This window comes from Oryza sativa, chromosome 7 (genome assembly GCF_034140825.1).
Source record: "Oryza sativa Japonica Group chromosome 7, ASM3414082v1".
NCBI classification, from domain to species: Eukaryota; Viridiplantae; Streptophyta; class Magnoliopsida; order Poales; family Poaceae; genus Oryza; species Oryza sativa.
The window spans coordinates 28482726-28741520 of record NC_089041.1 but is presented as its reverse complement, the minus strand read 5'-3'; the positions used below and the strand labels follow the sequence as shown (position 1 = coordinate 28741520).

Genomic DNA, 258795 nt, shown 5'->3' with positions numbered 1-258795 from the left:
CTCCCGGTTTTTTCACCCGGGACTTCCCGGATTCGTAGTCCCGGTTGGAAAACCGGGACTATATGGGGGTTACGAACCGGGAGTAAAAACTCCTTCTCCACCAGTGCTTTTCCTCTTATCAGGAGTACAAATATATTCTCTTCGTCTAAAAAAGCCCATCTAGTATTACGAATCTGAATATACGTATATCCTGATCCATAGTAGTAGGATATATATGTCACATTCAATTATAGATTTTTTTTCATAACACGAGTTAGGTGGTGTTTGGATCACATGGACTAATTTTAGTCCCTGTCACATCGGATGTTGGGATATTAATTATAAATATTTAATGTAGATTAATGATAAAATTCATTCCATAACTCTGGACTAATTCGCGAGACGAACATGTTGAGCATATTTAATCCATAACTAGCGTATGTGATGCTACAGTAAACATACCATTAGTTTTGTCTCGTAAATTAGCTCTGATTTATATAATTAGTTTTATAATTAATCTATATGTAATACTTTAAATTAGTGTCAAAAATCTGATATGGCATGGACTAAAGTTTAATGCTAGGAGTAGGACGTCGACGTTCCGAACAACTAAACGAGATGAAATGAAGCCATGGAGCAGAAGAAAAGCAAGAGCAAGGTGACACGCAAAGGCACGATCGAATCGATCTCGCCGATCTCCATATGCGTGTCTCCCGGGGGTCCGATCGAGCGCGAGGGATTCGCGGGCGCGCGATCTGACACAATTTACAGTCGCCGTTGCAATTTTACCTGCAGAGATCACTAGCTGTCGTCCAGCTCCTTGTTGTGATCTCATACGCCTACGCGATGTCACATGCATGCATGCGTACATGCAGCCAGGCCAGCCATGGATGCATGGTACGTACTCCAGCTCAGCTTCTGCAGATCAGAGATCGCGCCATGCTCTGAATTCTGTAAACGCGATCGGTGTACTGGGCTACCAGCTGGGTGCAGGCAGGTACATGCAGTCGTGCAGGTCTCAGTTTCAGGCCTGTTTAGTTTCTAAACAAAAAAAACTTTTCATCTGTTACATCGAATGTTTGAACACATATATAGAGTATTAAATATAGAAAAAAATTCTAATTATACAGATTACGTGTAATTTGTTAGACGAATCTTTTAAGCCTAATTACTACTTGATTTGATAAAATGGTGCTACAGTGAATATTTGGTAATGAAGGATTAATTAAACTTAATAAATTCGTCTCGCAGTTTACAGGTGAAATATATAATTTATTTTGTTATTAGTTTATGTTTAATACTTCAAAATGTGTCGTACATTGTACATATGACACGCCAAAACTTTTAAGAGGCCTCACACAAGTGGAGCCATGACAATATGACATGGAAGCAAAGGGCGTGATTGGGTGAAGCGACGGTGGGGGTGTGCAGGCGCCGTGCGTGAGTGGAATTGAAGTGCATGCGTCAACCGAACCTGACATGCATGAAGGGCATGCAGGCCTGACTGGTGGACGTACGTCTGCGTCGAGTCTGTCGGTCTAGTGTGCAGCCATGGGTAGCGAGAACGCCATTGCGTCGGCTTTTGCAAAAGCCATCGATCGAGCTGGGAGTTGGGATGTGAGAGCGAGAGAGACGACGGCCGTCCCGTGATCGTAGCTAGCTCCTCGTTGCTTGCTTGCGGCGATGGCCTAGTAGAGGTCGTACTATGCGCGCGGACGGACGCCACGCAACGCAAGCCCGCTGTCAGTAGACGTCACCCGGTCGCGTGCATAGATATGCAGCGGAAGCTCCCGGTGGACCCGCCGTATCCGTGCTACCCCACTGCAGAAGCCTGTGCCAACTGCCAAGTGCACGCTCCAACTCGGGCTTCCGGTCTCTCAGTCATGATCGATCACACGTACGTGACGTTACCAGGCCGCCCGAGGCTGCGTCTTGCCACCAAACTAGTCTGCGATGGGCTGAGGAGTAATGGGCTCTCCGTTCCCGTGGTACAGCGGTTTGTGTGGGCGCGTCCACGGCCCACACTAGTCTACCACTACTGTGTCTAACAGGGCCGCTTCCCGTGGTCGATCTTACCAGGCCGAGCGCGAGCCTCGTGGAAAGCGTAGCCACTCGCCAGCTAGAGAGGGTCTAACGTTCCACGAAAACCGATCGAAAATCACGAAATTTTCGAGATTTGAACGTGGAACGAAAGAAGATTTCGAGTGAAATCTTAAATATCTTTTTGAAAATTTAAATTTGAAACAGTAATTTTTTAAATTCTAACTAAAATTATCAAATCATCGGATCGGGGTTTGGCGTTCAACCAGAGAGGTGAACTCATCAAGGTTCACTTCAGTTCGTTCAGTCAGGTTGCAGGTTGAAAACCTTCTGCTCTCGTAAATCGGCTTATGAAAACGTTGAATCGAGCGTGCTCAACTGGTTCGGCCCGGCTCGGCGATGGCGGCGGCGGCGGCACAGGGCGAGCGGCCGGACCTGGGCAGCCTGGTGGACGAGCTCTGCGCCACGGGCCGCGCCGCCGAGGCGCACCACCGCGTCTCCCTCCTCTTCCTCTCCTCCTCCTCCGCCGCCGTGCCGTCCCGCCACCTCGACGGGCGCGCCGCCGATGGCCTGCTCCGCCGCCTCCTCCGCGCCCGCAAGCCGCTGCTCACGCTCCGCCTCCTCCAGGCCGCGCCGCCCGCCGCGCTCGTCCCCTCCCTCCCCAACTACAACCGCCTCCTAGCCCTCCTCTGCGGCTCCTCGGCCCCGCTCCTCCTCGTCCTCCTCGCCCACCGCCTCCTCCTCCGCATGCGCGCCGCCCCGGACGCGGCCACCTACGCCGCGCTCCTCGACGGCTACGCCCGCATCCCCGACCCGCGCGCCGTCCGGAAGCTGCTCGACGAAATGCCACGCCGCGGGGTGGCTCCCAGCTCACTCGCGCGCAGTTACCTCGTCAAGGCCTTGCTCCGCAGCCGCGACGTCGACGGGGCTATGGCCCTTGTCGACAACCATCTCTGGTCTAGCATGGAGCGCAGCAACGGAGAAGACCAGGAACTGAAGAATGCCGCGTTCGCCAACCTCGTGCAATGCCTCTGCATCGAGGGGTTCTTCCACATTGTCTTCCGAATTGCCGAGGAGATGCCACAGCAACGGTGCGGTGTTGCCGACGTGTTTGCCTACTCTCAGATGATTGACTCCCTTTGCCGGTCTGGGCAGCACCATGGTGCATCCAGGATAGTGTACATCATGGGGAAGAGGGGCATGTATCCAAGCACCGTCTCCTACAATTGCATTGTTCATGGGTTGTGCACCAGCCAGAAGCCTGGGGGGCGCTTGAGGGCGTACCAGCTAGTGATGGAAGGCGTGCGTTTCAGGTATCACCCAAGGGAGGTAACATACAAGGTACTAGTTGATGAGCTCTGCCTGGAGAATGAGCTCGCAAAGGCCAAGGATGTCATGGAACTGATGCTGAAGGTTACTCCTGATGATGACACCAGGACTAGGATATACAATATGTTTCTTGCAGCACTCCGTGTTGTGGACAACCCAAGTGAGCAGCTTGATGTGCTAGTGTCCATGCTGCAGGAAGGATGCAAGCCCGATGTGATCACCATGAACACTGTCATCCATGGTTTCTGCAAAGTTGGAAGGGCCCAGGAAGCCAGGAGGATTGTAGATGACATGCTGAATGGGAAATTCTGTGCTCCAGACGTTGTGACCTTCACCACCCTCATATCCGGATACCTGGGTGTAGGTGAGTTTGCAGAAGCCCTGCATGTACTGTCCACTCTGATGCCCAAGCACCAGTGCTTGCCTAATGTTGTCACTTACAATTGTGTCCTCAAGGGACTGCTCAGCCTTGGGCTACTTGACAGAGCAATGGAGGCCCTTGAGGAAATGAAGTCCAGTAACGTCATTCCTGACTCCGTGACTCACACGGTAATGATCAAAGGGTTCTGCGATGCTGGAGAACTAGAGAAGGCAAAGTCATTTTGGGACAATGTTATCTGGCCATCTGGAATGCATGATGATTATGTGTACAGCGCGATCTTCAGAGGCCTCTGTAAACTAGGGAAACTAGAACAGGCATGTGATTTCTTATATGAATTGGTGGACTCTGGGGTTGCACCTGGTGTCCTGTGCTACAACATTCTCGTCGATGCTGCCTGCAAGCAGGGATTGAAGAAGCTGGTTTATCAGTTAGTGAAGGAGATGAGAAGGAATGGCATATCACCGGATGCTGTTACTTGGAGGATTATTGACAGATTGCACCTCTACAGCGATGAAAAACAGGATGGGGAGCTCCAGATGTCCGCTACTGATGGGGATCCAAGTTCTGCGGATGACACAGTAGATACCCTCATTTCAAATAGAGATGAGAAGCATACGCCGTCATTGCCATCTAAAACATCCAAATTTGGGACGGTGGTGCGTGACGATAGCAGCAAATGTGAGGAAGAAGAGGTTGACTACTCACCATGTGCTAGTGAGGATCCACCAAATATTATTGAACCTGCCAAAGAAGAAGCATGTCCAATGAATAATTCAGGCGCTGGTACCACAATGGGCAACAGGGGTATGACTAGGGAAGAAGGCCTTATGAAGCCAGATAAGCAGCCTTTGAAAAGAGAGCTGCTGTCTAGAGTGGCCAGAAAGGTGTTTGGACTGTTATAGAAATTGCTAGTGATTTGCTTATTTTTCGCTCGCGAGATTAGTTAGCAAAACAGCATCAAATGAGAACTGAAATGCTTCATAGTAATATTGTATTGGTACTTGTTCTGTAAATTATTTATGACTTCTTAGAGCAAATGTAGCTACTGAAATATATATCAGATTTTGCTGTCAAAGCTTGTGAAACTCTGAATGATATGAATAATTTTTTAGCCATTTCAGAGAATTCTAGGAAATGTCGAAGTCTTCTCTCACTTCTCTGCTGACTCTCTGGTCTAGTTTCCAACTTGTGCAAATGATCGCCTTGTCTACCTTCAACTTTTGCAAATAGCTGACTCTCTGGTCTAGTTTCCAACTTTTGCAAATGATCGCCTTGTCTACCATCAAATTTTGCAAATAGCAGCAATAGCAGTGACTCACCAAACTGCTTGGTTCAGATTATGGTAGCAAATTTAGTTCAGATTATGCTAGCAGTGACTCGGCATCTTGCAGGCATCAGGCATGTCAATAATGGAAAAGTACTGCCCAGGTCCCAGGAACGAGGGATCTGCCAACCAGCCAACAAAAACCTGATGAAGTAATTTTGGAGTGTGGCAACTGCAAGGGAAAGAGCATAAGCTAGCAAGCAGAACCTTGATAGAACGAAGGTGATTCAAGTATACTTGCAGAATCTATTCTTCACCTTTCTCGTTAAACCTACAACTGTGCCAATTTTGACTTCATCCAAACAAGTTCACGAAGGACTTTCAAACTACCAGACACCAAGCATCAACTCCACAACAGAATCCTGACGCAGCTGGAGATTATACAAGTTCCACACAGGTATTGCGAAGCAGCAGTAATAAACAAACCGACCGATTCATGTAAAACACGATAAGAAGTCACCATACTGCTTTTCTAGGTTCACAAGTCATCATTAGCAGTAGGCACTCTTGAAGTTGAGGCGACCAAATATAAGGATTCTTCAAATTAACCATCCAAGTTGACCACAGCATAACATAACATGGATTGAATAACTAGAGGTACTAAGATGAAGTATCAAAATTCAACAACTCCAAAACTAAGATATATGTGGAATACACTCTAGTCTTCCTCCTCGCCCTCGTTCTCAGCAATGTTGAAGTATCTGAGCTCATAGACATTGCGGTCCTTGTTAGCCGCAATAACACGTAGCCAGTCCCGCACATTGTGCTTCTTCAAGTACTTCTTGGTCAAGTACTTCAGATACCTGAAAAAAATGGGGAAAATAAACTGATCAGATTAAACTGAAATACAACAAAGGTCACAGACAAGAAGTTCTTTTTGGATGATCAATCAGAATCTAGATATAATTGGATGTCCAATAAAATGTTCACAAGAATTCAGATATGGAATTTGACAAAACGGTACATGCAATTTATGTTCAAATTGTAGAGGCTAACAGGCCCAAATTTCTAAATACTGATCATAACACATGGAAACCATGCTAGACTGTACATTCCACTGTCACACTTGAAGATTTTCAACCACCTAGCAATACTATCACACAATTACTCACTTGGGAACTGAAACGATTCAAATAACTGCAGTTGATCCATCCAGCAGTAAACGAGGTAAAATTATGACACGGTATAGTTAGCAATACTCTAACTAACTAGTTCACTAATGTGCAATGAAGAAAGGGAAAATTTTGTAAACAAGAAATCATTATAATTCTCTACCTAACTAGTTAACTAGTTATTGTTAACGAGCTTGCAGGTAGTAGAAACGCTGTAACAGATTAACTAAACGCATTATAAATTATAAAAGCTCCATATCAGAAAACGTAGTACAATTTACAACAGTAAAAATGGACCGAAGTCAATAGCATCTACAGATAAAGCTGTAATAATATACCAACAAGAAATAACCTTTACACTAACATGAATACACAGAAACTGAAATGACCAGATCTACAAACAGAACATCACGAGGCCGTAGAGCACGGGGGGACTTGAAGCGTGTGCTATACCTCTTGGAGAAGGCCCCGTCGGAGGTGACGGTGACCTTGGTCTTGTCGCGCGTGACGGTGACGGAGTCGCCGAGGTTCCCGGCCTTGCCGCCGGCGACCTTGATGCGCTCCTGCAGGAACTTCTCCAGCGACGCGATCTCCATGATCTTGTCCTCCACGGGCTTGGAGCAGTCGATCACGAACGAGACGGAGCCCTTCTTCTTGCCGCCCGCGCCGCCCTTCGCCGCCACCGCCACGCCGCGCGCCATCTCGCCCTCTCGCCGCCGCTTCGCGCTGGTGGAAGCTTGGTTGGGGGTGTGTGGCGGCGCAGAGGCGGCTAGGGTTTACCGGGGCGAGGGGAATGGGTGCCCGCGCGCTATATATAGGCCTAGTGGGCTGCCATTCTCGTGCCTCGAGTTCGCGGGCTTAACTGTTGGGCCTGATCTACATTGGGCTTGGTTCATAAAGGCAAAGTGGGCTTATAGATTGGCCCAACTATAGTATACTATCTTTCAGTGTTTTGGCCCAACTAGAATAGCTGAATCATATCAATTGTGTTGGGTTTTAGCCCATTCTCGGATAAAATGACGGACGATTTGTTTCTAGTAGCTCTCCTTTTTTTTCATCAGGAAAAGAGAGTTTTATTTATTAAGTAACATTATTACAATCTTTCTACAAGTATTGCATAACACAAGTAACAGCATTATCTTGCTGCAAGCTCATTTTAAACTTTTTTTATAATTATATAGCTCGTTTTAATTGCTGGGTACAACTCAGCCTACATACTGCTACTGGCTCGATGCAAAAAAGGCAAAGTTTTTCCCTAAAAAAAAAAGGCAAAGTTCATTGCAACCAATGGTATAACCGTATAACATAATCATAATCGCAGAGTATGTTCCTTCTTCAGTCAATAAGAGCATAGCTCTGTTCAGTGTCATACTATCATCTACTCCTACTCTCTGGTTTGCATTAGCAATAAATAAAATAAGGCCCCCTTTGATTTAAAAGAAATTCATAGGAATTTCAGGGCCCATTTGAATCAAAGCATTTATATAGGAATTTTATAGGATTCAAATCCTATAGGAAATTTTTCTATTTGGTCCTTTGATTCAAAGGATTGAAGCTTTCCAAAACCTATGAAATTCCTATGGAATGGCAACATTTTACACTTCAATTCCTGTCAGAATCTTGTGTTTTTCCTATTCCTCCGTTTTTTTCTACCCTGCGATTCAAAGGGGCCCTTAGAGGATTTCATTCCTATAGGAATTTTTCCTATATAGCCCTTTATATCAAAAGAATGGATTTTATGAAATCCTATGAAATTCCTATGGATTGCCTAATGCCATGCAAGTTTTAGGGCCCCTTTGAATCAAAGGATTTATGTACGAATTTCATAGGATTCAAATCCTATAGGAATTTTTCCTATTTGGCCCTTTGATTCAAAGGATTGAAGCTTTTCAAATCCTATGAAATTCCTATGGAATGGCACATTGCATGTGGATTTTGGAGGAAATTTAGCAAGAGCTCCTACCTCTTGGAAAATTTCCTTTGAGCCTATCTCTCTCATCTGATTCCTGCGTTTTTCTTGCGCTCCAATCAAACGACCATTCCTGTGTTTTTTCCATGTTTCGTAATCCTCTGTTTTACACTTCAATTCCTGTCAGAATCCTGTGTTTTTCCTATTCCTCCCTTTTTTCTACCCTTCGATTCAAAGGGGCCCTTAGAGGAATTCTAACATGAGGTAAAACCTCTTGGAAACTTTCCTTGTTAGGCCCCCTTTGATTCAAAGGAAATTCATAGGAATTTTAGAGGATTTCATTCCTATAGGAATTTTTCCCACAAAGCTATTTGAATCAAAGGAATGAATCCTATGAAATCCTATGAAATTCCTATGGAATGCCTCTTCCCATACAAGTTTTGGAGGAATTTTAACAAGAGGTAGAACCTCATGGAAGAAATCCTTTGAGTCTTTATCTCTCCTCAAATTCCTGTGTTTTTCCTGCAGTCCAATCAAACGGTCATTCCTATGTTTTTCCTGTGTTTTGCAATCCTCTGTTTTATACTTACATTCCTGTCAAAATCCTATGTTTTTCCTAATCCTCCATTTTTTCATTCATGTGATTCAAAGGGGCCCTAATTAAAATTCCTCCAAAGGGAAGAGGCATTCCATAGGAATTTCATAAGATTCCATTGGGTTCATTCCTTTGATTCAAAGGGTTTCGTAGGAAAAATTCCTATAGGAATGAAATCCTCTAAAATTCCTATGAATTTCCTTTGAATCAAAGGAGGCCTGAGTCTTTATCTCTCCTCTAATTCCTGCGTTTTTCCTGCGGTCCAATCAAACGACCATTCCTGTATTTTTTCTGTGTTTTGCAATCCTCTATTTTACATTTACATTCCTATCAAAATCCTGTGTTTTTCCTATTCTTAGGGCCCCTTTGAATCAAAGGATTTATGTACGAATTTGATAGGATTCAAATCCTATAGGAAATTTTCCTATTTGGCCCTTTGATTCAAAGGATTGAAGCTTTTCAAATCCTATGAAATTCCTATGGAATGGCACATTGCATGTAGATTTTGGAGGAAATTTAGCAAGAGCTCCAACCTCTTGGAAAATTTCCTTTTGAGTCTATCTCTCTCATCCGATTCCTGTGTTTTTCCTGCGCTCCAATCAAACGGTCATTCATGTGTTTTTCCTGTGTTTTGCAATTCTCTATTTTACACTTCAATTCCTGTCAGAATCCTGTGTTTTTCCTATTCCTCCGTTTTTTCTACTTTGCGATTCAAAGGGGCCCTAAGCGGCCCTAAAAGGAGTAATATTTTCTCATTCCTGCGATTTAAAGGGGCCCTAAAAGGAGTAATGTTTAGTACTCCCTCCATCTCAGAACGTGACAAATTTTAGTTATGAATCTATTACAGTGTATCGCTAGATATATAGGTGGGTGATCATAGCTGCAACCGTTTGTGAGTCTGTCCATGAGAGTGGCGGGGATGTTGAGCCATCGGTTTCAGAGCAAGAGTGACGTGCAGGTCACATCTCCCCGATATCGATTCTGAAACTTGGTGATATTTGAGCACGACAACAAATCAAGGTCCATGACACTTATTTACTTTAGTGCAATTTTGGAGAACAGTAACATAATTCGGCCAGCCTTTCACATATGACAATGTATTACTGCTGAGTTAATCATCGTCATCGCAAACACAGAACGAAGTAACACATGCATTCTCCTTGATTGACAAGTTCCACATAACGAAAGCACGTAAAACAACAGAACGAATAACTTACAGCTATCATGCATTCCCCCAAAAAGAGAGTAAAACATCGGACATGTAAAAACGCAAAACTAAGAAATAACAGGGCGATCTCGTGCTGCATCCCAGCTACCACTCCAGCGACGACCTACATATATCTTGTATCATGCTTGCTTAATTCCGCAGCATAGATAAAATATTCAACTCCTACAAACATGAGCTTGCGTATTGGTTCGATTCTGACGCGATCCCATCCCCATTCTTGCAATGCAGCCATTCATGGATCTATCAGTCACCACTCACCAGTACTGCTAGCTGCTGCTCCTGCTTCTTCTATGCTGGTAGTACTGTGTATATCTTGATCAACTTCTACAGAAAATGCCGGTGAGATAAGATCGATCGAGTTCAGATTCAGATTCAGTTGTCGCCGGCGACGGAGTGGGGCTTGTGGTCGCCGAAGATGCGGTCGCGGAAGTCCTGGACCATGAGCGGGAGGCCCTTGTGGAGGGGGATCTTGGGCTCCCAGCCGAGGAGCTCCTTGGCGCGGCTGATGTCCGGCTTCCGCTTGTGCGGGTCGTCGGCGGTGTTCGGCCTGAACTCGATCCGCGCGTTTGGGTCGATGGTGTCCTGCACCACCTTGGCAAGCTCCAGCATTGTGAACTCCCCTGGGTTTCCCAGGTTGAATGGCCCTACGTGCTCCCCTTCCATCAGCTTCATCAACCCCTCCACCTGCACACACAGATCAGTTCACGGATCATTCATCGTTTGATGATCAGTTCGTCAATTCGATCGATCTCGCAGGAACCCAAATGATTCTTCTGTAACAAATTCATCTGTAGCAATCACTAGCTACGAGAAGAAAGTCGTTCGTGCCGGTTGCGTGCCGTTGTGAGCACGGACGACGGCAATATATGTACTTCTCCTGCTTGCGCGACAGGATGCACTGTTGCAGTTGCTGGCTGCTTAATTACCAACATAGATGATGCATGATTGCATAGATAGCTAGTAGTAGTAGTATAGTACATCTTTTACTGTCGCGACTAATTAGCAGCCGATTGTGTTGAAATCTAGGACGAATTATTGAGCTAACCATATGTGCAAACATGTGCTTCATTGAAAGTAGTTTGAAGAAGTAATATATTGACTTGTGGTGGTGCATCTGAAAGGGACTGCTTACCAGATCGGAGACGTACTGGAAGCTCCTCGTCTGCTTACCGTCGCCGTACACCGTCAAGGGCTCCTTCCTCAGTGCCTGCACAACCATTACCAACAATTCAGTGTCACCAGATATAAACTTCACACTTCACATCCATTGAGTAATTGTTCAGTTATTATGATGGCTAATTCGTGTCAACACCTAGTTGATCACCCATACACGCGTGTCAAAGGTTGCAGCTGTAGTTTTGCGATTGCGGCAATTGAGTGGGGTGTGTGTTCGTGTCAGGTTCTGAAGCTAAAGAAGAGTTAATTAGAACGTGATCTCCACTTGCTAATTTCGCTCTAGTTTCTGCCAATGCACCATTGTCGTGCAGCCACTCACACATCTGCGTGCAAGTCCCAAGGTCTTGGCTGACTTGGGATGGATTAACAAGCCACCACTTGGGCCACTCTTGATCCTCTCTGTCCCCTACCAAACCCCAGAACTGACCATCTTTCCAAGGTACTTGGGACTTGGGAGTATCAGGTATGGTAAAAACTAATATCTCAGCTCACAAGAATCAGTTTCAGGACTGGTCTAATTTGGGACAAATTAATTGTATGTCTCGCGTGGATCTAGATCTAGGAAGGCCGAAGGCTTGAATAGTGGAGTATTATACTGTAGAAGCCTGACAAAATGGCGAGTAAAGCGGGTAGAGAGGAAACGTGTTGAACAGTGCGTGCGTCCATGAGCACGCAGTTTCCTTTACCTGGGCGACAAAGTTGCTGACGACCCGGCCATCGTCGATGCACATACGGGGGCCGTAGGTGTTGAAGATCCGAGCAATCCTCACCTGCATGCATGCACGCCAAATAATTAACATAAAGCAATTAACTAATCCGTATTCAGTAACTGATCACTTTCTCTAATTGGATTAGTTTAAGTTAAGTTAATTAGCTTTCTGCTCATGACTACTAGAGACTTAGCTAGACATTAATTATAATACTACTGGTAGTACTATTAACTACTAATTGTGTTTTACTTTGGTTTCCAGTAAAGTTGAAGAGGCGGATGAGTGATGAAGAAATGATTAAAGGAGCTGAGATGAGCACAACCAATTAACCTCGAGGTTGGCGCCACGGTGGTAGTCCATGGTCAGTGTCTCCGCCGTCCTCTTCCCCTCGTCGTAGCAGCTTCTCACCCCTGCACACACATCCATGGATGATGGATCATTCGTTCAGTCGAAGCAACGAAACCAAATGTAGTACGGCCATGGGCATCAATGGCGAGAAGGTACGTATACGTACCGATGGGGTTGACGTTGCCCCAGTAGGTCTCGACCTGGGGGTGCTGGAGCGGGTCGCCGTAGACCTCGCTGGTGCTGGTGAGGAGGAAGCGGGCGCCGACGCGCTTGGCGAGGCCGAGCATGTTGAGGGTGCCGACGACGTTGGTCTTGATGGTCTTGACGGGGTTGTGCTTGTAGTGCACGGGGGACGCCGGGCACGCCAGGTGGTAGATCTGGTCCACCTCCAGGAGGATCGGCTCCACGACGTCGTGCCGGATCATCTCGAAGTTCGGGTTGCCGGCGTGGTGCAGCACGTTCTCCTTCCTCCCCGTGAACAGGTTGTCCACCACCATCACGCTGTCGCCGCGCGCCAGCAGCCGGTCCACCAGGTGGCTCCCCACGAACCCGGCTCCCCCCGTCACCACCACGCGGAGCCCCTTCTTCTTCAGCCCCAGCGGCACGCGCGCCCCCGCCGCCGCCGCCGCCACGCCGGAGTACTGCCGCACCGCCAGCCCCGCCGCCGCCAGCCGCGCCGCGCCGCCGTTCATCACCTCGTGGCGGCCTCCGTTCCCCGACGACGGAGCCGCCAGGAGGAAGACCAGCGACGCGATGGCCATGCCGACGAGCGCGAACACCAGCCGCTGCTCGGCGAGCAGATACCGCAGCGGGCCGAGTGGTGGCTTGTGCGGCGGCTTGGCCGATGATGAGTACCCGGCGGCGGCCATCACGCCGCAGCCGTCAACGTCACCCGCGGCCGGCTGCGCGTCGTGGCCGCGGCGGTAGATCAGCTCGGAGGAGGAGCCCGCCATGGATCAAGAACGAGCCTCCCCTCTCGTGACTCGTCGTCGTCGGAGTCGCGGATGCGGAGGGAGAAGAGAGAGCGCGTGCGTGTGCGTATTTGAGGAGGTCTCGCGGGAGTTGATCAGTTGAGGGCTTGAGGCTTGGGCGACGGCGCCGTGGGCCGTTCGATCGGATCGGCGCGCCGCCGAGGGGCCGCCACGTGGCGCCGTGATTGGCTCCGTTTCGCGGCACACCTCGCCCCTCGATGTGGTCAGATTTGCCTCGCATTGCCACCCTGCTTGAGCCTTTTTTTATTGATTCTGACTGCCACTGGTTAATACTCCTTCCGTTGCATAAAAACCAATCTAATACTGATGTAATATATTCTAATACTATAAATTTAAATATATATTTATTTAAATTTATTATGCTAGAATGTGTCATATCCCATCCTAGATTCGTTTCTTTGGACTGAGGGAGTATCTGCGTACCAAGCGTGCGTGTATCGCTGGAATTACCGGGAGTGACAGTCGTGGTGCCCAACAACGCATCACTAATTTTTAGCGACTTATGCTTTTAGCATTTTGGTTTTGTTATCTTTGCATGTGATGTTATTGGTGTCCATTTGAAGTCTCAGACAGATAATCTTCAATCTTCAGTTTATCATCTTTCGTATAACCCGCTTAATTTTCACCATTTTGCAGACGCTACCTTGCACCATTCAAGCCAATGCGCTTGGAACCGCACAATTGTCAAGCTGCCAATTCATCTGCTGTCAATATCCAATAAGAAAAGAATGCCATATGAGCAACAACTTGGTAGATTAGTCATTAGTCTGCTGATTACACGATCATTGAGGATATAATACAATCCGTACTCTGTCCGTTTTGTAGCTTTAAATTCCATGGAAATGTAATCCAGTCGCTACTGGGTAAATGGAGACATTGGGACGTTGAAATGTGGGGGAATACTAGCTAGAATGGACCACTCCTACACTCCTTCGTGGCAGCGACTGAACTGATTACAACGGCAGAGAGGAAGGAAACATCTTTGTCTGTTTCAGAATTCAGTATCTGTATACGATCTGCGAGTTTTTGGCAATACTGAACTGTTGCACCTGTACTCCTCGTGAGGTCCACAAATTTTTGAAAAGAAGTGAGGTCCACTAATTGGCTCTTCACAAAGAAGCTACCCTACATCTAACTGTATTTTATCCTTTTATTTAGAACTAACTGTATTTTATGTTAACAGCTATGGACAGAGTCGCAGCACCTGCAATCAATTAGTAAGTGCTAGTACAAGGTGTTTGATTTTACCGGTGCAGATAAGTCGGTGCAGTGCAGAGGTGGGATCTCTGAATAATCATCCAACGTGCTCAGATGCTTACAGTTGCATACGGGGAAGGTTGCATGCAGGAGGGGGTACGCGTCACGGTCCAAACTGGTGAAGGGCTCAAGGCTTTGATTAGCTTCGATCTCAACAACATATCATCTCGAAGCTATAGCTATTACTATATCTTAGCTTAGTAGTACAAGTGTACAACTACAAAGTGGCCATGCACGCCTGCTCTTCTTTCTCGTGTCATGTAGGTCTCTTTCGGCTGGCTGGCTGGCTATCTAAGTAGCTAGTCGTAGCCGGTGGATTGGACTGACGCTCGGCTGATCGCGCGGTGACAAATTGACCATGACGAACACGGCAGAATGCAATGCAACGCCCGGTTGTTGCAGCAGCTAGCTAGCTAGCCGAGATGGGAATCGGTTGGATAGATCACGGTAGATCGGTGCTCGTGCTTCGTCGCGTCGATCCGTACGTGCGCCGCCGCGTACGTTGAGTAATTCGACGACGAGCGCGTGCAAACGGAATTACGGATTTGCGCATGCAAAAGTGCAAAAGTTCAATTACGGACCGATGCAAAGCGGATGCTGTTGCAGGTTAAACACTACTCTTAAGTGGATTAATTATTGTTGTGGAGGGAAGTACACAGTTGAAAGGCGAGAGGGACGCTCCAACAGAGTCAGGTACTGAATTTATCTGACTGAAAGTTTCATGCATTACAAGTAGTAGTACCAAGAGCAAGGTCAACAGTGCAGCCCACTACTAGCTACAAATCATTTATAGCCAATATAATAACCAATTCATGCAATAGTTGTTTACTGTACTATTAATATTTGGTCTCACCTGTCATACAAACATTACATCTTGGAGCCCGTGCTGCAGCTGGCTACAGATCTGTAGCCCGCTGCTTTTCTCTCTCTTACTTTATCTTTTTAAAATATGTTTATAACTGACTTATAGACTGCTATTGCTATTGTACCTGCTCAAACTGCATCCACACTTTTCTTCGCTCTTCTTTTTTATTCACGGCCACATCATCTTGATCTCACAATCAGCAGCTTTATTGACACATGATGCTGTGATCAGGGATCATGTTGCCTTTCCTATAGGAAATTGAGATGGCTACGCAGAAAAAAGGTTGAACTGGCAGCAAGAATTTGCGTTCGCGCGTTCGCTGACAGCAAGAATTCACCTTTTGGAAAGTCAAGAAGAGCTTGTGAAACTCGCACGTATAGATGAAGCTGAGCTCTCCAAACATTTACTACTAACACGCATGTAAATTAGGAGCGGAGCTAATGTTTATTAGAGGGTGCCCAGGAATCCGGTCGACAAATTTTTTTAAGTTATACATTATCTATTTTCACTATGTATGTACCCTGCTTAATACAAACTTAGACACACGCATCAGTTTAAACTCGATTTAAGGTAGAGTAAGTTAAGCAAGTGGCACTACCCTTTATTTTGCTCTAGCTCCGCCCGGTGTAGCTTACACGGAGAAAAATGTAGCACAATGCGTAACAACATCAAAGACGAGCTTAGAAGAAAACTATTCCTAATTAATTTGTTGGGTCCCTTTCGGGCCCTTTCTTCCAAATGTCAATGTCCACTCCTTTTTGTCATGGCAAATTAGGCACCAGAAATTAGGTTGAGACGACGGAGACTTCGTCGATCGATTAGTACGCCAAACCTGTGGGGGCGGCAAAGAGCAATTAATCTCTCCCAGTCAGAGCTCACAAGAAAACTTGTTAAAGAAATCAAACAAAACGAGACCCATCGCCTGAAAACGAGGGTGACAATGTTGGTACAGAAAGAGACTTAGTTTTCCTACAAGATTCCGGCTTATGCCTGAACTAATTACCGTGCAACCACATTAACGTCAGCTTCAGAACTGCAGTAGTACATAGATACTCCCTCCCTACTCGTAAAGGAAGTCGTTTTGGACAGCGACACGGTCTCAAAAACACAACTTTAACTTCTTTTTTCTATAAAAATATTTATTGAAAAATGGTATATGTATACTTTTATGAAAGTATTTTTCAAGACAAATCTATTCATATAATTTTTACATTTTCAAACTCAACAATTTGAGAATTATTAATGATTTATATTCTTAAGGTTTGACTTAAACATTGTCCTAAACGATTTCCTTTATGAGTATGGAGGGATTACAGAATAAACACTATTACAGAATAGCTACTGGCAGATACTGTTCATTCACAAAGTGTGTTCAGATTTTCACAAGGATTAAGGTTGGTGTTTGGTGTCACCAACATGCACAATACGGTTTTGAAGTCCAGCCAGGGTGTAGACTTCTTTTTTTGATGAACCCAGGGTGTAAAGGGATCGGTAGGGTGTTTCTGTGTAGAACTACTCCAGAGTCCAGATCTGGACTAGAGAGGTTCAGATACCTTCTTTCAGGAAGTTCAGATATCAATAAAAGTATAAATTGCATATGCTCTTATAGACTTATGCCTTTGTGTGTTCTCAACTCCTATTGTCTTTTGGATCCTTTATGACATGTCTTTCCTTATGCTCTTAGTTTGGCAATGTTCGGTAGCTGGCCGTCTGGCATCTTGGACCATATTCAGCATAAGTTGCTTACAGTTCTTAAGTGAGTTCAGGAAATAAACATGGGCTGCTAACATCTCACTTGGTAGTAATGAGGAAATTAATGGATGAAGTGGCATCATTGACATGGAATATTATCACACTCGTGACACATATCACTCCCAGCTTTTCTTTAGCAAATTTAGGTGTGTTTAGTTACTGAAAAAAGTTAAAAATTTGGGAAAAGTTGGGAGTTTAGAAAAAAAGTTAAAAGTTTATGTGTGTAGGAAAGTTTTAGATGTGATGTGATGGAAAGTTGGAAGTTTAGGGTAGTTAGGGGTGAACTAAACACAGCCTTTGTCAATGAAATTTGACTAGCACCTCTGTTGTTCATACTGCAGAGATGATTATCTACCCGATGATTCTGGAACCAACAGTCGTGTGTACTAGTAATTCTGTATCCACAATGCTCTACCGACACATATATGATTCGATCTGAGTTTACTCACTCACCAGTGATACTTCTGATCATTAAAAAAAAACAGTGATACTAGCAACGAGTGAAAGGCACTTTTCTTTCTGCTACTAAGCAGAACGAGTGAAAGGCATTTGTGGTCGTTTTCTGCACATGACACGGCACATTATTTCCCGTTTCCTCTACCCGTTCTTCTTCTGATGTTTAGTAGCATATTATGTGGCCTTCTGCTTCATGATTCGCATCGTCAAGAAAGGCAAATCGCAAGTTGAGAAAGAGACAAGGGTGTTAGGTCGTTATGAGTTGGTGGTAAACAGAGATGGCAACTTGATCTAAGGCCCTGTTTATTTCAGCTTGGGATTATTATAATCCAGATTATTAGGAGTGATCTGAAAGAAACAGACAACTTATTGAAGTAGCTTATTATAATTTGGAGCCCAGCTTATTATAATCTGATAAGCTCATTTCGGTGAGTTTTTTTCCAGATTATTAGATGAAAAATTACCCACCATGCCACCCCACTCCCTCTTTAGACTTACAAACCCAATAATCTAGGCTCTAATAATCTAGAAAAGAAACAACTAACCGCTTATTCTACTACAGATTATAATAATCTAGCTTATAGTAATCTGACTTAATAATCTAGATTATAATAATCCCCAGCTGAAAGAAACAGGGCCTAAGGCCATGTCCCTCAATTATTTCCCTCCTCAGGATTCATCAGCAACTTAATAGGTTTCATATTATGATGTCTCACAAGTCACAACAGCATCACGACCTGCCCTGTATTTTCATGTGCTCTTCCTTGACAAAATTCTGAGCACACTATATTAAACTGGTAATCTTCCAAAATATATATTAAAATGGTAATAACAGTCTGAAACTAGTATTAATACTTCTTTGATCCTTTGAATGCTGAGAACACTACTCGAGGAGATTCGATCACTCCGAGATCTCCAAAAACCTTTGATGGAGAGGTCAAACGTCCAACATGGTTTCAGTAAAGAAATCTTCTTCTGGTAACCAAGGAAAACAAATGCATATCTCTGTCTGAATTTCAGTTTTATCTTCCCTAGGTCTTTGATCATTGAGCCATGCCCATTTCCAAATAATTCGTTCGCAACTCAAACTTCTGTTTTTTGAGCTTGTGTCGGTTTCTTTGACATTATCTTGCCTTCACCTGTGCATTTTCTTATCATGGACCGGTTTCTGAATGCTGCCTCGGTTAGGTGCAGATTGTCTAGTAGCATATTGCAATCCATCCAATTCAAGCATTTTATCAGCAACATAACTCGGAACTTATTGGCCATTTCCTTTTTCCTTGTAGCATACTCAAGATCCATGAAACCAGGTATCTGAACCACATAACCACACGGCACCGACAGGCCATGTAACTAGATAAGTTTATCCAATTAGACAATGCTAAAAAGGACACTACAAATAAATAAAAAAAATCACCCAATTGAGAACATTTCCTTTCCCTTTTTTTTCCTTCAGGAATGAATCATGAATGGTTAGAAACCACACTAACTATAACTAACCAAAGCCATCAGATCCACCAAAGAGGAGTAGATGATCCCATTCACCAGCAATTGAGCACCTGGTGTAGGAAGCAACACTGATGTTTCACCCATCACCTCCATGGCTACATTACCATATTATTAGCGGCATGTGCTTTGAGTTAATGCCTCCTACGTGCTAGCACTATGTTACTTTGCAGTATTATATTGCAAACGAGGAAAGGAACCTAACGTAACGGTACGAAAGAGCTGACTGCCATGGCCATGGGGAGGTGTTCGTCAAAATCACCTCCTCACCGGCACACCGTCACCGGGTAAGGTATACCAATTCATGCAATCTTTATTGGTTTCAGAAGAAGCTTCTTTGTGTAATGGAGATGTTGGCAACTTATTTGGTCACGCTACCAATCATGATCGAACACCTCATGCTTTACAGTGATTTGGGGTCGCTAACCACCTTGATATAGACAAATCCAAGTCAAGATGGGTTTTGTAAATCAAAACCGACTAGAAGAGCCAATTTAAATAAAATAGAGATAAGCACTTATTTCATGGGCAAAACGGAAGGTTTTCAAGATAATCTAAAGAGAATTCACACTCTCATAGCGAAGACAGATGATTTACAGTGCAAATTGACAAAGATGAGCAAAATAGGCTAGAAACTGGAAAAGAGCAAATTGAAGTAGATTGTGTGCTCAATTGAACATGCCATGAACTTTATAAAGGAGTTGGTCTTACCTCCTACAAGATCCTCTCCACGTCTTACTCGGGTAGAACTCGAAAAACCTCAGCCCAAGTAAAACAAAAAAACAAGACCTAGTAAAATCAGAGGACTCAAAGTCAGACTCAATCGGTCTAACTGATCACATGCCACCGATCAGACCGGTCTTATAACGGCGGTCAGACCGGCCTCACGCAGAGAACCGGGTCCTTTCAAAATGCAGCCATATTTCTCTATTTTCATTCTACATGTTAAATTTGGGTGTTAACACGAAGAAGCTAGCTAGGGCAAGTAGAGTTGTTTGCTTGTTGCCACTGATGCCAAACTGCATCTCTGATTATATTCCCCATGAAACTGACAATTGCTGAACCATTTCTTTTTCAGATCCCAGAAGAAAGGCCACTTGAGATAAAAGAAATGAGCATGGTAGAACAAAGTGTCCCACATTACATTCCTCCGCTGATCTTGGTGAATACTACTCCTAGTTACTCCCTCTGTCCCAAAATAAGTGCAGTTTCACGCTATTCATGTTCAACGTTTGACCGTTCGTTTTATTTAATTTTTTTTATGATTAGTATTTTTATTGCTATTAGATGATAAAACATGAATAGCACTTTTGTGTGACTAATTTTTTTTATTTTTTTCACAATTTTTTCAAATAAGACAAACGGTCAAACTGAACACGGATATCCACGGCTGCACTTATTTTGGGACGGATGTAGTAGTTGACATGTGCAATTAATGGCAACAACAAAGACGTACGAGGTCAGCGTGTGATCAGAACTAGCAGATCAGCTCTTTACTCCCTCCGTCCCAAAAAAAGACAAACATTGGTTTCCGTGTCCAACGTTTGACCGTCTGTCTTATTTGAAAAAATTATGAAAAAAAAATTAAAAAGACAAGTCACACATAAAATATTAATCATATTTTATCATCTAAGGCCAGTCACAATGGGTGTTTCATTTGAGTGTCATGCGCATTTAATACAGTGACAAGTCAGCAAAAGAGCAATATTTGCATGAAATGGGTAGGAGAGAGAGTAAACTCGTTTCACCATGGTGACACGAGATAGCGCCGTTTCCCAGGTCACTGAAACGGGGTGAAACAGCATTGAGAGTTCATCGTTTCACCTCCGGGATCCCGTGCGAGCGCTGCTCTTCGCCATCTTCGCGCGCATCGCCGGATTCTTCCCGCGCGAGTCCCCCATCTTCCCGCGCAGCACCTCCATGTTCCCGCCCCCAAAGCACTGGCTCGAAGCTTTTTTCCCCAATCTCACCTGCAACCCTAGCGCCAGACTCAGTCCCCATCGCCCCGTCCGTCCCATACCCTAGCGCAAGAACCACGAGCGGAGATTGCGGAGCTGGATCCACAAGTAGGTGGTGAATCCTGTCCATCTGCCGCCGTCCGCCGTCCAGCAGCCATGGATCCACAAGGAGGTGGTGGATCCCGTCTGAGCGCCGCCGGCAGAGGAGGGAATAAGCGTGGGGGCAAGCAGCTGGGCCTGAAGAGGTCGTCGGCGCCTGCTCCATCACCGGCAACAGCTCAGCCACCGCTGCCTGCAAGTTCCCCTCCTGAAGCTCCATCGCCGGCAACAGTTCAGCCGCCTACTCCATCGTCAAGTCCTGCTGTTGCTGCCCCCAGTTCATCCCCTGCTGTACCGATGTCAACCATGCCCCCATGGCCACCGCAAGGAGCAGGATGGGGCTCTGTACCCCCCAATTTTGCTTTTCTGCAAGGAAACCAACAAGGCCCAAGTTCATGGTATTTTCTCCTTGTCACAGATTATTCATTGTACACTATGATACATGATATGACTCTCTTCTTCATGCATTAGTAATTAGTTCCTGTTTATGCTCAATGAAATTTGTTAGAATCAGTATGTCAGTACATTGGTAATTTGATATATGCCTGAGTAATGAATAGAAAAAATGTAGTATTCAGTATGGATTGCAGTAATACTTTGTTAGTGAAAATTCAGTATTCAGTATGCAGTATGGATTGCGGCTTGTATAACAGAAATTGAAAGCAAAAGATTCAGTTTGCAATCTGGACAGTGTACTGTACAACATGTAATTCACATACGTAAAGCTTGTTAAATATCTCCTTGTCAGTACATTGGTAACAAATGCTTTGAGTGTAAATGCCAAGGGTATCATCCTAACATTGGTATATATTTTTAGCCTTCTGTATGGAATGCAGACATGGTCTTCTTTGCAACCACAGCAACAGCTTGCCCTACACTCTGTGCTGTCGTCATAGCTAACCAAATAACCTGTTAGTACTGATATATATGGTCTTCTTTGCAACCACAGCAACAGCTTGCCCTACATGGTCTTCTGTATGCTTGACTAAACTTGTTACTTGACATATATGCTTGACTGAACTTGTTGCTTGACTGAATTATTCCTTACACATACTGTAGTACTTGCTTGACTGAACTATGTCAGGATCTTATTAAAAAAAATCTATGTCAGCACTGCTACTATGTCAGGATCATCAGTATGATGCTTAAGTAACCTGTTAGTATGTCAGTACTTACTATGTCAGGATCATCTTCTGGAACTTACTATGTTTGATTTTCTTATGCTGCCATCGGTTTCAATTGGATTTGCTTCTTATGTTTTCAGGTTGTATCCTACAGAAGGCTTCGTAAATTTTCTCCAACAGAACTGTCTGCCGCAGCCACAAGAAGGTGAAAATTTTCACCTTGTTGGTCAGACTACCAACACAATGTCTACTCCACCACCAACACCCCAAGCTGCAGCTAACAATACAGTCCAAATTGATATTCATGAAGATGCAATCAATGATGCAAGTGCTAAAAAGAGAAGTTTGAGATATTGGACTCATGATGAGGAAGAGAGATTGGCTAGTGCTTGGTTGAATGCTTCTAAAGATCCCATTCATGGGAATGAAAAGAAAGGTGATACGTTTTGGAAAGAGGTTACTGATGAGTTCAACAGAAAAGGGAATGGGAAGCGTACAAGGGAAATAAATCAATTGAAGGTTCATTGGTCACGCCTCAAATCATCGATTGGAGAATTCAATGATTACTGGACTAAGGTAACTCAAATGAATACAAGCGGATATGACGATGACATGCTGGAGAAGGAGGCACAACAGATGTATGCAAATACATTTGGAAAGCCTTTTGCACTTGTGCATTGGTGGAAGATACTGAGAAAAGAGCCCAAGTGGTGTGCAATGATTGAGAAGGACAAAAACAAGGCTGAAGTGGTTGATATTCCAGATGAACAAAAGCGTCCCATTGGTAGAGAAGCAGCACAAGCCGAGCGCAATGGAAAACGCAAGAAGGACAGTATGTCAGAAGGAATTGTCATCCTAGGGGACAATATTGAAAAAATTATCAAAGTGACGCAAGATCGGAAGCTGGAGCGTGAGAAGGTCACTGAAGCACAGATTCACATTTCAAACGTAAATTTGAAGGCAGCAGAACAGCAAAAAGAAGCAAAGATGTTTGAGGTATACAATTCCCTGCTCACTCAAGATACAAGTAACATGTCTGAAGAACAGAAGGCTCGCCGAGACAAGGCATTACAAAAGCTGGAGGAAAAGTTATTTGCTGACTAAGGTTAGATATCTAATCTAATCTGAGCTGCACTATTATTTATAATAATTAAAGAATGCTGCAATATTTAGTTATATTGTCTGTATATCTGTGCTGCACTATGCAGTCAGCTGCATATCACGAATTTGTCAAATCTGAGCTGCATATCTGTGAATGGTGCAATATTTAGTTATATTAATTACCCAGTGTGAATGATGTATTGCTGTCAGTTTCACATATAGTATGAATGCTGCACTATGCAGTCAGTTTCACATGCAGTGTGAATGCTGCACTAGGCAGTCAGTTTCACATGCAGTGGGCGCCTATTTATGCAGAGTTTAGCCATCTCTCTACTCCTCTCAGAAACTCATTCCCTCTTTTCTCATACGAAGACCTCCTCCCTTTTATCTTTACTGTTTCTCTCTTCTTCAAAGATGTCTGAGCAAAATACTGATGGAAGTCAAGTTCCAGTGAACTTGTTGGATGAGTTCCTGGCTGAGGATGAGATCATAGATGATCTTCTCACTGAAGCCACGGTGGTAGTACAGTCCACTATAGAAGGTCTTCAAAACGAGGCTTCTGACCATCGACATCATCCGAGGAAGCACATCAAGAGGCCACGAGAGGAAGCACATCAGCAACTAGTGAATGATTACTTTTCAGAAAATCCTCTTTACCCTTCCAAAATTTTTCGTCGAAGATTTCGTATGTCTAGGCCACTTTTTCTTCGCATCGTTGAGGCATTAGGCCAGTGGTCAGTGTATTTCACACAAAGGGTGGATGCTGTTAATCGGAAAGGACTCAGTCCACTGCAAAAGTGTACTGCAGCTATTCGCCAGTTGGCTACTGGTAGTGGCGCAGATGAACTAGATGAATATCTGAAGATAGGAGAGACTACAGCAATGGAGGCAATGAAGAATTTTGTGTAGTCTCTCCTATCTTCAGATATTCATCTAGTTCATCTGCGCCACTACCAGTAGCCAACTGGCGAATAGCTGCAGTACACTTTTGCAGTGGACTGAGTCCTTTCCGATTAACAGCATCCACCCTTTGTGTGAAATACACTGACCACTGGCCTAATGCCTCAACGATGCGAAGAAAAAGTGGCCTAGACATACGAAATCTTCGACGAAAAATTTTGGAAGGGTAAAGAGGATTTTCTGAAAAGTAATCATTCACTAGTTGCTGATGTGCTTCCTCTCGTGGCCTCTTGATGTGCTTCCTCGGATGATGTCGATGGTCAGAAGCCTCGTTTTGAAGACCTTCTATAGTGGACTGTACTACCACCGTGGCTTCAGTGAGAAGATCATCTATGATCTCATCCTCAGCCAGGAACTCATCCAACAAGTTCACTGGAACTTGACTTCCATCAGTATTTTGCTCAGACATCTTTGAAGAAGAGAGAAACAGTAAAGATAAAAGGGAGGAGGTCTTCGTATGAGAAAAGAGGGAATGAGTTTCTGAGAGGAGTAGAGAGATGGCTAAACTCTGCATAAATAGGCGCCCACTGCATGTGAAACTGACTGCCTAGTGCAGCATTCACACTGCATGTGAAACTGACTGCATAGTGCAGCATTCATACTATATGTGAAACTGACAGCAATACATCATTCACACTGGGTAATTAATATAACTAAATATTGCACCATTCACAGATATGCAGCTCAGATTTGACAAATTCGTGATATGCAGCTGACTGCATAGTGCAGCACAGATATACAGACAATATAACTAAATATTGCAGCATTCTTTAATTATTATAAATAATAGTGCAGCTCAGATTAGATTAGATATCTAACCTTAGTCAGCAAATAACTTTTCCTCCAGCTTTTGTAATGCCTTGTCTCGGCGAGCCTTCTGTTCTTCAGACATGTTACTTGTATCTTGAGTGAGCAGGGAATTGTATACCTCAAACATCTTTGCTTCTTTTTGCTGTTCTGCTGCCTTCAAATTTACGTTTGAAATGTGAATCTGTGCTTCAGTGACCTTCTCACGCTCCAGCTTCCGATCTTGCGTCACTTTGATAATTTTTTCAATATTGTCCCCTAGGATGACAATTCCTTCTGACATACTGTCCTTCTTGCGTTTTCCATTGCGCTCGGCTTGTGCTGCTTCTCTACCAATGGGACGCTTTTGTTCATCTGGAATATCAACCACTTCAGCCTTGTTTTTGTCCTTCTCAATCATTGCACACCACTTGGGCTCTTTTCTCAGTATCTTCCACCAATGCACAAGTGCAAAAGGCTTTCCAAATGTATTTGCATACATCTGTTGTGCCTCCTTCTCCAGCATGTCATCGTCATATCCGCTTGTATTCATTTGAGTTACCTTAGTCCAGTAATCATTGAATTCTCCAATCGATGATTTGAGGCGTGACCAATGAACCTTCAATTGATTTATTTCCCTTGTACGCTTCCCATTCCCTTTTCTGTTGAACTCATCAGTAACCTCTTTCCAAAACGTATCACCTTTCTTTTCATTCCCATGAATGGGATCTTTAGAAGCATTCAACCAAGCACTAGCCAATCTCTCTTCCTCATCATGAGTCCAATATCTCAAACTTCTCTTTTTAGCACTTGCATCATTGATTGCATCTTCATGAATATCAATTTGGACTGTATTGTTAGCTGCAGCTTGGGGTGTTGGTGGTGGAGTAGACATTGTGTTGGTAGTCTGACCAACAAGGTGAAAATTTTCACCTTCTTGTGGCTGCGGCAGACAGTTCTGTTGGAGAAAATTTACGAAGCCTTCTGTAGGATACAACCTGAAAACATAAGAAGCAAATCCAATTGAAACCGATGGCAGCATAAGAAAATCAAACATAGTAAGTTCCAGAAGATGATCCTGACATAGTAAGTACTGACATACTAACAGGTTACTTAAGCATCATACTGATGATCCTGACATAGTAGCAGTGCTGACATAGATTTTTTTTAATAAGATCCTGACATAGTTCAGTCAAGCAAGTACTACAGTATGTGTAAGGAATAATTCAGTCAAGCAACAAGTTCAGTCAAGCATATATGTCAAGTAACAAGTTTAGTCAAGCATACAGAAGACCATGTAGGGCAAGCTGTTGCTGTGGTTGCAAAGAAGACCATATATATCAGTACTAACAGGTTATTTGGTTAGCTATGACGACAGCACAGAGTGTAGGGCAAGCTGTTGCTGTGGTTGCAAAGAAGACCATGTCTGCATTCCATACAGAAGGCTAAAAATATATACCAATGTTAGGATGATACCCTTGGCATTTACACTCAAAGCATTTGTTACCAATGTACTGACAAGGAGATATTTAACAAGCTTTACGTATGTGAATTACATGTTGTACAGTACACTGTCCAGATTGCAAACTGAATCTTTTGCTTTCAATTTCTGTTATACAAGCCGCAATCCATACTGCATACTGAATACTGAATTTTCACTAACAAAGTATTACTGCAATCCATACTGAATACTACATTTTTTCTATTCATTACTCAGGCATATATCAAATTACCAATGTACTGACATACTGATTCTAACAAATTTCATTGAGCATAAACAGGAACTAATTACTAATGCATGAAGAAGAGAGTCATATCATGTATCATAGTGTACAATGAATAATCTGTGACAAGGAGAAAATACCATGAACTTGGGCCTTGTTGGTTTCCTTGCAGAAAAGCAAAATTGGGGGGTACAGAGCCCCATCCTGCTCCTTGCGGTGGCCATGGGGGCATGGTTGACATCGGTACAGCAGGGGATGAACTGGGGGCAGCAACAGCAGGACTTGACGATGGAGTAGGCGGCTGAACTGTTGCCGGCGATGGAGCTTCAGGAGGGGAACTTGCAGGCAGCGGTGGCTGAGCTGTTGCCGGTGATGGAGCAGGCGCCGACGACCTCTTCAGGCCCAGCTGCTTGCCCCCACGCTTATTCCCTCCTCTGCCGGCGGCGCTCAGACGGGATCCACCACCTCCTTGTGGATCCATGGCTGCTGGACGGCGGACGGCGGCAGATGGACAGGATTCACCACCTACTTGTGGATCCAGCTCCGCAATCTCCGCTCGTGGTTCTTGCGCTAGGGTATGGGACGGACGGGGCGATGGGGACTGAGTCTGGCGCTAGGGTTGCAGGTGAGATTGGGGAAAAAAGCTTCGAGCCAGTGCTTTGGGGGCGGGAACATGGAGGTGCTGCGCGGGAAGATGGGGGACTCGCGCGGGAAGAATCCGGCGATGCGCGCGAAGATGGCGAAGAGCAGCGCTCGCACGGGATCCCGGAGGTGAAACGATGAACTCTCAATGCTGTTTCACCCCGTTTCAGTGACCTGGGAAACGGCGCTATCTCGTGTCACCATGGTGAAACGAGTTTACTCTCTCTCCTACCCATTTCATGCAAATATTGCTCTTTTGCTGACTTGTCACTGTATTAAATGCGCATGACACTCAAATGAAACACCCATTGTGACTGGCCTTAGGTGATCAGGTCATCGTTGAACCTTTCCCGTCGGCTTTCCGGCGGCGAGGATGACTCCGATCCGTTGCGGGAAGTTGATCCTGGCGGCTGGCGCTGCTTCCCGGCTGGTAGGCGTTGTTCCCCACGTTGACCGCTAAATTAATCGCCGGGACCTTCGACCCTCGCCAGGCCGTGGCTATTGGCCATGGAAGACCTTTTCGTGGGCCTAACTGGGCCGTATGAACAGCCGAAATCCATATATTGATGGGCCTATTTGGATCGCCATAATTTTTCTGTTCCTATTGGGCCAAATCTCTAATGCACCATCGAAATTAAGATTCTGGTCGGGAAGCTTAAGATTATAAGATTCTTGGTAGCCAATTTCTGATAACACTGAAATTTTCAGCTTTTAAGTTCTAGTTTATTTTTCTAGATTCTACAACTATAGATTCTTAGGATAAAATTTAGGTGACAATCTGAACAGTTTAGGAAATTTTAACAGTTTAGGAAATTTTAACAATTTAGGAAGTTAGAGATTATGTAAGAAGATGCAACTGCTAAAAGCTTCCCAAACAACCCCTGAGGGTCTATTTTAGGGATTCTGTGCAATCGCCAGAAGCTCCGACAATACATATTTTTATTCAGATTTTAAGGAAAACTAATCAAAAATTATACTAGAAGCTACAAGCTAAGAAACCTAGCTTAGCTGGATTCTTAGCTGGATTCTCATAATCTTGGGCCTGATATAAACGTTAGTAGGCCCGCAACGACATTTTGGATCACAGCCGTTGATAGCGGCCCGCCGATTCTCGCCAACATCAGCGCCGGAGAAAAGGACAAAATGCCTCAATAGTGATTTAAAAAAAAGCCTCAATAGTTACACACATATAGAAAATCAGAACATTTGATTCGTCTTGACAAGAAACAACAAATGTATTACATTACACAGCTGATGCCAGTTCATTATCATTCATCATCGATATCGCAGCGTCTGAAACCCTGAATGTTAGTTCAGCAGCTTAGCTTATACAGAAAGCAGGCAGAGAAGGGAAAACAGACAGTACGTAGGAGATTCAGACGCCACAGAATTTGTGCGTAGGAAATCATATCGATACATCTGGCGTTGATTAAGTACACAACGTCCTCTATTCTTTTTGTGGGTTGCTCTCAGGTGTGATGAACTGCTTCGCATACTGATGAACTCTTGATCCTGAACCTGACCGATGGTCGTAGTACTCCACCAGTGCAGAGCCAGCCAATGCAGCCAGTGTGAGGGCCTGAGCATGCAACCTAATCAAGGCAAAAGGAACAAACAAATTAAATAAGGATACCAATCCACCAATTGGAGCGCGCTCTTGGTACGAAATCAACAACACGCGAATTTACAGCGGCTAGCTTGCATGTTCGGGGACAGGAACGAACCTGGCGTGGATGATCTTGACGCTGGTCTTCATGCCGGGCCTCGACCAGTTGTACGCGATCGAGCTCGCCACCCCAGTCAGCCACAGCGTCCCTGTAAGCACAATCGAAGAAAGAATCGTCAGATCTCACATCAATCTCCCATCAAACATGTATGAGAAAGCGATGAGAGGCAAGATAGCTCAAGCGCGGCAGAGGCAACGCACCGACGGCCCGGAGCTTGTGGTCGACGACCCACTCCCTCATCGACTGCATCGTGCTCTTCTCCTCCGCCATTTCGTCAGGCCAACCCAAGCTCTCCTCCCAACCTCTCCGGTGCCCGATCTGTTTGTGCCTGCTGTGAACGAGGAAGAAGCAATCGATGAAGAAGGGGAAAGGTGTTTGGGCACTTTTCTTATAGCGGGCGCGGTGAGAGGCAGAGGCGTACGGAAACGGCCGTGGTGGTGGCACTGCTCAGGTGGCAGCCGCTGCACGATGACGCGGCAGGAATCCGGCAGCGCGAGCTGCGAACGTACGTGGCGACCCGTGCCTCTGTCGCGGTGGCGGTGGCGGAGATGGTTTCGAGCGCACACGCGGCTCGCGGTTTTGGGCGTTTTTTGGGGTGGATATCCTCGTGAGCGCGGAGCTGGGTCGCTGGGAATGTTCAGGTGCCCTGTGGAGGAGCCGGCCTGTGGCTTCTCCCGTGGCCGCGATTTCCGACAACGCCTCGTATACTGCCTCTCTCTTCTTTGGAAAGTAGTAGTAAAAAAAAACAAGGTTGTAGTTTAATCGTGTGGTTACTGTTCAAACAAAATAGTTAGAGCAAGTCCAAATCATATATATAGTAAATTTATACAATAGCTATCTATAGACATATACTACACAATTACCACTTTGTCCTATTTGTCATATACACATACTTCTTCCGTTCCAAAAAAACCCAATCCTAGGTTTAAATCTAGACAAATTCAATGAGTATATCTTAAAGTCCGTGTTATAGTTGACTATAAATTTATAGCCCACTGCTCTTACCTCTGTCCAGGGTTATGCTAGCCACGAAATAGAGAAGACAGCAAAGGAGTTGACACAATTGTGGCTACAGTTTCGATGTGCACAGGAGATCAATGAGTGATGGTAGCCATGACATAAGTATGTAACCCAAACAGCGATTCTCCTTCGACCGGATACCACGCGCTCTAGCACTGTTTCGCTTAGAGCAACGTGATTAAAGTAGAGGAAAGCAGGACTGGTTAATGCCAAATGGACCAGGTACGTTGCAGGATGGAATCCTCCCGGTCAAAACTGCGGCTGGGAAGCGATGAACCTACATGGCGGTTTCGGTGACTCGCGTCGCTCAAGTATATCGCGATGGAAGTTCGTACGCTTGTACAGAACAAGGTAAGCGCTGAACCGACACATTCCTTTAGGTTTTCCTATGCAATTTCCCCTTTAATCCTGTTTACTTTTCTTCATTTCAATTTGATTTTTCAGTTTCAGATTTTTCTTTTTTTCCTTGAACAGTTAAACTATCGTATTTTTCCAATATTTGAGCTGTACTAACGCATTAGCGATCCATCCTTTAACAATGAACTACTACCTCAATCCCAAATACATTTAAAGAATTTTGGCTATGAATCATTTTTTTTAAAACTAGATGAATCATTTTTTAAGTAGTAATAAAGTCATACTCGTAGAAAGCAACAGTTAAAATGTTCCGTAGGTCTAGCATGGGCCAAAGGTCAATTCGTTAGACGTCCAAACGGGCGGGCTCTTATACTGGCCCAATAAGCTCTCCATCTCATTAGGAATAAATCTATTTTGCCACCCTCTCCCTCTTGCTTTTGATCGTATTACACCTCTCCCAATTTAAAAAACCAGTGTAAATCTAATCCTTCAGTAGTTTAGGGGGTGGTTTTTGCTGACATGGAAGGTTAACCTTAGTCAAACCCACCGAGTCAACATATGACCTCTAAATGTCATAGTAATTGACAAACATATGTGGGCCCCCCACATGTCAGGTACATCCTTTTCTCCTTATTACCCATGTCTCCCTCCCTCTCCTCTCTCCATCTCTCTCCTACATGAATCAAGTGGCAGCAGCAACGAACGACAGACAAATATCCTACTCTGACAAGACCCTACGCTACCGATGCCACTCACCGCATCGCCGATGAGCATCTCGCTATATATCGTGAAATGGTGGTGGTGGTCTGCCGCTGTGAGTGAGAACAACAACGAATGGAGTGCGACAAAATGAGTGGATTGGGATTTAGGCCCACGTCATTGCGATGGTCGTTCCTCCATGTCTGGCTTTTGGAACCGAGAAGATGGCCGCTAGGGAAGACGATCGAGGAGGGGACAACCGTCGTGCCTCTATACTCCTCATTAGCGGGGTTGGCCATGTCGAGCAATGTCGGAAAGTAGAGCTCCTCCGGGTAGCATGAGTTCTGATTCAGACATGGCTACCGGAACTTTTTCTAGAAGACGCACTCACGGACCAACGTGGTTTTTGAAGTTGGGGGCGACGTTATACTCGGTTTTATGGTCGAGGGATACTTCCAACCAAGGGCAAGAGATGAGGGAGGAAAAATAGACTTTTTCATCTCATTACACGGTCACGTTGTAGCCTGCCCAAAGCTACTAGCCCATTCCACCATTGCTCACGTACGTCCCGGCCCGAGAAGAAACAAAAATTTGGAGTGTTCGTCATTTTGTCAGCTGTCACCTGTGTGTCAGGTGTTTTTGGCTCACTTCGTCCTTGTGTTGAGATGCTGGGTGCTGTCTCCCTCGCGGAAGCATCACGTGCTATTGCAAATTTGCAATTTGCACATTTCCCTTAAACTCGCGTTAAAAAGGAGGTAAACATGTGTACCTGGCGCTCCGAAATCTGCACACGGCTTTGTGTTTTGCCACTGTGCCACAACGCCCAGAATTAGAGAGGCTTCAGAAAAGAAGAGCAGCTAGCCTAGCTTGCACAACCACCAGCTCGATCGAACAAATGTCACCCCAGTTTTAGGCTCTCGATCTGGGTCCAAGTGTCCAAAATCCTCCCCTTTATAAAGCCGGGTTCACCTTGCTGTGAGATAGATGCACTACACCCTGCCTTCAACGATCATTGCTTGCTTGTCTCAAGAGCCATACTTGGGAAGAAATGCCGGCGGCGAGCAGAATGGTTTTCGAGCTGCTCCGGACAGCCTCCCGTGAAGCCTTCCAGGTGGCCATCTCCTTCGCCACAAGGCCGCCGGTCTCCAACATGGTGAAGCCGGCGATGGCCAGGTCATTCCATGACCAGAACAAGCGAGGGAGAGACGATCAGTGTCGACCAAACAGCAACCAAACGGTTTCCAGTACGGGTGTGTGGGATTATTCCGAAGTGCCACCGTGCTATATTAATTGAGTTGGCAAACAACTCAATCGAAAGACAATCTCGCATTGTCAAGATATATATTCTCCAATGTGTACCCACTCCTAACAGTAGTCATCCAATGTAAAATGTAGTAGTAGAGTAGCAATACATACGAACACATTGTCCCTTTCTTCGTTTATAATTCGAGGGAAGAGAAGTTTGCCTTGTCAGCAACTGTAGTTTATTGCAATGCAGCTTTCGAATTCAGGTAAGGCCCTGTTTAGACCCTATCTAAAAATTTTCACTCTGTCACATTGAATGTTTGAACACCTGTACGAAGTAACCTAAAAAATTTTCACCCTGTCATATCAAATATTTAAACACTTGTATGAAGTATTAAATATAGGCTAAAAAACTAATTGCACAGATTACGACTAATATTTGCGAGACGAATCATTTAAGCCTAATTGCTTCATGATTTGATAATGTGGTGCTACAATAAACATTTGCTAATGATGGATTAATTGACGAAATCTGTAATTAGTTTTTTTATTAGTGCCGAACACCCCATGCACCATATGTAATATCAAATGTAATACGCACAAACTTTACCAACTGATCTAAACACCAAGCGCGACGTCCCAACGGGCGAAGCGCGGCAGCCGTCTCCGTCGCGACGTCACGTCGAAAAAGTCTAAACCCGCGGACGCGCGCGCGCAGCTATGAAAATCGTCGCGTGATGCCTCGCGCGTGCTAAGCTAGTTGACCGTCGCTTCAACAAGGGCTCAGCTAAGCCGGCGATCGATGGTGCCGGCCGGGGCGGAGGATTATTACGGGCCGTACTACCACGGCGGCGGCCGGCACGGCGGTGGCGGCGGGCCGCCGCACGCGCTGCTGCTGATGGCGGTGGTGCTGGCGCTGGCGGTCGCGGGGCCGCGGGTGCTCGGCGAGGGCGCCGGGGAGGCGATCACCGCGGCCTTGACCGACATGCTCAGCCCCGTGGGGCTCCTGCTGCTTCCCGTCAGCCTCGTCTTCGTCATCCGCATCCTCTCCGACGACCGCAGCGCCGCCGTGCTCGCCAACGTCCTCGCCTTCGGCGCCGGCGCGCCCGACGCCGTCCACCGCGTCGGGGGTTCGCCGGTGGGGGTCGTGGTCGTGCTGTTCCTCGTACTGATGATGGTTTACTACCGGCCGTCGTGGCTGCTCCGCGGCGGCGCCGGCGCCGGCGGCGAGGGCGACGGCGAGTAGCTGTAGCAGTGAGAAGTGTTGCATCGGCCGCCTCGGCGACCTGAAGCTTCGACTTAGTCTTCGTGAAATCAGTTTTAAAAGAAAATGTAAATTAATTTCCTTATGTCCTATGCTGTATCAAAATCAAAGGATATGTTTATAGAATTATAGTGCCCCTGTTGCTTCAGTTGACTATTTCTCGACCAAAATTGAGCTTCGGACTTTCGGGCCTATATAACTTCCCTTCTCTTGCAGAGAAAAAGCTTACTGTACTTGAGTATGAAAGAGAATATATATAACATAAGGATAAATACGATAAGAGAGTAACATATCTTACACACAAGTTTTCCGTACACAATAACTAAAAAATATCATAGAAAAGTACTACTATGATTTTACTTGTCTTGGTCCTAGAAGAGAATGCATGAATTAATTTCATAGTTTATTTAGGGGTACATCCATGGATAGAAACTCTGCACAGAATGAGACAACTGTAGGTGCTGTTTCTCTTGGGCCAAACTGGTTTTAACAATTTGCACTACTGGCCCAAGCTAGCAAAGTAATTCGATATGTTTAAACACAACTAATGCTGCCACACACGGGCACAGCAAGCTCAGCAATAGGCCATACAACTATACAAGAGGGCTACAAGCTACATTGGTTATCTTACAATTACAACTGACCGGCAATGAAGAATAAATAGTGTTTAAGGCAAAACTTCTGCTTCATCAAATATGTTCAATGTCTAAGAGAGATCCAAATGCATGATTTTTGCTGGGTAGAATTCCAAATGCCTTCTTCCAGCATCCAGACGATAAGGAATTGAAACACAATTTTCTGAATTATCTTTAACTTGTCATCCAGCCAGATTTATCAGTGCTCTGCTGCCCTGCAAGTAACAATTGACACCTTAATTATTTAATACCAGATGAAACCCCGCATGTTGTTGCGAGAATTTAGTATGATAATAGTAGAAATAACATGTAATATAGCTACACGACGTAAGGTTATATAATTTGTATTTTTGATCGTTCATTGGAAAATACTATAAACCATTAAGTTGATGTGGTTTATGATAATTTAAATAGTATATAGATTGATAATCCAAAAGTAAAAGTAAGGTAACGTGGCTTTATGAGAGAAGAAAATGAGAGAAATAATTTGGACTATAGATTAATCATCTAAATGCTAGAAACAATTGAGTTGATGTGGTTTAATGCGAGAAGATAGAAATACATGTATATAGGATATTGTAGAAAATGATGGACATATATATGCTGAAATATTATGTAAATTATATGGATTGATGATTTAACATGTTTGTATTTTAAAGCTTTAAAATATGATAATGTATAGATGATATAACATGTTTGTATGAGTTTTAAGATGTAACAATTGCCAATGGATGATGATGTGGCATCTTTGCATGTTAAGTTTTAGAATGTAGTGGGTTGTAACTTTATAGATAGTATAGATAAAAAAACAAGGTAGTACACCACTTAATTATTTAATATGAAAAACAAGGTTGTATTGTAAAACAGTTGCAACAGATAAATTGTGAAACAGTTTTCAACAGTAAAAACTATCATTCTTACAGTATTCTTTCTTAAACAAAAAGATCATATATTGAGGGGCTATGGTAAGTTAATGCAAATAACAATTTCTTTATTTAGGTAAGTTCAACTGTTCAAGTTTCCTTAAGTTTTACACAAGGGAACATATCTATGAGGAAATAGTGGTCCTACAAACATGATATATTTATCATCGCTAACCAGTGATAAGCAGTGTCAACATATGACCAATGAGGCAAGATGATATAGCCAGACATAGCATTCCTTTTCGTCGCTTATGAAGTATGATTGCTCAACATTGTGATTGACAACACTCAACAATAACACATAATGAGCTTATCAGCAAGGGCACTTCCAATTGAAACAGAGAAGCCCCATGGAATGAACCGAACCAAATTCTATTCATACCTATGCAATACCATCAACCTATTATTCAAATAAAGTGGCACCATTCTAAACTCTGGATATGACAAATTTATTTACATAAACAGCAAGCTAAAATACCCACGTAGACTGATAAATAATGCAAGATCGAACACACTGCAAAAGGATGCTTGAATTGGGCACGCTAACTTACTACTAAGCAATCCAATATCCCTCTACTGTGTTAACAGATCAAAGTGTGTAGACTATGATTACCAGTAGTGAAGCATCCTCATTTCTCAGCAGGAGGTGCTACCAGCCTACCACAATACTGAGTTTTTCCATCCTCAAATCAGCAGAGAACTGCAAATCACAGTTTAGGCCAAATGAGTACTGGCAGTTGATAGTTGTTCAATCTATCGAGCCAGGCCAAAGCAAGCTAAATTGTTAACGAGTTCATAAAAAGGCATCCATAGAAGATAAACAAACTCATATTTTACCATTTAAAACATGGATGCCATTTGATTTATGACTGGGCTACTGGAGCAACCATCGTCACAGCTCCAATGCGATGCAATGTGTGATTGCTGACCCCTTTGGCATGTCCTTGAATACAATGGTGTCCCTTGACAACACCTTCCCCGTTAGCCGGCCCTCTTCGGCTTTCGTCACCGCAATGGCAGCCCAATCAATCACCACCATGCTCCTTGCTTCGCCCTTTCCTTTCGCTTTCCCTTTCCCTTTCCACTTCCCTTCCCAAACCAAGTAGAGCAGTTCACCGACATTGGCGAGAGTGGCACCACACAAGAACTTGGGCAGCTCCTGCTCCAACCCTTCCACCTTGCTCCAGCAATCGGTGTCCGGATCATAGCCCTTGACCTGCCCCAAGTAATCGTAGGAGTAGAGGATTCCACCGACCACAGCTGCACGGCCCTTCCACCCCATGTCAAGGATCGGAGAAACCGGCGCCCATGCCTCAGTAGGCGGCGCAGCCGGGTCGTAGGCCAAGCCGCCGCGATCGGCCACCGCGAGGACCTTCCCGGCGAGCGAGGCGGAGCCGTGCATCCACTTCTCCCGGAAGTGGGGCGGGCTGGGGACCGGAGACCACTTTGCATCCGGGGAGGAGAGGTTCAGGGACTCAGCCCAGAAGGGGGAGGAAGGAACACAACCGCCGGCGACGAATAGTACGCCGGAGTGGGCAACGGCGGCGGCGAACTCCCGCGGAGAGGAGAGGCGCGGGCCGACTGACCAGGATCTGGTGCGGGGGTCCAAGATCTGCACCGACGGGGACGGCACTCCGGAGACGGACCCGCCGAAGAGGAACACCCGGTTGCCGTCGACGGCGACCGAGGAGGAGGAGGAGACGGGGACGGGAGGGGACGGGAGAGGCAGCGGTGGCCATCCGGGATGCGGGAGGAGGAGGAAGAAGAGAGGCGAGGCGGAGGCCGGCGGGCGGAGGGAGAGGATGACGTGGGGGTCGGAGAGGCGGAGGCGGCGGCGCGCGGCCAGGAGGGGACCCGGGTCGCGGCACAGCAAGGTGTGGAAGGCGCGGGAGACGAGCGCGAGGGAGGGGTGCGCGGCGCGCGGCAGCAGGGCGACGCAGTGGATGGCCAGGTCGTCGGGGAGAGCCGGGATGAGGCTCCCGCGGATGAACTCCGGCGGCTCAGGCGACGAGGTGGGTGCGGAGGTGGACATGGCTCGCACTCGAAGGTCGTCGGCGCCGACGAGAGGTTGGCCGGTGGGAGACGGTATGTCGTACGGTGGGGGTGGGGCCACCGCGTCGGAAAGGAGAGGAAGGGTGGGCTGGGCCGATCTTTTGGCCCAATCAGCATATAACAATGGTGTCAGTTAAAATTTAGATTTTTTTTAACTTAATTTTAAAGTCGTTTTAAAGTTTTTTCATCATAATTTTTCTTACAATAGTGTCATTTAAGTTGCTAATAACGTAAATATAAAATTTTTAATTATAATTTTTGTTTTTGCTAATATTGCCATTCGATTAGACTGCTAGTCATAACCATGGGCCTGTATGTGCAATAGCCGAATTAAAACATGTGCCTTTTAAGTTTACTACTAATTTTCATTTGCCTGAAAATTATAATATCGCAGTTACCTAAAATTTCTAACTTTAGATCCGCAGTTATTCATTACTGAGTTTAAAATTTCAGTGTACTTTATCTGCATAAAATGTGCAGATTGAATAATAGTTTGAATTTTCGATCTTCACAAGTTATAACAAAAATAACAAATTTAATCATAACTATGTTTGCTCAGAGTCATTTTTTTATCACAACTTGTGTAAGCTGAATTTAAACTTGCATGTTTGTGATATATCATATATTAATCTATTACTTTTTAATATAAAAAAAACTGTTTCAATGACATGCCACAAATAATGAGATATTCGCTCAAGGGATTAAAAGAGTTTCCCATATTATGTGTTTCATTCAGTTTGCCAGTGGCACACTGTTGCTATGCAAACAACATATACACACTACTTAGCAACAACATATAATGGAATTTCTCGCATGTTTTAGCACTTTAAAAACTATGGATTCACATGCATGGATGCTGATGATGGATCTTCATCTTCAGCTCCTCTCAAAATATTGCTCAAGCTCTTTGTCATTTGCTTCTGTTGTTAACCGTGCACCGTGCGCATACATCAAATTTAAATCACCACAAGATACCTCAGTATTAGTTGTCTGAAATAACCGAGAGGGGACCTCGGAGATCAGGTGAGGTCTGCACCAAAAATCTAAACCTCAAACCGCAACCACCACAGGGCTCCTCTCGAGATAAGCCTTATCCCGCAATGGCGCGACCACAGCTACCCACGTCGGACGCCGCCGCCGACGTGGCGCGCCGGGCGCGGCCACCCTCCACCACCCATCCTACTTTTAACCTTCTCGTCGCGCCAACGCCAACCAAAATCCCCCACACACTTGCACCTCGTCTCGCTCTCGCGCCAAGAAAGCACCGCGAGTTCTTCTTCTTCATCCTCCATGGCCACAACCGCGTCGCTGTCCGCCGTCGCGGCGCGGCCACTGTCCGTGGCCTGGCTCAAGAAGCCCCTGTGCGCCTCGTTCCAGCCCGTGCCGAGGGCGAGGCCGGCGGCGGCGGCGAGGATGGCCGTGAGGGCGTCGGCGTCGATGAAGGAGAGGGCGACGGCCGGGCTGACGGCCGCGGCCATGGCGGCGGCGATGGTCCTCCCCGACGTCGCGGAGGCCGCGCAGGGCAGCCTGACGCCGTCGCTCAAGAACTTCCTCCTCAGCATCGTGTCCGGCGGGGTCGTGCTCGTCGCCATCGTCGGCGCCGTCGTCGCCGTCTCCAACTTCGACCCCGTCAAGCGGACCTGATCTTCTCCTTCTCCTTCATTCACAGACACGCCTCGATCGCTGTCTTGTATCGAGATCATCGTCTCTTTGCAGTGTTGTTTTGGAGATTCTGTAAACTGATTTACGATATGGAGATATGGAGTTGTTGATGGTTAATTGCTTCCATAATTCTATTGCTGTATATTGTTCTTGACACTATACCTGCGCAAAAGGCTACTAGTATCCAAATATTGTTTGCTCCCGAAGCTACTGATCAGTGCTTCTGTATTTTTTTTAACTGCTGTAAATATGAACTACACTAGATAAAAAAGCCACTGAAATTCAATCTCAGGACAGCAGCTCGGAAAAATTCTAAGTGAACGTAACACAAAATTTCGTTACATTCCGACAATTTCATCTGTGATCATTACTGACATAGTGAGATCTTCTGTTGCTGCAGCTGAACTTTCAGCAATTAGCAGTAGCAATATCTACAGTTTCAACAGCTAGAGAAAATTATCCGAGCATGTAAAAATTCTCTCACAAAGCATAGGAGTAAGTTTCAGAAAGCATATGATTCTGGGATTCTGGGCCCACGAAAGCCCACACGATAACATGCGGCCCAACCAACTTAGGCCATATGAATACACCACACGAGTATACGACGTCAGACACGACCAAACCCCTCGTCTCGTCTCGTCGCCTCGCCTCGCGAGTTCGCCCGCCGCCTGCGCCGAGCAGCCGCCGATCTCCGCCACGCGAGCAGCGGCGCCGGCGTCCTGCTACTTCCGCCGCGTCCTCGCCGGTGAGCAACCAGTACGAACACCCTCTCTCTCTCATCCCGCACCTTCTCTCTTCGCCTCGACCTTTAGCTTCTCTTCTAGATCTGGAACCTTATCTCTTTGCCCTAAAATTTGTGGTCCAGTTTGGGGTTCAGTTCAACCCCCCATGCCCGCCTAACCGCCTTCCTTTTCCGCACTTAAAACCTGAAACAGTGAACTTTTTGTGCGGGGAATTTTAGTGTGAAGTTTCAATTTGGTGTTACCTGTTTTGGTTGAATGCATCAGTTCTGTAAAAGTGTGAGTTCTAATAGTATAATTGCTCTATTTGATGATGTGGATTGCAGAAGGAAGGATGAGTAGGCGCTGGAGCAGGACAATTTATGTCGGGAACCTCCCGGGCGACATCAGGGAGAGGGAGGTAGAGGATCTGTTCTACAAGGTTGGTAGTTTTGTTAATCTCTTCGATTAAGCTCCCCAGGAAGGAAACGATTTTGTGCCTTGAATTGTTAACTAGTTAGTACCTTATTGACACTCTTCTAACATCTAGGTGTTGCCGTGTTGGCATTTGCGGTTGTAACATTCACATTAAATAATTGGACTTCTGTCTTCCACTCGCCTCATTAGTTTTGGATTTTGCACTAATTTGTGTAAGGGTCTAACACTGCAGTTTTTTTTCCTGCAGTATGGACGCATTGTTGATATTGACTTGAAGATCCCCCCAAGGCCGCCTGGTTTTGCTTTTGTTGAGGTAAGTTGCGCAGCACTGTTAGGTTCTTTTAAGTTTGAATGTATTTATTGGAACTATTGGATTTCTTGATGGTTATAACAAGTAATATGACCTCCTTATGTTAATTGATAACTGTATGCTTCTAGCAGCTACTTGTCTACTTTTGGATTTTATTGAATATCCTGACTGTCTATATTTGTTGCCTTGCCATGAAGTTCGAAGATCCCCGTGATGCTGAAGATGCAATCCGTGGACGGGATGGCTATAATTTTGATGGGAACCGTTTGAGGGTAGGTGCTATGAGATGTTGGTAATTTGCTCTTCTGTGTTCACATATCTGATGCTCCAATATGCACAGGTGGAACTTGCACATGGTGGGAGAGGTAACTCTTCCTCCTTTAACAATTCTGGTGGAGGGGGACGTCGTGGGGGTGTATCTAGGCATACAGAGTATCGCGGTATGATACTGAATGCTGATTTCAGATCCATTTATAAATGCTCGGTTTTCTGTTTATATATACTAATCTGAAATCATTTGTGTACATCTTGACAGTTCTGGTTACTGGACTACCTTCTTCAGCATCATGGCAAGACCTAAAGGTCTGCTAAAGACAATTTGTTCTATCCACTTTTCTGCTGCTTTGCTTTTGTCTTTCATGATTTCCCTCATTCTCTTTGAAGCTAAACCTTGCCTATGAATGTTGTGTCAGGACCATATGCGAAATGCTGGTGATGTTTGTTACTCTGAAGTGTACCGTGAGGGTGGTGGTAAGTCTGTTTGGTCCCTACAGTAGTTCTTTGCTTACTGTAACAATGGTGTTTGCCATAGCTCTTCATAAGTTCTCTATGGATTGGATGACCAATTGGATATACCACCCTGTCAAACCAGTTGATTTTTAAGATATAAATGAACTTTTTTATTACGTCAGATTGCAATTCTTGAAACGAATTGATGTCGTGTGATGAGTTACTCATAAGTTGATGAATGCCTAAGTATTGACAATTGGTCCTACCATTTCCATTGTCTTAAAAAATGACATTTGGTCCTCTAGTTTGTGCGTCTAATTTTGCAACATTCATTCCATGTTATACCCCAGCAAGAAAATGCAGAGTCAACCAAAGATAATACTATATTTTAGGCATTTAGTTTATAGGTAGTAGATACTATAATCTATTCAGCTGGACACCATTATTATCAGTTTTCAGCAATTTGATTAAGCAAAAAAAAATAGTGAATGCTATTATTGCTGTGACCATAGTTGATACACACTTTTGTTTGCTACAGGTACTATAGGAATTGTAGACTACACAAACTATGATGACATGAAGTATGCTGTAAGTATTCTCTTTCTTCTCTATTTTTGGTGTCTTATGGTGCCTTGTAGCTACATTTCATATTTCACTACACTTGTATAATCTTGTTAGATATGTGATTTTGGAGCACTGTCTTTCAGTTTCAGTACTGTAGTCTGCATCATATTCCTTCCTTTGTGTTTATTTTTTTTACTGCTTATCTCTTGCAGATCAGGAAACTTGATGATTCTGAATTTAAGAATGCCTTCTCAAAGGCCTATATAAGGGTACACACATGTTTATTTCTACTTTACTTTTTTGGATCAACTTGTCCCAAAAGTAACCAATAATACAACTCACTAATATTTAGGTGAAGGAGTATGATGGAAAGCGCAGCCGTTCATACTCACGAAGCCGAAGCCGAAGTCGAGGTCGCAGCTACAGCAGAAGCAGGAGTCCAAGGTCTGGTGGTGATTACATTCTAATGTACCTCAATAATACCATTGGCCACTGACCAGAGTTTAATATGCCCCGCAGCAAGTCTCCCAAGGGAAAGTCATCACGCCGTTCAGCATCTAGATCTCGATCGAGATCAGCTTCTTCCCGTTCAAGATCAGAGTCAAAGGGGCGCTCTCCATCAAGGTAACATTGATGAATCACTCTTGGACATTGAATCCTTGGTCTTCATGTTGTGAATTATATATAGAAAATATTGCCTGCTACCCGAAAGATAACATGTATATAGATTTTATGGTGGTATTTTTGCCATCAAATATTTTTTGATTAGTTGGCCTTGAACTGTCTGAACAATTTATTAGTTCTGCAATCTTTCTGTGTTAAAGATGGGTCATCCCAATTCTCATTTGCTATCCCATATTCTCAACCAACTGTTACACCTCTTTGGCTTTATGAATCAAATTTAATCAACCTTACTGATTGTCCTAGTGTAACTTTATGTGGGAAACTGTTGGTATATTTGTTACAAAGTTTATCTGGTGTGACATATTTCGTACCTAACTCAACTGGATAGTATCCAATATTTGAAAGCCTCAATGATTTGTTCATTAGATGAGGATTTGTGCGGAGATCTAGGGATTGCATAATGGGAAATCGAGGTTGGGATTTCTTCTATATGCAACAGTTCTATTGGTTGTCTGAGGTATGGTAATAAACTGGGTGCTGCTCTGGTAGCTAAAAATCATCCATATTTGTTGACCTGATGTACTGTGACTTATTACATCAGAATCAGAGCCTGGGCCTAAGAATTGCTTTGGGACACTGGAGCTAGAGCATTAAGGATTGATGCTATGGATTATGGTGGCGCAATGACTGTGTTTGCTTGGATTGAGTAAATGAGGAATGAGTTTCTCGCTTGCTCTCTCGTTGGGATCACTTTGGAGGAATGTTCTAGCGAATATGTCACGTAACATTTGACACTAAACACTCTGAATGTTTTGAACTTAAGGAATTTGTTCTCTTCTAATTTCTATGAGCTCTTTTTGCTTGCATCTGGCCATTCCAATGATTGGGAGGCGTGAAGGCTTTTTGGAAGCAAACTGTTAAAGCTGCATTCTGGAATCTGGATATTGAATCGTGTTATTTCTGGAACTTTTTGCAGATCACCAGCAAGATCTCAGTCTCCAAATACTTCTGTAAGTTTTTGCTAACGTACTTTGTGTGATTTGTTTTTGTGACTGACCTGACCTATTTCTGGTTAGCCTGCCAATGGTGATGCAGCAAGCCCCAAGAAACGCAGCCCAAGCAGGAGCCCCCCCAAGAAACGTAGCCCAAGCAGGAGCCCATCACGTTCCCGATCTCCTGATGTATATAGCTCTTTATACCATTACATGCTTGCTTTTATGGAAATCTAAACTAATCCCGTTCGCATTTTCAGGCCAAGTCCGAATGATGCTGATGTGCTTCTGGGGACGGAGTGTCGAGGAATCATGGTCCTGAAACGTTTTGACATCTGTCGCCCTCGACTACTTCTGAATCGCTTCCAAAGTACTATTTCATACGTTCAGTGCTCTTTCAGATTACTGGATGATACTGTACGCCTATTTATAGATTTGAACTTGGGATTTGTCTTTTGTTCATTTTGACACTGTACTTGACTTAGGTATATTATTGTGGTACTGGTAAGAAAGTTGAACAGAGTCATTCCGTCGTTTGTTTGCTTAATGCACTTCCTAGCTCAAGTTGCAGGTAATAAATACATTTATATCCACTGGATCATGCCACTCACGTGATAATTTTGTCGTCAGTTACAAAAGATCGGAGGCTTTTGTTTGATATTTTTACTTCTTTTAGCTCAGAAGGATTGGGAGAAACACTCTTCTCTGCGCCTAGTAGGTTGGGAGGTCATGGCTGCGTAATACTCTGGCAGCTACCAAAATGTGTATTATCAGCGAAAAACACGAACGTCTTCCTCTGTAAGATATAACAAGGCTGCAAGCATAGGCTGATGCACAAACATTTCGATACATAAACTGATAAAACCTATGAAACTAACACATACAAATCATCCCATGTACAGAACGCAAGAAGCTGCTGCTACCCAAGCGAACCACACACACATTGCTCGGCTCAGCTCACACCCGAAATTTGGTGTTTTTCACGCGGTCTCGGCACGAGAGCGCTTGGCCTTGGGTTGCTTGACGATCATGACGGAGCAGTGCGCGTGGTGGGCGCAGTAGTCGCTGACGCTCCCCAGGAAGGCCCTCTTGATTGCGCCGTAGCCATGGCTGCCGACGACGAGCAACCCCGCGCTGTGCTTCTCCACCGCGTTGCACAGCACGTACCTGGGCTCCCCTTCGATCACCTCGATCAACGCGTGCATCTGCAACCAAATGCATCAATAATGCCAATAATCAGGTGCCCGTTTAGCCACAGAAACCCTGTGCGGAAATCTGCAGAATCTGCGAGAGTGAGAGAGTTTGATCGATCGATTACCGCGTTGGCGATGCAGAGGCGGCGCGCCTTCTCGACGACATCCTCCGCCGTCTTGCGCAGGTCGGCCTCCACGTATCTCACCACCTCTCCAGACCCTGACGCCATCAACGAGTCAGCTCAGAATAAATTTCATCGAGATCAATTCAAGGAGGCGGGTGATGTACCGGGGCCGGCGCCGAAGCCGACGACGGAGGACGGCGAGGGCTTGGCGTGGACGATGACGAGCTCGGCGCCGCCGCTGCCCGCCATGCCGCTCGCCAGGTGCTGCATCGTCCACTCCAGCGCGTAGTTGCTGTGCTCGCTGTCGTCCACCCCGACCACCACCACCGTCTTCCCCTGCTCCCCCTCCGCCGCCGCCATCACAATTCACAGACGGATCAACAATTGCTCGATGGATGGATTGGTTAGATAGCTCTGACTCGAACTGTGACTCTTGTCTCGTTTGATGATGATCCGTGGGCTGCGAGCACCTGGGTATTTATGGGCGTTGCGAGCGTGAGAGGAGCACGAGGAGGGAGGCTGCAAGCTGCTGCATCTAGCCTGCAGGCGGGAGGGCGAAACCGCGGGTGGGGGTTTGCGGCTGGTGTGGCGGCCGAGCGCGACACACTCGTGAGTCGTGACGAGACGGCGCGTCCCCAGGTGCTCGGCTCGCGCGGACGCGGCCCTTGGTTTTGGGTTTAGTTGGAGCGGGTTTGTTTGTTGGTTTCGCTCGCTCGCATTTCGTTCTCAGATAAGCTGCGCGTGGGCGTGGCGCCGTGGATGACAGGATAAGGCCGAGAGGGACATAGCATGGCATATTGGCATGTACTAGCTGCGACCTGCGAGTGTCATGTGCCGTGGAGTACTAGTGGACTCCCTCACTCACTCAACCTGGACTCGTGAATCGCTGCTTTCTGCTAGTCACGAGAGATGTGTTGCGACCAGGGTTCACTTTCTCGCCGGTAACCGCGCGGTAACCGCGGTTACCGGGCTTACCGTGGGGGGTCGGTAACGAAAACCGGCGGTAGGGTTTGGGCAAATTTTGCTCAAATTCAAAAATTTGAAAAATAATCGAAAAAAATCAAAAAAAATCATGGATGTAAAGCTTGTTTTGTATGTTGTTATGGTGAAAAAATTTCATCAAAAAGATGCAGGTAAATTCAAATTTGAGCGCAAAACCTATTGTGAATTATAAAAAAGAAAAAAGATTAAATGGAATGGGCCAAGTATGCACTGTTCACGAGGCCCAATAAGGCCCACAATGGGAGGAAAATATCTTTGGAAGCCTCTGCTTCGTTTCTCTGGCGAATCCTACCGTTTTTCCCCTCTCTCGCGTAGCTGCGCTCAGGACCGAAGGGGCGACGGCGTGCGCCCGCGCCAGATCCGCCGCCTCCACGCCGGCGAGGCCGGTTCCCTCGCGGTAAGCGGCGGTAACCGCGCGGTACGAGATGGTAACCGCCTGGGTCGACGGGCAAGAGGTAATCCCTCCGTTTTGAAGGTTTTCGCGCGGTTAGGAGCGGTAACCGTGCGGTTTTGTACGGTTACCGTCGGCTTCGTAATCTATGAGACGATATACGTATGTGCGGTAATCGTGTGAAAACCGTGGTAACCGTCCACCCTACCGTGGTTACCGTGGCTTGAACCGTGGTATGGTATTTTTTACTGTGATATGCATGGACATATTTGGGGATTTAGGTCAATAGAACATATTTTTACCAATATGCATGTGAAATACATTGGGAATATGAGTTTATTTCGGCATTTGGTTGCCCGTGCTTGGCTAAAACCATGCATGTGAAGTATATTTGATTGCTTTGGTCTATGTACATATAGGTTAAATTAAATACGTCATAGTATGGAAGAATTTGGATGCATGCTTACCAGTGTACATATAATTACGTCGTATTATTGTATAATGGGAGGTATGTTTATAATTAGCAGTGATAATTTCTCATGCATTTGATACAGGGTGGAGATGTCAGATAGTAGGGACCCTGTGTGGGAGCACGGGGAGAATATCCCACCTGGATGGCGTTGTAAGTATTGCCATACAAAGAGGGGCGGTGGTGGGGCAACAAGACTAAAGCAACACTTGGCTGCAAGAGGGAAGGGGGTTACATATTGCAATTCAGTGCCTCCGGATGTCCGTGAGTTCTTCTGCCGTGAGTTGGACAGGATAAAAGATGCAGGTGACCAGCGTAAGAGTGATAGCGGAAGAAGGGTTGAAGCAGTAAGGGTCAACTATTATGACCTAACAGGTGATGCCGACGAGGAGGAACAAATGGAAGCAGCCATTGCAGCCTCACGACAAGACGAAAACTTTAGGAGGGATGTTGAGGAGCGTGGTGGCACTTATGAGCATGGCGGTGGGAGTGGATCCGCTCAGCCGGAGGCACGGAAAGGTAGAAGTAACCCAATTACCAATATGCTACGAAGGGCTACGTCTCATAGGGAGTCACCTGCTGTGAGAGATTACAACCTAGCATCTGCCAAGGCCCCTGTGCAGCCACGCATTGACATAGGATTCTTCACAAAGAAGGGGAAGCAAGCTAGGCAAGCCATTGGTGAGTCATGGGCAAGGTTCTTCTTTACCGCCGGCATTCCTGGTAGAAACGCCGATAATCCATACTTTGTGAGCGCCGTTCGGGAGACACAAAAGTGGGGTACATATGCATCTATTAAGGAACTTCTTTTTTTCTAACTCATTGCGCACTACTTATTTCATACGTCAATTGTAGGTGAAAGTGTACCTTCTCCAACTGGTAACGAGATAGATGGAAAATATCTTGATTCTAAAGAGAAGGATGTGAAGAAGCAATTTGATAGGTTCAAGAAGGATTGGGATGAGTACGGTGTTACTATAATGTGTGATTCTTGGACAGGTCCGACGAGTATGTCGGTCATCAATTTTCTGATATACTACAATGGAATAATGTTTTTCCACAAGTCCATTGATGCGACCGGGCAAAGCCAGGATGCTAACTTTGTGCTGAAGGTATGTATGGTTCATGCAACAAATTACTTCATCACCTGTTATCGTCAGTGTTAGGGGCATGGACTAATTTTTATTATGTTATCTACCAATGCAGGAGATAAGGAAGGTGGTACGCGAAATAGGCTCGGAGCATGTTGTTCAAATTATCACTGACAATGGCTCTAACTACAAGAAGGCGTGCAGACTACTACGGCAAGAATACAAGACAATTGTGTGGCAACCTTGTGTGGCACACACAGTTAACTTGATGCTTAAGGAGGTTGGGAAAATGCCAGACCACGAAATGGTGATTGAGAGTGCTAGGAAAATTTGCAGATGGCTATACAATCATAACAAGTTGCATGCTATGATGGTCTTAGCTATAGGTGGTGAACTGGTTAAGTGGAATGCTACAAGGTTCGGAACAAACTACATGTTTCTCCAGAGTTTCCTTAGGAAGCGAGATCTTTTCATGCAATGGATGGCTTCCTCTGTCTTCATGCAAAGCAAATTTAGTGGGACTTTGGAAGGTAGATATGCACATGCATGTCTATCTAGTCTGTCTTGGTGGGAGAACTTAGAGGCAGTAGTGAATTTTGTCCAACCTATGTACTCATTCCTTCGGTTTGCTGACGAGGACAAGAACCCCAATTTGAGTGAGGTACTTTTGAGATATCAGTTGCTCAAAATGGAGTACGACAGTCTTTTTGCGAATCAAAGGGACAAGTTTGAAGCATACATGGAAATCGTGAACAGAAGGATGCACGACCTAACCAACGAGACTCTCATCAATGCCGGTAAATATTGGTCATAACATAATCCACATGGCATATTATGTAACTCTTACTTAACCTGTGCCATGTTTTGTAGCTGCCGCATTGAACCCTAGGACGCACTACGCGTATTCTCCAAGTGCTACTGTCTTCCAAGACCTCCGACAGGCATTCGAGTGGATGACGGATATCGATACGGCTGCCGCCGCTTTGCTGGAGGTTGAGATGTACCGACGTAAGACGGGTGAATTTGGGAGGGCACTAGCAAGAAGGATGGCCATAGATGGGAAAACTTCACCTGGTATGTTTCTAATCATGGAACTATGATATATCTAATTGATCTTGATGTATTCAGAATTATGAAATGACATGTTACTTGGCTTTTGTAGCACAATGGTGGTCTATGTTCGCCTCAGACACGCCGAATTTGAAGAAGCTTGCGTTGCGTTTGGTTGGTCAATGTTGCTCCTCCAGTGGATGTGAAAGGAATTGGAGCACATTCGCATTCGTACATACGAAGGTCCGTAATAGACTTACCCACAAGAAGCTCAACAAGCTAGTGTACGTGAACTACAACCTTCGCCTTCGAATTCAGCAAGCAAATGCCCAAATTAGGGTGGAGGACGATGATCCCCTTCAAAGATTAGCGGACCTCTCATTCTATGAAACTAACAATCATATCAGTGCCTGGATGGACAATGCTCGCTCTAATGCTTGCCCCGAACTAGATGAAGATTCAGCTGAGAGTGACGCTCCCCTGCCTAGTCAACTTGTGTCTGACCTAGTCAACTTGGATGACCTGCGAAGGACCACGGGAGCTTCTAGTATTGCTGAGTGGGCTGATACGAATGTAGGTGACACTCATATTGGGAAAAGGAAGACTCGAAAGCCGCCAAAAGCACGTCCATCTAAAAAGGTAAAGGGCAAGGGTCCACGATCGACTAGTGTTGATAGCGATGAAGAGACCCAAGAAAGCCCAGAGTACCAAGAGTCCAATGATAGTAGCTCAAGAACTGAAACAGATGACGGCGACGACGATGGTCAAGGAGGCCAAGGCACTACTAATGTGCCTCCTAGGGGTCACACCCAACAATCAGATCACCACAGCCCCGTTCAATTCACTGGTGTGATATAATTCAGTTGCAATTTCAACCTTCATCTTCCAATTCAGTACTGGATAATTTTCTTGCAATTTTTTGATTTGCAGGTGAGGGCGACTTCACTCATGCTACTCAGGACCAGGATCATGGTGCTCCAAGCTCTCAACGAACTACCATTGCACCGGGAGTCCGACAACAGCAACAATTCAGTGACATACAACAGGATAGCTCTAGCTCATTCAGTGCCTCTAGCTTTGAAAGTGGCTATCCAACGTATGTGTACAACCGTCCCCAAGCTTCTGATTATCCTGCTACTACATGGGTGTATGAATGGCAAGAGCCTCAGTGGTATGCTCAATTGTACGCTCAGTGGCAAACAACATCATCATGGACAGGTCAAAGTTGGAAGGAATACAAGGCGGGGTTGCTACATTCACATGGCTTGATGCTCATGTCCACAGAGGAGTACAATATGGCATATAATCAGTGGAATGCGTAGCTATGCATGTCCTTGTTTATTTCCTTTCATTCGAACTAGAATTGTAATCATGGACATTATACTGTGGACTCTACAATATAGAGTAGGTCATGCCGAATTTTTCTGTTGTATAACCACATCTTAATTAACTAAAATACTCACATTTTAGTTTTTTTCTATTATTTTTTTCATTTTTCTTATTTCAGTTCCAACATAAACTAAAATACTCACATTTTAGTTTTTTTCTATTATTTTTTTCATTTTTTTTATTTCAGTTCCAACATATCGCGGTTACCGTCCTCTTACCGCGGTTACCGTACTAAACCGTGCGGTTACCGTGTCCATACCGTGGATTTTGAATTCAAAAATTTGGAAACGAAATTTGTGCGGTTTTTCGCGGTAACCGCACGGTTACCGCGGTAACCACCATACCGCGGGGGGTCGGTAACCCCCCCCAAAACGGTAAGGTGAACCCTGGTTGCGACAGGTATCTGGAGCTGGGCATTTAGTTCTTTTGTAACTTTTAACTTTTTCATTATATCAAAACTTTCCTACACATAAAATTATAACTTTTTCGTCACATCGTTTCAATTTCAATCAAACTTCTAATTTTAGCGAACTAAACACAGAGATACCGCTGGTTTTGTGGCTGCAATCCAGGAATTTCCTGAGTAGATAGCATGATTGTTTTATTTTCTTTTTGAGAAAATATCATGCTTGTTTTGATTCCGTGTTCTAAGATCTCGGAAAAAGATGACGTTCCAAACAAGATGGTTGTTTCGGTTATATATATCGCTCATTTTCAGAAAAAAAATGCTGGCAGCTGACTCAGAAAGAGGCGTTTTCTTTCCAGCTCCATTACATCCGTTATTGGCTTTTGGCGTGGATCTTAGATGAGAAAACCAGAAAATTAGAGAAGGGATAAAATTAAGGAGCAGAAAGTGTACCGCAAGGTATCCCTTACAACTCCATTCCAAAACATAATTTTATAATTTAAATTTCGTATCACAATTTTTTTTAGGAAACTATTTCTAATGTACAAAAGTCCAAACCATTTTCAATCAATCAAAAGCTTGAAAACAGATCATAAATAATTCAAAATTTAATAAATAATTTAACCGAACGGCAATATCTGTTTTCAACCTTAATCTCTATTAGACCTAAAGATGGCTATATTTTGGAACGAACAAAGTATCGTGCAAAGCCTCCAAAGAGTTGCCAATCAATTTAAATGATTTTTAGCATTTTGCACGGAGAATAAGAATTGTTTATTTAACGCCATTCTCTTTTTTTTTTCTAGTTTTATTTTCCATCCCCAATTGAGTGGACGGATTTACCCCTGCACACATACAGATCAGACGGAGAGGATCAATTCAGACGCCGCCGTAGAGAGGAGCCCAGCGCCGCCGCTTCCACGCCGAGCAGCCTCCGCCGTCCGCCGACGCCTTCGTGGCTTGGAAATCCTCCATGGCAGCCTCTGCCGTTGCCGCGGCCATCTTCCTCCGCCTCCGCCAAGTCCGCCGCATATGGCCGCCCTCGCATCTCGAGTCGCTCAGTCGCCCCGCCCCATCCTCATCCTCTCGGGCCGGAGGCCCCCCGCCGGCCGGCCACCGCCCGCCGCTACCACCGGCTGAGTGACTGACCGGGACTGATTTTAGGCATTTAGCCATTCGCCGACGACAGGTAATTCTTTAGCTCATTTTGTACTGTTTTTTTTTCCTCAGTATGGTTTTAACTTTGTGATTGAAATTGTCGCGATCAGTGATGTAGTTAATCCAAATAGAGAATCTATCCTGTGATTTGTGAATAACAATTTGTGAAACAGCATGTGTGGAAAATTATTGAATGATTGTTTAGTCTCATTTGTTAAGCTAGATTTTTATTTCTCCATAGTAGTGAGGAAGACAGTACTACAAACTTTCAAGGCTAAGAGAACACGCAAAGTAGCAGCACTGTAATCTTCTATTTATGTAAGATCGTTTACATTGGAACTATCTGTATTGTACTTTTTTTCTCGTGATTTTAGTCGATTAGCAATGCTGTGAGATATTGTCGCATATTTGCATTACACATTTAACAAAAGGGGAAATCTGTACATGTATATATATGTGGTTTGTGTTGTTATAAAAGTTTGGTGTGTGAAGTAGGCACACCCAACGAAAAATTCCAAGCTCTGCCACTACTCTCCAGCGACATGGTGGTATCTCCACTCCCTCCGTCAAATTCTGCCGTTGCCAGTGCGACGGCAGTACGACCTCATTGTATGCTCCTCCGCTTCGCTATCTCACTCCGCTGGTCTTCCTGCTTTATCAATAGAACTTCGAGGATGTCCATCTCAGGGATTTCTCTGAGTACATGGATTGCTCTGGAGTGCCACACAGCACCGGGACCAACTCTGACAATGGCTTCGACCTTGGCCGCATGCATCACCTCGGCCGCCTTTGTGAACTCCACACTCCCAGTGACTGAGACCTCACCCTCTCCTTAACACCAGAGGCTCACAACTTGCCTTGAAACTGCCTATTAAAATCATAAGGAAGGAAACATATATGATTTTTCTGGTGCATGGCACATTGACATTTGTTTCTTTCAAGTATTAGGCAGCTGCCATCTTGCATATGAGTCATGATTTTACTTTGAATGGAGAAAATGTGATTAATATTTGGACAAAACTGAATGAATGTGATTGTAGGCTATTCATATTGCTGGGACCAAGGGGAAATGTTCAACTGCTGCATTCCTGTCCAATATCATGAGGGAGCAAGGCTATAGTGTAGGATGCTATACTAGGTACTGCACTGCATTTCTGTGATTTTTAATCATTTTTTCTAGTTGGAAAACGTATTCAGAATTTTGTAACACAAAGGACACATATATGCTTCTTTTCACGAAAATATTGTTAAGTGTAGGGACTATAATCTATTAGCGTGTTGTTCTCTGTCATCCTGAGTTATGTTTCAAACATTTAATCACCGTATCTAGATTGTAGAATTACTGTTAAGTCTTTCAAGAAAATATTGTTAAGTGTGTTCTGTTGAATTCTGAGTATAATTATAATGCATGTATCAATATATGCTTGCAGCCCACATCTTCTAACAATTTGGGCCGATGTTAATGGGCCGAAATTGAGCTTCTTCTTCTTCTTTCCTCAACCTCTCACCCTTCAGTTCAGTTCAGATGGAAGCTTTGATTCTCATCAGCCCCCTTTTTTTCTTATACATTTACCCTTCTCTTTGCTCTCTAATCCAGGACGCAGCAGCCGGTGTTTAGCAACGTTCTCGCCTGGATTGGATTGGATCGGAGTTGGACAGGTAAGAAGTAGGCCATAGCCTCCACTGCAAAAGGGAAGAGAATCTGATTCTTCCGTCCAAGAACTAGTATCCATCTCCATGCTACTTTTGTCCAAATGTCCATCAATTCATCCCTGATTGCATCTGATCTACCACGACAGAAAAAGGTCAACGTCTATCTGGATACAGAGCTAGCTAACCAAGAGCCACATCGGTTCACCTAATAAGCTAAATCAAAAGCTAAAATTTGAATTTCTGAACTTGATTTGATTTTGGAGTTCATTTTAAGATATTTTTAGCATTATTTCTTTTTAGCGTTGGCTTTTAAGTCGGTACGAACAAATATATAAAAAATTTTCCTATAAATTATTTATTATTCCTTAATAAGCCGGGCTTATTAGGGAATATGGGTAACCGATGAGGCCCAATATTCCAGCTAGCTATTTGTAGTTTTGGAGCGTCCGAAATCTCAAAAAACTTTACTCAATATCACCATCAAAGATGGCATGCCACTAAACAGAGGCACCGCTAAGCAACCACTAACTAATGCATTATCGCTAGACAAGGTCTGTTGTCTCAACCTCTTTACTCGTTGACCTCAATCAAATCTGCGTGTTGTGTGCGGCAGAGGATCGAAGTGTATCAGGAATCCAAAACAAGAATCCGTTTTGAGGGATAAATAACCCGTGAATCCATGGGCCATGGCCGGGCCAAAATAGTACAGATTCAGAAACCGTACGGCTCCAGAACGTTCTTCTCTTTATCCTTTTCAATTAGCAAACTAGATTATGATGTTATTTGGGGGAGGCAGTGTTTTCCAGAGCAGCTAGTGTGAATCTAGGGAAGCCAGTTTTAAGGATTATATAACTATTACCAGAATCTGCTTGACAATTTGGACTATTTAGAGAGCTAGAAATTTTAAGACGTTACAACTGAAGCTTCTCCAAATAGACATATATATCGCAAAATATATCATATTGCGTAATAGATTATTACTACCTACTTTACGTAGATACAAAGTAATTTTGATATTTTCATCCCTGAATCATTTAAAAATGACCAAATGACAAAATACAATTGATGCAGTGGTCAGAACAGTACTGCAAGAGTAAGGTTCTTCGCTACGCTAAGCTTTCATAATTTCTTTGCATGGCCTTACCCTGCTTGGATTCACTGATTCACAGATAAAAGCAAGTGGCAGGCAAATGGTCGTGGAGAATATATATGCCACCAGCTTAGCAGCCGCTGCTTTACATCAAGCAAACAGCAGCCGCCAGTTTTGTGGGCAAGGTGACATCGATTTTATGGTTTGATTTGCGCATTAAGAAACCAACCACTGTTTGCTACACTGGAAGCTACACTGGAAGAAGCATTCTCTAACAATAAACATAGTTGTTTAGGCTGATAAATATATGCTACTAGCCTATTAAGGTATTGCTGTTAGAAACTGGATGTTGTCATGGTGTGTTCATGTGATCGAGCACGAGAAATCGGTGCCGGGTAAGAGTACGTTGCCGATAAGGACACGGTATGTATACTACTACCAGGTCATGAAGTCGATCCAGTTTCAAACTGCATGTTCATCCACATTTGACCATGTAGATTATGCCAAATTGAAAACTACTTATGCAATTAGCACAAGGATTCGTTAGCCTGTTCGACAACGGAGTGATTGCAAGTATGCAAACCGAATTCACGTCGTTTGAATAACAATATTCATATGGTAGGTACAGTAGTATTATCGTTCCATGTTTTAATTACATATCGTGACATCCTTTTCTCGTGGAAAAGTCTATTGAGAATTGAGACGACCCAAGATGAGGATGAAAAGGTGCCACATAAATTTGTCCTCCGTGATTGTATCCGGTACTGGAAAAAATCGATGAGATTGAGATCTACTTTGCTTTTGGAACAATTTAGTGGAGAATTGTTTAATTAAGCAGACGACTCAATATGCATAGCAGCTACTCTAGGCATGCTTACTTTCACTAATTCATCTTTTACCACGAAGGTTGTTGGTCTGTCTTTGTTGTTTGGAAAGTGGTAGCATTGTCAAAAGTGAGCAATTATGATCACTAAGAAAAAGAGGTTTGATTTCAGGTTAGGTGCTGCTCGTATTAAACTTTACAACTGAGATTCTAATTAGCAGTAGAAAACGTCAGTGCGCGAAGTTAAGTTGCACCAGAGTTTAAATTCTGTGCTTCCATGGGTTCTCATATTTACAACTAAGTATATTTTATTGATATATGGCATATCCATCGATAGCAAGACGTATGTAGATTTTGTCGATCTTTTAAGATATGACGACCAATGAGACACGTGTGCTAATGAACCATATGTTGACTTTGTCAATTTTGAGATATGCCAACTAGCAAGGCTCGTATGATGATTTCATCAATTTCAAGATACATCGTCCAATCTCTCGGACATATGGTTATTTCGTCAATATTGAGATATACCCGTCCAAATATGATATCATAAATACTATAAAACGATATACCGTTCGAACGAAATAACTAATGTCAACATAATACCTAGGTAATAGATCTGATATGGGGGTATTATGTTTGGTATTGGAATCCGGTACCTACTATACCATACGGACCTCAGCATGATACCCACGTACCAGATCTGATACTAGTAGGTATCATGTCTAACTGTACCATGATGATGTCAGTTATTTTATTGTAACAGTATATCGTTCTGTAGTCTACCTCCTATGATATATGTACATTTGCCTCCTATGATATATGTACATTTGCATTTGTGTGTGTATCAAATTTGGTAGAAAAGAAAGGAAAACTTTACTTGCATGCAATTGTCCAATTGACCAAAATAACTGTTATCTAATTTTACCTCTTAGGCGTAGACCGTTAAGCATGTATATCGCCCGCTTTACGGCTTTAGACGCTAGCTTATCTAGTACGCAGAATATCTGACGGACGCAGAGGATTGAGACCTGGAAGCTAGGCTAAACTAAACAGGTAGCGAAACGCAACCCTTTCCTTGACAGTTATCCGATTACGCGCCTTTCTATCAGGCACAGCAGCACGGGCAGCCACAAGATTCAACTAAAATTTAGTTAACTGCACGCCTCTTTTTCGTTTACGTCGCCGTCGCCCTATCCAAATTCGCCCACGTTTGATATAGATGCATAACTGCAAAGCGAGAATTCCATTTCTTCATGCGTCAATTGGTCCCTCTCGTCTTCTCCTAGGCCACACTATTCTTGACCATACCTATGAAATCACAAAACGTATACGACCTTATTTGGAACAAGTTTTTATCAATAAACCCTTTTTGATTTTATACACGACAGGAAACAATTATTCTAAAATTTTCTCTACTGTATTGCTAACCACTTATTTTAGCTAGAACTTTAAAAATTTTAATATATTCTCATAATTAAGTAGATAACACGTGACAATAATATAAATCAAACGATTTGACAAGTTTTCCGGAAGGAAAAAAGGCTGCAAAAGCCGATCTGGCTGAGTGCGGTTGTGTAACTGTAACTTTTTTCTTCTAATATATCGACGTACAATCGTTTTTGCGCGTTCACGAAAAAAAAGCTGCAACCTGCAAAATTCAAAGGTTTGCGTGGGAGCTTAGCTGAATTCCGCCGATCAAATTCTGTTTCCACAAAAATTGTCCGCTCCGACGGCGTCCGCGCACACGCGCACGCACGCTCCCCGCGCCACAAAACCGGGGGAAAACGAGAGAAAAACGCAACGAAACGCTCGCCCCGCACCGCACGGAACATCATCATCATCTCGCGCTCTCACGCGGACCCCGCCGTTGCGGCCGCCTCACGACGCGAGCGCGCCACATGGACATCCACCATGGCGCCACCCTTTCCCCTCTCCTCGCTTGTATATATTCGGCGCGATGCCGTCGCAGCCGGTGCCTTCGTTTCACCCTGCTCGGAAAAAAAATCCTAAAAGCTTAATTTCTTTCTTTGTTCTTATTACTGTCTCACGTGAGACGCCTGAGCTCAACTGAATTTCTGGCCCCCTCTTCATCTCCGTGAGCTTCGCTGCCCTTTTTCTTTGCCTTCTCTTGGTGGTTTAATTTCATCAGTTTTCCTCCATTTCCTTCTTTAGCCATTGTTCCGATTGCCGTCTCTTGTTGCATGTGCATTCCTTCTCTGAACCGTGCCCCCCCAATTCGTCCGCGAGCTATACAAATTTGGATTCGTTTTGTTCGTTTCCAGCTCACCCTGTAAATCGTTTCTCAAGTCATTCAGGCATACTCACATCGCACAAACATATATATACCCCAAGATTTTGAATCCATCAATTTGCAGACGCCATAGGCGTACAAGTTATCCATTCAAGCGCTCCAAAAATTTGCCAAGAAGTTTGCCTTAAATTTGGATTCATGAAGTTTGCCAAGAAGTACGAGAAGTACATGAAGGGGATGGATGAGGAGCTCCCGGGCGTGGGGCTGAAGCGGCTCAAGAAATTGCTCAAGAAATGCCGCTCTGACCTCCAATCCCACGAGAACGACGGCTCCTCCGCCGGCCGCTGCCCCGGCCATTGCTCTGGTGAATAAAGCTACTATACCTTTCAATTTCCTCCTATATGGTCTCTTTGATGCGTAGGACTATTCTTGATTCTCTTACACTGAAAATAATGCTGTTTTTTCAAAAGAAACCTGTTGGTTTCTTGTTTTCAATGAAAACGAGGATTAATGGGCGGGCTCATGCCTTTTGGTACTTTTTTTTTCTTTTGGTTAAAAAAGGACAAACCCTTGGCAAAATGGCATACCTAGAAAAGGATTAGAATTTAGGACTTGTTGCAACTTGCAAGAGGCAATTGTTTTTTTTTTCAGTTTTTTTAGTTTCATCGTGCTGAGAAGTGAGAAGAACTAGTTGATAATTCTGCGGGAACAGAGGAACCTGTAGGCTGTACACAGCGGTTTTGGTATTCGGCAAGTTGAACTCTTCCTGGGAATGCCAACCTATTTTCTCTTATTTATCCTTTAGATATATGTATCCTACCTTGTTCTCGCTGTACTTCTTTTATTTATAGTGTCAAACAATTACAGCTTCGCATGGAAGAGAAGCTTTACTGCAGAGAAAGCAACAATTTGACTTCTTAGCACAATTCTTTCGAAGCATTTTCTCTGTCGCCCCTTGTATGGTTAAGATTGGATTTTAAAATGGCGATAATGTTTTGTTTGCTTTCAAACATCAATACCAACAAATTAAGTTGATCGGTCGGGTATTTGGAAAATCTGCATATACTACTGTCGTGTGGACGGCAGATTTATAACATAACTTCAAATTGAACACTACTAGAGATAGCCCATTGACTGCCCCATTATAATAGTGCAAGTCATTGTCAAGGTGGTAATTGTTTGTCAATGACAACCACGTAATTTTTCAAGTGCCAAGATACTATAGGCCGTAGTAACCATGGAAAAGGGGATGTCAACCATCACAAAGTCCACTCTTAATTTTGTATTCATTAGCAGGGGCTTATTCATCTGTCCTTTTGAATAACTTTCGATTATTTTAGTTAGTGTCGACTTGTCTACTATAATTTGGGATGGTTTTGATATAAATATTTCAGAGTCCTAAAAGAGTCGATTATTCCTGGTTCTTTCATATTGATATTGTAACTACTGCGGTTTGCCTAGAAAAGAATATTAGAGTCGCCATGATGGTTATTTTTGTCTACCTTACCTTTCATGGTTGGTTATCTGACAAATTCCTATCAACATGCAGTATGTGATGGGAGTTTTTTCCCATCTCTTCTCAATGAGATGTCAGCCGTTATTGGCTGCTTCAATGAAAAGGCCAAGAAGCTTCTCGAGTTGCACCTGGCATCAGGTTTCAAGAAATATACAATGTGGTTCACCAGCAAGGGTCACAAGAGCCATGGGGCATTGATACAGCAAGGCAAAGACTTGGTTACTTATGCAATTATAAATGCCGTGGCCATGAGGAAAATTTTAAAGAAATATGACAAGGCATGGCCTTAAACTTTAATCTTTGCACCTCTCTTTATCTCTTAAAGGCATTAGAAACATTTAAAGCTTACTAAGGACAAAGGGGGAATATTTTTTTTTGGAAACCGAACGAAGGGGGAAGATAACTATATAAGTATTCCATTATTTGAGAGAGGAACACAAAAATTTCACACACTTTTAGTTATAAGCATGTGAGTTTGGTGAAGCCCAAAATGCTAGTCTATATAGGTGTCAATGGGTCATATACTCATATGGTATCTTCGAGGATATATATACACACACACACAGAGGATGATTGAGTTGTATTTATATATTTAATCTTTCTAGTGACTATTTTTGTTAGAATTAACGTATCTATCATTGTTCTTGTCTTTGGATTTAAGACGGTCCTCAATGGTTATATTAATAATTATGTAAGACTATTAACTAAAAGCCTCTCTTTTCCAGATACATTACTCGAAGCAAGGGCAGGAATTCAAAGCTCAAGCCCAGAGTCTGCATATTGAAATACTTCAATCCCCATGGCTCTGTGAGCTGATGGCTTTCTACATGAACTTGAGAAGAAGCAAGAAGAACAACGGTGCTATGGAGCTCTTTGGGGATTGTTCTCTCGTATTCGATGATGACAAACCAACAATTTCATGCAACCTCTTTGACTCTATGCGTGTCGACATTAGCTTGACATGTTCGATTTGCTTGGTGAGTTTGCACTTGTCGACTGCACCAAGATCTTAATTTACCTAACAAGGATATCATTAATACACTAAATTTTTTATGTTATGAAGTATGAATTCGTACTTAGGTTATATTCTCCTTGTTATAATGTGCTCAAGTATCAACTTTGTTCCTTGTTACTGCGAAATTCATAGCACTTCCTTATTGCATTGTAAATTTCTGAAATTCACTTGCTTTTGCAGGATACCGTGTTTGATCCAGTTGCTCTTTCCTGTGGTCACATATATTGCTACTTGTGCAGCTGTTCTGCTGCATCCGTTACGATCGTTGATGGGCTGAAGTCTGCCGAGCGCAAATCAAAGTGCCCACTGTGCCGACAGGTATAAACAATTCCTTCAATTCGATCTTTGTTTTAGATAACATTCCTTCAAATTTGATGACCATATGCTTGTGCATGTCCCATCAACTGACCTGATTTCTCATTTCAGGCAGGAGTCTTTCCTAATGCTGTACACTTGGATGAGCTGAACATGCTACTAAGCTATAGGTAAGTCTGAACTGCTCAGGATCATATCATCAGTCATCTGCACGGCCGTACAAATGTACACTTTTTTTTATGTCATGAACATAGATTATCACCATATTTCGTTTATCGCAAAAGGACAAGGATTGTTACCAAGTTGAAATTTAATATGGATCATCTATTGACAGTTGTCCAGAGTACTGGGAGAAGAGAATACAGATGGAGCGGGTTGAACGTGTTCGTCTGGCTAAGGAACACTGGGAGTCACAGTGCAGGGCATTCTTGGGCATGTGATTCTAAAGTTGGTGGATTTTTTTTTTCTTTAGAGGGGCTTCATATGTGATGTATAGTTTCTTGACAAAATGGAATTTGCCATTTGTTGTCACTTATATCCTGCTCTGTTGCTCCTCTTTGTGTAAGAAGTTGGATTTGTCATCCTAAATGCAAAAACAGCAGGGGTTGTTCACTACTGTGCACTTAGATGTAAATAGGGTAGATTTGTAGTCATTGTTCAAGTGCATAACTGTAAATTCATTTATATTTGATCAGTTCAATCTGGGGGTTTGACTTTGTGGTTAATGTTTTGGGTCCCTGTTGCTGTCATCCCCTTCAACGTGTGCGTGGCCTTCATGTTGTGTTAAATCTAGATCATTTTCTGCAGTGATTAAGTCGATGCACGTATATTATTTCATTTCCTGTGGCGCTGAACAATGTGGCTTCTAAAACTCTCCAGGAATAACAAAACCCATCGTATAGCTAAATGTGGATAATGTCATTCGGCGTATTAACAAAATAATAATAATTTATAGGTAAAATTTTTATATAAACGTTCTTAGCTACTTAAATATTACTGTTGAAAAATAAACTTCAATAAAAAATTTTAAAATCAACTTTAAAATTAAGTTTGAAAATTTAAATTTTGGTATCAACTGATGTTTTATGGAGTCTTTCTTTTACTGTAATGTTCAGACCGCTTGTTGTATGTGGGGCTTAATATATTTAATGTATCCCTATAGTTAAGTGATAATCCGTAAAATAATCCAAAGAACAATCTAACTTAAATGGGCCCTTGAATCTTCGGCAAAATGCCAAAGAATGTTTAAGCAATAAAGGGCAGTTCTTCAATCAGCTCTTAATATGTGATCTCCTTTGTTGTTGGCCTCCTAAGTATTGATTTAGACAACATCAAACCAAATGTACTAGGTACATGTTAACTCCATTTTTAAATGTATAAACCAATAGTCCCAGGCTCCCAGCAAAAATAAAAAAAAATGACCAAGAAAGATCTAGTTTCATGTTACCATGTTAAGGCTCTCCATTCGAGATTGAATTTAGAGTGCAAAGTATTGTAGGTCTGTTCGGGGAAGCATTTGTTTGGGAGAGTTTAAGATTATAAGAAGTAACTGGTTGATAGTCAACTTACGAGAATCTGCAAACGCTCAACTTTTAGCTTTTGGTTTCTAGTTCATTTTCTGAATTATACAACTACAGATTCTTAGAAACTGGACCAAAGGCTAGAATGTTTGAGGAGATTCTGATTCCGAGAGAAGCTGCTGCAGTTAGAAGCTCTCCCAAACAGGTCTGTAACAGCCCCCCTCTGGAACCGTGCAACCAATCCATTCGACGGGCGGACTCACTAACATGCATCACTCCATTTACACTTTTTACACTTTTATCATCGTTTTGTGTAAAAGGTTTAACCCATGAACCCCACAATATTTTTTGCGTGAAAATGGGTTCCACATATTTTTTTTAATTCTAATACCACGTAAGCGCCACGTCGACATCACGTGGAACAAAGACCAGGTTAACACCGCCACGTCAGCAAATAGCTTTCCAAAACCATCGAGGGAGTTAAATTGCACCGGTTTTAATACTTGGGGAGTTAAACATATCAGGTATTGTGGTTGAAGGAGATGAAATTATGAATCAAATTCGCACACTAGCTAAGGGAGACAATGTGAACTTAGCCCACCTCACATAGCGGTACTACCTGCAAAGCCCAAGACATCATTGGTGAGGCCCATATAGCTCTCATGGGCTAACACTCAGGAGGCCCAAGAGAGCTTATAAATCCCGAAGCGAGGCCTCTTTTTTCCTCCTTTCCTCCTCCCCCACCCAAAGCTCGAGCTCCCGCTAGGGTTTCGCCGCCGCCATGGTAAGTCCCCCTCGCCTTCTCCCCGCCGCCGCCTCCAACCTGACCTCACTGCGTGCCCAGTTCCTCCCGGGATTCACCGCTGATCATCTCAGCACCCGCGAGTCTTTCCGTTTCCTCGTCGTTCTCGCTTTTTTTTTTTTTATTTTTTTTGAGTTTTCTCCTGGACGAGTTGGCTGCAGCCGCAGGGAGATCACATAGAGCTTCACCAGAAGCGCCATGGCCGGCGCCTGGACTACGAGGAGCGCAAGCGCAAGCGGGCGGCGCGCGAGGTGCACAAGCGATCCAGGGATGCCCGGCAGGTGAGAGACTGTTTATATTCCCCCCCCCCCCTCTTCTGTTCAATTTTTTTTGGTGCGTTTCTGTTGCTGATGCGCGCGCGTTTGTTCTGTGGCAGTTGCTTGGTGCTAAGGGTAAGAGGTTCGCCAAGAAGCGGTATGCCGAGAAGGCACAGATGAAGAAGACGTAAGTACTTGTCGAATGTTTCTGTCAGATTGCATGTTTGATGCTCCATTTGATATATTGATATTTCTGTTGAGTGTTGATTTCTTGTTGTATTGGTAGGGGATGTGAGCTCAGGAATGCTTGCTGCCATTATTTATAGTTTATACTAGATTGATGCATTTTGAATAGATGATATGATTTGATGTTTGTTTACTGCTTTGTTTTGCATAGCGATATTTTGATTGTGAGATGTGAGCATTATAATTCGCAAGTGTAAAATTTGCTTGTTTGGTTGCATTTCTGTAAAGTTCATTCACGGATGTACACTTGCAGCCTGAAAATGCACGACGAGTCAACTTCTCGGCAGAAGGTTGATGATGTTCAAGAGGGTGCTCTTCCTCCATATCTGCTGGACCGTGATCAGACACAACGTGCCAAGGTAAGTACTCATATTTTGGGTTGCTAAAATGCTATCTTTCTATAATCTAGATGTGATACACAAGTCAACTTTTCACTGTTTTGATCATTCATATGCTGTGAAACATAGGTTCTCAGCAACACAATTAAGCAAAAGAGGATGGAAAAGGCTGGCAAATGGGAGGTTCCTTTGCCAAAGGTGATTTTCAACACAAACTGTTTCTAGTACCTGGCAATCAATGGTTTTCCTACCTTGACTAAGCACTGTCACAATTTTCTTCCTTTCAGGTCAGACCTGTGGCTGAAGAAGAAATGTTCAAAGTTTTACGAACTGGCAAGAGAAAAAGTAAGTGAACCTAGGTGCCAATAGTGTAAATCTGTAATATTAGTTGACATTTGGCTTGTATGCTCGGTGCATTCATGTATTTGTACTTCCTCGTAGCTAGGTGCCAAAGCAGTTTTACATGTCATCTAGTAGTGATTTGAGAAACTACCATGTGTTATTAGGCATCTGATTTCTGCCAAAGCAGTTTTACATGTCATCTAGTAGTGATCTGAGAAACTACCATGTGTTATTAGGCATCTGATTTCTGCTAACGAATGACGCTTATGCAGCCAAACAGTGGAAGAGAATGGTCACTAAGGCCACCTTTGTTGGACCTGGGTTTACAAGGAAACCACCAAAGTATGAACGGTTTATTAGGCCAACTGGCCTTCGTTTCACAAAGGCCCATGTTACTCACCCTGAGCTGAAATGTACTTTCAACCTTGACATAATTTCTGTGAAGAAAAACCCAAATGGTCAAATGTACTCTACTCTTGGTGTTTTGACAAGGGGAACTATCATTGAGGTATGTCAAGAATTCTGCCTGTATATGAAAACAAAAGTAATCTCATTTAAGTTGTTAGTATTACAGCTGATAGTGAATTATTGATAATGAAAACTTTAGCTTTTATGAGATAAATTCCTTTTGTGCTCTTGATTATCTTACTGATGTGGCATATATGGGATATGGTGAACTTCTTAGTGGCAGCAGATTGCTGGAACCACTTTAACATTGTTGGATGCTTGTCATGTTCATTTAGACATCCTGCTTTTACCTGTTGGTGCTTACAGACTTTATCTTTTCAGGTGAACGTTAGTGAACTTGGTCTGGTAACCCCTGCTGGAAAAGTTGTTTGGGGTAAGGCATCTGTTGAATGTTCTGCTTATTTTGCTTTTTAACTTCTCCCTGGAACTTGTTCCATAAAACAGCGTTCTTGTCGTGCAGGTAAATATGCACAAGTTACAAACAACCCAGAGAATGATGGCTGTATCAATGCTGTCTTACTCGTGTAAGGACGCAATGCTATACACTTCATTCTTCTCGTTGCGACTCTCACCCCAGATGTACCCGTTCAGTGGGTCTTTTTGACCGATCATTCAGAGTAGCGTGTTTTAAACTGTGGGCACAAGGCTCATCTGTTATATGCCTTTAACATATCTGGAATACATTTTACATTGTATGTCGTGGTGCAGAAAAGATCTTTACTAGTTACATTTTACAACCTGTTATGAGAGCTACAAGTCTGGTCTCATTTGCTTCTAGACTTCTGCATGTATGTACTAACAGTGTATCTGCTAGTACTTCCCCCGTTCCAAAATTATCTAGCATTTGAAATATAAACACTTCTAGAGTGTTTATATTACATCTAACGATTATCCCATATTATCTATCAACCATTACTCATTCATTTTTCTTCCATTTTACCTTTAACCATTATGCCACCCTTAATGGTACGTCATTCTGCCTTTAACCTGCAAAATGCAAACCGATTCCTTTAGACTTGTTAAGATGTGGCTAATTGTTTCTAACTTGGATAAGTTTGATATTTTCTATTGTATATAACCAAACACACGTTACTTCTACTCGGTGCGGAAACTACAAAACCAGAAACAGGTTTAGCCGACGAGGCATGAACTTGGACTCCGGCCTCCGTACGGCCCAAAACAGGTTGTCCGGAACGGGATTCTGGCCCGCGTGAAGGTCTGGACGGGATTGCGGCCTGCGTGCGGCCCATATAAGTTGCTTCGTTCTCTCTCAAAATAAGCATCCTCCAGAAAATCAAATAAACACCTAAACATCACAGAGGATGCAAATGCCGTCAAGAGGCAAATTTGCTAAGCAAACCATTGCTTTCCTGGCTATATGACTTGAAGAATGATACATGGTGTCTACTTCCCACAATGATAAAATCACACCCGGGGAAGATAGCTAATTGTCTGGTTAAATTTCAGCAAATGAAAACTCTATTCGCAGGAGCGGAGTTGGCAACATTCAGATAGTTGACATCAACGGAAACCTCTCCAAAATCATCTGCAGAGGTGTTCAGAAAACCAACTAGGTTATCCATCTATCTCCATAGTGAACCCACCCAGGTAGATTGATAAATTATAAAATCAAACCTTCATATATTGTCCGTACATCCCGAACATAATCACGTATCATATCCTGATAGATAATCCCATCAGGATGTGCATCCAGGACAACTAAAACACCTGTTTCATGTAAAAGTTACCAGCAGAATGTCAATTCATATGTAGGAAAAGTTTGTTTTTTGTTTGTTCGAGAGAAATAGAAATAGGAGTTGAAGTGAGATGAACTGCGTATGAGCCCCTAATTCAGAACCTAAACAATCTTGGAGACAATGGAGAAATGTGAACAGTGTTAAGTACTCAGGGGCAGCATACCTGGTGATAGCCAAGCTTTTGTTTCATTAGATGGCAATGGTGCTAACCAAAGGATGTTGCGTAAATTCATAGAATCATCGTACACTACATTAGATCCTGTCATAGAGAAAATAAACAATTTAATAAAATCCAATCGGTGAAAAAAAAGTCAGATTAAGACTTCCCATGCATCTGACTAAAATCATACCTGCCTGACAAAATCCCAAACTGTAAGGGAACAATTCCTTATCAAATGCTGGATATTCTTTAGCATGGAATCTGTCTCAAGAATAGCTCACACCTTAATCATTTGCATTTACATATTTGATGAAGATACTATACAAGTTTCTGGCACATATGTACTGTATTAAAGATTATGTGTTGGCACTAAAAAAAAAATTCCACATATCTGTGACCAAATGCTTGTTCCTGCATACTCGCGATAGTTTTAGATTCAATTCTCAATTTTTCCAAAGAAAAATCTAATATCCAACTTAAATTTGCATATGATTCAATTCTAGGTTGTATGTTCAGATTGGAGTACCTAGTCAATATAACAGATAGTGAATAGTAAATTAGTAATGTTACCATACATACAGAACCGTGCATTTTCATACAACTTCTCACTTGATACTTAAGAAATCGGAGTGGCCAGCGTTAGAAAGTGTTGAGCACAAATTGTATAGAGTAACTGATGACACTTACAGAATTCCAAGCCTTCCTGTCCCAGAAGCAAGGAAGAGGTGTCCGTGGAAGAAATCGTATCGACTAAGTGATACATTTAACCCCACTGATGGTCCTCGTGCCGCAATCAATTCGAACAAAAACGCCAGGTATGAATTGATGTCCTGTTGATAACACAAACATGTCACTTGAACAATGCCCAACCTTTGTAAGTAAAAAGAATTTCAAGTGCAAGCAAACAGCTAGGGCAAAAATCTGGACCTTGTTAGCGAAACGCCTCCCATATGGTGTTCTTGTGAGTTGGCATTTGTTCCTCTTCGCCCTCTGAACATCAGGCACCTAACGAAATTCCCCCGGTAGATTTTGTTATGGAAATTAATTTCAGGATTGTACGTAACACATCCAGAACTATGCAGAGTTAGAATTTTTACAATTTCTCGGAGATAGATATAGCTACGAGCTACGAAGAACGAGATAAACGAGAGCTCACCGGGAGCATGGTGGGGTCGAGCGCGCGGTGGATGGCACCGGGGTCGCCGCCGGAGTCGACGGCGAGGCGCGCGAGCTCCATGACCGGCGCCGGCGGCCACATCACCATCCCATCCGCCTCGTCCGCGCCGCCGCGCTCCACAAGAACCTTCCTGGCGGCCCTCCCCTCGGAGATCGCTGCGGCGGCGGGGAGGGGGAGGACCGGGGAGAGGAACCGGAGGCAGGCGCGCAGGCGCGCCGACTCCGCGGCCGGCGGCACGCGCGCCGCGGCGCCCGGGCCGGCGAGCACGGCGAGGAGGTCGGCGGCTACGGCCCGCGGCGAGGGAGGCGCGGCGCAGCAGGAGACGGAGAAGGAGACGGCGAAGGCGACGGCGAAGGCCAGCTTCAGCGAGAGGATGGGAGACACAGAAAATGACTGAAACATCCTCCTTTGCTTAGTTTGCAACCTGCAAGTCTTCGTAGCTTTCTTTCAGTTTCAGATAAGCGAACTTTGGCCCAATTCTACACTACACTACTTGCTCTCTGCTCTTATTGTAAGATTGCAGATTTGTAAAAAAAATATAGTGTGATGAGATGAGTTTGTTTGTTTGTCATGTTGCTACTTGCTTCTCTCTCATTAGTATTGGATCAGGATTAATATTGAATTTGGATCAGGATTTAATATTGAATCTGCGTGGATTTGCAGTCCGCATGATCCCATAGTAAAAAAACCGGACCGGAGGTCGATCTGCTCTGGTCATCGGTTCACCTGTTCGACCAGTTCACCTGTTCGCCGGTTTTTTATTTATTAATATTATATTTGATTTGCATTATTTTAAATATAGAATCATCACAAACTGGTAAAATATGCATAAGTAAAATAGTATATCTATTATTATACGGTCACAACATAAAAAAACAAAAATAGTGTGGTAATGTAGTAAATTCGTAATGTCATACTGTTAGGACAAATTTAAAATCGGTCCGATTCTTAAAAAACCGCTACCGGTTCACCGGTTCTCGCAAAAACCGTCTGAATCACCGGTTTTTTACGGGTTCTGCTACAGTGGCGGTCGTTTTGTTGAACCGAGCAACCAAGGTCACTGGTTCCGGTTATTTTCGGTTCAACCGCCTGCTCGATCCCATTTTTTTTTTACTATGCATGATCCACGACCCCACGAGGTTCACCGTCGTCCTCGACCTCACCCTTTTTGTTTTGGTGAATTGGTGTGCTTGCGCAGCACATGTGTCATTTGTTTATGCGTCTACGACGAAACAAAGCTGATCTGCTACGAGATCTGCCGGTTGCAAACAAGAGTAAAAATTCTGTTCTAAATTCTTAATGGTACCATCACGATCTTTGCTTCCACGTTACTCAAGATCAGCTTCGTGTTCTGCTTCTGCACACAACAAACCAAAGCAGTATCAAACTCCATTCCCCGAACAGATTTTGCGCCGATCCAAGAGCATATTTTGCACTGGATATCTGAGCGAAATCTGCGCTGGAATACTGTCACTTTAGCCGTTGGTCTGGTCGTCCGTCGGACGGATCGAGGAGATGACTTTCGCCGGCGTAGCGGGCCAGTAACCCAAACATGGCCCGTTCCTCCGTCAAATGATGGGGGAGTGGGCCTCCCCAGTTTCCCTTATAGGAAAAAGTACACAGTAGGTCCCTCAGCTTGTCATCGAGATTCAAAATCGTCCCTCAACCATAAAACCAGATATCGGGCGTCCCTCAACTTACAAAACCGTTCACTTTAGATCCTTCGGTGGTTTTGACCCCGATTTTATCTGATGTGGCGGCTGAGTCAGCATGAGACCCGCGTGGACCCACAAGTGAGCCACTACCCTTCTCTTTCTACCTTTCTTCTTTGGCAACTGGTAGTGGAGCGAGAGCGATGGCGGCGACGGGCAGGGAAAACCAGAGACGCGCGACTGCTCTCGGCGGTGGCGGTGCTCGCTTGCGAAGAGAGGAGCTAGGCGTCAACGGTGGCGGCCGTCGGCTTAGACCCACAGGCGCCGCCCTAGAGCACGACGCGGCCACATCACTTCCTCTCTCTTCTTGGCGACCGATGATTGGGGAGACGCACAGCTGACGATAGGCCCTCGCTAGCGAAAACGAGTGGGCAGAGGAACGGTGGCCGGGAGAGAGCGGTGGCGGCCAACAGATAGGAGCGGTGGCTGGGAGAGAGGAGCGACGACCGACGGAGAGGAGTTGGGCGGCGGTGGCCGTCGGCTCTAATGAGCCGCCGCTCCTGCCATCCTCCCCCGTCCCCGCGCCATGCCTCCCACCCCTCCAGCTCCTGCCAACGGCGGCGCCTGGTCCTGGCGATGCCGCGGAGGCGGCGACAATACGGGAAAAGGGGAGGCAGTGGTTGCAGAGGCTGCAGACCCGGAGGAGGACTTCAGCGGCCGGCGACAGGCGAAGCAGGAGAAGGGGAGGCAGCGGAGCACCGCGGGTGGTGGGCGCAGGCGGCGAGGGGAGGAGCAGCCCGCGGGCGGCGGGGGAGGAGCAGCGCTGTTGACTGAAAACACGTGGCCTGGGAGATCTGCTTAACTCCAGTGCAGGTCCAAAGCTCGCCTTCGGGTATGTTAGCATGCCAGTTGATTTGATCCTATAATCAATAAGAAATAGAAGCAAAGAAACCGTGGGTAAATCTATAAATGATAGCCAATCGGCTAGGTGCCGATGACGTATCATTTATCTTTGAGCCGATGTCATCTGTGTATCGATCGGCAGTCATGAATAAATAAGAAAGAACTAAATCTACTCGATCGGCTGTAGATATTAATGATATACACTCCTTATATTGATATATACTTAAATCAAGTGATTGGGATAGATCAATCGCTATGCCGAGACAGTATAAATCACTTAGATCGAAATATATATCAATTAACAAGACTATATATGTTTATAGCATAGCCGATCAGATAGATCTAGCATGTATCGGCTAATACTCCGATACTACTCTATATCAGGATATTAAAGCAGGTATAATATATCAAACAAAGGCCTAATATACTTAGATACAACAATATCTTGATATAAAGGGCAGATTTAACATGTCAATGAAGCATATAGAACAAATATAGTTAAATCTGATAAAATCGGCTGAAACTTCGATGTTACTCTAATCGGTAACTAGAAAGCAGGCTAGAGATCGATATTCTAAACACGACTTAATATATCAAACTCAACTGATATAGTATTAAGTATGAAAAGAAGAACGATATCTAGACAATCAAGCCGCTAGAAGTTTCATAGAGTGGTAGATATCTTATATAATCTAGATCAACGTCAAAATCTAACCTAATCGGTTGCCCTCTGCTAACAGATGTTAGCCGATAGTAGATTAGATAGCGATATTGCCAGAGGTTATGTAAGATATATGATAACTCGATAAATTACATAAACAAGATTAGAGTGTCGTAAAGATGGAAGCACTAATCCCGAGAATATAAGTCATCATAACAAGTTTTACCTCTTGTTGAAGATCGAAACCGATGCAGCTCAACCCGAAAGCAAGAACTCGTCGAAACAAAACTAAAGCAAAAGGGTGGCGATGCGCCGAAATTGTATTGAACGTGTGTGTGTTTAATTACATATGGCTCGGGGTCTATTTATACCCGAGAATTACAAGATATGCCCATACTACTATTATCTCTAACAAACTCTAAGATACCACAAGTCTTTGCGGCAGACTTTTGCCCACATTTATCTATATGGAACCTACATAAAATATCCTAATTAATAGATACAATTGCCTTCCCAGGACTCTATCCGTGCGTGGCAACCATCTTGAAGTAAATTAACTTGAACCCGACGTCGTACACAGATCGTATTGTCGGAATCGGCTGTATCGGCTTACCTAGCCCAACTCAGACCCAGCCGATCCTAATCATAGCCGATCTAGACTTCAGCCGATTCCTACTTTGTTTCCGAACTCGATCTCCGCCTCCGACTTCGCTTTGATCCAATCTTCTTTCCTGACACAGATGTTACCAAATTTGGTTGTTAACAGGCGCGCGGGCGGCGGGCAGTGGCCGAGGGGGAACCCGCGCGCCGCCCCTCCCCCGCCGCCTGTGCGCCGCTCCTCCCCCCGCCGCGTCGCCCATCGCCGGTCGCCGATGCCCTCTCTCCCGCCTCGCACTGCCGGGCTCGCAAAGAAGTGAGAGAGATGATAAAGGGAGAGAAGAGGGGAAAGATAGAGGAGGCTGATACGGCCATGCTCACTTAACCGCCACATCGGACAAAACCAGGGTCAAACCGCCAAAGGACCTAAAGTGAACGGTTTTGTAAGTTGAGGGAAGCTCGATATCTAGTTTTGTGGTTGGAGGCGATTTTATAACTGAATGACAAGTTGAGGGATCTTCGGTGTACTATTGGGTCATGATTTGACCCATCTAACTGAGAGTAGTGAAGGTACAAGAAAAGCACGTACTTGTAGCACTAGCAAGTTTTAGGAAGCAGTTAGACAGAGACGTGCCACATTTATGCCACCGTTTGACGCAGCCCAAAAAAGAAGAAGCAAAAATGAAAACAAAGATATTCCTGCGTCGTGCACCCGTGCGCCATCTAGATCCCCCAGCTCCTACAAACGACGCTCCTTTTTGTTGCGGCTGTCAATCTGTCATCACTCATCACTCTTTCTCAAAGCTTCTATCAAAACCTGAATGATTTCTACCATGGAAAAGCCATTAAAGAGGTCCAGGTCTTCTAGCACCAACATGGTAGGAGTAAACAAACAATGGAGAGGCATCACATTGAGCAAGAAAACTCATACGCGTGCTTCTCCCTCTCACTCGGCGGCCGTACGTCACGACTCCGTACGTGGCCACGTTACGCAGCTATCCACGCGCGCCTCCCGTACAAATGCTGCACCACGCAACACCGTCGCTGCAACGATCCGTGTGCACCGCGAACGTGCAAAGATTTCCAACGATCGAACGTTCGACGTCGTCGTCATGGCGCAGGCGGAGCGCGAGCGCCTTCGCGTGCTCATGTTCCCGTGGCTCGCGCATGGCCACATCAACCCTTACCTCGAGCTGGCCACCCGCCTCACCACCACCTCCTCCTCCCAGATCGACGTCGTCGTCCACCTCGTCTCCACGCCCGTCAACCTCGCCGCCGTCGCGCACCGCCGGACCGACCGGATCAGCCTCGTCGAGCTCCACCTCCCAGAGCTCCCCGGCCTGCCCCCGGCGCTGCACACCACCAAGCACCTCCCGCCGCGGCTCATGCCGGCCCTCAAGCGCGCCTGCGACCTCGCCGCGCCGGCGTTCGGCGCGCTCCTCGACGAGCTGTCCCCGGACGTCGTGCTCTACGACTTCATCCAGCCGTGGGCGCCGCTCGAGGCCGCGGCGCGCGGCGTCCCCGCCGTCCACTTCAGCACCTGCAGCGCCGCCGCCACGGCGTTCTTTTTACACTTCCTCGACGGCGGCGGCGGCGGCGGCGGTCGCGGCGCATTCCCCTTCGAGGCCATTAGCCTCGGCGGCGCGGAGGAGGACGCCAGGTACACCATGCTCACCTGCCGAGACGATGGAACCGCCCTGCTCCCCAAGGGCGAGCGCCTGCCGCTGAGCTTCGCGCGCTCGTCGGAGTTCGTCGCCGTCAAGACGTGCGTGGAGATCGAGAGCAAGTACATGGACTACCTGTCCAAGCTCGTAGGCAAGGAGATCATCCCGTGCGGCCCGTTGCTCGTGGACTCCGGCGACGTCAGCGCCGGCTCCGAGGCCGACGGCGTCATGCGGTGGCTCGACGGGCAGGAGCCGGGCTCCGTGGTGCTCGTCTCCTTCGGCAGCGAGTACTTCATGACGGAGAAGCAGCTGGCCGAGATGGCGCGCGGGCTGGAGCTGAGTGGCGCCGCCTTCGTGTGGGTGGTGCGGTTCCCGCAGCAGAGCCCCGACGGCGACGAGGACGACCATGGCGCGGCGGCGGCGCGCGCGATGCCGCCCGGGTTCGCGCCGGCGCGCGGGCTGGTGGTGGAAGGGTGGGCGCCGCAGCGGCGCGTCCTGTCGCACCGCTCGTGCGGCGCGTTCCTGACGCACTGCGGGTGGAGCTCGGTGATGGAGTCGATGTCGGCGGGGGTGCCGATGGTGGCGCTGCCGCTGCACATCGACCAGCCGGTGGGCGCCAACCTCGCGGCGGAGCTGGGCGTCGCGGCGCGCGTGCGGCAGGAGCGGTTCGGCGAGTTCGAGGCCGAGGAGGTGGCGCGCGCGGTCCGCGCCGTGATGCGCGGCGGCGAGGCGCTGCGCCGCCGCGCGACGGAGCTACGCGAGGTGGTGGCGCGGCGCGACGCGGAGTGCGACGAGCAGATCGGCGCGCTGCTCCACAGGATGGCCCGCCTCTGCGGCAAAGGCACAGGCCGTGCAGCCCAACTAGGACACTAGATCGGGGCGTGTTGCGGGCCAGATTCAGCATAGTGGGCCGCGCTGTGGGATGGGCCACGGGATGGTTGGGTGGGCCGTGAAACCGGTCTCTTCGTAGACCTCGGTTTCAGCCCATTTAATCCAGCCTGACGATCCGTTCTGCAATTTGTGCATCTAAACAATCGATCTCCCGTTGTTCTGAATTTGTTGCATATGATGTTGTTTCAAGTCATTCTCTATCTGCTAGTTATAATAAATGTAGTGTTCATGTATATAAAAAGATGGAATTCTGATGGCTACCGGTTAATATATTAGAGGAAATGCTAGAACAAATCCAGTTCATTTCCTTCCAGGTTTTGAATTCATCGATCTGTTGGTTCATCGGTGAGCAGAGCAATGGATAAATTGGAGCAGTCAGTGCACATGCCTTTGGTTGATCAGTTCAAGAACAGATTAACTCGAGCCGCCTCGTGATATGCTTGAGGCAGGCATCCACGAGCTTGCCACCTAGGAAGGATCTGAGGAAACAACTAAACAGCCATCCCAATTTTGACAAGCCAAACTTTACTCAATCACTCGTTGATTTCTGCTGTCAATAGACAGGTGCTCAGCTGACAGATAACAGTGTCAGATGCGTTGAATCGTCCCTGCAACATTCACCTTGTTTAAGAACAACAAACTCGACCAAGAACAGGTCATGCGACTGCATGTTTCGCCGCAACGTTTCATTAAAAAATTTCAAATTGATGCATATGGAAATAGAGTACTAGGCCATAACAATAGAAATTTTCTTATGCTTATCTGAAACTTGGGAGGAAAGCTCACATCAAGTGATGTGATGACCTCGGCAGAAAACTCACAGGATTACCATCATGTACGGCTATAAACTACTCCTAAGTACAGTACACCCATCCATCAGCAGCCATAAGCATGCATTGATCAGCTGAATGGAAAAACTATTCAGTTCTAATTTGGAAGCTTGTGTGCACTTTTTTCTTTGTTGACGATGGGGCACGAATTCTGCATCTTGCCTGCTACAGCTGACGAGGCACCTTGTTATTTAATTCCCTTGATTAATAGTGCAGTTAAGTTGCTGTTACTGTCATCATCTTCAGTTCCAAAACCAAAAAGGGCACCACCTCTATGAACTTATCCTGCTGCTTTGGTCATCTGAAGGGGCGTTAATTGGAATGTGCGTATACATTTATGCACGCTTTTCAGGCTCGGCGACCTACCTGTCACTGTCCTTGCTTTCAGTTCACCGGGCCTTTTTTTTAAAAAAAATTCGCCGGGCCTTGCTTTCAGTTCAGGTTATTAACTGGTTAAACAAGCAGAGGTGTGAGATGAGCACAGCTGATTCTTTAATTGGGAATTGATCACAAGCTTGAGCTCAATTATTATTAGTATTCTAGAATGGTTGGCCTGTTGGTTTCAGTGCTTGCTACATGATATCCATTTTGGACAGATGGATTGAACTTTACCAACTCATGGAACTCTACGTGGACTGCTACAGTTTAGACGAGCGATCAAGAACACTGTTTTGTCTCAACGGAATTGCGGCAAATGCAGTTCTTTTTTATGCCGCCGGGCACTCTCATTGGTACATGGTGCTCTAGCTAGAGGCCGGCGTACATGTAGAGATCAACTTGATTAATTAAGCTGTTCGTTTCGTGCACATAATTATTGTGCATTGTTAAATGCGACTGACGACTGTATTTAGTACTCTGGCCAATAAAAGATACGATCAAGACATATCACATGACATTTTGGACACGAGTTGTTTATCAGTGTGGAATTTATTAATAATTCTCTTCCTTGACCAACTCTGCAACTGAATCATTGAAATGTTGCAGAACCTAGTGGCGAAAGATAGATTCAGAATTTCAGACGGTTACATGCAAGAAGGAATTAAGTTATGAGTTCTTACATTTTCTTACTCACTCAAATTAATCTTGTATGCACCAAATGAATGTATAGTGCCACGTTAGGGCTTTCAAGAACAAAGAATGTAAGCTAGTGGGTTTTGCATTATCTTTATTGATCTCATCTCTTCTTTGCCGGCTCGGTGGCGAAGAAGTGCCCTGACCAATTTTATTAGGATTAAGAGAAGGTAAAATATTTTCAACAAACATGGTTGTTAAGATTACATTACGTCCTGTGAACGAACGTGACTTTGCCTAGAGCATACAAATTAACCTGAAATTGAAACGACTTTGCCTATGTAAAATTGTAATCTCTCATATGTACTTTCTACTATTGCACTTTTGAATGAAATTCAGTTGAGGAATCTCTTCCCTCCGGTGAGTTGTTCAAAAAAAAAAAAGCCTTCTCCAGCTGTTTGTCATAATTCATAAATATGTTAAAACAGCTGATTGTTTGTATCCATATAAAAGAACATCATCATGACTTGCCCTCCTCCAAAAAGGTTCAAATAAAACAGTATGTCAGCATCAATATACCTCACGCTTGCACTTTCTTCACTTTTCCCCCTGTATATTACTAGCCACAAACCAAGCCCTAGATGCTATATCACCAAACTAACCATCGTCTTCCTCCTCAAATCATCATCTTCCAAACATACAATTCGGCAGAGGTAATTAAATTCATGGCAAGGGTCTACTCCTCTTTTCCTCCGCCACCGCCGTCGCCGCCGCCGCCGTCGACGACGAGCGAGCAGAGGAAGGTGTTCACGCTGTGGATGAAGTCGCTGGTGCTCAACGGCCGCGGCTGCACCGTCTACGACTCCACCGGCGGCATCGTCTACCGCGTCGACAACTACGGCTCCAGCTGCAGCGACAATGTCTACCTCATGGACCTCCGCGGCAAGATCGTCCTGAACATACTCAAGAAGGTATTTATATGCACATGATCATCACGGCTAGCACACAGTTTTTGATATGTTTTTTTTTCTTCGATCTTACAATCTACATATGCATATGATTTCCATGTATCTAATTTGTTTAAATATTATCAAACCTTAAGATCTCGAAATTCTTATCATATCTATGCCGCTTTATCAAAAACAAAAAAGTACTTGGACATTTGACGATCAAATTTGACATTAGTTTTGATTTAGCTCAAAATTATCAAATTCAGAGCCTTTTAACAAAGGCCGGTCAGACCACAGTACATGTCTGATCGGCCCTACTGCGATCTGATAGGTGTTTAACCATATGGTCTTCCGAGTCTTTTTTTTAATGATTCACACGAGACAGTGCGAAGTTTATATTGATAGAGTAGAAAAAAAATACAAGATTACAACCTTGGAAGGTCGTAACCAGGAAAACGAAGAAAAAAATAACCCCACCCAAGCATTGACAACTCCAACACACAATCCTACTAGGAGAAAGCGCACTGGACCGACCGCCGCTAGACCAACAAAGGGACAATAGTTAGGATCACCCAAAACCCAACCCTAACAAACGGATACAAATCTGCACTCTATCCACAACTATTTCTCGTGTTTTCTTGATCGGGCATGTGTGTCGTTAACATTGTGATTGCATGCAGAAGCTTGCATTCGGCAAGTGGGAAGGGTACAAATGGAGCAGCGGCGAGAGGCAACGAGACGCTGCCGCCGGTGCAGGAGCAGGAGGGGCGTGGTTCACGGTGACGCGGCCGTGCAGCAGCATCCTGTTCCAGCGGAGGCGCCGGCCGTCGTCGACGTGCGAGTTCCGGAGCGGCGGCGGCGGCGGCGACGACGGCGGGCGCGCCATGCGGTACAAGATGGACGACTGCAGCGGCGGCGGCGGCGGCGGAGGTAAGCAGCAGGCGTGGTGCAGGATCGTCGACGGCGCCACCGGCGCCGTGGTGGCGGAGGTGAAGGGGAAGACGACGGCGGGCGGCGTGGCGCTGGGAGACGACGTGCTGACGCTGACGGTGGAGCCCAACGTCGACCACGCGCTCATCATGGGGATGGTGCTCGTCTACGGCCTCATGAACCACACCATGTGAAATTGTGAATGCGATGTGATCGATCGAGCTTGATGAATTGCTGCGGTGAAGATCGAAGCAAATGAAAATTGAAGCATAGAGAGACGCGCGTGATAGGATTTCTTCCTCTTTTGTTCTGGTGTACATGTATGTGTACTTCGGTTGAGGAAATTTTGGTGAAATTAATAATACAGGTTTAGTTTTGGGATTTTTGAGCTGGTGCTTTCTTTAGGAGATCGTTTGAGGGCTGAGGGAGTCGGGAACCAACCCAACCAAACTGACATAGAACCAAGACAAGTTGTTAGCAAGTGAAGACTGATCTCTGAGTAATTTCTTAGTCGGAACACCGCTCTTTGATCGATCACCTATTTTCTTTCTTTTGTGGAAGGCTTACGGTCTAACAGCACATCACCGATCTGCATTCAAATTTTTCTAGTAATATTCGGGCACAGAAGTTTCTTTAGTAATCGGCCAAGAATTCGGACAAGATAGTTCGGGCACTATTTTATCGCTTAAGATTGGCCGGTTATGATTTTCTCATTTAGGAGTTGATCTTCGGACAAGATAGTTCGTGCACTATTTTATCGCTTAAGATTGGCAGGTTACAACCGATTTTCTCATTTAGGAGTTGATCCCTTAAAAAAAAACAAATCTAGAATTGAATGCCTGGATCTAGAATTGAACCTGCAGCACTGAAGCATTAATTCATTGAACAAAGCAAATGCACTATTTTGCACGCTGCCATGAAAACCAGGTACCACGGAATGAAGAAAAAGAAACATGGATAAACGGTATATACCAATTGAACTGCAGAGATACGAGCATCAATTGATTAAATGAATTGCACTGGCTGTCGACATAAATCAACCGATCTGATGGTCAGGCTTACAGGCTTGATAGTTCAAGTTCCAAACCGGTTTTTCTACGCTACACTTCGGCCTAACGAACTTACAGTTGACATGAATAGAGAGATCAACGACTAATTTGACTGGGTATCACCTATACATGAACAACAACAGAAGAGCTATTTCTTGTCTATCTCCCGGACCGCTTTACGCTAATGCTTATGTTGTATGTACATAGGCTAGCGATAGGCTACATGAAGTAGCTTAGAGAAGTCTTCTTCCTGGACCCGCCTTCTCCATATAGATCGTTCCACTGAATAAGCTCAGTCATATTTCTCGAATCAGATGTTATACTTGCACATACCTATACATAAAGTAGTTTATGTTAGCATCATATTTTTATATAAGTAATTTAGAGACTACAAAACATCTGATGACCATGTAGACATGAACATATGAGTTCTTTCTTTTCTCCTGACACACCACTAGGGCTGTAGGCAGCAATTATACGTAATGTTTGAGATGGAAATGAAAACCATCGATACGTTTATTAGAAATTGCGAGTTTTGAGACATCAGATCTTGTAGTAGCCTGAGTCTCTTTTTGTTTTTCCCTTTTCCTCATTTTCTTTTCCTGAAAAAGGAAAGAAGTGGCAGTAACATTACCTGCTCATGTGCATGTTTGAAATCGTTCATTCTTAGGGAACGAACATCACTGCTAGAACGAGGGGGAGGTAATGGTTTATTTTCTGCTTCTGCTGATGCTCTCTCCTGCAGGTAGACAAAAAATGGTGAACTGAGTTCATCGTATAACAGTAACAATAACAACCGACAACTAATTGTTCATCATATTAATATATCAATGATGTTCTGTAGACAGGGCATGCAATGATATTATACACAGTTTTTCAGTGGATAAAAGAGCAGTTCCACAGTATTGACTATATTTTCACTAGGATGAAATAGACCAGAAACATTCACTCAGTAGATTTTTTTTTCTTCAATAACTTGGTAGAAATTGAGAAGGCACAATCTCGACAAATCAAACTAACCTTCTTCTCTCTTTCAAGGATCTCCCTTATGGGGCAATGTGCAGCAGTTACACACAGATTCTGAAAAGTAGTTGCCATCATGAACAAAAGGAAAATAAAATCATTGTTTTATTTCAACAAAATGAAATCAAATAAGAATAAAGAGTCTTCACATAAAGCAAAAATACCTTCATATCACTGCCTGAATAACCATCAGTCAAGTTAGCCAGAGCTTCCAGATCTACATCATCAGCCAAATCTTCTTTGGCCAGTATTACGCTAAGAATCTTTTTTCTATTGGATGCATCTGGCAAATTCACCATCAACCTAAATTGATATGTGATCAGGCAAGCAACCATTAGCATTTCATTGTAAAAATAAAAGGAATACCACAGCGATGTAAAAAAAGTTACCTCCTGGGGAGCCTCCTAACAACAGCTTCATCAAGATCAAATGGTCTATTGGTGGCAGCAAGTACTAATACGCGTTCTTTATCTTTTGTTCTCAGACCATCCCAATTTACCATAAACTCATTTTTCATCTTGCGCATAGCTTCATGTTCCCCTGGGTTCTCCCTTCTACCCAGCATGCCATCAACCTACAAAAACGAATGGATAGAAAGTAAGAAACTCAACAGGATAAACCAAAATCATGCTAGCCTGCTGAATCATAGGCAATATAAAAAAGAGTGATTCACAGCTTTCACTTTGGAGTTTGGACAACCCTTTAACCAATCTTTTCACTTTGGACTAGGTAACTTTGCCTTTGTTGCAATTTGGTTAGAGAAGAGAGTTGGGGTGGTCAAAAGTGCAACAAATGTAAAATTACCAGTCCAAAGTGAGAAGATTAGGTATATGGTGGTCCAAACTGAAACATTGGTAATATAAAAGGTGGGCCAAACGACAATTCATTCCAAAAAAAATGACCATAAGAATTTTGTTGACTGACCTCATCCACAAAAATGACACTAGGAGCAATTTTGCTTGCAAGTGAAAACACAGCTTTGACATATTTCTCACCCTCGCCAAACCACTGTCAGAATCAGATATCAGCAAAAGGAGTATTCAAGATGTGAACAATCTGGAACTCTGCATAGCTCTATAAAGGGAGTACCTTTGAAGCAATACTAGACATTGATATGTTGATAAAATTGGCGCCAGCCTCTGTTGCAACAGCTTTAGCAAGCATGGTCTTCCCCGTACCAGGTGGGCCAAAAAGCAATATTCCCTTACATGGCTGGTGAATAAATGGTGATCAGAACTATGTTTGTGAAACAAGTGGAAAAAAGAAACAAGAGACCAAATAAAAAAAACAGACCATGATAATTAGCATGCTACATTTAGTTTGCAGGGTTTTTTTTAAAGGGTTAGGGGGCACATGAATCAATAATTGATGCGTGGGGAGCCTACTAGGCTACATGATACAAAATACTCCCAACATGAAAGCTGGAATAAAAATTAGTGCTAATGGAAAAAATAGTTGAATCTCAAAAGCACAGAACAGTAGAGTTAATGGGCAAACAATAGAATCACAAGGCAACAGAGTTAATGGTCAAAGCATAGCTGGACAGAAGGCCACTGCTCTACATTAAGTACCCACTCAGCAAGCCCGCATGGATATATAAGCGAAGCAGGAGATATTTACTTGAAAGGGGTAAACAGAAAAATCAGAACATCAAATTTCTACAAGTGATACGGAAGACTGAAGAAAGATCACACAGAGTGCAGAGGAACTGAAGGGTACTAAATAAAAGTTATGAAGCTTGAGCTACCTTCATAAGTTGTCCTTTGGAGAACAATTCGGGCCTTTGCAACGGAAGCATCACTAGTTCCTTCAAAGTTTCCTTGACATTTTCTAGTGCTCCAATGTCCTCAAAGGTAACACCTATCTCATCTGGAGGGATCACATCACCAAGAAGCCGTTTTTCGAATTCATTCTCTGTCGTTACATCCTAAAAATAACAGTGGGTGTATGTAAGCTGTAAGCACAGTTAACATGAATAGCCCCAAAGCCCAAAAATCATGTCATTACTGTTTGCTTGCAAAACTCTAGAACAGTCAGGATACAAACAAGAAGTTGGGCCAGGCTGCCAGTTGCCAGTCTAGTCATAACATATATTTGGCGATCTAAACGGTTAAAGAATAGAAGTTACCTTAAGTGATTTTTTTGTGCTCTTCTTTTTAGGGTCACTTTGCATGCTATCCAACAGCTCAACTCCATGCTTAAGGCTGCAAATATAGAAATTTTCAGTAAAGCAGACATGAGATAGACCAGAAGTTAATCTTTCTTACACAACAATGTAAAATATTACAGGGTTAGAGAGCATACCTTTCACCAGAAAGGGCAAGTAATCCATCATTTTCACGAGTTGGGATTGTGCTATGTTTAAATTGATGACTCAAAGCATAACCAACGACTTTATCGACGCCTGAAAACAAAACAGAGCAAAATAAGAAAATAAGAAGAGCAGATCAATTATGCCACAGAACAAAATTATGCAGGATTACAAATGTAGGACTGTACTCACATTCATTTGTAAGGATTCGATCTTTAACACATGCTGATGTCTCTATGTCAGCACATTCCAGACCATTGCGGGTTAAGAACTACATCCAGTTGCAGAAATACATACAATGGAATCAGAAATATTAAGTAAGAAACAGCATAAGGAGTTGGCAGGTGTGAAATTATTTTCACTTTTTCAGTTATCAAGTGAATCTCGTGTCATAGATATGCAACATGCATGATTCTTAAACCAAGGGGGCTTGTAACCAAACAATTATCTGGAAATTGAAGGGTACATACATGGTAGCACTTTTGAAAAGCCTTTACGGATCAAATATAATTTCAGTATTAAACACACCTGGACCCGTAAGGCCATAAACATAACAGAATAACAATAACTAAACAGACAGCTAATTAAATATACATATATATGTACAAAGTTGTCTACACCATCGATACTTACCGACTGGATCTTTGACGTGTTAGCTTTTGCCTTCAGAATTTCAACATCACGGTCTAATAGCTGTTTCCACTGTGAGAGTTCCAATTCATCCTGTATTTCTCAGAGTTAAAACTTGAAAGAGGCAGTGCCTGAAAGTAAATGTCGCCCTATAATAACACAAATGACACACCTGCGGTGTTTGTATTGTCACTTTATTTGGGAAGAGTTTAGTCAGATGCTTCGCTATCTTCAGAGCCTCTTTGTTTTTATCATTCACCCGACCAAAGCTATCCTGCATTAATTCATCAGATTGTAACAAGTGGAGTTCAATCACAATAATTCAGATAAGAAATAACCTGTACTTCAACAATGAAAAGGAAGTTGAGAATGCTGTGTTACTAGTAACTAGTGACCATTGCAATAAGGAACATCAGACATCTTCTGCATACTGTTATAACTATTATATCCTAAGTTAACCATGGGGTAACCAAAGAAATTCACAAGAATATGAGCACAACTGTAGAAGAACAGGATTTGGCTTAATGTACACAAACATCAATTGCAAGATACTTCAGTAAAACTAGAAAAACACACCTGGAAGGTGAGGTCGAGTATTGCTTGGCTGTATGGGAATTTTGAAAGGAAAGGAGAGCCACTGTTTGACTGTATGAAAAAAAAATTGTTAGCTAGATGGAAACAAGTAAAATTATACTAGTTATAATGATTCTTACAAGCAGCAGTACCTTGTCTTTCCGACTGTCAGTATGGATCTGGGACCCAACAATAAAAACACCAGCTGGGAAACTTTCAATCTTATTCTTTAAGCCATGATAGGAGTAACTGTTTCCACACATTTTCTCAACATCCTTCAAAAATAGTATCAGAGGACCATGCTGACTTTCTTCGGAAGCAAACTGTAGAAAGAACCAGTAAGTAAAAAGAGAAGAATTGGAACACCAACAAACATAGCCAAAAAGGACTGCACACACCTCGTATATTACATCAAATGGATGTTTAGCTCTATCTTCCCATCCTGGGCCATCGAGGCAAAGAGAATCAACTGGAGATACAAGGAAACATAAACAAGTGAATTTCAAATTTACATTATATCAAATATAGTAATAAATGCCAAATTACAGAATCTATGTATGATATAGGTATAAATTATTTAAGGCATAGGAGCACAAGAGCAAACAGGCTCACCTGGACAAAAGAAACCACGGTCAACCTCGCAATTGCCTCCAAGATCAATGCCACCAGGAATCTTTTTATCAAATCTGACTCCAACTTTCGAGGATTCATTTTCCTCAAAAGGAAGCCTAACTTCACCTTGTGAGCCATAATCTGGAGCTCTGCAGATCGTATCATTTGGCATAAACCGATCAGCGGATGCAGATGATGACACCAAAAGATTGTTTACAGGAAAAAAGGCCCCGAGGTGATTGCAAGTAAAAGATGCAAATGGTAACATTAAGATGGCATTTGTAAACAAAGGGAGATAACAGATAATTCAGGGAAAAAAACACGTAGTTCAACCCTCACACACCATCATTGATCACATGCCGGACTGATGATCCGAAACTAAAACCAATCAGGGTCGTTTGTTAAAAAAAAAAAGAGCCTGCGGCATATCAATACCAACTATATAACCTAAGAATATACAGTAAGTTCATTATAATATCACATGCAATGTTCACAAAAAAAATGGAGCTAGAGATTATTGTCATGATTACTACGTAAGATCTGCTTTTCTGGGTACGTTTGGAACACAAAATTGCCACAAGAACTGAAATAACAGTGACGTCGCTTGAATACTTCAGAAAGCTTATGTTTATGCAAGACATAACCTACTGGGAACCATTTATTGTAGCACCCTTTAAAAATGTTTCCAGATTAGCACTACAGTAGTAACTTGTCTATCTAAACTCCTCACTCTTTTGGTACTGTCACATGACAAAATGTACTTTAGGTGAACACAGAAATGGAAACTGCTTCCCATAATGAGGCACCGATTTCAACAGAGAACATTAGAAAGCCAATAATCTATCTTAATATGCCTCACCTTTGTCCCTCAAGGATAATCCCTGTTGATTGTACTGAACCAATGTATCTCACCCTATCTCCTGAAAAAACCATCAGAAGCATTGACGTTGTGGTTTTATTATCATCATAAATATTCTGAAAAAAGGAACTACAATCTCCTGCAAACTTTACTGCACGGACAAATTTAAGGTCACCATACTCAACTCAATGATTTTCTACTTAAACTAGGCATACATAGCGACCAAAGCAGTCACTACTCAGTGAGTCTGTGCATATAACTAATAGTACATGCATAGTCTTACCTTTTTTGTACGACTCAGATTCCTTCGACTTTGAAGACTGTCCCTGAAAAGAAAAATGAAATATATCCAAGAACCATATTAATTCAAGCAATAGTGTATGTCCCTACATGCTTAGGCAAACATTTTGTCTATAAGTATTTAAGCAGGCACAGAATTATACTAGAAAAATTATATATGCAAAATCCAATTTACAAATCAACATTTAAAAAGTTATCTAAAAGATCAACATTTAAAAAGACAGGCCATAAGGAAATTCAGTTATTGCGATATTAGCAAAAGCTAGAACTTCTGGATGTATTTGCATACGGTAGTAGCAAGGTTGATAATTTTGCTATGAAGTTGTGGACATTATCTGAAGAATCAAGATTTGAATAAAAATTAAGCAGTGTAGCACAAAATACTACAGCAGAATGTAAGAGGAAATACATCAGTATGACTTGGGTGTGTGTTCTTGTCAGAAAACTGTGATGGCTCATTTGAATAACATCAGCGCACATTAAACAGTACGCACACTTTCTCTAGAGAAAGAGACCATGGTTATGGTTAAGAAGCTTACACTCGCCAGCAACGAAGGATCTATAATGAGCAGCTTAGCACCAAAGTGTTTGGTAAGAGCCTTCACTAATGATTCTTGGTATATCTCAGATCCTTTAAAAATGCCAATTATTTTAGTCAACAATCCATGCATAGCATTTTAAAAAATTAGTAAATGCCAGCAACAATTTTCTTTTAGAGTGAAAAATGGACTCTCTTAAAAATTACTAATTGAGCAGTTAATTTACATTCAGCGATAAGCTTACCAGCTGGACCAGACAATAATACCCGTTGGCAAAGAGAAGATATATGTTTTGTCCATTTGATGGATTCCTTGCAACATAAGTTTACATACGCTGAAGACAGGAGAGCATTTTTGGTATTCTCACTGCAAAAGGTTAGGTCCCATTAAAAGATAGTTCTTAACCACATGAGACTAAGCACTCAACATTAACTAAGAAACAGGCAGATTAGTACTTCAGTTATAAGGTCTTATTAGAACTTAGAACTACTCAGTGCTATTGCATTATGACCAGTTAACCCATTCTTCTTGCCATCACCTGTCTACTTACTGGCTCAAAAATGAATCCAGAAAAGAGAGGTGCAACCGGTGTCCATAGCAAAAGAATACACATATAATTCAATGTCAAGATAGAGAATGTCATCACTGTGAAGTAAATAAACAACAGAAACATACATGGATAACACTATCCTAGTACTTGATGTCATTGAGAGCTATAGTGAAGACATAACCAGATAAGACTAATGGAATGAAGTCAACCATATCTGGTGTCCTGCTACACCTTATGATGTTACACAATTAAACAAACTAGGGCAAATTATCCGCATAGAGATCACTCAGAATTTTCAGTGATAAAAGTGGCATATACAAGAGAAAAATAAAGGGCAATATAATGCACAATGCCAACGATATTGAACTTAGGAGATTATCCTATACCTTACCGAGGCTTTGCATAATAAAAGCAAAACATTGGTGGATCAAGATTTATAGGGACTAAATGCACCTTTTGTGTCATCAAAAAAGCAACATTCATTTATCTTACATTAGCTTCTCTAAATTAAGTTCCAAATTGGCATTCATTTGCAGACCAAATTACTGCAACTTTGTAGGTTAAGCAGCTAGCGCATACCTCAGATAATATGGAAAACTATCAAATGAATCTGATATATCACTTGCATTAACGACCACCTTCTTCAGATCCTCTTTCAACAGTTGATGTTGAGCAACCTGTAAATTTTCTTCAGAAGCAAGCTGGCTCTGTTCCTCCATTGTTTTACATAAACTGCTGACTATCTCTGTATCTATTGAAGTTGAAAACAAAATAATATGAGGCATGTAGTTTTTGTCAAAAGTCCAAGCTCATTTCAAAGTACATGTGCATGCAATTCTTGTAATCAGACTATTGAACTCATTCACCTTCCCTCTATATGCATTTATTACTAAAATCATGCCACGGACTAAGAACTTATGTGCAAAGCATCAACATAGGAACATTATGTTCCCATCTGCAATTTTTCTGATTTTATAATCCCTACATCCATGTGCCTGGTCCAGATATGCCTTACAAATAAATGGATGGAATACATATACTATGAGCCCTCAAAAAGTTTACAGGGTTAAGAGGGGGAACAAAAACTGTTATAAAATAGCCTCACCATGAGGAACCAACGGAGGGCGGCCATTTCCAAAGTTAAAGGGCATTACTGATAGCTTGGCTCCTTTAGATGATACATCCAATGTACCTTTGGTAACTGGATATTGCCCTTGCTGAAAAGCACATGTGGCCGAAAATGTTGATGTGCTTGATCTTTCCTCTGGAAGTTGCTGAAATATCTGCGAACATGTTAAGGAGCTTCATATACAACATTAATACTTTTCTGAACAATCAATTACATTAGTGGAACAGATGCCAGTACAAGCAACACTTATGCAAGGGTAGTTGGTGATGAAAGGATACATAAGCATGTCTCCCAAGTGAACTAAAAATAACTTCATCGCCTCCAACCAATGTGACCTTAGCAGTCTTATCTAATACCTTCCCATTTACATGGACAGCTTTAGATACGTAAATCTCAAGAGCAGCACCCCTCTGGTACAAACAGGTCAAAAATTGAGTAAGAAACTCAAAAAAAAAAGGCAAGATGAAAACACGTAAGTCAAAATTTAGAAAAAAGAATGTGCAACTATACCTTAACATGCTTCAATTTGCAAATAAGTGATCCAGGAAATGACTCTGTCAGCCTCAAATCATAATTTCCACCATGGCCAACCGTAAAATGAGTAGTATAAATAGGTACTGAAGGAGACTGGAAAGGACAAAGATGAACACAATCATGAGCAAAGACAAAAGGACTCCATGGTGCAAATTAACACTATAGAAGTAAATGAGGCTGGTGTTCTCTCAAATTCTCAAGAGGCAGGCACCCTTTGCCAATAGAGAGAATCCACTTAGTGCCACTGAGTTTTTCCCACTTCTACAATCTACCACTGACTTTGTCAAGTTGAATAATATGCCATCGTGTTTTCCCAAACATCTACTAAGTGCCATCGCCATCCACAGGCCGTTAGGATGCATCCGTTTAGTGTATTGATTTTTTTCTTAATGACTAAAATACCCTTACCTTAGCACTTTGACTGAAGACCCTAGCCGTGCAATCCCCATTTGATCTGCCCAGTGTGTGGCAGCGCCGACTCCCATCGATGGAAGGCCAGCCGCCCGAGTCTCCGAATGGTGGCGTGATTTTTCGGGTTGGAATGGATTCAATCCATGGGTTAAGGTCTGGATCGATCCATAAATCACGACCAACCCACTCGCTCAGGTCATGTGCTACTAGCTGTGCTCTCCTCTTGCAGGTCATGTGCTTGCTTTCTGCCTCCCCCATTATCCATGGCGGCATGGCATCTCTGCTGCTGGCAGCTGCCACGCCGGCGGCAGCGGCTATGCCTACTCCACGGAAACGAGACGAGGTGCCCGGTGCCCCAAGGGAAGCCCGGACTGCTGCGTCGTCGGCAAGCGCTACCCGCGGTTCATGTGGCTCACAGCCGGTATCGGACATGCGCCGGCGATCCCGACGCTGCATATGTGCTTCCGCCGGAACATGGAGCTGGTCGTCGAGCTGTACTCCGGGTCTGGGTGGCTGTGCCTCGACGACGGCGGTGGTGGCGCACGCTGCCGCCGCTGCAACGGGAGGATCCGCGTCGTCGTCGCCGCCGCCGTGAATGGACGGTCTGTCGTTGTCAGGGTGGTGGACGAGTGTGACTACGTGAACGGGTGCTGCAACGAGGACGGCTTCGCGCCCCCGTGCCAGGACAACGTTGGCGGCGAGTCGCTGACTGTGTGGAAGAAGCTTGGCTCAAAGAGAACAGGGGCAAATAGGTCTTTTTACAGCTCTAACAGATGTCTAACTAACGGCTTATGGACAGCGATGGCACTCAGTAGACGTTCGGGAAAACACGATGGCATATTATTCAACTTGACAAAGTCAGTGGTAAATTGTAGAAGTGGGGAAAACTCAGTGGCACTGAGTGGATTCTCTCTTGCCAATAACCCTCCATCAGCATCCATTCAAACCTTTGAAATAATGAAATGCTGAACATACACAACCTAATCCCAATTCCCAAATGCTCTTGTATATTTTCACCCCAACCTATGTAAACTTGTTAACTTTTGTTTCGTCTTGGTCCAAGATCAGATAAAATATACAAAATGTATACCACTAAGAACTAAGGACAGAAGTTATGCCACTCGGAATTGAGGGGTTTGTACTTCTTTTTTCTGCAGAATGCGTGATTTAGTCCTTAGTCCTTAAAGACCACAACACAAATCCAGGTTCTACAAAAAAACCTTCGAAACAAAAAATTACTCTGTTTCCTGAAATCTGCTATTACTGTAGCACCTCATTGTCTATCAATGGAATGATCTTAGTGAACACAATAGGAAATTTCAGAACATATTGTTTCAACCGATTGGAAGTTGATCACCGAACCTCGGAAGATTGAGAAATCAGTCTTCCCCAAGCCTCAGCACGCCCGTTCGCCACCGCCTGCCTTGCCTTCCAGAGTGAGAGTTCTTCCGCTGATGGAACATTTATATACTTTGTCCTTTTCTTCTTCACTGAAGAATCGAAACAAGCCCAAATCAATCAGAAACATATCTCCCCTGAACTAAATCAATCCTAATACACCCCAAAAGCCGGAAAACCCAACCTCCAGAGTTGGACACCGTTGACGACGCCGGTACGGCGCCCGTGGGCCTCGCCACACCGTGCAGGTTTTCCACCGAGCTATCGATCACATCTATCGCCGCCGCCGCCGTCGCGTCTGCTCCCCCCGCCTTCGCCGCGGGAGTCCCTACCGTCGCCTCCGCCTACCGTACACACCAAAACCAACACAAAAAAAATCAGATAAAACCCCTCAAATTCCACCCCGCGTGAACACATGCAACGGACCTTCGCCCGCTTCCCCGACCGCCTCCGAGGCGTGGAACTCCCCGCCGCCCCCGCCCCCGCCGCAGCCCCATCCGTCGCCGGCGATGCCGCCTCCTCCGACGACGCCCGCCGCTTCGCCGCGGCGCTCCGCCGCGTATCCACCATCGCTCCCCCGGATCGGCGACGCGCGCACGCAAAGGGAAGAGGAGGAAGGAAGGCGGCCGCCGCGAGGGACCGAACCGTAATTTCGCGCGCCGAGCCGAGACGATACCACGGAGAGAAGAAGAGGCTTGGGGTTCTCCCCTCTTTTCCGTTTAAGGAACGCGAGGTAGGTGGTGCGGGGGAGGAGGGAGGCCCGCGCTTATATATAGGCCCCCGACCCGCGCCGAACCGGCAAGCGGCCCGACGAGAAAAAAACCGGTTTATTTTAAAGCCGCAGACATTTTGCCGACTTGGTTGTGGTGCGGTGCGGTGCGTTGAGACACACAGGCGGGGGGACGTTGACCTGTTGTTGCGGCGGCGTTGGGTGATGCGTGCGGCTACCGGCTTGACCGGTCCGACCGGTCGGGTGGTGGGGTTTAGGTGCGGTGTACAAAGGGAGGCGTTAATAATTGGGCGAGATTAGGATTCGGATTAGGATAAAACACACGCTTATGGGTTCTGGGTTTGATGTTGCTTTCGGGCCGTTCAATTTGTACTGTCTTTTCTTTTTCCTTTTTCCCAATCTTTTTCGTTGATAGACTGTGTTTGTCTCGTTTGGACAAATGCCCGCCAAGATGGATATCCCTCGTCATGGGATTTTCTCACGATTTATCGATCCTGACCTCGACTTACCAAGTACGGCGGACGCTACCAAGGGTAGTTGCCAATTTTTGCCGACAATATCATTTTGTTTTTCAGAAGGTCCACCTTATATTAAACTTTAAAACGTGAAGAAAGTGTTTTTTTAACCCCTTTACAAAATAACAATTTTTAGCTATATGTATCTGGACTAATATTCGTCCAAATGCATAGTTAGAATTGTTATTCTGAAGCGTAATTATAAACTTGCTCTCTATGGAGTTAACCCCGATTCAACCAACGTGACGTTGTGGCTATACTCGGTGCTGAGTTATTTTGGCTTTCGGTGGCTAGCGATGTTGCTACGGATACAGTTTAGTGATATTTTCAATTTTAAAAATGGTAGGTAGATAGCTTCTGGACGTATTCACATGTATTCAACACCTTGCGTCAGTGTATCCCTTAGCTCATATGCAATAAGTAACGTGCCGTATATATATACTGCTACAAAGAAAAACATTTTATATATGTTGAGATATTGGTACCACTTTTTCGGTGGAAAGCAAGAAACGTATACTGGATTTCCTACGAAGGACAACTGCACCTTATGGATGTATCACGTTTGTCGACCCACGATACTTTGGAAGTATTAAATGTCATGTATATCATCTTTGTTCACCTATTTTACTGTTTCAATTTATGATGAATTGCTAAAACAAGGCATTTATTAAGATATCATGGCGTTAATATTCGCCTTCTTTTTCGCTATAAAGGAAGAAACGGCTACGGGTTTTCCTACAACATGTAGCTTTACACTTTGCGTGAATATAAATTCGCAATACTCTAGAATCACGTCTTAGAAGTAAATATTCCCTAGGTTTAAAGTTTTAATTTGTGATGAAACGTTAAAACTTGACATTTTTTTAAGATATCATGGTGTTGATCCGCCTTCTTTCTGGTTGGAAAGGAAGAAACGTATAAGAGATTCTTGATAACCTGTAGCTATACACCTAGCACGTCACATTGGCAAATACTACTTAACACTTAAATTATTTTGTGCCATATATATAGTCTTAGATAAGTTGGTTTTCCCTAGTTGAACGTTTCATTTTTGTTATGAAAAGTTTAAACAATACAAATTATATTGGTGTAGCTTCTTTTTTTAAAAAAAAAGGTAGAAACATCTACTATATTTAATCCAGCTTGCAGCTGAAATTAATCACGTGAAACGTATGTGTTGAAAAAACCTTGTGCTGATGCACCATGTTGGCATGTCTGCAGCACTTCAAGTATTTCATGACAGTAGAGCGGAATTTTCTCTTCTTCTATTGTATTCCTTACAAGAATGAGAGTTTTTTTTTCATAGGTGGATCCAGGAGTGGTCCCAAGACCACCCAAAATAATCCTAGCCCAATACATATATATATACATATGTGAAAATAAACTTAAAAAAAAGAAAAGAAGCTCCTTTATTAATATATTATGATGCACATTTAATCAATTTATACTTCTAATTAACTTGGTTATATTTAGAGTATTTAAAAAGTTATAAGTGTTGGATCACCTATATAAAATTTCATCATACGCACTGTTGTTGTGAGAGAAAAACACAAGGTGTTGGTCCGTTGGATGATCTATCTGAGATTATAAATATAAACGTGGAGCTTTTTGCAAAAAGCAAACCTCACATAGCATTTTCCAAGAAGAGAAAAAGTTCCGAAAAACGCTGAAAAAATTGCTCCCCAAAGGGTTTTAATTGCGGATGATGTATATCGTCTTGAGGGGCCGGAAAAGTGTGTTGGTTGGATTTCGACTTCTATAATTAACCATACCTTTCATTGCATTAGGATAGCGCTTTAAGTTTGGAAGTAAATTGTTACATGTGACAATGTATGTGATCCTACGAGTTATCTGAACTTCCATTTCAAACTATGGATAGGCTGCTGCTACCGTAGTATTTTTTGACCAAGTTATTTATTAAAATATAAATATTTTTTATGAGTAAATTGCATATTGGGTCATGTATTTTTTTACCATGGTTTCAGACTAGATAACTTAATCCAATGTTTTCACTTTCAACTATAATTTGTTTCCAAAAGGTTGCACTTTGAACCAGTAGCCCACCTGTCAGTGCCTATCTTTCATCTTTATCTCTATTCGGTCTCCACCAACAGCGTATGCAAAAGCGACCTCGAGCGAAGTAGAGTAAGTGCTAGGGCGGATCTTGAGCTTGGTGAGAACGAGGTAGAGCTTGAGCAACCCAGAATTAGCAATAGGGGAGGTTGACCTCGACCTCGAGCTAGGATGGTGCATCTAGGGGGTAGATGGCGGCGGATCCTGAGCGCAGGGTCAACGTCAGCGGAGCCTGAGTAGGTGGAACCCGAGCTTGACCTCTGCCTACACTACATCGCCCCCATCGCACCGGTGGGATCAGCCATGGGCTCGTTCTCTGCTAGCTTTGTCTTCTGTTGGCATTATCGTTGTCCTCTTCCCGTGGCTTGACCTCGACCTTGACCTTGCCACAATCTCGACCTTGACTCCAAGCCTCTTTGCTCATGCAATCCACATGCTCGAGCTCATGCACACCGCTGTGACTGTGAGATAAAAGAGAAGGTTTTCCATGCTTTGGTTTTTTTTTAACCCTAGCCTACCTGATCAATGGGCCACGAGTTTAAAGTGTAACTTTCAAACACAGCTTACTACTTGATAGGCTATGTTTAAGAAGAGAAATAAAAAAGATACACAAAACGAGGTACCCCTCCGTACTCATAAAGAAAGTCGTTTAAGTCAAACCTTGGGGAATATAAATCATAAATAACTCTCAAGTTATTGAGTTTGAAAATGTGAAAATTATATGAATAGATTTGTCTTGAAAAATACTTTTATAAAAGTATACATATATAACTTTTCAAAAAGATATTTTTATAGAAACAAGAAGTCAAAGTTGTGTTTTGGAGACCTTGTCGATGTCCAAAACGACTTCCTTTACGAGTATGGAGGGAGTAAGTTATTAGTGTGTAACTAATAATTATTTTAAACCTAAAAAATGAATTTTTAAAAAGATACACAAAACAATTTTTCTATTGAAAGTTTTTTTTAAAAAAAGATATACCGATTAGCAGTTTGAAAAGAGCGTGTGAAAAATGATGTTGTTTTCTTGTTTTTGTTTAACTCTCGAACACAGTCTAAAGTGAAAACACTACTGTGAAACTAGGATGAAGAAAAACATAACCTACTGTAACCCTGTTTAGTTTCAAAGTTTTTTTTCATACTTCCAACTTTAGTGTGAACTAAACACAGCATGTATTTTAAAGTACTACTCCCTCAGTCCCACAATATAAGGGATTTTTAGTTTTTGCTTGCAACGTTTGACCACTCATCTTATTCAATTTTTTTTTAAATATAAAAAACGAAAATTTGTGCTTAAAGTACTATAGATAATAAAGTAAGTCACAAATAAAATAATTAATAATTTCAAAAAATTTTAAATAAGACGAGTGGTTAAACGTTAGAAGAAAAAATCAAAATCTCTTATATTATGGGACGGGGAGTAGTACGTACCTGGCTAGGCGAGTACAGTACGCACGGAGATGAGAGGTCGTCGGCCGAGGCGTCATGATCATCTGATTGAAAAGGTGCGGCGGAAACAGGAACAGTGGAGCGCAACATGCGTCATGGTTGTGTGTGCAAACATAGCCCACCACCGAACACCCAGCTATTTTAACGCTTTTTCGGTGTTGGGAAATCGCGCCGTCTCCCATCACGGAGCGTTGCGTTGGAGTAGCAGTATTTGGGGCGGACGGTGTACGCCAGCCGACTTGACCAGCCCAGCTAGCTAGCTACACCACCACCTGTAGATCGCACGTGTTCGGCGTTGTTCCATCGATCCCTGTACTGCTGTCAAGAGAGAAGAGAGTGGAGTAGCAGGTTGGTGGGGAGTACTGTATTTATTTACTCGCTGCGCGGCGTGGCGTCGAAAGGCTTGTCAATCTGCACGTATCGTCAGCGGGGACCGACGTACGCCACGCGAGTGTGCGCGATGAGGTCCAGCCCCTTATCGCTTGTAGTTGTATCGCTTGTGAGAGCTAAGCTACGCTTCCTGAAGTATAATTTGGTTCTTCTAAGGACAGATCGTCCAGCTAGTAGTAGCTAACTCCCCCGTTTTCAAAATACTAAGGACACTGTATAATTATTGGTTACTGAAAAAATAACAAGCCACCATTTTAGCGGCAATAATTGCATTGAAATTCGTGCAAACTCTTTTACCTATCCCTCTTGTCTACCCCTCCGTCCAAAAAAAAAAAATAATACTACCTATGAACCTGGAAGGCTGGACACAAACTAAGAATTCGTTTTTTGACAGAGTAGTATTCCGCTCTTCGCATGCAGTTTGTCATCACCGCCTCCCCTCCCAAGTCCCAACCACGCTAGTCCTCATGATCACCAGCTAACCAAGAAGCCCAATAACAACGTCGAGGAACCGCTGCACCTTGCAAGCCTGCAATTGGCGGATTGGAAGCTGGCCTACATACAATGGAGGAATAAGTTCATATAGGTATGTCATTTTGTCATCGAATCTGAAAGGAAAAAGTACGAATTATGCCCCTAAAATATCATGGTCGGCCGAATTACCCCCCTAAACTTGAAAACCAGATATTATTCACCCTGAATTTTCAATACCGGACGAATTACCCCCCTCGACCCTATCCAACGCGGTTTTGTCCTACATGGCGTACGCGTGGCAACCAGTCAGCACCTTATTTATTAAAAAAATATGGGTCCCACATGTCATACTCATCTTTCCATCTTCCTCCCTCTCCTCTCTCTTCTCTCGCCTCGTAGAGCTCCACCGCCGACCAGATGATGAGGACGCCTGAACCGTAAAATGATGAGGACGCCTGAACCGGATGCCCGCCTCGTAGAGCTCCGCCGCCGACCGGATGATGCCGCCGTTGGCCTCCTCCTCGTCGTCGTCGTGGCGGCGGTCATCTCTCCTGGCGGCGGCGCCGCCGCCTCTGCCCCGGTCACCGCGTGGTCTATGGTGCTGGCCACTGAGCAAACTCTTGCGGAACAAGTCGAGCGGGTGGAGCGCCCGGTGTTCCTTCGCCGGCGGCATCTTGCACGAGGCCAGATGAACCTCAGCACCATTTTGTTCACTTCATACTCGATGTCACCCTTTTTCAAGTAATCCGTTAATGGTGAGCTTATAGCTAGCAATGGTGGAAGAGAGATCGATCAATATCAATGGTGTCCATTACCATTTCTTTGGGCTTCTTTGCCGGTCTCGACGGCGACGAGCTTCTGGAGGAGGAGGAGAGGCAGGTGGTTATCGGTGATGAGCATGTCGCGGCGGACGTACGGCACCATGTACAGCGCGCCGTGGCGGCCGAACACCGGGTCGTTGTGTGCGTATCCGCCGCCGCTGATCACCTTCGTCGTCCTCATCATCTCCAGCAGACCACCAGGGAGCACCCGTTGGTGAACATCACCGGCAAGAATCTCTCGCCGCGCCACTCGCCGGCGAGGTCCACGGCGGCAACGAACTCCTCCACCGGCCTGCGTGGAGATGGGTGCGTGGCGGATGGGTGCTCACCGGGATGCGGCGGAAGCAGCTGGACAGACGACGGCGGCGCCCCCCTGCTCAGCTCGCGGGATGAAGGATCGGCGCAGCCTGCTCAGCCCGCCGTCGGCCTCGGCTCCTCGCCCGCTGCCCGCAGCCGCCTCCGCGCCCGCCCGCCTCCAGCCTCGGCTCCTATCCCGCCGTCCGCAGCTATCTCCGCCACCGGCCGCCCGTCGGCGTCGATTCCTCGCCCGCCCGCTGTCCGCAGCCATCCCCGCCGTCGGCCGCCCGTCGGTGTCTGCTCCTCGTCCGCAGCCGCCTCCGCGGCCGCCCGCCGCCGCCTCCGTGCCCGTTAACCTCCAGCCTCAGCTCCTCACCCGCCGCCGGCCGCCCGTCAGCGTCGGCTCCTCGCCCGCCCGCCGCTCGCAGTGTTTAGTTGTTCACCGAGAGAGAGGGGGAAGAGAAGGAGAGGAAAAAAAGGTGCTGACAGCTGGGCCCCACCTTTTTATATTTGTTTTTTTCACTGTATCGTCACGTGTGTGCCACGTAAGCTGAAAACCGCTTCGACTTAGGGTGGAAATTTAGCCAGTTTTAAGTGTTTGGGGGTGTCAAATGTCCGGTATTGTAGTTTAGGGGGTAAATCGTACAACCGTAATAGTTCGGGGAGTAATTCGTACTTTTTTCAATCTGAAATTTATCCCTAAAACAAAAAAAAAGGACAATTGCTCATTTGACCCTATTCTGAAGTCTAACTACTAATTTGACCCTAATTTTTTAACTTTGCCCATTTAACTCTGCTTTTTAAAATCGGAACTGCCGTCTGACCTTGTTTTCACTACACCGTTAAAGTTTATTTACGAAACAGAAAATAAATCATTTTATATTCTAAACTGACTAAAATGCCCCAGAGTACAAAATCAATCATATCCCCAAAATTTTCACCCGGTGCCGTCCACTCATCCCAGGTCTTCTCAGATCTCAACGGCGCGGCTAGGGTTCGGCGGAGGCGGCGCATGGAGGGGGCTGCGGCGGCGGCGCGCGGTGAGGGCTTCGGCGGCGGCGGCAGGACGTGCGGTGGTGACGACGCGCAGGTGCAGCTGCGACAGCGACGCGCAGGTGCTGCTGCTGCACGGCGGCACGTAGGAGCTGCGGCAGCCACAACACGTGGATGTGGGAGATGGCCGTCGAGCCTGATCCTTCGGGCATGCCATAACTACATGTCTACATGTGTTTTTTCCCTTGTACAGTTTGAGTTTGATGCTGGCAAAATTTTATCAAATCTAAGACAATTTGTCAAACCTATATCAAACCCATGTCAAAATTTGTCAAATCTAACATCGATTTGTCAAACCTAGAAAAATAAAAAAAATCTTTTAATAAAGTAGGGTCAAATAAGTAAGAGCATAAATGGCATTTTTGTTATGAACTAACACCGTTACATTGCCTTTACAGAATAGGGTCAAGTTTGATCTTCATTTGTGAAAAAAGGGTCAAATGAGCAAATTTTAAAAAACAAGGTCAAATTGGAAATTAGGTATCAAAACAGGGTCAACAACACAATTGCCCCAAAAAAAAAGATATAACGGGTTCCTCAATTTGTAAAACTGGATCACCTAAAGTACTAGGCGAATCAGATGTGGCAAGCTAATAAGTCAGCGCGAGATCATTATGGGCCCACATGTTATTGACTAGCACTTTCCTACTACTCTCTTCCCTTCCCCTCTCTCTTCTCCTCTCTCTCCCTCTCCCTCTCCCTTCCTCCCTATCCCCTCTAGGGCGACGACCGACAGAAAGAATGACGTGATGGGTGACGAGGAGAAGGGCGGTGGCTGGTGGCCACAGGAGAGGAGGGCGGCCAATATATCGTAGAGGGCGGCGCCCAACGAAGAGAAGGGTAACTTGCGACCCTCTCTCTCATGCTTGAATGGGCCGAGCTTGTTGCTTTTTCTACATCGCCACCACGGCGGGTGGACCCTTGAGGTGGAACACCAAGGCGGGCATGGCGCTGCCCTTTATGATCACGTTCGCAACCTCCTCTGCAAAGGAAAAACACATCCAAAACCCCCCTCCCCTCAACCCCTAAGCTCATGACTTGAAGCCAGGCATGGAAAACCGCGAATCGACGCGGTGCAGCGAGGGTTCAGGATGGGTGCGCTTATCCTTTTTGGCGAGTTCCATAAGGACGTTGGTGGCGCGCTTGGCGGCGGTGCAGTAGGCATGGTGCCAGGAGAAGCACCGGTGGAGGGCGCCGACCTGCGTGTGGACCTTGCTTGGGAGTGCTGGCAGCAGATCTCTGGCTTGCCCAAGTCATCCTCCTCATTGTCATCATCGCACGCCGCCCTTTCCTCCTCCTCTCTCTCTCCCTTTCTGGGACAACAGCTGCTGCAGAGGCTAGAAGGGGAGTGGACATTGGTGCCAGACACTAGCTACAGGGGTTGGGGGAACTGAGCGGTAAGCAAGCACATCGGGGTGGGTGGTGGGTGGGTAGGTTTGGACACCGGAGAGGCAAAGGCCAGAATCCCAAAGTGGGGAGGTGAGAGGGTTCGACGGTGGCGGTTGGTTGGCCGACGATTGAGGTGGATTGAGTAGAGTGGCGGGGGAACCAACGAGAGAGAGAGGGGGAGAAGGAGAGAAGAGAGGAAAGAGAGGGGTGTGGTGGGTCCCACGGCATTTCTTGTTTTGAAGCGTACACTCGCTGACATGTGGGTCCCATATTTTTTTTTGATAAGTGCCACGTAGGCACCAAATCAGCCTAAGCCACTGATCAAACGTCTCGGGACCTTATTTGCACTGGTTCCGGAGTTGAGGGACCTTAAGTGAATTTCACTCCGCAACAATTTGAGGGACGTCAAGTGAACTTATTCCTACAGTGGAGCCCTGTAAAGGCCACTGGGCCAGTAGCTTACCCTACTCCGTGATTCCGGGGCTCTGGGCCGACAACTCGATCGGACCGAAACCAGTGGCCCGTTCGGAGTTTTTGAAGGCAAATGGAGCCGGGTACCCAGCCATATTAATTTGATCCATGCCACTGCAAATTTGGCTATTCAGAAAAATGCCATTACAATTCGTCTATTCGTAACTATGCCATTAAAATTTTTAAAAAACTAGAACCGTGCCACTCCCGTTACATTTTTCATCTATCCCCTCCTTTTCCATCTTCTCCGTCGCAGCGCACCACCGCCACCTCAGTCAGCCACCGCACGCGGCTGCCGCTGACAGCCTTGGTCGAGGAACCCCACGCCCTCCTCCACCGGCCTCACGGCCTCGTCCCCACGCACCACCGCCTCCTTGGCTCTAGCGCCGAGACCGACGCCGCCGGTGAGGTGTGGACGCGCAGATAGGCGGCGGGAGCAGGAGATGGGCGTCGGCAGTGGCGGCGATTAAGCTCGGCGATGGACCATGCTGCGATCCATTCTCCGCCGGCGAGTTAATTGCACGAGTTAATTAGTTTCACAAAATTGATCTAGCTTCCATGCTACGATCCATTCTCCGCCGGCGAGCAGTCGGCAGCAGCGGCGACGGCTTCGTCGTCTCCGCTTCCGCTCGCGGCGGCGTGAGCCGGACCATGTGTTCGCCGCCGTCGCGTACATGCGTACGCCACCTCGAGCGACACAGGTGGTAGCCACTACTACTCCCGCTGCCTCCATAGCTACAGCTGCGACGAGCACAGCCGGCGCCGACGCCATCTCTACTTGGTGCTGGATGACTGGAAGGAGGGGTACAGCCTACACAAAGCTCGACTTCAGCCATGTCTCCGGCGACGACGCCACCAGTTGCGCCGACGTGTGAAGCCGCGCAGACGCCGTGCTTGCCGCCGCCGCCGCAGGTTGCGACAGAGTCGCCGATTTCTTCGATTCTCCTTTTCTCTTTCTCTTTTCTTCGATTTCTTCTTTCCTGGCTTGGCATGGCCGGCGGCGTGATGCGGACGAAGCTAGGCGACGGTGGCGCAGCCCGACGAGGGCACGACGAGGTTGGGCGGCGCCACGACCTTGCGGTGGCCGGCGAGGTGTGGATGGCGGTGGGGCGTGGCCGCGCGGCCCTGCGGTGGCCGGCGAGGAGCGGCGCAGCAAGCCGAGGACGGCTCGGCGGCACAGCCCGAGGCCAACGTGCGACGGTGCGGCGGAGCTCAAGGCCCAAGGCCGAGGTGTGGTGGCTGATTGAGGCGGCGGCGGCGATCCGTGCTGCGCGCTGTAACGGAGAAGACGGAAAAGGAGGGGATAGATGGAAATCATGACGGGAGTGGCACGGTTCTAATTTCTGCAAAACTTCAATGGCACGGTTACAAATAGACAAATTGTAATGGTATTTTTCTGAATAGCCAAATTTGCAGTGGCATGGATCAAATTAACCCTATCAGGGAGATTGGGGTGTGCCGTGAGTGTGGCTTGCACGGGGTCCAGCCAGGGTCCCTGGTCTCCCTTGATCCAGTAAACAGACGACACGCGGACGATCGCCATCTTAGCAAAGATACTTCATCAAGCAAGAAGGCAGTACATCTTCTAAATGACGCAGCCTCTGAGAGCGACAGACAGACAGGAGATAACACAACGTTTTCAGGACACAAATCGCGGATAATTTTATCGGAACTAATACGACACCTGCGACGCCGGAGCAAAACGACACCACAACAGAGCGCTCTAGTAGCCTCTACAGCTTAAACAGACTAGCAGTGGCAGTAGTCTAGCAGATACAATGGGCAGGAATCGCCAAAGGATTCTAAGCTAGTAGCCAATAGAACCTGCTTACCTGCATCGACAGCAACCGAGATAGCAACAGAAAGTTCAAGCCTAATTGCACTGGATTAGCTAAAAGATTGCGACATCAACCACAGCTTTTATACAAAACCAGGAGGATTAAACGTACGCCACAACACAAAGTAAAAGAGCTAAGTAGAACATCATCATCCACGAAAATGTCGTCACATGCATACATCTAAAACACCATTTTTCTGCTGCCATAAGCGCCCCACTCTTACTTATTCAGTTCAGGACTTCAGGCGAAGGCTACCTCTCACCTTCAGGCGCGGTGACCTCACCTACTGGGTCTTCGCCGACTCGCTCTTCGACGGCTGGGCCTCCGGCGATAACTCGCCGAAAACCTTGGCGATGCGCTCGGTGGGGATGGCGGGGAGGTACTGTGCTCCGGTGTAACCCTTGTCGGCCGCGGCGGCGATCACCTTGTTGTACTTCTCGGCCCAGTAGGCGGCGGTGGGCACGGCGATCTGCGCCACCTGCGGGAACAGCGGCAGGTTGTTGAGCGAGCGCCAGGTGGAGACGGCGAGGTGCTCCGCCGCCGGCTCGTAGCGCACGTAGAGGTCCTTGGCCGCCGGCTGGATCCTGCCGTACACGCCCTTGGCCACGGGCTCGACCTTGGCGTACGCGACGCGCGCGGCGCCGGTGACGCCCGACTGCTGCACCTCCGCGGTGAGCTCCCTCGCCACGTCCGGCACGCCGCGGGCCACCGCGCAAGCCTTGGCGGAGGCGGCCTTCAGCGTCGGCGGGAGGTGTCGGTCCAGCTCTTGCACCGTGTCATCCACCTGCAATTTATGGTTACACCTCCGTTAGCAAGAACACATAATAATTTCTACCGTGCTTCCAAATACCTACAAGAATTAGCACCGAATTCTACCACAAGCAATCCTCAGTATCAACTTATGTATTGCCAAGCAAGAACACATTGAAATCAAATCGGAATCAATTTAAAATGAACACGCTGAACTCAATTTCTACCGTGCCTCCAAATTCTTGCATCAATTAGCACCCAAAGCTACCAGAAGCAATACTCAGTATCAAATTATGTATTGCCAAGCAAGAACACAGTGAAATCGAATCGGAAATTCGGAATCAATTTAAAATGAACACGCTGAACCCAATTTCTACCGTGCCTCCATATTCTTGCATCAATTAGCACCGAAAGCTACCAGAAGCAATACTCAAAAATCAAATTATTTATCGACAAGAAAGAACACTGAGTGGAATCAGTCAAATGGACTATACCACCACATTTCTACCGTTCTTCCTAAATTCCTACAAGCACCGAACTCTACTGCAAGCCAATCCTCAAAGTCAAATTCTATATTGCCAACTAAGAACACTGAAATCAAATTGGAATCAACTTTGGAGTTCGTCGGCAGGTTCGTTGCCAACTGCCAAACTAGGACCTGTTCATCACCTCGGAGACTCCGCCAAGTGCTAGAATGCGCCGGAATCTAATAAGGAATCTACCATGGGGGCCGGATTCGATGCACCACCACGGGAATCCCGTACGGGGACGAATTCTCCACCACAGATTGCCCACCCCTGTAGGCCCCAGCTACATCACGCGCACCAAGAAAATGACCACCCACGCCATCGTAGGGCCCGCGTCGGAGCAATCATGCACCGCACCCGAAAAAAATCTAGCGGCGCCAGATAGGGCACGGCGCCCATCCCGTTCTAGCGTGCGCCGCCGCAAGCGCGGCCACCTCGGCCGGCGAGCGAGCGAGCGAGCCGCGCCACCGCTCGTTCGTCTCGCGGGACAACGCCAAGTCGGCAACCGTTAGCAACGGCGAAAGAGGGGGCTGGGGCTACCTTGCGGTCGACGAAGGCGAGGACGTCGAGGGGGACGCCATGGAAGCGGCCGTAGACGGGGCCGACGACGCCCTTGACGGCGGACTCGACGGCGTCGACGCCGGGGCGGAGCGGGCCGGCGTGGTCCTTGGCAAGCGCGTAGAGCCCCGCGAGGCAGATCGTCGCCTGCGCTGCCGCCACCTGCACGAACTCCAAGTACCTCAGCTTCGGCCTCCTCACCTCCTCCACCTCCACCTCCCTCTCCTGCAAAACCAAACCAAACCAAACCAAAACCCCCAAAATCGGAACCAAATCAGCACCAAATTCCACCCCCAAAACCAGCATCAATTCGAAACCAACAAGCCACAACGAATCGCGCCTACCACTTGCGGGTTGGGCTCCGCCATCGCCGGAATCGAGGCCGCGAGGGTTTCGAGAAGCTGCTCGGGAATCGGGGGAGACGAAGACGAGACGAGACGAGACACGATTTTCCTTTTTTTTTTCTTTTCTTTCTTTCTTACTTTCCCTTCAAGCGGGGAGGAAACGGAAGGATCGGGAGGAGGTGGGTATATAGGCGACGAGGAGCTCCGCACGGCCGTCCGATGCGAGGGGTGCGGGTCGATCTGGGCCGTTGGGACGCGGCCGCGAGAATGCTCTGGAGCGGGTCCGCCACGTCGTGGCTCGCGTGAGGGACACGTGGAGGCGGGGCCCTGTCCACGTCTCCTACAGGCGCCATCTTTTACTCGTTGATCTGTGTGCGGGATGGTTGAGGATGGACGGCCGAGGTGGGTCATGCCGGTGATTTGCTGATGTCGATTCTAGCTTCTAGAAATTTCTATCAATCATTTGTGAGTGACCATGGCTAGCTTGCTTCAACATTAAGCTGCAGATTTGAACGATTCAGTTATAAAGCAACGAGTATGCATTTGATGGTGTTCTTTTCTCAAGACAGATTCTTCGGGGTTGTTCACCAATGACTTGACGGCCGCGGTGCCAGCACAAGGATATCGATGGAAAGAAGTAGGCTGGTGAAAACGCAGGCCGGCTAGAAGTAGTAGTACTTCCGTAGCCGCCACGCTGATCAAGAACTGACGTGCGTGATGCAAAGAATTCTCAGCTGCTCTCTTTCCTCAATGGCCATTCTGATGGGGATCCTGAACTCAGGGAGAAAATGGTTTCACATCGCTAAATACATCAAGGCGCTCCAGGCAGGCAGGGGAAGTGAGGCACAGCCACGCTAGCCGCCAATCTCCTGCAGGTACTGTCGGGCAGTGCCAGGACAACCTGCCTTGTGTTGTCAGGGGAAAAAACATCCATCCGCGCATCTAGATCGGATCCACATCCACTTCAATAGAAGCATACTCCGTATACAGTATGATCGAAAGAAAACCATAGTTCGCAGTTCGCACCATACATTTCATGGCTAATCAAGAACTATTAATCTCAGACGTTGAGCGTGAGGTTCCATCCAAGCGAATGCGGCACATAACAAAGAGCACCGGCGTTCAGCATCAGACCATCAGTTGATCGACCAACCATTTTTAAATTAAATAAAACAATAATACATAAGAACATACACAACAATCGTTCTAGTTAGACGCCTTTGTCGTTGAGCTTTTCCTGCAAACAGATACACTTATTGTATTTGACCCCCTTTAAATAACGGTGCAGACACGAGCACAATTAGCTACAGCTGCACAACCTCTCGTACACAACGAATGCAATGTTAGCCACTGACAGCTAACGCCTAGCAACATCAGGTAGGAGCATACTGTTGTACAGGCCTGGAGTTGTTTGCCTGAAGCAACTCCGGCTTACGAGCTATCTAGTGAAGGCCGCCGAGTCTTGGTCTGGTTCAATCGTTATACTAGGGCTAAGACCATCTTGCATCTGCTGCTCAGATCCCTGTTTGCAGTACGAATGTTAGATCTATCAAGGAAATACATAAAATCAAGTCCATGCATCAGCAGTAAAATTTTGCTAACAAGTACAGTTTGAAAGTTTAAATGCCCTTTGAAAACTCTTTTCAAATTTAATTCAATTTATAATGAAGTTTATTGTTCCGAAAAGCCTTGCAAACAAGCATTCCATGTATGTCACCCTAAAAACTGTGTACCTGCTATTCTTGCCAATGTTCAATAGCTGAGGCCAGACAACTAATCTTGTCCGTAGTGATAGTCCCAGAGAGGACTCTGTAATGCAATTAAACATAACTATTGGTAATCAAAATACCTGTACCAACTTATTATCGCACATTTGCATATATGTGTTTCGATTAGATCTCGCAAGTAATTCAGGTAAGAATACCAATACTTCTGATGTTTACTCCTTAAAACCAATACCATCCCCCATTATGATATTCTGTGGCTAGTTATATGTACATGTGTGTTATCTGCAATATATTTTGTAATCATGTGTTTCTTTGCATGTGTATACTGAGTATTTGTGGAACATGTATTCTTTGCATTTGTGTCGAATGGTGGGCCCAACCCCCATTGTTTATGTGGTCATGTATATAATTTCTAAAATTAAGAATAATAATTATTTTTTCCATATTAACTCTTGAACTTGAAGTATATTTATCTCGCGTTTGTTGTATTGTGTAAGCACATTACTAACAAGATTAAAAAGCCCAGAGTAAGCAATTATCTAACCGTCTCCATACAGTCAAATACAGTAGGCAGTAACATAGGTACTTCAAGTACAGGATTATGTGCCTTGCAGGAAATGAGACATAATATGGTGATTTTTCTGGTGTTGCCAGTGTTATGCAAGATGCAGATATAAGCATAAGATGTACTGCATGAAAATAAATATTAAACAAACATCCCCGTTGTTCTTCAAATACCTAATAGAAAACAACTTACCTGTGGCTGCAAAGATGGTAACTGCTGCTGCTGCTGGTCTTGTTGCATCACATATGGTTGTGGTTGAGACAGCCTGTAGTATGGCTCCTTGAGTTCAAGTTTGGCTGTGGATGTCTGCAGGATGCCACCTTGTTCTGCCCCCTCACCCCACATTTTAGCTTCCAGAAAATAACCAAAAGAGCAAGAACCATCAGCTTCAAGTGCAATAGAGGGAAAAAAACTGATAACAAACGAAATAGAAAATGCCCAACCTGACATCGTCAAGTATATCGTGTAGCTTTGTGCACTGTGGGCTACCAGATGAAGTCGTCCTGTTATTTCTTGTCCTGCCATGACATATAATGGCTGTGAAAGTATGCATCGTAGTTGATACCAGTGAGTCGTAGGGGAGCCTGGAGCAGTGGTAAGCCACCTCTGGACAGTGCTGCAGTAAAACACACAGATTGTAGCGGGTAGAAGCAGACAAGAGACAATATAGACTCAAATAAACCGATATAGCACTGACCTCCCATTGAACAATACATCAAACCAACAAGCTAGCCCATGCACCCTAGTGCCAACAGAGGCCACAAAATTTAGGGGAATGTCAATCTCGTAAAGCTCCTCTTCCTGGCAAAGAAAGAAAAGAATGCTTCATTTTGCAGGGAGAAACAATACAGAAAAATTACCTGTAGTTTCAGTCTCATCACCAATAAAGAAATATTTACCTTCATGGTAGTGAAATCAAGCGTATGAAACGTAGGCGGAGAAACCAATAATCTTGGATCGAATGCATCCACCACAGGCTGCATGAGAATTGCAGGGGCGTTTAGATTTGATAACTAGTCAGTAGTCACTCTGATCAACAATGCAGTCATGGGTTATATAGAATTACTTAAGTAATAGCCATTCTCGGGGTTCAATTCTTGGCATTAACCACTGGAACTGGAATACAGGTGGCTAATTGAAAGATTAGGTGCCAGTAAGAGTGCATTGAACTATTTATTGTTGTTTTTGAATTGAGGTACTTTCTAGTCAAAAGTTGAAAAGAAAAGGGATGAGATACCTGTGAAAAATACCCCTGGAATGCTGAACCATGCAAAGGTGTAAGATCAACACCAAAAAAGTTATGCTGCTGCCAGAAGAGAGCCTGCAGAGACACACAACCAAAATATAATGTGTCAAACTAAAGAAACACTTAGGATTGAAATAACATACTTTCAGCAAGGATAATATACTTGCTCAACAACATGAGAATAAATAGGAAGTGACCACAAGGTGGCTTTAACCCCCCACCAGCATCATCATACGAAAATATGAGATTTTCGCATAGAGCAAATGATGTGCTAAAAACACATAAAAGCTAGGAATAAGTGTGCATTTTCTTTTTTCAGAAAATACACAGAAGAGCTGCTTATCTTTGTGTTAAGACAAGGTATAAGTGGGGGAAATGGACACATTCTCACTTTGGTACTGTGCTATACAGTTGACAGAAAGCATGGACAAGTTGAGAATTCATTTCTCAATATCTCCTATTTAAAGAACCAGGGAAATTTTGAAACAGTAATATCTATATATAGGATGTCAGATGTTATGGGCGTTGATCCAGAGATAGGGTAACGGTCCAAAGATGAGAATAAATTGATAGTTACCCCCTCTGTCCCAAAGTATAACAACCTAGTACTCGATTAGACACCACCTAGTACTATGAAGACTGTCTAGGTTCATAGTACTAAGTGGTGTCTAGTCGAGTACTAGGTTGCTATACTTTGGGACGAAGGGAGTATTTCATTACTTTGTGTTCAATAAATTGCAAGTTGTATAGTGTGTATCTGAACTCATCTTACGTAGTTGCTAGGTCAAGCGCGTGAACATAAACATATGGTGTTACAGTTTGATGTTCTGGACATTTCCGCTCCAACAAGTTCCAATGTCATATCCATTTCTGGCATTACCATTTTGTATTCTCATTTCAAGAAAAAAAAAGTATGGTTTCGGACAACAGTTTTGAATATTTTCGATTCAATTCCAACTGTTTTCACAACCCACTTGCACATAGTAATTTACAACAAGGTTAGTATAGCCTCACTAGAAGCACTGGATAGTAAGATTGTGCAGTAAACTTAGGAAAAAGATTTCATCGGAGTGTAATACTGTACCTTGTTTGCCATTTCAACATAGAGGTATTCATCGGAAAATGGAGCCATATGAATCCTAGTAAATATTTAATATATCAGGCATCAGTGAGTAATTGTGAATGCCAAAAGTAGCTTAAAAAGCCATGCATCTGAGTTTATTTTTTGGAAAACTTAGCCAATAGATCTATTCTGACGTTTTAGTAAGCACAGATGATTTAGTGAACAATCCTAATCAAACACCTAAAGATTTTGTGAAGCAGAACTTCCAATAAATATCCAGAGTGGTTCAGATTACCTTCCAGTTGTTGGAAACATTTTACCACCTGGCACAAGGAATCTGTCTCTAGCTATAACATAGGACTCCAGCATCCTTTCATTCACCAAGAGGGTTCCTAAAATATTATAGACAAAACAAGTCACTACATAATACATATAAGCAGATACAGAAACAAGTTTATTGTCCTATACCAAATTTCAAAATTCAAACAACAATATAACATTTCAAATATTAGCTAGTTTACATTGGGTATTCAACTATTCAATAAACACCGTGGATACCGCATATACTATCACCATTTGGCCAATGGCCAGTGCTTAACCCATACAATCCATTAAAAGGAACATTGATGCTAACAACGGATAGTTTGTCTACAAATATGACAGCCAATTTCTTGACAGGATTAACAGATGGCAATGCAACCTAGTACTTATCCGTCACCTAGCTGCAAAGTGTGAAAGTTATCCATATGTATACAAACACAATGAATCGGTTATTAGATTGTGCAACGGGTATAAGATGTAAAGCAGGAACACCACAGGTGACTCTGGGAAAAGAAATGCTCCAGAAAGTTTATCATTGAGGCATACCCATAGGCTCCGAAATAAGTATGTCAGCTTTCTCTGGAAGTTCAACTTCCTCAACTTTGCCTTTGATGACCTAGTTATGATGGGGACACTGATTAATTTTAGGGCAAAAAGGAAGCCTGGAAGTTCCAAACCAAACTGGCACATAAACGAACCGTTATTCTTTGTCCAAGAGATGGGTTTCCAGAAATAAGACGCTGAGCATGTTCAGCCATTTCAGATGCCTCAACTGCATATACATGTCTGGCACCAGCCTGATATTAACATATAAAACATCATCTGTTATTTTGTATAAAAAACAAGAAGTTAGAAAAGTCATGGAGAATGTTGGAGTGTACCTGTGCAGCAAATAATGAAAGAATGCCACTACCAGCTCCAACATCAACCACAACTCGACCCTCAAAATCGGATCGATTTTCCATTACAGCAGCATAGTATGTTCCTGGAGTAAAAGGTTGTAAACTAATTACATATATACAGAAAGGAGACCTTCATGCCATTATTTTAACTCTTTTGACAATAGGCCAGAGATACTGACCTGTCCTGACAAAGTCTTGCAACATATTTTGCTGATGTAATAACTGGCCATAGTAGTGGAAATACATCTTTGCTGATGAGGCCTCAATTTTTGTATCAAATTTGCTTTTAGAACCAATTATTAATCCATTTTCCAAAGGTTCACCTGCCATGAAGCAGCAATATGTTGAAATAAGAATCTATGGCATTTTACATTAAAAAAAAGGGCTAATGACTCTGGCTTCACTGTTGGCATAAGTTTTGAGATTAACATGTCAATGTTGTCCCTTAGTTGCCACTTTGCTTCGTCACAAATAACACTTTTGAAAAAGGAAACGAATACAAAGAGAAGCACAAAAAGGTGTGCTACAATGAGCATCTCATAACCAAGTTCTACCAAGAGAAATGATGCAAAGTATTAATGTATGTTCTCCAAAATAACATGCATTAATATAATCATGCATGATGTAATTTGATTTCATTAACTACAGTTATCCTTCAAGAAAACTGGATGTGCAGATATAAAGCAGTAAACATGCTACTTCTACAAATTCCTAATAGCATTATTTTTTTATCAGACCAGGCACGACCAAATATGCAAGTTAAATGGCATTATGCATTTCATTAGATAGTAGAGCACTAGAGCTAGCAGAATATATCAAACCAAAGTGAAAAACATTATCTAGTCTTAAAAACACTTGGTATTGAAGGGCAGCTATTGGCACTTAAAGAAAAACAGACATGGAGAGCTGTAATTGACTATATGCATGATAATCTGAAATTTAGCATTGAGAACATGGGCCGATGACTCAGAAATAATGCAACAAAATATGCTACTGGAATTATCTGAAACAAGAAATGAAAGGACAAACCAGCTTTTCCACTAATCACTCGGTGTTTCCATTGTTGAAAAGCTAAATAGAAGGCTTTGCTCTCAGCTTCTGTCCTAAGAACAACCTTAATTGCTCTTGAATATGACTTCTGCCTCAAAGAATTGAGAGTTAACATGAAGCCATTTAATATGTGCTACAAGAAAGTTCCAACAGAAAAGGCCAAACAATGATCTACAAATTGTCATATTACCTTTACCTCTAGGCAACATTATCAGAAAGTCTATGCGATGAGTTATTTAGCAGATGGCAACAAAGAAGTGTGACACAGCAGTCAGCAGGAAATTCACCTTTATAACGTAACAATAGGCAGCAGACTATCAAGAGTTCTATAAGTCAGACTTTCAGATAGGCAGGAAAATTCTAGTTATGTCTCGCATCTCACAATCATAGAGCATATCCTTTGCAGTTTCAGAAAGTTGCTTTTAGTACATATAGGATGGTATCGAGAGAGATCATATCACACTCCAGCCTTTTTCTTTAGGTGTTTCAACTAGTATGTGTCTAAGACTCTAAGTTGGATTTGGATGAAGATATGACCCCCAAAAGAAAGAGTGTTCCGACAACAAACTTGAATGCAAACTGTGTCATGTTATTCAACTAGTAATATCAACATCTTCGCCCCAGATTTAAAATGTCACTGAATCTTCTTTTGAGCCATCTTTTAAAAGAAAAATGTTGGTATGCCTCTACCGTGCAACAATTAAACCTTGAGATCATCTTAAAATTGGCTTGAGCATGATACAGCCATACAGGCATACAGCTCAAGGCGTGGTATATCAGGGAATTGGACTGGTTATATACTGGAAGGCTCAGTGCACATCAGAAATATGAAATCCAACAGAGGAATGTACATTATGACCAAACGAAAGCACATAATAACTCAAAAAAACAGCGAAATTACTGAAGAGTACCTCCTCCACACCGTCCTTAGCCTCCGACTCGCCGCTCACGCACAGCCACTCCGTCGGCCCCAGCTTAAATATCTGCAAAACTCAAAATCTCATCCTCCAATCGCACGGCAACAGCAGAGGCACCTCTCAGAGCCCCACCATGAAATCGAATCGAACCAACGCGGCCACGCCCTACAGCCCACGCCACTCCCACTCCACCTCCCCCCATAAACCATCGAGATCACGGAGGAATACCTGCGCGTCAGAGAGATCGATCTCGAGCGTGTGCTTCGCCTGGGTCTCCCCGGACCAGACGAGGCTGAGGCGCGGGGCCCCGGTGGACGCGTCCCCGCCGAACACGGCCGTGGCGCCGCCGGTGACCTCCGTCGACGCGCCCGCGGCGGCGGGGACGGAGACATGGGAGAAGGAGACGTTCGGGAACAGGTCCGGCGACGCCATTGGGGCCGGGAGCTTCGGATCCGGGATGCCCTAGGGTTTTGGGCGCGCCGAGGCGGGCGACGCGGGGTGGCTAGGGTTTTGGGCGGAGGCGCGCGGCGTCGCGGGGTGGAGGAGCTCGCTGTTTGTACGCGTGGGTGGAGTATGCGTCTGCCATTTTCTAATAAATATTTTTATTTAATTCGAGAGAGAAGACAACCACGCCGCCAAAGTCACGGTGACGCGGTGAGTTCGAATGAGGCTTTCTTACCTTTGACCGGCAGGTGGGACCCACCGCTTCGTTATCGATGAAGGGCCCCACGTGTCAGTGGCGAATGGGAATGGTATGATCGTACGCATAACGACGGACCAGAGTTAAAGCCGTCGCTTTTTTGGCTTTTTACGGAGAATGGGTGAACCTTTGGTACTGACATGTGGGGTCTATACTCCAAAGTGCTTTGGTCCACAGATCATGGGAATGTATTTTGGGAGTACTCTGAACTTTTGGTATTAATTGGGCTCTTGGGACTTGGGCCACTTGGATTCATTTGTTTTAAGCCCAAAATTTGCTGGGCCATGACTACCAAGCCCAAAATTCTCTACTGTACATAAGTTGCATGTCCTATATTAGTGTAAAGTTATAATCCATTAATCATAAATCTTAACATGTAAATATATCACCTCATCATCCACTAGCATAATTACATATAAAACTTATGCAAACATGCAACATCATCTATAATTCTTTAAATTCTACAAATCAACATTCAATCATCTTCCTTCACATTATTTTTCACAATATTTTTAATATATATATCCATCATTTTTATAATCCTTAACATATATTCATCTATATAAACAAAGTGCATAATATCATATTTTATCTATAATCTCATATAGAGTCTACTAAATGTATTTCTCCTTAAACATAGTTTGATAACCTGTTTTATTTATTGTTAATAACTAATATATATTTTATTGTTAACTCGATTATTAAAATAATATTAAAAGTTACTTAGAAATTTACGCAGCAAAGCACGGGGAATCACCCAGTGTATTTATATAAGTGATTGTGTGCACGTTTTACATGAGCTTCTGCATCTGTATTTTGTTTTGCTAAAAAAAAGATTATGTTACGATCAAATTATTATTTATTTTGAAACATGTACAATCGTGCAAACATCCATATACACACGTACATACTCACCCATATAAACGCTCGTATTCATATAGTATCTCTACGAGCACAATCAACCAGTTGTATCAATATATCTTGAAATTGATGAAGTAATCATATGTAGGGTATGATCGTATACAACTGAGATGAAAATATACTTATTTGTATAAGATCCTCATCATACGCAGTGGTTAACTTCCAGGCTTGATGTTGAGTCGATGTGCCTTGTTTTCGTATTTTCCAACTGTTGCAACTAACTGTTCTGTCAAATATCATAGAAACGGTAAACACCGCGATCCAAAAACCATCAAATTCTAAACTCCGATTACAGTTAAGCTGGGTGTATTTATCTGCGATGATGCAAATTGAGACAAGTACTCTTTTGTCATGTAAAGATCATATGGGTCTTCTAAGATGGGCTGGACCAAAGCAAACTTTAGGTGGTGTTTATTTATGTTGAAGATGAAGTTAGGACACTAAAAAAAAAATCATTAGCACATAATTAATTAAGTTTTAATTATTATAAAGTTAGAAAATGAATCTTCATGATAATTAAAAGTAACATTTTTATAAAATACATCGTTTAACAATTTAAAAAGTATACTAATGGAAACCGATGTAAAGCCCTAATTGTTTTATTATTTTGCGTGCGCTAACTTCATCATCATCTTAATATATCTCAAATACTAATTATTAGTGCATAATTATTAATTTTAATTATTATAACTTAGAAAATAGATTTATTTGATATTTTAAATCAACTGATGTATAGACAGTTTTTTTTAAAAAAACACATCGTTTAAAAAAGTGCTTAAAAAACCGAGGTAAAATCTATGCATCTTGATCAGAAAAGAACATGGCACACTTTTGTTTGGTACGGAAATTTTCTACATAGAAGTTATTTTTAAATATGAAGTAAATTCATTTTAAATATGAAATAAATACATTTTTCAAAACGTAATTAATAATACTCCAATGATTTCAAAGTATTTTCATCTGAATCAAACGGGGCCCGTCGTCTTCTTTCGTCTCCACTCTCTCGTCGTCGTCGGTCTCGGGGCCCGACGGGGTCTCGACGCCGCCTTCCATCCACGGCGGCCGCCGGTGGCGATCTGGCTCCTCCTCCTCTTCATCCACCGCGCATTACGTTCCGTACAACGAGAGCTCTCCCTTCCACCGGCCTGCGTTTGCATATCCATCCCTCCGCCCGCCTTCCTCGCCGCGATCCAGGAGGATGCCGCCGGAGCAAGCCGGAGACCTCGCCGCCGTTGTGAGCAAAATTCTGACACATTTTTTTGGAAGTAACATTACTTAGGTTTATCGCTAGTTAGTCGTTGGATTGCGGCTATTCCTCGCTAGTTGTAAAATACTCCGCCCGGGGGGGATAAACTTTATGTCATCTGATTGCAACTGTAAATCCTCTGGGTAGGCGAGTTCAAGCCGATTCAACAATGCCGCCATGGGAGGAGCAGCAGAAGCTTCCTCATCAGAGAGAGACTCCATGAAAGGGCGCACAAAGAAGCTCCTAGTAGATAAGGTATACCTAGCCCAATGATCGGATCTGTGCAGGGGACTCCACGAGCAAGCGCGCGTGGCTTGAATTCACTCCTGAAATCGACGTGCTGTGCTAACTGTAGCCTGTAGGAGTGTAGGGGGTAGAGGAGGCTGGTCCTGTGCTCTCTTATCTAGCAGGGTGGCTGGTGAGGGTTAGTTCATTCTTTGATGTCCCCCACCATCCTAATCCAAAGAGAAGCTATGCTAGGTTATTAGGGAGGGGAAACACCACTGATGAGATATGGAGGGAGGGGGCCTGGCCTCCCTCCTGGCTGTCCCTGTTCTTGATGTGAAGAAAGGGGCACCAATCTCTGACTTGTTTCTGCCTCAGCACAGTTCATTCCCCTCACAGGCATGCTTGCACCTCCATCATGAAAGTGTCCCTCCTCCCTCAGCCTCCCCTTCTTTGGTCTTTTCCCACCTTTATGCTGTGCTACAATGAGAACCGCCGTCGCTCGCGCACCCGATTGGCCTGCGTGAGAATCGACTCACCTCCTTCTTAATAACATCGATATGATAGCCTCCTTTCATATCCAGCTTTTTTTAATGCTGTGCTACAATTTAGTTTAAGTTATTGACTTTTTTTTTTGCTTTACCTTTGGTTTAGCTCTGATGTATTTCTCCAAAAACTTTAGGAGACATGGAAACAGGAGATGCTTGCTTGAGAATTTTTTTGAGATATTACGTAATCGCTAGCTTTATGGTGATGCTGACTTGAGTGAACTATACTAGAGAACATGAACGTGGAAAGATATGCCCTTTTTACCTTGAAAGAAGCAGATTGCTCTGCTTGCCTAATGCTGTGCCCACTAAGAAGCTCAAGAAGCATGGTGGATGCATTTTAGTGTTTGGTAAAATGTCGAAGCTCAAGAAGCATGTATGTATAATAGCTGCTGAATGTTTCATTTCTTGCACATGTGGCTATTCAGATCATGGAGGATGCAGGCCACTTTGAAGGGGTTTTTTTTTTCATTAGTTTCTGTTGTGGAGCGAGAAGGTTAGATAGATCTCACAAGGACAAGGAGAAAGAAATCTGGGGATATATGACAATAATGATATTACAAGGGATCCAATAACTCATCTTTCCTGATTAATCCTTACAACTTTAGCAAAGAATATGTGCACCGTTTCCCCTTTTTTGTGAAGGTAGTTAATAGACGAAGAGCAGGGGGCATGGCACCACCACAGGGAGTGCACCATATGCGGCGAGCATCCGCATACTGTAAATGCATGCCTTTACCCTGAAATGACTAGATAATATCATAAAGAAAGTATGATGCCTGGGATTGTCACCTACGCGTTTATTCCATCGATATCACCTTTTGAAAATGGCTAGGGGTACGGTAGAATTCCGCTTTCTATTGTGATAATGTGATATTCAATTGAAAGGAATTGGTATGTGAAATAATCTGCAGCTGCCACCTTTGTAGCAGGTGTAAGTCAGTAGAGCTCAGCTGATGTACTGATATTTTGAGCATATGCATGCGCAGGCTCTTTACCTTCCTGAGTAACCTGTTCTTTTTACTATTGAATCATCCTTGGATGCTTCAAGTTGGGGATGCACCTAGTATGGAATTTGGTGTTTGTTTATAGCCGTATGTTTTGTTGATTCAGTGACCTTGGGACCTTGCAAACTAAGGCTAGCATTGTTCCCTTCTAACGCCTTATGTTACACGAAACCTTCAGATGCTGTTACAACTTTCCTGGAATAACTTTTTTAGTGTACAAAATATGTTATTGTCTCCAGTATTATCTACTTTACTGATGTGTTTCATTGTGTGCGACCTTGTACCACGGCAGTGTATTCCTTAGTTGCATTATTGACAACTTTATCATGATCTGACAAATATCATTATTGTGTGTGCACCTTTTGCCTCATCATCTTGGTGGATGTTTTTTTTTTCCACTGGAATATTGTTTACCTGTGGTCTATGTGCTTTGATTTGTCATTGTCAGCATCTCCATGCCCAGTTCCATATGAAATTGCAGTCAAAAGAGTTCACATTTTTTTTTGCATGAATTAAACTTTGTTCTGTTTTTGCCAGCAGCTTCATGCTTAGGTCCATGGGATTGTGTGGCAATGTAAACATGTTTTTTTCTTCTGTTTACTCCTTTTGACCACAATACTAATATTATGATTTTTGAGCATTGTAGATGGTCTCTGCTTCTGGAGAGTGGAGACTCTGGTTAGCATCAGTCACTTGACCCACTACAAATAATAGAAGTTCCTGGGATGAAGAACCAATAACTGTCAGCCACAACCCTTTGTTTGCATTCTTATTACCTTTGTTACTTAGTCTCCGCTAGATTATCCATCTCCTTTGATTGAGGTTAATCATGTCCTTTTGATCCAACTGGTTTAAAAGTTACAACTTTTCATCTAGGTGGTGCATTTGTTATTAATTTGTTAACCACAATCCATGGCATGGTACTATTCACCTTTTCTTGATACATAAAACATTTCATTCAAAAAATGGAAGTGGATCAGGTTTACACTTTTGTCACTCACCTCTCCTAGGATCTTCAACTCAGTTCTAGCTTTTCCAACCTATTTTTTCTATCATTACCACAAAAAGATTGCCCTTTACTTACTGGTTACCCAAGTATAGTGTCTTTTGCCTATCCCTACATGCCTCATGTTTTCTTCATGGCTAGGAGTTTGTAGTGATATTTCAAGACTAGTGCAAATATTTCATATTTTTTCTTCATGACAAAGGGGACCTTCTTAAAGGTACATCGTGAGAAACAGGTGGAGTTCTGCGTCACACAGCAAAGCAAGGCAATGGATAATGGAGGACAGCGTCTTGATATAATTTTTAAGTTTTCAACATATTATCACATCACATTACACTTTTCAATAGAACACTACTAGAGGGAGTTCCATAAATTGAGACACTGTCGTGTCCAGAAAGATAGCAAGTGGATCATCTTGCACAGGCTGCACCGTCGTATTGGTTCAGAATCTTTCAAATAAAGTCGAAATATTAAGAAGATATGCTTCTCAGACCATGCATCACCACACTATATAAGGGGCAAACAAGCTCCCAGTATCGTTACTTTGAGCCCCCGCCTCCCCTTTTGAAATAAGGTTGACTGTAATTCTGCTTTTGTTCGTAATATGGATGATCATAACTTAGACTACAAGGGAAGTGGTGCTCTTGAAGAGCTTGAGATGTTAACAGTGAATGCCAAAGAAGCCCAAGAGCTCATATTGACGAAAATCCTTGAGAGGAATCAGGCTACCGAGTACCTGAGCAAATTCATGAATGGGTCAACAAATATTTCTGCCTTCAAGAGACATGTTCCTGTAGTAACATATGATAAGGTACATCCATACATTCTCAGGATTGCAACTGGTGAGGAATCTTCAATTTTATGTGGAGAATATATCTTGGAGCTGCTTAGAAGGTGCGCCTCTCATTTCAATGCATTCATCAGTTCACATCTCTTTCCTGTGTATGGTAGAGATAGTAGCAACCAACATATATTGGTTGGCAATCTGGCAGGCCCTACATGTACTTGCCTTTGATAGAAGTTGGTTTTAGTGCACTTGGTGGTTAATGGGAGAAAAATAAGTTCTCTTGGTACTTGCTAGGCTGCTGTTAATGACTGTCATAAATCCAGAGGCACAGACCGAGCTTCGCTTAGGAAAAATTGTTTATATTTATTTTTTGGAATGTGCTAGGCTAGAAATGACTGGTCATACTAAGCTACTTGCCTTGTAAGTTAGTAGTCGAAATGGTTGTTTAGCAGAGTTTAAAGTTGAGGAGAAAAAAAAAAACTCTGGTGCCCCTCACTAAACGAGGAATGGTTGGTTGTGAGAGGGTGATTGAGGGTAAGATGAGAAGTTTGAATGGGAGGTGACTGATAGGATGAATAGTGCTAGAAGTGTTTATATTTTGGTACAAATTTCGAATGCTAGAATTGCTTATATTTTGGAATAGAGGGATAACCTAAGGACTTCTATAGAGTAATTTGCTTGTAAAAGGAGGATGTCATGTTGTGATATTCCTCTCGCAGATGTGTTGCAAAGTCCTGTCAACCCTACAAGGCGCATGGGACTGTTATGCTAAATAGCTAAGATGGTGATAAATTCAAATCATGTTGTATTCTATTTGTTCCTGACAACCAGCTAATGTAAAAAATTCTATATGTCTATATAACAATTTGTTGCGAACGGGCCTGTAGCCAAAGGTTACAGTGCTCAAGTAGCACCTCTAGGTCCTGGGTTCAACTCCCCATGGGAGCAAATTTCAGGCCTAGTAAAAACAAGTCACTCGTTGGCCGGGCAGGGACCTCAAACCACAGGTTAAGGACCGATCCATAGAGGGCGAGTCCGCGTGTGTGGGGCCAGGGTTTGTGGCTTTTCTTGGCCGCTTTGGTTGAGGCTTCTTCTAAATGAAAAGCCGTGAGGGCGGTCATTCCCCTGCCGGTCGAATTTTTTTAAATAACAATCTGTTTAAGCTATTCTGACTCAGGATCTTCTAAGTGATCCTCTCTATATGGAAGGACCGAAGTAATTAGCAAAGTACATACAAAATGCAGAAGTTCTATTACCAAAGTATGTATAAATATTTTCTCTTGCTCCTACCTTTGAGGATATAATTTTTCAAGAACACACAGAAGAGATGTGCATATTTTGCATCAGGCAGAAGAAAGAGTAAGAAATAATTCCCATTAGGCCAGACCCAGAATATACTCATCATAAGCAACCACAATCTATGTAAACAACTAGGGCCCGCCTGCAAAAGAATAGACAACAAGTTGCCAACAAAAGTAGATACATCAGTTTACAAATATATCATCTGCTTCTTGAAGAAATACCCTAATGTTTGATCCATGCCCTATAATATATCCCTCTTTACTGTCATTAAAGAAATTACTGTTAATATTAGGCCTTATTGTGTTTAAAGAATTTAATACAGGGCCTTGCTATTCACTTAGTGACTGTGCTTTTGATGCTAATTACATAATTAATTTGTAGCTCGGGGACTTCTCGAGGTGAGCCAAGATTGATGCCGTCCATCTTAAAGGATCTTGACCGTCGAACCTACCTCTATAGTCTGATCATGCCTATCATGAACAAGTAAGTTTATATCTTCTTATGGAAATATTGTGATGTGGTTATGACAACTTCATTATTGTGTAATATCTGGATCCAGTTGTATGCCTAATCTCCTTTCTGCAATTTTCTAACCTTCTTATTCTTGCAAAAGTAATGAGATAAGTAGTTAATTATTGCATTAACCAAATTTTGTTTTTGTTTGCCTCAAACAGATGATATCATTTGTGAAGCTCTGTTGACACTGACCCTAAAATTGACAGATCCTGAGAGGCGTTGTTTTGCATGCTTCCTGTTTGACATTTTTTTTTGGATTATTCACATTAGTAACACAACCTGGGTCCAGTACTCCAGTTGCAAGACGCAAAGTATTGGACAATAGTTACCGCATATGCCACTGCTTGCAGCTCAAAAACTTAAAAATAAGTTCATATATTGGTTGCTGCTTTAGCAAAGTATCAGGCAATGCCAGATATACATTTGCTACCTCATACCACATCAAGAAACCAACTGTTATACACAGCTGTTTTGGTGTTTCTAAAATCCACACTATTAATGCTTCCAAAGGTAATTATGTTTAATATGGTACCTGAATTTTGGACTAAACTGAATGGCACCCTCAGATGCAACTTAGCTCAAATGCTTTTGTTCCTGACTGTATTAATATCCAGTACATAAATTTGTTAGATAGCACCATAGCAGTAGCGCACAGATATATCTTCCAGAGTTCCAAAGGTTTATCAAGAGTTTCCAGACAGATTTGTCTTGGACTGGCAATTTATGTCATAATCCAATCTGCAGGTATATATCAGGCCTTGGTGAGGGGAAAGCTATGTACCTTCTCTTTGTGAAAGCTGAAACACTGACAGATTCTGGAATTCCAGTTCGATCAGTCCTCACTAGCTACTATAAGAGCCCTCATTTCCTTCACCGCAAACACGATTTATACAACAACTATACCAGTCCTGATGAGGTCATTCTTTGCCCTGATAGCCAGCAGAGCATGTACTGCCAGCTGCTCTGTGGCCTGGTAGAACGCCAGCATGTTCTTCGTATCGGGGCAGTCTTTGCCTCAGCATTCCTTCGATCTATCAGCTTCCTTGAGCAGCATTGGCGTGACCTTGTCAATGACATACGAATTGGTCAGCTCAACTCCAGTATCACCAGTCCAGCATGCCGTTTGGCCATGCTGAACTTCCTTGCATTGCCCAACCCAGAGCTAGCTGATCAGGTTGAGGCAATATGCAGCTGCGGTTCATGGAAGGGGATTCTGGGAAGGCTATGGCCTAATGTTAAATATATCGAAGCTGTTCTTACGGGCACAATGGCACAATATATCCCCATGCTGGAATTCTATGGTGGTGGTGCGATTCCTTTCGTCTGCACGATGTATGCTTCCTCAGAAAGCTATTTCGGTGTCAATCTGAGTCCACTATGTAGCCCAGCTGATGTGTCTTACACCATCCTCCCAAACATGGCTTACTTTGAGTTCATACCATTAGAGGACGGCCTCAGGTTGACTGATCACGAGGAGGTGATAGAGAATGACAAGCTTGTCAGCCTGGTAGATGTCAAGGTTGGATGTTACTATGAGCTTGTAGTTACCACATTTTCAGGTAAGAACACTGCAGTTATATTACGGTATTTTCTTGGACTAAGCATATGTAGTTATACTTAGATCTACATCAGCTTTTACTCCATATGATCAAAAGAAATTTTCTTGACATGAAATTATCTATAACATTAATATAGACTATCATTTTGTCAAAACTTCAATTTTCACAATACAATATATGTGTCAACTGTCAGGTATTTTTGCTTCAATTTTTTTTAGTGATCAGACAAGTGAAACGGATTATTTATGTTCACTGAAGTAGTGCTTGTCACCATAATAAATATGTAGATGCAGTGGTAAGTTCACATACAGGAAAACAAAATAAAACTACAAACCCCTGCACTGCAGATATTTGGAAATGTAGTAACTCGCAAATACATGTCCTTCAACTGACATATGTCTTGCCCAGGTCTTTACAGGTACAGGGTTGGTGATGTGCTTCAAGTGACAGGCTTCTACAACCGAGCTCCGCAGTTCAAATTCATTTGCCGGAGAAATGTTATCCTCAGCATCGATTCTGACAAGACCAACGAGGAGGATCTCCACAACAGTGTCACCACTGCTAAGAAAATCCTGGAGAACCAAAATTACCTCCTCCTGGAGTACACTAGCTACACTGATATTTCCACTGTCCCTGGCCACTACGTGCTGTTCTGGGAGATCAAGTCCACCCACGATGAAAGGCCGGCCCCTCTTGACGCTCAGCTCCTCGAGAGCTGCTGTGCTGCTGTCGAGGAGTCACTGGACTACGTCTACCGTCGTTGCAGAGCCCATGACAGGTCCATAGGGCCTCTGGAGATACGGCTTGTTGAAGCTGGTGCATTTGATGCTCTGATGGATCTATTGGTTAGCCATGGCAGCTCCATTAACCAGTACAAGACACCCAGATGCATCGAATCTAGCCTTGCACTGAAGCTGCTGAACTCCAAGGTCATTGCCTGCTTTTTCAGTCCACAGGATCCTGAATGCGGCATGTAAAACTTTGGTAAATAAGCAAGTATGCTTCTGTGCTTGCTTGATATGCAATCTTACTACAATTAACCGAAATTAATAGTCTGAGATATAGTGGAAATAATAATAATAATAATGTACTACTAGCTTAAATAATGAAGTTCTTATTTTAGATGGCTGCAGGCTTTAGGAGCTTCATTTCCAATCTAGTCAGATCAGCCTGCTGCCTAGATAAGTGGGTATAAATGTTGCCAACTTTTAGATTTTCATTTGGGTTTTAATTACTGAATATTCAGGGGCCAACATACCCAAATGAGAATGATATGTGCTGTTGCTGCTAAAGAAGTTTGCTGCTCCCCTCTGTAGTCTCATGGATGACTGAACACTTAACTGAATGATGTATACTTTTGTTCCTATATATGCTGCAGCAGCAAATATTCCACTCTTGGTCTCTTTTAGCTACTGGAATACTGATGCTCTGATCTGGTATTTACCAGTGCAGTATAGTACTCTAGTGTACAGTAACAACTGCATCTTCCATTTCCTAAAAATTAAAATCCAATTCTCTGAAGCCTTTTCTGCATGCTACACTGCCCATCAGTTCCTGTACTCCCTAGTAGTCCATAGTACAACTATGGACGCATATGCATGATAGGCAGATACTACCATGCGTGCAGAGCCTGCTGATTCTGCTGCTGGAAACATGATTTTTGTGCTTGCTGGTTAAGTGTACTCAACAACTTAGCAGGGGATTAGGAAGAAGACGATGCCATGGCAGTGTGTCATGGAGTGCCTGTAGGCCCAATGTCTGTGTGTTTTTGCATGCAGACACGGCTTACCTGGCTGAAGCCCTCTGCCGGTTTGATCCCCTGCTCTTTGCACCCGTCTGATGTTAACGTCTTGGTTAAGCCGTGCACGCATATTCTATTCTACGTGTCGATCGATGTCTTCAGTGGATGATTAGGTTGTGCACGGGTGCCACCACTCTCTACTTTTACCTAACCTAATCTCTTCTGGAACCCATGAATTTTTTTTAACCGAATGTTTCTTTTTCTACGAGCTTCCTACCTGTAAATCTTTGTCTAGGACAAGCCATTTTCATGTGAGTTTCACTGAAAACAGTTCAATTCTTGATGAGTCTGCTACCTCCTTTCCCAAAGATAACTATTTTTGGCTATATATCTGAGTAAACAAGAAAAATGCTTATATTTAGGATCGGAGGAAGTATTTTCTTTAGTTTCAACTGTTGTTGTATATTTATTAGAGAACAGAAATTGCTATGTATACAATCCAATCGTCTGACTCACGTGCAACCGATCGACGGCCTACAATGTACATGAACATTCGCTCTTGAAGAATAGGGTGTGTTTGGTTGACCTGGTTTACACAAGGGATATACTAGCAAGTTAGCATAAAGCATGTAAAGTTTGGTTTTGTGAAAGCAATGAGCTTTCAATCATGAGAGTGATGGCATTCATGCTAGGTTAATTACTTCTAAGCTAAGACTTGAGGAATGGCCGATCGAAAGATACATCACAACTTCACAAGAGTGATCAGTCATGACAATACATATACTAGTAGTATTGCTATGTATCTGAATGGACCCAACAATGCAATGCAAAGGGCTCCTTTTCAGATGGACCTATGCCTGCTTGCCGTCGCTGGTGACCTAAAAAGAGTTTTGCTATCACACAGCCTACACTACACAGCTTCATGTCAGCTTTGCGGCCCCCCTTTTTTTTTTCTCAGTGTAAAGTCATCACCATCACCAGTGCATGCCTCTTCTGGAATTTGCTCTCGAGTTGAGTGCTCAAATCTTTCAGGTGGTACATGCTCTGATCATTGCACTGCACATGCATGTGCAAATATTCACGTAGTAGAAAAGGCCTGTAAAACAAAAAGAAATGCAAGAGATGTTTTTATCTCCGTTCCAAAATATAAGAACCTAGAATCGGATTACAAAGAATCTGCACATGCAACCTATCCAGATTTGTTGTACAAGAAAATATCCCTTCCGGTAATAGATTCTTATATTTTTGGACAGAGGGAGTACTTAATAAAATGAGAAACATTAACAAAAAAAAAAAGAAAACATTCATTATGCAGATGCCAAAAGTATTCTTGGTGTAATTGTATCATCTTGATATATTTTATTGAGATCAATAAAAAAGTTTCAATTATCTTGAAAGTCTTGTGATCAATTACTTTAATAATTGTTTAAAGATCACAAAGAATGTGCCATGAGTATCTGTACTGAAAGTTCATTGGTGCATGCATGTATGCATCCAGCCAAAGAAATCACGGGATATGCTCGTATGCATGTTGGGGAGACAGGGATGTGTATTCGTGTCCAGAAAGTAGAACAGGTTTGGAATAATACACCATTTTTGTCGTGACAGGAACATCCAATTATTTTGTGGTGGATTAATTATTTCAGTCCTTTTGCTTTATAAACCACGGAGATAATGATAATAATTCTGGCAACATCCAAAGTTTTTTTTCAGAAAGGCAAACACACATAACCTTTTCTCTGTAGCTGAACATTTGCGTTTGGTACTATATATATAATTCCGATGTGATCGAATTGCTTTATCTAGATTATCAAAAGGCTGCCGCATTAGTTGGGCTACTCCATTGCATTTTAGCACAGCTTTCCATCAAGCAATTCAAGCACATGTGAGTAACTCAGATAGTCAGATTCGATCTGCCTCAATCGTACTGAGACCAATAACAAAGCGATCAAGCATGTTCATCGGTCAAACCGTGCTTATGGCAATAGGTTGCATCATCAGCTGCTTTGTGATGCACAGGAAACCAGTGTCACTCAGCTCCAAAAGACCATCTATTTTGTCACAATACCATTTGCTACATGTTAGATCATCGATCTATTTTGTTTCAGCGTTATCTTGTTGGCATCTAACTGAATCTCCTCTGGTCACCCGTAACATGATTAGCACCATTTCTAAACCTACGCACAAGGACCCTCAGTTACATGCATAAACTGTGGATGAAACAAAGCATGTCACAGAACAGGATATATAGTAGGCTGGGTCTAACACAGAATCCAATTCTAAAATTCAAATTTGTCCCACAAACAGTACAATACTACTTGTCTCACGAATCATTTCTCATCTCACCAAACTATCCTTACACTTAAAAAAACCATCCCTCATTTAACGAGGAGTATCTCAGGCACAGTTGAAACATATTACTTCCTCCATCCCATAATATAAGGAATTTTGAGTTTTTGTTTGCACTGTTTGACCACTCGTCTTATTCAAAAAATTTGTGCAAATATAAAAAACGAAAAGTTGTGCTTAAAGTACTTTGGATAATAAAGTAAGTCACAAAAACAATAAATAATAATTCTAAATTTTTTTGAATAAGACGAGTGGTCAAACAGTATAAGCAAAAACTCAAAATCCCTTATATTATTAGACGGAGGGAGTACTATTAATTAAGTAGATTGTTGCTGCGAATTATCTACTTAATTATAACGATAAAGTAAATATTTTTATAAATAAACTTAACAAATAACTTAAAAAACAAGTGGTCACAACAATATAATAGAAGAATCTTTTTTTAAATGTATTTTTAAAGCGTGGGGCTAATAACCCGGTCCTATAATCTGATAAATGATACGAAAAGTTGCAAGCCTAAAGTCTTTTACCTTTCCTACTAATTTACCTTTTGAATCCTAGAATTATATTCTTGGCCGAGTTCTTTACAAGCAAAAAAAAAGTATCTAATTTTTCGCATGCTCGCTTCCTAAATTGCTAAGCGGTATGTTTTTTGAAAAAAAAATCTATGAAAAAATTGTTTTAAAAAATATTAATATGTTTTCTAAATTTAAAATATACTCAATTAATCAGGTCTTAATGACTCATCAATCTTCTCCCATTCTCTCCTCTCAAATACACTCTTTAGTTGGACAGAAGGAGTACTCTACAGATTAGACGGAAGGAAAACTAGAAATGGCCCAACAAGAAAAATAAAAATACTACTATATACTCCTGTGTTGAATGAAGCTTCTCACATGTCAGCTTAAGTGCAAGGGATCCTGACATCTCAGCGTTGCACATGTACTCACTCCCTCAAAAAAAAAAAAAAAAAACCAAACCCTGGGTTTCTGTGTCCAACTTTAACTGTCCGTCTTATATAAAATTTTTTTATAATTCGTATTTTTATTGTTTAGATGATAAAACATGATTAAATTTTATGCGTAACTTGTTTTTTTAATTTTTTTTCATAATTTTTCAAATAAGATGAACGGTCAAATGTTAGACACGGAAACTAGGGTTTGTCTTTTTTTTTTTTTTCGGGGGGACGGAGGGAGTATATATACGCTCCTAGTACATGCTGGAGTTAGACACCAGCTAGGAGCAGAAGACTTTTAATAATTTGTTGGAAGTGCTCAGATTCAATGAGCATAGTGTTAGCGTACCATTGCTACTGCCCCCAACTTTTAATTTGTTTTGGTTGCAAAAATGCAAAATGGCATTTATGCATCCTGTCAAGGCTCTGGCATTGCCATTGAATTTACCCCAGCGAGTGCATCAGCTCTGGCAGGGTTTGTCGTCGCAATCGCAAAGATGAGATGCAGCAGAGCCATGACATGAGTAGTAGTGGTAGTGGTACTGCTAGTCGTAACACACTTTGAACACGAGTAGATCTCGCTTCAATTCATACATTTGCTGTTGGTGCAGCAGCCTGAGCTTGGAGCAGGAGCATTCAGTCATTCACCTGCGTTTCTCCGGAAGAAAGAACCATACACTAGAGAACAAAATCTACACACACCCAGGAGAGATGAGATGAGATGGCCATTCAAGATGCACAGCTCTGCTGCCTGGAACCTTCAATTTTCCTTCAGTGCTAAAATAAGCTCTTTTTCATCCAATATAAAACCTAAAAAGATCATAATATCATCATTTCATCGAATCCCAATATAATTATTTCTTACTTTATATACTCTCGGTACATTTATTCCATATTTTCACATCAACATAATAATTATTTTAAAAATAAATTTATTTTGGGATAAATAGGAAAATGAACAATACAGATAGCTAGGAGAGATGCACCTAATAGTGTAGTAGTAAGGGGTGTTTGGTTTTTTCAATCTCCAATACGCTTAAAATTTTTTCTCAAAATATATTTTGAGGCTCATAATTTTTTCTTAAAAAATATTTGGAGGTACGTCTTTCCTTCTAAATCTCTTCTTTTTTCTTCTTTTTTTTCTTTTCTTCTTAAAATATTTTGAGGCTCATAATTTTTTCTTAAAAAATATTTGAAGGCACGTCTTTCCTTCTAAATCTCTTCTTTTTTCAATGATGCGGAGGCTCGTAATTTCTTCTTAAAAAATATTTGGAGGTACGTCTTTAATTTCCTAGCTTTTTTTTTTTTTTTTTACGGAGAGAGTAGTACTAGTACTACGCGCGTCCTCCCTCTGGGGTTGCAACGCGACCGCGAAATCTTTGGTTGGTTCCAACGAGAAAATGGGTCGATTTTCTGTGGGATTTCGACGGCGGCGGCCGGCGAGGCGATATGCAGGATGCTCAAGCCGCGGTCAAACAGCGGGAGACTTTACTCGCGTCGGCACTTGGCAGTAGTGGCAGGCAGGCAGCCGCAGCTAGATTCCGCTAGCCTCGCCGTCGCCGTCGCCGCGGCTCGTCTCGTGCCACAATACATGCAGCACAGTGCACGCGCACGCACACACTGGCATTGTCACTGCCTCACCGTTAATTTTACTCGCTCCATTCCTAAATACGTATTTTATCTGTATTAAAATATAAGTAATTTTAGGATTACTTAACAGAGGATATTTTTTTAAGAGGAAAGACTTTGATGTCGCTTAGTAAATGAGGGATCGATGATTGAGGATAAGATACTAAAGAAATTTGAATGGTGCTAGCAGATGATTGGAACTTGGGAAGAACGGTAATCTGAATAGATTGGAGGTGCATATATTTTCATGGTATGATTTTGAAATGTTAGAAGTATTTATATTTTATAGTGGATAGAATATTCTCTATTGACTATTACTGTTTCGATTTTACTCACCAATTTCCTCTAATTTTTAATAAATACAATATTTTTTTAATAGTATTTGTTTTTTTTGTTAAAAGACAAGTGGTTAAATTTAAAATGTCAATAGTTTCAACTGTAAAGATTTAGCAACTAAGGGAGTAGTAAATGGGTGTGTTCAGAAGGTCGGCTTGTAGCTTCAGCAGCAGCCGTATGTTACACTGATGCTTGCAACACTGTTGTTATTGGCTGTGCCGGATATTTGTAGTTGTTTGAGGAAAACCAAGATAAAATTAACGGGGGCTTTCCACCGAATTAATCCGTTGCTGGTTTGGGGGATCGACACGGCATGTGGACGTGCGTACCCGGGAACTGACACGGGCAGTCCAGTCCTCACACCAGACCAGTCCTCGTTGCAACGTCGTATGGTCACCTTTCAAAAAAATGTTTTGCCCGGAAACACCGGGTTTTACAGCCACATTTGCGTGTCGGTGCCATGAATCCTACCAGCAATTTTGCTCTCCGTCCCGTGGATGGAGATGCTGCCATCCGTTCTCACTGTTTCCATGGGGTGTACACAACAAATTAAACCTCGCATATATACTCCCTGCCTTGTACGACTACCTACTATACTACAGATGAACAGTCTCTGTGCTCCTTTTGGTCACAACACAACTTTGACCAACAGCTGTGTTGGGTTGTTAATGTTGCCGTCTCTTCTTTCTCTTTTTTTTTACGTCCACGCTTCTTAAATTATTAAACAGACTTTTTTTTTGAAAATACATATATAAAAAAATTGTTTTATAAACCATATTAATCTATTTTTAATCACGTATTAATGAGTTGCTCAAAAAGGTGCACGAGGGATTTGCTCCCAACTCAAACTGCCAAACATATTTTTAGTTTTTAATTGCTACCTTCTGTAATGAAAATTATGATATATTGTTTGCTCTCTAGCTTAATTATTAACTGTAACCAAAATTTAAATTTTAAAATTACTTTTAGTGTTGATCTTAATATTATTAATTACTTTTACTTACATTAGATTTTAAGTGATTAAGAATATATGTGTGTGAAAGTTTTATTTATAAATTATTTTTCGCTAATAAGCATTAGGGCTTATAATCGGCTATAGGCGAAACAATAGGTCTGTGCGTTGTCAGTCACAGTTTGCTAACACTTGCCAACAAAAGAAACCAAACATCCTCAAGATTAAGTGTTCAAAATATTTGTCCAGCAGGTCTAAAAGAATATTTCCATATTTTTCTAAATCATTAAAACATGGCGGATACGAGAATCTTATCATAAGTAACTGAACAACTGTCTCAGTTAAATAAATTTGTCTAACTTAACTTTAGAAGTGGTAAACTGTATATGGCTGGCCAACAATCGACCCCTAAACAAACCGAGACTATCGTATCCCTAAACACTAACTATATCAATCAAACAAGTGGCGCATTGGTTAAACGAAATACTATCAAGAGTACCACTGGTAAATGCTAATTTAAACAACTCCATTCATAATTAAGAAAAACAAACAAGTCCATGTCCACTCTCATAGTCTCATGCCCTTGCTGATTTGTCCACTACCCTTCCATTATGCTTTCCCCAAAATAATCAAATCAAGGAGCGTATCACAGAACAACGCAAGAATCATTGCATTACATGTGGACAACTCTGGCCCTTTGTTTAATTTGCAGAGTAATCATCTCATAAACAAAAGCCTGTGAGCCAACAGGACGCCAGCTTAACTAGCCTGGCCAAAGACTCTTCTTGGCGCCAAATGTGCCTCCACTTGCCTCACAATTCGAAGTGGTAGGTAACATCACATCACTGCTCAAATTCAAAATATCTGGTTTATTTTGTTTGTGTAATGAATTAGATACCTACAAATTCATTAAAAAAATCATGCATTTTACAAGGTTTTCATAAATTCTACTTTTCAGAAGGGCCCATCATTTAGAAAATAATAAACAACCAAACAAGTTAATTAACAAAAGAAGATATTAAGGGTACTAAAATACTCATCTCATTACATGATGCACTAAGAGCATTTTAAAATGGGAAGAGAAAAAAAAGTCTGGTCAAGAAGAGGTTTGACCATCTAATTAACAGTACTCCACTCTAGCTAGCAACCACACGAGAGGAGAGGCTTCTATTGAGAAGCCTCCCCGTCAACTACAGCTCGATCGGTCCCGTGTCCGGCGCCGGCGATCGTCGCCGGCGGCGGCATTACATGACGCTACACGAGCTCGGGTTCTCCTCGTTGAACATGTTGCTGTAAGACTCCTGCGGCGGCGACGACCGCATGCCCGGCGGGCCGTACAGGTACTCCGGCGGCGGCGGCGGCGGCATCATCATGGGCGGGTACGGCGAGTAGCCGTACGACATCTGCGGCGGCGGCGGCATGGGCGTCGGCTGCATGGACATTACCGGCGTGGGCGCGTAGTACGAGGACACGCTCGCGCTCGGGTGCGCCACATTGTAGCTCATCACCGGCTGCGGCGAGTAGTACGGGAACCCGCCGTGAGGGCGCTCCGGCGACGACAGCGTTGGCGCCGGAGCGGGCATCGACGGCGCGGGTGCGGCCGGTGGCGCCTTGGCAGCTGGCTTCTCCGGCGCCGCGGCGTCCGCCTCGCCGCCGCCGTCCTTCTGCTTGTTCTTCTTCTTCTTGCCCTTCTTCCCGCCGGACTCCTCCCCGCCCTCCTCCTCGTCGGCGGCGGCGGCGGCCGATTCTTTGTTAGGCTCAGGCGAGCCCTTCTCCTTCTCGGGCACCTCGCCCTCCTTCTTGGCGGCGTCGTCCTTGGCCGGCTTCTTCGCCTCGGCTTTCTTCTCCTTCTCCGGCTTCTTCTCCGAGCTCTCAGTCCCAGCTTCCTTCGCCGCCTCCTTCGCCTTCTTCTCCGCGCCCTTCCCGCGCTCCCCGGCCGGCGCCGGAGCAGCAGCTGGTGGCGGCGCGGCGGCGACCTCGTCGGGCTTCTGCTTCGCCGCGGCGGCGACCGGCGGCGACGGCCACACCGTGGCGTGCTTCCCTGACTTGTGCAGCCGCCTGACGAGCACGTCGGCGCCGACGCTGCTCGTCACCGTCACCTTGTGCTGCGCCGCGTCGATTGTCACCTTGTACACGCCTGCGCATCACCGGAAAACCAATCAATCACCAAGAAATCGATCAAATCTCAATCAAACCTGCGAAAACTACACATACCTTCGATGTTCTGGAGCACCTTCTTGACCTTCTTCTTGCAACCCTCGCAGTGGATCGACACTCGGAGCACGGTGGTCTGCACCAACAAGAACAGCAAGACGTCAGCAAAACAACAACAATGGCGTCGTCGTCGTCTTCGCAAAGATCGAGCATTAGAGCTAAGCTCTAGCCTCCAATGGAGGCATTGATTTCATTCAGATCAAGGCTCACCGTGTACTGCAGTGGCTCTGCTTCTCCTGACGCCATGGATGAAGGCTTAGCTAGCTAGCTACCTCGAGACGGAGTAGCTTCGAGCTAAGCTGAGCTCTGTGGCGGCGGCGCGTGCGAGTGAGAAGGGAAGCTAAGCCAGGAGGGGGTGTGTTGCTTAGGGAAGCTGAGCTTTATAATGGCCAACAAGTGTAGCACTGTACTAGTTGAGGGTGCTATTTGCAAAGTGCCAGCGTGTCACTGACCTGTGGGCCCAGGTCTACTGGTACCCTGTACACGTCAATCCTTGAAGGACCCAGGATGGTGACATCAGAACCACATAAATATATTTGTACGCAATGATCATATCCATGATGATGGCAGATTGAAGCTTAGTGCTCCCTGATGATCAGTTCTGGCTAGTACTAGCTTTTTTTCCTGATTATCCTGGCCTAAATGTTTTAGGTGAAGATTATCATGTGATCTTTGATAAGGATCTCCATTAATCTGTGCAAGTGTGTGCATGCAATTCTGGCGATCGATCTCTTTTGTTTTAGTGGTGCAATCAAGACCTCGTAATTCAGGGGTTTGGTGAATGAGTCAGACAGGGCCATTACATTCAGCAACAACTTAACAGCAGCAGCATTCAAAACAAAAGGGTGTCTCTCATTATGGAGCACCACATGCACGTACGTTGTTTTCAGAGCAGGTAACTATAGCTCCTCTAGTGGTGTCATTTTCACTTGTGCTGCAGCTGTAGTACCCGCTAATTACAGAGTATAGTTAAGAGTAATTAAGTTGCTTATTATTGTAGCAGCCTCATCTGATGAAATGTCCATTCTGCGACTGACTCCCCGGGTAGAAAACTAGAATTCAGATATTCAGGTTAATTTCAGAGAACAAAATGTGACAGATATGAGTAGTATTCAGATAAAATGTCCAGAACCGATGATGGTTGCATGTTTGCAGTAGTTTCTTCAGACATTATATATTCAGGTTTCGGAACACTCGAAAACTACTGTACCCCAGTACATACGTACTGGGCGTTACTATACGATTGGCCTACAGTTACTTCCACGTGACGTACGTACATTATACTACTTAAATACGCCGTAGGGTCGACCAGAAGATACGTATCAGAATTCAGAATATCAGTGGTCGCATATTAGTACTGTGGTTATAGCTGGGTCAGGACGTACAAGTACAGTATGTGTGTACGCACCAACGACGTATATACAGTTAGCTAGACAGGTGAAATGTACTGCACTGCTGCTGTCAGACACGTCTCCCGTTGGAGATACAATTCATTCATGGCATATCAACAGAGCATCCGTGGCATGTTCGTGCATGTGAGTACATATTAGTATGCATTCAAGCAAAAAACTCTCGGTTCGGTCTTTCGGTGTTTGAGAAAATTTTGTCATCTAATCGAACAATTCGATCGGTTTTGATTAGCTCTGTCCGGTCCTGAAATACTACTATGCGACGGTTTCAAGAGACAAAAAATCAAATAAATTATAGAGCAAGATTTTCTCAGCCCTTTCTAGCTCTTTTAGCTAGGATTCTTTGACAATTGTAGCACAAGATAACGACCAACGACGTATAACATACCAATTCATCAAGATAGCTAGCATCAATCATAGCAGTGATCTATCTTCCAACTTAACCAAGATAGTAGCTACTTGGGCTTCTTTCCTAATTTCGGCTAAATTCTATCATTTCGGTCAATCGAGAATGATAACCAACTTAATTTACCTAATTAATTTTAGTAAGTGAAAAAGGCCTGATCGAATTTCGGAGTGAAAAAATGGTCTCGGTTATTTTTTGGCTACTGTAACTAACGAGGCTAAAGATTATTCATGCGACGTCGCCGAAGGCGCGAAATGGAAAAAGGATAATGTACTGCACTACGTATTTACTGAATACTGCGACCACGAGTGTAATACTGCAAGCTCCTTCACTATCTGCACGGCGAAAATTGGTATAGCAGTATCAGTGTAGTAACTGCTGTACGTGCTCGATCCGGGACCTTCCTACCATCAATTGTTGGCAATGCCAATCGTTGGCATTTCTCTTGTCATTCAGTTTGGAACCAAAATGTATTGTCTGTACTGCTGCATACATCTCCATTGAACTACTCCTATATAAGGTTCATTACTTAAGTGCGTAAACGGTAGTTTGAGCAAGTAAATGTTGGAGGTTGGGTTTAAGTTGATGGAGCAAAGTGCAGCAATAAATCTGGAGACCTAGCTACCAACCTCCCTGCAGGGTTAGTAAATTGTGCTCGGCCAAGGCTGTCAATCTAACAGCAGGGTAAGGTACAATTCTCCAATCTCCATCAAAGGCGATGGCCCACCAGATATGTTTATGACAGGTAGAGTCAGATGCGAGTACTGCTTTTTTCTAGTAATAAAAATAAAGTTAGGACACGTAAAATAAAAGATTTGTTAGCGTATAAATTTAGAAAATGGATTTATTTTTATATTTAGCGTATAAATTTAGAAAATGGATTTATTTTTATATTTTAAAACAACTTTTATATATAAAGTTTTTACACGAAACACACTATTTAACGGTTTAAAAAACGTGCTAACAGGAATTGAGATAAAATAAGTATCTTAATCTGAAAATAACATCATCTAGTACTATATAGCCTTGTTTAGAGATATAAGGATTTCGAGAAGTAGTTGGTTGATAGCTTTTGATAATCTAAAATAAAACTAGGTTTTAGTTTTTCATCTTCTTTATAGTTTATTTTGTAAATATAATATGTGAAGTCCTGAAAATTATGAAAGAAGTTGTAGCTAGAAACTCTGTAAACAAAAGTTGGATAAACTTTTGGATACTCGTGGCACGTTTTTCAAACTATTAAACTGTGTGTTGCGTGCGAAAACTTTCTATGTGAAAGTTGTTCTAAAATATCAGATTAATCCATTTTCAAGTTTGTAATAATTAAAACTCAATTAATCACACGTTATTATCATCTCGTTTTACGCGAAACACTTAATCTTTATCTTTATCTTCAGGAGATTCAAACACCACCTATAGATTTAGTGTAATCAAGGATGTGCCGTTGGCTTCTGTATCTTTAGAGACATGTATCAAGGGACGTATTGACGAGAGTGTAAATGTAGTATTGCGTGTGTAATGGTGTGTGCATTGTCATGTAATAAAAAAAAGAACTCCGCAAACAAGGACTAGGCCAAGTTTGAAACTAAGTTTCAACTAGAGTTGTTGGCGGCTCGAAAAAGAAGTTCTAGATGATTAATTAAATATTAGCTATTATAATTTTTTAAAATAATTTTATTTCCTTAATATAAATATTATATATATATGTATGTATATATAATTTTTTATACAAAACATAATGTTTAATAATTTAGGAAGGGTGTAAACGAAAACGATAAAATTGTCATTTTAAATTGTACTTAGAACTCAGCCTCTACTTCACTCCGAAGAAGACCCTTGAAGAGAGACAATTGGTCTGTTTGGGAGCTTATAACTGCTGTAGCTTCTTCCAGAATCAGAAGCTCCTCTAAACAGTCTAGCTTTTAATATGAATTATGAGAAGCTATAGTTATAGAATCTAGAAAATAAACTAAAAATCAAATGCTGAAAAACCTAGCTTTTTCAGATGGTTTTCAGTCAGATGCTTTTTAGAATGTTAAATTCGCTAAACAAGCTCAATGAAAGAGCTCTGCTCCTAAAATAAACATCTCTGTCAGGGTTGTAATTATTCCTTGTCCAAAGAAAAAGCTGCTGGCCGCGTCCTTGCCGCCGTATAAACATATTATTACCTCGCCGGCGTGGGCCCCACCCGCCGTACGCCCGGCTACATGTACCGCCACGTGGGCCGCGCGCGGCGGCGAGGCCGAGATGCTCTCGCGCCGGAATTTAACACCACCATGGCATTGGGGCGCCATGGATGGATCTCCTCTCGCGGTGCAGTGCAGCTCGAGGTGCAGTCTTTGAGCAGTTCGAGGTACGGACAGGCACATGGCTCGCGGTTTATTCGATCCCGGAGACTTCACACATGCTTAATCAAGCTAGGATTTAGAGCGTGTTTGATTAGTTTCCTCGTTAATTGCTCGGTTTTTCTTCCTTTTTGTTGTTGTTGTTGTTGTTGTTTACCTTGCCCGATGCTAGCTGCAAGCCTGAAATAGTGCGCATTGTTGCCTAGCTCTTATCTTGTCTACTTTGATCGGCTGGAAAACCTGACGTTTTAGCTGTAAACAGTTGGGTTTTCGCAAATTTAAGCTCTCTCCTGTGTCCTGCCTAAAATATCATCTGTCATGACGCAGTTATGGTTAGATCATGCTCGCTGAGCAAGCAGCAACCACATCATCCACTGGCCACTTTTGTGTTTCTGTCCTGAATATACTGATGTTGCACTCCTAAATTTGAGTGTGTTTGAGATAAGGACAAAGAGTAAATTACGAAGATATGCAAAACGGGATTCGTCATTAGTGTAATTAATTATTTTAAACTTTAACATAGTTTGTTTATGGTTTCTTTTAAAAAAGAATATTGTTTAGCGGTTTTGCAAGCGAGCGAGAAAAGAACGCAGATATATCTAATGCTTCACTCTCTTGAAGATGAAGATGGAACGAAAAGCAGCAACAGTATAGTATGGTGAAGATGGAAAAACGAAAAGCAGTTCGGGATTCACTCATTCAGGGGACTGTTCACAGACCGTAATGGGATCAAATCGATGGATCTGATGTTCCAAGGACGACGAATATGCAATTGCAAGAAAGGGCAAAAGTTGCATCGCCAGGCCACACCCCGATGATCGATGGCCTGATCAGATACTCCTCCATATCCTTCTTTTTCTTCTTTCCCTTCTTTTCTCCATATCCTCTTCTTGTGTGTGCATATACTGTGTAAGAGTAATCAGGGTCAGGTTCATAAAACCGATGAAATTTTGTGAAACCGGCCAGTATTAGCCAGTTAATATATGGTGTTGATCAAATTTGTCGGTTTTTATTGGTTTTCGGTCGGATTTTAATAAACCGGTTAGAGCAATTTTTTACTTCGAAATCGAAAAAGGTAAATCGTGATTTATTCAGGGTTTATCAAACCGTTTTGGGTGGGGTTATCTTAAATTTAAATTTTTAACCTTAAATTTGAAGCCGATTTTAAGGTTTTTTTTATCGAAGTTAATTTTTTTAGCCTTTGTTTTTAGATCGCTAATAACACGTATATAAAAGTTTATTTACAAATTATTTTTCATTTACAAATATACCGTTTGATTTATTTTACATACAAGCCAAATGATAGGGCTAATAAACGCGTGGTTTTGTTAACCCTGGCAGTGATAGAAAAACATTGATCATCAGGCAGCCTACCCGGCTCTATGTCTATGGAGTAGTAGCTGCCGCGGTAAGTGTGCTGAGCTTTCTCCATCAAAAGCAGTGTCTCCGATTATAAATTCTGCCTGCAGAAAGGCAGCTGGCCGGCGCCACAACCGTCCTGCTTGCTTGGCTTGGCTCCAAGTTTGTTAACCCCCACACACAGTTGAGTGACACAGGTGTTTCCCTTGCATGATCACACAGTAACAGTATCACTACTCCACCGACGCCGCAATCCGCCGTTGTAATGCAGACAGAATACCCTCGCCGCCGCCTAGCATGCGGCCGCCACACTGTGCTGGTATTAAGCTTTCTTAAAACGTTTGGAGGAATGTTATTATTGGTTAAGAATGACAGGTAAAAAAAATACTTTTACTTTGAAACAAATTATTATGTCGGAGTTGACTATGGGCTGGATTGGTTTGAGGCCTAAATTAGACTTACCAATATTTGATAATTTTAATAGTGTTTAGTGTCTATTTGGTTTGAAGACAAATTTTGACATACCTAAGAAAATAAGAAAATATACAATTTCAATAGTGAACTTAGGCTATTTTGGCTTCAATACAAACACAACTTTACCTTACAAAAATTAGTCATACCAAAACTTGCCAAAAAATGGCATTGACAAAATTTAGTAAGGCCTATTTAAGCTACAAACCAAACTAACCTTATATTTTAGAATGGAGATAACTAACACTACTACTTCTATAGTATATCACATGTATAGTACCAACACAAAGCTATCATCTGTTTTAATTTGCAAACTTTAATATATTTATCGTCACTTCCTCGAATTCCAATATATCTATACTTTTCTATATAGTTGGTACTCACTAACAATTATTAGAAGCTAAAGCTCAACATACAAGTATGCCACATCATCACCCACTAGCAATTACTATTCTAGCCTATTTAAAATCCCATACAAGCATACCACATCTTCACTCGCTAGCAATAATTACTGTTCTAGCCTATTTTAAATCCCATGCAAACATGACACATCATCAACAAGCATGTGCCAAATCATTTTCTTCACATTATTTTCTTAACATTTCAACTCTCAGCATTTCGACAATATTTAACATATACCCATCCATAAATCCCGCAGCAAAGCGCGGGGTATCACCTAGTTACTACTTCCTCCGTTTTACAATGTAAGACTTTCTAGCATTGTCATATAGATGTTAATGAATCTAGGCATATATATTTTTTTAGATTCATTAACTTCTAAATGAATATGAATAATGTTAGAAAGTGTTAGAATCTGAATCGGATGGAGTACTAATTGTGATGGAGTCTTTATAGGATAAGTGAAATTATGCCAAAAACAAATAAAGTTTTTATTTTTTTTGGACGTAACGTAAGTATAGTACTATTACAAGTCGGTGTGTTAAGCGAATAAGCAAAATCGGTATGTATTGTGTGCACGTGTGTGTCTGTGGAGCACGCATCTAGTCATGTAGAGGGTTCCCGATATGGGCAGGCACGAGGGCGAGCACGTACACGTACTCCTCCTCCTACTACGTGATGAGTAGAGCCGAGTAGTGCGACGTGGTCGTGTACAGGCAGAGGCAGCACTGTGCACACATGCGTGTGTTGTTGTTGTTGCTGCTGCGTTGGTGTCTCGTCGACGCGACAGGGCCGGACGGCCCGTGGCCCGTATGGGCAAGATACGAGTACGTACTACGCCCCCCGGCGCCATGGGCCACAACCGCGTCGTAACCTGTCTCGCCTTTTCGGTTCCCAAGCCGCTCGTGAACTTCTCTCGACTCAACCACCATGCCCCATGTCATTCCCTTCGTCGTTCCGTCTGCCACGTACACCTTCCATCTAAAAAAGAACTCAACCAACTCAACAGATCGATTTTTTTTTTGACAGAGGAAGTACGTGATGAATGAATATATGGACGGAGGCTATTTAATATGGTAATTAGCTAATGCTGTAAAAATCATATAAGCTGATCAATTTGGAAATATTAGAGGTACATATTGTTCTCCAGTTTACATCGGCTGATAATGTAACGTAATATATTGAGAAATTTGCACCGAATATTACATTTTACATTTTCAGTTTTCTTCAAGCTCCACCATACACGGCCCGCCCATATAGCAACGAAGCACATTTGTATGTAAAAAGGCCCGCCCAATTCCTCTTGCATGTATGTGTTTGTAGGTGGGCCGGTGGCTCCTGCTCTTTATGGGCCTTGGGGATAATGGGCTGACATTTCAGTCAATATATTATTGGGCCGAGATTTTAAGCCCATAAAAGCATCTGCAACATTGGACACCAAGCAGGTCGAGCCCATTTGGACTCGCTCGTCTTCTCCCCTCTCCACCTCGCTCCCCCGCCGATGGCGTCCGACTCCGAGTCGCCGGCGGCGGCGGCGGCGCCGGCGAAGTTACCGGCCACGCCGCTGGCGGGGTTCGTTTCGCTCCTCGCCGCGCGCCGCTTCGCGGCCGCTAAGTCGCTACTCGCCTCCCTCGTCACGCCCCGCCTGCTCGCCGTCCCCTTCGCCGACCTGGCCGCCGCCTCCCTCCCTCGCGCCGCGCCGCGGCACGCCGTCACTGCCTTCTACGACATGCTCTTCCGCGCCTACGCGGACTCGGGCGCCGCCGCTCGCGCCGCCGAGGCCTTCGAGCTAACCGTATCCCGCCTCGGGGGGCTTGACCCCCGCTCCCTCACCTCCTCCCTCCTCTCGCTCCGGCGAGCAGGCCACCTCGACACCGCCGCCGACCTCCTCAAACAGGCTGCCACTTCTTGTCCTGACTCCGTCACGCCTCTCTCGGCGTCTGTCGTCGTCGACGGATACTGCAAGTCTGGCCGCGTCGCCCACGCCCGCCAGCTGCTCGACGAAATGCCTCGACACGGCGTGAAGGTTAACGCCTTGTGCTATAACTCGCTGCTAGACGCATACACGCGCGAAAAAGATGATGATCGGGTGGCAGAGATGCTAAAGGTAATGGAAAATGAAGGCATTGAGCCAACAGTCGGGACATATACAATCCTCGTCGATGGTTTATCGGCAGCCAGAGATATCACCAAGGTTGAGGCTGTGTTTGAAGAGATGAAGAGTAAGAATCTCTCAGGGGATGTCTACTTCTATTCTTCAGTCATCAACGCATACTGCCGTGCAGGGAATGTGCGGAGGGCATCGGAGGTGTTTGATGAATGTGTTGGGAATGGCATTGAGCCAAACGAGCATACGTATGGAGCATTGATCAATGGGTTCTGCAAGATTGGGCAGATGGAGGCTGCAGAGATGTTGGTGACAGATATGCAAGTTCGAGGGGTGGGAATTAACCAAATTGTTTTCAATACAATGATTGATGGGTATTGTCGGAAAAATATGGTGGACAAGGCTCTTGAAATAAAGATGATCATGGAGAAGATGGGCATCGAGCTGGATGTGTATACATACAACACACTAGCATGTGGCCTCCGCAGGGCGAATAGAATGGATGAGGCCAAGAATCTATTGCGTATCATGATTGAGAAGGGTGTCAGGCCAAACCATGTAAGCTACACTACGTTGATCAGCATCCATTGCAATGAAGGTGACATGGTCGAGGCAAGAAGGCTGTTTCGAGAGATGGCAGGAAATGGGGCAGAACCTAGTCTGGTAACCTACAATGTTATGATGGATGGGTACATCAAGAAGGGGAGCATACGGGAGGCTGAGAGGTTCAAAAATGAGATGGAAAAGAAAGGGCTTGTTCCAGACATATACTCTTATGCAGCGTTAGTCCATGGGCACTGTGTCAATGGGAAGGTGGATGTGGCATTGAGGCTGTTTGAAGAGATGAAGCAGAGGGGGTCTAAACCCAACTTGGTGGCATATACTGCTCTGATATCCGGCCTGGCCAAGGAAGGAAGATCAGAGGAGGCATTCCAGTTGTACGACAATATGCTGGGAGATGGATTGACCCCAGATGATGCTCTGTATTCTGCACTTGTAGGGAGCCTTCACACGGATAAAAAGCAAAATGTTAAACCACGAACAAATTAAGCTCTTTGGGGCGGCAGTGTAAGTCGTGCCAGCTGAACTGAATACCAGGATGAAGTACTCAGCTTCTCATACATGATAATGGTGGATCTGATAAGTTGTCTCTCAGCAGAAACGCAGCTGTGTGCGGAACGCACAGTGATTATAAATGGATTGTTCAGCTCAGTTTGGCACTTAACCATCTAGATCTACATGATTCAGAGCATGTGCGTGTGTACAACTTGGCTATGCAGAGCTCTTTTAATAATAGAGAGTACATGGAATTGTTACAACTCAAGCAATTCTCACTACGGCAAATATATGTTTTTGTTTGTACAACAGTACTTCAGTTTGCTGGTACTGATATACAAACATGCAGTAGGAAACTTGCAAGTATGCATTCGAGTTTGGCACATGTATTTTCCAAAACTCAACTTCATATAGTTACGGAGCATTTTCGTGCAATACATTGAATGGAACCAACCGTCTGTATGGAGCACCAATTCATGCTTCCATTGCAGTTTGTTTTTCCATATGAGCATCGGTATCAAACTCCTGTGCTGGTTCTCGAGGCTGCGGGGCTTGGTTTGTGTCTTCGTTGCTCTACAACAGAAGCCAAGTCATTGCAGATTCAGGACTGGCAGCAATAGCTCAGTATAGCACATCGCACAGGTACTATTTCTATGAAACAAACATAAAGATGGCATTAACCTTCTCTATATCTGCAAACTGAGTCTGTAAAGTGCCCTTTTCCTCCTGAATTGCATACCTGATTTCCTTCATTTCCTAGAATCATATGCCAGAACCATGAGCAGTACGACCTAAGAATCAGAACAAACAAAGCAAGAATATGAAAGAGAAAGAGAGAGACCGATTTCAGCAGCTCCACTTCAGAATTTAGCCCCTTCTTCAGCTCCAAAAGTTCCTGCATGAGTTGCCATCACCTGCTATAAGATGGTCCCGTACGTTTTGCTTCAGGAAAGCAGGAGTCTTTCTTCAGTTCTGTACAGAGAGATGATGAAACAGTACTCACATTCTGGCTTGTCTTGACCTGTGTCTCGAGGTTGGAGCGCCAGTTCTGCACCTCCTGCAAAAGCACTTCTGCTGCTCATTCTCCATCATTTTGCCATCAAGACAGAGAAATTCTCCAATAATCCAATTCTATTCCCAATCACAGCAGCAACAGAGGCAAAGAATTTCGCAGTACAATTCATACCAGTTTGAGCTTCTGGATCCTGTCCAGCAACTCCCCCTGCGACGAGGTCAGCTCCTGCAATCGAAACGAGACACAGGATAAAATCAGCCGAAAATCTCAACGCCAAGAACCAACGCCGCCGCCCAGGAATTCACCACACCTTGATGCGCGCGTCCAACTGCTCGAACCCCGCCAATCTCTACAGATCAACAAGAACAAGCATGCATAATTGCATATCAGCAGAAATTGAACTCTGAACACAAAAACACCCAGGGATTCTGAATTCAGCTGTCAACTGCATGTACTTACCGGAGGAGTCGCCGGCGCCGGCGCCGGTGCCGTTAGAGGTGGTGGCTCCGCCATCGATCAGCAGGAGACAGGTAGAATTGGGCCAGATCAAGCGTGAGTTGTATGGCTTTATTCTGTACAATTGTACTGTACCTCACCTAGAAGAGGACATTTTTCAGATGCAAGCAAACCAGTCGTCGATCGGGTTGGTGGATGGATGCAGAGGGGTAAATCTCTCGCCTGCAAAATCGCAAATGCGACGTGAGAAAACGCCCTGTCAGCTGGTGGTTGCAGAACACTTGTCTCCCGGCTTCAAAGCCATGCTATTGCTGCTACCTGACTGACGACTAGTCACTTAATTGTTCATACGCCTTTTATCATTCAAGAACATGTGATCCGCCGCTGGAAATTGGAACATATTAAATGTCCAACAACACGCTGCATGCGATGGTGTTCGACTTGATTTGACGATTTGTTTTGTTAAGTAAAACAAATGCAATGATGGCCAATCATATCTGACGTAGTGCTTAATTAGTGAGGGCCCAACTTGTGATCTTTTCTTCTTCTTTTTACCAATGGTTAGTTTGTCTGAATATACTACAAATTACAATTATGCACGGTACTCTGCACTGAATAATGCATGTCGCTTTAATAAATAAACTGTATTCTCTCTGTTTCAAAATAAATCAATTTAGGGTTGAATGAGATATATGTAGTATGCTCTTCGGTGGTGTTCTTTTATTCTGAAGATGAAGGTGAAGTTTTATACGTAAAACGAGGTGGTATTAACGTGTGATTGATTAAGTTTTAATTATTACAAACTTGAAAAATAGATTAATATGATATTTTAGAGCTACTTTCATATAGAAAATTTTCGTACAAAATACACTATTTAGCATTTTGAAAAGTGTACCATAAAAATCTTAATCTTCGTCCAACTTTTATTGGAGAAAAAAAACCATACCTTAGATAGGGTTGGTATCAGGTTCCATGACCATCAAATTGATATCGTATTCGCCGTGTGTCTGTCCACTACATAAACAGTATATTCATAAACTAGGTTGTGTTTAGATCCAAAGTTTGGATCCAAACTTCAGTTCTTTTCCATCACATCAACCTGTCATATACACACAACTTTTCAGTCACATCATCTCCAATTTTAACCAAAATCTAAACTTTGCGCTGAACTAAGCCAATGTAAGTTCATCAAACTCTATCCCTGTTCGTCATCAGAATATTTCTCCTGGTGGTGGGCCCATCCGGCCGGGAGCTAAGCTAACTTGACCGGGACATCACTGCGAGAGTGAAAAGATAGATGCTGCGTTTTATTCCAGCCTTCTCTTAGCGATAGTGGTTCCGGACAAACATGCACGTAATACCTCTATTCAGATTCTTTTTCTTTTTCTTTTTTTTAAAAAGAGCTCCTTGTTCTATGTTGACAGATGGATACAACGACGACAAACGGGATACTATATTGAGCGTTTGATGAGAACATGCAGTTACAGTCGTACACATCAGATCATGCTAGCTTGCATTATTAGGGCATGTTCAATGATAGAGACGGGTATGACCTCTTAAACAATACAAGATTATTTAGAGACCATGTCTTTACAATAGTTGAGACGACAAAAGCTCTAATCATTAACTCAAAAAATATTCCTTTTGTTAATATTCTTTTCATATTTTTATCCTCATGCAATCATATTTCTATATTATAGTGACTAAAAGTCGTTGTTAAGCTGTTGTCATGCATAACAACGATGTTTTGTCTCTCCTCTTTCTCTTTCCTTCATGTCAACAAGTATTCCTAATTAGCAACGCTAAGAGACCACTATTAACAACCATTGTACATGTCCTTACAAGCTGATCATTTACATCAATCACAGATACAGATTCCTCCTCCTCTTCTACTTTGTTTTTTAAGGTTCCTTGTTACTATACGTTGACAGGTACTCCATCTGTCCCCAAAAATAGCAATTCTGATACCCGAGGCAATTTTAGCTACCACTATTAAAGACCCAAATACCCTTGTATAAGTACAACATCTATTCCATCATTCAAATAAAAAAACAAACTTCCGTGCACAAGTACTACTCTCGTACAGAGTGCATGTGTGAATGAGAGAGGGAGTAGACGAGAGAAACGAGAGAGAATAGAGAAGTTTGCGTGAACAAGTGGATAGACTACTATCCTGGTTGCTCAGCTGTGACTGTACTGCTATCTCATTCAATGCATCACTAATCGCTTTTTTCTGGGACAAATGCTTCTCTCCAGAAATCGATTCTTTCTAGGAAGAAAGGAGTACGATACAACAACATTGTATATCGGAAAAGTTAGTTGGCGCGCGCCCTGCGAACACGCGTTTTTAGGGAGTAATAAGCGTAACTAATAATTGTATTAGTTATAGATAGTGACAATAATTAAGGTAAGTCTTCCCTTTTCTCCGGTTGTTTTTTTTAACTAATAGATTGAAAAGAAATCTATACTAAAAGAAACTTTCACGTAAAATTTAAAACTTTCTAACTTTCAACGCAAACTGAAACTATTCTTAAAATTTTCAACTTGAAATTTGAACTTTCAAGTTTTGACCTAAGATTTAAACTTTGAAGTCAAAATTTAAAAACTTTCAACTCGAGATTTGAAACTTTCAACTCAAGATTTGAAATTTTCAACTCAATATATTTTGAAAACACGTGTGCTAACGATTTTTTTAAAAAGGAAAAAAACATAAAAATATGCGATAAAATACGAAAAAATGCATGCGCCGCCAGCTAGCGTGTGCACCAGTTACGGAACTGGCGTGCACGCGCCAACTAGCAACCCCCATTGTATATTTTTACACATACGGGATATATATCTCTACTATTATAAACATTCAAGATGTTTTTACTAGCACTTTGGTACGTCATTCGTGAATGAGTCGGTTTTTATGTTCATTCGCTTTTGGAAATAAAGATCCGTATTTGAGTCGAGTTTTAAGTTTGTTCGTTTTTAGAAATAAAGATCCGTATTTGAGTCGGGTTTTAAGTTTGTTCGCTTTTGAAAATACATATGAAATCATATAAGAAATCTCTTTAAAAAACCTGCATGTATTTGAGTCATGCTTTAAGTTCGTTCGCTTTTAAACATACAGAAGGAGCCGTATAAAAAATCTATTTAAAAAAACTCGCATGCTGATTTGAGATGATTGGACTCCTATCATGATTTTCTAGGAAAATATATATTCAAGCGAATTCTCATAGTGAATTTTACTTTAACTAAACCATATAATAATAATAACATTAAAATAAGCTTCACCCATTGTAACTTACGGATATTTTTTTTCTAGTATAGATATATATTGAACATTTGATTTTACAATCATATACATATATATCAATCACACAGTGCACATTACACACTTATATACATTACATTACCAGTGATCGTACATGCATGCATTACGCCATCTGCATGATTATGTATGTATGCAGAGATTAAACCAAACCAAACCAAACCACACCACACCAAATTAAGCAAAGCAATATATATATATATATATATATATATATATATATATATATATATATATATATATATATATATATATATATATATATATATATATATATATATATGGTTTTTGCATTAATATGTAATAAGTGATAAATCTAGGTGTGGAGGTCGACGACCTTGAAGTGGTCGCGGTTCTTGACGACGACGTCGTACATGTGGGTGGAGCGGAAGCGGGAGAAGTCGCGGGGGATGGAGATGAGGTCGGCGCTGCCGTCGCGCCTGTGGAGCTGCAGGGTGGCGCGGTCCTCGTAGTAGCGCTCCCACCCCAGCGCCCCCAGCCTCCGCTCCAGCGCCTCCGTCGACCGGATCACCTCGCTCGTCGCCACATGCACCAGCGCCTTCCTGCTCGTCGCCTGCTCCTCCAGCTCCATCACCCCGTTGTTCCTGAACACCCACACCCCTCCTCCCGCCATTATTTCTATCTACCTATCTATCCTCTTCGATCGATCTGCTCGTTGCTGATATGATGCTGCTACCTGCGTCTGCATATCACCGTATATATAGGCAGCTAGCTATAGCTGGATGCAGTACTGTACATACTGCCAGTGTGTGGTAGTACACCTGGCTTGGCTAAGAGATACTGTATGTAGAGTGGTGTTGAGATCAGATGCGACGATGGAATCGATTACCACGTAGTACAGCGCGCGACGACGTCGACTGATGGGGTTTTACCCGTGAATGAATCTATTCTTCTCCTTCTAATTAACACCATGGTGGCGTATTTGGTTAATGAGAAATGCAAAAATCTTCAGGAACCAATCACCAGACATCCCGCAGACTATAACTGCTATAATGGAAGACATTAGAGATCGGGATTTTGTTTTCAAACCGCGCTAATTTATTACTAGCTCTACTTTTCTACCTATCTTTTCTTCCCAAGATGTATTAATCTTTCTAAGAACTATGCTGTAAGACTTTATTCTACCTCCTAATATAATCGGCAATTCTCTTGCCGCTTTTTCTTCAAAAAAAAAATGAATCTATTCTTCTCATCCTTCTATATCGACCGGTTTCACTTTCATGCCAACCATGATAATTGTGCTTTCTTCACATGCATGACAACAATTTCTACGGGGACATTTCAACAGCGTGTACCTCGTGGTAATATATATAGGTTCCCTAGGATTTTTGTGGCAACATGTATTCATCTTTTCTTTTTAAACAAAGTGAAGATTCGGCCTCTACATCAACTAAGGATGCATGGCAATTTTTTTACAGCACCTGAATTAAAATATTTAAGAAGAGAAATGAGATATGAAAAACATCATGCTGCTATATATATGTATAACGGCTAATATAGGAGAATAAAACTTGTCGATTTACAGACCAAGAATAGATAAGAGGATATATATAAATCAACTTATTTTTGGATAATTTTTGTAAACTGTAAGAATCAACTTGTTTTGAAACAAAGTTTGAATTCTTAGAATCAGCTTAGTCTATTTTTTTTGAACGAATCGACGAGCGCCAATTTCATTGAATAGAGAAGGAGAACTTTACAAAGCGAAAGGAAAAAAGAAAGGAGCTAGGACCTTTGGTCCGAGCTAACTAAAAGAAAGCAGCTATTAAGACTTCTCGCTCCTGCTAAGGCCCAAGTTTTGGCCTCTTCCTTGATCTTGGCTAAAAGGGAGGTAGCTGAAAGCTCCTTCTGTTGGAAGGTTCTGCGATTCCTTTCGTTCCATATCTCCAAGGCGACCAACAACATCAAAGTGCGGAGTGCCTTCTTAGGTGTCTCTTGTATGTTTGCGGTAGCCTCCCACCAATCTAGCACCGTTGAAGTTTGCCTCCATTGGCTAGGATTTAGTTGCTCGCACGTCGCCCACTCCGCTAGTGCCGCCCAGACTCTCCTTGTGTATCTACATGCTGCGAGGAGGTGCAGAGTTGTTTCCTGGGTCCGACGACATAAGGGGCAAATGGAACCGTTTGGCCAACCTCTTGTCGCCAGCCTGTCAGAGGTCCTGACTCTATTTTGGATGATTAGCCAGGCGAAGGTCTTGCACTTACACGGCGCCCAGGCTTTCCAGATTAGCCTATTGAAGTTAGTAGCGGTGGTTCCAAGAAGTTGTGCGTTATATGCTGATGCTGTCGTGTACTCGCCATGGTTAGTAAGCTTCCATGTTATATTGTCCTCCTCGTGCTCTACCAGGTGTATAGCCTGAACGGCGATCCAAACCCCGACAAGTTGATCAATCAGGTCTGTCGTCCAGCTCGCAGTCCCTGGCAAGTCCAAGTCAAGAAGCCATTGGTTCGCTTGCGAAGCCTGTTGAAGCGTTCTGTTCTTTTTCTTGGAGGCTGCGTATACAAGCGGCGCAACATCCTTCAATCTCCTCCCCTGCGTCCAGGCCGATTCCCAGAAGCTTATTTTGGCACCATTTCCAATCGTTATGGTTGTGGCGGCCGCAAAGAGGAGCTTATCAGTGTCGTCACATGGCGTGCCAGAGCCCACCCAAGTTTTTCCGGGTGATTTCCACTCGTGCCAAAGCCAACGTAACCATAAGGCTCTTGCAAATTTCTCAAGATTTAGGATGCCCAGGCCTCCGGAAGCAGTGGGGAGGCAGGTTCGCGTCCAATTGATTTTACATTTCCCCCCTGTCAAAGCCTCTCCTCCCGCCCAAAGGAATTTTCTCCTTTGTTTATCTAAGACCTTGAGGGACTCCTTGGAAGCTTTGAGTCCTGTGAGTAGGAAGACAGGTTGTGAGGTAAGCACCGCCTTTACCAGGGTAGAGCGTCCCGCTAGACCGATGTGTCTTCCTCGCCAGCCAACAATGCGACTCATCGACTTGTCATATAGCGGTTGGAGGTCTGTCTTCCGTAGCCAGCTTGTGGTCAGGGGTAGACCTAGATATTTCATAGGCAAGTTTGCTCTGGTTGCTGGCGTGTCCATTAGGGTGTCATCGAGGTCCAAGTTATTACACCTGATTGGGGCCACATGTGATTTTTGGAGGTTCGTCCATAAGCCAGTTGCGTGCCCAAAGCGACCAAGGAGATCAGTGAAGGCTTGCATATCTTCTTTGTTCGGGTTTATGAAGATAGCTGCATCATCAGCATACAAGGATATGCGGAAACGTACCGCTTTCCCTCGTAATTTGCTTATCGCCCCAAGCTCAGTGGCCTTGTCTAGCAGACGTTGTAGGGGGTCGATCGCTAGGATGAAGAGGAGAGGGGATAGGGGGTCCCCTGCCGAAGCCCTTTTCCGTGCTTGATTGCCTCCCCAGGCATTCCATTCAGGATGATCTTTGAGGTGGATGCTGAGAGGAGACCCGTTATCCATTCTCTCTATTTTGGTGGGAATCCTCTATTTTGCAGGAGAGTGAGGAGGTAGTCCCACCAGACTGAGTCAAAAGCTTTGGAAATGTCCAGCTTGAAGAGAAGAATTGGTCGTCTGGTCCTATGATATTTCCTGACCATGTTCCTTACATATATGAAGTTGTCATGTATACTTCTCCCACGGATGAACGGAAGATAGTAGGTAACTTGGTAACTTTGCGTTTCTTCTATTTGACAGTAACGCTAGCTTGTCCTGCAGATTCGGTGCTACACCAAGCTTTCATGGCATCAATCTACTTTTGCCAATGGAAGACAACATTTGTACGTTAGCTTTACTACATCAGCAACTTTAAGGAACCGGCTATTCTGTTATTCTCCATTGAGTTCAACATCTTAGTTATGCCTAGTTTAATTTATTAATTATCTTTCCGATAACATATTCTTATTAAATGCATTTAATTTTTTTCATGTGAAAATAGATGCAACTAAGAACCATGGAACCAGTTTATTCGGTTTTGTAAATTAAACCTACTATTGAAGTCGCATAAAAATTGGTGCGGAAAGATCTCACATGAAATAAAACGAGTCCAATAATAATCAAGAGGATCTTTCAAAAGCACAATAATTCAGAACAATTTTGCTATATATTTGTCGAGAAATTTTCTCCTAAAAATTTGATAGATGTAATTATATTACAATCGCAATGTAATTATTGTAACTTGCATGTAACTTTCACATAATTTTGAACCGTTAGATTTACTTCAAGATTTGTGCAAGTGAGGAAGGAAAAAGTCATAGGGTGCGCACATGTGAGAGGATTCGTTCTCACGATCTCCGTTTTCACGAAAATAGGATGTTACGGAGGGATTTTTGGAAGTAACATTGTAGATACATGCAAGTTACATGTAATTACATTACGATTGTATTATAATTACATATGAGAATGCCAACTCCTCGTAATTGGTGGATAAATGATCAGGAATCAAGATCTTTATATCCTGCAACCTTTGAACTTAGATGGGAAAAAGGGAAATCTATGCATCAATTCCTGTAGGTAGGACAACAGAGAATATACAAAAACGGGTGGAACCAGGCGCTCATGGACGAGGATGATCGTAGTGGCGTCGTTAGCCATCGTCGCACCGGCCAGATGCAAACTCATGTAGAGTGTATATTTAATGCCCTGATTCAGCTTAGAATTATTATAATTTAGATTATTAGAAGTAAGCTAAAACAAACAAGTAGATTATTATAATCTATAAGCCAGATTAGTATAATCTAATAATCTTCTCTAGAGGAGCTTTTTTTCCAGATTATTGAGTAGCTAAATACCCACTACCCTTAGATACATCCAATAATCCAGAGAAATAAACAACACGCAACTTATTCTATATTAACTTATTACAATCCAGCTTACAGTAATCTGATTTAATAATCTAGATTACAATAATATTAGTCTGAAACAACCAGGGCCTTACTCTCTGCACTTCCATATTCCATATTGTAAGGTGTTTTGAGTTTGTTTTAGATCAATTATTTGATTTTAACTAAGTTTATAGAAAAAACACATTACAACAATTACAACACATAATTAATTTTATTTCGAATTTAGTGAATTATTATGATTCCTCTAACACTTAGTTAGCTAAACGTGAATAAAGAGAGAATGATCTAGGTCGGGTGACCGATCCAGCAAAATAAAAATCAAACGCCCTTTACTCCCTCCGCTACTCTTGCGTATGCATGTGTTGCCTTGTACTTCAGTACTATATTGTACTTTTTTTTCTCTTTCTCCCATGTATATTAATTATCTCATTGTTAAGCTTTAAATTATTTTGTCTTAAATTATTAATCCAATTTATGAACCAATCACACCGTTATATTAGTTTAATTAGATCTTTACAGTGAGAAGTGAGATGTTATATGATTATATTTTGATGAAAGAAAAATATATGTTTCAGTTGTAAAAATTTAATGTTACATGTGTGATAGCGAAATGTTGTAGCATATGTTTTCATTAAGTTTCATAAAATTTACGCAATTATCTACCCCTACTCTCTCTTCGAACATACTACTTGCTCTCTCTCTCTCCACTTCATCCATGCATGCATATAGCAATCTTCAAAATAAATTTTCTCCTAAATTATTTATCCAATATATGATCCGATCACAATGTTGTATTTGTTATAATTAAATCTTTACAACAAGATATCCCGTAATTATATTCCGATATATATATATTTCAGAGTGTTAGAACTTATTGTTTCATAAGTGACAGCAACATTGTTTCAACTTGTATTTTCACTGTATTTCACAATTTTTTTAAATGTTTCAATTGCTTTTCTTTCACCATGTATAAATTAATGCTTCACCTAGTGGTTAACTAAAACATTTGATAGCAAAAAAAACTTTTGGTGGGAATTGGACGCACGATTTGTAGTTCTCTCCTATAAAAAAGTAATAAACTTTTGAAATGTCTATATAACGGTATCCCGTTTAGGCGAGATGATAACTCTCAGAGAGATCACCTGCCCTGATACTTACTAGGTATCGGCTGATATCTCGTTTAGACAGGATGGTAGTAGGTATCACCTAATACCCGATATTTCTAAGATATCATCCCGTTTGAACGGGCCGGATACATAATATTCCGCGTTATCACCGGCCGGCAACAGGCGGTCGGCGCGACATGGACTAACGAATATTGTGGGGGCGCGCCCACGCATGAAAAGCTGTGGTGGGCGGTCTCGATCGCCGGCGGGAGAGAGCAATGGCGATGAGTCGATCGAGCGAGGTGCGGGGGGACAGGGAACCCGCGGCGGCGCTGTCAGACGAGGGCCGTCACGTGGGGCGCGGGCTCCGCGTCCGCGCACCGCCGCCGCAACTTGGCCGACTTGCGCGCCGCGCGCGGCCGTCTCGCGCGCCACGCTAATCCGCTTATAATTCCTCGCAGGCATCGTCCATCGATCGGAGATGACATGAGCGCATGCAAAATGTTCCATTGGTCCATAGCCTCATCTAAATCTAAAAGTAGTGCTTACCGGCCGGCCGGCCGTCGTACGTCAAGAAAAGCCAATCTTTGAATGTATATATTCTTTGGTTGAAACTTCAGCCTGCAGGAATGCCACCAGGATCCGCCCGGCCGACGGTCCAATTAGGACAATGTCATGTGCTTCACAACTCTGTTGCTACTGTTCTCTCACAAGCTATCTTTCTTTAATTTACAAACCAAAAATAATTTATAAATAAAACTTTTATATACGTGTTGTTAGTGATCTAAAAGCAAAAACTGAAAAATAAACTTCGATGAAAAAAACACCAAAATCAACTCCAAATTAAGGTCGAAAATTTAAATTTTGGCTGATAAGAATAAACATAAGCGAAAAGATGAGACCCTTACTTATTATCTTTGTGGTCTTTTAGTCTTTCAAGTTTTTTTCCCCCTAGAGATAGCTAGGGATGTTTCTGGCTATTGGTTGTGGGTCCCATTGTCATTTATCTTTTTATTATCAGCTGTGGGTCTTATACTCTTATAACAACAGTCAGTATTTGAAAAAAAAACATATGAATTGGTTATAGAAGCAGCTCTTCGCTTATTCCCTGAATAAGTGAAACGAAAGGTCCGTAAGCCTATGTATGTTACGTCATCTATAATGATATTTGAAGAGTGGTACATTCCTAGAGTGGGAAATAGTTAATTTTTTCTACAAAACAGATGTTGAATTATCTCTTGCAGATTAAAAAAAACAATGTTAGCTATCTCCTCTCAATTTTTCTTTTGTTAGAATTACTTTTAAAGAGAAAACACATAAAAGTTTTTATTTTTTTTGGAACCCGAATCCTTATAAAAATCCTCACATTATAGTTCATTTCTGTGGGGTACATAGAATGTATAGAACAACTACCACTTTCATTGAACGAGACTATACAAAACAATCTTTTTCATCATTTTGATAGTGTAACCATAGCCGGTTGTTCAACTAAATTGTTCCATTCAAGCAATTTTTTACCAGGATCCAACCAAGCAATTTAGATCAAACAATCGCTCGCCGAAATGAGATATTGTTGAAATATTAAGCGATATTGTATTCATAACCTTCGTTATAGCAGAATGTTTCTTTCGAGTCACATTATACAGCAAAGAGCATTAATCTTGGAGAGGACATGATCCTAACCACATATCCTCCAAAAAAATCTCTTTTTGTTCCACTGCTACATCGGAAAAATCCATATTGGAAAAAATATTATTTCACTCTCAGTAAACTATTCGAATATTGAGAGACATTGAAATGAGAGGTTTGCCCTTTAGGTATTTATATATTTTGCAAGAAAACGTATAAGCAAATTTAAGAGATAGTTCGACCTTAAACAAGTGATGGAAAATTTTGTGCTGAGCATCTGGTGTTGTGGGTGGTATCCTAGTATACCCTCCCACTCGGTATTTACCACTTACCAGGTCCGATTCCCTTCATTCCCAGTATAATTCCCTTCCCGTTTATCCTGGAACGCAGAAGCTTCTCAAGTATTACCTCAAGTCTTTAATATTAATTTTTTTTAACTGTTATAGGATGGGTTATTAGTTGTTTTGGAATCGAATATTGTTAAATTCTAAATTCACGAACATGACGGCTTTCACCTTTTAAAGGGAGATAATCAAGTAATACCTACAAGTGAAAAATACCTCTGATCAACAAAGCATATAAGATGACGTTTGATAGAACAGGTAGCGGAGCTGGAAGATACCAACCGTGTGAAGGCGCCCAAACAACCACAAACTGTTTATTGTTTAGTATTGCAAAACTAGATTCATAAACATCAGCAGAATTACGAGCACAAGTGTGTTTAAGAGACTGCGTAAACATCTCTACTAGTCTACTACATCCAACAGAACGAACACGATATGATATCCAAAGTATCTGAAACAGGACATTTGATTTAGAGCAAAACAGTTCAGAGCTGCAAAATTAGGCTAATCCTCAATGGTACCAACTGACCAGCAAGCTAAAGCTTCTTAGCAACTCTTGGCTCCTCCACTTTTTTTGGTACCCTAAAACAATGGAAACTGGCAGATAATAAGCAAACAAAGAACTAATAGCCGTGAAAGAGAAAAAAGCAGTTTCAAGGTACATATGCTGGAGCTGCAGCAGCTGGTGCAGGTTACCGGTCCCTATTTGATGAAAATTGCAAATATTTAACAAAAGGTTATAATATAGTTTTATAAACAAAATTGAGCTATGTAACTAGCTTCAGAGAAGAAAAAATCAGTAATATCTAAACAAAAATGCAAACAAGGCTGTAGTTTGAATAAAAGACAGCTGGCAAGCATGCACTTTCAACAATCAAATGCATAGGCTGCTGCTGAGTACGAAATGCCATACATATGATAGCTGCAGATCTCAACATAATTGACGACAAGCATCCACTTATCAGATCTTTCCTAGAATAAAATGGCTCTAGTGAGTGGTCAACAAGAGGAACATTTTTTTAAACAATAATTTTCCAAGTGGCACATAGAACCTTATGAATATCTTACCTGAGCCAACCTCTCCTACCTCCTGGAAATCTTCCTTTCTTGGCTTGCCATGCTCTTGGCAAGCTTGGCTTCAAACTGGTCGGAAAGAGTTCTCTTCCTAGCTTTCTCAGCTTGCACTTGTGGATACTCTCCATAAGGTCCCCTCTTGTTGTTGAGCATGTTACCCTTGACCTTCATTTACATGTCATGGTATAATACATAGTATGCTTGTCAATCTTCTTGGCCTCCCGGCACCTGTGCAGCAGGCGCCTCAGGACGCTTTTTACATCCTCCTCATCCACAGAATCTTGGTGGGAGTCCACCCTCCCTGGAACCCCTATGATTGGCTAGTACTACCTCCGTAGGTTATAAGACTTTCTAGCATTGCCCATATTCATATAGATGTTAATGAATCTAGACACACATATATATATGAATGTGGGTAATACTAGAAAGTCTTATAATATGAAACGGAGGAAGTACATGTTAAGGTACACATTTATAGGCTTGATCATTTTACTCAACTAAATACTCCATATCCAGAGTGGCATCCCTTCTGTTTTGGCTAAATCACAGCTCAATCCACTCGATACCAAACTAAACTCCGCAGATCAGCACCTAAAAACACAGATCTACGCAACAAAACCATGGCGCATCATAGGCGCGGCCGGCAGAAGAACGCGTACAACGAGATAGCGGGCGAGCGACAGAGGGGAGGGATTGAGCCAGACCTTTTCCGCTGCGACACCTGAGCACGCTCGCCGTCGGCGGCGAGGCGAGGCGCTTCTCCGGGCTCAGCGACGCCGTCTTCGCCGCCGGTTCAGCTCCCTTCCCTCCCTTACCTGCGGCGAGGTTTGGGAAATGAGACGATTAAAAGGGGAGAAATTCTGCCATGAAGCGAGCTATTATCCTAAATTTTAAAATTTAAGTCACTTTGAAGTTTTTTCATTATATTCTATTTTTAACATCAGATTTTAAACGGCAAATAACACAAAGTAAGAAAACTTTTACCTATAAATCATTTGTGATGGCTTAGTTCATTTTTTTCAAAAGCTTGTCAGTCTTTGTTAAAATGTAAACGATTAATCTATCAGTTCAAATAAGCGCATCTGGTGTAGTGGTATCATAGTACCCTCCCACGGTACTGACCGGGGTTCGATTCCCCGGATGCGCATTATTTTTGCTCTATTTATGCATTTTTTGTTCCATTTTTGTGTAATAACTATGCTATCTCTTTTTTTTTGCAAGTGGCTTTCAATGCATAGTTTTGTGTAATTATAATTCATTTTTTTTATTTTTTTTGTTTAATAATTATGCTATATCTCTTTTTTTTTTCCAAATGGCTTTCAATGCATATTTTAGTGTAATAATAATGCATCTTTTTTTTTTGCAAGTGCCTTTGAATGCATATTCTAAAGGAAACTAGGGGTTGGTTGGTTCGATTCCCCGGATGCGCATTATTTTTTGTTCTATTTTTGTGTAATAATAATGCATCTTTCTTTCCAAGTGGCTTTCAATGCATATTCTAGAGGAAACTAGGGGCCGAAGAAAAAAAACTGTGTAATAATAATTCATTTTTTTTATTTTTTTGTGTAATAATTATGCTATATCTCTTTTTTTTTGCAAGTGGCTTTCAATGCATATTTTAGTGTAATAATAATGCATCTTTTTTTTTGCAAGTGCCTTTGAATGCATATTCTAAAGGAAACTAGGGGTTGGTTGGTTCGATTCCCCGGATACGCATTATTTTTTGTTCTATTTTTGTGTAATAATAATGCATCTTTCTTTCCAAGTGGCTTTCAATGCATATTCTAAAGGAAACTAGGGGCCGAAGAAAAAAAACTCTCATTCAGAATCTTAGAGGCTGTTCAGATTGATGTTATTTTCATCCATACTTTTTTTTAATAAAGTTGTAAAAAAATATCTACATTTAGTTTGTTGCCAAATTTGATAAATATATAAGAAATCCTGTCACTTGCCAAAATTTTAGCATAAAGTTTATTTTAACTACAATCTGAACAGGCCCTTAAAGACTATCCGTGCTCGGGGTGGGAGAAGCAAACCCCAACCCCTCCTACCGATCACTGATAGAAGTTCTGAACAGCGAAGTTGATGTCATGCACTCATGCCTTCTTCTGAACAGCGAAGTTCGAGCAGTTGATTAATTATCAGCGAAGTTATGATAGAATTACCAGGTCATGTTCTGATTTTTTTTTTCTTTTTAGAATTATACAGTATAATACAGACACTTATAACACACGCACACTTACCCCTATGAACGCACGCACATAAATCCTACCCCTATGAGCATCTTCGAAAACTGAATCGGCAAGTCCTTGAGATTGACAAAGTCACCGTAATTTTTTTAGTTGGTTATCAGTCTTCTGCGCATGAAACTGAGAACAAACAGCAACAAAATAAAAATCAGGGAGAGTGGCCACCTTCAGTATTTCAGGAGTAGAGGTGAGATTGGCACCGCCGGCGACGGAGAAGGATTTGGCGCCGCACGTTTTAATCCAACGATTTGTTTAGGGGGTTCGGAGAATAAAACTCCGAACCCCATTCACAGGTTCAGAGAGATTCAGAGCTTCTTTGCATGTGGTGCCTTCTTCTGAAAAGCGAGGCATCAGTTGCATGATGATCAATCGTCACATTCGAGTGGAGCAACGGTTTTTTTTTTTGACGTAAGAGTGGAGCAACGGTGATTGTTTCTTTCCCCTTGTTCCCCTCTGATACAAGTAGAACCAAATCACATTCTCAACTTGTTTTGTTTTTCAGTTGCTGATCAGTCTTCGGTGCAAGGAAATGAAAGCAGACACCAAAAAAAATCTGAGAGAGTAGACATACGAACACAACATAAGCAGATTACTGCGAGTTTAGTTGGCTGTCTTACAATTTACAGGGGTCGGAGAACAAAACCCAGAACCCCCTCGTCCACAGATTTTTTCCCCCCTTTTTTCTATGTGTGAGATGTGCAGACTTCAGATATAGCAAAATCAGTTCTAAGTTGGGCACCGCAACGCCGCATTACGAGTTTACGGCACGGTATACGCACTGAATGTCTGAATTCATCCTCGTAGAACCAAGTGAATGAGTTCATGTTCTGAACTTTTTCTATGGCTGATCAGCAAAGGGACTGAAACACCGGCGAAGGCAAAGCCAACATCTCTGTTGCACGGGAGACTCAGCATTTGACATCCATCGCTAGTTCACTACTGAAACCTCTCAGACATGATTATATGAAATTTAATAATGCATGGTATACGTCATCAATGACTTATCTGAATTTCTTGCAGCAAGATGCAACTGTTTATGAAGGAGGTCGGAAAATAAAACTCCGAACCCCCAAGGCCCCCAGATTCTCCTCTATATTAGCGCCTTGAATGCATCCATGTTGTTTGGTTATCCTCTAGTCTTTGCATTTGCATGTCATGCCTTCTTCTGTTCTGAGAAGCGAAATCGCCATTAAGTTTAATTTCTTTCCTGCCAATAAAAAAGCAGCAAAAATAACTCTCTGTTGGACTCTGCATTACAACATGCTAGCACTGAAATACTGAATGTCTCAATCCTCTTTCTTTTCTTTTCTTTTCTTTTCCTTTTTTGGGTAGTGTTCCTTTGTGAATGACTCATGTTCTGATTTTTTTTTTAATTGGCTCATCAGACTTCTCTTCCGTGCAAGGATAACCTGAGGACGCCGGTTTCAAGGTTATTGGGCTCAGATATTGGGCCGCTTCATGGGCTTATAAAACTCCGACCCCCACCGTACTCCAATATTGGGAATAATTAACTATTTGTCACTCTTATGAGTGGTTTTAAATGATTTGTCACGTGAGGGTCCACATGTCATAAACAGCAAGTGGCAAATCATTAATTGGCACATCTTAAAACTGGCAAATAATTAAATGTCCCATGATATTGAAGACCACGAACGCGCAAACCCTCTCCCGTTGGATTAAAAACGTGCGGCTAGGATTAGAGCGGAGGATTAAAAACGTGCGGCTAGGATTCGAGATATCTTCGCTGTATTGCCTCCCGTGCTTGTCGTCGTGTCCTCCGACGCCGCTGGCGGCCAGCCTCATCGCTGTTACATGTTAGACTGAAAATTAATTTAACACCCGTAGGCAGGGTGCAAGGGGCTAAGGCTAACCCGTGAAACCCATTTATAAACGAAAATAAATCACGAATTGATTATTTTAATCTAAAGTGGGTTCGTGGCTTACCCACTTATACACCACTACCCGTACATCAGTGCTGAAACCTCTCAGGAATGTGCAATTTTATACTACTACATAAAGTATGTATGTCCTGTCAAAATTTTCCGGTCTTTTAGCAAGATATGATCGTATCCTTGACATTACCTGTTAAATTTTCTCGTTAGCTTCCAATCCCTTGCATACTGGCCTCTGCAGAGGAGCATATTGAAGATGTGAACAAGAGATGGGGAGGCCGTTCTTTTCATGGTGTATGTGTGCACTCTGAACATTGTGCTTGCAGTGAACAAGAAGACGACGATTTTCACTCGGTTTATGACATCGCAACTCCAGTTTCCCTTTTGCCTCTCAAGTTTCAACCGCCCGGACGCTGCGTTACGAACTTACGATTGTGTCGCCAAGTGACGTTCTGATTTTTTTTTTCTGTGGCTGATCGATCAGTATTTACCCTTCAGTCATTGTGTCTCTCTTTCAATGCACATTATTCCTATAAAGGAAATACATATCTTATTTGTAAGTTTTATCTGCTTATCAAAGCCAAAATGCGTACAAATCCAGAGGTTTTAACGTAAACTGATGAAGATTGGACAGACAGGGTTTATCCGTAGGGTCCATAAGACAAGTATATCATTGATCACGATCAAATGTTACTGCAGGCCTGCAGCATTCAGTCATGCAGTAGCTTACCGATAAGTTACAGCTTAACAGAACACTTTTAGGCCCATAGAACAGCCTGGGAACAAAATTTTTCTACTAGATAGATGATACAACAGACCTCCACTATCTTAAAACTAGGTAAAAATCGCACATTTACTGGTGGTAGAAAAACTTCGAATTATCGCATGAAGAGGAAGCGCATCCTTCAGTCCTGCAGTCACGCCAATGTGTCAAACCTCAACACCTGCAAGAAGGATAGCTGGAAAATCAGAATTGCATTCACAATCGGAATCGCTTTTAAGCCGAATGTACATGGCTACAAGTGTCTTCATTCTTGTACGAAAAACTGTTCTACAGACCATGTAATCAAGCAAAGAAGTTATGTGGCGTCAAAGAATAGTTTACTGCACAGTCAGGTCATAGGGTCGTTTGGTTGTACCACCATATCTTTCTTTTTTTTTTTGGTGGCTATTGGGAACAAAAGAAGCAGAGTATCATGGTGGGTGACAACTGTTTTATGTAGTTACAGCAATTCAGGCCAACCAAATAGTCTGCACATGCTACAACTAAAATAAAATCGTGGACCCAAAAAAATATTCAAACCATAAACCTACAATCACAATCCCAGTGTAGGCCTGTAGGGACTCCAATGCTATGCACAGCTCGTATCAGCACTGAATAGTAAAAAAGAAACCTTTTGATTCATTCTGAACCAAGAAAATAGTGATCCAACCAATCATGTTGAACATAGATTAGACATGATCAGTCTAACTTCTACATCGATCCACTATGGATGAACAAAAAAAGAGGTATATAACAGAAACAGTATCGCCCAAAGGCTGCCTACAGCCAAGCTCACCCAATGTCCTATATGGAAAACTGAAAACATGTCTTTCTAACCCACTTCATATATCTAATCTGAAGAATGCATGCTACAGGAGGAGAGTGAATCCTTCCTGTTCCAAGTTATCAATGAAGGCAGGTGAACACATTACAAAGACAGACATAACCGCATAAGGATGATCTTTGGATTACCAAATTCAAGACAATGTCTGTGCAATGCAACTCAGCTGTAACTCACAAGGTTTATCGACAAATGTAATCAATACTAATACACAAAATACAGTCAAAACGATGAAGTATCCAATGAAACATCAGTTCGATATCAGAATTCAGCATGCTTGATTTCACACAATTTAGCACATAGTCTGGTCCAAACACTCCCTCATTTAGCTAACTCTGAAATCAAAACATCGATTCGACCTCGGAATTTGGCAAGATTGATTTCACAAATTCTGGGGCAAGCACCCCTCATTTAGCAACCAATTAGCATTGCAATTGAATAAACTTGGCATCTACAATCCTCTCATCTCAACCAATTAGGCGCATGCTAAGCAAATGACAAAATTGTTGCACACAAAAGAAGGCATAATATGTAAGGTTAGCTAAGTCCTACGATACAATCAGCCCACAAGAGTAAAATGAAGCCTCAGCCCTCACCTCACATGAGCTCCTCCTCCCGGCGGAGGTACTCGCCTGCGTCAGACTGGTGCAGCACAACGACGGCGTTGGTGTCGGCCTTCCTGCAGTCCTGCGCCGACCTGGCGGCGATGCCGAAGCCGAGCGGGACGTCGGCCATGGACATGACGACGACGCCGTCGTTGGCCTTGGTGTTCTCTGTGATGCGGGCGAGGGAGGACTTGGGCACGGAGTTGCCGAAGAGGAAGGAGCGCTCGGTGTCGGGCTTGAGCCAGACGCGGCGGCGGGCGTGGGCGGCGAGGAGGTCGAGGGCGTGGACGGTGAGGTGGAACGCGCCGCCGTGGGTGAACTTGCCGATGGGCGTGCCGACCCCGGCGAGGCGCGGGCGGGCGACGGCGGTGGCGCGGCGGACGAGCGCCTCGGAGGCGTAGTAGACGCGGTTCTTGTGGAGGCGGAGGCAGTAGCGCCCGGCCTGCGGGTCGGGCCCCTCCACCGCCGGCCGCTCCAGGAGGTGCTTCAGGTTCGGCCCCGTGAACTTGAACAGCTTCTCGAACACCATCTTCGTCTCCTTCTCGTCGAGCGCCCTCATGGCGGCCGCGGCGGTGGCGAGCGGCGGTGACGGCGGCGGCGGCGGAGTTTGGGGATGGAGGAGGACTAGGGCTTTGGGTGCGCGACCTCTTGGTTTTTATAATTTTTTTTCTTTTTTGGCTACAAGGTTTTTAATTGGTGGCCGTTGGATCATCATCAAACCAACGAACGGTGGGTGGGATGGCATGGCAATCGATCGGCTGTCAAAAAAAAAGCTCGCGGCTTGCGAGCAGCTCGAGCTTGGGCTCGTTCTAGGCTTGATTCGAGCTCGGCTCGAGCTTCAAACGAGCCGAACCCGAGCCTGAGCAAAGCTCGCGAGCTTTAACAAGACGAGCTCGAGCTCACCTTATTAATATAATAAACTAATAGGTAAATATATATATTAGTATCTATTTACACAATAAATTAGCATGTGTTAGCATAATATATTTATTTTAATCATTTTCTACTCTTTTATTAGTGTGATTAACTAGAAAATAATTATACTTATCAAAAGATTATCATTAAAATATATATTATACTACTTATGACCGAGCTCGGTAGCCGAGCTCGAGCTCGAACGAGCTCGAACCGAGCTTGCCTAAAAGCTCGAATGTGGAATAGGCTCGAGCTCGGCTCGAGCTTGTGTCGAGCTCGAGCTTAGGCAGACGAGCTCACTCAAGCTCGGCTCGTTGACAGCCCTAGATCAGACTTTGTTTGGATAATGGCAGTCGATCAGAGTCTGTCTATTTCGATCTGATTTCGATGGATTCAACCGAAATTTCGTTGAAGCTGATCGATTTTTTAATGTATCAGTAAGTTTAGGGATTTGTGTTTAAATTTTAGTTCACGAAATTTGTTAGGAATATATTGGTTTTCCACCGGATTACGTGAAATACGTCGTACCGCCAAGTTTCGGAACGGTAGTGCCATATCGGAATCGTTAACATCCCACCCACTAAGCAACCCTGTAAAACGCATGTAAAAAACATAAAATAGAAGAAAATATAGAAATGGAATAACATGCTTATTGAATTCCTAACGAAATTAAAAAAAAAGAAAGGAAACTTCTACTTGACACAAATGAGGAACGCAACGATTTAAAGTTGAATCTGAAGTGCTGAATTATCAAAATATTAGTCATACTTGTAATGACAATACTTATCCTACAAAGCAACTCTTACAAGCTGCTCTTTGGAAAAACAATCATGTATCTCCAGTGCACGTTTTGTGCTTTTAATGTTCAATATATTGAATGTTCAAAAAAATGATTTAAAGTTTGCAGGAAGAAAAAAAAACATGAGATATTTTTTTCTCCGTAATCTATATGGAATTATCTATTTTATAGGAATACTTATAAAGGAAATGATTTAATTCAAATGTTTGTTCAAAGACCTTATGAATTTCTCCTGTAGTATTGAAATTCTCCAGGTTTTCTAGGAATTTTATCTATAGGATTAAAATATTCCAAATCCCAAGGCTAAAGGGTATCTTTTAATCTTACTCATTCTTCTAACCTCGGTGTAGTACATCTTAACCCTTCATCCATTTTCCTATATCTCAATCTCCCATCCCTTTTATCCTACCAGAAAATCATCTCCCATCCCTTTTATCCTACCAGAAAATCAGTGTATCTATTGGTACGCCTATATTTTTAAGAGCACATGCTTATTGTTGTTGATGAACAAAATTTTTAGTTATTTGATTGGCCGTGTTAAAGTTTTGATTAAATTTCATAATATTTTAGCTAAATTATCACAAAACTATAGATTTAAGGTGATGTTTCATAAAACTACAAATTAACCACTAAATTTATCCCAGAACTACATATTTAAGATGGAGTATCATAAAACCACATATTTAATCGGTAGGATCCGAGTGTGGTGTCACGTGCATAATGGTGCGCACGCATCTGCGTCTGCCATGTAATCGAAAAAAACATTTTTATATTTTTTTTACCAGCAAAATTAGGAGGCGGGCGCCAATTAATATTACTATTTTTTTTTGGTTATTATAGATCTCTTTCGTGTCGATTTTTTTAGAGGAACACTTTCGTGTCGAATCTTGTTATAGGAACGGTTATTATTAATCTACAGTAATAATGACCCCTTGGTTGTTGCACACTTGCACTCGACTGGTTGTTAGGAAGATACATAGTACAACACAAACATTTATTTACGTTTTTCACGTTTAACATTATTGTGCATACATATACGTACACAAGCACACATCAAAGGGGATATTTGTGTTTCGTAGCCATTTAGGATTGATAGGCGTGGCGTTGCGCTTGATAGATCGTCGCTTTCTCGGCAACCGTCGCGAATCGACTGTTTGCTTGTCTTTCGGAGCTAGATTTGACATGTGTCAACGTTTTAATAGCCCGCTATCACGACGCCATACACTAATAATATCCAAACAAACAAGCCCGAGGAAGAGAGTGGTAATAATAAGAACATCATAGTTCAAGCTACATGTTACATGTTTCATAGTTATCCCAGTATTCTTCTATTCTCAAAATATCATTTTTTTAACTTAAATAGAACTTATATATACTAAAATTAAATCAATCAGTTTAAGAGAATTAAGTTTGATTCAAGTGTGCTAAGTATTATTGTATATTATCGTGTCACTACACTATAAAGAGAATAATACGATGACACTATATACACAAATAAATCAAATCTATGAAGGCAAAAATATCTTTTAACTACAAATCGAAATAAGACAAGTGAAAAAAATGATAACTTCTCTGTCAACTATGATAATATCAATACATATTCTGATTTTGAACAGATCATCATCCCTACATATTTAAAAAATTCGTGTACTCAAGCTGTTTCATTTCTCCACCGTTTACTGGATCAAACTGACACCGGTAAAAACTGCACAAACATTAGAGGTCAGATTTTTTTTCATCTAAACTAAGAAAGAAAAAGTTGAGAAAATATTATCATAATTTAACTCACCTTCCATCCATACCGATTATAAGAACAATATTTTTATTTGGTCTTGTACCAAATGCGACAAGGTATTTTACATTATCACATAGATGGAATTGAGCTACCGACCTTTCTGGATCGAAATATCCTAATGTAAGTAAATCTGAAAGCATATTAAAATCATCAATGAGTCAGAAATAAAATAATACACAAAAATTTCAAAATACAATTTACCTTTTACGATAAGTAAAGCTAACAAACAAGTTTCAAAATTAAAATTACCTTTTATAGAAGAAACATATTTTTTCATTGCTTTTGCACCATATGATTCATATGATTGAGTTGTATCTTGGCAACCAGTTTTGGAGGAAGATGGCGAACAAACATTGATATGAAAAACATGTACGGTTCCTTTATCACTCGAGACAGCAAGCCACTCTGAATCGGGGGAGAAGACAATACTGTAGATATCAGCTCTATCGAAGCCTCTTTTCATCTAGAAATGGATGAAAAGCATCTTTTAACATTATGATATTTGTTACCAAATAAAATGATATTGTGCATGTAATATATAAACAATAAGAAAAACTTGGTGAACAATAAAATGTAAAAAATTATAGTATAGTAATACAAGAAATGGACTAAACAAAGAGGTGTTTACATTAAACACAGTAACATACCCCTCCGTATCATAAAAAAATGCAATCCTAATATAGCTAAATTAAACGATATTGCGCATATAATACAAAACAATAAACCAAATGTAATAAATAAAAAACCTAAAATTCATAAAAACAATATTGAAAAATATTTTACGCATGCTCTAAATTTGGTTAGAGATTTTGTTTCAGTGTTGTGGGGTTTAGATTTTTTAGCAGTTGCTTCAGCCGCCGGCGCCGCCGCCAATCTCACCTCCTGGAGCAATTCGCCGTCGGCGACGCGAAACACACGCACAATGGTGCCCTTGACACTGGCCGTGGCGACGAGCTTAGCACCCCACGACATGGCGACGCTCGCGACACGCCAGCGGTGCGCGCCGATGACCAGCGGCGTGAACCCCCCGACCCACCGCTCGACGCGCAGGTTGCCGTCGTTCACGCCGGGGCACGCGAACGCGAACGGCGAGCCGGGCGGCCCCCTCGACACGGCGCAGGCGCCGGCCCGGTTGTCCCCGGTCTCCACCCGCCGCTGCAGCACCGCCGCCTTCCTCCTCCCGTCGTCGAGGCCGAACACGTCCACGCGGCCGGCGTGCACGACGACGGTCCGGTCGCCGTGGACGTGCACCGACCGCACGTCGTCGTCGTCGTCGCCGCCGCCGATCCGCACGCTGTCGTAGCGCGAGCTGTAGTTGAGGGAGCCCGGCCTGAAACGCCTGACCTCAAACCCCGCGCCGGCGCGGCGGACGACGGCGCACGTCGACTGATTCCGGTCGCGCATGTCACCGGCGGCGGCGGTGGCCCCGCTCTCCTCGTAGAGCCCGCGCAGCTTGAAGGTCTCGCAGCAGCGCCATTGGACGGAGGCTTCGTCGGCGGCGATCAAGCAAGAAGCGTCGTGGCTGAAGGATAGGTAGGTGGGGCGCGCCGGAAACGGAGGAGCCGGCGGTGGCGATTGCTCGTCGCCGCCGTCGCCTGGGTTTTGGGACGCCATAGCAGAGCGACGTGCGCCGCCGCCGCGCGTGGTTGTTTGTATTTAGTTAGTTGTGGGTGGCCGGTTAAGATTTTATATTGGTTATTAAATGTAACGATCACAGAGATCGTTAGTATCCCATTTTCATACCGATCAACTAACTAGCGAAAACTAAACCAAAATATTCGCAAACAAGGCATATTTAGTAAGTATACTCATTAAAACTAAATATCAGTTAACTAAAGCAAATTTAACCCAAAAAGTTTTCATATTCGCAAACGCCATATTAATTTCACATACTTAAAAAACTAACAAAAATAAAGGACAAAACGGTCTTGTAAAGTTATTCGCAAACCATATTTCAATACTGTAATATGAAACTTGAAAAAATAAACAATCTAAGGGGAAAAAAATAAAGATATACGATATATTCCCACTATTCCATATTATTAGTCGTTTCGACTTTGATTAAAATCAAACTACTTCAAATTTAATCAAATTTATAATAAATAAATAAATATAGCAATATTTACAACACCAAATTTATTTTATTAAATATATAATTAAATATAATTTTATAATATATTTATTTTAGGTTAAAAATATTATTATTTTTTTATAAATTTAAAGCAGTTTAACTATGACCAAAATAAAAAAGGAAGGACTAATGATCTGGAACGGGGGAGTATATTCCAAAGTTGAAAACGAAGCAGAGCACAGGGCCATATATATGCACATACCGCTTGGAGGAGCTTGCCGTCGCTGGTGCTGAAGATGCGGACGAGCGTGCCCTTGGAGCCGGCGGTGGCGAGCAGGCGGCCGTCGGCGGAGAGCGCGATGGCGGCGAGGGAGGAGTAGTGCGCGCGCACGTAGACGTGGTCCTCGGCGAGGCGGTGCACCTGCACCATCCCCTTCATCCTCTGCGGCGCGGCGGCCACGAACCGCGCGTTCCCGTCGGGCTGCACCACCGCGCCCAGCCCCAGCGGGTTCGCCGCCGTCTCCACCACCTTCACCTTCTTCGGCGGCGCGCTGGCGTGCGGCAGCTCGTACAGCGCCGCCCTCTCGTCGCCGGCGACGAGCAGGAACTCCCCCACCAGCCGGACCCCGCGCACGGCGCCGTCGAACGGCAGCGTCTTGTGCATGCAGTACATCCGCCCGTTCGGGATGCTCCAGAAGCAGATCTTGTCGACGGTGCCGCCGCCACCGCCCTTCTCCCGCCGGAACACGACGGCGGCGAACGCCTCGTTGAACATCTCGGCGATCGCCACCTTCCATCCGCCGCCACCGCAGCCGCCGTCGTCCTCCGGGCACACCTCGACGTCCCTGGCGAACACCTTGTTGAGCGGCGAGCTGAAGCAGGAGAAGACGCGCAAGCCGGTGGCCGTCGCGGCGATGAAGCCGGTGGAGTAGAGGTTAAATGCGAGGTGCACGAGCGGCGGCGGGCTCTCGCCGGCGACGGCGACGGCGGGGGGAGTAGTTGCCGTCATCATGATCTCGATCGGAGCTGATCGAGCTAGCAATTCTCAGCAAGATCGTCGATGGAAAGTTCCGTTGTTTTGGCAACAAAAGCTCGATGCATCCATGTATGTATATATAGCTTCGTGCATGGAAGTGGACTCGAACTCGTGTTGGTAAGCATGTCGATTTCGGGCTTGCTTGCTTGCTTTGCTGTTTCCGATTGCTATTATACGGAGTTTAGCTGATTTTGCTGGCACTATACTGAACTGTCTCGGATTAACTGATCGACTGGGATTTTGGAACAGAGTCCGAATTTGTCTACAACTGATGAACAGCAGAGCAGGGTTCACAACGACGGCGGGGGAGTGAGATATCGGGGTTGGGAGCCAGGAAATTTGAACCGATTTTGATCGAATTTATCGAATTTACTGTTTCAAATTTAAATTTTGCCGCCCGGGGTCTCACCACCGCCGGAGCAGAGTGCCGGAAACCACTGTGGTTGCAAGGAAGGCGACGGCAAAGGCCTCGACTCTCCCCTCCCTGGCTCTAAGTGACTCTTGGTGCTCGGGTTGGTGGCAGCGATAATGTTGTAGAAAGCCAGTCGGGAGCGGTGCACAAATCCAACGAGACTAGGTCATGACCATGGATGGGGGTGGGTTGATGAGCTTGGTAATGATAACATTTAACTCCTCCTGATATAGAGGAGGCACTTGTGAATGGTGTAGTTGGCAGGGAGAATATTGGATGAAAGCCTTTGACATCGACGTCTATTGGCACCTTATATTTCCCTCCTTTCTTCCTTAGAGGCGATGTCACCGGCACCATAAATTTTCCTTCTTAGATGCGTCGTTGCGGTTTTTCTTTCATGGTCCTAGAGTTTAGGCACGCTCCCTACATTAGGTGATCGTTGGCTTTTGTTTGTAATAGGAAGTCGGAGTTGCTTGTACTCCTATACTTTAAGCTTGACAACGATGACTTATATCGGTACTTTAGTCCTAAGGGTGCTAGGTTATAGTGGTATGCCGTCTTTGAGTAGTCCTGTTATTTTCTTCATTGAGATTCTTGCCGGTTTTTCTTAAGTTAATCGTACAATGATAAAGTTTTAGGGTCCGATTTTTCTTAACAAATTGGGTTACCTCTTTTCTTTCTTCCATAATAAAAAAGCAGGAACTCCCGACTCCTTTTCAAAGATTTTCTTCGAACTTTTTTTTAATTTCTCAAAAGCCATTCTAATGAGCATGTCATGTTCTTGGATTTTCGTGGCCATATATTACATCATAACCAGTAACAAAATATATACAACAAGTCGATTAATTCACTAGCCGAAGAGGAAGAGTTACAAACTCTCAGCCAAAGTAAATTTCATCGACTTTTATTGAGCTAATCTCAAAAGGCCAAAAAAAGAAAACCAGAGACTTTTATTCAGCTAAGCATCTTCGCCGACCGACCATGCATGGCGCTGCACCTGCAGCCATGGCGACGACGGTTTAGTAGACGGCCCATCCGTCGCGGTCGGCGAGCCCGGCCCTGTAGCCGGCGTGGTAGAACGCCGCGTCGGACACCATCTCGGTGCCGACCAGCATCCCGCCGATGGCGCCGCCGACCAGCCCGGCGTTGAGCCCCCGCTCGAACTCCAGGCTGCCATGCTTGCTCGCCCCTTTCGTCGCCGTCGGCGTGCCCACCATCTGCCAGTCGGCCTTCGCCGGTGACGGCGTCGACACGTGCCTGTCGGCCTTCGCCACCGCAGGTGGCGCCAGCGCCGCCACGTGCCCGCCAGCTCGCGACGGCGTCGCCGGCGCCGGCGGCTTTGCCAGCGGCTGTGTCTGTGTCTGTGGCGGTGGCGGCGGCGACAGCTTGGCGGGTGGTGGAGACGGCGGCGACGGTTTACGAAGGTAGGCGTCCGGTGGTGGGGGAACGTAAGGCGGCGAGGGAGGAGCGGTCTCGAACAGCTGCGGCGGCGGCGGCGGCGGCGCCGGGTAGGCGAAGACGGACTGCGGCGCGACGACGGGGCCGAGGCGGTAGGAGAGGTGGAGCACGCCGCGGGTCTCGGAGCGATGGAGCTTGCGGACCTGGTAGGAGGCGAACTGCGGCGGGCGGGCGCCGAGGTCGTAGGGGCCGGAGAGGACGTCGGCGAGCGGGATGATGACCTCGCCGATGTCGCGGTCGCCGAGGGAGCGCTCGGCGCGGAGGAGGACGTGGAGGCAGCCGGCGGCGGAGGCGGCGGTAGGCGGGACGGTGAAGCGGAGCGTGGCGTTCCAGGCCGGGTGGCGGCCGCCGTAGGGGTCCGGCGGCGTGCACTGCCGCGTCAGCGGGTCGCCGGAGATGGTCGCCACCGCGTACACCTCCATGCGCGAGATGAAGTTGACGTTCTTCAGGTCCCTCGCCGAGTGGAGGGTCACCTCAAGAACTCTGTACGCCATGGCTAACTCGCTCTGGTCGAACAGTTGGCTGCAGCGATTGCTTGCTTGCTTGCTCAAGCAGGAGGTGATGGAGTGGAGTGATGGTATGCTTCACAGCTTCAGCATGCAGGTGTATGTATAAGAGGTGGAGTGGGACCCACTTGTAATATTCCAAAACTACCTAAAGTACCAAAGTTTGGCAGAAAGTTGGTGGTTAAAGCAGGAACTAGAAACTTGTTATAAGGCCATTCCTAACCCATGACACTAGACACAGTTTTCATAAACTTCACATCATCAAGAAACTAATACTAGACACTACTCTTTCAATGCAAATACCACTATTCCATACTCAAATTTAATGCAAATTATATCACATGATGTCTTGGATGTTGTGTAGAAACTCTGTCTCATGTAAGACATGGTTTTCTTCTCTTTCCTCATTTATTCACTTGTCACATCATTTTTCATTTTAGGTGGCTGCTTATTTAATACTATGAATACTATCTTAGTCATTGGGTTAGAAATGTCTTAAGGAGTCAAAAATATTGAGAAGCAATTTATCGGTAATCAGCTAACGAGAATATAGAAAGAGGGTTTCTTATCTTTTGGTTTTTACTAGCTTATTTTCTAGATTGTACAGTTACATATTTATAGAATTTGATATCTACGGGAGAATCTAAACTGTTTAGGGTGATTGAAGATTTTAAAAGACGGTATAACAACTAGAATCATCCTCAAACATGTTCCAAGTGAGTATCGTTGGAAATATGAATGTTCAACCTAATGTAATTAGATGATACCCACGCTTTACTATGATATGTATGGATCAATTTATGACAAATATTATTGAAATAATAGATGGATATATGTTGAGATACTGTGTAAATGATGTGAACGGGATGATGATTTGATATAATTATGCGTATCATATTTATATGAGATGAGATTTAAGATGCTCTATAATAGTAATTACTAGTGAGTGATAATGTATCATATTTGCTAGTACTACTAGTTATATTAGAAATACATGTAACTACGTAATTTGAGTAATAACTTATTGGTGCGAGCTTATTAGCCACCAATCGGACCTTTTTAAGTACATAGCACACTATTAGTGTAGCGGAGTTTACCAGGTTTAGATTCTAATATCTATAATTCAACGGACCATTTTAAGTACATAAAAGCGCACTATTAGTGAAGCAGAGTTTACTAGGTTTGAATTCTAATGTCTATAATTAAACAACATGTGTATTTCTAATTAGTGTAGAGATCGGAATAACTTTTTCCTAAAAGATCCACAAAGCAACACCTCCGGATTGTTGAGCCATTCAAATATTCAATGGAGAATAATCGAGCAGCCTACATATTATCATCACTCTCCCTGATTGGGGAGGTTTCCTGCAGTTAGATTTTTTATCAAATAAGTTTGAATATAATGGTAGGATAGATCAGGAGGCATCTGATGCTGGATAGATGATAGCTTGAGGATATAGTTCTTGCAGGACTGGCCTTTCTAGTGCTGCGTGTCCATAATTTTCGATGATTATCATAGCAGAGGATCGATACCATATCTTTGTCTGGCTCAATTTTTCGAGTTTTTAAATGGTTTATTCTTCTTTCGCGTGTTGCTGAAGATGCGAGTTTTTGGCTTTTTTACTACTCAGCCTTTGAATGTGCTGTAGCAAGTGAAAGTCTAACTGCTTTTCCTTCTTTTAACTTGGAGTTGTTTTCCTTAACCGGCTTTACTGCTCGAATGTGCTATAGGAAGTAGTGAAAGTGTAACTGCTTTTCTTTTTGTTTTAACTGAAGATGTTCTCGTCAGAAATATCTTTTCTTGAATGATGAGAGATATAAATATCTCCTGAGAATAAATCCACTGGAGTCTAGAGAGTAACCGTAAAAGAATCAGGAAGAATTACTGTGTTTATCTTAAAACTTTTTCCAAACTTCCAATTGAGTCATCATCATCATGACATCATGAATGATGCAAAACTGAAGATTCCCCAGGTTTTTTAAGATGAAGGAAGTTTTATTGAATCCAGTTAATTACATGAGAATGATATAGATGCTCAAGGTAACACTGCACTGGGAATAATGCCAAACCGATCGAGACAGATTGGTAACCACCGAATCCTGACCGGTCTTCGGCAGATTAGTGCCGGGGTGCGTATGCTCGATCGTGAATAATGTTGATGCGGTATTATTAGCAAGTTCTTCAGATATAATCTGTATGACTGTACATAGTCTCATGCAAGATGGACAGAATTGATTCATCTATATCCAGAGGAAATAATCTGAGCGGGCAAGAACATATGCATGTTGTTTCTGCTGTCTCCTTCAATTTGTTATTTTTTCTGATGTGGTTTAGCAGGTTGATTTCTGTGTCCTGATTGGTTTTGGTCAGTTAATTACTCAGTGGCACTGGAGCCTGCTCAAGCCTTACTTAAACCTCATTGACACCGGTGGATATACGTGAATCAAACAACTTCAAAATACGTTTGAAATCTTGAGATATCTGTTGAATTGTTTTAGACAATGAAATATTTCATTAATGGTCGAATAAAAATTCCCCACCCTTTGCATCAACTAAAAAAATACATGTACCCCAAAAAAAATTAGAGGAAAAAAACTAGACAACATGAGTATACAAAATTATCTTGCAACAACTTACACTATAACAACTACTCCTTCCGTTCTACTTCCTCCTTTTCATATGTATATGTATGTATCTAGATTCATTAACATCTATATAAATATAGGCAATATTAGAAAGTCTTACAATATAAAATGGAGGGAGTAAAATATAGGTGTTTTTAGGATTCAAATTTTACTATCTCTGTCATAAAATTAGAGATTGTTAGGGTTGAACACGGGTATTTAGAAAGTTGATGAAATTAAATTTGGAGAATGTTATGATTGGTTGAGAAAAGGATGTGTGTAGGAAATTTTTTTTTTGAGGGAAAGTGTGTAGGAAATTTGAATGGTGAAATATTATGATTGGCTGAGAAAAGAATGCAGATGGAGAAGTTGTTATATTTTAAGATCAATTTTAAAGGCTAGATACTAATATATTTTTGGATGGATGGAGTATATCACAATATAAGCATTTATGCATTTATTCTCATGATTCTCATCATTTTTTTTGAAGCCAATTAGAAAGAAAGTCTGACCAATTCAAAATATAAAAAACATTAACAAATGAAATGACTTGAAAAGGAATTTTTTTAACCTAACCTTATTATTTGCTAAATAACATAAAAATATTATATTTTAGAATGGGTAGAGTAGAAAAAAAATCACAACTATCAGAAGCGCTCCTTGGAATAACGGCATCAACAAGGGACTGTCGATTCTCGTTTGTCCACCTAAGGCGTCCAAACTGACCTAAATAAATCGGCGATGAATTTTCATGCAGAGTATGTTTGTTGAATGACGAGTAATGCATAAATATTCCAAGAAAGAAAAGAAAACGTGCTACTGATTAGTAAAAAGAGGAAAAATATACAGTGGAAACCATATATATGGTGGAAAGTTAGAAACTACTATTGGATCGAAAAATAGACGTTCGAGATTCGACCACGTCATCACGAGTAAAAATTTTACTCATAGATTTATTCATAAGTAGTAAATTTTTTTACTAATGATGACGTGGACGAATCTCGGACGTCCATTTTTCGATCCAACATTAGTTTCCAAGTTTTAAGTTTCTACCACGGTTTCCACCCAATACTTCCTCGTACAAAAGTTAGTCTCCCAGCCATGCAAAAAGTACATAAGAAACCTTTTCCATTTTATTCAAGCCACGCTAATCTGGAATAGTACTCCTACTAGCTAGAACTTGACACGTCTGCCATCAGCCACCCCGATCAGGGTTTTGTACCCGGCGTCGTAGGCCGCCGTGTCCGGCGACATGGCCTCGCCGGACAACATTCCCCGGACGGCGCCGCCGAGCCACTGCCCAAAGTCACCGCTCCTCTTGCGCCGCGGCGGCGGCGACGGCGACGCCGACGCGGCCTCGCCGCGGGCAGGATTGGCCGGCGACAGGTAGACGTACGGCGGCGCGTTCGCGTAGCACGGCACCACCAGGTACGCCGGGACAGCGCCGGTGTCCGCTGCCAGCGGCGGCGCCGGCACGACGACGGGGCCTAGCCGGTACGACAGGCTGAGCACGCCGCAGTGCTCGGTGGTGCTCTGCACCTTGTGGACCAGGTACTGGTAGTGCGCGGCGGCGGCGAGCTGCAGGTCGGCGACGGGGACGAACACCTCGCCGACGTCGCGGTCGCCGAGGGCGCGCTCGGTGCGGAGGAGGACGTGGAGGAACGCGCCCGGCGCGGCGGCGGGGACGGCGAGGTGGAGCGTGGCGTTCCACGTCGGGTTGCGGCCGCCGTGGCGGTCGGGGAGCGTGCACTGGCGGGCGAGCGGGTTGCCGGAGACGGAGACGACGGCGTACACCTCCATGGGAGTGATCAAGTTCACCTTCTTCAGATTCCTCGCCGAGATGAGCGTCACCTCCAAGGCCCTGTACGCCATTGTCAGTCACCTGAGCTATAGCTTGAGCTCCAGCTCCAGGTGTACACTGCTCTATATAGGAGGTGAGTGGGCCCACTTTCAGTGACTAGTCTATATGCTAAGTTGACGAGAAGACTTGCTTTGGCAAGTCGTTTCTTAATTATCTTTCATAATAGTACCATGTAAATATCACTGTGATTCTGTGAATTTGTGTCAAGTAGCTTGTAACAAAAGACTCTGCTAGTTCTATCCCACTCAGATCTTATTTAAACAAGCCTGCCTGCACTTTTAGGCCAACTGGAATAGAATCTAACAATACATTTTGCAAACATACCAATAATGACACATGATTAAACCATTTGCAGTGGCACATTGATTCATATAAGAAATAATACGATCAGAAATAGGCATTATTTTTTTCGCCGGGCAAATAGGCATTGTTTGGAAAAGGTTATGGATATACTTTAATGTGGAGGATGATCTAGCATATAAAAATTATCTTCAAACGCCAGAAAATTCATGTGGTTTAACAGCAAATGCAGTATCATACAATTCTTTGGAGAATGGCCACAACATTACCACAGCCATCATCCATATCAGGGCCAATCCAATAGCCAGAGATAATGGTATAAGCATCTGAAACAGAACCAAATAAATGTTTGCTGGATTGATCGTTATGAGAAGAGGAAACAGCTTCGGGTCTGCTTGAAGTAGCTGCTTTTACAGAGGAACCTGAACTTCTGCAAACAAGAAGAATACCGGACCGGTGTGAACCTGCAGATGCAGTCACAAAATTTATCTCAACACTTCAGGGCAACGATGTGAAACCAAAGTTTGAATTACAAGTTTACAACTCCAGTCCTGTCACTGAATGTTGTAAATTGCAGCGAATGTTGGTACCTACCGCTGAAAGGGCGCTTCCACTCAAACTTGTGCATGGAAAGAACTTGATATGTCTGTTCCAAGAATAAATGACACATCTGAGAGTTCGGATATAAATAAGAACTATTCAGAAGCCTTTAATTTAACCACAAAATAGTTCAGGAATCAGTGATTTGTTGTAGGGATGCTAATAGGGTGTTACTCCCTCCATTTTCATATTACAAGACACTTGATTTTTTTTTCTAAATCAAACTTCTTTAAATTTGATCAAATTTATAGAAAAGCATAGAAACATGGTAACATCAAGCAAACATATAATCAAAATATATTCGATGTTAGATTTAATAGAATTAATTTCGTGTTATAAGAGTTGCTATATTTTTCTTTAACTTGATTGAACTTATGGAAGTTTAACTTAGAAAAAAATCAAAGCATCTTATAATATGAAATGGGGGGTTTCTCATTCAGAGTAATTGTATACAAGGAACATAAACATCAAAAGGATATTGTGTTGAACTGTTAGTGTATCAAGCAACTCTTCCTGAAAGAAACATCTGATAAGATTACATTGCAACTGGATAAGGCCAAAAAGGGGGACAGAATTATGGGAAACTAGTCAGTAGTCACAACACACCTAACGTTTCTACACCAAGAAGTAAGTTCTGTTGTTGTTTCAAGCTAAGACTGAGCTAGTTTCATGTTTCAAACAACACACGAGATGGAAAATTTTCACCACAAACTGCACCTACAAAGTTACAGTACGCCTTGAACTACACTACACAGATTTCAGCCCGGTCAGGTGATTCGTTCCCGAGAATGTAGCATCTTCACTACCTTAGCCAATTACCCTAGAATTTTACTGTCGCTGCGCTGCAATTTCTTGATTTCTTCCCAACCACAAGCCATTCGACGAATTGCCTGCCCCACGCCACGAAACAGGAGTTGCAGGCCTAAGAAGTGAAGGAAACCTTAGTACCTGGGCGGCGCTCCGGCGAGGAGAGGGGAGGAAGCGCGGCCACGCGGCGGCGGCCGCCGCAGGCTGCAGCACGGACGACGCCGCCATGGCCGAAGGGCTGCAGCGACCGGAGATTTGCGCGAGGAGCGAGAGACCGGAGGAAGAAGAGGAGGGGTTTGGCCCTTGGGCTTTTATCCTACTAGAGTCTCTGGCATGTGGGTCCATAACAAAGAGGGCCCACATGTCAGTGACTCAAAATCATGTGACTTTAGTGAGAGGATCTCAAATCCGTGGTTGAAAAACTACACTAGATGCCACTACGGCGGCTGCGGATCCGCACGCTCTCCACCGCTGCCGCCCACCACCCGTTCGACGGAATTCCCCACCCGTCGCTCGCCCGCCACCGCCGCGTCAACCCCATCGCCTTCTCGGCCGCCGTCAGGGCGTCCGACCCGGCCTCCCTCCCGGCGCTCCACGCCGTCGCCGTAACCACCGGCCTCCACGGCTTCGCCGCCGTGACCAACTCCCTCGCCGCCCGCTACGCCAAGACCGGGTCGTTCCCTTCCGCCGTCGGGGTGTTCGCCGCGGCGCGGGCGAGGGATGTCAGCTCCTACAACACCATCCTCTCCGCGTTCCCTGACCCGGCCGAGGCGCTCGACTTCGCGTCGTGGATGCTCCGCTCCGGCGCCGTGCGGCCCGACGCCGTCACGTGCACCGTCGCGCTCTCGCTGGCCGCCGGCCGGGGGGAGGGCTTCCTCGTGCGGCAGCTGCACGCGCTGGCTTGGCGGTCCGGGCTCGCGGCTGATGTGTTCGTCGGCAACGCGCTCGTCACTGCGTACTCACGTGGAGGGTCTCTCGGGGAGGCCAGGAGTGTGTTCGACGATATGCCGGCGAGGGACCTCGTCTCATGGAACGCGTTGATCTGCGGGCTCGCGCAAGACGGCGACTGCCCGGCCGAGGTGATTGGCGTGTTCCTCCGGATGCTCAGGGACGGCGACGTCCAGCCTGACCGGATATCGGTCTGCAGCGTGATCCCGGCATGTGGCGGCGAGGGGAAGCTCGAGCTCGGCCGGCAAGTCCATGGCTTTGCGGTGAAGCTGGGCGTCGAGGGATACGTCTCCATCGGCAACGTGCTCGTCGCGATGTACTACAAGTGCGGCGCTCCCGGCAGCGCCCGGAGGCTGTTCGACGCCATGAGCGAGCGCGACGTCGTGTCATGGACCACGGCCATCTCCATGGACGGCGAGGACGCCCTCACGCTGTTCAATGGCATGCGGCGAGACGGCGTGCCGCCGAACGAGGTCACCTTCGTGGCGCTGATGTCGGCGCTGCCAGCGGACTGTCCGGCGAGGGGAGCGCAGATGGTCCACGCGGCGTGCCTCAAGGCCGCCGTGTCCGGCGAAGCGGCGGCGTCGAACAGCCTCATCACCATGTATGCCAAGGCGCGTCGCATGGACGACGCGAGGATGGTGTTCGACCTCATGCCTCGCCGGGAGATCATCGCGTGGAACGCTGTGATCTCGGGCTACGCGCAGAACGGCCGGTGCAACGACGCCCTCGAGCTCTTCTCGTCCATGGCCAGGTGCCTGACACCCAACGAGACCACGTTCGCGAGCGTCCTCAGCGCGGTGACCGCGGTGGAGACGGTGTCCATGGCGTACGGCCAGATGTACCACTCCAGGGCTCTCAGCATGGGCTTCGGCGACAGCGAGTACGTCGCCGGCGCCCTCATCGACATGTACGCGAAGCGTGGCAACTTGGAAGAGTCCCGGAAGGCGTTCCACGAGACGGAGCAGCGGAGCCTCATCGCCTGGACGGCGATCATCTCGGCGAACGCCAGGCACGGGAGCTACGGCGCCGTCATGAGCCTCTTCGGCGACATGGCGCGCTCCGGCGTCGCACCGGACGGCGTCGTGCTCCTCGCCGTCCTCACGGCCTGCCGGTACGGCGGGATGGTCGACGCCGGCAGGGACATCTTCGACTCGATGGCTGCCGATCGCGGCGTCGAGCTGTGGCCGGAGCACTACTCCTGCGTCGTCGACATGTTAGGCCGGGCAGGGAGGCTGGCGGAGGCTGAGGAGCTCATGATGCGGATGCCGGCGGGGCCGAGCGTGTCGGCGCTGCAGAGCTTGCTCGGAGCCTGCAGAATCCATGGCGACGCGGAGATCGGCGAGAGGATCGCCAGAATTTTGACGGAGAAGGAGCCGACGGAGTCCGGCGCGTACGTCCTCCTGTCGAACATCTACGCCGACGTGGGCGACTGGGACGGCGTCGCCAAGGTGAGGAGGAAGATGAGGGACAGAGGCGTCAAGAAGGAGATCGGGTTCAGCTGGGTGGACGCCGGCGCTGGCGAGGCACTGCATTTGCACAAGTTTTCGTCGGACGACACGACGCATCCGCGTACAGAAGAGATATACGCAGTGGCCGATGTGTTAGGCTGGGAGATGAAATTTCTGAAGAATTGTTCGCAAATGGAAATGATCTTGATCTGATACATCAGTATAAAATTAATCGAAACCGAACTGTGGTGCATAACTGTCTTTTTACGATTTTTCTGATCGAAACCAACCCCAAATTTAACAAGTTTGCAATGCAGCATATGATGATTTTTCTGATCGAAATTGTAACCCCCCCCCCCCCACCAAAAAAAAAAAAACACACACACACACACACACACATTTGCATTGCAGCATACGATCGAGCAGGCACATTTTTTAAATATAGAATGCCATGTGAGTAGTTTTTAGCATGATTTCGTGGACATGCAGATTTACGTTGCCGCCACAGTATTCATTTGCAGAATAAACAAAGGATAATTGCATAACTAAAATTAGCATCACTTTACTCAACTGAACTGAAGATGCGATTCGCGATACAAACAGTACAGAATACAGAGCTTATTTTGCATTCTGCAACACATTCTCAGTCCAGATAAGTTCTATCACATCTCAACGACTAATGTGAAACTAACAAAATTTGCCAGAAGAAAAATGTGGACTAAAAGTACATTGGTGTCACGAGTGTACCAGCACGCAAGACAAACGCTTCGACCATTCGGGTATATATACATGTACACGCGCTGGTTATAGTCGTCGTACTGATAGTCAAGGAACGAGTTAGCCTATTGTACATGAAAATCTTTGTACATTGTTCATACACATGTGATGGTCCAAGTGATTTCTTGTTTGAAATCTGAAAAAGAAAAGACAAACATCACTGATTACTGTTAGGAGTAAGGAGTGGAAAATGGTAATCAATGTATTTTCAGTTCAGGTGCTGCCATCTGTATAGTGGAAGTTCCTAACTTTCAGTTCTAGTTTTGGGTCGAAGAACCTTACAGTGGTGGTGCTGTGCATGCATATGTAAATTATAGTATAACCCTACAGAGTAGAAAGCATTACAGAAAGAAGAACCAAGGAATTACAATGTTCTTATTTCAGCACTTAAGCATATAGTCTAATTTACTGCAAAAGTCACAGGGTACCTATACAACCTAGGATGGTATCAATGAAGAGGTCATTTTCACCTTTGCAGAATAGCATGAGACCAATTCATTCAAGAAGTCATTTTATTCCGCACTATCATGAGGTGCAAGGTTTGAATGTACTAAGGTACTATAGTATCAGTGAAGGTACCTGCTTGAACTTTATCCAGAAGTGGCACTGAAAAAGAGACACCACTGGCTGATTTCTTGGTTAGCACACTAATTAACACTTTTGTCCTCTGACCTGCTAAAGAATCAAACATTACATAAGCATTAGTGGTGCGGAGAGTGTGTTGAACTTAATTTATTTGTAACTGAAACGTACCATCAAAATTGCTAAGTGGAAACCACCATTTTGCCCTTCTCAAAGGAACATATGATACTATTCAACCATAAGTCAACTCCATGACGAAAATACATCATTTACAGCATGGAGGAAAGAAGATTATCTACAAAGGAGCTGCTGTCCAGTAGCATTGTGTATAAGCTTATCAAGTGCAGTCTGTAACTAGGCAGTCTTGCCCAAAATCAAGTTGATCAGTGCAATCTGCAAAGCACATCTTCAGCAACCTCCCTCATGGATAAAACCATCCAACTAGATGCTAGCAATGGGTAAAAACAGGCCTCCGGAATAGAAGATAAGACAAACACTTCATGTACAAATTAACCAGCACACTTAAATGAGAAGACCTATGAATTTCGCACAGTTGAACTTTTCAACCAAATGCTACTGGCAAGTCTGGGACATTACTCAAATATGGAATGCACATCCAACAGCACCTTGTAAAGGGATGTCATTTTCCTGGATTCTGAACATGTCAGCAGCTGATAGACTCCATTGAAAGCCGCACGAGCCTTAGTAGATCATTCACACTTTGGAAGTTAAAATCCAAAACTGTTTTTACTGAAGAAAGACCATCTATTCCATTTTCTTGGTTGCTAGCAGCCGAAGCAATTGCCATCTGTGATTTCCGAGTTGCATCGAAGGCACAGTTGACATCATTTGTCTAAGAATATAAACAGAGTCATCAGATCATAACTGTAATCGATGGCATGACGCACTGTAAGTAACGTACTATCAAGTTATGAGGTGTTCACTTCAGGGTTTTAGGGTCATTAGATTCTAATCCCAAACCTAACCCTTTTTGGTTTTGGGGAATGGAATGAGTTGGTTCATCACCATATGACTCCACATAACGGCATTGCCATTTGAATATGTAGCAATAAGGTTATGCAGCAGAATTCATGAGCAACATCACAACAGGATGTAAAACAAGTATAGTACTTAAGACAGAAAAAAGATCTTCCCGACAAACATTTCACAAGTCACCTTCAAACCAAACTTAATTATGACTTGCCAAAATCTATCCAATATGCTCGTTTATGATATCCAATCTAGATTTGTTGGGTGCAATTTGCTAATACCATCATAGTGAACAGTTTAATTTGTTATTACATAGATAACAGATTGTGAACTCATCCGATACACTATAAAAGATAAACCACTCTCGAAACCAGAACTTTTTGAACTGCCTATATATATCAATGTATGAAGAACTTACATAGGCTAGTAACCTTGTCAAGTGTGGTTGATTGCGAGCAGCTAGTAACAAATTGTTCCCGGTAACTTGGGGCGAATTAGCATCCTTGCTTGAAGGGCCCTTAGATAATCCATTGTTATTTAAATTATCAATGTCTGAGGCAGAAGATGATGGTGATTCACCTACGAAGGTAATAAACAGAAGTAAATAGCAAAGCAACAAACACAATCCAGAGAAGAAACAGTAACAATATGATGATGCCTGGAAAAGATGCAGTTATATAAAGTATGAATGTAACAGTGAAATATCAGCAAGGGCAGGGGATTGGATATGGTATTCTGAATTTTTGGGCACGGCACATATTACTAGTATGATGAGCTCACACTTCCAAAAAAAGAATATCATTATGACCACTAAAAGTATTTGAAATTCTAAAATGCAAGCTAGACTAATGTATGTAATTAAATTTTAGTGTTTAAGGTCAAGTACCTGGTGGATTCTGTACAATTGCCTGCAACATCTGGCGATCCTTGCTTGCAGTAGGGTATTTATAGTATGCAGCCTTGAGATAGGCTACTTCGACACACTTGTATGCTAAAGCAGCAGCGGCCATTTTCTTGGACTTCTCATATGCATGACCAACAAAGCTGGACAATCACATGAATCAATTAATTATAGTGATGAAACATGAGGAATTGAGTACAACAGCTGTTTACATAAATTGTGCTGTGAACAGCGTCAGCCGTCAGGCGAACCAAGTTATTAGACTACCCCATCTAAGTCGATCCATGCAGAAGAAAAGTTCAGGCCAACGGGTGATTCCACTCTCCGTTCAGGCCAACGGGTGATTCCACTCTCCTCGCTAGCGTCGATCGGTATTCTATTACGAAAGAGCCTCTTCTTCAAACTTCCAACTTACAACATGAGGGAACTACCAGGAATTTATTTGCAGTACATTCTGGTTCTTCATGCATAGTATTCATGAAGAAGATAAAAAAAAACATAGCCCAGGAGAGAACTGTCACTAAAAAATATTATGCATGGCAGATTGCAGAGTCACAGAAATGATGTCATCATCCAATCATCATGCACCCTCTCAATTTGTACCACGTTTCACCATAGCAATAAATTGGGCTGGTAGAAGGAAAAGGACAATACTCGTATGCTTTTTAAATATTAGGCACTTTCGACTGAATAATGAATACTGGGAAAGATATGCTATAAATATAGGACCAAAATACCCTTTAATGATTTTACAAGCACAAAAATCGACGCACAGCGTGGAGAATGATGGATATATGTGGAATTCCACCTTGGATCAGGAAAGTGCCAATTATTTGAGGAAGAAAACTATGGTCAATCAAGTACAAGTAATCCAACATATATATTAGTACTACAATAACTTACTTGCAGAGTTTTGCGGTATCGGAATACAAGTTCTGAGCTGCATCACATTGTTTAAAGCCATCAATGCTTGGAGGAGGTTCCAAGGTTGACGCAACATGCAAATATTTTAAGGCTGACTCAAAATAAAGTCTTGTACTTTCTTGTTCTTTTCCTTCTTCCTGCAGACAAGTATGTGAGAACCTTACATATAAAAAACTCACTTTCATGTGCATTACAGCAAAGAGAGCTAGGGTGAGGAACCTTTAAACGATTAGCCTTGTGCTTCAAATCCCGGGCTTCTTTGAGAGCATATCCAGTTGAGTTATTATCCTTCCTAACTGGACTGGAAGTGTCTGCAGGATTAGAAATTGCTTGTTTTGTAATGCCATGTTGCCCTCCATTTTCAACATTGCCCCGCTTTAACTGTGCTGTCAATTTTGATGCATTAGATCTTAATGGAGCGGAGTGGGATTCCACTTTACTTTCTTTCAGAGGTGAGGGGAGCATTTGGGCTTTGGAATTCTGCATATCATGCTTGTTGCTCTTGGGATGTGACTTTTCTTTTCCGAATGACACCTCTGATTGGGGATTTCCATCTGGTGGGTAATGAGTTGATCCATTTCTGTCTTGGAGAGAAGTAACACTTCTCTTGTTTTCATGTACCATGGAATCACCTTTAGTATCCAAGACTGCCATCCTATGTTGGATTGAAGAGCCATCAGTAAGCAAGTTATTTTTATTAGCATAATGCAAGTGGTTATGACTTCTAGCTGCATTGGAGCTTTTCAAAGAAGAATCTTTCCTCCCAGATGCATGCTGCAGATCATCATCCAAACTCCTTCCCGAAATAATCCCATTGGAAGCATGGCCTTGAGTTAACTGAGGCAATTCATTATCTTTATCAGAGTTCCCTTGTGAAAAACCATTCATAACAGGTTCACTAGCAAGCATGCTCTCATGTGACTTCCTGGCCTGCCGAACATTATCTACTATAACTTCAGTATTCTTTACCAAGCTCTGCATGTTGTTTGTATTAGCACATGTAGATCCATCCTTTCCCAGTATTTTGTCATGGGAGACCTTGTCATTGTTAGAGATTCTAGGTGGTGATGAAGAGACAGACTCAATTGGTGAAGTTTTTGCAACGTGGAAGTTTTGTTTCCTTCTCTGAGAGCCGGAAGCCTTTGAGGAGCTTGAAGTTACAGCTGTAGTCTGAAAGTAGGCCAAATCACTGGAGGCAGGTTCAGCCAAATCCAAAGCTTGTTCAGAAGATCGATTTTCAGGTGGTTCAGACATACCACTTTTAACAGCAAAAGGTGTGCTGTCCTCAAATAGCTCATTATTTAGATTGCGTGAAGTTTGATTAGAATGTGCAACTTTTATTGATTTTGAATCTGTCATGGCAAACGGTTCTTCAGACTTTGTTAACTTTGACTTTGTTTCCTTTAAGTTCTGATCCTTGCAGGTTTCTTTGGAAGAAGAGCTTTGGTTTACAATAGACATTTTACTCACCGGAGGTGTTGAATTGTGCTGACTCTCCTCCCATTCCTTCACTATCCTCTTCTTACTAGACAAATCTGGTTTTTGTGCATCAGAGGGGTAAGAATGTTCCTTGTTCTTGTCTTCAGGAAGAAAAACATCCCCATCCTTAGATCTCTTAGATTTTTCTGAAGAATTATACTTAGAAACACTTTTATACTTTGATGGAGGAACATCACTCCTTTCACTCGAACCCTGTAAGGCCATCGATTTTGAAGGCAAAGCTTTGGCCTCATCAGGAACGTCTCCACTAGCTAAATCATATCCAGGGTTAGAATCTATGCCAGACTGGCGCTGGCGCCGCTCCTCTTTCTTAATTTTCTTAGAAGTTCTGTATTCATCATGATCCATCTCTCTCTTGCTTTTTACTTTTGAATGCTTCTTGGATCTTTCCACGAGATGGCCTGTATTTGAATAAAGAAAGTTTCAGAAAAGAAACATAACCAAATGATGCAACTAGAGTGAATTCATACGGGAAACCAAACTAGGAGAATAGAAGGAAAAACAGTAGACAGAACCTCCATCAGAAGAGCTACCATGATTCTTGCTCTTGGACCTTTTCTTCTCAACGAAATGGTCAACTGATTTAGAATCTCTCTCAACAGGAAACTGGATACTATCAGCAGCACTTTTACTTCTAATAGGAGCATGTTGGTTGCTCAGTGGATAAACCGAACCTTGCATTTGCTGAGAAACATCAAAGGAAACATTTCCGTCACTCAGAGTATTCTTCCTTTTCCTACTTTGTTCAACATGTCCATTTACATTCAAAGTGTTTGATGTTGTTAGCCCTGAAGAAGCAACATGAGAATGTCCAACCGAAGCAACGCCATTGCCAGGGGCTGGACTGACATATAGTGCATTCAGAGCATTGGTAGTCTCATCTTCACTAACTTCACATCTATTCATCCCTGGTCTGCAAAAGTTGGAAAATGTAGCTTTTCAGCAACAAACAAACAAAATGTCCCGCATAAGCACGAACATGAATAAATATAACATTACTCATGCATACCAATGTATCACCTTACTGAAAGCTACAGGATAGCAGAAAATAACATTAACTACTGTATAGTCATTTTTAATTTGAACTACAGCCTAAACAGTTCAGGTGCATATAGGGGGCACATGAAACCATTAAAAGAGTATACCCAAACTCCAATCCTGTAGCCACTAGTCACTCCACCCAAAAAATTTCTTGCATTCGAGATAGAACGGAAAGAAAGTTCGCCATGTAATACAATTTTAGTGATGGCATTAGTATGTTTCTCATTAAAAGCATTGTGTTACCATTATATCTTTAATATTTATTGAGAACATATAATTAGGAGAAATAATAATCAAACATATGCATTAGAACGGATGGAGTAATTTTAGGCAGTCCAATCAAACAACCCTCAATGCACATGGTGCCTCTTATTACATGTTATTATGCTAACTACCGAATACTGATACACTCATTGGTTCAATGAAGTAATAAGAGAGGCAGCAAAATGAGCAGGAAGTATAAAGGGAACATAAGGTACTAAAATAAACGAAATTTGAAGATTATATGTGGATTTGAAAAGTTGAACTTACAGCCACTGTAGCATGCTACATTTCCACTTCTTTGGTAGCAGAGAAGGATTCATCTTATATGGCAGGAGACGCCATTTCTGGCATATGTCACAGCATACCCAATGTTCCTCTATCACGACGGGGGCAGGAAGCATAGGAGCTGCATTTGCAGTAGGTGCACTAACAGATGGAGGTACATGCATCCTCTGCTCCTCAGCAGGTGTGTGCCTATCATTCTTCAAACTAGATGAAATTTCCCTTTTTGATGTCCCAGGCATATCAGAATCCCTCTCACTATCATTCTTCCAAATTTTTTTTGGCCGTAACTCTCCCAGCCCACTTCCATTCTCCAATGTATCATCCTTGCCTCCATAAGATCCTTCAGGTAAGTGCTCCCTAACATCTCTATGTGATTTTGCTTTGGGTTTCCTTCCTGGATGGCTAGATTTGGATTGCGAATCATTTTTCCTCTCCTTAACTGCACCAGAAGAAAGGACACCCCTGTCATCTTCCAGGAAATCAGAAGATGATGAAGCATTCATGTTTTGCTCTTTCTGACTTCTTCTGGACTCACTCTTGGAGACATTTTCTTCATTAATATCATTAAGTAATGTTTCTTTACTAGAAACCTTTCCTATGCTCCTGCCGACAACAGGTGTTCTTTCATTCATAACCTTGTTACCTTCAAAGTTAACTCCTGTGGCATTGCACTTACTCTCTGTTTTTATTTTTCTTTCTTGTTTTCTATCCGATTGGAAGTCCTTTTCACTAGTAGTATTCCTGTCTTCTACATGGATCTCTGCTTTTTCTGCCTTGAATTTCACTTCCCCCTTGACTGCTGAAAAATCCATTCCTGAACTGCCAGGACCACTGTTCTCTAAACATTCCGCTGCCTCGGCTTTGACATTTTCATATTTGATTGCCATTAAGTCACTGTTGATGGTCCGTTCTTTCAATCGGGCATCTTTATTTTCCACCAAGGTGTCTCGCATAGGATCCTCTTCAAACTGGCTCCCGTCCTTTGCCTCCATGGTTCTGGGATTAGACAGCAATGGTATGTTGAGAGCTTCCAATACGATCTTTTGACCAGCAGGTGTTTCTATATCAATCTCATTTTTCATAACTGCGCTGACATCATTTCTGCTTTTTGACCTCTTCGTATCTACAGCTTTCTTTTTCTTAGCATCAGATTTCACCCTTTTAGCCGCATACCCTTCATATCTTTCTTGTACATTTTCTGTGTTTGCATTTGTTTCCCATTTCTTTGATGTAGGCACAACCTTTTGTGTCAGTTGAACAAGATCATCTCGCAGAGGGGATAACAAGAACCCTCCAGGAACTGAAAAGCATGTCATGATCTGTTCCATATATTTAGAGAATGAAGACAGTTATTCATTGTATGAACCTTGCATAATGAAAAATAAGTGCAAAGAGTTCATGCAGTAATTTACCTGAAGAATGGTCCTGGGAGATTCAATTGGCACATTGTTAAATTCTGGAGAGAGGCTCCCACAGCCATCAGGGCTATCCTCTATGGATGAAGGTGAAGAAATATCAAGACCCAAACCACTGTAAATAGCTGCATTGTTTCTTGCCAAACCATTGTCCGAACCAACTTTGATCCGAACTTTAAATCTATTGTGGTCACTAGACTTAGATAGCCCATTCAATGAATCTTGGGTGCTAGAGGCTCTTTCAACTTTTGTGCTTTGATGTACTTCCTTCTTACTTGAATCATCAGAAAGTGGCACCATGGAACCATTATGTTTTGAAACAGATGGAGCTGCCACAGCCAAAGTGTTCTGGGACATGCTCTAAATTACAGGTCATCTCATCAGAACATTATTTTAAAACATTGAATGTTTACAGTCAAAACTAATTTAAGCACCTCTGTAGGCTGGTGATAAGGAGATCTTGAGCTAACATTTGCCGCCTTAGGTGGACTTCTAGTTTGGGGCAGCGGAGAACGCTGGTAAGTAGGCAAGAATGAACCATACCCACCAAACTTCGATCCTGTCATGGTTTAATCCCCTGTTTTAATGTCTCTCTATAGTGTACCAAAGTGAAAATGACTACGTCAGCAACTCATATCTGCTCACCTAGATTTTCTGCAGATACAGCTCCTTCAAAGTCCTTCTGAAAATGGCCAAGTACATCTTGGATTTTTTCATCCTGAGGGAAAAAAGCACATCAAGAACAAAAAAGGAACCATTCAACAGATTTGATTGTTGGCACAATACAATATATCGTCTTCAAGTGAAAGTTGCTGGTGTCTATCGCATTCATGTTGCAAGTTATCCATAAAAGGCAACCTACCTATAGGCAAGTTTTGATAATTAAACACTTCGCTATTTCTGCCTTTTCAATTTGTTTCCCTTTCCGTTTCTTCTGGTCCAAAGGATTTCAGATATAAAGCATGCATTGGAAATTTTGAGTTTAAAATTCCGTTTCATTACTATAAAGTAACTGTTGACAGTAACCTCAAAACATAAGCGTATTTAATTAATTCACTGGGCATTGTAGACTAAGAGTGATGTTTGATCCATTAAAAGTAGCTCGAGGAAGCACATAGTCCTGCTATCAAAAATAACGTGTAGCCTTGCATGAACAAATCCAAGTAATAGCACCATGAATTCAGCCTGGCAGTTCAAAAGGGAAAAGAAAAGGAGGAGAGATTGATTCCACCATATAAAATGTTATGCTAATACTGCCAATCTCGAATAAACCGCACAAAATACCAAAATTGCAACCAGTAGATTCACATTCTATTACATAATAACCAGCGTCATCAAAGGATTCATCTACATAGACTAGTATAGTATCATCAACAACAACTACTACGAAACAAACAAAAAAAGAAAGAGCAAACTTTAAATGCTGCACCAATGCAATTGTTTCCAGTATCCGACAACCGAAGCAACGAATTGATCAGACTTCAAATGATTCATCAATGCAATCACTTCATTCCCATGCTAAATCAGCAGCATCACTCCTACGAAGCATAAAATTTAAGCTAGACATGTCCGTTCTCTAAACGAATATAACCGATCAAACTACTCAACTAAGCTTAAATCGTCATCGGGCAACTACCAAACAAGCATAGAAACCGCGACGAACTCAACAGGAGCAGAGGAAACCGCGGGCATTTCGCTCGGGCCACCACTCACAATGTAAGAGAGCGCGACGTCGGGGTCGACGAAGGCCGTCTCGTCCCCGCAGGCCTCCCCCTCCTCGAGCTCCGCGTCGTCCTCCATGCCGCCCGCTGCGGCGCCGCCCCGGAGCCCTACGCCGCGTGCATCCTCCTGCCGCCTCCTCACCGACAGCATCCACCCCCAACCCCACAACCCACAACCAAACCCCCCGCCTCCGCCGCCGCCGCCGCCGCTCGCAGCCCTGGGCCCACCCCCCGCCTCCCCCGAGCTCAAGCTCAGCGCCCCCAAATCCCGCAGCTCGAATCCCACCCCGGGAGCTCCCCGATCGGCGGGATCTCTCGCCGAATCGGCGAATCGGAGCGCCCCTCCACGGATTGGGGATCGCGAGATTCCGCCCTCCTCTCCTCCTCGCTCGCTTCCGCCTCTCGCGATGGCGTCTTCCTCGCACGCGAGGAATTTTTAATTGATTTTCCGCAAAAGCTTTTTGCGGCTGCGTCTCTGGTTTTTTTTTTGGGGGGGGGGGGGGGGGGGGGGGGGGGTTGGTGGTGGAGGTGGTGGGCGGTGGCGTCGTTCGTTCGTTCGGTTGCTGGTTTTCTTTCCCTTTCTCCCTGCCTACGGGCGTTGAGCTGCCTTGCGGCTTGCCTTTTCGCAGCCGAATAATTGATTGGAATGTTCCCTTCTTCTCCCTTTCTCTTCTCTTCTCCTTCGGAAAGAAGAGCGTGTTTGGTTTTGGAGGTGGTTATGTGTCACGGCCAATTCAAGCTACAATCTTAATTGTGTTTGGACAATTATATTTTGTTGTGATAAATTTGTAAAAGAATAATTTCTTATGAGGCGATTATCTATGTTGTGCTTAAAGGTTTATGTAATTATCTACGATGAATATTATACTACTCTCTGCGTTTCATATTATAAGTCGTCCTTTTACTAGTTAAATTTGTTTAAATTCGATCAAGTTTGTAGAAAGATATAACAACAGTTTTCTTTACAAAACAAACATATTATTAAATATATATTTAATGTTATATTTAATGAAACTAATTTAATTTTATTGATGTTACTATTTTTTCTATAAATTTGGCAAACCTAAAGAAATTTGGTAATAAAAAAAACCAAAGCAACTTTATAGTATCAAACGAAGAAAGTAATATATAAGTACTGGTACAGTACTTTAAAATATAAACGGCTCTTTATAGTTTCTACTAGTAACACTAGAATTGATTACATAAACAAAGGCTTTCGGCTAAAAATATGTGGACTAATGCACAACTGTTGCTTACAGTTTACAGCAACATCGATATCGATTATGCAAGTTAAGTCTTTTGTCTAAATAAAAATAGAAAAAATTTAGTATATAGTACTCGTAACTGATTTACAATAAGATTGTCTAACTTGCAAACATAAAGGCTCTGTCAGATATCTCCATCATAATGTTTAGATGTTACATGATTTTATTATTTGTAAAAAGATTGGCTTTTGATCTAGATGTTCATAAAAATAACCTTGTGGTTGTGGCAACGTTATTGCATGTTACTTGAAGTAAAAAGTATTTTAGAACGTATAAATTTTAATTTGCATATATGTACTCTTGTGGCGCACTTGTTTGATATACCATGTTCGACCACGCTCAAAAGACAAGCTCCTGAATCATTTAAGGTGGCAACGAACTACCAGATTCCCATGTCCTGTGCTTCTAAAAGTTTCTCAAATACTTCATCCGTGCAAGATAAAAAGAGCAAATTCCAAAAGTTTGAGAGAAAAACATCAATCAACATCAGGCATGAACCACACACGGACACGGCCTAATTTCCACTACACTCAACGAATTCATGCGTCACAATCAAAAAGGCTTTCCCAGAGTCGTTCACATCCACAAATGACAATTCCTGAATCGTTCACATCCAAACAAGTGATCCATGATCGCCACTCTCTCTCTATATATAGAGCTGCAATTGGCAACTCCCTCCCTTGAGCAGATAAACACTGATAGAGCACCACCGCCACCATCAGCAGCTGTTCAGCCAACTACTCATGGTCTTATCCGTGTATCCCCTTCGTTCCAAAAAAAATTTAAACCTTATATCTAGATTGAAATCTAGGGTTTGATTTTTTTTACTGAGCAGTGCTTATTAGCACCTAAAAATATTTGATGTTTAACATTTATATATGTATCCTTAGTGATTAAGACAAATATTAAAAGGTAAACTACAATTGTATCCTTAGTGATTAAGACAAATATTAAAAGGTAATCTACAATTGAAAAACTAAAATCAACCTCAAAATAAAATTTTACAATTTAATTTTAACAATCGATGGAGCTGTCAGACGGAACACGTCTCCAATAGCCTAATTAGGCAGTCAAAAGTCAAAAACAGATGGAGTGGGTCAGTACGGTCATCGTCTCGGACGACCTAAGCCAGCGATTTTTTTTCCTAAAAAAAAAAAGCTTAGCTAGCAAGCTAAGGGGGTGTTTGGTTGATTCTATCCTTACCATAGACAATTTATGACACACGTATGACTAAGAAAAAGTTGGCTACAAGAGTGACAGGCTGTGTTTAGAACCCTATGTTCCCAGCCCCTCTCCATTGTATTTCGCACGCACGCTTTTTAAACTGCTAAACAGTGCGTTTTTTTGCAAAAAAAATATATACGAAAGTTGCTTAAAAAATCATATTGATCTATTTTTGAAAATAATATTAGCTAATACTTAATTAATCACGCGCTAATGGACCGCTTCGTTTTCCGTGTTTGCTGTGCATGCCGGAAACATGCTATTCCGAACACACCCACTCTGTTTCAAATTTAAGAGAATGACATGTGGGTCCCAAGGCTAAGAAACTATGGCATATCATTATAACATCAAAACAAACGAATACCTAAGAAAAATGTGGCATGACTATGATGTGGCTTGGCAATGTGAAATAACCAACCAATCACCCTTAAGTAAAGTGCTCTCTCTGTAAAAAAAAAAAAAGAAGCCAACTTCTGACTATGTATCTGGACATAAGACATAAGTTATAATAGTATCCAAATATATAGCCAGAAGTTAGGTTTTTTTTAGCTGATGAAGCGGCTATGTCTATATACACAGTTAAAAATTGTTTTTTATTCGGAGGGAGTAAGTATAAATGGAAGAGACAGCGACGTGGTGGTGCCTTATCGTCATGGGCGAAAACGGGCCAGGCCGCCCCGCGGACCACCACCGGGATGATGATGCATGTTCCGTTCCGTTCCGTTCCGTTCGTCCGGAAGCACGGCCCTGCTCGGTGGTTGGCTTCCACGGATGAGGCGAGCGAGCGAGACTGCGAGAGTACGTCACACGCGAATGCATGTCTCGTCGTGGCGACAAGGGCTCTCTCATCTCTTCATGTACCAATCCCCTGCAGATTCCGCGTGCCAATCGCGTTGTTGCCCCGGCCCAGCCGTCGTTCAGTTAGCTGTGATCTACTCCTTCACGTGCACACACACTGGTCACATGTGCAACTAATTAATTCATTATTCCTGCCAGGAGAACAGGTTTACTCCACTTGCACGTAGTATGTACTGGCACTAATGGGGTGTTTAATCACCGGCATAAAGTTTTTACGTGTCACATCGGGTATTATATAGGGTGTCGTATGAGGTATTTTGGTACTAATAAAAAAACTAATTACAGAATTCGTCAGTAAAACGCGAAACGAATTTATTAAGCCTAATTAATCCGTCATTAGTAATGTTTACTGTAGCACCATATTATCAAATCATATAGCAATTAGGCTTAAAAGATTCGTCTCGTAAATTAGTCGCAATCTATGCAATTAGTTATTTTTTAGCCTATATTTAATACTTCATGCAGGTGTTCAAACGTTCGATGTGACAGGGTGAAAAATTTTAAGGTGGGATCTAAACAGGGCCTAAAGCTTAAAGCTTCTTAGGTTGTGTTCCTTCCTGAGGGTTCCCAATCCCCTCTTTCTTGTCTTCTGCGCGCACGCTTTTTAAAATGCTAAACAGTACATTTTTTAAAAAAAGTTTCTATACAAAAGTTGTTTAAAAAAATCATATTGATCCATTTTTGAAAAAAATGGCTAATACTTAATTAACCACGCGATAATGGACTACTTTGTTTTCCGTGCTGGAGGAAAGTGTTCCCAATCATGAGGAAAGAACATAGCCTTAGTGTGTGTACGAGAGGTAATAAAATAAAAAAATTAGGAAAATAAGTAAAACGAGGTTAGGCATTAGTGCAATATTAATTGAGTGTTTTGATAAAAAAGATTAGTTGAGTGTTAATTATTTAAAATTTTTTAGTATATGTTTTTAATCAAATTTTCCATAGATATTTTAAAAAATACATCTTAATTCGAAAAGCGTGCACGCGAAAACAACACAAATCTTCTATATTGCCATGCTGCCGAACACTTCATTTAAGCACACCCTAAAAAGGATATATGAGCTGCTCGAAACTCTTGAAGAATATATAAATGTTGGTATAAAATAAATCAGCGAGCACCTGTTATTTTTTTGACCAAGAACATATTATACACGACGTGGAAAACGACGGAGGTAAGAGAATTGTAGTAGAGTGAAACGTGCTGGTCATTGTCAAAAGGGTTTTAAAATAAGGATCCTGTGCTGTATACTCCTTTTTTAGATGACATATGCTGTGCATATATTAACTCAATAATTGCAGTTTTCCAATCTAATTTGTGAGATCGGCTTGGTTCCATGCGATCCTGTAGTCAATCTCACGAGCACTGTACTTTATCTTATTATTAATTATATCACGGCTCTTGGAGTCACTGGGGTCATTATGTGGCCGGAATTGTTTTTGACAAGGTGGTTAGGACACGCCATCTGACTATTCGAATCAAGTTCCGCTAGGACCAAAAAAAAAAACTAAATGAACAAATCAGAATTTTGCACGATTCAGTCCCGAGCGCCCTTAAGATAGGACGTTTTTGGACTTTGGAGTTCAGTACACGCACGTATAGTCACGGAGTCTGAGTGTTTAACACCTTTTATCTTCGTTTTCATCTGAAAAAGCAGCTCAATTAATTCACGCGGAATATGATGGCCTTTTGACCACAGGTTGAAATTAGTTTGATCGTTAATGGTCATCATAATATTCCGTGGCAAAGAAGCCGTACGTAGATTATAGAGCTACTACTATGAATTCGTAGAATAAACGTGCAGATATATTAAAGAGACACGATTGGATTTGGTTTGGTAATAATTCTAGGCTATGTTTAGTTCAGCGCAAAGTTTAAATTTTTGTTAAAATTAGAGATGATGTGGCTGAAAAGTTATGTGTATGACATGTTGATGTGATAGAAGTTTGGATCTAAACTTTATATCTAAACACAGCCCTAGTCTTCAAGTGCTCAAACGAGGTGTCGGATTGAATATGCTTGCAAGTTCTGTTGGTAGCAGCAACCGAGGATCATACTTCCATCGTATTAGAACGTCCACACTAACTATGTAGAGTACTCCCTCTCCTATAAAAAATAACCTAGTAATTAATCTTTACATATTATAAAAGTTTAAGATATTTTTGCCAATATTTTGGTACGTCATCTGTATTTGAGTAGGTTTTAATACTTTTTTCAGTTTTAATCTCTACTACTTAAATTCCATAATTTTAGAAAGGGTGAAAAAAAATCATGCGGGAAAAGAAAACGCATCGTAATGAAACGCGAAAGAAAAACAGCGAAAAAAAGTCCGATCCGGACTGGAAACGGGAAAAATAATGTGGCGGAAAAAAGCTGAAAAAAACAGAAAAAGCCGACTGTACAAAAATATAAAAGTCGCCGATCGTAAAAAAAATAAAGAAAGCCACGCGAAAAAAGAAACTGTCGTCTAAAAAACGGTGTAGAAAAAAGACCGTAAAAATTACCAGAGAAAAAAACACATTATAAAACAGCAAAAAAAAGTCCCTCTCTTTTATCCGCCTTTTTTTTCTTCTTTTTTTCCGCTTTTATTTTTTTCCCATCCGCTTTTTTTGTCCTTATATTTTATTCGCAATTTTTGTCATGAGAAAGGGTCTGTGCACATTGTGAGGATTCTTTTTTTTTATCTACCCGGTTTTTTCGTCGTCGGGCCGAACTCTAGCACCACCGCCACATCGATCGGCCTTCTCATGCTTTCCCTCCTCCAATTGATTGAAAAATCAATTCTCCACTACTCCATCATCATTTTCCCCATAATTTTTTCTTTTATTTCCGCTTTAATTTATCAGATTCAATCTCTATATTTAGAAGTCACCATTTATATCCTAGAGTTTTATGGATTCGCTGCGGTTTTGATAAAAACGGAAAGAAAAGATCGAGTGAATAAGAGCACTCAACCAATTTTAGGAGATTGAGAAAGATTGGATCGTATTTGATGGGGAGTATTGGTTCTGGCATCATACTACACGGTCCTATCTTCGAGGTTGAACACGGCAGTCGACTATACGAGATAGGCCTATAGCTCTACTTGTGGTCTAGGTTCAAAAGAAGTAAGCCAAGTAGAGAGAAGTAGCGGGTTGGGCCGAGACTGAATAGGAAGGAAGAAAATAAGTTTTTATCCAAAACCAAAAGGTACAATGTATATCAATACAAAAATGGTTTTACCCGTTGCAACGCACGGGCATTTTTTCTAGTATGATACTAATACTAAAAATCTGGACATACCTATGTTCAGATTTATTATACTAGAATATGTCATATCCAGTCCTAGATTCGATTTTTTGGACCAAGGAAGTAGGTTTTAACCATTATAAGCTCGTTGGTAATTGGCAGATGAGTAACGCCAATTTTTGATGTAAGCTCTCACGAGCATCCTCAACCGACTCTACAGTCATACAACTGTAGTAGTTAACAATTATTTATTCAGAAAAAAACCAATTTCTAACCATATCTAAATACGTATTCACAAGTTTTTTTTCTAGGACAGAGCCACGAAGGGAGTATAGCTACAGAGAGGTGTTTAATAAACTATACAAGGTGCCACCAAGCACAATTTATTCGGGTGTTTGATTATTATCTAGATGAACCACGAAGCCTATCCCTATAAAAAAAAGGAAGGTGCATTTGGTCTGAGGTTGTCGCAGCCATGGCGCAAGAGGTCGCTTTTTGGCGTCTTGCCCATATTCATTGTACTGTGCCCTATCGTTTAGTGTTTTTTTTTTGTTTTTTTTTTTACGGAGGGAGTACATCCTGACCGCAAGTTGGTCCACTGTCAGCTACGGCACACCAGATCCCAGCCGCTCGTGTCAAAATTGCACCCGTGCGTCTAGGTGTCCGCGTGATACGGGGCCCCACGGTCCAGGCCACGACCGGGCAGGCTCCTCTCGGCCCGGCTGGCAACACACGTCTCGCTGCCACCCCTGGCCCACCATCCCGCAGGGCGGCAGCATCTCCTGACCCCACACTCCAGTCACCCGCCCCGCCCTAAAACCCACTGCGCCGGGGCCCACCCCGCCCCCGCCTCCCCGCCGCCGCACCACGCTGCTCCTACGCGTTCTTCGTCGAGACGGCGACGTGAGCTCTCCAAGCGCGCGCTCTCCTCCGCTATAAAACCAGGCGCCGCGTGGAAGCTTCTCTCCTCTTGCTAGCCCCACCCCCTCCTCCTCGTCGTCGTCGTCGTCGTGGTCTCTCCTGCTCCGGCGAGGCGACCCCACGGCCGCCAAGGCGCGGGTTAGCTGATTTGGTTTTGATTTGATCTGATTTGATCTGGGGCTGCTTGCTTCGCGGTGCAGCCCGTCGTCACGGTGGGTGGGGGGGGGGGAGCGCAATGGACGCAGAGACCGGCCCGGCCGCGCCGCAGGTAACTTCCCCCAACCCGTCTCCGGTGGTGGATCGGATTCTGCTCGATTTCGAGAAGGGGCTGTGAATTTTTTTCCCCATCTGTTCATTGTTGGGAGGAGTTGTTTTTTTTTTTTGGATAAGGCGATTGGGTGGGTTGTGTGTTGTGACTCCGCGAGTGGTTAGGACTCCGATGTGGTCGTCACGCCGAGGTGATAACGCGCGCGTCTCGATTTTGCTCGCCTTTTTACCGTCAGGAAGGTCTCGCGTTTGATTCCGAGAGGGTTCTCGTTCGATTTTGATTTCGCGATTTCAAGCGGGGTGCGGCGAGTTACTGTTTGCAATCGAATACGAGACGGTGCGGTCGTGCTGATCAATCCGGTGAACTTGTTTCGCTTAAATTCGCTGAAACTGAGAACCAGCTTGGTTTTAGAGCCATATGTAGTTGATGAATCAAGTCAACTGTGCTTTTGGTTGGTGTTTGGTTGGGGATGGGGTTGGCTAGTACATTAGTATTACACATTTTTGCTGCGTTGACGCATTGGCATCACATTTTTTTTATTGAGACGTGTACAGCTACCACTTTTAATCCCGACAATTCTAAATTTGCGTGATCTATAGTTGTTGGTTTTTCCCCTCGACAAAAGAGTAGTCTAATAAAAGTATGAGCTACCAATATCAAATTAATAATCTGTTTAATACATGCCCAGCTACCAATATCTGCTTTCTCTCTTGTTTTACATACTGGACTGTACTGATCGGTTCTCAGTAATAGTTACTATTCACAATCACAGGGTCGGCGTACTGATGATTGTGCTTTTGCAGGACCAATGGAAAAGTTATTGCAGAACTATCTCTCTGCTAGCATTTCAGAGCTTTGGTGTGGTCTATGGAGACTTGAGTACATCACCCCTGTACGTCTACAAAAGTGCATTTTCTGGGAGGCTGAATAATTACCGTGATGAGACAACCATATTTGGATTGTTTTCGCTGATATTTTGGACTTTGACACTTCTTCCGTTGCTGAAGTATGTAATAATTGTATTGAACGCAGATGATAATGGGGAAGGTGAGTAACTTCATAGTACTATATGCTGGGTTATCAGAAATTTAACAGAAACACATACGTTGTATTTTAACTTATGTTCTTCAACTCCCAAAAGTGCTTGAGTTTTGATCGTGCACATCTGCCTAAGCCGATCAGGAGTATATAGAGGATCATATTCTGTAACAACTCACATATGTCATCGTCAATAAATATGCTACTCCATTCTTTAACGAATTTATGCATTGTTCTGTCTAGTTAGTTTAAGAGTCATCTTTATCATGTTTTTTGATTGATTATAATTTTTGTTTATGTAGGTGGAACATTTGCTTTATACTCACTTCTCTGCAGGCATGCAAAGTTCAGCCTGCTTCCAAACCAGCAATCGGCAGACGAAGAGCTTTCAACGTACTATCAGCCTGGAGTTGGTGGCATTATTTCCTCTCCACTCAAAAGATTCCTGGAGAAGCACAGGAAGCTACGGACTTGTTTACTACTTTTTGTTCTGTTTGGCGCATGCATGGTGATAGGTGATGGTGTTTTCACACCTGCTATCTCTGGTATGCCTGGCATGTACATTAGATTAGCTTCGTCTTTCTTTTTTTTTTCAATTATTCAACGCATGCTTTTTCACCTGGATGGTTTTGCTAATAAATTCTCTTGTTGTGTCTGCTGCAGTCTTGTCAGCCATCTCTGGTTTAAAAGACCCTGGCCCAGGAGGAATACCAGATGGTATGCCTTAGCACTGTCTTTTCTACTGCTTATGAGCTGCTAAGAAATTTGCTCAACATATTCCCTAGCACCAGCATTTTCTAATCATTTCATTTTCTGTAGCAAGCTGTTTTAAGAAAGTAGTCCATCTAGTCTTGCTAATTTTCTAATCATTACACACTGTCGCAAATTGTTGGCTATTTGTAAGTTACCTGCTTTTTTTGCTAACTGTATGTCATAAGTTGAACTTCCTAAACTTTGGATCCGCTTTGGCCTTTGGCCTTATAAATCTCCCCTGGAAATAACATCCATACAAGATGCTTATTTGAATCAAAATACCCAGTTCTTATTTGAAGTTCATTAGTATCATCAAGCTGCTTTAAAGTTTTAAATCTGGATACCATATTAGGAGCATATTTGTCTGATCGAGTCATATAGTGAGAACTTAATTCTAACTGAATTTGCAGGCTACTACAGTTGATGTAGATTTAACCTGTTAGATCTCTCTCAATCTCTCTCTCATACAATTTTCTTTTAGGAGACCATACAAGATTTTTAGTGCAGTTACCTATTCCAGCAGCCATTACTAGGGGTTTCTTTCAGTGAACAGCATTCACTACCTTAACTAACTTGCTGTTGTGCAGGTTGGGTGGTGTTCATTGCATGTATTGTGCTTGTTGGCCTGTTTGCACTGCAACACCGAGGAACTCATAGGGTAGCATTTATGTTTGCGCCCATTGTTGTAGTATGGCTGTTGAGTATTGGTGTTATTGGGCTTTATAATATCATCCACTGGAACCACAGAATATTTCTTGCTCTTTCTCCACATTATGTTATAAAGTTCTTCAAGATGACAGGAAAAGATGGTTGGCTTTCTCTTGGAGGAGTACTTCTTGCTATAACAGGTGAATTTGAATAGCCCTTCTATGTGGCTCAAGCCATTTATCTTACAATTTTAGTGAATGGGTTTCCTAATAATTTCTGTGACTTCAGGTACTGAAGCTATGTTTGCTGATCTTGGCCACTTCACTGCTGCATCTATTAGGGTATGCTGCAAGTTGCAACATAAAATTCCCATTTTTTTTGGGGATGCATATTGCATCCTAAGTTATTAAGGTGGTATTTGTCATTCTATCGTTGTGACTCCAGCTCTTGTCCTGCTTGTAGTTGGCTTTTGTTGGTGCCATATATCCCTGTCTTGTGCTGCAATACATGGGGCAGGCTGCATTTCTTTCCAGAAACATGTCAGCTGTAGAAGATAGCTTTTACCAATCTGTACCAAGTAATCTTCATAACTCCAAGCATATTTTGGAATAATTTGTTTTGTATGTTGCCAAGAATTCTTGCTTCATATTGCATCATATTTGCAGGATCCCTGTTTTGGCCAGTGTTTGTCATTGCAACTCTTGCAGCGGTTGTGGGCAGCCAGTCTATCATATCTGCTACCTTTTCAATTGTTAAGCAGTGTCTTTCTTTGGGATGTTTTCCACGGGTTAAGGTCGTGCATACATCAAGGTGGATCCATGGTCAGATTTACATACCTGAGATTAATTGGATTCTGATGGTTCTTTGTCTTGCTGTGACACTTGGTTTCCGAGACACGACAGTTATTGGAAATGCTTACGGTAAGTTTGAACACTTCTTTATACTCTTAACTTTGATCAACTCAGATCTTCAATACTGCAGTAGCTAAGAAAACAGTATGGACTATAGGACTGCTTTAGGTTATAAATTCAAACAGTTTAGATCCCCTATTACCAGCATGCCATGTAAATTTGAATTTATATTCCAATGTTGAATAATTAAAAGGTTAAAGGAATGTGCATTATTAATTATAGTAGACAACAATTCTGTAATTCAGAATCACATTCATATAGCTACCTGGTTCCTCCTCATGGGGCATAATAGGTGCACCAGCTGTTATTTTTCTGAATAGGTCACTACTTAATAGTGACACTCTTCAACTTAATTTGGCGATGCATGCCAATGTATGCTTGCATCTTTTTGAACTAGACTAGTTTATTAGCTTTCTTGTTTTCTCCTGAGAGATGATAGCTCTCTTATCTGATTCTCAAAAAACAAAGGAGTTTCTCATGCTATATTTAGTATTATGTTACTCCTATTGCAACTCATTTGTCATTTCCTCTGCCGATTTCAGGTCTTGCGTGTATCGTTGTGATGTTTGTTACCACCTGGTTGATGGCATTGGTTATCATATTTGTGTGGCAAAAAAACATCCTGCTCGCCTTGTTATTTGTCGTGGCGTTTGGGTCAATCGAAGTGGTGTACCTGTCGGCAGCAGTCACTAAAGTTCCTCAGGGAGGATGGGCACCAATCGTATTTGCCTTCGTGTTCATGCTCGTCATGTACGTATGGCACTACGGCTCTCGGAGGAAGTACCTGTTTGATCTCCAGAACAAGGTCTCAATGAAATGGATCCTGACACTTGGTCCGAGCCTTGGGATCGTTCGGGTGCCTGGAATCGGTCTCATCTACACAGAGCTGGTCACCGGGGTGCCTTCCATCTTCTCGCACTTTGTCACCAACCTGCCTGCTTTCCATCAGGTTCTGGTCTTCGTTTGCGTCAAGTCCGTACCTGTGCCGTTCGTTCCAGAGGACGAACGGTACCTCATTGGACGGATCGGCCCCAGGGAATACCGTATGTACCGGTGCATCGTGAGGTATGGCTACAAAGATGTGCAGAAAGATGACGAGAACTTTGAGAACCACTTGGTGATGAGCATTGCCAAGTTCATCCAAATGGAAGCCGAGGAGGCAGCCTCCTCTGGGAGCTACGAATCTTCGGAAGGGAGGATGGCTGTCATACACACAGAGGACACAACCGGCACCGGTCTGGTGATGAGGGACTCCAATAACGAGGCTTCAGGCACGTCCCTGACAAGGAGCAGCAGGTCGGAGACGCTCCGGAGCCTCCAGTCCATCTACGAGCAGGAGTCCGGTAGTCTCAGCCGGCGTCGCAGAGTCCGTTTTGAGATTGCGGAGGAGGAGCGGATCGACCCCCAGGTGCGGGACGAGCTGGCTGATCTCCTGGACGCCAAGGAGGCCGGCGTGACTTACATCATCGGCCACTCCTACGTGAAGGCAAGGAAGAACTCCAACTTCCTCAAGACGTTCGCCATCGACTACGCTTACTCGTTCCTCCGCAAGAACTGCAGGGGTCCCGCGGTGGCGCTGCACATACCCCACATTAGCCTCGTCGAAGTCGGCATGATCTACTATGTCTAAATCGATTTTTCTGATCATGCTTGCCGTACTACCCAGTAATACTAGCTTTGTTTTGAGCTGAATCTTCTGTTGGTCATCCTCAACTGTGTACGTCATTTTGTTTGCTCTTTTATACATGTAATGTAGTTGCCGAGTTACCATGTGATGTAAAGATGCTGGCAGAACTAGCTTTAGCTGCTACCATCTGAACTCCGGGGCTTCGGTGATCTTGTGAATACATCCAGTTCAACTGTTAAAATGTTCAATGATAGCACATAACATGGCAATAAGTCTGAACATCTTTTGTCCTGGCATTATAAGTTTGGAGCATCTTTGTGATTTCTCGATCCGACGAGCTTTGTGTAATGCGTGCTACATTAATACTACTACATCAATTCTTAGCATGTCGTGGGATTGGGAAATGGATTCCCCTATTTCTGAATCTTGGATGAATTGTATTCATTGATCATGCTTTGCAGATTTTCTTCGGAGAATCTCGCACTATTTAGTCCTTGGTTAGTTCCCAATTTTTTCTTTAAACTTCTAACTTTTTCATCACATCAAAACTTTCCTACATACATAAACTTTCAACTTTTTTCTTTAAACTTACAATTTTAGTCAAACTTCCAATTTTGGTGTGGAACTAAACACACCCTTGGCCTGCATCATATGAATGTCTGAAGCACATGGAAATTATTAAAAGCCAAATTTTGAACTAGCTGTCCAAGTTTTGGATAAACTAGCCATATGAATGTTCTATCGTAGAAGCCAAAACAGTATGGAGTACAAAAATTCGTCAAAGTTTACGCGGAAGCGTGAATTTTTATACCCGGACCCACCTGTATGTCATACAGAAGTACTCCTCCCGTTTGAACTCAAAAAGTCAAAACACAACACACGCTCCGGTCCAGTCCGGTCCGACTCCGACCGCGCCCAAAGAAGGTCCAAGAGCCCAACTGAACCGGAGGAGTCGAGCCGCCGCCTTCCTCTTCGCACACCTCCACCGACCGCCGCCGATCGTGCGGTGCGGCCGGCGTCATGGCGGCGGCCGGCGACCTCACCGACGAGGAGCGCCGCGCGCTCCGGGGCAGCAAGTTCGCGCCGCTTCCAGCGCCTACTGCCCCTTCCCGCCCCCAGCCCAGGTGTCGTATCGTATCCGTCGCCCCCCTTTCCTTCTATTTTCCCTGACTCCAGATCCATTCGTAGCTTGGAGTTTGCTGATTCAAGCGATTCGTCTAGTGTCACTTGTGGGGAAAGCTAGATTCCCGCGTATAAGCGGCTACTTGATTAGTTCTATACCTTTTTCGTGAGCAGATTGATCGAGCTAAGCTAGGTGTGTTTCCTTGCGAATGCGGATTAGGGTTTGGTCGTTTTGCTGTTTGTGTGATTCAGAGGAAGGAATTGCGTGTAGTTGAAGTTCAAATTATTACGTTAGGAGTATCATTTATGTGCGTTTTTATAGGCTTGTTGATTGAACTGGGATTTTGAGTTGCTTTATAGCAATTTCTCACTGTTTAAGCAATTAAGCTAGGAGGTTTGCAATTCTGCGCCTTCTTTTCCCCAAGGTGCCTCTGGTGCCTGTTGCCTGCACATAAGCCAAAAATGACAAAGTAGACTTGTTATGAAAATATATGCACAACGGAGACACGAATTTTTACGTAGAAAACACTTACGGGGAAAAACCATGAGCGTCTATTGGCAATGATCACTATTGAGGAGTTGGTTACAAACGCAGGGGAATAACAATGGGACGTCACCCCTTCCCATGTGGCTTACAATATAGCATATATAGGAGATAAAAGATAAGACTCCTAATAGGGAAAGATTTCAAGTCCTCCTAGGAAACTAATCTGAATATATTGCTAGCAGAAATTTGGATCACATATTTGAAATCTGTATTGCTGAGATAGCGAAATACTATATGTTTGACAACTATCATGTTTGGATTATGGTATAGCTGTGTTTATACTATGAATTAATCAGTGCCTCTTGCATCTATGCTCGCTTTTGGAAGTAAAAAAGAGCGATGGTTCAAGTTCTGGTGGATTTTGCCTGAAACATAATATTAGGTTTAAACTATGGTAGATATCATAGCAGATAACTTGGAATATATTGTGTTATTGTTTTTCTCATGCACGAGTGACCAAGGAGTCTAGCTCTGTGGACTTTATTTTGTAGGCTTGCTCTATGTAAAGTATGATCTTCATGGGTTTTTGTTCTTTGTTATGCTCATGACATGACCCTGAAAGGCTCAAATACTGTACTCCTTTAAATAGGATGGCTCATCCTGGAGGACCACTAACTACAAACAAGGCTGCTGCTTTAGCAAAATTCCTTGAGAGAAAGCTTCAGCAGCCTGATGGGCTGGAATCTCTGAACCCAGACCTTGTCAAATTGGCTGTGAGAAATGCAAAAGAAACAATAAAGGCTAGCAAGGGTACGGATTTCTTATCATCTCACTGTCATATGTCTGGTACTCTGGTTCTTTGGAATGCATGTATTGCGTGTCCTATGTCATTATAGATTACATTATGTAATGATTTACGTAAACCAGTAATGGTGTGCATTTTAGTACAAATACTCATAAAACTATAAGAGCATGAAAATTAACCTTGTCTTACAGTTTATTTTCCCATTTCTTCTTCCGTAATTTGGAGCATTTGTTATTACATGACTGCTCGATATTTTTTTTCTATGATATGATGGATTGATGGTTAAGATAGAAAATGGCTCAAAGGTGGGCTGCACATCTGTCTTATATAGGAACATGAAACTTCAAACAATTTAAACCTTAATTAGTAAAAACGGTTATAAGACTTGATCATACATTTATTTTGTCCACCAGCTAATGCTAAGGTTGCTTGGTTTCTGCATTGTCTGCTAAGGTATTAGGATTGACCTACACCAGCGTTTTTCTCATTCCCAATGTTTGCCCATTATTAACTGTTTATGTGAACCAGTGAATTTGACCTACCATTTTATTCTGTCAATCTAGGTGAACCGTCAACTTCAGGAAGAATAGTACGGCACGTTTCATCATTCGGAGATTCTTCTGAGGTATATATGTTGATGATAACTTTCATATATAATTTGTTTATTTGATTTCCGCGCTTACAATTTCAAGACTATCAGGATTCTGATGATTCAAAAGATGGAGAAGAAACCAAGGGGGTCAAAAGAAAAAGGAAGAATAAGGCAAGTATATGAACATTCACTTGAGAATGTCTGTGAATTGTTTCAATTTTGCTGCTTTTATATACCATACGCCGAAAGTTTTTTGACATGTATCTGACAGTCATATCATATTGCTCAGAAGGATAAGAGTTTTCAAAACGGAGGAGAACAGAGCAAGAAAAAGAAGAAAAATAAAAAGAAAAATCTAAAGGTAATAATACTGTAATACCCTTTTACTAGTTTTCCTTCACAAGAAAGAGGAGAATCAGGAGACTAAGCTTCTGGGTTACTGTCATTGCATAGTCTACTTGGTAAAAATCAGGGTCTAAGTACTGCCTTCTTGGCTTACCAGATGGACATACTCCGTTCATAATAGCACAGCCACACATAGCTATACCGTGGAAAATAGTTTGAATATTTTTAGTTTTACATATTTTTGCTTGGTGGAAAATACTGATGAACGATTCTGGGATGCAGGCTGCTAAAGATTCCAAGTCCCAAAAAGCATCGAAGAAGAAAAAGTTGAAATCCCTATGATTCTTTAACTTCTCTGGTATTAGGGAGCTGAAGGCGTTGCTGTTGTCATTTTTCTTGATTTCACTTTTTTGTGAGTCCCATTTCTTGTAAGCATTGTAAGCACTTGCTCTTCCTGGCATTTTGACACTGGAAATCCCATTTGCGGGCTGCATGCCTGTCACATGATGACCGGAAGCCACATTTGTCGAGAGAGGCAAGACCTCAAGACTAGCACTTGTATACAATTTACAGTGAACAATACAAAACCTGTGAAATCCAGTGCTGCAAAACTGAATTATGGGTGCTGGCTTGCTGTTTCCTCACCTGGGGCATTGAACTCAGTCAAACACGAATTTCGTTGTATTCTATACGATTCTTCTTTCTTTTGGTTGTACGATGATGCTGATATGATGATTCAGCTTGAGATGTCGGGGGGAAAATGAAATGATGGTGTTATTCTGAACTGGATATTCTTCCATCTCTCAAACGATTGGCAAAACCTGTCTGGACCTTTGCTTGCAGAATTCCTGCTTGTTGTGTCTTTTCCTGGGATTATGAGATCCAGTGATTGGGCGAATGAATCTGGCATACAGGCTGGTTATTTCCCGAGGAGTCAACATTGTCTTAAAAACTCATCATACCTCCCTGTAGGCCGTCTTACTGTAGCTGTGCTACAGTAGCATGATCTCCCAAGCTTGTGGCCATCCTTGCCTTTTTGAGTGTCGAACTGCGATTGCATTGCACACTGCCACTGCCGTACGTCTCGAATCCTGGCAAAAAAAAAGGCCCAAAAGTTGGGCTCTGTTGCTGTAAAATGCCATCCTATGCTTTGTTCATACTTATTTAAATATTAGACTATTACATAATATTAGAAAATATCGTAGACTAACTTATAAAAAACACAAAAATAGAGCTTGACCACTATTGTTTTTTTACAGTACTGGTGCAGATACCAATCTTAGCCAAGCCAAATGCAATGGCATAGAAAGGATGCTAAATAATTTGGCAATGCCAATTTTTCTTATCTAAACCAAATGAGTGACGATTTTTGAATGCCATTTTTTTTGGGCAATGATCCAAAGAGGCCCAAAACACAGGAGAAAAAAATGTTGTCATATCTCAATATCTCATACTATACGGCTAGCACTAGCCCTAGTACTACTCCAATAGTACAGTATAGTACTAGTAGTCTACTACTAGTGTATATACTTCTTGTTGGTTTGGCCAGTTGGGGAGGAGGAGAAGTATGAGGAGATGTTACCATTTCCCCGGTGGAAAAGGCACAACCAAAGCAAACCAAACACAATCCTTGGTTACCATTTCGGGGGGCGCTGGCAGAGGCAGCTGACGCGTCGCCTCCTCTGCAGAACAAGTGAAGTTAGCCTCTCTCTCTCTCTCTCTCGTCTACGACCACACCATGCATCATCATCATCATCAGCAATGTGCTTACGTGAACAGTGCTCTACTCCTACACATATCATCCTATCCTTCTACCCCCGTTCCATCCATCTGTACTGTGTACATCATCTCGACTCTTCTTATCCTCTACACGCACGACACTTGGACTGCATGCCCGGTCGGTCAAGAGCTGAGCTAGCTATACCCATCACATGTATACATTTGACAGCTATATGTATATAGACTAGTGTGAGTGTGTGACACACTGGTAGTCGTCTACTAGTGAGTAGTGACTCGAGCTGCTTGCTATGCTATTGCTATCTAGCTACCTGTGTGTCATGCCTTTCACTCGCTCATGGCCGGGATTTACCTTTTCGTTTTGGAAATAAAAAAACCCTTCTCACCGGTTTACCCAAAAACTGATAAAATCGGGGATTTTCAATCAATGTACTACGGAAACTAGCCTAAAACTGATATGTAACCCTAAATTGACCGTGGGCAGTTTCACGAAAACCAAGCGGTTCTCGTGAAAACCGATCGTTTTTTGAAACCTGCTCATAGCTGTATCTTTAACACATGAAAAATGGTCAGAGACATTATGAAAATGATTATTGACCGGTCAAAATTTTTTCATATTTACCAATTTAACTATTTATTAACGACTGCAAAATGTCGTTGGAAAAGAAAAACAAAAATGCTATATGGGAGAAATGGAAAAGGTCAAAAACGATATGAAAACAATGCTCAGTTGGCCGATAATTTCTCCTTTTTAGAACAAGAATTTCTAGCTATCACCATTTCCATTCCTTATTATTGATGCTTTGTATGGTAACAAGAGAGAAAATTAAAAAATGTTGTAGCTAGGGTTGTTAAATGTTGTGTAAAAAAGAAAGAAAAGAAAACAGGTACTCCTACGTAGTAAGACACCAGAAGCAAGTCGTAGTTGAGTACAAAGCGAGAGGCGCGCCGGGGGAGAGTATGGCGCCGGCCGGTCGCGCGCGGCGGTGTGCATTGCGCCGGTGGTGCATACATAGCCCGCGCGCGGCGTGCGTGCGCAGGGCAGCTACCACAGCTAGCTAGCCGAACGATCGATCGATCGGCGCGGCGCGCGCGCAGACGCCGTCACGCACGCACGCACGGACGCGCACGCGCACGCGCGCGCCCACGTCCTGGGAGCGGCCGGCGCGGCGCGGCAGCCCAGAGCGCGCGCTATAGTAGCTAGCGTTGTCGGCGCCGTAGCCGGTGTACAAGTCTCTCGTGCGCGCCGCGGCCGTATGGCTCGGCTCTGTGGCTGTGGCTGGCTGGCGTCCCGCGGGGCAATGCGGCGGCGACACGTCGTCCCACGGGGAGGCCACTCTCACTCGCACGACCTACTGTTCCCTTGTACACGGCGTCGGCGTAGCCGTCTCCATTCTTTTTTACTGCCTCTACCTTATCATCTCACCAATCCCAATGGCATGCATATACTTTTTTTTTCTTTTACGAAACCATATGTTTTATGTTACAGTGTAAGTGTTTCAATGTTTTCTAAACGATCATATTTCCCGTCCTTAAGAATCTACGGGGAACAATGTAACACGAGGTATCAATATAATATAACCGTTGGTTTAGCAGGGGTATGATCGGGCTAACGAAAATGAGATACCGCTGCTAATCACTGCCCACTCAGCCAATAGCGACATCCTCTGTGCCACTCTCTTCTCCTCTGTTCCATCTACCGCATCAGGTCGTCCGTGCCGGCCGTCTGCGCCGCGCCGCCATCGCACATCGAGGTCACCACACTACAGTCGCATCGAGGCTACCACCGGGAATGTCCCCATCTAGGATTCGTGACCTTCATGCCCGTGCTCTCGCCACCATCTCTCGTTGCCCTTGCCTCTCGCCACCCCAGCCCTGCGATTTAGGGCTAGTTTCTCTCACTGCTCTTCCCCGGCGATTTTTTTCCTATCGTGAAAGAGAGAAGAAAGCGAAACACGAAAGAAAGTGATGCCGCACGTGAAAGTACAGACGTACCCTCTCACCCACGATACCGCTTCAATGAGGTACGGACGATTTTTGACCGTTGGATGATGCTAGATCAACGGTCACGATTTGCCATTTGGTACTGCACAACCTTAAGAACAGTAAAATACCTCTTTTAAAACTAGTTAAGTTAAACCAACAACATTAGTTAAGAAATCAACAAATAAAAATCCATACAAGAGTCCTTAAACTCAAATCCTTAGAAAACACATACCAAATTGTTTAGCAACTGATTAAGCTTCTAATCTTAGCAGTCGGTTAGCAGTTTGGAAAACATGCTAAAAGGAAAACATTGCCACTACTAGCTCACTACCGAACGGGGCTTTATAATAGAACTCCAAGACTCTGATCTCTAACATACATTTTTTGTCACCATCATTCTCCTTAAGCAACAACGACCAACACCGATGTCCCCTGAAAATCACTCATGGCATACACTTCTACCATGTATCTTACTTAAATCCAAAAAAACATATATATCTATTATATAGTATGTAGATATCTACCACACATCATATCTCCATTCTTCTACCTACATAGCCTTGCCCAGGCTGCTGCTGCAGGGTCCAGGGAGTGGTTGCTGCGTGCTCTGCCTCTGCCTCTGCATCCATGATCATCCTTGTAGGCAAAGCTCGCACAAGTGGCCTAGTAGCTGGGACTGGGAGAGACGAAGATGCATTTCATCTCTGTGTGTATAATTGCATGTGTAGACAGTAGTAGTGTGTAGAGTGTAGAGCCAGCCTATAGCAATGTATGGTCAGGAGCCCCCTTTTGCAAGGAGCTGTAGTCTCGTACTTGTCAGTTTTAGCTCCAACACATACACTCCTCTGTACTAGCTTCTTCTTCTTCTACTACTACTCTCAGTTTAGATATCATATGCTGCTTCACTGATCATCACCTGCCACCTGCCAATCCCAAGTAAACAAAAGAGTTAACAACAAGAAACCATGCATGCTTATGTTAATCATTGTTCAGTCAAATGCAGGACAATGCCATTGGGGATGATCAGACCAATCAACATGGATCATAGGAACTTGAAGAGTGGGAACAATCTTTCATTCGTTAGATCAGTGCCAAATCATCATCTTCAGTTGCGTAATTGCTTGTCATTTTTGGTGGTCGATATAAAATGGGACAAGTGTGCTGTAGTGCACTCTCCTCTTGGTACTTGGTCGCTTGTTTAATTAATAACTTAGTAATCAATCACATAGACAACAGCAACACTAACACTGTGAGATCGAACTGTTTGACCAGTACAATAACCTTGTCCAATCTGCGAGCTGAAGATTTGAACTTGATGCAGTACTAATTAATTGCCATCAATTATCTGAAAACTAGAAACAGAGTTTTCGTAGCAAGCACTGACAATTGTTAAGGTACCAATACAATTGGAATGATATCCACCAAAATATCTAATATATGGAAGTTTTTTGGAATTAGCATAGAATCAACAATTGAAAATCAGAGTTCAAATTCGAAATGATTAAAGTAAGCGTTCTATGTGGAGCTTTTGTTCTGTGAATTGTGAGTGCACCTTTTCACTACTAAACTCTGTCTGATCTCCTTTTATTCAAACCACAACTTGGTGAGACAAATGTGCATGCCCCAAGTGGTCTTTTTCTACCTTTCCCTTGATTATGTTTAGTGAACTGCCTTGCATACTTCTACAATTGCACATACACACACACACACACAAACACCCACACCCACACTGTCCTAGCATACATATTATTTTTTTGGGGTGTGTGTCTTTTCCACAAAACTTGTTGGTTCTATAAGGGAGGTCTAAAGTCAAAGTAGTGCAAAGGCCACCCCCAAAACCCGGGTGTGACCCTAAGGAATAGACAAGAACATGTGTCTTGTGTGCTGTGCTCGTTTCCATCATAATTATAATTATCAGTTTAATCTGGTCTCTCTGCAAATTAACTAACTTATGCATTTCTAGTACATCTTGTCAAGGCCATTGTGTGGAGCCTCCTTGCCCTTAGATTTCTCCTTTTTTCTCCCCATCTCCAGTTGAACACCACCTTCTCCTCCTCACACCTTTTCAGATGTCTAGCTAGGGCTTGACCTGACCCCATCTTGCAATGCAATATTTTCACAGGCCAACACATATATGCCAAATTCACACACAAGAGAGGGGTGTAGTAGGGGAAGTCAAGGTCATCAGATAAGATCTCTCTCTCTGCATGCACTCTACACATGTAGCTCTCCTCTCATTGTACTATACTTGCATTTGTAGGAAGCTAAGGCATTAGATGCAAGAATTGCCCCAAATGCAGCTCTCCATAAGAATCCAAATTCTCATTGTTCTCATGAGGGATGGAAGTCAAGGCTTTGTACACTCCAAGAAAAGCCTTTTCTAGATGCTCCAAAGTTAAACAAACAAGAGGAATTAACAGTGCTAATTTCACTCTGCATTATATATGCTTAATTAATCAATTGCAAACATTTTTTTCATAAGAAATAAAAAAATCAGCATATCCACTAGATTGATACTTCATCCGTTTCAGGTTCTAAGACCTATATGAATGTGTGCAATGCTAAAATGTCTTATAATTAACTTGAAACGAAGATAGTATAGATTATGTGATGTTCTCTATTTGAAGCCTTTTACAAGATGCTATTACACAACAGCTAATTAATTAATGTGGAGGAGAAATTAGACAGGTGGCCGGTGAAAAGTAGTATCCACCTCAGTTGTTGTTTTGCTTAAACCTCACATGGCACACACTTAACAGTCGGTCGAGTTGATGTTGCTATATACATTGGATGCATTACCACCTCGACGACGTCTTCAATTCGTCTCTCTCCGGTTTGGCTATAGCTCTAGCTCTCTCTCTTTCTTTTTGACTCCAAAAAGGCATCTATTAGGTTTATTAAAATGGCTCTAGAGAGACATGAAAGGGATAGTTCTCTTGTTTTGCTGATTTAATATCACTCCTTTCGATTTGTTCTCATTTGAACCTAACACCGGCACGCACATGCGCACTAATCTATAGAATGTCCATTGTGATTAAATTATCGGCAAGAATTCAATGGGAATTGTGAGGGATAATGATCGTTACAAGCATTTTATTTTAATTAATCTGTCTAGCTAGCTCATGCAAATGAACAAAGCAAAGCTTCACTAGAGAAAAGGAGTCAAAGAAGGGGAGACCCACTGGACCCTCACCTCATGTGAGTGTCACTCAAGGTTGCATGAATGGAACCAAAAGAAATATACCAAAAAAATTACACAGGGAATGCCATGAGAAAGAGTGCCCTTCTACACATTTCACACTGTTGTTCATCTAGTTTTGAGGGCAAGCTAACCACTCCATTTGAAAGCTTCTTAAGTGCTTATGCAATGAGGCAAATATAAGTATAGCTTTAAGGTTTTTTTTTGTTTGATCTTTTTAACTTGCATGCATGCATGTATTGCGCAAGCAAGCACATGGATACGAAGGAAAGCAAAGCCATATGGCCTGTAAAAAATGGGCATTATTGTGTGTAGTAGCATTTTGACATGTATCATAATATATAGCTATAGAAGTAGTATCTTGGAGCAAAGATTTCATTTTTTAAAATTTATTGGAGCACACAAATTACAATTGTTAAAAAGGTGGATGACTAGGTTACATATGTTCTCTTCTTTCCCTGATCCTTTTCCTAACCCAGTGGCAGGCATCTTTTCATTATCTGATTAGTTTGTAATACTGTCTAACTCAGGAGTGAATCATGACTCCATGCAAGCTTAAGGCAGAAATTATTAGAACTAGCTTAATTAAACCACAATTAGAATATATGTAGGACCAGCAAAATTTAAAGAGTTGCTTTGGCAGGGGCTTCTTGGTCACTAGCTTGATTAATGTGGCACTTTCAGATGCTGCCTGGTGTTGGACTGTATATGTTGTATGCCATACCCCCATATTATACCTATAGGATGATAACTTTGCATACATGTGTGGTAGAGAGCTAGCATGCATTGTCATCATAAATGAAGTGTATGAAAACTAAGGGGAGAACATTCCAACCATTCTTAATTTTGAAGCAACACACTCACACACAAACATTAGTAGCACACAACATTCCCCTCTACTGGTCCTAAGGTTAAATTAGGGCACACAAATCCAAACCTCACATTGGAAAACAAGATGAATACTTACAAACTAACCTTGATATGATGCAGCTATAGGTCTAGCTAACACAAGTGCAGTGCATGCATGCCACCCCTCTCTGCCATCTCATCCACAGTGACCTCTCTCTCCAAGACCCATTTAAATACCACCCTTGAATCCCTCCCATTTGAGCACTACACACAAGCTAAGCTTAGCTCGAGCTCATTCATATACCTTAGCTTAGCTAAAGCCTAGCTCACTCTCACTCTCACTCTTGCATTGCATTGCAATATTGCAATATTGCATTGGTCATGAACACTCGAGGCAGCGGCAGTAGCAGCAGCAGCAGCAGCAGCCAGGCCAGCCTGATGGCGTTCTCGGAGCCGCCGAAGCCGGCGAGCCAGCCGTCGCCGCCGTCGTCGCCGATGAGCGAGCGGCCGCCGTCGGGGCGCAGCAGGCGGCGCGCGCAGGAGCCAGGGAGGTTCCTCGGCGTGCGGCGGCGGCCGTGGGGGAGGTACGCTGCCGAGATACGCGACCCGACCACCAAGGAGCGGCACTGGCTGGGCACGTTCGACACGGCGCAGGAGGCGGCGCTGGCGTACGACCGCGCCGCGCTGTCCATGAAGGGCGCCCAGGCGCGCACCAACTTCGTCTACACCCACGCCGCCTACAACTACCCGCCGTTCCTCGCGCCGTTCCACGCGCCGCAGTACGCCGCTGCCGCCGCCGCGCCGTCCTCGGTGCAGTACGGCGGCGGCGTGGGCGCGGCGCCGCACATTGGCTCGTACGGTCACCACCACCACCACCACCACCACCACGGACATGGCGCGGCGTCGGGCGCGTCGTCGGTGGGCGAGTGCTCGACGATGCCGGTGATGGTCCCGGTTGATCCCCACCGCTCCAGCATGTCGTCGTCGCTGCTGGACATGGACAGGAACGGCCACGACTTCCTCTTCTCCGGCGCCGACGACAACTCCGGGTACCTGAGCAGCGTGGTGCCGGAGAGCTGCCTCCGGCCGAGGGGCGGCGGCGCCGCGGCCGATCATCAGGACATGCGGCGCTACTCCGACGCCGACGCCTACGGCATGATGGGGCTCCGGGAGGACGTCGACGACCTCGCGCAGATGGTCGCCGGCTTCTGGGGCGGCGGCGACGCGGCGGACCAGCTCGGCGCCTGCGGGTTCCCGGCGAGCGGCGGCGCCGCCGACATGGTCGCCTCGTCGCAGGGCTCCGACTCCTACTCTCCATTCAGCTTCCTCTCCCATTGATCGAGTTGCACCGGGCATTGCATGGCTAATCACGCACTTTGCCTCTGAGCGATCATGCATATATCATTTCCTGTCTACCATGATCAGATCGAGTTGATCTTGATCAATCTGCGTTTGATCGATCGAGCAAGAGATCGAGTAGTATAGCAGCAGCAGCAGCAGCAGCTAGCAGTAGATCGAACAAGAAGAGTGGCTTGGCGCCATTTCTAGTTAATTAAGTAGAGCTTCTTCAAATATGTACTTAGGCAGATGATCTCTCTCTCTCTCTCTCTCTCTCTCTCTCTCTCTCTCTCTCTTCTATATTAGCATTAGTACCTACTTAGCCATCATATTCATGCATGCATGCATGATATATTGCATGGCACAGCTTGTTAATTTCTTCTAGCATCTTAATCAATTAATCCATGACCTGGTTCAAAATGTCCAATTCGATTTTACATTTTACAACTAACCTGCAATTAGATGACAAGAATGGCGCCGCGAGAAGTACACACATATGTAGTACTGACAATGGATTGAGAAATGGAGAAGAAAATTGAAGAAGATGAGGAACTGAACGACATGGGCAACAAGTACAGAAAAGCTGGGAAAAAGGAGGGAAGCAATTGACAGTTCAACGGAAAGCTCACACTGGACAAGTGTCAGCCAAGCAACCATTTCGTCAGGTACTTGATGCTGATTCTTGCGTACGTCAGGTTCAGAATTTCAGAAATTCAGATGATGACTGACAGTGTCCGAAATGCTCTCTACGCAAGTGCAGGGGTTGATCAAATCCCTGTAGCTTGTTTTGATGTTGGATCGATCCATCACTAGTACACTTCACTACTGTTTATAACTTCTTTTTTTTAATATGGATAAAATCACTATACTAGCGTAAGTACACAAGTACGTATAACAGTACCGTAGTAGTACTGGATTGACATTCGTATAAGCAAGTACGTAATCTAGGGATGCAAGTGCAACAGGTAATCTGTTTTATTTCCCGCTTATCATCACAATTCTAGTTTTTTCCTTCTAAATTTTGTACTCTTAAGTAGGAAACGAACCATTAAAGTCTTGTTTTTTTAATTTAATCCCTCACTCAAGAGAATCGAGATTTAATTTGAGGGGATTAATTCCGTACCTAATCCCCTATAATCTTTTTCTCATGGGAATATAATCAAACGAATAAGACCTAAGCAGATTTTCATATTGATAGCGGGATTGCTCATTTGCACTATAGTACAAGTACATATAACACGCAGGTGGTGGATAGGAGCCTACGATACATACCTGTGGATAAGATCGTTAAATACGTACTCCCTCAATTTCAAATTATAAGTTGTCTATTTTTTTTAAGTCTAATCAAGTTTTAAAAAATATATAAATTTTTGAACACAAACTAAACATATTATTAAAACATATTCTATGTCACATTTAATGAAACTAAATTGGTGTTATAAATTTTACTAAGTTTCTTTTTTTTATATATAAATTTGATCATACACAAATAAGTGTGACTAAGAAAAAAAAATCAAAACGCCTTATAATATGAAATTGAGGTAGCGCGTACTTGCTCTGGATTTGATGATGATGAGGAAGCTTCTGCTGCTCTGTTCGTGGCTGCATTGTTAATCAACTGAATCGCCTAGCCGAACAGAGACAAAGAGGATTTACGGTGGCGATCAGCTGTTAAAAAAAATTGTTAAGTAAAAAGGATCAGCGACGGCACACGATCGAATTAGGGCTGGATCGAAAGTCGTGTATACTTCAGAGTTGGTTGAGTTGATCCCAGTGTAGATTAAGGGTGTTTCTCACGACGGCCGAGGGTATGGAAATGGATTGTGCGGCGGCGAGCGAAGTTGGCCGGCGCCGAAGAAGAAGGGCTTTACTTCGGAGTCCGTGGGAACATTTGGCCCAACCCATGTCAGCCCAATTAAAACTAGCCGTACTTTCCGTGCTAATACACGGGCCATATTGTGGGAAGGAACGTAAGGCCCAGCCCATCTCGACCCACTTAAAACTAACCCCTTACTTGCCGTGCTAATGTAGGCCCGTATGGTGAGGTTTTCTTTTTCCCAGAAAATCACCTCCTCTCTATTTTTGACCATTTTCATAATTTGGGAATCAGTAATCCCTTTACATATGGCTCCATGCATTGGGTCGCTACTCGGTAGCGCAAATATTGGCCCTTATTTTGGACTAGAAGTTATGACAATATATGTAAATCAAGTTATGACAATATATGTAATCTGATTTTTTTATCACATTTAACCATTCGTTTTGTTAAGAAATATATGTAATTATCATTTATTTTATTGTGACTTGATTTATCATCAAATGTTCTTTAAGTATAACATAAATATTTTTATATTTATACAAAAAAAATTGAACAAGATGAATGATCAAATGCTGGTTAAAAAGTCAACGGTGTCATACATTAAAATATAGGGGGAGTAGTTTTTTTTTGCTCAAAAGAAACCTAGTACTTCTTTTTTTTTTTTTGAAACAAATAGTAGTCCTTCCATATATAATAACTGAATAATAACGTTATATATATTCAAGACCAATGAAAAGGACACATATTGTTGACCGAAAGCTTAATTTTGCACATGTTTTCGTTGCCTGCTATGGATAATGGATTCATCCAGACAGGATGATACATCTCAACTGAAGCATCAACTTAATCAATCAGCTACTCATTTTGCCTGTCATCTGGTGGGGCAGCATCACAGTATGCAATGGAGCGGCCTACACAAACCATATATAGCAACAATCAATGTAATTCTAACTTGCTAAAGTGAAAATATTATTTTGGTGCAAATAGGACTGGCACAAGAACAACAGATTTACCAGGGACATGGGCTAGTGTGCTCTTGCGAAGAGTAGTCATTTTGGTAACATAAGATGCTACTTTCTGCGTTAAATCATTAACCGTACTATGAAGAATCTGCAAGTCCAAATTGGATGGGGAAAAACATGGCGGTAGCTGAAGAACCACGCTCATCAAATCAGTGCTTACGGCGCAGCCTATTTATCTCCTGACTGCCTTGAAAACCACGAAAGAATCCCTCGAGCAGCTAGATAAGCAGCGCCGTCGCTTTCTATGGGCCGGCACGGGAGACATTACCGGAGGGAAATGTAAAGTCAACTGGACAAAGACGTGCTTGCCAACCAGTCAGGGAGGATTGGGAGTCCTAAATCTGGAGAAATTCACGAGGGCCTTGCAGCTACGATGGTTATGGCACGAATGGAAGGACCTGACCAAGCCATAGGTGGGACTGGAAACGCCCTGTGATGAAATTGACAGGAGTCTATTCGCCGCTTCAACAAAGATAACAATTGGAGATGGGAACACGACTCGCTTCTGGGACTCCGCCTGGATCGAGGGGCAAAGACCTAAAGACCTTATGCCGCTGGTCTACGCGATCTCTAAGAATAGAGGGAGATATCTTCGAAATGGAAAGGAGGACGACGCCTGGGTTTAGGATTTGGCTTTGGAATCCCACTCTCCTATTACAGTACACCTCGTCGAACAACTAGTCGCTTATGGGAAGCGGTCCGGAATGTTCACTTAGACACTGGAGAACCAGACCAGATTACCTGGAAATTCACAAGTAGTGGACGCTACACGGCCTCCTCGGCCTACCATGCGCAATGCCAAGGAACGCCGAGCACAAGCTTCAACTCCTTAATCTGGAAAGTCTGGGCACCAGGGAAATGTAAATTTCATGCTTGGCTCATCATCCAAAATAGAGTTTGGACCTTAGATCGACTTGCGACCAGGGGTTGGCAAAACAACGGATGTTGTCCTATGTGCCGCTGTGAGGCTGAGACGGCGCTGCACCTCGTTGCCACTTGTAGATACACTAAAAGGATGTGGGGCCTTGTTGCTGGATGGGTGGGATATCAGCAAATTGAGCCGGCTCAATGGGAGGAGGCACAATCAGTACAACAGTGGTGGGAGAACATCGCAAACACGCCAAATGTTCCGAAGAAAGGACTCCGATCACTCATCCTTCTAGTTGTATGGGAAATCTGGAAGGAGAGAAATCGGCGAATCTTTGACCACAAAGAGGTGGCAACGAGTTTCCTCTTGTCAAAAATCAAAGAAGAGGCTAGCCTTTGGGCTTTAGCAGGGGCTAAGCGGCTGCGCAAGTTAATCCCGCATTATGTATAGTGTATAGCTACAGCTCCTCGATTTTTTCCTGTTGCACCTAGGGGTTGTATTTTCTCCTGCCCTATTCAATGAAAAGACACTCTAGTGCTATTTTCCGTTCAAAAAAAAAAGAATCTGCAAGTCAAGCAGATACAAGATCAAAATTTTATCAACATCTGATCTGATCAAAATTTGATCAACATTATCGGAAAAGAAGGGGAGACTCTGTCCAGTGGCATACCTCAAGTGCTTCGGTTGTTGAAGCCTCCCTAAAGTTATTTATCAAACGTTTTATCTCCTGCTGATAGTAACGGTTAATTACCTCGACATCATGATTTGGACTGTAATCCGGTTGACTGCTACGAACAAAAGCCAAAGCATCTTCAAACAAGATATGGCTAACTGCAGCCAAACCTTGAAGAGCACAGAGGAATGAAAGAATGGTTGCTCTATCAACCTTCCTATGGTAAGTGTCCTCGGCAGTCTTAACAAAGGTCGATACATACATCCTGACGGTCTGCATGTTCAGAGAAATTTATAGTACGTTCCAAAATTATGTGATTTCAAGATTCGGTCAAAGAAGAGCATCCAAATAAAAGCATAACCGAGTTACCTGATCTACCGTATGCAGCGAAATTTCACTTGGCGTTTGAGCTCTCAAATGAGCTTCAGTCTGTTTTTCACAAGAGTGGAGAAGTTGGTTAAACAAAGTTCAGTAAAATTGCTAATGTTGGAAATTTGGTAATAATTCGGTATATTTTAATCCAAAATAACAAGATAATAAACATGATATTTACAATGGGATTTGATCCAGTGATAGTGGTGAATGTAATCAACATGAGCATGCTTAACGTTGAATAAGCATCAACAATCACATAATGACACAATGTTGATATTGCGATGAACATTAACAGTAAAACTTCTAATTGAAATAATGTAATAAGGTTATACCCCAAGAATGGTCCTCCGCTGGAGTTTGAGGCAGTATTGCCTCCGTTGGTGTTGACGGGAGTCTCCTTCTCCTTGTCTCCAGTGTTCGACATGTTGGTGAAGATGAAGTAGATGTTGACGAACAGTGAGTAGTCGCGCCTTGCGCTCCCCAAAAACCTGATCGCCCGCCCGTCTGTGCAAACGTCGCAGCAACGCGTGGTTTCGGAGGCCTACTCTCCCAACGGGTGTGCACACACTCGTCGAGATGGGATTACCGTAGCAGCAACAGCTTTGGAAAATGGATGAAAGTGTGTCTTCCTCTTTCGCGGGAGATCAAATCCATTCTCATTTTATAAGAGGAAATGGAAGATGAAGAGTAAGAGTCATGGAATAGGAAGAGGAATAGAGTAACTAATTCTCATCAATTAGCCATCAACCATCCTCCACTACACAACCATCACCAATGGAATAGCAAGAGGAATAGAGCAACTAATTGTCATCAACTAGCCATGAACCATCCTCCACTACACAACCATCAACCATCCATCAATTAAGACTAATTGATATAAGTTACCAATTCCTTAATCAAATGGATTAATTCTCAAAACTCTTCATCCCATTGATATCCCATAAAAGAATGAATTCACATAAATTCCTAGCATAACGAGCCTTGGAATTTATTTAATTTAATTGATTTAAATGGATCAATTACCCAATTAAATCTAACAGCTAACATATTATATATTAAAAGATAGCATATTTACCATAATTCTAGAAGCCAACTCGATAGCATCTTTAGCTCTTAAGAGAAGAGTCATTGTTAACATCCTGCCTTGTCCATCCTACAGTACTCACCAAATAAAACATGATCAGCTTTTGCAACAGGCAAGACAAAAAGTTCATAGTAACATTACGACATAATCCTACAATTTTAAATTTCAGTAAAATTCACGGTGCTTATTATATATGGATGAAGTTTGCAACAAACTAATTTATATTTATATTATACTCCCTCCATAAAAAAAACCCAATCCTGTCCAAGTTCAAACCTAGGATTGGGTTTTTTTTTAGGACGGAGGGAGTACATTTGAAGTTATAGCACATAGCCACAATGTCAAGAGCTCACACATCCATCTCCAATGTCTTATATATGATATTTTATTTTGAAAGAAAGTTCGTAGTATTATTATTGAACTTGTTTATCTCGATTAAAACTTTTGATTTTGCACTAACGCAACTAACTTTTACGTTCATATTCACAAGTCCTAAAGTTGAAGGTTGAGGCGCTAAATTAAATTATATAACCGCTACGAAATTGCTTATTGCAGCATATTTCTGAAGATTAGAATTTTGTCTTGGAGTGGAAATGCCACTTCCAATGTTGTATTAGATATGCGCTGATAATTAAATGCATGTTTAATTCTGATTGTAGTGTTACTGAAACAGCTTCAATTCATAACCATCTCATAATTCCTTTGTATTACTACTATTAGCATTTTTTATTGAACCATGATGTGTTTATTCGAAGCCCCTATACATCTCCTTACACTGATTTCGTTTGTTGAGGTTCCGAACCCTCTACACACTCATTTTCCGTGCGCGCGCTTCTAAAACTGTAAAACAATATGGCTTTTACGAAAAAAATTATATAGAAAAATTGCTTTAAAAAATCACATTAATTCATATTTTAAAAGTTTTTAGCTAATACTTAAATAATTATACGCTAGTCTATCACTCTATTTCCCATGCGTGGGGATTAGTTCCTAACCCACGCTACAGAACACACACTTAGGAATTGCTAGAATCAACAAACATGTATCCTTTGACTATATAATGATTCTTCCTTTTGCTGATTGCCGCTACAAAAACCAATGGTCTAATCAAAATAATAGGTGGACACTGTTCACCTGTTTTAGTGCTAAACAAAATAAAAACCCCAGCATATTATGAACAGTACTGACCAAATAACTTATCTTCGCTGAATGTATCTCCGTCCAGTACCCTCTAATTTTGTTTATCTCATAATTGAATGGTGTATCGTCCTGCTTGCAAAACAAAAGGGGCATCAGAAACAATGAAATCAACAGTGCAACAGTTTTGACGTTACATTATATCAATAGCAAGCGAGGCAAGCCTTGCATTAGCTATATAATATTTAGCTAGCTTGCTCCTTTCAATTTGGTTTCTTGACATTACTACTGCTTCCGTTGTTGAACAATCTGGTGAAATTTTCTCTTTCATCACTTAGGTTTCTTGATTCCTGACATTACTAATGCATGCTTTCGTCGTTGTGTTTGTTTACCATTTGCACTAAATTCAGAAGATGTCTTTCACTAAATTGTCTTTGTTTAAATAATTCACTTGTCGTTAATTGAACTTAGATGATGTACTGTACGTGCTAGGCGTTTCTATTTGGGACAAATACTCTATATACAAATATACAAAATTTCGATTAGTCAACATTAACTACAATCCCGATGTGAGTGACTGGTTGCTGTTCTCTATTGGAGATAAAGCAATAGGCAGATGGTGAGTGGTGACAATGATTAGAACAATAGAGAGATGTGCTTCTGTACTCCGAAAAAAAAAAACTTGCACGAAAGTTAAAGCTAATCAGTGGCTGTGATTAAAAGGGAGATTAGCACTTAATTACCATTAGCGAGGGGTAATTTCGTCCAAATATTTTCGAGCCCATATCCAGCCCAGTCCGATCCCCACCCCCACCAGTCCACCACGGTGCCGCTCCTCAACCGCACCGCCGCGCCGATTTTCGCCTTGCCGCCGCTGCTCTGCCTTCTTCTTCCCCTTGCAACTCCGCCTTGCCGCCCGGTTCCCTCCCCACGCCGCTTCCTGCCTCCCTCCGCCACCGTCGGCACTGCCATCGCTCCTCCACAACCCGCGCGTCGGCGGCGCCGCCCAACCATTGTCACCTATTGCGAATGCCATTCTCTCGATTCTATTGAAAAGTGGCAGCGCTGAGACTGCATATCAGGTTTTCATGGTGCTTGTAAATATGAAGCTTGTGCCAGATGTGTATATGTACAACCAAATTTGCAAGTCGAGTTGCAGCAATAAGGCATTGACTCTGTTCTGTAACTTGAAGGCAAATCTTTGAGGAGACAAGTTAAGTCTGAAACTGAATTTACTGTCACTCAGGCCATACCTGCTCAGGTATCCTTTTAACTGAAGAAGAGGGCAGAGCAATGACGGCAAGGCGAAAATCGGCGCGGCGGTGCGGTTGAGGAGCGGCGCCGTGGTGGACTGGTAGAATGTAGGGATCGCTTCAGATGGACTGGGCTGGATATGGGCTCAAAAATCTTTGGACGAAATTACCCCTCGCTAATGATAATTAAGTGCTAATCTCCCTTTTAATCACAGCCGCTGATTAGCTTTAACTTTCGTGCAAGTTTTTTTTTTGCTGAGCACAGAAGCACATCCCTTAGAACAAACCATATTGTCCTTTTTGAGTGATCGACGAGCTCTTAATTCGGCCGCACACTGCTGGAGCTGGTCAATTACGTCTTGAAACTTACGATATTGCTGGTACGATGGAGACTAAAATAGAAGAAAAAACAATTAGGCCCCCTGTGATTTAAAGGAAATTTATAGGAATTTTAAAGGATTTTATTCCTATAGAAATTTTTCCTACGTAGCCATTTGAATCAAAGAAATGGATCTTATGGAATCCTATAAAATTCCTATAGATTGTCTAATGCCATGCAAGTTTTGGAGGAATTCTAACATGCGGTAAAACCTCTTAGAAACTTTCCTTTGAGTCTTTATCTCTCCTCTAATTCCTGTGTTTTTCCTGCGGTCCAATCAAATGATCATTACTGTGTTTTTCCTATGTTTTGCAATCCTCTGTTTTACACTTACATTCCTATCAAAATCCCGCGTTTTTCCTATTCCTATGTTTTCTCATTACTAAGGGCCCTTTTGAATCGCAGGGTAGAAAAAACAGAGGAATAGGAAAACACAGGATTTTGACAAACAAAGGATTGAAAAACACAGGAAAAATATAGGAATGGTCGTTTGATTAGAGCGCAGGAAAAACGCAGGAATCGGATGAGAGAGATAGACTCAAAGGAAATTTTCCAAGAGGTTGGAGCTCTTGCCAAATTTCCTCCAAAATCCACATGCAATGTGCCATTCCATAGGAATTTTATAGGATTTGGAAAACTTCAATCCTTTGAATCAAAGGGCCAAATAGGAAAATTTCGTATAGGATTTGAATCCTACGAAATTCCTAAATAAATCATTTATTCAAAGGGGCCCTAAGATTCAAAGGGGCCCTTAATGTGCTGTCAATTTAGATCTAATCTAATTACTAATGACAGATTAAGGAAGCGGTTAGTTTTGATATATATACCTGATGGGGATCACCACCCTCCTCTAGGCCGGGCTCGCCGGCTGGCTCATCGGCGGCGCCCTTCTTCTTCTTCTTGCAGCGAACGACGACGGCGTGGCGCGGGCGGTCCATGCGCGCCGCCGCCTGCGCCTGGAGAGGCCGTCGCGACGGCGAAGTGGGTAGAGGAGCCACACGGTTCCATCTACAAGCAAGCAGTCGAGGAGCCGCCGCCGCAACGTGTGCGGCCATGATCATCGCTTCAAGGTACTCCTGCTCTTTGTTTTCCTTTTGGTACTTTCCTTCCTCGTCCCATAATATAAGGAGATTTTTTATGGTCTAACGGTACCGTGCGGTACCAAATCCTGGCCGTTGGATCTGGCCCGATCCAATAGCTGGTAGTGTTTGGTACCGCGAGGTATCAAATATGTCCATGTTGCAGTACCTCGCGTAGACGAGAGGTGGGAGGGCAAAAATATACCTTCAAGTGTAATAGATGGGAGGAATATACGGGCCACAGGTGGAATTTCTCACACTTTCCATCCTTTTCTGCGCTGCCGCCGCGTTTCTCTCCCCCCTCCCCCCGGCGCCGCCGTGTTCCTCCTCCGGCGAGATCGATTGTGGCACAACTTCGTGGTCCTCCGCCAACCGCCGCCTGGATCGACGCCATCAACGCCGCCGCTGCCTGGACGTCAACTCCGCCGTCACCTCCTGGACATCAACTCCGCCACCATCGGGAACGATAACTTGGACGCTGCCGCCACCGAGAATGACGACTCGAACGCCGCATCCACCCTTGCTCATCTTTTCTCTCCCGATCCTACCCATTGTAGGATCAAGGAGGCCGACTAGAGGGGGGGTGAATAGGCGATTTTAAAACTTAATGGCACTTAAACAAAACTAACCTAAGTTGCTAGGCAAGGTAAAGTGCAAGGTTAACTAAGCAACTAAGTTAAGTTTTGCAAACCTAGGTGATATGGGCTCAAATATGTCTCTATGAATGTAAATAGCAAAAATGTAAATGCAACAAATAAATGAGACAAGAGACAAGGAATTTTTCACCGAGGTTCGGAAACTCGCCGGTTTCCTAATCCCCGTTGAGGCGAGCCCAACTCCACCGCTCAACCACGAAGCCACCGCACGCCCCCTTCGTCAAGGGGTGGGCAAGGCGGGAGCCGGCCCACGGAGAGGACTACCCAAGCCTCGATCACTCGGGGTAGTTCTTCCTTCACTCTGAAGGTGGTGAACTCCAAACCACTCACAAACGGCGCCAGGCCTCCTCCACAATCTCCTCGGAGAGGTCACCGGGCAACACCTATACAAGCTGTCTAGGAGGCGGCAACCTCCAAGAGTAACAAGTCTAGGATGCTTGCCGAGGATGATCAAGTGCCATACTAGCTAAAACAATAAAGCAATGCACTTGGATTGGCTTAACTCACTCTCTAACACCTCACTAGATAAGCTAAGTGCACAAGGGTGTGAGAGCTCTTGCAAGGGTTCAAGATAATGCAATGGAGTGCCAAAACCTTGCCCTTGCTGCTGGGGAGTGGGTATATATACCCCCAACCACCAAAACTAGCCGTTGGAGTCGAAATCCCCAACTCTGTGCTCTGCCGGTCAGACCGCCATAGAGTGGCCGGTCAGACCGGACTACTTTGTAACGGCTAGAAAACTAGCCGTTACAGGGCAATCATTGAGCCCACTCAACCTGGCTGGTCTGACCGCAGTGTAGTAGCCGGTCAGACCGCCATCGGCTCGGTCTGACCGGTTGTGGCTCTGGCGACTCTGTATCGCCACCAAAAACCAGACCAGTACAACAGACCAGTGGGGCCGGTCAGACAAGCCTTATCATGCCGGTCAGACCGGCTAACAGGCCCGGTCAGACCGGCCTAAGGCCCATGGTCAGACCGCAGGTCACTTTTCAGCTTAACCGACCGTTAGTAAAACGGTGATATCTCTTGACTCGGGTCTCGGAATTTGGCGTTCTTGGACTCTATGGAAAGATTATTCAAAGGGCCATCCAACCCATGAAAAAAACCATCCAAGAAACACAACTTAAGTCAAGGATAAAGGGCTCACACTCCAAAGGACATCCACCGGACATACCCACAAGATGTCACTCACTCCTATTGGACATGCCCACTTCTCTCTTGGTTTAGGACTTGAGAAAACTCATCACACTTGGCTAGACAAGCCCACCAAATACACCTACATGCATATGAACTAATATGGCACAAGATCATTCACAAGCTCGCTTCATAGACTCCTTTTGATAGTACGGCGCCTATCTAGCAAATCCGGTCTACACCAAACACCAAGACCGGGAAAAGACTAAGAAAACATTCTTAGCTACATTATACCTTTGCCTTGCGCCATCCATCTTGGGGTCAAGCTTGAGCCGAGATCAACACTTGTGACCATCCGGTTGAACCATGTTTATGCCGAGGTCTTGTCCATCCTTTGTCAAGACTTTATTCTCATCACAAGCTTGACTTCATTATTGCCAACATGACGATGTCCTTGGCTTGGTGACCACTAACCCATGGTGTCATTCATTAGCCTCATCGTAGTGGGACCTATTCCTTTTCACACATCAAAGGAGAACATTAGTCTCAACAAATCGGTTGCCATCCTTCACTTGATGACCAACCGGTTGCATATGAAAGATATGGATATGTTTGTTGAGTATTCATTAACATCACAAGTGTCATATACTCGTATGCAAGCTCAAGTGCAAATATCCAATATAAATAATAGGTGAACAACATGGATCTAGAACATGCACAATAAATGTATAGGATTTGCTCCCCCTAAATATATGCATACAAATAAATATACAAGAGATGCAAGTGTATGCATAATTAGAGAATGACCAATGGGGGTTTATCCTATACATATAGAGAAGGCATATGTAGTAATGATGTAGACCAACATAAAACATATACCTTCATGATCTCCATGTTCTCAATGTAAATGAGACTAAATAAGATAACATTCGAGTAAACATTAGTCTCACACTTATATATCAATAGCATGGAAATCATATATATGAACCTATCAAAAAGTAGGAGATAAGAAGTGGTACATATCGTTTTATCTCCATGCATTTCATCCTTGTCATGATTAAGGTCCATCACAAAAGAATGCATGTCTTCCACATCTTATTATCGGGAAATAACCTAGTAGACAACTTATGCAAAAGAGAGGTTAATCCCATAAACATCGGTTTATCATCTATCACCAAAGTAACAATTACACAAATTGTTTAATCCAAGATCTTTCAATCTTTTCTCTCTTTGGTGATGGATAATAACCCGATATAAACAATATAGAGATATGAGATGAAAAATGATTTCAAATCAAGATAGAAATCTTATAATAAACAAAATATAGAATAAACTCCCCCTCAAGATGTGCATACATATGGATATGAAGGAACGCATATGCACATAATCAATAAAGATCAAATAGGAAGCTCACGCTATATTTTGGATCCACAAGAGAGACCAAGTTAGAATATGGTGAAGTTTAATACATACCGCTCATCATTTTTACTTTCATATCCAAATGAGACTAGTCAAAGAAAGGCTCATAAAAATGATTAGTCTCATATAGTTAGATTTGTCATTAATCACCAAAACCAAATTAAGACACTTGAACTTACACCCATCACGGACTCGGCCGTGGCGAGCCTGCCCCTGTAGGCCTTGCTCTGAACCGCATCGAGCAACAGCACCTCCTTGGGCAGGAGGCGATGATGGCTCCTAGCGATGGCGCATGCGTGGTGGGCGGGGACGGGGCCATGTGCGGTGGCGAGCAGAGGGCGCCCAACGGCGCGTGGAGGTACACGCGGATGGGTGCCTAGGAGCGCTCTAGGGAGCTCCCGGAGGATGAGGGAATGGCTTGCGACCCTCTCCTTCCCCCAGGTGGTTGGATTTGCCGGCGAGGACGGCGGCGCCTAGTAGTGTGACGATAGGTGGAGGTGGCGGCAGCAATGGGGGAACGACTGACGGCAACGGGGGATGGCGGATGGCGGGGTAGCGCGGCAATGGCGCTGAGGTGAAGGAGACGGGGAGGGAATGGGGTAGGGTTTGAGTATTGTGGGGTGAGATTAGGATGTATTTTTAGAAAAACCCCTATGTTTTTTTACAACGCTACCCCTAGAAGCAAAATTTTCTCTTATTCACGTTTTATTTTTTTTGGAAGACGAGATGTTTTATGGATAAGTGATAACCGGATGTCTGTCGGTTTGAGGACGTATACAATATTTGGTGTAAACGTGAGGAGCTTTTTACAAAATAGCTAACCACGTACAATTTTTTTCGAGGATAAAAAAATTTCAAAAAAGAGAAAAACGGATCGGTTAGGTTAGGGCTGTTGTTAGCTGGATTGCATTTCTAACATAATCATGTGTTTATTCTACTTCTCTGTTATTCTATTCACGGTATTCAAAGGCCCTAATTAGTATAAAAATATGCTGCATTGATCAGGTGAAGGGCAGCAGGATTAGCACAACAACACTAGAAAGGAGCTAGATAGAGGAACATCATGCATTTGATGAATACAATTAGGCACGTACAGCCCACATAACCCGGTGGTGAAGGCGGAGATTTCATCATGCCTTAATTACAAAACGAACACTAAAACATTTGATGACTGTTGTGCCATGGGCCAATAGTCCGTACTATCTGCACTAAAATAACAAAAATTTCAGGCTACTATCTTAATCCCCCATGACTATCAGCTATCTCAAATTGTCGCCGAATCTGCAACCATTTTGCTCCGTGCGTTCTCTAGTGCCCTCTTCCGACGAGACACCATGAGTCCAATAATTGTCCCAGTAATCTGCGTTGCCCTCGCCATTACCCACACTGCAATCTGCCAAAGCACCAACAATAATAAAATGTTAATTAATTGTTAACCTATCGACGAAAAAAAACACAACGATAATAACAAATCCAAGTTGTACATTACATATATACATACCCTGCATATGTGTGGATCCAAGGCCTTGTCGATCTTGTGGACGAGCGTGTTCATCTCGGCCTGGAAGTCGTCGTACAAGGGCTTGACGTCGGAGTTGAAGGCGTACTCGGCGAGGCTATCCATGGGCGCCCTGTGGCTGACGGCTTCCAGGGCGTCGTCCAGCAAGACGTGGGTCACCGCCGCGAGGCCTCGCAGCGCTCGCAGGTACGACTCCACCGTCTTCTTGCTCACCTTCCGATCGTACGAGTCGTCCGCGGCCGCCATCACGATGTTCACGTACATCCTCACAGTCTGTTCATTATATACAAGAGTTAAAAAGAATCTTAGGTCCCGTTCTTTTCTCAAACTAAGAGTTAGATGAAGATTTTCGTGGCACGTTTTTTAAACTGCTAAACGGTGCGTTTCGTGCTAAAATTTTCTATATGAAAGTTGCTCTAAAATATCATATTAGTCTATTTTTCAAGTTTGTAATAATTAAAACTCAATCAATTATATGTTAATACCACCTCGTTTTGCATAAAAACTTAATCTTCATCTTCAGAAGAAAAGAACACCACCTAGTCAATTGATCATGACTAAACCTTGCTAGCTATATTAATCCTGCTTTTGCGATCATTTTAAGATATAATTAAAGTCGTTGACTTTTAGATGTATTTTATTATTCTTTTAAAAAAGATAATTATCAATTATTTTGTTGTAATTTGTTTCATGATTAAAGGGAATTTAAACATAATTTATATATACTTTTTATATCTACATAATTGTTTTGAATGGATGGTAATTCTTATGTTTAAAAGTTAACAATGTAATCTATTAAGAAATGGTGGAAGTAGCAACAAAACAAAAAAAAAATTCTAGAGTAGGAGCGTTACGTACCCTGTGGACTGTTTCTGTAGATGTTTCGTTTGGCGCAGCGAGATTGAGCTCCGCAGTATGCTGAAATTTTCGGAAAAAGCAATACGTTAATTAGAGTAAGAGTTGTGTTGCATAATCAAGAAGAATACTAGTACTAGTAATTAGTGAGAGGTACAGTAGAATATTTAATTAGATGGTTACTCTATTAACTTATTAAAGGAATAGAAAAAGAAATCTCCACGTTCGCACTCACGGCCTAGAAATTCCCATATTAATCGGAGAAAAATAAAAACATAGCCCACATAGAAATACAATTTAGAAATAGGTAAAATTCGGAATTAAAAAAATAGGAAATATTAGAAGAGGAGACTAGAGTCCATATAGAAATACAATGGAGAAACAATAGAAATTCGGAATTTAAAATAAGGAATATTAGAAGTAGAGTATAGATTCCATATAGAAATACAATTAAGAAAGAATAGAAATTCGGAATTAAAAATAAGGAATATTAGAAGTAGAGTATAGAGTCCATATAGAAATACAATTAAGAAACAATAGAAATTCGGAATTAAAAAATAAGGAATATTGGAAGAGGAGACTAGAGTCCATATAGAAATACAATTGAGAAACAATAGAAATTCGGAATTAAAAAATAAGGAATATTGGAAGAGGAGACTAGAGTCCATATAGAAATACAATTGAGAAACGATAGAAATTCGGAATTAAAAATAAGGAATATTAGAAGTAGAGTATAGAGTCCATATAGGAATTTAAAATTTAAAACTAACTAAAATTCAGAATAAATATAATAAAATTAAAAGTAGAGTTTAGGGTTCGTATAAAAATACAATTTACAAATAACTAAAATTCGGAATTTAAAAAAAAACATGAGAAGAAGAATCTAAAGTCAATACAGGAATATAATTTATAAGTAACTGAAATTCGAAATTAAAAATTAAAGAATATCGAAAGATGAGTTTAGAGTCTACATAAAAAAACAATTAGAAATAATAAAACTTCAAAGTTAAAAATAAATAATATTGGAAGAAGAGCCTAGAGTCTATATACAAATACAGATAACGAAAATTCGGAATTAAAATAAATATATTGAAAGACGAGTCTAGAGTTCATATAGGAATATAATTTACAAATAACTAAAATTTGATATTAAAAATAATTAGTAACTAACACGTATATAAAATACAATATGAATATTACACATTAGTAGTTTCGTAAAGTTAGTACAAAATTTAAAATTATGTTGTCATTTTAATATATTTAAATAATATGTTGAGAAGACATATATGTTATTATATGAGAGAAAATATAATGATGCTAGCCGCGCAATCTGTACGAACCACCATACTAGTTACCATGACACGAGAAGCCATGACGAGAGCATCCTTTGCTGCCAGGCATACCCCCGCCGACTTCTCCGTGGCCTCAGCGTACTGCATTTAATTAATTCCCACCAAAAGATCATCAAAATTACTGCACAATTAATTTATTGCTCATAACACATAGAAATTTAAAATGGTGAACTATTTATTGCACGTGTACATGTACTTACCAGACAACCATCATCTATGGAGATGATTTCACGGTAGTGCTTCAAGACTTTCTCCTTCTCCTCTTGCAGATAATCGGATGGTCGTCGCGGCGGCGCCGGCGGTGCGCCGCCGCCGTCGCCTTTCTGGCACTGCACCGCCGTCAGAGGCGGTCGGGCGGCCGTCGTTATCCTGCAGGACTGCGTCGTCGTCTTCAGTCTTGGGAGGCAGCAATTACGTTGGCTCGCCGCCGGCGAGATGGCCGGCGAGGTAAGCGGACTCCTCCTGATCGACAATGCCGTCGCCGGCGAACACGAAAAGAGACAGCTCTGCAGCGTGGTGGCCATGGCGATCGAGCAGATTGTTGGACACGATCGAGAACAATGTACTGTTCCAATTGCAGAAAGTGGCGATCAAGTAGCTTGTCGGCCACGATCGAAACAATGTACTGTTGCAATTGCAGACTCAGAGAGTTAGTGACTGATAGTAAGCTATTTATTATAACTCATCTAGCCAGATATATCCGACTCGGATTAGTAGTTTATGTCCAGTCGGCCGGAGTTCTTTTTGGAATCGGATTTATCGTTCCAACGCTGCTTGCTGAAATAGTCCGAATCGCCGCTAGCTTGTGATCCTATCCGACACATGCACATACGTACGTACGTACGCGTGAGGCGCAACAAAATCCATCCTGTACATCGCAATAACATGCATTTCGTGCGGTCGTTGTGTCGCTTCTAACTACCGGGCAAATATAATACTCCCTCCGTAATTTTTTTATAAATTTGACAATTCATCTTATTTAAAAAAATATATAATTATTATTTGTTTTATTGTGGCTTGATGTATCATCAAATATTTTTTAAGCATGACTTAATTCTTTTTATATTTGCTCAAAAAATTTAAATAAATTCGAAATGCAATCCAATAAAAAGTCGATATATTAGATGGGCTACGATTGTAGCAACTTAATTAGAATATTGGACTAGACTGAGAAAATCCTAATTAAGTTGATACAAGCGAAGTTGAAGAAACTTACTTCCTCACCGGAGATTAAACCGATCTAGCCTCGTTCGAAAACTAAGAACTCGCCGAAAAGGGTGGCAACACGTGAAAAATTGTATACAAAAGATACCTTATAAGGTCCGTGTAATATATATCCCTAATCTAGCTGAGTCCGATTCAAACATGATTCGACCGCCCAGAGATTTATCTCCTAAAAAGAAAACGAAAATTACGCACCGGCCTAAATATAACAATTATTATTTCCAAAACTAAACCTAAAACAACTCTAACTAGTTCAATCCACTTTCGAACTGAACCACCTTTCCTACGTCGTCAATCCCTCCTGTTGACTGTTGACAGTCGTTACAGACAAACTTCGATTGTCAATATAACTAAAATAATAGAGAATTAGCTATGCTTGCAATGCATATTTATTCCAGAATAATATAATTCCACTTGTACTTGGAGAATAATATGTTGTAGGAATTTATCAAATAAAATAAGGAGAAAATGAAGAAAAACTCACTCCTAAGCAATTTTATGGATAAGAGGGCCCACAAGTCAAGTGTAACCGTCTGTAAACCGCTTTAACTGCCACAACCGCCTAAAGGACCCACATAGCAAGCTTATGAATAAGAGGGCCCACAAGTCAGGTGTAACTGTCCGGAAACCACATTAACTGCCACAACCGCCTAGAGGACCCACATGTGAGTGACCCTGCCGATGCTGGAGGCCTGCTGGGCCGGCCTAGGTACCCTGGCTGCTACGGCTCAGCTCGGCGCTCCACGTGGACATCCAGGATCACTTCTCAACGACGGTTACAAGGGCAAAACTGACATTACGCATTAGGATAACCGTTATACCAGCCCTATAAAAGGAGGAGCTCATTCACTCTCTCAACACACTCAAGCAAGCTCAAATTAAGGCCCTATATGGCATGCTAGCACAACTGCATAGGGGACACCCACATAGCTAGCAAATAAAACATATCAGAAACGGACGAAAACTATCTCCACTAGAAAATTGAGGGGAACAAATTACTTTTGCATCGTAAGAGAGAGATAGTTGATGCATAATCTTTGAATTCGTAATGCTAGTATAAAGTGTTGAACAAGGTTCACTCAAACATCAAATCTTTTTGGAGATTTCGATGCAACGGCAATTGTCTTTCTTCGGTCGTATAAGCCATTAATAATCAATGTGAACATTTATACAATCTTGCTGAAGAAACTATTTCGTACATCATTTTAGAATACCTAAATCTCATCTACAAATATCTACTATCACAAAAGGTAGTACATAGCACTCCTGCATAATCCAACTTTCAAAGCATGTAGGCGAAGCTGTGTGATACATCACTATTCTGAAGGTAACACAAAATAGTATTCCTTTTATTTGGGCTGGGTGTAACTAGCTGTTGTGATGACTAGTAGTTTTTTTGTTGTCATAGTGCAGCATTTTATTGTAAGCATGTGCAAACATTTCAGTGAAAATCGCCTCTGCTGCGACACAGAACCATTGCTTGAGCCTTGATCTAGCCAAATTCAGGCCATCTGACAGAGTCATCTTTTGAGTTCATTGTCTTTGATGACCTGGTCTTACTAGGCTCATCTGTCCAAACCATTTCCATCTGCAGAAATTATTAACTTAGAAATCTGATAATTTTATTTGTGTGATGACTGTCCAATGTTTTGTTTATGACATAGGAATATATACCTCACCAACAACTACCGTGTCTCCCTCTTTAACTCCACGTTTGATTAGAGTTTTGTTGACACCACATGCCTCTAAAGCATGCTGAAATCGTTTCAAGGATTCTGAATACCTGCATTTGGAAAGAGATCAGATATTACAATTACTTAATTAGTAATCTTAAAAGAGGTCAATTTAGATAAACGACCAGTAATGCAGTCTTAAAATCGCTTTCTGAGACTGATCTTCCAAAGTGTAACGAGTGAGCACTGTACAAAGAAACTACTTACTGCCAATTAGTCATCTGAACAAAACGTTCAATTCCAGCTCCAACAACGTTCCATGTATTCGTGCCCTTATCATGAAAAATCTCAAATTCGTTCATGGGAGCTCTCCTTTCCCTTTTTATTGCATCAGCCACATGATTCAGATTTTCAGGGCCATTCCATTCTGCAGAAACATGCAGTAGTAAGATAAACATCTTAAAACGCAAAAATGTTATGCGTAAGTGTTAACCACGATAATGTAAAACGAATGCTAGTAAGAACACTACTTTAGCATAGATGGTGAAAGTAGCACATATGCATTTAATCTAAAATTGCGAACAGCTATAGTCAGTTAAAGTGCACTTCCATGCTTGAGCACCAGTTAGGCAGTTATTAGCTACTAGTACACTATAATTTGACAGAAAAATTTAGGCTATAGAAATACCTTCGTCATCTTTCATTCTTTGCCTATCTTTCTGTAGAACCTTGTATGCAGCAAGAACAACATCCTCTGTTCCTTGCCTATTCATTGCACTGATGCAATAGGGCTCAATTCCTTCAGCCTGTAGCTTCTCCTGAAACTTATTCCATCTTTCCGATGCCTCTGGAAGATCCATCTTATTGTACACCACTATATAAGGTTTGTCAACCAATGATGGGCTAAATAGCTCCAGTTCTAAACGAACAGCCTCAAACTCATATTCAGGTTGTTCTCCTGAGCCGTCGACAACATGAACCTAAGACCCAAACCAGAAAAATAAACAATAACCAATAAATCGCACATACATTTCTAATATCATATATTCGAGGAGAAATAAGATAACCATGACATAAGAGATGTGGACTTAAAACATAGTAGATCCTAAAGAAAGGAGAGAAAGAGAGAAGGAACATACCAACACTGAACATCTCTCACTATGCCTTAAAAACTCATGCCCCAAGCCATATCCACGGTGAGCACCTTCCAGCAATCCAGGAAGGTCTGCGACTACCATTGTAGCATCAAAATCCAATGAGACCACTCCAAGATTTGGTAATAATGTCGTAAAAGGGTAATTGGCTATAGTTGGCTTTGCTGCACTAATAGCAGTCAGAAGGGTGCTCTTTCCAGCATTTGGGGCGCCTACAATCCCCACATCAGCAACCAGCTTCAGCTCCAAATCTATCCACCTAACAACCACCAATCATCCCAAAATGCAGCTAATGTAAGTCAAAGAAAGAAAACTTGTATATCAAGCAATACAATCTAAACCTGAACTAACATTTGTGTAAGCTAAATGGCTAATTTAACATGGGAAATCATGTCAAAAGCTCACTCCATAGCTAACTAAAAAAAAAAAGCATGAACAATCTTTTCAATGGAGTGAAGAAGAGAGCATACATTTCTGGACCTTTCTCCCCTTTCTCTGCAATCCTTGGCGCCTTATTTGTGCCGGACTTGAATGCGGCATTGCCGCGGCCGCCGCGGCCGCCGGGGAGAAGCAGCGCGCGCTGCCCGGGCCTCATCAGCTCGAGCAGCTCCACGTCGCCGGCGGCGGACCGCACCACCGTCCCCGGCGGCACCTTCACGACGACGTCGTCGCCCTTGGCTCCGGCCTGCTGCCTGCCCTGGCCGTGCGCGCCGCGGCCGGCGCGGAAGTGCACCGACTTGCGGAACGGCAGCAGCGAGTTCATGTCGCCGTCCACCTCCACGAACACGTTCCCGCCGCGGCCGCCGTCGCCGCCCGAGGGCCCTCCCAGCGGCACGTACTTCTCTCGCCGGAATGCCACCACGCCGTTCCCGCCGTCGCCGGCCTTGGCGTATATCTTCGCCGTGTCGAAGCACCGCATCACGGCGGGGACACCCTTCTCCTTCGTCTCCTCCTCCTCGTCGTCGTCGTAGTCCTCGAACACGTCGACTTCCTCGTCGTCGTCTGGGTGGAACACGACAACCTCGTCGTCGTCGTCGTCGTCGTCGTCATTGTCGTATTTGAGCTTTTCAAGCTCCGCAACTGCGATGGCGTCGCCTCGTGGACTCTGCTCGACAGCAGTAGCGACGAACTCCTCGTCGTCGCTGTAGCCGTCGTACTCTGGGTCGAACACCACGACGTCGTCGTCCTCGTCGTCCTCGTCGGGTAAGAAAGCCCGAGCTTCCCTGCCCTTTGCTCCCTCGAAGATGTCCAAGCGGCTGACAACCTGCTCCTCCTCCTCCTCCTCTACGTCGTCAAGGTGTTCGACCAATTGACGAGAAATGGCGCGACTCCTCAGGCCCTCCTGAGGGGCCACCCCCGCGTCGAAATGCCCAATGGTGAGGTCACCGCCGTCCGGCGAGTCCCGCAGAGGGAGCCGAGCAAACGTGGTGGCCCCACGGAGTCCGAGCTCCACCTCATCCTCCTCCTCCTCCTCATCCTCCTCGTCGTCGCCCAACCGCTCGCCATTCCGGCGAGTAAAAGTGGAAGCTCTGGGCTCGGGATTGGCGGTGGGGAAGCGGTCCAGCGTCACCTCCACGGACGCGGGGGCGTTGCGGAGCGGCAGCCTGGTGAAGGTGGTGGCGCCGCCGCCGCCAGCGGCGGACGACGACGCGGATGGGCGGGGAGGAGGGGATGGCTTGAGGGGCCTGGCTGAGCCTCGCTTGCTCCGGGAGCCCTTGGTGTTTCGGCGAGCCTCGGCGGAGAAGAGGCGGAAGGGGAAGGCGGCGGCGGCGGCGACGACGGCGACGGCCGGCGCCATTTCGTGGCTGTTTGAGCTGAGCGAGATTTTTCTTTTTTTTTTTCTTTTTTGGTTCTCCTTGAGCCGAGCGGATAAGATGAGTGGCGTGCGATCTGGACCGTCCATTTCCAGATCGTGCGGCAGGCGATGCGTCATCAGCTTGAGAGTTCCGTTCTTCTTGTGTCGACTGACACCTGTAGCAACAATAATGGTACGGTGAGAAAAAAAATCCAAATTGATAGTACTAGAAATTAATTGCAGAATCATCGTTTGGTTTACAATAAGCCATAAAACGACACATGAGCAACCAAAAATAAATTAGATTAAACTTTTATATACGTATAATTCACAGTTCAAAGGCTAATGTTAAAAGAAAAACAAACTGCAACATAAAAATCCTAAATTTAAGTTTTAAAATTTAAAATTCAGTTTTAGTGAAATTTGACACGGTAGTAAATCTTTATCTGAAGAGAAGTTTATCTGCTTTATCTGGGAGGGATGAAAGTTGAAAGGTAGGAGTACGTTTCAGTTGTGATTCTTATCAAGAGAGAGAGAGAGTCCAGTACACCACGCTATGGCGCCATGCTTAGCCTCGCCGAAATACATTACCGGGAGCAATGCTACACGTATTAAAATTTTCTTACTAGCAGATTAGATACACCAGAACAGAACAAAAACAGATTAGATATGGAGTCGCTGCCGTTTCGTTTCGTCGGTGCGTCAAGTGATTTCACGAGAATCTCTTGCCCTTCGGCCTATATAATGGTTTCACGCGCGATAGTCTCGTCCTAATCTAACGAAAAAGATAATGAAATAATAGTACTATATACCAGTATATCATTGGTCCATGGATAGGATAAATCCAAATAAAGTGACGTCACCCACCGCCGGAGTAGGGACGACAACTACCACCAGCCACATCGCCCTCCTTAAGCCCTCCTCCTCTCCTCCTCCTCCTCATCCCCCTCGCGATTACCTCTCCTCTCCTCTCCTCCCCCATTCATCGTCCCCCTCCGCCGCCGCCGCTGCAGGTATCCTCTCCTCGCAGATTGGAGATTTCTTGTGGATTTCGATTGATTTTTGTGTGGGCGATGGACTGACTCCACCTGGTTTGGATTAGTTTGGGAGTTCTTCAATCTTTGATCTTTTATTTATTTACTGTGCGCAATCAAATCGGAAACTTTCTGGCTGGTCTTTTATTTATTTCTCTCTCACTCGTCAATTCACTGTGGTTACTGATTTGTTTGCTGCTCTTCAGGCCCGCCGCTCCGCTGCTGGTCCTGCTGCTGCCATGATGGGGGCAAAGCTTTTGCTCTTACTGGTGGCCTCATCTCTATGTCTATCTGCTGCGGTAAGTGATCCTGACTAGTTAGTGATGTTTGATTTCTACGGTGGAAATGTGGTCTGGTTGTGGTTGTAATTCAGTTCTGTGTTGTGGTTGCAGATCGCTACGCAGCAAACCTGTCCGGCCGACCTCGATAGCAAGTGTGGTGATGCTGCTTCAGGGGATTGGGAAGGGGAGTTCTTCCCTGGCATCCCCAAGATCAAGTATGAGGTGAGGGAGGCCATGAAAGCTTACAGCTTTGATTAGATTATTGGATAAAGCTTGGAAATTTATATTATTGTATTGGACTATAACTGCTGTGACTCTTTGATTAGATTACTTGATAAAGCTTAGAAATTTTTAGATTGTTATATATTGGACTAAAACTGCTGTGACTTGTGAGCTAAGACTTTGTTGCACAATTGCACTGCAGGGTCCAAGCAGCAAGAACCCGCTTGCTTACAAGTGGTACAATGCTGAGGAAGTGATTCTTGGGAAGAAGATGAAGGTAGGGTTTATGAATTATGTCTTGTTGAACAGATCCTTTTATTCCCTTTTGCGTCATGGAATACATCTGAGTTTTGTATTTTATCTGCTTGCGTTTAGGATTGGATGCGGTTCAGCGTGGCCTTTTGGCATACGTTCCGTGGTACTGGAGGAGATCCTTTTGGTGCCCCTACAAAGTCTTGGCCTTGGGAGGATGGCACAAATTCGTTGGACATGGCTAAGAGAAGAAGTATGGCTATTACCTGGTTTCATGTTTAGGTTCAGTTCATTATGAATTTGCACGTTTGCTTAATCAACAACTTCTGTCTGAATTGTTATTGCAGTGAGAGCTCACTTTGAGTTCATGGAGAAGCTTGGAGTTGACAGGTGGTGCTTCCATGACAGGGATATTGCCCCTGATGGCAAAACACTCACGGTATGCCTTCATGCATAATAGTCTTATTATTTGTCTTCGAATGTGGTTTGAACTTGTGAAGCTCGAGGCTATAGCTATTTATCATGCCTACCCTTGGTTAACAGAGTAACTATTTTAATCATCTATTTAATTAAAACTATTTTAGATATTGGAAAAGCTCCAATCCTTTATATCTGAATATACCTTCAGAACAACACATAATATTTGGTCTTATGTACTTTTCAAGATGTGCTTTACTCCTGTGGAATATTTCTGTTAAATTTTTGGAATTTTATTTGGTCTTATTTACTTTTGAAGATGTGTTTTACTCCTGTGGAATATTTCTGTTAAATTTTTGGAATTTCTGGGTTTCTGTGTGATGTAGCTCTGGCCACCAGTGGAAGGTCTGGTATTTTATAAGCTTCTTGTTTCACATTGCAGGAAACAAATAAAAATTTGGATGAGATAGTTGAACTGGCAAAGAAACTCCAGGTTACATTTCTGCAACCTTAAAATTGTTAGCATTTTGTCGAAATGCATTGGTTCTGCTCTTTGCTCAGATATGATCTGAACTTCATGCAGGAGGAGACCAATATAAAACCACTGTGGGGGACTGCACAGCTTTTCATGCACCCGCGCTACATGCACGGTGCTGCTACTAGGTAGATCAGTTTTGCTGCATTTTGCATGTAAATTTGGAGTATGTTCTGAAGCTAATAGAAGCCTTCATTGGTACTGCAGCCCAGAGGTTAAAGTGTATGCTTATGGTGCTGCTCAAGTTAAGAAAGCTTTAGAGGTGGGTTATCTTTGAACTCTGAACATTGTGATAGGTTTTCCATAAGTCAATTCTTGATTTGGCTTTTACCACTTGAAGGTCACCCACTACCTAGGCGGTGAAAACTATGTTTTCTGGGGAGGAAGAGAGGGTTACCAAACTCTTCTTAATACTGACATGAAGAGAGAACTTGACCATTTGGTATGAGTCTTGACATATTGTTACTGTTCCTCTGTTTCTGTTACACTTACTACCACTCACTTTATCTCCATTTTGATTTATCATTTTGCCGTGTTGTCATCCAGGCTAGTTTTCTTCAAGCTGCAGTTGACTACAAGAAGAAGATTGGATTTAATGGTACTCACATGTCACTGCTATATCACATTTTTCCATGTATGACATGGATATAATACTGAATTTTGTTTTTATTTTTCAGGAACACTCTTGATAGAGCCTAAACCACAAGAACCCACAAAACACCAGTATGCTTATTAGTTTACATTAACAAAATGTCCACAGGATTAAACAATCCTAACCCTTGTTTGTCCTCTCCCAGGTACGATTGGGATGTTGCAACCACATTCTCTTTCCTACAGAAATATGGTCTAACAGGTACATATGTAGTTTGTTATTGGGTTTACAGTGATTTCGAAAGTTGAACTGTTATTTGGATTTCAGGAATTCATGTATTAACACCATTAGTGTTTTGAACAATTTTATTTACTGCTGTCTGTCTGGAGTTAACCGTGTATTGTGAAATAATCTAAAGTACATTCTTTTTCACCATATACAGGAGAATTCAAGATAAATGTTGAATGCAACCACGCTACTCTATCTGGACATAGGTTAGTTTCTTGCTTCCCTAACGTCATTCAAGGTAGCTTACAGTGGCAGTGTCATAACTCCATGGAAAATTTGCAGCTGCCACCATGAGCTTGAGACTGCAAGAATTAATGGTCTGCTTGGGAATATTGATGCCAACACTGGTGATCCCCAGATCGGTATGTGCGCATGCCTTTAGCTCCTGAAAGTCACATTATGCCTGAAATTCTTGTTTGATTTCGATTTGTGACATACATAGGATATAACATTTCAATGCTTATATATATGGACAGGTTGGGACACCGATCAGTTCCTTACAGATATTTCAGAGGCTACTTTGGTTATGTCAAGTGTGGTTAAGAATGTGAGTTGAATTAATAATATGTTGCCTTGATATATTCAGGTAATTATCAATATGATACTATTCATGAGTTGTAATGTTTTGATATGGTTGTAGGGTGGGCTTGCACCTGGTGGATTCAACTTTGATGCCAAATTGTTGGTTCCCGCTGACATTGTTTTTTTTTTTTGTGTGTGTGTAAATTGGTCTCTGATTCAACTGAATTTCAATTGACTTGGAATTCTATTATGTCAACAGGAGGAGGGAGAGTACTGATGTTGAGGACATGTTTCTGGCTCATATATCGGGAATGGACACCCTAGCCCGCGGCCTTCGGAATGTTGTCAAGCTGATCGAGGTAACTGGAACATTACAGCCTTCTAAAGTTTTTATTCAGGGATCTAGATGTAATCTTTTTATCTCTTTCTGCTGTTAGGATGGTTCCCTGGATGAGCTTGTTCGCAAGCGCTACCAGAGTTTTGATAGTGAGATCGGTGCCTTGATTGAGGTACAATGTTCAACTACTTTAGAGCTCTTGCTTTCTTACACTTGGATGATTGAATTGAAACAGTAACAATTGGCTCATGGTTTCAAATAGGCTGGGAAAGGAGACTTCGAGACACTAGAGAAGAAGGTTCTGGAGTGGGGTGAACCCATTGTTCCATCTGGCAAGCAGGTAACTGGAATTATAATATACGCATTTAACTTCATAGTATAATAGAAATATCTTTGGGTTGATGATTGCTCATTTTTAACTTTGCTTTCATGTGATTTCTCAATACAGGAACTGGCTGAGATTCTGTTCCAAGCTGCTCTATAGATGGTGCCGTGGTGCTGTTCATAGTTCTAGGAATAAAGCCTAGCACGCCTTTGGAAACGGAATGTGCATTCTATCATTGTCTACTACGAGCAATAATCTAGTTATAGTTTAGTTATTAGCCTTCCATGCAATGAACTTTTGTACACTACAGCATGGAACTTAAATAATGATGAGTTGTGCCTTTCTAAACTGAAATAAAAGAGTCGGTACCTTTATGAATTAAGCTCCACTGTTATGTCATGGAATCAAACTGAACCTCCTTGGAGCGTTTCTCCTGCTGCATTTCACATTGCATAACAGTTGCCGTCAATGTTTGTCAAAGTTTATCTGGTCATTTGCCCGTTCAAGGAGAACTCACTCGATTCTTACCAATGTAGTAGTTCCAGTATTGCATGACTGTTCTGCACATTGCTCTACACGATCTGCAGCTTCTGTTCCTGATCTGAGCATCAATGATTCAGTAAATCCCCTACCGTTCAATGAGAGCTCATTCGATTCTTTACCAATATCGAGTGCCTTGGCCCCCATAGACGACGTTCCAGTGGTGCATGGCTGGTTGCGCCTTGCTCTGTAAGAGCTGGAGCTTCTGGTCCTGTATTATGTAAAGGCAACCTAACCATCCATACTTCGGTAAAAATGTCAGAAAGATAACACGATTACACAAACAATCTGGAGCCTCTGGCCCTTGATCCCTATGACCTGACCATCCACAATTCAGTAAAATGATATCAGAAAGATAACACAAACAAGCCAACCGATTTTCTATCTCTGCCTGCCAAAATGAAACCAGTAAAATGATATCAGAAAGATAACACAAACAAGCCAACCGATTTTCTATCTCTGCCTGTCAAAATGAAACCGGACTTCCTAGAGAACTGTTGAATAACAACTATAATTAATTATTACCTTCTGAATAATGATATCAGAAAGATAACACAAACAAGCCAACCGATTTTCTATCTCTGCCTGCCAAAATGAAACCAGTAAAATGATATCAGAAAGATAACACAAACAAGCCAACCGATTTTCTATCTCTGCCTGTCAAAATGAAACCGGACTTCTTAGAGAACTGTTGAATAACAACTATAATTAATTATTACCTGCTGAATAATGATATCAGAAAACCGGACTTCCTAGAGAACTGCTGAATAACAACTATAATTAATTATTACCTGCTGAATAAAGCTGCGTGACGAGGAAGAGCATAGGGACATAGGGGGGGGGGGATGGTCCAGACTGAAGCACCAACAAACAGCGAAGGACTCTGTCCAAATTCCCTCGAGGATTTGCATTATTATACATTAAATTTCTTTGCTCAACACATGTTATACAATTGTACAATGTTACAACAAAATAAATACACTTGATTGTACATGTTACAAATTTACAGCATATACAGGGATATGAACAAAAAAAAAAGCAAATTCAGAAGAGTTCTGGACAACAGAAGGGATAATACCCAGCTTCTATTGCTGATTCTGAAACACCCCTCAACTCCCTTTGAATCTTTCTCCGCTCAAAGAACACTGGGCATGCAAGGGAAATGCACTTGATCCCACTTTCAACAATCCAATCTGCCCCTCCGCAGTGACCACATATCTGGGCAATGTTAACGAGTTTTACTGTCAGTTCATCTGAAACAGCTTATCTCAAGGCTATCTGCTCTATGAACAGTAAAGATAAAAAAATTGTGCAAGTCTGCAGCAGTTAAAATAGAGTAAGTATATTCCAAAAGAAAGTGGAGGAATTTCATTATTTCTGATGTTCAATTCTTGTGAGGTTGTTACACAGAAACTTCATGAATGAATCTATTAAGAACCAACATATATTGGTGTGCATAAAAGTGAGAACATAAATGAATTTTAGTTTTTCCTGCAATGATTTCATCCTCCCCGAATGTATGTGTAATCAGGTAAACAGTTATGTAAACAAAAGTTAAGATGCTATTATGTTTGTGGAACTAGGTAGGAGGGTATACCACAAGCATTTGTTTGGCACAATTATCAAAGAAATATGAACTTACAGCAGCAAGATGCTGAATTTCCCGCTCCAATTTGGAAGTTCTGCCAGCAACTATTGTGCCGACAACAGCTTCATTTCTCAAGCAGTTGTTGCAAAATGTGTCTGATCCTTGAATTATTTCACCACAAATTATACAGTGGCTTGACATATAGTAAGTATCTATCCTGCTTCCTTTGCCAACCCCTTTCTTATTCAATCCTAATCGGCTAAAGCTACCATGACCAGATGCTGACTGTCGTTTAGCAAGTGTTTCCCTTATTGGGCGAGGCATCTCATTAAACCACTTATTCAGGTCAGCACCAACGAGTCCAAAAACACGTTGCAATGCAGGGATTATCTGTTTGGTTATGTAATATAGTGCATTTAATCTATATGGAGATCCAACTTCTAGCAGGCCATAAGGATCAATAACCATATCTACAAGCCGAGCACCTGGTTCTCCATGGATTACAACATATGGCACTCTCTCCCCATAGCGAGGTTCTGCCCTAGGATCAGATAGAATTGCTTTTGTTGCAACAATTGCTGCGGGTGGCAGCGAGGAAGCCCTTGCACTATAAGTACCTAGGCGAACCTCCTTAGCAAAAACGAAATCTTGAATAGAAATTTTCCCTGATAGTATCCGTGTCCATTGACGCTCCAAATATGACCTAACCTGCAAGATAAAAGGCTATCAAGCCATAGCCTGACAGATGGCGGGAAGGCCAAATTTGACAATCCAAAGAAAGTAGTCCTTGCAAAGAGAAGATCAAGAAGCACGCCTTACTTTGGCTAAGTCTTGTTCTTCAAACATTATTCTAATAGATTGCTCTAAAATCTTTGCAACTGCTGGGCATGTATCTCTCCGCACTGTTTCAATTCCCTTTGCATCAAAGATGGGCTCTTTCTGTTCAGGACTCTCGTAGCTATACCCAACATATCTTTTTTTCGTAAGAAGAAAACATGGGTGATAGACTTTCTCAAACTTCAATGTGACTGGATCCGGATTCATTGCAGTTATTGAAGAGGCGATCTCCTTTCCTATTCGAAATGCTTCTTCCCTAGAGCGCCCTTTTAGAAGAACAAACATGCTATAGGAAACAGGTGGGTTTGTAAGTATGGCTACATAACGATTTGAAGATAGAAGATAAAGACACAAGTATACCTGTCAGTATCACCATATACAACTCTAGCTTTCCACAAAGGGTGCTGGTTAACGAATGATATAGCTGTTTCAAGTGTTCTACGGCCACACTGAACAATGCTGTCTGCAATCTCTGCACAGGGCATACGACCACTGAATCCAGCAGCTGTGTAACCATATGTTACATTAGCTATCAGCTTCAGAGCAAGTTGGCGTGCATTAAAAATCTGAAAAAAGAAGACTATTCATTTTGTAACATGATAAAGCCAGTAAAGGTTCTTTTACCCCAAAAGGAGGGACATGAAAGGGAAAGAAACATGATTGCTGTCTAAGCACAGTGCATTAAAATGAAAGAGCTTACTGCACTATATAGAATACACATATTAAATCAACTTCTAATAAGACGCTTTAATATTATATGGATAGAGGTCTTAAAAAATAGTTTAGAAGTGAATACCCGCTGCAGAACCTTCTGAGATGCAGACAGCTTTTTCATTGCTTTCTTCACCATAATTCTTGTTGATAGTATCTCTTCGAGAAGGCGAGGAAGCACACCTTTCCTGACCTGTAAAATGACATTAAAAATGTGTTCAAAAGGACAGTTCAGCATAAGACCTAACAAAACGAAGGGATGCTGTATATGCAGAAAAATGGAGGGCATCAAATCGCAGTTAAGTGCAACTCTAAGCAATACTTTCCAGAATACAGCTGATAATCCAGCTGATAGAACAAAAGGACAATCCCAATGTGGATAGGCTGGGATTTCGGTCCATCCAAATGAGACCTGATACAATTATCAACAATGATGCTAGGCATGTACTACAACAACTATAAAGAAAACCTGTAACCGTAATGCTTGGTAACAGTATAGCTCACCCAAGAAGAACATTACCTCAGGTTGCACGTACAGGACACCATTTGGAGTCAGCAGCAGCTGATTTTTCAGGTCAGCAATTTTCTGTGGATCTGCTGAATATGAGCTGACACCAAGTACACTTGACTTTGACGGGAAAACTTTACCCAAGCATGTGGAATAACATAAGTTATATGCTATTATCATGGAGGGATAAAGGGATTGAAAATCCAATACAACAACTGGGTCAGAGTAGAAAGCTGACTCTGGTTCCATTACAAGTGGCAAGCATTCCATGGCTGGCTGAGAAGCAACCTGCGAAGTTGCACATAAGAACACTTAAAATACTGGCATCAATATTTTATGCATTCATATTTAATTATTTTTTAGCAAAGAAAAAAAAAATCCAATTTTCTAACTTTATGTGAGTAACTAACCAGAAGATAAACAGATTTATAAAACAAGGAGCCCGACATGGAAATTAAATTTTCATGGTGCTTAAAAGAGCAGTCCCATCAAAATCTTAAAAGATGTCCTAATTATCTTTTTTTTCCTTGTTACACACAAAATGTAACTTCTTTGGATCCCTGCTGACCACAGAGCAAAATGGCCATCTTTGGCACAGAGATATCATGTAGTGATATACAAGCTTGTCACTTGCCAGTAGAATCCATAACACCATCTCTAGTACATGTTACATAATTTGTGGTAAATGCAAATGAGAAACTATATATCTGAAGCAGATAGAGAGATCTTAGCATGGTAAGGAGGGAGTGATTTCACCTGTTGATTTCCAGGGGAAATTGCAAGGTAGTTTTGTGTATGAACCAATCTCAAGAGCATAGATTCAACACGAAACTGAGAACCTCGAGAAAGAACAGAGAAGAAATCAATACCAAATACACGGGCAAGTTCAGATGTCCGGTTTACCTGCATGGTCAAGTAATATTTGTTGAGAAAAACTGGCTATAGAAGAACATTTAGCAGTAGCTTGTGCAAGAAATTTCAACAAAACCAACTCCATTTCTGTAATGATAAATCATGGCTAGGAGCTTGTTAAGGAGAAGTTGCAAAATTGATAAAAGATTTCAACTAAAATACAAAGAATCTCAAATAGCTCTATCTTGACGATGTACCAGCAAGATAAATGTGGGGATTCCATTTACCAGGTCAAGTTGATTTAATATTTCAAGGTTGAGAGAAGATCTCTTATTAACATATTCTATGCATCGATATCTTCCTCGTCCAGAACCTGTTGCAAACCATCGATTCAATATCTTAGTTGGTACTAATGGTACCTTCCTCCTCAAGACTTCATTAGCTACAGCCTCGAGGGAGTAATTATTAAGTTTAACTTCTGCACGCATGAGACGCCATAAGTTCAGTATGATTCGTCCATCAACATGTATACCACTAGCATGAGCATGACTCCAATTGTTTTCACTGGCATCATCAATAACATCATCAGCTGAAGATGCTCCAGGAAGCTCCTGACTAGATTCGTCCACTGGGTTCATAGGTGGATGTTTCATCTGATGCGGTGGTGTCCTTGAAATTCTTTTCAGTAAGCCTATACCCAGATGAGCAGCTCTTTCAGCAAGGAATCCTAAAGATCCTAACTGAATCTCCCATCCAACTATAATATCTGGATCAATTGAACATATTGCATTAATAAGATGGTTCAAAAGTTCCCTCTCTCCAGGAAATACATTTACGTCACAACCGGAAACTCCATCCAGGTTTCTGCAGTTACAAGAAAAAAAGGACACTAAAGACATCTCAATTGAACAAGCTAAACTCTTACAGCCCTCAAAAAAGAATCAAACAAGTTCCTTAGCTGAAAGCAAACAATTATGGTTACATGAGGGTGTAACTCTAAAACAGTGAAAGTGCATGTGGTTTACGATCGAAAAAATCCTAAACAAAAGAACCCAAAGTAGTATGGTGTTCTTGAAGTCCAGAAGCATAGGATATGGTCAGCACATATGATAGGCCCATCACATGGAAGCAACAAATGTGTTTCTGATGGCATTATATCAAATCCTTAACACTCATAAATAAGATAGTGATCCAAATCAGTGTACCCTCATCAAATATGACATCAGTTGCCACTGCCACTGTGGCAGTCACCACCATAGTCACTCAGTGTTCTTGCAAACCTCTCTTGTTGAACTAGGATTACGACTGACATACTAATGTACTGGATTTCACGTTTAACACAAGTACACAACTCTTCTGATTAGGACAGTTCAATTTCTTGAGATTCTGTAGACTTATTAAGAGATAGTGGTGTTGATTGACAAAAACAAAAATTAAGAAGGGACTGATTAGTGCCAAAACAAGATGAAATGGAAAAGTAAAACAACAAACAATTCCAAGATCGAGTGATTTCGCACAACCTCCTCCTGTGTGAACTGTCATTGTTTCCACGTATAAGCACATGAACTTCAATAGTATTGTCAGCATCATCCTCAACGGCCAGCGATACAGCATTGATGGCATCAAATCGTGGATCAGGACGCAGCTCTCCTCTGCTTTCTGTTATTACCTGTAGCTATGAAAGAAATGTTATGTGGTAATCCAACTTTGCATATTTCTTTTCACTGGATAGAGCAAGTCAAACTGGCATGATTAATAACCAAAAAAAAAAAAACTCCTACTGGTTGCAGACATAGATATTTCTAAAAAAGAAAAGTAAATTAGCACCTACATTGTATGAAGAGTGAACAAAAAGAAACATATACGTCGGGAACAAAAGAAAAAAGAATGTGGTACAACCTCTATGCTAATTATAGTCAGTTGCTGTCCGCCACCAATACTAGCAGGATCACAGAATCCAATTTGACTGAGAGGTGTAAGTTTATCCTTCTCATCTCCACCAGAGATCTGGGAAAAGTCATGCCAATCAGCCAGATTTTTAATTTCTTGGTTGGAAAGATCTGGTTCTATCATAACTGTATCATCAGGAAATGTCGTAATGCTATGCTCCAAAGCCATTTTAGATGCAGGAGAATCATCCATCAAAGCAGGACCTCCCATATATGGTGAAAGAGTAGAATTGTTTGCTCCTTCCTGATCAACAGACACTTTCTCGCCATAGTTGGAATGACCTAAAATAACAGAGAGTATGAGGACATCAATACATAGTTGTTAAATTGATTTGCACAGGAACTTACCTATACCAGAGACACTAACAGAACAAGATTGTTGGGTTAGCCACTGGCCCACGGCTACAGTGGATGGTGGCGAAAATGCATGTGTCAGCAAATATAAGGCTGATCCATCATTTTGGAAATGAGTTGGAACACCCAATGTATCCCATGAACTTCCCATGCGTTGAAATGATTCATTCTGCTTATTCTCTTCAGCGGTCTGATTAAAAAACGGAGGGATATCGGCAAATCCCAGTTTGGAAGCTGAAAAATAGCAGAACGAATGTGGATTAACAAAAAAAAAATACAATGTGCTTTAAATGATATTAAGTAAATAATGATACCAGAAAATCCAAGAAAGATTTAAGTTTTAACAGAATAGCATTGTACCTATAGTAAGGCAACATAATATGTCTTGTATTAAGTAGGACGGTCCCTAAAACCCATGCCATGCTAATATCCTACACTTCCTGAGTAGCTACACGCATATAACTAGTGTCATAAGTCATATTCCCCTAAAAAAATTTCATAACTATCAAGGAACTACAGATTTGGTAACCTATTTCACAGAACTACAGATTTCCGGCAATTTTGTTTCACTGAGACACATATGAGTATGACAACCCATAACTCCTATTTTCCTGCAAGGCTCTCAAAGGCACAAGATCCGCAGTGAGGAACTAAAACCAGGAAAAAGAAATGATGCTTTGAGACATGATAAACCAACATCTTTACTGAACCCTGATGAGTAATAGTGTGAATATCAACAGATAAAAATATAATTCATTATTGGTATAGGGTTACATGAATAATGGTCTTTTGCATACACGCAAATATTTCATGCTGGTATAATGGTTGGTAGTCCAAACTGTTCCAGAGGGGAAACAATAATGAGCTATGCAAATGGCAATGGACCTAAAAGCCTAATGCTAGAAAAACTGAAAGAAAACAATGAACATCTGTTACATAATCATACCGTAGGCACTAACACAATTATTTATATATTGGATGGGTAAAAACAACATCAAAGCTAATATCACACAAGCAACGACTATATGCATCAAATGAATTGCATTCACCATGATAAAATAAAGATCACTTATGGAACTTACATTGACCATGATAAAATAAATATCACTTGTGGAACTTACATTGAGGCAGCTCACTACCTGCTGAAGAGCCCTCCAAACATAATACTTCATTCTTCATTGGAGGCTTCCGTGCAAAGGTCATCTGCAAATATTCACTGCCAGAATAATACATTTCTGAATTTGAAAGGTCACTGGATATATCATGCAATTCTAGTCGCTCAGAATTCACAATTTCATTCTCTTTACGAACGATGTATGCTGCATCTCCAGAATTACCAACTTCTGATTGTTCAGACCGAAAAGATCTCCTCCTCCTCCTCATCAAATCTCTCACAGAATCACACAATGGGTCATGTTCACCTGTTGGACTAGAAGATCCCCTCTCAGTGTTATCTGGGTTAGCATGGGAGTTCTTTCCAGTTCCACTCATGAAAGAAGCACTTAGCACCTTCTCAGTAGGCATCGCACCACCTGAATGACCATCAGCATTCAAATCTGATCTCTTTTTAATGGAAAGTGGCAAAGAGCCCCAGAGAAGTTCATTTCCTCCACGCTTACTGGCTTTTGAACTACTTTGAGGAGATGAATAACTAGGCAATCCAGCCCTTTTCCTGTCGATTTTATACTTACCATCTTCTTGTGGAACTTCCTTGTTTTCATCAGATGACCCATCAATCTGCGGAATACTATTGCTCAGGGAACTACTCTCACCGAGCCTTACAGAACTGCGGTAGGACATTTGATCATTTGGTTGTTCTTCTCCAATCACAGGTCCAATTGAATCAAGAATATCCTGGCACTCCTGCTGAGAAGCACCATCAAAATCCAGCTGTGCAGACTCTAAGGCAACTGCAATGGACTTCTTGGAAAATAAAGGGCTAAGAATGGCTTCATTGACCAACTCATCATCAGTTGTTGGTTCTTCTGCAGCTTGTGAGGAGGCCAGCCAGCTTAGAAGGCCAAGAGCTTCAGCATCCACAAGCTACAAACGAAAAAATTACAGGAGATTAGAGGATCTGAATTAATCAAGAATAGGTAATAATTGCACCCAAATAGAAAAAAAAATATTATGCAATGCAGAAAGATGACATATACCTAATACCAGAATGGAAATCTCCAGCCAATCAAAGATCAGCATGTAAAATGATTGACAGGATCAGAGAATATGTCTATGGATCGTCATATCCTGAAGCATCTATCTGTGCCCTTTCAGACCCAGTGATATCTTCGTGCCACCATCTCAAGTGTGGCTATGTAATGGTTTTGTTTGATGTAATCAGGGTGTTCATCATGTATTTTATCAGTGACCAAGATTCAGCAACTAAACCATGCAGGTCTTCAGCTTGAAACTATTTTAAATACACTTTATGGTATAAAGGAAAATTGATTTAACCATATTTGTAATTGATACACCTCAAGTTAAATTACAAATGGACTCAATAGTAAGTACTTTGAGCAAAATTGCTTTTATTTGAAGCAAGTACTAACCAAATAACTAAGATATATGGTATATATATTACCTTTTCATGTTCTTCAAATAATTGAGATGATGTTCTTTGAGCAGCAGATGATGACACTGGGCACTGAGTGTTTCCCTCTTCCGATGGCTCTAAACACAGAACATTTGTGATCTGGTTCTCCTGTTGAGTGCCCGCAGAAATATCACTATCAATAATAGAACAGTAGTCATTCTGTGAAAATGTGATAGTCCCAATAATATCATTCAATGATTTTAAGCATTCTTCGAGCTTTTCAGATTCTTCCATGGTTGGAACTCTGTGATAGGACACTTCCTCCTTTGGACATAGCATAGAAAGGGCAGTCTCATATTTAATTCCATGAAGAAAACTTCTAAGAACAGAATCCCGCAAAGGTCTGCCCATATCAACAGGTTTTGCTTCCTCCAACAATCTTAAGTGCTCGAGTTCCTGAACAAAACAGATATTGCAGAGGTTAGGCAATTAGCACATTTTCTAGCATATATGCATATAGACAAAGCAGGAAAGATACCTCCCAAATTGATAAAAGTGACCGAACTATTTTGCTATCTGCTGTAGCTTGTGAAAGGGAAGTGTACATCTTATACTTTTCATTTAGGATGCCTAGACATGCCAATGAAATTGTTAGTGCAACACATAGATACACAATAAAAAAAAGCTGTTAGTGTCATTGTGCCATTGGACCTTCTATTCTCGAGTCAGCTTCAAGCATCAAAGAACTATGTCGATTAGTGACGTTCCAATTTGTTCCTTCCATGCAATGGGAAGTGGCTGAACTAGCCAGTATTAAAGAATGTGGTACTGTTGAAGATATCCAGATTGTCGGTTTTCTAATTGCGACATTATCCGGATGTACCTATCATTTTTAAGGAAAAGAGGCAGGATATATTAAGTAGAAGCAGTGGACCAAAGTATCAACCAACAAAGACTAATGGAAATAATACTTACCTTATGCCCTGATTCAGTGGAGCAGTCCACCTTGCTGTGAAGAGATGACTTTGGATGAAAATCATCTGGCAATGGAGGGCGGAACTTGAAGTCTGTAACATGTACATAGCCCATTCCATACAAGTTGTAGTCAATCTAAAATATAAGTTCAACAGAAATGGTCATCTCCAGCCGCTCAAATATCAATATACTACATACTCCCTCTGTCCACAAATATAAGGGCTTTGCCCGGATGTGACGTATCCTAGTACAACGAATCTGGACACTCTCTGTCCAGATTCGATGTATTAGGATGTGTCACATCCAACCAAAAACACTTATATTTGTGGACAGAGGGAGTATCATAAAAGCAAGACTGTGGTATTTATTATATTAAGACTCTATGATTGTGCGAAAGAGACAAAATGAAATATTGTAAAACAAAAAAGAAAGCATTGCTCTCACCAAAAAGTGAAGAAGATATGGAATGTGGGACTCATAAGGTTGGAATACTCTATTAAGAACAGCACCATCCTGAAACCAAGCAGCTCAAAATCAGGACCACAGGAAATAGTTTAAAATACTCCCATTTGAGAAGAATAAAGTGTATTTACAAGGAAGGTCACAAGATGAACTGCACAATTTCAAATTAAAACAGTGACAATCTGTATAAAGGACAGATTATATCCCAGATGGAATAACTGTTTAGTAGCCAAGTTTCAGGTTGCTTGGGAAAATGAATTTACAGCTTCAAATCATGAAAATAAAGCAACACGCATATGCAACAGTGAGAATCAATGCACTGCTGTAATATTATAATGTTATTGATATACTTTGATGTAAAACTATGAAAGAGAATGCCCAAATTGTAACTCGGAGACAGTGAAAAATAAACAATAACAATGAAAAAGGAATAGAGCGAGTAACAAAACAAAGTACCATTGCCAAAAAAGTAGTGAGATTAAAGAAACAAAAATCTAGAAGTAGGTATCACAGCTATATTCCTCCTGTCAGACATGTTTAGCTACTGGAAAATACTAGGGTCGTAAATTAAGCAGAAGGGGTCAACATACCAATAGATGGGCTGCAGCTCGAGAAACTTCATGAGGATAATATCTTCAGATTATATCAAGGCAATCAGTTGTACGGAGAAGTCTTATAGAAGGAAACAAAATACTGGCATGCATTTATTATAAAATCTCAAATCTATGTGTATGGCAAGCAACGCTTAAAGTACAGCATCAACTGATTTATATGCACCTAATATAATCTTTCAGGATGAACACAGATAGACAGAAATTGTGCAGCAAAAGAAACAGTGGATGCAATAACATAGTATCACAACTGAATAGAAATTGTTCCACAACTGAACTCAGTATCACTTCTTCCAAGTTTTCAGTAAATATTTTGTTTAGTTTTGATTTATAAATAAATATATGGAATATGTTCATGGAAAGACTAGGTGAGAAGGAAAGAACAAATAATCTAGAACTGGTTCAAACATCCATAGCAGCAAATATATTTTCTTAAAAAATAATTAAATTATGGATACAAATAAATCTTCACAAAAAGTTCCTCAGATGTATGATAGCCATACAACTTTTTTGCTCGAACAAGGGTACATCCATGCACATGCTTCTTTTTTGATGAGCTGCGAATCTGTAAGAAAAACGATGATATCAAAAAATACAACAGGGTATTCATACCATAAAAAAATAATTGGACTTCAAAATACCTGCAAAGCTTTCTCAAGATCACTCAATAGACCAGATATAAATGAATTACCTAGAGAAAGGGCACAAAAGAGTCAACAATTCATCCTTGTCATCAAGCGATGTTCTTGACATTAAAAGCAACAGTTAATCAGGGAGCATCAATACCAACATTTAAAGCAAATAACACATTTAGGCTATTTGGTTAGAAAAAGTAAGGCCTGTTTGATTTCTAGACACAGCTGCCCTTTTGGCCAGAATAAAATCTAAGAGATGCTCACCAAGGCACAGACACATACAAAGGATTCAGCATACTGTCTAAATTATCTAAATGTGTTGCAGATGCATACAAGGCCAAGCTTTGGACATATGAAGTAACCTTTCAAATCATAAATCAAGTTCATAAAAATTGCAATGGTGGATAAGAGGAATTAGTGTCTAAAAAGTTTGTGACATAGCAGTAAGACTCAGTTAGAAGATGAATAAATAAATAAATAAATAACAAGCAATTTAAAGTTTCTGGTGATGTACTAATGTGGATATGAAAATCATCAGAAAAAAAGTTTCAGGTAATGTGGATAGAAAATCATTGGTACAATTCCAAATAGAATAATCCATGTAACAAATTGCACAAGCAACAGTAATAGCATGTACATGATGCATTACAAAGAATGAATCACCTTTTTCGACGTTATGAAGAAGGTCCTCTTTGCAAGGTACATACAGAAATGGAAGGACCTAGATACAGAAAAGAAAAACAACTAGTTGGAACAACTAAGGATGAATGGAATAGTCTGAATAACTTTCTGGGGAAAAGCAAGATGAGAAAATCAAGTATATCTGTATTCATTCAACAACACAAATTCGAAATATGATAGAGCTAATCATCGTGTGTATATCCAAACTCAAAAGAAAAAATGATTGCACACAGTATTAAATATTGCATATAATACAAGCAAACATCAAATATATGGAGTAGAGAACTAAGGTTAAGCTCATCCAGGATAAGAGGACTTCAAAAGTGAAATTGGAGCTCCAAACTTCGAATTTGGTGCGCGTACAGTGAGGATAAGCACATTGACACATTTCCCTCCAAATTTTCAAATTTGAATCCAGACAGCAAAGGCCACGAGCATCAATTGTTGTACACGAATACTGTATAATACATGAGGAGGACTACTTGCTGCGGATGGCTACCAACCCGCAAACACAATTACACAAATGTGTTACAGCCTCACAGCGTCACTCACACTCACGCTCAAAGCATCAAACACACGCAGACTCGGTTGAAGTCTTGAATCAAAAATGACGAGCGAAATTAGCTAATTCCAAGTACGAATGAACAAACAAACAAAAAATCATCAGAGAAGCTGGTCATACGCACCCGATGGATGTGGAGGCAAGTCTTCTGCCCCGCGGGGGTGGAGCCGTAGATCCTGATCACCGGCACCTCCTCCACCTCTCCGCCTACATCCACACACACACACACACCCAAAACTCATCAGCCACTCGACATGCGCGCGGTACAGAGACGGAACAAAGGGGGGCGAGCCGGAGGTCGAGAGAGGCGGGTGGAGAAGAGAGGGGGGAAGGGAAATGCACCGTGGAAGTGGCTGTAGGAGAAGTCGAATCCGGGGAGGGGCGGCGCCATGTAGTAGTCGAGGGAGACGATCCGCACGCTGAGCACCGGGGAGGCGGTCCCCGGCGGCGAGGAGGAGGAGGCGGCGGCGGCCATGGTCGCCGCCGCACAAGGCCAAGGCGGGCCGCGGTTTTGCGCGAGTTGAATGGAGTCGAGGCGCTAGACAGGCCGGGCGGGCTGTGCGCGAGTTGCGGGGGATTTTATCCGTGGGCTATAAGTGGGCCGCGGCTCCTTGCGGTGGAAGCTTCCGCTTGGTTTGACTCGGTCAACAGGGTGAGGTGGCGTGGCCTACGTGAGCCTGCTGTGTGTTCAGAACACGATTCTTAGCTGTTGACGTTGAGTTTGAATTAGCATCGGTTTAGATTCCACCCTAAAATTTGAACACCTACGTAAAGTATTAAATATAGGCTAAAAAAAATAACTAGAGTAAAGTGCATTGGTGATCCTTAAACTTGTAGGATTGTGTCATATAAGTCCCTAAACTTTCAAAATGCATATTCAGGTACCAGAACTTGTCAAAGTGTATTATTTTGGTCCTAAATTGACACATCCCCTCTAGAATACTACGTGGCGCTGATGTGGCAATACCACATGGACGTGACGTGTACTTTTCTCTTTTTTTTCTTCTTTTCTTTTTCTTTTTCATTTTCTTTTCATTCTTCTTTTTTTCCATTTCTTCTGCACGGATCACAAAGAAAGAGAGAAAGAGAAGAAAGGGAAAAAGAGAAGAAAAAAGGAAAAAAAATTAAATTGATCCTATCTGTCAGTCAAAATAATACCACGTCATATCCGTGTGGCATGCCACATCAACGCCACGTAGCATCCTGAAGGGGTTGTGGCGATTTGAGACCTAGATGACACATTATGACAAGTTCTGGGACTTGGATATGCATTTTGAGAGTTTAGGGACCTAGATGACACACCTCTACAAGTTTAAGGATCGCCCGTACACTTTACTCAAATAACTAATTACTCCCTCCGTCCCATAATATTAAAACCTAGGACTGGATAGGACGTTTTATAGTACAACGAATCTGGACAGATGCATATCCAGATTCATTGAACTATGAAACATCCCATCCAGTCCTAGATTATAATATTATGGGACGGAGGGAGTACACAGATTGCAACTAATTTGCGAGACGAATATTTTAAACCTAATTGCTCTATGATTTGACAGCATGCGATTACAGTAAACATTTGCTAATGACGGAATAATTAGGCTTAATAAATTTATCTCACTGTTTACTGACAGATTCTATAATTAGTATTTTTATTAGTGCCCGAACACCCCATGCGACACCCTATATAATACCTGATGTGACACACCAAAACTTTACACCCCTGAATCTAAACACCCCCTTTACATCCTTAACCACAATGTTAGATATAGGCCCTATTTAGATCCCACTCCAAAATTTTTCACTATGTCACATCGAACGTTTGAACACCTGCATGAAGTATGAAATATAGGCTAAAAAAATAACTAATTGCACAAATTGCGACTAATTTGCTAGATGAATCTTTTAAGCCTAATTGCTGAATGATTTGACAATGTGGTATTACAGTAAATATTTGCTAATAATGAATTAATTAGGTTTAATAAATTTGTCTCGCCTAAAACGATGATATCAAAAAAGTTTGGGCCCATAAGGTCCCGTTTAGTTCCCAAAAGTTTTTCCCAAAAACATCACATCGATTTTTTAGATGTATGCATGGAGTATTAAATATAGATTAAAATAAAAACTAATTACACAGTTAAGGGGGAAATCGCAAGACGAATCTTTTGAGCGTAATTAATCCATGATTAGCCATAAGTGCTATAATAACCCACATGTGCTAATGACGGATGAATTATGCTCAAAAGGTTCGTCTCGCGGTTTTCATGCGAGTTATAAAATTAGTTTTTTCATTTGTGTTCGAAAACCCCTTTCAATATTCGGTCAAATATCCGATGTGACATCTAAAAATTTTCATTTCCCGAACTAAACGGCCCATTCTCCGGAAACGATGGGCCGACAATTCATGCCCTGACTTTACCCAAGTCCAAATCTCCCAGAGACGGTGATCACTCGTATCAGCAGCAGTCACCTGTGAGTGTGAGTGACCTGTCGCCGACGTTTTCCCCGGCCGCCGGCGACGAACACGCATGCTAACGCCTCTCCTCACGCCGCGTGCCAGCCCGGTCGCTGTGCCGTTTGCCCTGTGCCCTCGTGCCGTGCACGGCCACGTGTCCGGCCGCCTTTGCTACCACGTTGGCTTCTTGGGTTCTTCCCTGTGGCGTCCTGGATCATCAGGCTGCTATGACTCGACGAGTGATGTGATGCGAATTGCTCAATCACGTCTGGTCGTCTGGATTTTTAACAGGTTGTCTGAAACAGAGGTGGGTTTTTGTCACTTGTCTTATGCATGACGTTTAAAAATAATACTAAATTCTTTTAATAAAATTAGTAAGGTAAATTAATACTCCAATCGATCCAAAAATATAAGGGATTTTAAATAGATGTAACACTTCTACCGTTCAAAATATCTTATATTTTGAAACGGAGAAGATACATTATAATATATCACGTCATAAACATATAAGTTTGAATTCGATTTCATTTAGAGTCAAAATTATTATTCTTATTTCTGCTTATATATAAGTTGAATTTAAACATTCGAATACTATATCATATATCGATCCATCTTTTAAATATTCTTTTAGCAAAATATAAAAATAAGAAGACGTCGTCTCCAAAGACGAATAGACTTTCCAGTGGGAGCCTGGGAGGGCAGGAGGCAAACGACAACTCTTGGCATAATCACAGCACACAGGACCCCCCCAACACAGAAACTCAGCTAGTAATTGTCACTGGTGACATGTTAATTAGTCTGATAATACTATCATCATTACCGAGCTGTATTGTCCATGACAATAACGGAGACAGTTCCTCATCACACCCACAAAAAAAAAAGAAAAAGAAACACAACACAATAATGGGGACTGTTAGAAATCATGGCGTCGTGATTAGCAGGTAAGCTCCTCTGGACCTGTAGTGGGAAGGGAAGCAAACCACAGTTATCCAATAATAGAGAGGGGAAGCAAGCTGTTGTTGGTCAAAGGGGGCCTTGCCAGAGTGGCAGGAAACGGTCAAATGGACAGGTGGATGCACACCTAGCAGGCTAGCACAAAAGCCCATTTCATTCTCCGAAAGCAGCCATGAAACCTTGTCAGATTCTGATCATGAAATCCAGCCATTGATCTACTAGTATTTATTTATTTTAGAGAGAGTGGTATAAAGGCAAACATTTACATACACGAGCGTATACTTATCTCAATCACGCATACTTCTTCATCCATATAAGTACTTCCGAGAGACTGTACTGTTATATTTTAAAATCGAGCAAATCAATACATACGCCTTGTTATCAGCGAGTACGCTGTCTGCTATTGATTTTTTTCATGAAAAAGTCTACTATTGATTTTTATTATCGAGCCAATTATTGGTATAGATTATCTACTTGATTATATGGATAAATTAAATATTATGAGAAACATAATTGATAAATATTGTAAAATAAGTGGTCTATTAGATGAAAGTTTTCTTTTGCAAACCTTTTTTTCAAGTGTGGAGCAAATAATCCGCTTAAAATATAGAACATGATAGTTATAG

The 258795-nt window shown here is 42.9% G+C and overlaps 39 protein-coding genes, 3 long non-coding RNA genes and 2 other non-coding genes across 70 annotated transcripts; 21 read left to right on the top strand and 23 right to left on the bottom strand.

Moving 5' to 3' along the window:
• Nucleotides 1-2369: 2369 nt before the first annotated feature.
• On the top strand, nt 2370-4805 carry LOC4344262 (pentatricopeptide repeat-containing protein At3g18020). Its single transcript, XM_015792277.3, has one exon. The coding sequence runs from the start codon at nt 2419-2421 to the stop codon at nt 4630-4632; it is 2214 nt and encodes a 737-aa protein (XP_015647763.1). The 5' UTR covers nt 2370-2418; the 3' UTR covers nt 4633-4805.
• Nucleotides 4806-5567: 762 nt separating this feature from the next.
• LOC4344261 (large ribosomal subunit protein eL22z) lies at nt 5568-6947 on the bottom strand. The gene is made up of 2 exons (XM_015792278.3): nt 6620-6947; nt 5568-5857 (listed from the first exon to the last, which is right to left on the bottom strand). Exons 1-2 carry the CDS (start codon nt 6865-6867, stop codon nt 5713-5715), a joined length of 393 nt encoding a protein of 130 aa, XP_015647764.1. The 5' UTR covers nt 6868-6947; the 3' UTR covers nt 5568-5712.
• A 2866-nt stretch (nt 6948-9813) lies between these two features.
• On the bottom strand, nt 9814-13140 carry LOC4344260 (UDP-glucuronic acid decarboxylase 2). Its single transcript, XM_015792109.3, has 5 exons — nt 12299-13140; nt 12115-12194; nt 11761-11844; nt 11031-11105; nt 9814-10582 (listed from the first exon to the last, which is right to left on the bottom strand). The coding sequence occupies exons 1-5, from the start codon at nt 13083-13085 to the stop codon at nt 10271-10273; spliced, it is 1338 nt and encodes a 445-aa protein (XP_015647595.1). The 5' UTR covers nt 13086-13140; the 3' UTR covers nt 9814-10270.
• Nucleotides 13141-20755: 7615 nt separating this feature from the next.
• LOC136357241 (glutathione S-transferase T3-like) lies at nt 20756-24135 on the top strand. Its single transcript, XM_066312227.1, has 2 exons — nt 20756-21415; nt 22282-24135. The coding sequence occupies exons 1-2, from the start codon at nt 21075-21077 to the stop codon at nt 23243-23245; spliced, it is 1305 nt and encodes a 434-aa protein (XP_066168324.1). The 5' UTR covers nt 20756-21074; the 3' UTR covers nt 23246-24135.
• A 711-nt stretch (nt 24136-24846) lies between these two features.
• On the bottom strand, nt 24847-27512 carry LOC136357240 (glutathione S-transferase T3-like). The gene is made up of 2 exons (XM_066312226.1): nt 26853-27512; nt 24847-25986 (listed from the first exon to the last, which is right to left on the bottom strand). Exons 1-2 carry the CDS (start codon nt 27191-27193, stop codon nt 25023-25025), a joined length of 1305 nt encoding a protein of 434 aa, XP_066168323.1. The 5' UTR covers nt 27194-27512; the 3' UTR covers nt 24847-25022.
• A 1032-nt stretch (nt 27513-28544) lies between these two features.
• On the bottom strand, nt 28545-29654 carry LOC4344259 (uncharacterized). 2 transcript variants are annotated; one of them, XM_015789997.3, is made up of 4 exons: nt 29503-29654; nt 29282-29412; nt 29079-29169; nt 28545-28946 (listed from the first exon to the last, which is right to left on the bottom strand). In XM_015789997.3, exons 2-4 carry the CDS (start codon nt 29349-29351, stop codon nt 28802-28804), a joined length of 306 nt encoding a protein of 101 aa, XP_015645483.1. In that variant the 5' UTR covers nt 29352-29412; nt 29503-29654; the 3' UTR covers nt 28545-28801. The 2 variants fall into 2 exon arrangements, with proteins under 2 accessions (XP_015645483.1, XP_015645481.1); XM_015789995.3 differs by lacking the exon at nt 29503-29654 and having other exon boundaries at nt 29282-29438.
• Nucleotides 29655-33204: 3550 nt separating this feature from the next.
• LOC9269036 (uncharacterized) lies at nt 33205-33822 on the top strand. The gene has a single exon (XM_015789513.3). It carries the CDS (start codon nt 33205-33207, stop codon nt 33646-33648), a length of 444 nt encoding a protein of 147 aa, XP_015644999.1. The 3' UTR covers nt 33649-33822.
• Nucleotides 33823-33923: 101 nt separating this feature from the next.
• On the bottom strand, nt 33924-37283 carry LOC4344258 (F-box/kelch-repeat protein SKIP6). Its single transcript, XM_015789512.3, has 3 exons — nt 36062-37283; nt 35838-35924; nt 33924-34516 (listed from the first exon to the last, which is right to left on the bottom strand). The coding sequence occupies exon 1, from the start codon at nt 37254-37256 to the stop codon at nt 36117-36119; it is 1140 nt and encodes a 379-aa protein (XP_015644998.1). The 5' UTR covers nt 37257-37283; the 3' UTR covers nt 33924-34516; nt 35838-35924; nt 36062-36116.
• Nucleotides 37284-38290: 1007 nt separating this feature from the next.
• Nucleotides 38291-39055, top strand: LOC9269218 (uncharacterized). The gene has a single exon (XM_015791679.2). The coding sequence runs from the start codon at nt 38567-38569 to the stop codon at nt 38918-38920; it is 354 nt and encodes a 117-aa protein (XP_015647165.1). The 5' UTR covers nt 38291-38566; the 3' UTR covers nt 38921-39055.
• Nucleotides 39056-39478: 423 nt separating this feature from the next.
• LOC4344256 (serine/arginine-rich-splicing factor SR34) lies at nt 39479-43907 on the top strand. 4 transcript variants are annotated; one of them, XM_015791676.2, is made up of 14 exons: nt 39479-39683; nt 40005-40099; nt 40343-40408; nt 40603-40677; nt 40746-40845; nt 40941-40987; nt 41098-41155; nt 41673-41722; nt 41911-41967; nt 42051-42142; nt 42218-42322; nt 43299-43332; nt 43399-43503; nt 43575-43907. In XM_015791676.2, the coding sequence occupies exons 1-14, from the start codon at nt 39494-39496 to the stop codon at nt 43587-43589; spliced, it is 1089 nt and encodes a 362-aa protein (XP_015647162.1). In that variant the 5' UTR covers nt 39479-39493; the 3' UTR covers nt 43590-43907. The 4 variants fall into 4 exon arrangements, 2 of the variants coding, with proteins under 2 accessions (XP_015647162.1, XP_015647163.1); XM_015791677.3 differs by having other exon boundaries at nt 39545-39694; XR_001547681.2 differs by lacking the exons at nt 43299-43332; nt 43399-43503; nt 43575-43907 and adding exons at nt 42749-42839; nt 42924-43163.
• Nucleotides 43908-44142: 235 nt separating this feature from the next.
• Nucleotides 44143-45082, bottom strand: LOC4344255 (universal stress protein PHOS34). The gene is made up of 3 exons (XM_015791678.3): nt 44797-45082; nt 44633-44727; nt 44143-44519 (listed from the first exon to the last, which is right to left on the bottom strand). Exons 1-3 carry the CDS (start codon nt 44990-44992, stop codon nt 44295-44297), a joined length of 516 nt encoding a protein of 171 aa, XP_015647164.1. The 5' UTR covers nt 44993-45082; the 3' UTR covers nt 44143-44294.
• Nucleotides 45083-46586: 1504 nt separating this feature from the next.
• On the top strand, nt 46587-49941 carry LOC107281655 (uncharacterized). Its single transcript, XM_066312730.1, has 10 exons — nt 46587-47274; nt 47350-47606; nt 47701-47798; nt 48306-48382; nt 48456-48659; nt 48748-49104; nt 49213-49274; nt 49381-49482; nt 49566-49731; nt 49829-49941. Exons 1-10 carry the CDS (start codon nt 46587-46589, stop codon nt 49939-49941), a joined length of 2124 nt encoding a protein of 707 aa, XP_066168827.1.
• Nucleotides 49942-51296: 1355 nt separating this feature from the next.
• Nucleotides 51297-54815, top strand: LOC107281507 (uncharacterized). Of its 2 annotated transcripts, XR_010742437.1 has the most exons (4): nt 51297-51619; nt 52629-52726; nt 53186-53247; nt 54411-54815. It is a non-coding gene; the product is annotated as an uncharacterized lncRNA (long non-coding RNA). The 2 variants fall into 2 exon arrangements; XR_003243499.2 differs by lacking the exon at nt 54411-54815 and having other exon boundaries at nt 53186-53402.
• A 2319-nt stretch (nt 54816-57134) lies between these two features.
• On the top strand, nt 57135-60979 carry LOC4344254 (probable E3 ubiquitin-protein ligase BAH1-like 2). 2 transcript variants are annotated; one of them, NM_001422285.1, is made up of 7 exons: nt 57135-57252; nt 57533-57772; nt 58958-59202; nt 59650-59901; nt 60120-60257; nt 60366-60424; nt 60589-60979. In NM_001422285.1, the coding sequence occupies exons 2-7, from the start codon at nt 57607-57609 to the stop codon at nt 60692-60694; spliced, it is 966 nt and encodes a 321-aa protein (NP_001409214.1). In that variant the 5' UTR covers nt 57135-57252; nt 57533-57606; the 3' UTR covers nt 60695-60979. The 2 variants fall into 2 exon arrangements, with proteins under 2 accessions (NP_001409214.1, NP_001409213.1); NM_001422284.1 differs by having other exon boundaries at nt 57135-57772.
• A 1520-nt stretch (nt 60980-62499) lies between these two features.
• LOC4344253 (ribosome biogenesis protein NSA2 homolog) lies at nt 62500-65143 on the top strand. Its single transcript, NM_001422286.1, has 9 exons — nt 62500-62558; nt 62738-62857; nt 62953-63020; nt 63333-63438; nt 63547-63615; nt 63705-63762; nt 64032-64267; nt 64549-64600; nt 64688-65143. The coding sequence occupies exons 1-9, from the start codon at nt 62556-62558 to the stop codon at nt 64753-64755; spliced, it is 780 nt and encodes a 259-aa protein (NP_001409215.1). The 5' UTR covers nt 62500-62555; the 3' UTR covers nt 64756-65143.
• A 430-nt stretch (nt 65144-65573) lies between these two features.
• On the bottom strand, nt 65574-67749 carry LOC4344252 (uncharacterized). The gene is made up of 7 exons (XM_015792083.3): nt 67301-67749; nt 67072-67149; nt 66832-66974; nt 66335-66405; nt 66148-66243; nt 65863-65955; nt 65574-65773 (listed from the first exon to the last, which is right to left on the bottom strand). Exons 1-7 carry the CDS (start codon nt 67721-67723, stop codon nt 65691-65693), a joined length of 987 nt encoding a protein of 328 aa, XP_015647569.1. The 5' UTR covers nt 67724-67749; the 3' UTR covers nt 65574-65690.
• Nucleotides 67750-72182: 4433 nt separating this feature from the next.
• LOC4344251 (UDP-glucosyltransferase 29) lies at nt 72183-74015 on the top strand. Its single transcript, XM_015790331.3, has one exon. It carries the CDS (start codon nt 72247-72249, stop codon nt 73669-73671), a length of 1425 nt encoding a protein of 474 aa, XP_015645817.1. The 5' UTR covers nt 72183-72246; the 3' UTR covers nt 73672-74015.
• Nucleotides 74016-76112: 2097 nt separating this feature from the next.
• Nucleotides 76113-77795, top strand: LOC107277105 (protein LURP-one-related 3). Its single transcript, XM_015790176.3, has 2 exons — nt 76113-76501; nt 77161-77795. Exons 1-2 carry the CDS (start codon nt 76172-76174, stop codon nt 77602-77604), a joined length of 774 nt encoding a protein of 257 aa, XP_015645662.1. The 5' UTR covers nt 76113-76171; the 3' UTR covers nt 77605-77795.
• A 584-nt stretch (nt 77796-78379) lies between these two features.
• LOC4344250 (uncharacterized) lies at nt 78380-90070 on the bottom strand. Its single transcript, XM_015791557.3, has 28 exons — nt 89755-90070; nt 89513-89672; nt 89293-89420; nt 87496-87612; nt 87264-87395; nt 86962-87139; nt 86436-86607; nt 85551-85672; nt 85307-85398; nt 84751-84793; nt 84468-84528; nt 83609-83757; nt 83395-83465; nt 83149-83319; nt 83000-83068; nt 82596-82697; nt 82427-82516; nt 81986-82064; nt 81787-81886; nt 81611-81686; nt 81230-81409; nt 80572-80694; nt 80407-80490; nt 79872-80056; nt 79647-79785; nt 79480-79539; nt 79094-79198; nt 78380-78792 (listed from the first exon to the last, which is right to left on the bottom strand). The coding sequence occupies exons 1-28, from the start codon at nt 89896-89898 to the stop codon at nt 78679-78681; spliced, it is 3246 nt and encodes a 1081-aa protein (XP_015647043.1). The 5' UTR covers nt 89899-90070; the 3' UTR covers nt 78380-78678.
• Nucleotides 90071-100627: 10557 nt separating this feature from the next.
• Nucleotides 100628-103161, bottom strand: LOC4344249 (REF/SRPP-like protein At3g05500). Its single transcript, NM_001422283.1, has 3 exons — nt 103005-103161; nt 102643-102885; nt 100628-101609 (listed from the first exon to the last, which is right to left on the bottom strand). The coding sequence occupies exons 1-3, from the start codon at nt 103026-103028 to the stop codon at nt 101109-101111; spliced, it is 768 nt and encodes a 255-aa protein (NP_001409212.1). The 5' UTR covers nt 103029-103161; the 3' UTR covers nt 100628-101108.
• Nucleotides 103162-104149: 988 nt separating this feature from the next.
• On the bottom strand, nt 104150-111369 carry LOC4344248 (probable histone-arginine methyltransferase CARM1). 2 transcript variants are annotated; one of them, NM_001422282.1, is made up of 16 exons: nt 111024-111369; nt 110790-110861; nt 109858-109966; nt 109008-109151; nt 108808-108911; nt 108625-108723; nt 108473-108542; nt 107901-107997; nt 107627-107681; nt 106534-106617; nt 106196-106273; nt 105994-106097; nt 105740-105912; nt 105489-105646; nt 104738-104813; nt 104150-104526 (listed from the first exon to the last, which is right to left on the bottom strand). In NM_001422282.1, the coding sequence occupies exons 1-15, from the start codon at nt 111225-111227 to the stop codon at nt 104778-104780; spliced, it is 1587 nt and encodes a 528-aa protein (NP_001409211.1). In that variant the 5' UTR covers nt 111228-111369; the 3' UTR covers nt 104150-104526; nt 104738-104777. The 2 variants fall into 2 exon arrangements, with proteins under 2 accessions (NP_001409211.1, NP_001409210.1); NM_001422281.1 differs by lacking the exon at nt 104738-104813.
• A 2025-nt stretch (nt 111370-113394) lies between these two features.
• LOC4344247 (probable indole-3-acetic acid-amido synthetase GH3.11) lies at nt 113395-122006 on the top strand. 6 transcript variants are annotated; one of them, XM_015792330.3, is made up of 6 exons: nt 113395-113650; nt 113810-113917; nt 116089-117342; nt 118919-119020; nt 119798-120612; nt 121021-122006. In XM_015792330.3, exons 3-6 carry the CDS (start codon nt 117053-117055, stop codon nt 121587-121589), a joined length of 1776 nt encoding a protein of 591 aa, XP_015647816.1. In that variant the 5' UTR covers nt 113395-113650; nt 113810-113917; nt 116089-117052; the 3' UTR covers nt 121590-122006. The 6 variants fall into 6 exon arrangements, with proteins under 6 accessions (XP_015647816.1, XP_015647817.1, XP_015647819.1 ...); XM_015792331.3 differs by lacking the exon at nt 113810-113917; NM_001422280.1 differs by having other exon boundaries at nt 113403-113650; nt 113810-117342; nt 121021-122004.
• A 7570-nt stretch (nt 122007-129576) lies between these two features.
• On the bottom strand, nt 129577-131145 carry LOC4344246 (heavy metal-associated isoprenylated plant protein 35). The gene is made up of 3 exons (XM_015790165.3): nt 130999-131145; nt 130789-130864; nt 129577-130711 (listed from the first exon to the last, which is right to left on the bottom strand). Exons 1-3 carry the CDS (start codon nt 131032-131034, stop codon nt 129819-129821), a joined length of 1005 nt encoding a protein of 334 aa, XP_015645651.1. The 5' UTR covers nt 131035-131145; the 3' UTR covers nt 129577-129818.
• Nucleotides 131146-134729: 3584 nt separating this feature from the next.
• Nucleotides 134730-135939, top strand: LOC136357236 (uncharacterized). Its single transcript, XR_010742434.1, has 2 exons — nt 134730-134956; nt 135570-135939. It is a non-coding gene; the product is annotated as an uncharacterized lncRNA (long non-coding RNA).
• Nucleotides 135940-138620: 2681 nt separating this feature from the next.
• Nucleotides 138621-140740, top strand: LOC4344245 (pentatricopeptide repeat-containing protein At2g32630). The gene has a single exon (XM_015792431.3). It carries the CDS (start codon nt 138679-138681, stop codon nt 140332-140334), a length of 1656 nt encoding a protein of 551 aa, XP_015647917.1. The 5' UTR covers nt 138621-138678; the 3' UTR covers nt 140335-140740.
• LOC4344244 (uncharacterized) lies at nt 140404-141962 on the bottom strand. 2 transcript variants are annotated; one of them, XM_015792434.3, is made up of 7 exons: nt 141815-141962; nt 141666-141704; nt 141527-141580; nt 141344-141397; nt 141182-141235; nt 141022-141096; nt 140404-140913 (listed from the first exon to the last, which is right to left on the bottom strand). In XM_015792434.3, exons 1-7 carry the CDS (start codon nt 141866-141868, stop codon nt 140815-140817), a joined length of 429 nt encoding a protein of 142 aa, XP_015647920.1. In that variant the 5' UTR covers nt 141869-141962; the 3' UTR covers nt 140404-140814. The 2 variants fall into 2 exon arrangements, with proteins under 2 accessions (XP_015647920.1, XP_015647919.1); XM_015792433.3 differs by having other exon boundaries at nt 140539-140913; nt 141022-141235.
• A 3120-nt stretch (nt 141963-145082) lies between these two features.
• LOC4344243 (flowering-promoting factor 1-like protein 5) lies at nt 145083-145865 on the bottom strand. The gene is given in 1 exon segment (NM_001423014.1): nt 145083-145865. A coding segment is annotated over 1 exon segment (318 nt). The 5' UTR covers nt 145762-145865; the 3' UTR covers nt 145083-145443.
• Nucleotides 145866-153483: 7618 nt separating this feature from the next.
• On the bottom strand, nt 153484-154285 carry LOC9268710 (uncharacterized). Of its 3 annotated transcripts, none has more exons than XR_010742374.1 (3): nt 154149-154285; nt 153994-154047; nt 153484-153662 (listed from the first exon to the last, which is right to left on the bottom strand). It is a non-coding gene; the product is annotated as an uncharacterized protein (transcript). The 3 variants fall into 3 exon arrangements; XR_010742373.1 differs by having other exon boundaries at nt 153994-154052; nt 154149-154225; XR_010742375.1 differs by lacking the exon at nt 153484-153662 and adding an exon at nt 153710-153782.
• A 945-nt stretch (nt 154286-155230) lies between these two features.
• Nucleotides 155231-155301, top strand: TRNAG-CCC (transfer RNA glycine (anticodon CCC)). The gene has a single exon. It is a non-coding gene; the product is annotated as a tRNA-Gly (tRNA).
• Nucleotides 155302-158935: 3634 nt separating this feature from the next.
• On the bottom strand, nt 158936-161130 carry LOC4344241 (uncharacterized). The gene is made up of 2 exons (XM_015789588.3): nt 160496-161130; nt 158936-159239 (listed from the first exon to the last, which is right to left on the bottom strand). The coding sequence occupies exon 1, from the start codon at nt 161061-161063 to the stop codon at nt 160497-160499; it is 567 nt and encodes a 188-aa protein (XP_015645074.1). The 5' UTR covers nt 161064-161130; the 3' UTR covers nt 158936-159239; nt 160496.
• Nucleotides 161131-163844: 2714 nt separating this feature from the next.
• On the bottom strand, nt 163845-165627 carry LOC112939689 (autophagy-related protein 18a). Its single transcript, XM_026027223.2, has 4 exons — nt 164893-165627; nt 164263-164476; nt 164008-164143; nt 163845-163923 (listed from the first exon to the last, which is right to left on the bottom strand). Exons 1-4 carry the CDS (start codon nt 165625-165627, stop codon nt 163845-163847), a joined length of 1164 nt encoding a protein of 387 aa, XP_025883008.1.
• A 203-nt stretch (nt 165628-165830) lies between these two features.
• LOC107281654 (autophagy-related protein 18a) lies at nt 165831-167093 on the bottom strand. The gene is made up of 2 exons (XM_015790597.1): nt 166347-167093; nt 165831-165845 (listed from the first exon to the last, which is right to left on the bottom strand). The coding sequence occupies exons 1-2, from the start codon at nt 167091-167093 to the stop codon at nt 165831-165833; spliced, it is 762 nt and encodes a 253-aa protein (XP_015646083.1).
• A 1217-nt stretch (nt 167094-168310) lies between these two features.
• On the bottom strand, nt 168311-169592 carry LOC4344240 (protein SRC2). Its single transcript, XM_015790110.3, has one exon. It carries the CDS (start codon nt 169482-169484, stop codon nt 168552-168554), a length of 933 nt encoding a protein of 310 aa, XP_015645596.1. The 5' UTR covers nt 169485-169592; the 3' UTR covers nt 168311-168551.
• A 3452-nt stretch (nt 169593-173044) lies between these two features.
• On the bottom strand, nt 173045-175965 carry LOC9270916 (protein SRC2). Its single transcript, XM_015789578.3, has 3 exons — nt 175831-175965; nt 174877-174928; nt 173045-174746 (listed from the first exon to the last, which is right to left on the bottom strand). Exon 3 carries the CDS (start codon nt 173991-173993, stop codon nt 173295-173297), a length of 699 nt encoding a protein of 232 aa, XP_015645064.1. The 5' UTR covers nt 173994-174746; nt 174877-174928; nt 175831-175965; the 3' UTR covers nt 173045-173294.
• A 140-nt stretch (nt 175966-176105) lies between these two features.
• On the top strand, nt 176106-178344 carry LOC4344238 (pentatricopeptide repeat-containing protein At4g32430, mitochondrial). The gene has a single exon (XM_015789577.3). The coding sequence runs from the start codon at nt 176121-176123 to the stop codon at nt 178299-178301; it is 2181 nt and encodes a 726-aa protein (XP_015645063.1). The 5' UTR covers nt 176106-176120; the 3' UTR covers nt 178302-178344.
• Nucleotides 178345-178625: 281 nt separating this feature from the next.
• Nucleotides 178626-188942, bottom strand: CWZF7 (Cysteine-tryptophan domain-containing zinc finger protein 7). 5 transcript variants are annotated; one of them, XM_015791341.2, is made up of 14 exons: nt 188481-188940; nt 187413-187485; nt 187202-187326; nt 186765-187127; nt 185335-186671; nt 184278-184675; nt 182482-184163; nt 182242-182399; nt 181324-181481; nt 180856-181016; nt 180074-180300; nt 179619-179840; nt 179445-179540; nt 178626-179001 (listed from the first exon to the last, which is right to left on the bottom strand). In XM_015791341.2, the coding sequence occupies exons 1-11, from the start codon at nt 188637-188639 to the stop codon at nt 180112-180114; spliced, it is 4803 nt and encodes a 1600-aa protein (XP_015646827.1). In that variant the 5' UTR covers nt 188640-188940; the 3' UTR covers nt 178626-179001; nt 179445-179540; nt 179619-179840; nt 180074-180111. The 5 variants fall into 5 exon arrangements, with proteins under 5 accessions (XP_015646827.1, XP_066168101.1, XP_015646826.1 ...); XM_066312004.1 differs by having other exon boundaries at nt 179445-179537; XM_015791340.2 differs by having other exon boundaries at nt 179445-179537; nt 179619-180300.
• Nucleotides 188943-196034: 7092 nt separating this feature from the next.
• Nucleotides 196035-201587, top strand: LOC4344235 (potassium transporter 7-like). 2 transcript variants are annotated; one of them, NM_001403247.1, is made up of 9 exons: nt 196035-196250; nt 197054-197297; nt 197591-197833; nt 197952-198005; nt 198629-198889; nt 198978-199030; nt 199152-199266; nt 199355-199609; nt 200143-201587. In NM_001403247.1, the coding sequence occupies exons 1-9, from the start codon at nt 196218-196220 to the stop codon at nt 201228-201230; spliced, it is 2346 nt and encodes a 781-aa protein (NP_001390176.1). In that variant the 5' UTR covers nt 196035-196217; the 3' UTR covers nt 201231-201587. The 2 variants fall into 2 exon arrangements, with proteins under 2 accessions (NP_001390176.1, NP_001390177.1); NM_001403248.1 differs by lacking the exon at nt 196035-196250 and having other exon boundaries at nt 196356-197297; nt 200143-201499.
• A 586-nt stretch (nt 201588-202173) lies between these two features.
• LOC4344234 (uncharacterized) lies at nt 202174-205189 on the top strand. 2 transcript variants are annotated; one of them, XM_015789613.3, is made up of 6 exons: nt 202174-202351; nt 203486-203646; nt 204205-204266; nt 204342-204404; nt 204523-204594; nt 204861-205189. In XM_015789613.3, exons 1-6 carry the CDS (start codon nt 202248-202250, stop codon nt 204918-204920), a joined length of 522 nt encoding a protein of 173 aa, XP_015645099.1. In that variant the 5' UTR covers nt 202174-202247; the 3' UTR covers nt 204921-205189. The 2 variants fall into 2 exon arrangements, with proteins under 2 accessions (XP_015645099.1, XP_015645097.1); XM_015789611.3 differs by having other exon boundaries at nt 204505-204594.
• A 7426-nt stretch (nt 205190-212615) lies between these two features.
• Nucleotides 212616-214107, top strand: LOC4344233 (ethylene-responsive transcription factor FZP-like). Its single transcript, NM_001423012.1, has one exon. It carries the CDS (start codon nt 212731-212733, stop codon nt 213685-213687), a length of 957 nt encoding a protein of 318 aa, NP_001409941.1. The 5' UTR covers nt 212616-212730; the 3' UTR covers nt 213688-214107.
• A 13532-nt stretch (nt 214108-227639) lies between these two features.
• On the bottom strand, nt 227640-228354 carry LOC136357332 (uncharacterized). The gene is made up of 2 exons (XM_066312510.1): nt 228087-228354; nt 227640-227978 (listed from the first exon to the last, which is right to left on the bottom strand). The coding sequence occupies exons 1-2, from the start codon at nt 228348-228350 to the stop codon at nt 227850-227852; spliced, it is 393 nt and encodes a 130-aa protein (XP_066168607.1). The 5' UTR covers nt 228351-228354; the 3' UTR covers nt 227640-227849.
• Nucleotides 228114-231008, top strand: LOC136357333 (uncharacterized). Its single transcript, XR_010742600.1, has 2 exons — nt 228114-228290; nt 230581-231008. It is a non-coding gene; the product is annotated as an uncharacterized lncRNA (long non-coding RNA).
• A 1636-nt stretch (nt 231009-232644) lies between these two features.
• LOC136357331 (probable GTP-binding protein OBGC1, chloroplastic) lies at nt 232645-236207 on the bottom strand. Its single transcript, XM_066312509.1, has 6 exons — nt 234833-236207; nt 234348-234621; nt 233897-234188; nt 233476-233635; nt 233210-233318; nt 232645-233123 (listed from the first exon to the last, which is right to left on the bottom strand). The coding sequence occupies exons 1-6, from the start codon at nt 236158-236160 to the stop codon at nt 233028-233030; spliced, it is 2259 nt and encodes a 752-aa protein (XP_066168606.1). The 5' UTR covers nt 236161-236207; the 3' UTR covers nt 232645-233027.
• Nucleotides 236208-237078: 871 nt separating this feature from the next.
• Nucleotides 237079-241335, top strand: LOC4344231 (xylose isomerase). The gene is made up of 21 exons (NM_001423010.1): nt 237079-237170; nt 237398-237490; nt 237584-237694; nt 237897-237971; nt 238070-238199; nt 238294-238385; nt 238806-238856; nt 238947-239026; nt 239106-239160; nt 239239-239340; nt 239445-239496; nt 239576-239621; nt 239696-239751; nt 239933-239984; nt 240061-240140; nt 240255-240325; nt 240419-240459; nt 240560-240659; nt 240738-240809; nt 240900-240977; nt 241086-241335. The coding sequence occupies exons 2-21, from the start codon at nt 237431-237433 to the stop codon at nt 241119-241121; spliced, it is 1440 nt and encodes a 479-aa protein (NP_001409939.1). The 5' UTR covers nt 237079-237170; nt 237398-237430; the 3' UTR covers nt 241122-241335.
• A 1049-nt stretch (nt 241336-242384) lies between these two features.
• LOC4344230 (DNA polymerase zeta catalytic subunit) lies at nt 242385-255309 on the bottom strand. Of its 6 annotated transcripts, none has more exons than XM_015791328.3 (23): nt 255103-255309; nt 254885-254967; nt 254181-254238; nt 253524-253573; nt 253341-253447; nt 252862-252904; nt 252254-252322; nt 251810-251944; nt 251546-251717; nt 251373-251464; nt 250883-251290; nt 249423-250344; nt 248296-248535; nt 247898-248229; nt 247519-247673; nt 246286-246862; nt 245903-246049; nt 245159-245434; nt 244724-244831; nt 244288-244493; nt 243910-244213; nt 243145-243798; nt 242385-242720 (listed from the first exon to the last, which is right to left on the bottom strand). In XM_015791328.3, the coding sequence occupies exons 1-23, from the start codon at nt 255233-255235 to the stop codon at nt 242547-242549; spliced, it is 5445 nt and encodes a 1814-aa protein (XP_015646814.1). In that variant the 5' UTR covers nt 255236-255309; the 3' UTR covers nt 242385-242546. The 6 variants fall into 6 exon arrangements, with proteins under 6 accessions (XP_015646814.1, XP_015646815.1, XP_015646816.1 ...); XM_015791329.3 differs by having other exon boundaries at nt 247519-247667; XM_015791330.3 differs by having other exon boundaries at nt 249441-250344.
• Between the last annotated feature and the right edge of the window lie 3486 nt (nt 255310-258795).

Bases quoted from the DNA above. Each gene is read 5' to 3' on its own strand.
- LOC4344230 (XM_015791328.3), bottom strand. From the start codon at position 255,235: ATGGCCGCCGCCGCCTCCTCCTCCTCGCCGCCGGGGACCGCCTCCCCG. The intron at 250,345-250,882 runs GTAATATATATA...TTTCGTTTGTAG, and splicing joins TATTTGAAGAACATGAAAAG to CTTGTGGATGCTGAAGCTCT. The intron at 242,721-243,144 runs GTAAGTTCATAT...AACATTGCCCAG, and splicing joins AAATTCAGCATCTTGCTGCT to ATATGTGGTCACTGCGGAGG.
- LOC4344247 (XM_015792331.3), top strand. From the start codon at position 117,053: ATGGATGATCATAACTTAGACTACAAGGGAAGTGGTGCTCTTGAAGAG. The intron at 117,343-118,918 runs GTGCGCCTCTCA...ATTAATTTGTAG, and splicing joins ATCTTGGAGCTGCTTAGAAG to CTCGGGGACTTCTCGAGGTG. The intron at 120,613-121,020 runs GTAAGAACACTG...TGTCTTGCCCAG, and splicing joins TGTAGTTACCACATTTTCAG to GTCTTTACAGGTACAGGGTT.
- LOC4344260 (XM_015792109.3), bottom strand. From the start codon at position 13,085: ATGGCGGGCTCCTCCTCCGAGCTGATCTACCGCCGCGGCCACGACGCG. The intron at 11,106-11,760 runs GTAAAGGAAACT...ATGGTTGTGCAG, and splicing joins TCAGCAACTTTGTCGCCCAG to GCACTGAGGAAGGAGCCCTT. The intron at 10,583-11,030 runs GTAAGCAGTCCC...CTGTGTGTGCAG, and splicing joins TCCAGTACGTCTCCGATCTG to GTGGAGGGGTTGATGAAGCT.
- LOC4344250 (XM_015791557.3), bottom strand. From the start codon at position 89,898: ATGGTGGATACGCGGCGGAGCGCCGCGGCGAAGCGGCGGGCGTCGTCG. The intron at 84,794-85,306 runs GTAAGCTTCTTA...TTTTCTTTTCAG, and splicing joins ATCCTTCGTTGCTGGCGAGT to GGACAGTCTTCAAAGTCGAA. The intron at 82,698-82,999 runs GTGTGTTTTTCT...GAATTAATGCAG, and splicing joins TACTCGACCTCACCTTCCAG to GATAGCTTTGGTCGGGTGAA.
- LOC4344259 (XM_015789997.3), bottom strand. From the start codon at position 29,351: ATGGCGGAGGAGAAGAGCACGATGCAGTCGATGAGGGAGTGGGTCGTC. The intron at 29,170-29,281 runs GTGCGTTGCCTC...TTGTGCTTACAG, and splicing joins CCACAAGCTCCGGGCCGTCG to GGACGCTGTGGCTGACTGGG. The intron at 28,947-29,078 runs GTTCGTTCCTGT...TGCCTTGATTAG, and splicing joins GTCAAGATCATCCACGCCAG to GTTGCATGCTCAGGCCCTCA.
- LOC9269036 (XM_015789513.3), top strand. From the start codon at position 33,205: ATGGTGCCGGCCGGGGCGGAGGATTATTACGGGCCGTACTACCACGGC.
- LOC136357241 (XM_066312227.1), top strand. From the start codon at position 21,075: ATGGATCCACAAGGAGGTGGTGGATCCCGTCTGAGCGCCGCCGGCAGA. The intron at 21,416-22,281 runs GTATTTTCTCCT...TTATGTTTTCAG, and splicing joins CAACAAGGCCCAAGTTCATG to GTTGTATCCTACAGAAGGCT.
- LOC107281655 (XM_066312730.1), top strand. From the start codon at position 46,587: ATGTCAGATAGTAGGGACCCTGTGTGGGAGCACGGGGAGAATATCCCA. The intron at 48,660-48,747 runs GTATGTTTCTAA...TGGCTTTTGTAG, and splicing joins AGATGGGAAAACTTCACCTG to CACAATGGTGGTCTATGTTC. The intron at 49,275-49,380 runs GTAAAGGGCAAG...GAACTGAAACAG, and splicing joins AAGCACGTCCATCTAAAAAG to ATGACGGCGACGACGATGGT.
- LOC4344249 (NM_001422283.1), bottom strand. From the start codon at position 103,028: ATGGCGGAGCCCAACCCGCAAGTG. The intron at 102,886-103,004 runs GTAGGCGCGATT...TTGGTTTTGCAG, and splicing joins CGGAGCCCAACCCGCAAGTG to GAGAGGGAGGTGGAGGTGGA. The intron at 101,610-102,642 runs GTAGCCCCAGCC...CATAAATTGCAG, and splicing joins TCGCCTTCGTCGACCGCAAG to GTGGATGACACGGTGCAAGA.
- CWZF7 (NM_001423013.1), bottom strand. From the start codon at position 188,639: ATGCTGTCGGTGAGGAGGCGGCAGGAGGATGCACGCGGCGTAGGGCTC. The intron at 184,164-184,277 runs GTTCTGTCTACT...ATTCAAATACAG, and splicing joins TGGTAGCTCTTCTGATGGAG to GCCATCTCGTGGAAAGATCC. The intron at 181,017-181,323 runs GTACTTGACCTT...TTACCTTCGTAG, and splicing joins AATTGTACAGAATCCACCAG to GTGAATCACCATCATCTTCT.
- LOC136357332 (XM_066312510.1), bottom strand. From the start codon at position 228,350: ATGGCGGCCGCGGACGACTCGTACGATCGGAAGGTGAGCAAGAAGACG. The intron at 227,979-228,086 runs GTATGTATATAT...GTGCTTTGGCAG, and splicing joins TGGATCCACACATATGCAGG to ATTGCAGTGTGGGTAATGGC.
- LOC136357331 (XM_066312509.1), bottom strand. From the start codon at position 236,160: ATGGCGCCGGCCGTCGCCGTCGTCGCCGCCGCCGCCGCCTTCCCCTTC. The intron at 234,622-234,832 runs GTATGCTCTCTT...GGTGGTTGTTAG, and splicing joins GGGGAGAAAGGTCCAGAAAT to GTGGATAGATTTGGAGCTGA. The intron at 233,636-233,896 runs GTATTTCTATAG...ATGTTTCTGCAG, and splicing joins AAGAATGAAAGATGACGAAG to AATGGAATGGCCCTGAAAAT.
- LOC4344251 (XM_015790331.3), top strand. From the start codon at position 72,247: ATGGCGCAGGCGGAGCGCGAGCGCCTTCGCGTGCTCATGTTCCCGTGG.
- LOC4344254 (NM_001422285.1), top strand. From the start codon at position 57,607: ATGAAGTTTGCCAAGAAGTACGAGAAGTACATGAAGGGGATGGATGAG. The intron at 59,902-60,119 runs GTGAGTTTGCAC...TTGCTTTTGCAG, and splicing joins TGACATGTTCGATTTGCTTG to GATACCGTGTTTGATCCAGT. The intron at 60,425-60,588 runs GTAAGTCTGAAC...ATCTATTGACAG, and splicing joins AACATGCTACTAAGCTATAG to TTGTCCAGAGTACTGGGAGA.
- LOC4344248 (NM_001422281.1), bottom strand. From the start codon at position 111,227: ATGGCGTCGCCGGACCTGTTCCCGAACGTCTCCTTCTCCCATGTCTCC. The intron at 106,274-106,533 runs GTATCTCATCCC...ATTCTCATGCAG, and splicing joins TCCAGGGGTATTTTTCACAG to CCTGTGGTGGATGCATTCGA. The intron at 105,913-105,993 runs GTCAGTGCTATA...GTTTTACTGCAG, and splicing joins GATGTATTGTTCAATGGGAG to CACTGTCCAGAGGTGGCTTA.
- LOC4344258 (XM_015789512.3), bottom strand. From the start codon at position 37,256: ATGTCCACCTCCGCACCCACCTCGTCGCCTGAGCCGCCGGAGTTCATC.
- LOC9270916 (XM_015789578.3), bottom strand. From the start codon at position 173,993: ATGGCGTACAGGGCCTTGGAGGTGACGCTCATCTCGGCGAGGAATCTG.
- LOC4344262 (XM_015792277.3), top strand. From the start codon at position 2,419: ATGGCGGCGGCGGCGGCACAGGGCGAGCGGCCGGACCTGGGCAGCCTG.
- LOC107277105 (XM_015790176.3), top strand. From the start codon at position 76,172: ATGCTATATCACCAAACTAACCATCGTCTTCCTCCTCAAATCATCATC. The intron at 76,502-77,160 runs GTATTTATATGC...GATTGCATGCAG, and splicing joins TCCTGAACATACTCAAGAAG to AAGCTTGCATTCGGCAAGTG.
- LOC4344241 (XM_015789588.3), bottom strand. From the start codon at position 161,063: ATGAGGGCGCTCGACGAGAAGGAGACGAAGATGGTGTTCGAGAAGCTG.
- LOC4344238 (XM_015789577.3), top strand. From the start codon at position 176,121: ATGCCACTACGGCGGCTGCGGATCCGCACGCTCTCCACCGCTGCCGCC.
- LOC4344235 (NM_001403248.1), top strand. From the start codon at position 196,931: ATGCCCAGCTACCAATATCTGCTTTCTCTCTTGTTTTACATACTGGAC. The intron at 197,834-197,951 runs GTATGCCTGGCA...TGTCTGCTGCAG, and splicing joins TTTCACACCTGCTATCTCTG to TCTTGTCAGCCATCTCTGGT. The intron at 199,610-200,142 runs GTAAGTTTGAAC...TGCCGATTTCAG, and splicing joins AGTTATTGGAAATGCTTACG to GTCTTGCGTGTATCGTTGTG.
- LOC4344255 (XM_015791678.3), bottom strand. From the start codon at position 44,992: ATGGCGGCGGCGGAGGGGGAGCAGGGGAAGACGGTGGTGGTGGTCGGG. The intron at 44,728-44,796 runs GTACATCACCCG...TGATGGCGTCAG, and splicing joins CGGCTTCGGCGCCGGCCCCG to GGTCTGGAGAGGTGGTGAGA. The intron at 44,520-44,632 runs GTAATCGATCGA...ATTTGGTTGCAG, and splicing joins GCCTCTGCATCGCCAACGCG to ATGCACGCGTTGATCGAGGT.
- LOC112939689 (XM_026027223.2), bottom strand. From the start codon at position 165,627: ATGGCGTCCCAAAACCCAGGCGACGGCGGCGACGAGCAATCGCCACCG. The intron at 164,477-164,892 runs GTGAGATTGGCG...ATCCATTTCTAG, and splicing joins ACGGCGAATTGCTCCAGGAG to ATGAAAAGAGGCTTCGATAG. The intron at 164,144-164,262 runs GTAATTTTAATT...ATATGCTTTCAG, and splicing joins ATATGTTTCTTCTATAAAAG to ATTTACTTACATTAGGATAT.
- LOC4344240 (XM_015790110.3), bottom strand. From the start codon at position 169,484: ATGGCGTACAGAGTTCTTGAGGTGACCCTCCACTCGGCGAGGGACCTG.
- LOC9269218 (XM_015791679.2), top strand. From the start codon at position 38,567: ATGGCCACAACCGCGTCGCTGTCCGCCGTCGCGGCGCGGCCACTGTCC.
- LOC4344231 (NM_001423010.1), top strand. From the start codon at position 237,431: ATGATGGGGGCAAAGCTTTTGCTCTTACTGGTGGCCTCATCTCTATGT. The intron at 237,695-237,896 runs GTGAGGGAGGCC...ATTGCACTGCAG, and splicing joins TCCCCAAGATCAAGTATGAG to GGTCCAAGCAGCAAGAACCC. The intron at 240,660-240,737 runs GTAACTGGAACA...TTCTGCTGTTAG, and splicing joins ATGTTGTCAAGCTGATCGAG to GATGGTTCCCTGGATGAGCT.
- LOC4344252 (XM_015792083.3), bottom strand. From the start codon at position 67,723: ATGTTTCAGTCATTTTCTGTGTCTCCCATCCTCTCGCTGAAGCTGGCC. The intron at 67,150-67,300 runs GTGAGCTCTCGT...GAATTTCGTTAG, and splicing joins TCGACCCCACCATGCTCCCG to GTGCCTGATGTTCAGAGGGC. The intron at 66,406-66,831 runs GTAAGTGTCATC...TTCTTGAGACAG, and splicing joins ACAGGAAGGCTTGGAATTCT to ATTCCATGCTAAAGAATATC.
- LOC136357240 (XM_066312226.1), bottom strand. From the start codon at position 27,193: ATGGATCCACAAGGAGGTGGTGGATCCCGTCTGAGCGCCGCCGGCAGA. The intron at 25,987-26,852 runs GTATTTTCTCCT...TTATGTTTTCAG, and splicing joins CAACAAGGCCCAAGTTCATG to GTTGTATCCTACAGAAGGCT.
- LOC4344244 (XM_015792433.3), bottom strand. From the start codon at position 141,868: ATGGCGGAGCCACCACCTCTAACGGCACCGGCGCCGGCGCCGGCGACT. The intron at 141,581-141,665 runs GTGTGGTGAATT...TTTCGATTGCAG, and splicing joins AGTTGGACGCGCGCATCAAG to GAGCTGACCTCGTCGCAGGG. The intron at 140,914-141,021 runs GTTAATGCCATC...CTTCTGTTGTAG, and splicing joins AGTTTGCAGATATAGAGAAG to AGCAACGAAGACACAAACCA.
- LOC4344233 (NM_001423012.1), top strand. From the start codon at position 212,731: ATGAACACTCGAGGCAGCGGCAGTAGCAGCAGCAGCAGCAGCAGCCAG.
- LOC107281654 (XM_015790597.1), bottom strand. From the start codon at position 167,093: ATGACGGCAACTACTCCCCCCGCCGTCGCCGTCGCCGGCGAGAGCCCG.
- LOC4344234 (XM_015789611.3), top strand. From the start codon at position 202,248: ATGGCGGCGGCCGGCGACCTCACCGACGAGGAGCGCCGCGCGCTCCGG. The intron at 204,267-204,341 runs GTATATATGTTG...CAAGACTATCAG, and splicing joins CATTCGGAGATTCTTCTGAG to GATTCTGATGATTCAAAAGA. The intron at 204,595-204,860 runs GTAATAATACTG...TCTGGGATGCAG, and splicing joins ATAAAAAGAAAAATCTAAAG to GCTGCTAAAGATTCCAAGTC.
- LOC4344261 (XM_015792278.3), bottom strand. From the start codon at position 6,867: ATGGCGCGCGGCGTGGCGGTGGCGGCGAAGGGCGGCGCGGGCGGCAAG. The intron at 5,858-6,619 runs GTATAGCACACG...CATTTTTTTCAG, and splicing joins GACGGGGCCTTCTCCAAGAG to GTATCTGAAGTACTTGACCA.
- LOC4344256 (XM_015791676.2), top strand. From the start codon at position 39,494: ATGCGGCCCAACCAACTTAGGCCATATGAATACACCACACGAGTATAC. The intron at 40,100-40,342 runs GTTGGTAGTTTT...TTTTTCCTGCAG, and splicing joins TAGAGGATCTGTTCTACAAG to TATGGACGCATTGTTGATAT. The intron at 42,143-42,217 runs GTCTGGTGGTGA...TATGCCCCGCAG, and splicing joins AGCAGAAGCAGGAGTCCAAG to CAAGTCTCCCAAGGGAAAGT.
- LOC4344253 (NM_001422286.1), top strand. The intron at 63,439-63,546 runs GTAAGTACTCAT...TGTGAAACATAG, and splicing joins ATCAGACACAACGTGCCAAG to GTTCTCAGCAACACAATTAA. The intron at 64,268-64,548 runs GTATGTCAAGAA...TTATCTTTTCAG, and splicing joins CAAGGGGAACTATCATTGAG to GTGAACGTTAGTGAACTTGG.
- LOC4344245 (XM_015792431.3), top strand. From the start codon at position 138,679: ATGGCGTCCGACTCCGAGTCGCCGGCGGCGGCGGCGGCGCCGGCGAAG.
- LOC4344246 (XM_015790165.3), bottom strand. From the start codon at position 131,034: ATGGCGTCAGGAGAAGCAGAGCCACTGCAGTACACG. The intron at 130,865-130,998 runs GTGAGCCTTGAT...TTGTTGGTGCAG, and splicing joins CAGAGCCACTGCAGTACACG to ACCACCGTGCTCCGAGTGTC. The intron at 130,712-130,788 runs GTATGTGTAGTT...GGTGATGCGCAG, and splicing joins GGTGCTCCAGAACATCGAAG to GCGTGTACAAGGTGACAATC.